Genomic DNA, 231,595 nt, shown 5'->3' on the forward strand with positions numbered 1-231,595 from the left:
GCAGGCTAAAAAAGTATGTAAAGAAACAGATGAACTACAGTCAGTAATTGTAGAACTACAAAGTGCTTCTATATGGTAAGTGGAGCTGATAAAATGGACAGTGAGTGTAGAAACAAGGAGGTGGTCATAATGTTATGCCTGATCGGTGTACATTTTAAAGGTGCTGTTGCCCTGCATAGAACCAGCGAGTCTGGTTTGTTTTTCTTTTAGAGAATATTTTTAAATTTAAGAAAGGAGTTCAAGTTCTATCTTAGCATTCAGCATGAGTTAGTATGAGTTTAAGGACTATGTTGGTTAAAGAGTTATGGACAATGCTTGTAAATTTAAGAACATTCTAAATTACAAGGTTACGAATTACTTAGCAGTACGAATGTTTTGAAAAACCCACCCTGATTCTTTTTTTCTATTTATGCATGTTCTCCAATTTTCTCAGAATTTAGCATAGTCAATTTGACCTCCGCTGCTGGGGGATCCCTGATTGCAGTCGAGGTGGGTATATTGCTGCTCACGTGCAGCACGTGCAACCCTTTTTCACCTATGCATTCTGCACAGGCACCTCTCTATCTACCAGTCAGGATCCTTACACAGTGTTTGAAGACCCCACCCACATAGTCTGGCCATCCCTCCCTGCAGGCACTGCCAATTATGCTTGCTAGATGGCGCCTAGTCGACCGGTGGCAATGCCGAGTTTCAAACTGAAGGGTTTAGAATCTCAGCGCTGGTGTGCTAGCGGAGTATCCCGCTGCGCTACCTGGGCGCACCCCTGATTCTTTATTTTACACAAAATGTATATGTGTTTAAAAGAATAACCAACAAATCCTGTTTTTTTTATTTTAGCATTAATGATATTTTGCTATTGCACTTTTGTCAATGAAAGAAAGGTTCAAGAAAATTAACTTATCACAGATTGTTTGTAATTGCAATTTACAGAATATCCCGAGTTTTCCAGAAAAGGGTTTTGTATGATAATACTTTGAAGGCAATTATTAAGAAGTACATGGCAACCTTGAACTGCACACAGTTCACTTAAACAGGAAGCCACTGAATGTGAATAACTTCACACTTTATCTCTGAATATAGCCCATAGTTCTCCACGTTAATAGTCATTCACCATGGGAATGTCAGGAGCAACGAAAGCTCCTAATCAGGCCTTTAACTAAGCCTGTGTAAACTAAGAATCTAAAGTACCAGAAAGGAATTCTGAATATCAGTATTTATCTAGTACATACTAATATACACCGATCAGCCATGACATTAAAACCACCTCCCTGTTTCTACACTCACTGTCCATTTTATCAGCTCCACTTGGAAGCATATGGAAGCACTTTATAGGACTACAATTACTGACTGTAGTCCATCTGTTTCTGTGCATGCCTTGTTAGCCCCCCCTTCATGCTGTTCTTCAATAGTCAGGACCCCCACATGACCACCACAGAGCAGGTATTATTTAGGTGGTGGATCATTCTCAGCACTGCAGTGACACTGACATGGTGATGGTGTGTTAGTGTGTGTTGTGCTGGTATGAGTGGATCAGACACAGCAGCACTGCTGGAGTTTTTAAATACCGTGTCCACTCACTGTCCACTCTATTAGACACTCCTACCTAGTTGTTTCACCTTTTAGATGTAAAGTCAGAGACGATCGCTCATCTATTGCTGCTGTTTGAGTTGGTCATCTTCTAGACCTTCATCAGTGGTCACAGGACGCTGCCCACGGGGTGCTGTTGGCTGGATATTTTTGGTTGGTTGACTATTCTCAGTCCAGCAGTGACAGTGAGGTGTTTAAAAACTTTATCAGCGCTGCTGTGTCTAATTCACTCATACCAGCACAACACACACTAACACACCACCATGTCAGTGTCACTGCAGTGCTGAAACAAGAATGATCCACCACCCAAATAATACCTACTCTGTAGTGGTCCTGGGAGAGTCCTGACCATTAAAGAACAGGGTGTGAAAGGGGCTAACAAAGCATGCAGAGAAACAGATGGACTACAGTCAGTAATTGTAGAACTACAAAGTGCTTCTATACGGTAAGTGGAGCTGATAAAATGGACAATGAGTGTTGAAACAAGGAGGTGGTTTTAATGTTATGGTGGTCGGTGTATAGTATGCAGATAGGCTACAGCTACACATGGACCTGTGTGACCTGCAATTGATTTTTGATGACATGCTGCATTTTCTAAATCCAAATGAGATGCAAGTGAATAAGCAATTTTAAGGCATCGGACTGATCACCTGGGTCACAGAGCATATTATTGCCAGCAATGTAGCTTTTACTTTTGATGGATACATGCTAAAAAACTGAAAATCATAGCCAACAAAGCATTTTCTTTCATTTTTGTCTGATTTATTATTACTATTGCATTACATTTAGTTCGACTGTGATTTACAACAGCTATGTTATTTTAAAGGCATTAAAAGCAACACTACTGGCTGTAATATCACTCAACAGATGTGCATAAAGTATTCTACTTGAATTAGTCTCTCACTCTGCCCACGTGCTTCTCTAATAAATAAATGCTAAACATACTTTCTTTATGCTGCAGGTGGTAATATCAGGAGCAACAGGGTGCTCTGTCTATCTTCACAGTTTTAAATAAAATGTACAAGCAAACACACACAATACTGACAAAGAAATGATTTGTACTCACTGATTCTGTGTATTCATACTTCAGGTGTTAATGTCATGCAGGATGTGTTAGTAAGCTCGGTTTTACTGTATTAGCTAATCAGACTACTCTGGTGCTAGATGTCAATTTTGGGGAGTGTTATCTCCCTTTTAATGACGGTGTGCAGGGTTGACTGGACCCTGCCTAACTTAAAGACAACATTTTTGAAAAAAAAAACAAAAAAACACATGAACAGCTGCTATATCTACTGTTGGACTGTTTTAAACAGTGGTTGAACAAGTTGGAGACTCAAGCGTATAAGCAAATTGTGTCAGTAATATTAAGCTAAAGGATGATCATTGTATTCTGGTAACAGTATGATGACATGTAACCAACATATTTGCTATTATGCAACACAAGTGATCAACAAATAAAGTTTTTCAAGTGTTGTGCTTTACTGTGTTATAATTCATTATGTTGAAATGTTTTACTAATACGTATGGTAAGCACACATAGTTTAATATTTGGCAATGCTTTTTAAAAAAATTGTATGCATTATTTCACATTATTTCCTCTTATTAGCTCATACTAGTGGATTCGAACACGGGCACCACACATGAGGCCGGATATCGGGCACAGAAAGACAAGCACTGATCTCCATACTCCTCCACCTCTGTGCTAGAGCCGGGCGGTTCCTGAATCACCAGGGTTAATGATTTGAATCTTCGTACTGAATCAGGAATCACGAGTCTGAAATCTCAATTACCCGGATCCTTCTGATTGAGGCTTCTGATTGGCTGCTGCTAAGTACACAAGGCGAGTGAGCAGACTCACCGGAAACATTACAGACTGTGATTTGGCTGAACCGGCTTCTAAGTAATTCTAAGTAATAAGTTAAATATTCCAATAAACAAGCGGTTAAACTCACTGGTGTTCGCTATGTGGCTGATTTTATGCACATGCTATTATTATTATCATCGTTATTGTTATCAGTAGAAGTGGTATAGATTAGTAATAGTAATGCTAGTAATGCAACATATTTTCTCGTAAGCAAAACAACAGAATATATTTATATTATTATTCAAATGCAAATGCTTACAGGCTACTTTAGGACTGTACCACCACTTAAGGAGTATCATAGCCCTCCCCCCATGGTAATTTATTGACTTTGTTTTGGTGCCACTGTGGCTGCCTGACTGGGTCAAGTTACCATGGCAATTTGTCGTTGACCATTCCCCTTGAACCCTTGATCCATTAATATAAATCTGATTGGTAGGTGAGTCCACCCCCCTCTCCCCCATGATCAAAATTCCACTTAGAAAAAAGTGTCAACTTGTCACTGACAAGAGAAGTGTGAGGTGCCAAGAGAATTAAGAGAGAAGGATTTATTTACAGAAGATGAGTGCACGGAAGACAAGTGATATTTGGATGCATTTTCATGCAGTAAATCAATCGCAATCAAGATGTCAAGTGACTCAAGTGACTCGAGTGAACCGGATCACATTACTAACCCGAGTCCATAAAATAAACCAGATTTACCACTACTACTCTGTACAGGCGCCCACCCACTTATAAGTCTAGTCTTTCCCACATGGCAGACTGATTGCCAATGTTGTCTGCTGCAGGCACTGCTAATTGTGCCCACAAGAGGGCACCCAGTGACCATTAGAGACTTAGTACTTCGAATTACGAACAACAGCTCACACACGCCGGTGAGCCACACAACATTTAACTGCATGGTCTTAGATTAATAAAGTTGGTAGGAGCAAAGCCAGCAGGAGGAGTTGCAGAATAACCTGAAAACAGCAGCAACAACAGTCATACAATAGCAATACTCAGATAAAACAAAATAGCATTTTTGTTAATGATTAAGCTTGTTATATTTGAAAAAGATGGGTTGCCATACAATTGCAATTGGGAATATTTAACCCTCAAAGAAAGGATTTATGACTCTAAACTTTTTTTTTCAGAGCTAAACTTTACATGAAGTCTTTATCAGTTTAATGATGTTTATATTTTATTAATGCTGTCATGTCGCTGTTATTCAAACCCTACATAATATAACTGATCTGAAAACCCTACTGCTTGTCTATATGTCCTAAAGTTGGTTTAAACATGATTAAACTGTTGGGAAATAATAATGACCCTTAATTTGCTTCAGCTGTGAAGTGTTAAAGGTGTGCTGCAACCACGGTGAAAAAGAATGGTCTACCATGTACTGAGGCTGTATGATAGTGAACATGGAGGAGAAATAGATGTTTTTCATTTAAACCTAAAACTGTCTTATCAAAAATGCCATCCATTCATCTATGAAATCTCTCTATCTATCAATCTATTATCTAATCTATCTTGTTTCCAATGTTGGAAATCTTTTCTTTTCTATATTTATCACTTAAATGAAGATAGGACGCTTAACAAATCACAGATTCTTCTTTTTAATGCCTTTTACAAAATGTCCCAACTAGAAATGTGGCTTGTTTATATACAACCCCAAGTCAGGAAAAGTTGTGACAGTATGGAAAATGCAAATGAAAAATGCAGTGTTTCTTACATTTACTTTGACTTTTATTTCACAGTATGGACCCAATATATTTCAGATTTCTTCTGGTCAGCTTCATTTCATTTATTAATATACCTCTATTCCTGCATTTCAGGCCTGCAACAATTTCCAGGAAAAGTTAGGATGGGACAATTTAGGTCTAGTAACGAGGTGAAAAAATAAATAATTATGTGACCTTAAAGCACAACATAAAAAATGAAAGAAAGAAAAAAAAAACTCAGCTGCCAAAGCAGGACTTAAGAATATGAAAGGTGCTCAGGGCTCAGAAGCAGTACCTCTGGACTCTGTGACAATAAACAGCCAAGAACAGAGGAATGATACCACCTTTCTTCCAAGAATACTCATGCAATAAAATGACAAATTTTGAAAGGTATGAATAATTTTTGATATTATTACAACCCCAAATCAGAACAAGTTGGGACAGCATTGAAAATGCAAATAATAAAAAAACACAGAGTTTCTTACATTTACTTTGACTTTTATTTGATTGCAGACAGGATGAACCTGAGATATTTCATCGTTTATCTGTTCAACTTCATTTCATTTATTAATAAACATCCATTCCTGCATTTCAGGCCTGCAACACATTCCAAAAAAGTTGGGACGGTAAAGCATTTACCACTTTATAATGTTGCCATTCCTTCTCACCACACTTAAAAGACGTTTTGGCACCGAGGATACCAAGTGATTTAGTGTTTCAGCTTTTATTTTGTCCCATTGTTCCTGCAAACACGTCTTAAGATGTGCAGCAGTACGGGGTCGTCATTGTCACATTTTTCTTTCAAAATTCTCTATTGGGGACAGGTCATGACTGCAGACAGGCTAGTCCAGTACCCGTACCCTCTTCTTCTGCAGCCATGGAAAAGATGATGTCTTGAAGGCAGCATATGTTGCTCTAAGATCTCAATGTACTTTTGTGCATTAATGCTTTTTTTTTTTCCAAAATAAGACCTGGAATGCTGATTCATCTGACCACAAATACGCGTTTCCACTGCGTGATGGTCCATCCTAGATGCCTCCGAGCCCAGACAAGTCAACGCTGCTTCTGGACATGGTTAACATAAGTCACCTGTTGACATGACTTGTTTGGAATCACATCATTATTTAGTTTTTTTTACCTCATTACTAGCCCTCAATTGCCCCCGTCCCAACTTTTTTTGGAATGTGTTGCAGGCCTGAAATGCAGAAATGGAGTTGAGCAGATAAAACATGAAATATCTTGGGTTTAAACTGTCTGCAATCAAATAAAAGTCAAAGTAAATGTAAGGAACACTGCATTTTTATTTTATTTACATTTTACATATTGTCCCAACTTTTTCTGATTTGGGGTTATACTTTTTTATAAGACAAAACAAAATACTGCTCGACTACTCAGTCCATTGGCATGTTGCAACCCAAATGCTCTCCAGAGGAAACAAACTCAGAGAACCCAGAAAACTTGTAGACATGCCAGTCAGTGAAAAACTTGAGAACAGAAGAGTGACTGTGGCACCACTAAGACACTTCCAAACAAGCAGGGGCGGATCTAGAAAAATATTTATGGGGTGGCGAGAGGGGGGCAGGAATTTTTGAGGGGTGGCAACATATGGCAGACGTATTTATACTGAATTTAATCACAGTTATCACAGTTTGATGAGAAATAGTATGTACACACTACAAAAGGGCACGGGCTGCCATTTACAAACTCATACAGACAAACTTAATCTCATGCAATCAATGTCTTGCATTTAAGGTTTCATGTGAAACAGTTCATATTAGGAATAAGTGACCATACAATGTAATCTCATTAATAGGAGATAAAAGTATGGTAACACTACTGTAGGTGGGGCATTATCAAAGGAAAGGCATTAAGGTAAGATACAGGTGATGAGTGGCAGATGTATGAGAGGGAAAGCAAACAGTTTTTGACTGTGTCAGAGTGGCAGCGTTGCAAATTGGCCATAACTTTTCTTTTAATTTGTTGCTGCCAACTGGGGTGGCAGCAGGGGTGGCAAGGCTTTCTTGTAGGGTGGCATTTGCCACCCTATGCCACCCCGGTAGATCCGCCCATGCAAACAAGACCAAACAAGCTCCCAAAAACAACACTTAAGAAATGCCAACAAGCAAGCTAACAAGAATTGAATGCAATGAAGTGAAGTTTTAAAAGAATTAGTTTTTTTATATATTCTGCACATTGCCGTAAGCATCTTGCTTAGTAGATAAGTAGTTAAACTTCTCTCCAATAACCCCGCTAACAAGAGATAATCTCATTTACATTTGTTTACTGAAGGCAGATTAAAAACTGGAATGAAACCACCTTGATATCATTGAGTAATTTGGTTTAGTAATTAAATCTACTAAATAACCTTCTAGAATTACACAAACTTCATAAATGTTTAATATAGACAAATAAACATATGAAAAATGCCATCCAAAGTCTCTAAATCTTTAGAGAGGATATTTAAAGATAAAACAGAAAGATTTCAATAACAGCACGATTCAAACTCACAATAATACATCAACTGTATGTAAAACATCGCCACTAGTTGGTGTTAGCGTACTGTTTGTTTGTTTTATTAAGCTTTTTAATGTCCTGTTGTACTCTTTTAGTTACATTCATGACATGTCCTGAGCTTTCCAGAACTTTACAGAACTCTACAGAGCTATACAGAGCTTTACAGAGCTCCTTAGAACTCTGCAGAACTCTATAGAACTTTACAGAGCTGTACAGAGCCTTACAGAACACTACATACCTCTACAGAACTCTGTACAGAACTCTACAGAGCTCTACAGAACTTTAGGGAACTCTACAGAACTCCGTAGAACTCTACAGAAGTCTACAGAGCTTTACAGAACTTTTAGAAACTCTACAGAACTCTATAGAACTTCACAGAACTGTACAGAGCTTTACAGAACACTACCGAGCTCTACAGAACTTTACAGAACTCTGTACAGAATTCTGTTGTATTCTTTAGTTACATTCATGACAGAAAGGTTACACATGCTTCATCAGTTTAATGTCAAACACTGTCACGAGCAATTTCTCCAATTCACCTAAAGGGAGGAAACCGGAGCTCCCAGAGGAAACCCACACAGACATGGGGAGAACAGGAAAACTCCACAAGATCTTCTAGCTGTTAGTGCACTAAAAACAAGATAACAATAACAATGTCTATGGGATGACACATTATTATAGGATTTTTTTTTCAGTCACTAACTTTAGGCTGGCAAAGATTACTGCAAAAAATCTCCCAATATACAAAACTTAATTTGTTCCTAAAATATATGGACATGATCTGGAACTTACATTTTGTAAGCTGATTAAAAAAAACTGCATGTTGACCACAAATACATTCAGGTTTTGGTCTCAGTCACATTTCCAGTCAGTTTTCCTAAAGTTTCCCACCCAGAACTATAGTGTCTCGTTTTTCATTGTGTGTTTTATTTTATTTGTGTGATTTATCACCAATTTATCGTAGTCAGGGTCACCGTGGGTCCGGTTTTCCCAGAATGAATGGGCGTAATTCTGTAACACCCGGACAGGATGCCAATCCAACCTTCTTCCCAGATACTGTCAATCATGTCTGTACGGCCTGGATCCCAGTGACAGTGGGCTAGCGTAGACTACAGAGCTTTACAAAACTTTACAGAGCTCTACAGAGCTCTACAGAGCTTTACAAAAACCCTGCCAAACTATACAAAGCTTTACAGAACTTTATAGAACTCTACAGAACTTTATAGAACTTTACAGAACTCTACAGAGCTCTACAAAGCTTTACAGAACTCTATAGAACTCTACAGAACTCCATAGAACTCTACAGAACTTTATAGAACTTTATAGAACTCTACAGAGCTGTACAGAACTCTATAGAACTCTACAAAAGTCTACAGAGCTTTGCAGAACTTTACAGAACTCTACAGAACTGTACAGAGCTTTACAGTATTCTACAGACCTTTACAGAAGTTTACAGAGCTCTACAGAATTTTATGGAACTCTACAGAGCTTTACAGAACTCTACAGAGCTTTACAGAACTTTACAGAGCTCTATAGAGCTTTACAGAACTCTACAGAGCTATACAGAGCTTTACAGAACTTTGCAGAACTTTGCAGAACTTTATAGAACTCTACAGAACTGTATAGAGCTTTACAGAACTCTACAGAGCTTTACAGAACACTACAGAGCTCTACATAACTTTACAGAAATCAGTGCTTTCTAATAAGAAATGTTTTCATATATATTTTGAATGAAAGATAAGGATAACAATTAACCAGTAAAGTATCAAGAAATAAGAAGTAAGTTTGGTAGAATTTAATATAGAATTCATATATTTTTTTGTTTTGCTTATTGGGCAAACCAGTAGACAGTGGTACAGGCACAGGTATATGCACATATGCAACATATACCTTTTTAAATGAACAGTTTGCATTTACTTTTAATTTTCATAATGCTTATACCCACTTACTTTGTTTTTATTATAGTATATTAACAATAGTAACAAACAATTAACAACAAGCTATATGACTGTGGGCATTTTCAGAAAAAAAGCATGATGTATTTTAAATAGACCCTCATATGACTGTAATTTAAATGAAATGAAGTTGAGCAGACAAAACATGAAATATCTCAGGTTCATCCTGTCTGCAATGAACAAAAAGTCAAAGTAAATGTAAGAAACACTGTGGTTTTTTTTTATTATTTGCATTTTCCATGCTGTCCCAACTTTTTCTGATTTGGGGTTGTAAAACTAAATCTTTCCTTGCTAAATTAATGCAACATTTAACTGTGAATGGATGTAAACACTGAAACAATTTTCAAGGTTAAGCATTATACTAAAGATTTACAAAAATAACTGACATTAGAAACCCACCTAACAGTTAATATTTATAAATCTGTCAAGCTTACTGTAAAGTTCATTTACATGTGTAATAAAATGCACCAAACCCATGTAATATTATGTACTGGTGCTGGTCATAAAATTAGAATATCATGAAAAAGTTGATTTATTTCAGTAATTCCATTCAAAAAGTGAAACTTGTATATTATATTCATTCATTACACACAGACTGATATATTTCAAATGTTTATTTCTTTTAATGTTGATGATTATAACTGACAACTAATGAAAACCCCAAATTCAGTATCTCAGAAAATTAGAATATTGTGACAAGGTACAATATTGAAGACACCTGGTGCCACACTCTAATCAGCTAATTAACTCAAAACACCTGCAAAGGCCTTTAAATGGTCTCTCAGTCTAGTTCTGTAGGCTACACAATCACGTGGAAGACTGCTGACTTGACAGTTGTCCAAAAGACGACCATTGACACCTTGCACAAGGAGGGCAAGACACAAAAGGTCATTTCCACAGTTTCCACAGTCAGTGATGGTTTGGAGTGCCATGTCATCTGCTGGTGTTGGTCCACTGTGTTTTCTGAGGTCCAAGGTCAACGCAGCCGTCTACCAGGAAGTTTTAGAGCACTTCATGCTTCCTGCTGCTGACCAACTTTATGGAGATGCAGATTTCATTTTCCAACAGGACTTGGCACCTGCACACAGTGCCAAAGCTACCAGTACCTGGCTTAAGGACCATGGTATCCCTGTTCTTAATTGGCCAGCAAACTCGCCTGACCTTAACCCCATAGAAAATCTATGGGGTATTGTGAAGAGGAAGATGCGATACGCCAGACCCAACAATTCAGAAGAGCTGAAGGCCACTATCAGAGCAACCTGGGCTCTCATAACACCTGAGCAGTGCCACAGACTGATGGACTCCATGCCATGCCGCATTGCTGCAGTAATCCAGGCAAAAGGAGCCCCAACTAAGTATTGAGTGCTGTACATGCTCATACTTTTCATGTTCATACTTTTCAGTTGGCCAACATTTCTAAAAATCCTTTTTTTGTATTGGTCTTAAGTATTATTCAAATTTTCTGAGATACTGAATTTGGGGTTTTCATTAGTTGTCAGTTATAATCATCAACATTAAATGAAATAAACATTTGAAATATATCAGTCTGTGTGAATGAATATAATATACAAGTTTCACTTTTTGAATGGAATTATTGAAATAAATAAACTTTTTCATGATATTCTAATTTTATGACCAGCACCAGTATATATTATGTATATGTTTTTTTATTTGCACTTGTCACAGTAATCTCCAAGAGACATAACTACTAAACACAATAAAAGGCTGTAACTTGTGGGCTGTTCAGCTGTTTAGGGTAAAACAAAGCTGCAGAGTCTCAATTGCTCACTAAAGACTCTTTGTTGGTAGGATGATGGTTAAGAATCAAGGTAAGGCTACTTTCTTTTTGTTTCCTGAAATCCATTACAAATAAATAGGACGATTTTGTTAGTGTTGTTATTTTACTATGGGTGTTTGGAAGAAAAGTATATAACCTCAACACTAAAATTAATGAGAAAAAAGTTGTTGCTTCCACATTTCATTATTATACAATCCCCAAATAAAAAAAAAGTTGGGACAGTATGGTAAATGCACTAAAGCAGCGTTTATCACATTTACTTTGATTTTTATTTAATTGTAGAAAGTGTGAACTAGATACAAAACAAGATATTGTATGTTTTGTTTGGTCAACTTCATTTCATTTGTTAATGTTCATCTATTTCTTCATTTCAGGTCTGCAAGAGAGACCTAATTAGAGATTAGAGATTAGAGTAATTATATGACTAATTATATAGATAGGCAGATAATCACTGATTTGTCAACAAATTCTTGAGAAAACTATTAAAATGTTTAAAACCAAAGAACTTTAGTAAGTAAACAGCAAGAACGCAAGCAAAAGCTGAACACTCGTGATCTCTGATTCCTCAGACGACACTGCATCAAGAACTGTCATTTATCAATAGCTGATTTAATCACATAGACAAGGGATTACTTTGGCAACCCTTTGTCAAGCACTACAATACAGAGTTACATTCCTAATGCCACTTAAAACTTTACTGTACAAAAAAGAAGCCTTATGTTAACCATGTCCAGAAGTGGCGTCAAGGTCTCTGGGCTGAGAGGCATCTCAGATGGACCAATACACAGGGTAATGTGTATTGTGGTCAGGCAAATCAGTATCAAATCTTTTTTTGGAAGAAATTAACGCTGTGTGCTCCAGACCAGACCATCCAGACTGTTATCAGCAACATGTTCAAAAGTCAGGGTCTGTCATGGTATGGGGCTGTGTCAGTGCCCTTGCCAAAGGTAACATACACTTATGTGATGGCAGCATTAATGCAGACATTGAGATTTTAAAGTAACATATGCTGCCTTCCAGAAGTCATCTTTTCCAGGGACGTCCATGCATTTTTCAACAAGACAATACAAAACCACATGTTAGACACATTACATAGGCTGGAGAGGAAGAGGGTATGGGTACTGGACTGGAGTGCCTGCAGTTCTGATCTGTTGTTGACAATGACAGCTACGTACTGTTGCATATTCTAAGACGCATTTGCAAAAAAAGTGGACAACAGAAAGACCTGAAAAGTACTGTAAAAAGGAATGGCAACATTACAAACAGTAAATGCTTTATTGTTCCAATGAAATGCAGGAATGGAGGTACACCAGTCAGGCATAACATTATGACCACCTTCCTAATATTGTGTTGGTCCCCCTTTTGCTGCCAAAACAGCCCTGCAACTGTGATGCACTGTGTATTCTGACATCTTTCTATCAGAACCAGCTTTAACTTCTTCAACAGTTTGAGCTACAGTAGCTCGTCTGTTGGATCAGACCACACAGGCCAGCCTTCGCTCCCCACGTGCATCAATGAGCCTTGGCCACCCATGACACTGTCGCCAGTTTACCACTGTTCCTTTCTTAAACCACTTTTAATAGATACTGAGCACTGCAGACCGGGAACACCCCACAAGAGCTGCAGTTTTGGAGATGCTCTGTCCCAGTCGTCTAGCCATCACAATTTGGCCCTTGTCAAACTTGCTCAAATCCTTACACTCGCCCATTTTTCCTGCTTGTAACACATCAACTCTGAGGATAAAATGTTCACTTGCTGCCTAATATATCCCACCCACTAACAGGTGCCGTGATGAAGAGATAATCAGTGTTATTCAATTCACCTGTCAGTGGTCATAATGTTATGCCTGGCCGGTGTATATGCTATACAACCCCACATAAGGAAAAGTTGGGACAGTATGGAAAATGCAAATAATAAAAAAACACAGAGTTTCTTACATTTACTTTGATTTTTATTTGATTGCAGACAGGATGAACCTGAGATATTTCATGTTTTATCTGCTCAACTTCATTTCATTTATTATTTAAACATCCATTCCTGCATTTCAGGTCTGCAACACATTCCAAAAAAAGCTGGGACAGTAAAGCATTTACCACTTTGTAATGTTTCTATTCCTTTTCACCACACTTAAAAGACGTTTTGGCACCGAGGATACCAAGTGATTTAGTGTTTCAGCTTTTATTTTGTCCCATTTGTCCTGCAAACACGTCTTAAGATGTACAACAGTACGGGGTCGTCGTTGTTGCATTTTTTCATTTCAAAATTCTCCACACATCCTCTATTGGGGACAGGTCAGGACTGCAGGCAGGCCAGTCCAGTACCCGTACCCTCTTCTTTCTCAGCCATGCCTTTGTAATGTGTGCAGCATGTAGTTTTGGAAAAGATGAGATCTTGAAGGCAGCATATGTTGCTCTAAGATCTCAATGTACTTTTCTGTATTTATGCTGCCATCACAGAAGTGTTAATTACATTTGCCAAGGGCACTGACACAGTCCATACCATGACAGACCCTGTCTTTTGGACTTGTTGCTGATAACAGTCTGGATGGTCCTTTTCGTCTTTGGTCTGGAGCACACGGCGTCCACTTTTTCCAAAAAGACCTGGAATGCTGATTCATCTGACCACAATACACTTTTCCACTGTGTGATGGTCCATCCTAAATGCCTCCAAACCCAGAGAAGTCGACGCCGTTTCTGGACATGGTTAACAAAAGGCTTCTTTTTTGCACAGTAAAGTTTTAAGTGGCATTTGTGCATGTAACTCTGTATTGTAGTGCTTGACAAAGGTTTGCCAAAGTAATCCCTCACCCATGTGATTATATCAGCTATTGTTGAGTGGCGGTTCTTGATGCAGTGTCGTCTGAGGGATCAAAGATCACGGGTGTTCAGCTTAAACTTGCGCCTTTGGCCTTTACACACTGAAACTCCTCCCAATTTCTAGAATGGTTTAATGATATTATGCACTGTAGAGGGAGAAATATGCAAATCCCTTCCAATCTTTCTTTGAGGTTCATTGTTTTTAAACATTTCAATAATTTTTTCACACATTTGTTGACATCTGCATTTTCCATACTGTCCCAACTTTTTTCTGATTTGGGGTTGTATATGCTATATGTGTTTGTATGTTCTTGAATGCTTATTTGACCTCATGTTTAAAGTCTCTACCAAACTGATAAATCTCATAAAAAAATAATCTATTAATGAATGATTTAGTAATGGATGTCCAACTAGCTTATGGTCAGTTGTCCACATATCAGGTGTTCACTTTTGATCATATAGCGCATACTGCTTTTCCACACATTTTTCCAACTGTGGTGTACAACTATATATTTACATAATCATTATATAGTTAAACGTTCAAACTGATCATTTCATGTTGTTTTACAAACATATTGATGATTTATAGAGGGCAGCTGCTCCCAAATCTAAAGAAGCAGAATGGCCATTACAGGTAACAATTCTTTTCTGATCTCTAATGTTTATTTTGGATATGTTGATCTGGAGCAAACATGATTACTGTTAAACATAAAAGAAATGACCCTGCCTTTACTCAGAAACTGTTCACCCTGATGCTGCAGCAAAGAGCATGATTTATGTTTTTACTTCAAACAACCCTGATCAAGGTGTCTTGTTTGCCTGGAATCTTTGAGTCATGTGTTTACAGGTTCATATCAGATCATAGGTGTCATATTTAGGTGTCTAATTTAGGTTTGATTGCAACTGGAGTCTTAAAATCCTATCAGAAAGTTTCTAAGGAATTGAAATCTGGACTGAAAGGGCCAAGATCAAGATATTACAGGACTGATTCCATAACCAAGCTTTAGTGGACAGTGGTAGACTAGTGGGTAGAGCTATTGGGCTATAAACTGAAAGGTTAAGAGTTTGAATCCCAGCTCTGCCATGCAGCCACTGTTGGGCCCTTGAGCAAGGCCCTTAACCCCGTCTGCTCCAGGGGTGCTGTACAATGTCTGACCCTGCAATCTGACCCTAGCTTCCAAACAAGCTTGTACTGTACACCTGTATATGTACTGTATATATCACATGTATACATGACAAATAATGGCATTCTATGTATTTATTCTATTTACTGACTACTTATATTATATATTTATATTAGTGTAGTCCATCTGTCTCTTTGCATGCTTTGTTGCCCCTTTCATGCTGTTCTTCAATGGTCAGGACTCTCCCAGGACCACTACAGAGCAGGTATTATTTGGGTGGTGGATCATTCTCAGCACTGTAGTGACACTGACATGGTGGTGGTGTGTTAGTGTGTGTTGTGCTGGTATGAGTGGATCGGACACAGCACTCACTGTCACTGCTGGACTGAGAATAGTCCACCAACCAAAAATATCCAGCCAACAGTGCCCTGTGGGCAGCGTTCTGTGTCTAGAAGATGACCAACTCAAACCTTGACTTTACATCTACAAGGTGGACCAACTAGGTAGGAGTGTCTAATAGAGTGGACAGTGAGTGGTCACGGTATTTATAAACTCCAGCAGCAATGCTGTGTCTGATCCACTCATACCAGCACAACACACACTAACACACCACCACCATGTCATTGTCACTTCAGCGCTGAGAATGATCCACCACCTAAATAATACCTGCGCTGTGGTGGTCCTGTGGGGGTCCTGGCCATTGCAGAACAGGGTAAAAGCAGGCTAAAACAGTATGTAGAGAAACAGATGGACTACGGTCAGTAATTGTAGAACTACAAAGTGCTTCTATATGGTAAGTGGAGCTGATAAAATTGACAGTGAGTGTAGAAACAAGGAGGTGGTTTTAATGTTATGGCTGATCAGTGTATATATTCTATTTCCTAAGTACAGCACACTAAATTTTGTTGTACTTGTACAATGACAATAAATGTATTCTATTCTATTCTATTTTATTCTACTGTATATAAAAACTGGGACAATGCAAAAAACAAATTCTCAGTTGATACTGGTTTAATAGTACAAGTCCAAATAGTCAAAGTACAGTATATATTTTATCTGTAGATGTTTTTGCACTCTTTGACCTTCATGAATATCATTTCATATTTTTTCCCATATTTTTCTATTTAGGAATGACATCAAAATACTTTCTGATATTCACAGTCACTCTGCTGGTGAAAATAAGTGTTGTGGAAACACAAAGATTCTTTGAAACTTTAGGCTACCCAGAAAAGGTAAAAGATTACAGTACACATACTGCACACACTGTTATTAATATGAACATACTGAATATATTAATGAAGAGCATGCAATGAATCTAATTACAACAAAGAACATGCAAGAACTTACAATAAACTACATCATATGTACATGTTGACAGCCAAAGCACTCTCCAGATCTAACGAAAATCCAGTACATGGTCAAAAATATGTGGACATGCAAATTAAACCAAACCATTAATCCTTAAATGCATATATCTTGATATGTAATAGTGTCTGCCCATTTTAATTATTATAGCATATTGAAAAAAATTATTAAAGCAACTAAGTGCCTTGCTGTAAAGCAAAATGTTTGCCCCTCATTTCAGAGATACGTCAAGTGTAACTCTACACCTGCATTGTTAAGAGATGAACCTAAGTGCTAGACATAATTAAGGCAATGCAATATTATTGTAAAACAAATATAATTAAAAGTATAATTAAATACACATAAAATTAAGGAAAGAAATAAAACAAAATGAAAAAAGAAAATAATAATTAATGCAGCCCGAGGTGGGAGAGTAAATAACTGCGTTCCATGTAGCATGATTGGCAAAAATCTCCAGAGTCATTAGGACAGTTCAGAGAAGAAACAAAAGAGCATTTGGGTGCCACTCCACCAGCTTCTCAATTCACTGTCAATCCACAACTCAACGCTCACCAAAGCACCAGACAGGGCAGCCCAGCAAACCAGTAGAGGTTTTTTTAAAAGCATTAAAAAAAGCTGCTATGCCATTCAGGGACAAAACTGAAGAGTGCCACCCTGATTTATCAAAGATAAAGAGTCGCCAAACCATATACTGACCATCTACATTTAAATTAAAGCTCTGAAACAGCAATTTACTGATTCAGAGTCCAATGGTGATTTTAGGTTTGCATGCGACTATGAAAACCCGAGACATGCAGATTTTCAAACTTCCTCTGGCATTAACATCAGCACAAAAGCTGTGCGATGGAAGCTTCATGGCATGTAGTTTTTATGGCCTTATATAACCAAGCACAATGCTAAACATTGGATAGAGTTGTGTAAAGCATGCTGCCATTGGACTTTGAAGCAGTGGAAACATGTTTTTCTCTATCTGGTAGTCAGATGAACTAGTCTGGGTTTGGCGGATGCCTGACTGCATTGTGCCAACTGTGAAGTTTGGTGGAGGAGTGATAATGATATGGGATTGCTTTTTAGGGGTTGGCCTAGGCCCCTTAGTTCCTGTAAAGGGAAATTTTGATGCATCAGCATACCAAGACATTTTGGACAATGTTATGCTTCCAACTTTGTGGGAACAGTTTGGGGAAGGCTTTTCTGTTCCAGCATGACTGTTCTCTAGTACACAAAGCCAGGTCCATAAAGAGCCCTGACCACAACCCCATATAACACCTTTGGGATGAACTAGAATGGAGATTGTGAGCCAGGCCCTCTCGTCCAATATAAAAGCTGTTATAGCTGCAAAGGGAAAACAACTCCACATTCATGCCTATGGAATTAGAATAGGATGCAATAAAAGCTCCTGTAGGTGTAATGTAGGGCAATGATAGCTCAGTGGTTAAGGTACTGGACTAGTAAACAGAAGTTTGCCGGTTCAAGCCCCACCACCACCAAGTTGCCACTGTTGGGTTCCTGAGCAAGGCCCTTAACCATCAATTGCTCATTGTGTTCAGCTCATCATGTAAGTCGCTTTGGATAAAAGCGTCTGCTAAATGCTGAAAATGTAAATGTAATTTAAAGATGCCCCAATACTTTATTCCATATAGTGTACATCTGTTAATCTTTAACTATGGAGATTGCTTGGCTGTAATTAAAATAGTGGTCCACATAGTTTTGGCTTTGTACTGTATTTAAAACACAGATGCATTGAAATATTGAAATGCAGTGCCTATTAATACAGAGTGGATCAAAATAACAGATGTTTCTTACATTTACTTTGCCTTTTATTTCATTGCAGACAGTATGACAGTATGTTTTGTCTGGTCTTACTTTTATTTTTTGATATACATTTATTCCTGCATTTCAGGCCTGCAAGAAAGTTGGTAAAGCATTTACCAATTGGCAATGTTACCATTCCCTCTAACAATACTTATTATTTGGCACCAATGATAAATAAGCAATTAAATGTTTTAGGTGTTATTTTAGCCTGCTGTCACAATTCTTGTTTCAAATTCTCCACACATTCCCTGTTAGGGACAGGTCAGGACTGCAGGCAGGCCAGTCCAGTACCTGTACCCTCTTCATTTGCAGCCATGCCTTTGCAGTGTGTGCCATACAATGACATACAATGACAGACTCTGGCTTTTGCACATGTTGCTGTAAAAGTCTGGATGGTTCCTTCCATCCTTGGTCTGGAGCACACGGCATTCATTTCTTAAAAAAAAAAATTGAAATATTGATCTGTCTGACAACAATACACGTTTCTACTATGTGATGGTCCACCCCAGATGCCTCCAAACCCAAAGAACTTGACATTGCTTTTGGACATGGTTACCATAAAGCTACTTTTTTGCTCTGTGAAGTTTCAAGTGGCGTTTGTGAATGTAACTTTGTGTCGTGGTGCTTAATAAAGTAATCCCTTGCACATGTGGTATGTGGTATTAATGAATGTCAGTTCTTGATGCGGGTAGCACTGTTGCCTCACAGCAAGAAGGGCCTGGGTTCAATTCCCAAGTGAAGCGGTCTGGGTCCATTCTGTGTGAAGTTTGCATGTTCTTTTCATGTCTGTGTGAATTTCCTTCCACAGTCCAAAGACATACAGTCAGGTTAATTGGAGATACTCAAGTCTCCCTAGGTGTGTGTGTGTGTGTGTGTGTGTGAGATTCTTGCCTTTTGCCCACTGAATTATACCCACCAAATAAGTGGTGGTAAAACAGACAATGAATAAATTAATTCTAGATGCAATGGCGTCTTATTTCTTACATCTTTTTATTTGCATTTTCCATATTGTTTCAATATTTTTAAATTTGAGGTTGTAGTTTAGCTTGATTGTTGATTGTTCCTGTTCTTTTCCCTATTTACTGTATGCCTCTTTTTAAGCATTGTCTGGTGGTTACCTTGCAAATTCATGTCAAAACTTGTTCTTTACGTCTTGGTGTCATACATTTAAAATTACTTTGTATCATTTAGTTTACAAGTCTTATTTGTTTTAAAACTTTTCTGTATTTTTAATCCCCAGCTAAGCATCAATGATGGAAATCTTGATCATGTTAGACATAAAAGAGAACGTAAGCAAGACCTTCTTTCATTTTTTCTGATCAGCTAGTCGAGCTATTAGTTAGGTTTACCAAATTTCAGTGTCATATTTGTATTACTTTCTAAAAGAAATAACCATTAACTCAGAACTTACAGTACACACAGAGATTTAAGAAAAAAGAAAATAAATTGAGATTGCACAGCGTTGCAAAGTTGGTGCTGCACACCAGCATAGGTCCTTGGGACCTGGGTTTAATGCTTGCTTGGTGTAAGGAATTTGGCATGTTTTTATTATAGACACATTGTTTTGCTTAAGGTATACCCGTTTCCCTCCACCTTCCAAAAAGAAAGAGAGTGTGAACTGTATACTCTAGATTGTCCCTAGGTATGAGTATGTAAAATAAAGCAATAAGCCACGAGAGGCCGTGCATTACTGTGATTTTAGCACGGGGATGACGTTTTTGGCACGACGCGAAGCGGAGTGGCTTATTGCTTTCATAAAACGGCGGTCAACATAAAATATAATAAATACAACAATGTTTAATTCATAAATGTATTTATTGTGTATAAACTTACAATAAAGCATTCTTCCGCGACGCAAAATAGTTCGATTAACAGTGTTGCTAGGCAACATGAGGGCGAAAATAACATTAATTTTTTCTATTCAGTGGCGTATTAATATGGAATGATGTGAGGTGGTCCTAGGTGTGCGTTTATCGGGGATTTTACAACGGCTTCGAACGCGGCTCAGCCAATCAGATTTTAGGACCAGAACTATCCGTTTTATAATGATCATTTTACTACATTACTGGTGTTCTACAGTACATTGGGAATGGCTAGTTGGCATATTCACTATTGACAAGAACTAAAATAATTGATTGTGGTGTTAGTTTAGTCAGAATGTGTTTGTCATCATGACTTAAATAAAGATTAGACCATAATTTATGAATGATGTTATTTGCTGATCTATCTAAATTGAACTAACGTTAATAGAAAACATAAGATCATAACTATTACAATATTTCTTTCAGTTACTTCAAGTGCACAGCAGTACACAGTGGAACTAGAAGTAAACGTTTCTGAAGAAGCTTTGTTAGAGCTGCTCAAATCATACCTAAATGCATTCATTAACCAAACCTCCACCAACATATCTGCTGTTGACATAACCACAGGTAAGCATTTACTTTATTTCTTTTTTAAATCATTTTGTTCATGCATTTTCTCCCCATTTCTCCTTTTTAGCGTGTCCAATTGCCCGATTGTGTCATGCTTTCTCTCCACCAATGCCGATCTCTGCTCTGATTGAGGAGAACGAGCTAACCCACGCCCGCTCCGACACCTATCAACTACACTTCGATGAGTACAGTGCAGCTCAGCGTTTTTACGGAGAGACACACCCTGAGAGCACTATTTTCTCATCTCTGTGCAGGCGCCATCAATCAGCCAGCCAGAGAGACCCCATTCGGCTTAGTCCCACCCATATCTGAACAACAGGCCAATCGTTGTTCATGTGGCCGCTCAGCCTAGACGGCAGGCAGAGCTGAGATTCGATCTGATGTATTCGAAATCCCAGCTCTGGTTCCAGCATGTGTTTTTACCGCTGCGCCACCTGAGCGGCCCTGAATTTACTTTATTTCTAACTTAACATTGAAAATACAATCAGAAAATCAGAAAAAGTTGGAACAGTATGGGAAATGCAAATAAACACTGCAATGCTTCTTACATTTATGACTTTTACTATATATTTAATGTTTTGTCAGCTTCATTTCATTTTAGTATGCATCCATTTCATTTCAGGCCTGCAACACATTCTAAAAAAGTTGGGACGGGGCAATATAGGGCTAGTAATGAGGGAACAAAATAAATAATGATGTGATTTTAAACAGGTGATTGTAATCATATACCTACAAAAGATACTTTACCGTCCCAACTTTTTGTTGAATGTTTTCTAGGCCTACAATGCAGGCATGGATGTATATTAACAAATGAAATGACGTTGGCCAGACAAAACATGAAGTATCTTGGGTTGAGTAATCTAACCCAGCATGGTGTGTTGACCATAAAACTCAAATTATGATTGATATTTATTGGGTCAATTTTACATAATAAATGGTCTATTATGGTTTATTGATATTTATGTTATTTGTTTCAATTTTAAGATTACAGTTATTAATCAGGGGCAGCACGGTGGGTAGCACTGTCGCCTCACAGCAAGAAGGTCCTGGCTTTGATGCCCAGGCGGGGCAGTCCAGGTGCTTTCTGTGCGGAGTTTGCATGTTCTCCCTGTGTCTGCATGGGCTCTGGTTTTCTTCCACAGTCCAAAAACATGCAGTCAGGTTAATTGGAGACACTGAATTGCCCTATAGGTGAATGGGTGTGTGTATGTGTGTCTGCCGTGCAATGGACTGGCGCTCCGTTCAGGGTGTTACTGTGTGCCTTGCGCCAATTGAAAAGCTGGGATAGGCTCCAGCACCCCCCCCCCCCCCCCCCCAATTGGATAAGCAGTTAAGAAAGTGAGTAAATTATTAATCAAATTGTTAATAAATAAAATTTAGTAATTAAACATCCAATTTAATAATTTAATAACAACAATTTTATTATTATTGCAATGCTAAATATTCTGTACAATTTACTCATTACCATGACCTGCCCAACACTACGCTTGTCTCTAGTCTTGTGTCTCTCAATTACTTTAGATTAGAAATGGGTTTTGTATTTGTTGTACTGTTTTTCATTTGCACTGTGTATATTGTATTGTCTTGCACTTATGTTTTGTGTTTTGTGTTGCACCCTGGTCCTGGAGGAACATTGTTTTGTTTTAACATGTACTTTTATATAGCTGAAATGACAATAAAAGTCTCTCTTGAATGCAAAATTAATACTTAAATATATCAAATAGTACACAGATATGCAACTATAATATTAAACCAAACAAAAACCTAAATAAGATCATGTCTTAGGAAGACAGGTATGAATGTTGGGTAAATATGTCAGGTAAAATCCAACGTTCACATTTGTGGGCACCAGAGGGCTCTACTAGCTAAGGGCCTGGATGGAGGTGCAGTTTTTCTCACAGCTGTTCTTCTAATGCTTAGTACTAAGGCTTGTCCTGCTTTACCTTCACACACTTTGTAATTAGAAGTAACATTGTACTTAAAAGATTGATAACACCATATTATATAAGCTTTTGTTATTAACAATTGCTAATTGTACTGTTAAAGAACACAATCTCTTTTATTTCATATAAAACTTGCTAAAAAGCAGTTTATGTCTAAGAGAATGTATTGTCCTAATACATCACTTTTTTAAAGCGCTCCACCATGTTAGTTCCGATCTTACCATTTTATAGTCTTTTAAATGTTAAATGTTTATGGAGTATTGAAAAAATAAGTAGTCTAAAGGAACAGCTGAACTACAACTCCAAATCAGACAAAGGTGGGACAGTGTGGAAACTTTGTGACTTTTATTTAATTGCAGACAGTACGACATGACAGTATTTAATGTTTTGTCTGCTCAACTTCAACTTGTTAATATACATCTAGGATTGCAATTCAGGCCTGGAACAGCAACACTTTCCAAAAAAGTTGGGATGGTAAAGCATTTACCACTTTGTCATGTTGCCATTCTTTCTCACAACACTTAAAAGATGTTTTGGCACCAAGGAAATTCATGTGTTATTTTTGTCCCATTCTTGCTGCAAAAAAAGCATGCCATAGCATGACAGACTCTTTTGGACTTGTTGGTAATAGCAGTATGGCACGGCATCCAATTGTAAAAAAAAAAAAAAGAGTACTGATTTGTCTGACCACAATACACATTTTCATTGTGTAATGGTCCATCCCAGCAAACTTACCACAGCTTCCAGACATACAGTATAAGTGGCATTTGTAAATTTAACTCTGTATTGTAGTGTTTGTCAAAGTTTGTCAAGTGGCGCAGCTGTAAAAACACACGCTGGAACCAGAGCTGGGATCTCGAATACATCGTATCTAATCTCGGCTGCCGGCTAGGCTGAGGGCCCACATGAACAACGATTGGCCTGTTGTTCAGATATGGGTGGGACTAAGCCGGGTGGGGTCTCTCTCTCATGACTGGTGCAATTACTCTGCTGGCTGATTGATGGCGCCTGCACAGAGACAGAAAAAGAGTGCTGTCAGGGTGCGTGTCTCCGTACACAGTGCTGAGCTGCACTGTCAAAGTGTAGGTGATAAGATGCATACGGCATGCTGCCCACGTGTCGGAGGGAGCTAAAAGGGAGAAAAAGGGTAGACATTGCATAAAAAAAAATATTTAAATAATAAAAAAAGGTTTGCCAAAGTAATCCCTTGCCCGTGTGGTTATATCAGCTATTAATGAATGGTGGCTCTTGATGCAGTGCTGTCTAAGGGATCAGAGATCACAGGTGCCCAGCTTAGGCTTGTTTCTGTGCCCTTTACGCACTGAAATTACTCCACATTCTATGAATTGTTTAATGATCTTATGCACTGTAGAGGGAGAAACATGCAAGTTCCTCCGAATCTTTCTTTCAGGTACATTGTTTTTAATAATTTTCTTATGCATTTGTTGACAAACGATATTCTTTTGTTCAGCCTTTTGTGGATACTGCTTTTGTACCAAATCATGATTACAATCACCTGTTGACATCATTATTTTTTTTTACCTCATTACAAGCTAGTTTTGGAATACGATGCAGGAATGGAGGTAACAAATAAAATAAAGTTCACCAGGCAAAACATGAAATATCTCAGGTTCATACTGTAAATGTAAGAAACAGTGTGTTGTTTATTTGCACTTTCCATACTGACCCAACTATTTTATGATTTGGGGTTGTATTTATTAATTACTGACATCATAACTGCAGTGTCATTTCAAGATCATAATTAGATAAACAACATGTAAACATTTTCCTTGTAAAACATTTATTATAGTAAAACCTTTATTAAATTATACTTGTTCTTTTGCAGTGTGTCAGTTAAATAAAGCTGAATACCAGTGCAAATGTGGGGCACAGTACTTCTGGCCATGTAACAAATGTGTGAAATATGGACTCTGTGATACCATCACCAATTCTACTTGTGGATGTATTAATGCTGTTCCAAGTGATGGAGAGTTCTGCCAACCACTGAATAACTTAAGTAAGTACAAACTGCACATTTACAATAGAATAAAATATAAACTTTTGGCAAGATACAGAACGAGTGATCTTCTTATGCAATACATAACACATTTATATTTACGTTTATGTCCATTTTATCAGCTCCACTTACCATATAGAAGCACTTTGTAGTTCTACAATTATTAACTGTAGTCTATCTGTTTTTCTGGATGCTTTTTAGCCCGCTTTCACCCTGTTCTTCAATGGTCAGGACCAGTGATGGCATAGTTACCTTGAAAAAGTAATCTGATTACTGATTACTGATTACTCCTTTAAAAAGTAACTTAGTTACTTTATGGATTACTTGATTTTAAAAGTAACTAAGTTAGATTACAAGTTACTTTATTAGTTATATAATGCGGAATATTTCAAAGATATTCCTTTGCAATACTTTATCATTTGGCTGCCAACTTGTGTGTACTGATGAGACTCAATTGAATCCCAGAACATGCTAGTGTGAATGCATGGAAAACAAATTTTAATTTTCTTTCAAGAATATGATACAGACTGACCAACACTATTACGCTAAATCAGCATTGAAAATTGACTTTACTTTTAATAGCCTTCTACAATGCTGGAGCTTCTTAAAACGGAAGATTTTCTTTTAAATAGAAGTGTTATTTACCTGCTATTAAATTGTTTTCCAACAAAATCCGCCCAATTTGGCGGATAATCGCCCAATCTGGCAACACTGGAATGCGCAGAGCCAGCTGGCGCTTTTACTCGTAGCGCGCCACGAATACTACTAAATAGTACTACTGTACTTCTGTAATGGTGTTGGTGGTTGACATTTATGTTGAGTGTATTACTGCACTGTTTTGGTGAAGAACTTGTTAGCAGGAACACCACCAACACACAGCAGGAGTCCAATAATTACAACATAGAAAAAAGACGAGATGAATTCTTTCCTCAACCTCTAGGGCATATTTATTTTTAAGGAAATAAACAAACTGTTCTAACTGCCGTCATGTTGGGAGCGGGCAAAAAAAAGAGTCAACATGCAGAACATTCATACATATAGGGGATGTAACGTCACTAACCATATTACATCTCTTATCAAATCGATAGCACCCCCTTTTGGTGTGGAACAGAAACACACAGTACAGAATACATCACAGTCAATCATACATATTATGTCAACACTCCCACTTATGAGTGACTTGTATCCTGTACAGCTTTTAACGATCAGAATAAACCCGGAAATAAATCAGGCATTTACAGTGCATACAGTACTTAACATATCTACAATTCATCAGACACTTGTACCAAACATGACTCCCGAAAATTTCATCAATTTAACCTTTGAGACAGGCTTGGTCATAACATCTGCTACCATCTCATCTGTAGGGCAGTAAACAAGTGCCATTTTTCCTTCTTGAATGGTTGACCTTATGAAATGATACTTGATCTCCACATGTTTGCATCTTTGTCTGCACACAGGGTTCTTCACAAGTGCCCTGGTTATCCTCATGAACAACAGTTCGAACATATTCATAGGAATCCATACCCTTAAGTAATTGCTCTAAATAGATACACTCTTGTATAGTAAGAGCTAAAGCCATGTATTCGGCTTCACATGTCGATAACGCTACTGTGGGTTGCTTTTTGCTTCTCCAAGATACCAGTGAGCTGTCTTTGCTCATGCTTACACAGTAGCCAGATGTGCTCCGTCTATCGCTTGTGTCTGCCCCCCAATCTGCATCACTGTATGCCCGGAGGCCTAAATCATCGCTGCTTTTTCTAAAAGTCAACTGCTTGTCTGTGGTACCTCTTAGGTAACGCAGTACATGTTTCACTGTAATCCAGTTTTCCTCTGTGGGATTTGCAAAATATTGTGATAGCTTGCCTACCACAAAACATAGATCAGGTCTCGTACAGGTAGCTAAGTAGATGAGACTACCTACAGCTTCCCTGTATTTTCTTACATCAGTCATCTTAGATGCATCATCAGTGTAGCTAACCTTTTGTTCACATGGTGTCTCGCGTGTTCTGCACTCCTGCATATCAAATCGGTTGAGAATCCTTTCAACATATCTCTGTTGTGACATTGTTATACAATCATCAGATTGACTGAAGTCTATGCCTAAAAAATGCTTTAACCTGCCTAGGTCCTTCATCTTAAATCTGGTGGAAAACATTACCTTCACTTGCTCTAAACTTCTCATGTTGTTCGCTGCGATGAAAAGATCATCCACCCAAATGACAATTATCACCTTCCCTACCTGTTTAGATTCTTTAGTGTAGACACAATGGTCCGCTGGGTTCTGTGTGAAGTTGTCATTTATCAAACATTTGTGCAGCATCTCATTCCAGTTACGTCCTGATTGCTTCAGACCATAAATAGACTTCTCTAGTTTACACACTAGGTTTTCTCCTACTTATTCATAACCTTCAGGTTGGTCCATGTATATATCTCGGTCTATGGGTGCATGTAAGTACGCCGTCTTTACATCCATTTGGTGTATTATCAAGTTTTCTTGGGTTGCCTTTTGTATGACTACACGCACACTGGTCATGTTGGCCGTGGGGGAGAATGTCTCGCCATAATCTATCCCCGCCCTTTGGCTATATCCCTTCGCCACAAATCTGGCCTTGTACTGTTCGCGTCCGTCACCACCCTCTTTAATAGAGTATACCCACCTACCTCCCACTGTCTTTCTGCCCTCTGGCAATATGGTCAGGGTAAAGGTCTGGTTTTCCTCTAGTGACTGCATCTCCTCGTCCATTGCCCTCTTCCATTTACCTGCCTGTGGTGATGCCATAGCCTGTTTAAAGGTCAGCGGCGCACCACACACTGCTCGGTAGCAATAGTCAACACTGGTGAGTGTACTATCATCATCACCATTATCTTCCTGAGTATAATCACTAAGATAACTCGGGGGCTTATGCTCTCTAGTGGGGTATCTTCCACTGCTTGGGGCCTGTGGCGTCACCCTGTGGTGCTTCTCGCCATCATCTCCTGGGGATTGTGGGCTGTCGGTCTGTATGTTTGCGCTCGTAGCACCGGGCTGTGATGCGTCTGTCTTTTCACTATTTACAATAGGGTCAAATCCTAGGTCCTGAGTCTGAGTCTCGCTCTCACATGTGGTCTTTGTGACAAACTTGACCAGTCTGTGCTTCTGCACTTTTCACTTGGTGGGGTAGTAAACTAGAAAGGCGGGGCTGTCCTTGTTGTGCCCTACGAAGAGCCCCTTCTCACACCTTGGATCTAGTTTACCCTTGTCTTGTTGGTACGCGTAACACTCTGACCCGAATTTGTGCATCTTGGCTAGATCACACCTCTTCCCTGTCAGTGCTGTGTATGGTGTTGTGCCAATGTGCTTGTTAAAGCATCGGTTCCTGGTGTAGGCTGCTTCCTGAACGGCATAATGCCATAGGCTCTTAGGTAAGTTACTGTCAATAAGTTTACACCTTGCCATCTCAAAGAGAGTGCGCCCTTCCCTCTCAGCTATCCCGTTCTGGTGTGGGGAGTAAGGACAGGACGTCTCGTGTCTGATTTTGTTCTTTCTCAGTAAGGTCTTAAACTCTCTGCTAGTAAACTCGGTCCCGTTGTCTGATCGAATGCATTTTACACTGCCATAAGGCGCTACGTCAGCTAGGAATTTTTCAGTAGCCTGTACAGCATCACTCTTTGCCTTGAGAAAGTATGTGAAAACTACTCCTGTGCACACATCTGTAAAAGATTGCATATACCTGTAACCATCAATTGAACCATTGGTCACTGGACCAGCTAGATCGGTATTCACCAACTCAAGTGGTGTCTCCACCTTGTCAGTTGCATTTCTGTTTCTCGTCTGAGTAAACTTCCCCTCTATGCACACATGACATTCTTTGTCAGGTTTACGCTTTGCACCCTTAATGTGCATGCCTACGGTTACATCCTGCAGTTTCAGTATATCATCATAGTTACAATGCCCCATAATCTCGTGCCAGGTTTGGATATCATGGCTAACATTGCACACATCATTTTCATCACACTCAGTTTGCAAGTAGTACATTCTGTTACACACTTGAATGTTAAACCTTGTGCCATTAGGCGTCATAAGAACATTATTACCTTCCTCGAAGAGTACCTTGGCACCGTGTGCCGTGGCACACTTCACGGAGAAGAGTCCTTGTGGGAATGAAGGGATGTACAGGGTGTTCTTAAGAGTCACTGTACATCTGCGTCCGTTGCTGTCCATGAGACACACCTGTGCGTCTCCTCTGCCTTCCGCTAAACCGAATGTCCGCCTCCCGTCGGCCAGCTCCATGCTGTGGCTCTCTGGTTTGAATGTGCTGTCGAAGGTCTTGAACCGACTTCTGTCGTTCAACATGTGGGATGTCGCGCCTGTATCGACGATCAGTCCTTTTCCCTCGATCTGCCGCTGCTGCGCTGGCTTGCAGGTGTCCTCGGTCTCGGCCCGGAATGTGACGTCGTCTCCCGCGAGTCCCTGTGTGCCGATCCGTCTTCCACTACTCGCTGCACGACCGCCGCTACCTTCAGCGTGAGCGCACTTAGAGCTTTGCGTGCGCTCTTTCTTTCTGCAGGCTTTGTCTGTGTGACTTGTGCTTTTGTATGAACCGCACCAAACTTTCCGTGTGCATTCATCCTTTCGATGTCCCTTTTCTCCGCATCTCCAACACGCCATGTCTGTCGAAGATCCACCGCTCCTTTTCTTCAGTGCTGCGCGAGCTTTCAGAACCCTTTCTCCCATCATCTCGGCTACTGGCTCTGCATCCTCCGACGCCTCGAAGTTTCGCAGTTTAGCCTTGAACTCCGCCAGTTTCATCTCCGCTGAACTATGGGTTACCATCAGCGTAAACGGTTTGTACTTTTCTGGAAGTCCCCTCATAATCATTGCCATCATAAGGCCCTCACTTGGTGCCTCGCCTGCACCTCTGAGCGCCGTGAAGATCTGCTCTGCCCGGATAATGTATTCAGTTACAGTCTCTTTATCCGCTTTCTTCAGCGAGGTCAATGTAATGTACAAGGAAACAATCCGTGGTCTACCTTTGCCAATGTAGTGCTCTCTCAGCACTTGCAGACTCTCACGTCCCTTATTTTTAGTGTCTCTGAATATCAGTCCCAAACTCACGTTGTCCAGCAATGGTGCCAACGCGCAGTATGCGTCAGCATTCAGCTCATCATCCTGGGCTCGTTCCTCAGCGGTCAGCGGTCCAGGAGGCTCGTTCAGAATAGTCTCTTTTAATCCAACACGGTGCATGCAACACAGCATCCGTTCTTCCCAGAGCTCATATTCTTCGGCCCTACCGTCGAACGTCGGCCACTTTGCCTTTTGGTTTGCCATTCTTCTCAGCTTTAGCTTAGCTCCCCGGTTTTACCACACTAAACTAGCTACCACACTTTTCTTTGTTGCAACTACTGTCGTCGTTCCTGGGCCCATAACCTGTTAGCGGGAACACCACCAACACACAGCAGGAGTCCAATAATTACAACATAGAAAAAAGACGAGATGAATTCTTTCCTCAACCTCTAGGGCATATTTATTTTTAAGGAAATAAACAAACTGTTCTAACTGCCGTCATGTTGGGAGCGGGCAAAAAAAAGAGTCAACATGCAGAACATTCATACATATAGGGGATGTAACGTCACTAACCATATTACATCTCTTATCAAATCGATAGCACCCCCTTTTGGTGTGGAACAGAAACACACAGTACAGAATACATCACAGTCAATCATACATATTATGTCAACAGAACTACTCATCTGAGGTGCGCTGCTCCTGCGTGCAGAAATGCTTCCGCAAAAAAATTGCCGGCAAAGCGGTGGTGGAGAGGCCAGAGGGGTGGCCGAAGATTACTTTATGGTGGCCATGGCAACCACTGGCCACCCCCTGGCTCCGCCCTGCCAAGAAGAAAGCAAAAATATATTTTCACTAAGGAAAATGACAAAAATAGTAACGCACAGTAACTTGGATAAGTAACTTTAATCTGATTACTGGATTGAAAATAGTAACGCGTTAGATTACTCGTTACTAAAAAATTTGGTCAGATTAGAGTAACGCGTTACAGACCATCAGTGGTCAGGACTCTCACAGAACCACTACAGAGCAGGTATTATTTAGGTGGTGGATCATTCTCAGCACTGCAGTGACAATGACATAGTGGTGGTGTGTTAGTGTGTGTTGTTCTGGTATAAGTGGATCAGACACAGCAGCTCAGCTGGAGTTTTTAAATACCGTGTCCACTCACTGTCCACTCTATTAGACATTCCTACCTAGTTGGTCCACCTTGTACATGTAAAGTCAGAGACGATCGCTCATCTATTGCTGCTGTTTGAGTTGGTCATCTTCTAGACCTTCATCAGTGGTCACAGGACGCTGCCCACAGGGCGCCGTTGGCTGGATATTTTTGGTTGGTGGAATATTCTTAGTCCAGCAGGGACAGTGAGATGTTTAAACACTCCAGCAGCATTGTTGTCCACCAAGTCAGTGTCACTGCAGTGCTGAGAATGACCCATCACCCAAATAATACCTGCTTTGTAGTGGTCCTTTGAGGTGCTGACCATTGAAGAACAGCATAAAAGTGGGATAACAAAGCATGCAGAGAAACAGATGGACTACAGTCAGTAATTGTAGAACGACAAAGTGCTCTTATATGGTAAGTGGAGCTGATAAGATGGACAGTAAGTGTAGAAACAAGGATTTGAGGTTTTAATGTTATGGCTGATCGGTGTATATGTGCACCTCTTCCCTTATTATTACGTTTTTGTGTTTTAGCCACACCCATTGATTTGATTTGATTTGATTTAAAAGAGCAACAATTTGGGGAAGGCCTTTCATTGTTTCAGTGCCTCTGAGCACAAAGTCAGGTGGCACTGCAGCATATTCAAATGGATTAAAAAAAAATACATTATTACAATACAATATTATATTATTTCTTAAAATTTATATTTTTACGATGTCTTTACCTGTCCATAAATATAAAATTAATATTTTCACGATGTCCCTCCAGCACAGAAAAGTCTTAATTTTACTAACTTAACCAAATTATTTAGTAATTAAAGTTACAATCTGATGAAGGTGAACAACACTGTATTTTATTAGGGGGTAAACTCTTGTTTTAGTAACAATGTCGTATGCATTTTTTGTTCAGTACAGTACAACAGTGGATAAGTAAACAGCAGCACCCAGTAATAGTCAAGCTTTTGTACTCAATCACTGACTTACACTTTTTCATGCCTGAACATTATTTCAGTTGTTTAACTAATAAAAGTTACAAAACATTTATTTAACATCTAAATTATTCCAAGTGTTTTGCTACTGTTTTCTTACAACTGAACCCCTTTCGACCACCACTACTGATTAACCAACAAATGTTCTTCCTTAATCATTTTCCCTTTTTTTTTGTCTCAGATTCCAATTCATGTCCAGCTCCAACAGGATCAACAGGTGAAGTTAATTGTTTAATTACATGTCTAATGGGCAATTCATGTTTATTCATGTTTTCCATGATTTAATGAGTGTGATTTCTTTAAATGAACAGCACATAATAAGAACAGATTATCTTATGTTGAAATTAAAGGTGTCTATACGCATCATTTTAAGCTGTTTGCAATAAACCAGCCAAACAAGAACAAATTAAATAGCTTAGCACATCTAATATACTCACTCACTCACTCACTCACTTTCTTAACCGCTTATCCAATTAGGGTCGCGGGGGAGGGGGGGTGCTGGAGCTTATCCCAGCTTTTCAGTAGGTGCAAGGCACACAGTAATTCCGTGGACGGGGCGCCAGTCCATCGCAGGGCAGACACACATACACACACCCATTCACCTCAAGGGCAATTCAGTGTCTCCAATTAACCTGACTGCATGTTTTTGGACTGTGGGAGAAAACTCACACAGACACAGGGAGAACATGCAAACTCCACACAGAAAGGACCCGGACCGCCCCGCCTGGGGATCAAACCCAGGACCTTCTTGCTGTAAGGCGACAGTATTACCCACCAAGCCACTGTGATGCCACATGTAATACAGCAAGTGGAATCTGCAAATTCAACACAAAATGCCACTTTTAATGACAACTGCAGACTTAGAATTATTCACCCCCCTCGAACAGAATCCCTCATAAGAGCACACACTAGCAAATCAAGGTGTAAGTAATCTGACGCAACTGATACAACCAGTCAAGGGCTTCATTGGTTGCATCACATGTGCTTGGGATAAAAACACACGTTACCTGGACTGACTAGGGGTTTGTTGACTGTGATGTTTGATTGCATGTTAGAAATACAACAAAGTCTAGTCAGTTGTCTAAAAAGTTAAGAGATAAACAAGAAACAGTGGTAGGTAGGGGAGAGTTCAAATCCCTGTGCTTCCAAACAAGCTGTGATAATAAAGGCATTCTACTGTATCCTAAGAAACAAGAAAGAGGATATGAAAAGATAGCAGAAGCACTGAATATACCTAGAGATACAGTTGAAAGCATAGTGTGCAAGTTAAGTTAAGTAGGGCAGTGATAGCTCAGTGGTTAAGGTATTGGACTAGTAAACAGAAGGTTGCTGGTTCAAGCCCCGCCACCAAGTTGCCACTGTTGGGTTCCTGAGCAAGGCCCTTAACCCTCAATTGCTCTTCGTGTTCAGCTCATTGTGTAAGTTGCTTTGGATAAAAGCGTCTGCTAAATGCTTAAAATGGAAGTTAAATTTTAATTATACAATTTAAATATAAAATACTGAATTATGTTTCTGAAAACATGCAGTACGTTCTCTTTGTATAATATCTTGTTTTGTTTGGGCAATTTTTTTTACGCTATTAAATTTGGAAAATGTACCTAATAAACTATATAGCAACTAGGTAAACATACCTGATAACTAAAAACCAACTCTATCTATCTATCTATCTATCTATCTATCTATCTATCTATCTATCTATCTATCTATCTATCTATCTATCTATCTATCTATCTATCTATCTATCTATCTATCTATCTATCTATCTATCTATCTATCTATCTAATTCACAACACTTAAGTGTTTTAATAACGCTAATTTTATTTTTGTTAGATACCCAAATAAAACTGTCATTGAAAATCAATGAAAACTTTGACATCACACTTACCAACCCAGCAAGCAAGAAGTACCTTCAATATAAAACTGATATTCTGAAGGCAGTAAGTATGGCTGTCTTTATGTATGCATTTTGATTCAAATTTAAATCAAATCCACACAGGCTTGGGTAGTCATCACTATTAATGTCATTGTTTGCTTGAAAATGGTTTGCTTTGTTGTTTTAGATTGATGATAGTTACAGAATAATGGCAGGCTACAAAAGTGACTCAGTGGTATTCTTTAGGTTCAGGTGAGTGTTGCACTTCAACAATCATAAGGTCATTGGCTTTGGCCAACATGTTGTGTTTTTATGTTGTTTAAGTATTGAATAATGTGATATGTGTATGTTTAGACCTGGCAGTGTAATTGCAGACTTTGGAATTAACACAACCAAGGACGAATTAAATTTTACATTGGCAAACTCACAGCTCTCTACCCAACTGACCACAAATGGGTACCCAGTTGTCAAAGAGGCTTTTGATCAAAGTGGTAAGAGTCATGTATTTTATTTTATGTATATACATACACTGATTATGCATAACATTATGACCACCTTCCTAATATTGTGTTGGTTCCCCTTTAGCTGCCAAAACAACCTTGCAACTGTGATGCACTGTGTATTCTGACACCTTTCTATCAGAACTTTTTTAGCAATTTGAGCTACAGTAGCTCATCTATCGGATCGGACCACACAGGCCAGCCTTCGCTCCCCACGTGCATCAATGAGCCCTGGCCGCCCATGACCCTGTCGCCGGTTTACCACTGTTCCGTCCTTGGACCACTTTTGATAGATACTAACCACTGCAGACCGGGAACACCCCACAAGAGCTGCAGTTTTGGAGATGCTCTGACCCAGTCGTCTAGCCATCACAATTTGGCCCTTGTCAAACTCGCTCAAATCCTTATGCTTGCTTATTTTTCCTGCTTCCAACACATCAACTTTGAGGATAAAATGTTCACTTGCAGCCTAATATATCTCACCCACCAACAGGTGCTGTGATGAAGAGATAATCAGTGTTATTCACTTCATCTGTCAGTGGTCATAATGTTATGTCTAGTCCGTGTATACTGGTGACAAGCTGTTTACTTGCTTGTTGCATTGCTGTGTTTTTGGAGGTGTGCTTATATAAGCACATAGCAGAACATTTAACAAAGCAATACTAAAAAATACAATGTCTTTTACTCTTTTGTGAACCAAGCTAGGCAAATTATCAGCTAGCTAGATGGCCTGTTTGCTATGTGCTAACATTTTGCCATACAATTGTGATTCTGATGGCATATTTTGTTTGGCTTTTATGACACAAATGATTATTTAGGACAGTTGTAGATTACTTGGAACACAGCCAAGCTGCCATGTATTTTATGTGTCATAAATGCTATTTATTTTGACAGGTTCATTTACTGTACATTACCTTATACAGTATTACACTAGTTGTTAGCAGACCGGCTTGTTATTACAGGACTACAAAAATGATTTAGTACACTTTACAGTACTGTTCCTTAGTTTGTAGATATTATAAAGGAACTAAGTAGGAACTAGTTATTAGTATAAAAGTCATTACTATAAAGAACTAAGCAATACTGGTTTATTTTTAAGTAGATAACAGTAAACCCATTATGATAGTAGTTTGCTATCATTATAATGAAGCAATACAGTAGACCCTTGAGTTATAAACGATTTACCATACAAACATTTTGGGTTACGAACGATCTTTTTCAACTTAACGTACTAACAAATTTCGAATTACGAACAGAAATTCGCGAAACACGTGACGTCACGGACAATTTGACTCCAACCGTCTCTCTCTCTCTCTATATACAGTATATATACAGTGAGCGAACATTCGGACAGCGGACGGTGTTTTTCCGGTGTTTTCTCTATATTTTGTAAAATTCAATATTAAAATGTCCCCAAAGAGGAAGTGCAGTGGTTGTATAATTACTCCTGCCAATAGCTGTCACTGTGTATCAGACAGAGGGGACAGTGAGTAAAAGAGAAGAAGGAATTCGGCTCAGTAAAGTATTCTTTCTTTCGTGCAATTACACCTACAAAATACAACACTACTGAAATAAAGAAGGAAATAATAGAGAAATATGAAAGTTATAGTTGTTTCTTGTAGATACATTTTATATAAAAAGAAAGAAAATTATTAGGGTGTATAGTACAGCACACGTACTGAAATGTAATGTGTGTTTATGTACAGTACAGTACTACTGTGTATTGTTGTTTATTATTGTTTATTACAGGAATGTCTATTCAATAATTGAAGATTTAAGGAAAAAATATACTTGTATTTATAACAAAAAAGACAATTTAAGACATTAGAAAAGTTAGGTAAGGGGGCGGGGTTGGGAGGTCTGGCACGGATTTATTCTATTTACATTATTTCTTATGGGAAAAATAGGTTTAACTAACGAACATTTTGACTTAAGAACAGCCCTTCGGAACCAATTAAATTCGTAAGTCAAGGGTCTAATGTACTGTATTTTACTTATTTTCAAAGAATTACTTCTCATTTTTTGTTGAACTTTTTTACTATTAATATTGTTTATTTTGTAGAAGAGTATGACCTACTGCAAAGCCCTGGCAATATATATCCTCAGCAAAATATGCAGTTAAGCTGCAGTCTCCCAGTTGTTGCCATGGGATACATTAAATGGCGAGTGAATGGAGCTGAAGTTCTAAACACAACTAAATATCAAATCTCTGGTAATAACCTCACTCTGACAGTAAAAAGTGTGAGTGCTGTTGATAACGGTGAGTCACTATTCACAATATTTATTCATAAATTGTAATTTTGATATTTAAGTCATAAGTCATAATGGAGGTGTGGGTTATAGTCACGTCCTGTCCAGTAAATAAGACACACTATGGATTTGTTTGGTCTATTTAGATCTGTTTCTGTAGCAGGTTCATAAGTATAAACTCATAAAAAGAATCATTAAAATTAAACCAGCTTCACAATAACCTTGTCTCATGTGCAAAGCATGGTGGACGGACCATCATGTTTAAAACTGCTTTGCTACCTCAGGGTCTAGTTAACTTGTGATCATATCAAGTAAACTGGCAGCACAGTGGTGTAGCAGGTAGTGTAGTTGCTGTACAGCACTAGTCCCCCTACAGCACTGGCGTGAACCTCACTTCGGGTCACTGTCTATGAGGGCATCACTCATGTTTGGCATCACGTGAAAAGCACAAAGTGCAGTGTTAGTGTAAAAAGGAACCTGGTTTGATGCATCAGGGCATCAACATAATCCAAAAGGGATGACAAATGTTAATAAACTGGGAAGGCAGCATCATTGCGGGAGATGCAAGAAAACTCAACAAGCTGATCATGAAGGCTAGCTCAGTCTTGGGCTGCACACTGGAAGGTTTTGAGTTGGTGGTCGAAAGGAGGTCCCTTACAAACTCATTTCTATATTGGACACAACTCATCACACCCCTCCATGTCCTTCTAGTTAGACAGCGGAGCACTTTCAGCTTCACTGTAACAAGGAACGATACAGGAAATCGTTTGTACCAACTGTATAACTCCTCTCCACTGTGCCGGGACATCATAGCACACTGAGTCACTTCCAGGACTTTATGTAACCTACATTGCACATCTGTGAATATTTATTGCACAGGGCACTTTTATAATTGTCTGTTACATCACATATAACATATCTTTATTATATTTATTACCTACAAGTATTGTACAATAATGCTTACATAATCATTTTTTCTAATGTACATTAAGCTGCTTTTATACTTGACTATCTATCTATCTATCTATCTATCTATCTATCTATCTATCTATCTATCTATCTATCTATCTATCTATCTATCTATCTATCTATCTATCTATCTATCTATCTATCTATCTATCTATCTATCTATCTATCTATCTATCTATCCACCCATCTACCTACTTCTATCTATCCATCCATCCATCCACAATGTCCTGTTCTATATGTGGAATGTATGATGTTAAAGTTATAACATTATTTATTATTATAAGTTGTAGTGCTGCAAAAATTAAACTAGGCAGTGAACTATTTTTCAAAACACTGTTTCTTAACAATTATATTAAACATTTTCCTATTTAAATTGAATCTATTGTATTTTATTTTACAGGTATATATGAATGCATAACCGAAAAAAATTCATTGCCATTTATACAGTGGCAAAGAATTCTAATTCAGCCATACCCCAACATCCAAGCAGGTCTAGATAAGATGTTTGAGTGTATGAATTTTACCATACCACTCCATTGCTGTGCCCACAGCAGCTATACAATTGAATGGATTCAGGACTCGCCGACCGGCATGCATGCATTAGCAGGTAATGTACATGCATTAACAAACATCTAGACTAATCAGTTGTGTTAAGTGCTTATTTGTCAAACACAATCTATTTCAGTAGCTCATGTGAGAGAAAAAATTGCTCTAGAAGTATTAATACGTAATCAATTACTACCTAAAATGATTTAGAACAGTTTCTATGTTCTAGCTAAGAACTCTCTGTTAACTATGGAATCTTCCACTGTCCTACACAGTCACCAACACTGATGTCAGTAACGCGTTACTTAGTAACACGTTACTCTAATCTGACCACATTTTTTCAGTAACAAGTAATCTAACGCGTTACTATTTCCAATCCAGTAATCAGATTAAAGTTACTTATCCAAGTTACTGTGCGTTACTATTTTTGTCATTTTCCTTAGTAAAAAGATATATTTTTGCTTTCTTCTTGCGTCTCAGGGAGTGACATCTGGCCTATGCGACAATTAAGTCACGTTTTCAGCATGAGGACAACTCACATGTAATACCACGCAGCAACACAAACGTAAACAATGGAGGGAGGAGAGAGATGCGCGTTTTCTAGCTGGAAATACAGGCATTATTTTGAGTTTGTGTCAGCTAAAGATTTTATATTTTATAAAAACAAGTATTTTTTTCAGGAAATAGTTTTTCAGTTAAACTTTAAATGTCAGGTGATACATTGTTACTGTTAAAAATGCACTTCCAATAAAGTGAGTATTTGTTGTCGTGGATCTTTTGTTAGAATCGATCCGAATTTATCAGTTGTCATTTTTATGTTGAGGCGGCGGGGGGGGGGGGGGGGGGGGGGGGGGTGTTGTCGGCAGCTGCTGAATGTAACTAATAAAGTAACTTGTAATCTAACTTAGTTACTTTTAAAATCAAGTAATCAATAAAGTAACTAAGTTACTTTTTAAAGGAGTAATCAGTATCAGAAATCAGATTACTTTTTCAAGGTAACTATGCCATCACTGGTCACCAACAAGAGTATATAAGAGTGTTTATTTTTTCCAGTGTTATAGCATTGTGTGAGACTCTGTTGGTGTGATCCTTCTCTGCAGACAAGACTAAAACTCTTTTCTACTCACAATCAAGTCTTTGGGGTATTTTATTAAGGGTTTTTCACCACACTCATCAGAGGAAAGATTCACTCTGTCAGTAAACATACGAGGGATCTTCAAAAAGTTTTACCACAAGTAGACACTTGTTTACTGCTGCTGGGAATGTGTTTACTGATTTCTCCTATCTGTTGCTTTATCCACTTCTACACAACTGCAGAACCTCTGGATGCGACCCTAGGTGGCAGCCTATAATGTCTACACCAGCAGAATGGTCCTGTTCATTACTGACTAAAAATACACTTATTGTACCTTTTATTTTATTGAAACCGTCATTTAAATATTTCAATACAATGTTTTTCAGGTCCAGGTTCTGGCTGCATCAAATACAGCTATACTGTTGAAAAGCAGGATTGTGATACCGGTGCCAAAAACATGACTTTCATATGCCAACTTTCAGATGTCACACTGAGGTCTTTAAGTTATGGCTCAAAAAGCATTACCATAGCAACTACCAAGGAAAGTAAGTCATCAGTTTAATTTTCTATAGATCTGGTCATAACTGGTCTGCTCATATCCATAATTCTGGTCATTCTGGCTGCTGCATAGCAAAATGGTTCATGAGAGAGTGGTACAATTTAGAGCAGGTGCTATTTTGTGAGATGATTTATTCATTATGCATTAAGCTTTATTCAGTGTGACCTTTATTAGTTTATATGTGTGGGTCTGTTATGTGGAAATCACTATAATTGCACTATTAGTTGTAATAATGTACAATAAACACTAAGACCTTGTTTAGACATTGTTATGCAAAGTATTGATCATAAAATATTACCTAAATGTCCATGTTATTAGTGTGTAATTGGTAGCACTTAGATTCATGTGGTTTCTAGATAGTGCCAGATTTGTTTATGTATGTCAAGTCAAGTCAGTATAATCTGTATAGCGCTTTTTACAATAGACATTGTCTTAAAGCAACTTTACAGAATCCAGGACCAACAGACTCAACAGGGACCCATCCTCCTTGGGTGGCCTGGAGAATAATTTGAATAAATAGGATTTACACAAATCATACATACACAAACTAAAAGTTTTAACTAGTAAAAAATAATTGGAGTTCTAATGATGTATGTGAGTTACACAGTGAATAAGACTTAGTAACTAAAAAAGTTACTAATAAAGCACATATTTAGGGTTTAATACAGTCCTGGTCTTTGTTCAAAATGTCCTGAATTATAAATTTATCTAAATAATTACTTACTTAATGACTTAATTCCTTCCTTACTAAAAAGCACTAAATACATTTTAATAAGTCAATTTGAGTCCCATACACCTTCATTACACAAGATTATAATTATTCTGTCAAGACAAAAAACCAGATTGACTGACTAGGCTGTCTAATTGTGACAAAATAATAACTGCTATTGGTCTATACCTATAACGATACTTTCTACAATTAACTAGTAGGCTATAACGTACATTTAGAGTCTTAACGAAGTGTATATTGTGCATTATTACAACAAATTATAAATTATTAGTGATTACTTCATAGCAATCCACAATTATATACTATAATTATAAGGGTCACACTAAATAAACATAATGCATAGTGAATAAACCGATTATAAATGCCATACTTTATTGAGTAAAGAACAAGCCCCTAATTTGCATACCTTTTTACAATTGTACTTGCAGTTTTAATTGTACTATATTTACTTAAGGTAGTTTGTGTAGTCAAAAAAATGTTCTTTAACTCTTGAATTGTATTGAATTTCATTGGCCATATTGTGCACTATGCAAGGTAGTGAGCTTATGTAGGGAAATAAAAGTCATTTAATTAAAAAGTGTTTTTTAAAAGGTTTCTTTCTAAAAGTCAGTATTACTGCTATTTTAAAATGTGTAAAAATTACAATACCAAGAATAAAAGATCTTTGTTTGGAAGTTTGGAAGATGAAAACAGAAGCTTCAGTCATAAAGACCGCTCAAGTGGCTGTTTTTGTTACCAGAAAAAAAGACACAAGTAAGAAAGACACAAGTAAATAGGGATAGAAGTTGTGGATAAAAGCACACATTTAACAACAATAATAATTGTGTAGTAGTGTGATCTGTACGGAACTAAGTAAAGGAACTCTTTTTAGATGACTGAAAATGTCAATCATGACAACAGGATTAATATAATTGGGTATTTGATTCATGATGACATTTTTCTCTGTTTCAAGATACCAATGCCCTTATCACAAGGGCAGGAGGGATCACTGAATGGTTTGACGTGTATGAAAGGGATGCAAATTATATGCTAATGTATTTACAGACATCAAAAATCAACCCAGTTGAACTTTTATTGTAGATTTTACATCTACATTTTGGACAGCACTGTGAAAGACACAATTATTATATATGTCATTATTGTTGTTGTATTTTCTAAGTACAGTTCATGTGTTTATATCCTCAAACCACATTTCCAGAACATTTGGGGACATTTTGTCAAATGCAATAAAAACAAGAATTTGTGGATTGTTAATTCTAATAACATTTTATTAAACTGACAAACAGACAAAGTAAAAAGATTTGTATTTGTACTTTTTTTGTTTGTACTTTACTTGTTTTTAATTAGGCGACCGTATTTGGATAAGCGGTTAAGAAAGTGAGTGAGTGAATTAAACTGATCAGTGAAAGCTTTGGCAATCTTTTCTTTGTATCTTCGTCAGTCAAATACATATTTAAAAGAGTTATCAGTCATTCATTCTCTGTTTTACCACCGTCTTATCCTGTTCAAGGTTGTGGTGGGTCCAAATTATTGTCCAAAAGGCAGGAAACACCCTGAAAAGATCACCAATTCATCACACAGATATACACACACACTCACAGGGAGGACTTGTTGGAGGAAACCAGAGCAACTGGAAGAAATCCACATAGACACAGGGAGAACGTGCAAACTCCACACAAAAAGGGCCCTGTCTGTCATGCCAGGGAATTGTACCCAGACTTTTCTTGCTGTGAGACAATAGCGCTACCCACTTCACCATCGTGCCGCCCAGAGAATTAACAATTTTCAGATTATTGTTTTTATTGCATTTTACTCCCTTTCTGGAACTGGGGTTTGTATTTGAATCCAGTATGGTTATGAACATAAATGAATACACAGAAATATATACACACCCAATTCCAAAAACACTGAAAAGAGTTATGTTTAACACTGTGTCATAGAGCCATTTTTTGACATTCTGTGGTAGTTAGGGGACTAAAGACAATGAATGTTGTAGTTGTGAAAATTAATAATTGTTTTTCATTTATTTTTGATATAAGACTTGAACAACTTAACAGTTTAGGGTTTTCTTTTGTTGTATGCTGCGCTTCATAATGCACCACATGTTTTAGGTGACAGACAGGACAGAACACCAGGCATGGCAGTGTTGCACTTAGTCTCTTACTATGAAGCAACTTTATTGGCAAAGGTTTTTTTTAAGTGTTCTTAAGTCCATGTGGTTATATTTATTACAGAATCATTTCTGATTTTCAGTGTAGTCAAAAGTCACTGGTATCAATATTGTCTTTTATTCATGCCCTTTAGATTTCTCTGGATAACTTTGATCTTTTAATAGTGATATGTACTGTGGGTATCTCCAAATTCTCCAAACCTGCATTGAAAAAAGGCTGTTCCTAAATTGTGTGAGGATTTACTTGCACCTTTTTTTTACAAAGTGACAAACTGCAACCCATCCTTGTTGAGTGACTGAGCCTTTTACTAATGCTCCTTTATACCCAGTTATGATGGCATCACTTGTTCCATATTGACTTGTTTTGCTGTTGAAAGTTCCGAAATAGGTATTTTTTCCATTTCACAATCTTTTGAGTCTTATAACCCCAAATCAGAAAAAGTTGGGATAGTATGGAAGATGCATATAAAATAAAATAAAACCTCTACTTTGACTTTTACTTCATTGCAGACAATATGAACCCAAGATGTTTTGTATGGTCAGCGATATTTTATTTGTTAATATACATCCATTCCTGCATCCATCCTTCCATCCATCCATCCATCTATCTAACTATCTATCTATCCACACAAACATACACCAAAAGGGGAATCCAAAAAAAGAAGGAAAAAGTCAAGAACCAGAAAGTACAATGATCAGTAAACAGGCTTGGTACACACTGTAAATAGAAACGATACTTCGCAATGAACTGAACAAAGCAAACAGCTTAAATAGACAAGGCACAGGTGCAAACAATCAGTAATCAGGTGAGGCTGATCTGGGATAGGTTGCCAGCTGCATGCTATAGGTCATTTGATCACCCAAGGTACCCTGAGAAATGGAGTCCCCAAGGGCTAGGCCAAGTACTGAGCCAGTACCCTAAATTTAGGGTTGTACATTGTCCTGTCTTATTTTTGTGAATGAGTTGCAAGCATCAAAATAGTCTAAATTACTTACAGAAATCAATTGATTGATAAGGTAAACCCTAGGGTTAAAAGAAATATCTCTTCTTTGTGATGTTATGAATAAAATACCACTAAAAGATGGAACTGTCGCCTCACAGCAAGAATGTCCTGGGTTTGATCCCCAGGTGGGGCGGTCCGGGTCCTTTCTGTGTGGAGTTTGCATGTTCTCCCCGTGTCCGTGTGGGTTTCCTCTGGGTGCTCCGGTTTCCTCCCACAGTCCAAAGACATGCAAGTGAGGTGAATTGGAGACACTAAAATTGTCCATTGTCCATGTGTTCAATATAACCTTGTGTACTGATGAATCGTGTATAATGAGTAACTACCGTTCCTGTCATGAATGTAACCAACATGTAAAACATGACGTTAAAATCCTAATAAACAAACAAACATAATTAAATTGAATGTGCATTTTTATTACAATAATCCACATCTAGATTTAATCTTGAATTAAATTTGTAGTAAATAACAGCTTAATTAATCTTCTGTGTGAACAATTCTAAATATTATTAATTAAACTGTTCACATGACACATTTCCCTCTCTTAGAATTTACCTGCTCTAACAGCGAGTTTGGCATTGGACGTGTAAATGACAAAGTATTCAAACAGTGTGAAGGAGATGTCGTTGGAATTCAACAGGCACAGTGTGATTCAACAGGAGACTGGAAAAGAATATTTAGCAACTGCACTCTTCGGGTTATCCAGGATCTGGCAGACCAAGCAAAAGTATTGCTAATTTGTGTTGCTTTCATATAAAAGATAAACACGTTTGTTGTTGGTAATGTAATAATGCACTTTTTTTTAACAACAGAATTTAGATGTGCGTGATATCCCACAGTTTGCTGCTAATCTCAGTGCTGCTGTTATTGGGAATGCTAGAAACATCACTATGGTTAATGAGAATCTCTTGAAAGTTGTTGATTTGCTCAGCACAATTGCCTCCGTTGCCAAAACACTCATGATCAACAAAGAAGTGATGACAGTAAGTACATGATTTTACAATGTTTTTAAACCTCTCCTGAGTTTGTAGAAGGTATTACTTATGTAATTAAGTAGTATTCAATTAGTATAAATTGACTTGTTTAGGATTTGTTGAAGCCATAGTATCTAAATGGTGAATGATAACAGAAACAACTTATAAAACAAGAGCATGAGTTTAAAGCAACTGAATCATGATTACAAGCACAAATGTACAGATGTGTCTTTTAGAATGATTGTCAATTTAAAGAATGTATAAGTATGTGAATTGGCTCTTTGATATGTAAGATTTAAAAAGCAATATCCTCTCTACTATTTATAGAATTCAGGTTTTTCAGCCTAGTGGGCTTCCAGTTAGCTTATATATATTGCTTAGTAGCCGACTACACTGTTGATTTCCACATCATCACCAATAGCCAATAGCAAGTGGAACTCAGAGGCACTAAAGTAGAGTTGGGCGGTTCCTGAATCACCCAGGTTAATGATTCAAATCTTCGTACTGGGTCCCAGGTCTCAAGGCGAGTGAGCAGACTCACTAAGAACACCGTGGACTCAGATGATTTGGCTAAGCCGGCTTCACTCCAGTCCGTGAATCTAAGTAATAAGTTAAATATTTCAATAAACAAGCGATTAAACACACTGGTGTTCGTTATGTGGCTGATTTTATGCACATGCTATTATTATTATTATTATTATTATTATTATTATCAGTAGTAGTGGTATAGATTAGTAATGCAGCATATTTTCTCGTAAGCAAAACAACAACAAAATATAGTTATATTATTAAAATGCAAATGCTTACAGGCTAGCCCTTCCCCATGGTAATTTATTGACTGTTTGTTTTGGTGCCACTGTGGCTGCCTGACTGGGTCAAGTTACCATGGCAATATGTTGTTGACCATCCCCCTTGAACCCTTGACCCATTAATATACCCATCTGATTGGTAGGTGAGTCCACCCCTTTCTCCCCCCTCACCATGTTCCTATCAAGATTCCACTTAGAAAAAAGTGTCAACCTGTCACTGACAATAGAAGTGTGAGGTGCCAAGAGAATTAAAAGAGAAGGATTTATTTACAGAAGATGAGTGCATGAAAGACAAGTAATATTTGGATGCATTTTCATTAGGGCTGTCGTTAATCATGTTAATTAATGCAATTAACACGTTAAAATTTGAATCGCGATTAAAAAAATTAACCGAGATTAAAATTTTTAATCAAACAATTTTTATTGGGTTATGTTTGTGCCACGTAAATATGTGTCTCTATGGTAATTTGCGCTGCTTTAACACAGCAACATTGTGCTTATACTGTAGAGATAACCCGGGCTTTTCCAGTTTGCGTTGTGAGTTACAAATTACTCGAGCTGCTGTTGCTACATATTGTGAAATATCGGGTATTTTAAATAATCATTTTCAAAAAGCGTGAGAAACCATCACTAGACAAAATTACAGTTAGATAATCCTTTAATTGAAAGGATTATTTCAATTATGTAAGTATTAATTAACGCTTTAATATCATCTTTTGTCAGAGCACAGATTTGTCTCGTCAGGCGTCTGTGCGCACGGATACGCGTTACAGGCTAAATGAGCTCAGACTCAGTCTAAACTTTAGATACATTTGTATGTAAAGCACATAGACTACACGTCGTGAGAACATTACAAACACTGGTGTTAAATGGATCGCAATGGACTGTATTAACGCTTTAACATAGTTAACGATGTGGGTCAACATGACGTTATACGTGTTGCACAGGGGCGTAACTACGGGGGGGCGGGGGTCCTCCACAACATAAACTCAACCACTCACCTCATTAACCCCCCCCAACCCCCCCGGCCGCACTCGACAGGTCGTTATTATTATATTACAATATTTTAGTTAAGTAAAATTAAAATAACTAACACTGTGCATTAAAAATACCAGAGGCAGGAATTTGGACTTGAAGTGTAACTTCTGAGTGAGTACTTTTAATTAATTCTGATCAGCTATCAGTATATGCAATTTGTTGAGGGGGCCCAAAAATGTTTTTTTGCACTAGGGCCCATGAGCCACTGGTGTTGCATCTAGAAATGGTTTATATTATGAGCACCTGTTTTCAGTGGCAGGGTTATGAACAGGAAAAGCTTCTCACTTTTGTCAGATAATGTGAACAGACTTGTCATTTTGAATAACTGGCTGAAAGATGGGTAGCTGTTAACAACTCTATATAGGCATTGGCTGGCTTTCTAAAAATAATTTAGATTTAATAATTTTATCATAATTTTATGAATGTTTTTATTGGTAAACATGTTCTTGCAATAAAAATGTGCATAACTTCAAATTGTGCTGAGTTATTCGTTAGCAATTAATTTCGATTAATTTGGTTCTTTAATGACGATTTTAGTCGCGTGACAGCCCTAATTTTCATTTTAAGTTGTGTTTGTTTTTTGGTGTGTGGAATGTATCTGTAACCTAATAATGTGCCTGTGGATCCTTACAGTTGTAATTTTTTTTATTTACCACCACTACACTAAAGGCAATGTATTTGGAAGGGCTCTTAGAAGAGCCCTTAAATATAAGTTGGAAACTAATGTACTGCCAGACAACCTTGAGCTCTTCTATGATGTGTCTCTTTGAATAGACAACTGTCAACAGGAGCATAAACATTGTTGGCTAGCAAAGACTTCCTGGAGAGAGAAGGCGGGTTGTAAGTGCTCTGACCTTGCTCTTCTTGCTTTTTCCCCTTCCATCCACTTTGATGGAGGAGGCTATGCAGCTCAGCAAAATGGGTCTCCCATGTACCGCCTGTCCCCCAGGCTTCAGAGGTGTTTCTCAACAAAACCCTCCTATGATGAGGGTTGACAGCAGAGTGACCTTAGGGCATTTGTTGACTTGGGTTCTACTGTCTACTTTATCAATGCCACACTGGTCAAAGCCCTAGGCATCCCCACCCTTTTCCATGAACACTGTTGACAGTCAATCACTAGAATCAGGGCTGTCACTCGGAAAATATCTGCTTACCCAGGCTTTTGAATTGACCTTAATTCTGGGGTTTTCCTGGTTACAGCACCACAACCCCGGGATGGACTGGTTTATCGAGTGGTAGCAATTTAAGGTTCCTTTTGTCAATGGACTTGCCCCAGGGATGCCTCAAACAAACCCTACCTGCCAGTGGCACCAGATAAAGTGATCGATCTTGCTCCCAAACAGGTAGCTATGGATGATTATACCCAAGAAGCCCTCAGCCTCAACCACATCATTTGTTATGGCTTTTTTTTGTAGAATAAAGGACTAACAAGATTGAAATGAAATCACTATTAAAGATCGGCACCCCCCGTCCCTAAAGAATTCAGAATTTGAGCCACTGCAGTAAGCCTTCATTTTTACCAACTTGGATATCTGCAGTGCCTACAATATATCAAGTGAAAGATGGCATTTATTACCCTGTTGAGTTTCTATGAATATAAAGTAATGCCCTTTGGGCTTATGAATGCCATCTTCAATCATTTTTAAACTAGGCACTCTGGGAAGCCTTGGTATACTACACATCTGTCAATTTGGAAGATTTCCTGATTTACAGTAGAGAATGAGACAAACACATAAGACGTGTTAGACGCAGTTAATCCTTGAGAACCAACTTTATGTCAAATTCGAGAAGTTGCAGTTTTTTACCAGCTCTGTAAGCTTCCTTGGGATTATGGTTTCCAGTAGTTGTGGATGGATCAGACAAAGATAAAAAACCATCAACAAATGAACTTGCCCCACTTTGGTCAAGCTGGTTCAATGCTTCCTGGGTTTTGCTAGCTTCTGAAAATTAAATGAGCTTCTGAAAATTAAACTTTAGCACTGCTGCGCCACTAACCACCCCGCCTGCAACAATTACCTGAAAATGACATCAACCAACCCTACATCTTGTTTGAAACATCTGCTCTGGGCGGAGTATGCTCACAACACCCTAAGGCACTTTTTAATCAGTATGTCTCTGTTCATGTGCCAATATGATTACCACCCACCCATGTTCCTTGAGCAGGAACCCGAGGTTATGCTGTCGTCAGCCCTTAACTTAGTGAGGTGCTGCAAGAAGGCTGCCACCAACCAAAAGAGGCACCTGGGACCCTCTCTTTGTCCAGGGTAATCAGTTTGGCTGACAACTAAAGACCTTTCTTTTGCTCTGAAGTCCAATAAATTGCCCCCATATACATTGGTCCAGTTAAGATCATTAAACAAGTTAATCCAGTGGCTTACATGCTACAACTGTACCACAAGCAGGTACTCTGTAGCTCAAGCAGCACTGCCCCCCACACCAAAACCGCTCTCCAGATCTAGTTGCTGGGGCATCTGCTTATACCGTCAAATGCCTGATAGATTTACTACAGGTTATGGATGGTAAGCAGTATTTAATTGACTTGGAACAGCAATCCTGGGTGCCCTCTCATAACATCTTCGACACAGCACCAATCTTGGAATTCCACCAAAACCAGACAGCATGACTGGGAACTTCAGGAGCCGTTCCTAGAAGGAGGGTTCTGTAATGGGTAGGTCAGCTACAAATAATTTCTTTAACCAAAGCAAGCAAAAAACCACCTGTTGTACTTCGAACTGAACTACAAAACCCACAAGCTGCAGCACTCATCATGACTAATGTGTTGCAACATATTCGAATCTATTAAATCGAATCTACCAAATCTACTACGACTGTAAGGTAAATGCTCTACGCATGTATTTTTTCCCTCTCTTAAATGCTAACACGTGTATCTAAAAGACACCTTTCACCTCTAATTTTATCACCTCCTGATTAGACTTCTGTTAGTTAGTGCCCAGTGAGAACTATTGGGATTGTGACCTTGAGGTGGTCTGTACTCTTGAGCACTCTCTTTCCCTAGATACTTTTTTCAGACTTTTCCAGAGTGTATGTAACCCCTTAAATCCTTTGGACTCAAATTCATTGCTTTGGTCTTTTCATGACCAGTGGGCAGCCAGATGCTCAGACTGTAGAGCAAGTGCAGCAAAATGCTCTACAGCATGTTACTGATTCTCACCTTGGGCGATCATTTTACACAAGTTAACTGGTTAGGAGTTTGTTGATTATGATGTTTGATTGCATGTTAAATATATGTAAAGAGAGTTGTACAAAAAAGGAAAAGTATACAAAATTCCCACAGATTTATAATTATAACTTTTGGAAAGCTTTCCGTTAGTGGTGGTAAATTCAGTTAATTTTATGGACTCGGGTTAATCTGAGTCACTCAGTAATGTGATCCGGTTCACTTGGGTCACTTGTACTGACATTCTGATTGCAATTGATTTACTGCATGAAAACGCATCCAAATATCACGTGCCTTCCGTGCACTCATCTTCTGTAAATAAATCCTTCTCTCTTAATTCTCTTGGCACCTCACAATTCTCTTGTCAGTGACAAGTTAACACTTTTTCTAAGTGGAATCTTGATCATGCGGGAGAGGGGGGTGGACTCACCTATACCAATCAGATTTATATTAATGGGTCAAGGGTTTAAAAATACCATGGCGGCTATGATACTCCTTAAGTGGTACAGTACTAAAGTAGCCTGTAAGCATTTGCATTTTAATAATAGTATAACTATATTTTGTTGTTGTTTTGCTTACAAGAAAATATGTTGCATTACTAATCTATACCTTGACTACTGATAATAATAATATTAATAGCCTGTGCATAAAATCAGCCACATAACGAACACCAGTGTGTTTAACCACTTGTTTACTGGAATATTTAACTTATTACTTAGATTCACGGACAGGAGTAAAGTTGGTTCAGCTAAACTTTCTGAGTCCACGGTGTTTCTGTGAGCCTGCTCACTTGCCTTGTGTACTTAACAGCAGCCAGTCAGAGGACTCATAGGATCCGGGGTAATTGAGATTTTGGACTCGTGATTCCTGATTCAGTACAAAGATTAACCCGGGTGATTCAGGAACCGCCCAGCTCTACTTTACATGAAGTTTAGAGGCTGTTATAGCCACGGTGGGAGGGGGATGTCCAAAAGCTTATGGTCAGACATGTGTCCACATACTTTTCATTCCCCCAAAAAAAGGGAATTAACCACAGCTTTTTATTTACCATTACTTAGCTTATGTGTTTACAGTTACAAATATCTGATTGTTTTTTTGAAGGATTTCCTCAACACAGTGGACATCATTGCATCACAAGAAGCCCAAGAAACATGGAAAAATTTGAACAAAGATGGTATTGACCAGAATATGTGCTCTGTATTTCTTCAGTCTATAGAAACTATTGGAAGCAGTCTTTCGGATGAGAACTGTAACATAACAACACCAAATATCCAGCTCAAGAGGACGTCTTTTGATCATTCATTTAATGCACTATTTCTTTCAAATATATCTACTGAAGTAGGTATTCCAGCAACTCCAAATAATATAACACACTTAATCACCCTCATAGTTTTCTCAGCTCTTAATAATGTCTTACCTGTTCGAAATGCCACCTACAATGACAGCATTCAGACTGGTACAAGCATCAATGGAGATGTGATTCTTATCAACACCGAGCCTAAGATCACCAACATCTCACTTTCTTATGGTGTTAAAAATGAGTCACTGTCAAACCCTCAATGTGTCTTTTGGAACTTTGATCTTTTGAATGGTATTGGAGCATGGGACTCAACTGGATGTGAACTAAAGCCTATAAAAAATCAAACTGAATATACATGTGAGTGCAATCACACAACCTCTTTTTCAATCCTGATGTCTCCCTTTTTCCCAGATAATGATGCTTTAGCTATTATATCTTATATTGGCGTTGGCATATCAATCATCAGTTTGATTTTGTGCCTCATTATCGAATCCATAATCTGGAAATCAGTTACAAGGAATGACATGTCTTACATGCGCCACATCTCCATAGTCAACATTGCCCTGTCTCTTCTGATCGCGGATATATGTTTCATTATTGGAGCATCTCTTGTTAAAAAAGGAGAGAAAACGCCAGTGGGTCCCTGCAGTGCTGTGACATTCTTCATCCACTTTTTCTATCTGGCTCTTTTCTTCTGGATGTTGCTGTCTGCTCTTTTGCTTCTCCACCACATCATTATGGTCTTTTCTAGAATGTCCAAAGCAAGGATGATGGCCATAGCCTTCACTGTCGGCTATGGTGCCCCATTAATCATTGCTGTTATTACAGTGGCATCGACTGCAGGATATGAAGGATACATACATGAGAGAAATAGTTGTTGGCTTAACTGGGACAAAACTAAAGCTCTCCTGGCTTTTGTGGTTCCTGCTCTTACTATTGTAGTTATAAACCTTGTGGTACTTCTTGTGGTTTTAAATAAAATAATGAGAAGAGGAATTGGGGCCACCACTCTGCCCAGTGAAAAACATATCATAGTGGTTCTTGCCAGATGTGTGGCCATTTTAACACCTCTCTTCGGACTGACCTGGGGATTCGGCATTGGGACCATGGTGTCATCAGATTTTGGGATTCATGTAGTGTTTGCATTTCTGAATTCACTACAGGTAATAACAATATTTTTTATTGTTTCTATTATAATTAAAATAATTTGTTATTTCATGCACCCGAAGTATGGCTTAACATTAAGGATAGAGTCTGCAATTTGCTACAATTTTATTTTTGTCACCAGTTATTTACATTTGCTGCATTTAACAGACACTTTTATCTAAAGCAACTTACAATTATGAGTGAATACAAATTAAGCAATTGAGGTTTAAGGACTTTGCTCAGGGGCCCAACAGTTGTAAATTGGTGGTGAAGGGGCTTAAGCCAGCAACTTTCTGATTACTAGTCCAACTAATAATCAGAAAGTTAACTGCTGAGCTACCACTGCCCTGTTTATAGCTTGGCTCATATTTAGTTATTATTGCCAAACTCTTGTACATCACAAAGTCAAATCTATACAACTATTACATATAACTATAACATCAAAATGTTACATTTATAAAGAAAACTTGTAAGTGCTATAAAATTGACCTGATTTTTCACATAACTTTCAGCATTTCAGTTACCCCTAAATAAGTACTTAATTTTTAAACTTAACTCATTTAAACAATTATAATAATCTAAGTAAAACTTTTTCTCAAAAAGATTTTACTCTAATTAAAAGTACTTGTATTTATATATAATATTTATATTAAATGTGATACAGCTAAAAAGCCAAAGTGAACATTTTAAACATCCGTGTCAGTATAATAGATTTTTACAGTATAATTGATCATGGTGCCTGATGAAAAGAAGTGGTCGACAACTGCACACAACGACTGCACACATGTCAAAGCTGATAGTCTACAGCTATTCTTGGTCAGGGTAGTAGCCTGGAGTAGAGGAGGAAGTTACAATTGAGAAACTGGACATAACTACATTGGGAGAGAGAAAAAAAACTACCTATAGAATCTACTCAAAAATTGTGAGGTAACAATTTGCACTCAATTTCTTTGGGTAGATTTTACTCAAATTTAACATCTCTAAAATACTGAAAGAAAGTAGGTAAAATCTACTTAACACATCTAATTTTTTCACACAAATAATTACTTAGAAAAAAGTGTGTAATATTTATTCTTTAATTGCCAGTAGAAAATATTAATCTATGTAATAATTATATCTATTAATTAATTTATATCACTAATTAGCCATTGCTTAGGCAGTGAAAGACAAGAGTTGAGTGCGCTAAATCGGGAGGAAAATGGGGAGTAAATGCATAAAAAAAAAATTTGCCATTACTTATTCAGGAAAGTTTAGCTTTACCTAAAATTATTGCCATACACAGGTTAAGTATTTATATTTTAGAATTAATCATGTCTTAAAAAATAAAGACATTAAGTACAAAAGACCCTCTGTACTTTGCATAGTTTATTGAACAATTCAAATGTTTTTCAAACACAAGCATGATGGCCTAGTGCCACATTTAAACTTAAATCCGAGTTTGTTCTATTCAAGCTATTTACATAAAAAGTTATTAGTTAGTAAATAAAAGTACAAAATACAAGTACAAAATATGTATGTATGTATGTATGGTCAACATGAGATGTATTTAAAATTATACAGTGCTTATGCTAATTATGTCTAATTAGGTACAGAAACTTAACTCAAGCCTCATCTATAAAAACATATAAAAGACAAAACCAAAACATAATTGTGAAATTAATTATATTTTCCGAAGTTCTTCCTAGTTTAACTCATTATGCTTTAACAGCAAAGATGGCACCCGTTCCACTCACTGCTGTCGGCAGGTTAAACTTGAGCGGAACGTCTTTCTTGGCTCAGTACATCACATTAATTAGTTTAAATTCTTGTCTCACACAGCCGACTACATATCTTGTGATAAACTTTAAATAAGTTAACATTTATATTCTTGATGCGATAAATGGAACACATGTTAAATGTGAGGGGAAAAAGAGGCGAGAAACTTCCCAGGTCATGTGCTCGTGCACAATGCAGTGCAGAACCAATAGTTTTTGAGTACAGTTTATGATATTTTTTAAAGTTGCTGTTGTTACTTTTAACAAACGGGTAGTATGGGTAAGATTTACTCATTGTTATTTATTTTACATGCTGACTAATATACATAAGAACATTTTAAACAATTTGTATGGGTTGTATTTCTACAACCCTCCAAAATCATTTTTACAGTGTATAGCTAAGCAATGTACTGTATTCTACAATATGCAGATTTTTTATGCAGATAATGTTAACACACAGGCAAGTCAACATTAGTAAACACCAAAACTCAAAAAGCTTAAAAACAGTGCAGGGTTATGTAATGCCTAGTTCACACTACATGATTTTTGCCCTGATTTTCGCTCGCCGACTGGTTGGCGCTAGATTTGCCAGCTCGGGAGCAACTTGGCGTTTGCTCGGCGATCGAAACTTAGCTCTCAATTGCTATGTGTGAACTACTCAACAAGCTCGACGACCGAAGAGAGATATCTAGCTTGTCAAAAATCTGAATTTGAGTTGCCCGACTGGCAATGACTGCGGTGTCGAACAGCCAATGAGAATGCAAGATACGGTGTCAGGAGAAACGCAGGGGAGGAGTTCATCAGCATACACACAAGTTTTATACAGTATTTCTGACCTTATCGTTCATTACAAAACATAACACCAACATTGCATTACAATATTTATTAACCTCCAACTCACTATAGAACAATTCATGCTGTTCGTGTAGCCAAATCCACTCGGATTCATTTATTTTTTCTCTTTGATTTTACGCTGCACATCAGCGCACAAACTTTGATCACTCGCTACTTGTTGACGTGCATTTTTGGACGTGGTATCATTAAACCCCTCATCACTTTTCGCGTGACAAAACGTAGTTTAGGAGAAGCTTGCCTGCAATGCTTGGTGATAGATCGTGTAGTGTGAAACCCCCTATCGCCGATCAGTCGTGTAGTGTGAAAGCCACAAAAACTTGAAAGACTTCCGATTACAAGAGATCCAGTTGTGTAGTGTGAACTTTACAAGCTAGAGCTAAGAGACAGAGTATCTAATTAGCATTTGAGTTAAAAATTTTATTAATACATGTAATGTAATACAATGTAATTACCCTAAGGTTGTTAAGTTTACAGTGTGAGGTAAAGCTGAAAAAGTCTTACCCTCACAACTATAAATATATCGTTTTCCCCAGAAGTATTCATAAAGTCCTTAAAAATTTTATGCCATTAAAAAGAAGATTAGGAAATTGTATATTTGATATTAGTTCTGCAAATAAATATATTTAAGCATATATTGTATTGATAAATATTGTTTTGATATATGTATGTACAAAATATGTGGAAATATTAACTACATAATGCTGTCTTGTTTGTTTTTAAAGGGTTTCTTTGTTTTAGTATTTGGAACTCTAATGGACCATAAGGTGTGTACACTCTTACACTCGTTCATTAATAGTTCAAAAAGATCAGCTAAGATCATTTAAAGAAATTAACAATTATGGAAACACACACTCCCTCACTTTCTTAACCGCTTATCCAGTTAGGGTTGCGATGGGGTGCTGGAGCCTATCCCAGCTTTTCAATGGGCGCAAGGCACACAGTAACACCCTGGACGGGGTACCAGTCCATCGCAGGGCAGACACAAATACACACACACACACATTCACCGATAGGACAATTCAGTGTATCCAATGAACCTGACTGCATGTTTTTGGACTGTGGGAGGAAGCCGGAGCTCCTGTAGGAAACCCACGCAAGTTTTGAATAATTAGTAAACTGTTACAGTTAAAATTACATATATTCTAAACTAAATCCACAACACAAAGTCTTTCGGAATTCACTCTGTAATATGTAACATACTGTCTTTTTACTTTAGTCTAGATTTTGCTTTTTTGTAAAAACATTTAATAGTAGTAGGCTTGCATTACTGGTACAACATGCTTAATAGTTAATAGTTTATTGTTGTGTTTTTGTAGATTTATGAGGCACTTGCAGGAAAGCTAAGGCTGAGGAGCATTAGCTCTAACTTTACTGAGGTAAAAACTGACATCATTCCTTTTTATCTATGTGTGCTTTAAATCAACAGTAAATTTAACACTTGTTACTACTATATATCTACAACCCAAAAATCAGTATGGAAAAGTTGGGACAGTATGGAAAAAGAAAAAAATGCAGAGTTTCTTACATTTACTTTGACTTTTATTTAATTACAGATAGTATGAACCCAAAATGTTTCATGTTTTGACTAGCCAACTTCATTTTATTTGTTAGTAAACTGTACATCCATCCCTGCATTTCAGGCCTGCAACAGAATTCCAAAAAGTAATAAGGTAAAAATAATAATAATGATGTGATTTCAAACAGGTGATACAATTATTAAAATGGCAGTGTCAAGTTCTCCTGGCTTGGAGTCATCCGGAATGGACCATCACACAGTGAAGTGTGTACTGGGGTCAGACGAATCAGTATTTAATTCAGTATCCAATTCAGATCTGTTTTTGGAAGAAATGGACACAGTGTGGCCAAAGACTAAAAGGACCATCCAGACTGTTACCAGCAACAAGTGAAAAGCCAGTATGGTATAGTGGCATGTCAGTGCATTTGGGAAAGGTCATTAACACTTCTGTGATGGCAGCATTAATGCAGAAAAGTACCTTGAGATTTTAAAGCAACATATGCTGCCTTCAAGACGTCATCTTTTTCAGGGACGTCCATACATTTTTCAACAAGACAATGCAAAACCACATGCTGCACACATTACAAAGGCATGGCTGCAGAAGGAGAGGGTACGGGTACTGGACTGGCCTGACTGCCCATTAGAGATTAAGTGGAGAATTTTGAGACAATGCCATACTGATAATGACAACGCCATACTGTTACACATCCCAAGATGTGTTTGCAGGAAGAATGGGACATAACACCTGAAACAAAAATGTCTTTTAAGTGTTGTGAAAACAATAGCAACATCACAAAATAGCAAATGCTTTACTGTCCCAACTTTTTTAAAAATATGTTTCAGGCCTGAAATGCAAGAATGGATGTTATTTAAACAAATTAAATGAGGTTGACCAGTCAAAACATGATGTTCCAGGGTTTTTACTGTCTGCAAAGAAATAAAAGTGAAAGTAAATTTAAGAAAAATGTATTTGCATTTTTCAAAGTGTACCAATACTTTCTGATTCGGAGTTGTAAATAAATAAAGATCAGAGGTTTAGAAAACTGCCTGAATGGTCATAGAGATAATTTTTTATAATATAATACAAAACAAAAACAATCAATAATACATAAAAAAACATGAGTTTGATTTTATAAACATGATTGATTATAACAAATGAGGATATTCCACTAGCACACCAGCGCAGAGATTCTGAACATCTCGGTTCAAACTCGGCGTTGCCCCCGATCGGCTGGGCGCCATCTAGCGGCATAACTGGCAGTGCCTGCAGCAAACACTAATATACCACTGTGTTTGCTTGGGCGGGATGAATGGACTATGTGAGTGGGGTCTTCAAACGCTGTGCAAGGACCCTGATTAGCAGATAGAAAGGCGCCTGTGCAGAGTGCATGGGTGGTAAAGAAAGGGTCCCATAAGGGGCGCATGGGTTGGAGGAGGCGTGAGCAGAAATATACACTGATCAGCCATAACATTAAAACCACCTCCTCGTTTCTACACTCACTGTCCATTTTATCAGCTCCACTTACCATATAGAAGCAGGTATTACTGGGTGTTGGATCATTCTCAGCCCTGCAGTGACACTGACATGGTGGTGGTGTGTTAGTGTGTGTTGTGCTGGTATGAGTCGATCAGACACAGCAGCGCTGCTGGAGTTTTTAAATACCGTGCCCACTCACTGTCCACTCTATTAGACACTCCTACCTAGTTGGTCCCCCTTGCAGATGTAAAGTCAGAGACGATCGCTGTTTGAGTTGGTCATCTTCTAGACCTTTATCAGTGGCCACAGGATGCTGCCCATGGGGTGCTGTTGGCTGGATATTTTTGGTTGGTGGACTATTCTCTGTCCAGCAGTGACAGTGAGGTGTTTAAAAACTCCATCAGCATTGCTGTCTTATCCACTCATACCAGCACAACACACACTAACACACCACCACCATGTCAGTGTCACTGCAGTGCTGAGAATGATCCACCACCCAAATAATACCTGCTCTGTGGTGGTCCTGTGGGGGTCCTGACCATTGAAGAACAGCAAGAAAAGGGGGCTAACAAAGCATGCAGAGAAACAGATGAACTACAGTCAATAATTGTAAAACTACAAAGTGCTTCTATATGGTAAGTGGAGCTGATAAAATGGACAGTGAGTGTAGAAATAAGGAGGTGGTTTTAATGTTATGGTTGATCAGTGTACCTTCCTAGAATGCAATTAGGGATCTTCAGCAGTGGAAGACAATTTGACTACACTAAATCAGGAGAAAAATGGGAGAAAATGCATAAATAAATAGGAAAAAAAATGAGAATACAATGTAAATTCTGCCAACATTTACATTTCATTTACATTTCAGAGTACTAATGCAGGACCATCATCTCCTACACGCAGAGGTTACATTCATAGATTTCCTAAAAGATGTAAGTAACAATACATTTTTTATAAACACTTACCGGCCAGATCTGTACACCAGCTTGTGTAATTATCTAATCAGTGGGTCATGTGGCAGCAGCAAGGTACATAAAGTGTGTGTTCTAAAATTTAGTCAGCTGCCTTGCTGTCTACTGCCTACATAGGCAGCTGCCTAAGTTGAGAGGATTCTAATAAGACATTGACTCATAAGTCAGGTTATTCGGACGTGCTACTTAGACAGCGATTACACCAGTTTTCGCTTACTAAGCTAATACAGTTAGCCTCATGACATTCAAACCAATGGGATGAGGTGGCACAACGCCCTAGCATGTCAACTAACATCTCCCCCGTGTACCAAAAACGGTTAAATTGTCACTGCCAAGCCTGAATTTACAAATAAATGACACTTGTGTACCTTATAAAAATTAAAAATCAGTGATAATTTATTTACATTTGAAAATAACAACACATTCCACGTTGCTCCACATTCATGCCATATTTGTATTTTTTGGTGAAACAAGTTGTGCCTCACTGAATGCTGGAGTTGCCTTCACCGCTAAGGCAGCATTGGATGCTCCCTCGTTATTCTGTCAAAATACAGTTCAGATGCCGCTCAGGTGGCGCAGCAGTAAAAAAACATGCTGGAACCAGAGCTGGGTCCCGAATACATCGTATCGAATCTCAGTTCTGCCAGCCGGCTAAGGCTGAGCGGCCACATGGACAACGATTGGCCTGTTGTTCAGATATTGGTGAGACTAAGCCGGATGGGGTCTCTCTCCCATGACTGGTGCAATTACGACCTCTGCTGGCTGATTGATGGCGCCTGCACAGAGATGAGAAAAGAGTGCTCTCAGGGTGTGTCTCTCCATACACAACGCTGAGCTGCACTGCACTCGTCAAAGTGCAGGTGATAAGATGCATACAGCATGCTGCCCACGTGTCGGAGGGGGTGTGGGTTAGCTTTGTTCTCTTCAATCAGAGCAGGGATCGGCATTGGTGGAGAGGAAGCATGACGCAATTGGATGCCCTAAAAGGGAGAAAAAGGGGAGAAAATGCATAAACAAAAATAAAATAAAATAAAATACCGTTCAGATTTAAGGTGCCTTAGTAGGCAGCATTTTAAAGCATCTAAGAATTCGAACAACCTTCTTCTCGGGAGCGTGCATAGGATAAAATGCTGTCTATGTAGAGAGCTCACTAGGTTTTCGAACACATCCACAGTCATACAAATGTGATAAAGATCTTTGGTTAATGTTTCCATCTAATATTAGAATGAGAGAAACTTTGATCTGAAGAAAATAAGCATGTCATGGTTCCTGTTGATAGACTAGTCTAAAAAAATGCTGATCTCCTGGGACTTATGGTAGAGTAGAGAGAGCACTCTGTTCTTTATGCATTAAGACTCTCTGTAATAGTTAAATGGTTAGAAAAATGTCTGGTCTGCTGGTCTGGTGCTTTCATAGTACCTCTGCCTCAAGGTTGTTGTGGGAATTCAAAATAACCATTAAAGATTGACACAGACAGTGTAATAGTAATAGTACTATATACAGGAGTAATAGTAAAAGCAAAAAATCAATTTATTACTCAGCTGAGGACCAATCTCATAATGCTAACCCACACAGGCCTTCACAGGAGAGAAGGGTGGATACCGTCCGCCCTATCGGCTTATTTATACTCCGCTTTAGGTTAACTCTTTTAAGCGACTCAGCTCAAGGCCGACTTTCCACACCAAACTTGTTTATCATTCTACAGGAATAGTTAGCTTGTTAAGAACATGGCATACTTGCATAAGAATGTGTGTGCAATCAAAACTGTGTGTGCGGGGTTGCCCATGCCAAGGTCAACATATCTCTGGACTTCTGAAAACTTCAGAAAGTCTCTTCTACCTCTGCTGATTGTACTTAGATAGCAGAAACTTATGTCTTATGTAAAGAAGTATTAAAATATAAAATTTCCAGTCACAAGGTTCAGCAATTTAGTTTCAGGATGTTTTTCTGATGTGACATTTGAGATGCTTTACTGATTACTGCAGTTGAAAGGAGTGATTATTAGATTTAGTCTAGACAGTCTGGCCTTTTGACAGTTTATTAGATGTAAGAATTTCAAAATTATAAGGCCATGAAATTACATCATTACTTCAGCTCCTTCTTGGTTGTTACAAAGTCAACTGTCAGCATAACCTGATCACATTATATACTGTCACTAATACATTTCCAACATTATGCCCTTTACAGATGCCTACAACATATCAAGCAATGCTTACTCTTCACCTGAACCATCCAGCAGCCTACAATCATTTAGGTTCTTGGGCACACAATGAATCTTCTAGCTTAACCAAAACTGCCAGAGAACATGCAAATCCAGTGTACTACCTATGTGCCACAAACATGGGTGTAGCTACAATTTTAGATAAGGCAGACAGAAAGACACAACACTGCCACCATTTGCAATTGACCTTGTCATTCTAATTTCAGCCTTAACTTCAGCATACCAAGAATATATGAAGATAACTTTCTTTTCTAAACTAAACCAAATACTATTTTTTACGATCTGGGCAACTTTAAGGTTACTTTTACTTATAAGGTTTATTTTGTAATCACATTTCCGGAAATGTTGGGACATTTTGTAAGATATGAGATTAGTTAATTTGCTTAAACCTTTATTTATCTGTCAAAAGCACAAACAAAAACGTCAAATGTTTCACTGATATAAACAAATCTAGAATCTGATGCTGAAAAGTTGGCATAAAGAGATGTTTAGCACTGTGTTACACCACCTTTTCTATTAATTACGCATATTAGCAGTTTAGGAACTGAGGATACTAATTGTTACAGTTTTGCAAGTAAAATTTTTGCCAATTCCTACTTCAGCTGCTAAACAGTTTATGTTTGTCATTGTCTGATTTTCCCCTTGATGTTGCACCCTGCATTTTCAAAAGAAAATAGAACTGAACTATAGGCAGACCAGTCAAGTACACATACTTGGTATCTCCCTGTCAGATTTCCCCATCCATAGACACTGCCAAATGTGTCTATTGGACACCCAGCCAGGTCACTGGCACAGCTGAGATGTCTAAGATGTTACCTTCTCCTGTTACCAATTGACTAATTAAACCTGACCTTTCACTTAAACTGTTCCTGTCCCAATTTTTACATTAATACATTTGTTTATATTAACAAAATACAAATAAGCTTATCAGCAAAGACATTAAAGGTCATTGCTTTGTACATCAGGTAGTTAAATAAGGGTTCACAGAAAATAACAAATTACATTTTTGTTTGTACTGTATTTTAAAAGATGTTCCAAAGTTTCCGGAAATAAATCAACATTTTGTAGGTTTAGTGTTGTACAAATGTAGCTATTGATACTATTAAACAAAGCAAATGATTCAGTAAACCTTAAACTTTTTAATGTGTACTGTATGGTAATAAAGAAAACTGTTCTTGTTATTTACATTTTCCTTTAATAATATAGCTATGTCAGTAACAATAGGAACTTTTACCTAAACCTATTTATGTATACTTTCCAATATGTAGTAAATTAAGCATTTACCTAATTTTGTTGGCTCCTGTAATGACTCCTGTAAGTTACTATAAATAAAAGTTTTTAATAAATGCTGGTTATCTGTACATTAACATCATGTATTACTATTTTACATTACAATCACAAACAGAAGCTGTATATGTTGTTATGAAGTCTGACTGAAAATTAAACTCTGTTAAATCTGCATCCTGAATTCTAAACTGGTTCTGCTCATGGTAACTATGTTTATATTACTGTTCTACATAACTACATTGTTCACTATATTATACTGTTTTATTCAATAATACATTAAAACTAATTTTTGTGATACTCTGATATGTTTAATATTGTAATGGACACTATAAGCTTGTCGGTTATTGGATAAATGTTGAGTGCTGACAGTCTATTATCGGTTATTAAGCCTTAATAAAACAATGAAGTTTTTTACTAGCATTAAATTATTTTAACTTTCTAAGTAAAATACTGTCTGGGTTTTTCTTTCCAGTTAATAATAATAATAAGCTTTTATAAACTGTTATTAAACAGTTTCAGGAGATTTTTTATGAATGTCGTAATTGACAGTAAGCCTATGCCTAGTTCACACTACACATTTTTTGTTTTGATTTTCGCTCGCCGACTAGTTGGCGCTAGATGTGTCGGGCGACTGGCAGCGGAGGAGTTTTAAAACATGGGACAGGGGCATAATATAATATCACATTTTGCCATATAAGCCTAATCTTACACTGAAAATCATTTATAAATCCAAAAGAAAATTAATTCTGAGAAAAACAAACACACAATTAAGGGCACCCCTGATTACAATCACCTGTTTGAAATCTTTATAAAATTAAATTGCCCCTTTTCCAATCTTTATTGGAAAAGGGGCTGAAATACAGAAATGGAGGTATATTAACACATGAAATAAAGTTGGCCAAACAAAACATGAAATATCTTGGGCCCATACTGTCTGCAATCAAATAAAAGTCAAAGTTAACACTGTATTTTTCAACTTTTTATTTTCTCAACTTTTTTTAATTTGGTGTTATTAAAACCAAAAGAAATTAATATACTGGTTAATGGGATAAGCTATTAAACATTTTAGTTACTCTCACTGGTGGCTCAACTTTAATTTTGTATTATATATTGTGGTCTGTGGCTAGCTCTCTAGGAGATAATGGGAGTGGGGGCCGATTCTCAGAATGCTCTTTGTTCTTCTTGTGAAAACTGTGGGCATGGTTATCTGGGCGACTACGAGGATGCACCATGACACCTGCTAAAATAGCAAATAAACTGTAATAAATGTAAATATTGGTGTTAATTGTAATTGCTTATAAATGTGTGTTTTAAATAACAGTGTTAAAATTTAATTATTTACTGTAACAGCTGATATAAGCTGTAAGTGCTCTGTGGGTTTATGCTTTGTTCTTCCTCACAGGACACACTGTGGTTTTGGTTAACTTGGTCCATTTGTGTGTGTTTTGCAAGTCTTTAACGCAGGTCTATCTGTGTGTTCCTGCCCTTTGATTCATATCAGTGAGTGAGCCTTTTTTAATAAAATCAGCAATATCATTCTTTCTGTCTGGTGCTTGACTGAACCTACGCTGCAATATGTATTATTATTATCTGTCTGTCTGTCTATACGTCTGGAAAAAACAGCATGTGATGCCATGTTCTAAAGAGATTCAAATACAGATGTAAAATAAAGTCATTCAAATTTTGGTCAGAGAAGAACCCAGACAAACATGCGGACAAAACTGTGACCTTAAACTCACTAAAGTGAGGTTTAATGCACACAGTATGACAGTAAGAAAGACACCGAGCACCCTGAACTTGTGGTAATATTTTGTGAACTGGTGACAAAAGGTAAAACATTTTGTCAGACACGGGACCCATTACATCTGACATAAAGCTAACACTACATTCCATCATAATAACATCATACCAACGTTTAAGCACAGTGGTGGTAGTGTGATGGTCTGTGGTGGTGGGATTTGCTTCAGGACCTGGACGACTTTATACATAATTTATGGAACCACGAATTTTGCTCTTTATCAAAAAATGATAAACTAAGGTGTAAGTGCAGTTATAAGCAGGACGATAATCCAAAGGACATAAGCTAGTCCACAACCTCTGAATAGCTTAAGAGAATCAAAATGAAGGGTTTTGGAGAGGCCAATCAGGGTCCTGACTTAAATCCCATTGAAATCCTGTGGCAAGAGCTTAAACAAGATGTTTATGCTTGTTAACCCTTTAGTGTAGCTAAATTAAAACAATTCTGCAATGAAGAGTTGGCCAAAATTCCATCACAGCAATGTAAAAGACTCGCAAGTTATTTCATTTAGATTTTCAGTATTTAGTAGACACTTTTATCCGAAGCGACTTACAATATTGTGAGAGCATACAGTCTAAGCGTTGAAAACCAGTTGCATTGCCTGGAATTATTTTCACTAGATCCATAGTACATTTAGATACTGTCCATAACACCACTCAGTACTTTTTTATCTTAATGTATAATTTTATAATCTGTTATGGCATTTCAAGGCGGCTTACTTCTAACCTGTTAATAATTAAACAGTACTATATTACGGCCATTATATATCAGCCATTGGCGTTCTGGCTATGTCTCAAATTCCTTTTCACTAAATAGTTATTTCTTTATTTGATTTGATTTTGTTTAATCTAACTTTATTATTTACAGTGTGTAGCTTTGGCAATTAAACAATGTGAATACACATACAGTGCCTAGCAAAAGTATTCGGCCCCCTTGAACTTTTCAACCTTTTGCCACATTTCAGGCTTCAAACATAACGATATGAAATTGTAATTTTTTGTGAAGAATCAACAACAAGTGCGACACAATCGTGAAGTGGAACGAAATTTATTGGATATTTTAAACTTTTTTTAGAAATAAAAAACTGAAAAGTGGGGCGTGCAATATTATTCGGCCCCTTTACTTTCAGTGCAGCAAACTCACTCCAGAAGTTCAGTGAGGATCTCTGAATGATCCAATGTTGACCTAAATGACTGATGGTGATAAATAGAATCCACCTGTGTGTAATCAAGTCTCCGTATAAATGCACCTGCTCTGTGATAGTCTCAGAGTTCTGTTTAAAGCGCAGAGAGCATCATGAAGACCAAGGAACACACCAGGCAGGTCCGAGATACTGTTGTGGAGAAGTTTAAAGCCGGATTTGGATACAAAAAGATTTCCCAAGCTTTAAACATCTCAAGGAGCACTGTGCAAGTGATCATATTGAAATGGAAGGAGTATCAGACCACTGCAAATCTACCAAGACCCGGCCGTCCCTCTAAACTTTCAGCTCAAACAAGGAGAAGACTGATCAGAGATGCAGCCAAGAGGCCCATGATCACTCTGAATGAACTGCAGAGATCTACAGCTGAGGTGGGAGAATCTGTCCATAGGACAACAATCAGTCGTACACTGCACAAATCTGGCCTTTATGGAAGAGTGGCAAGAAGAAAGCCATTTCTCAAAGATATCCATAAAAAGTCACCTGGGAGACACACCAAACATGTGGAAGAAGGTGCTCTGGTCAGATGAAACCAAAATCTTTTTGGCCACAATGCAAAACGTTATGTTTGGCGTAAAAGCAACACAGCTCATCACCCTCAACACACCATCCCCACTGTCAAACATGGTGGTGGCAGCATCATGGGTTGGGCCTGCTTTTCTTCAGCAGGGACAGGGAAGATGGTTAAAATTGATGGGAAGATGGATGGAGCCAAATACAGGACCATTCTGGAAGAAAACCTGTTGGAGTCTGCAAAAGACCTGAGACTGGGACGGAGATTTATCTTCCAACAAGACAATGATCCAAAACATAAAGCAAAATCTACAATGGAATGGTTCACAAATAAACGTATCCAGGTGTTAGAATGGCCAAGTCAAAGTCCAGACCTGAATCCCATCGAGAATCTGTGGAAAGAGCTGAAAACTGCTGTTCACAAACGCTCTCCATCCAACCTCACTGAGCTCGAGCTGTTTTGCAAGGAAGAATGGGCAAAAATTTCAGTCTCTCGATGTGCAAAACTGATAGAGACATACCGCAAGCGACTTGCAGCTGTAATCGCAGCAAAAGGTGGCGCTACAAAGTATTAACGCAAGGGGGCCGAATAATATTGCACGCCCCACTTTTCAGTTTTTTATTTCTAAAAAAAGTTTAAAATATCCAATAAATTTCGTTCCACTTCACGATTGTGTCCCGCTTGTTGTTGATTCTTCACAAAAAATTACAATTTCATATCGTTATGTTTGAAGCCTGAAATGTGGCAAAAGGTTGAAAAGTTCAAGGGGGCCGAATACTTTTGCTAGGCACTGTATAAGGACAGTGGTAGCCTAGTGGGTAGGGCTTTGGGCTATCAACTGAAAGGTTGAGAGTTCAAATACCAGCTTTGCCATGCAGCCACTGTTGGCCCCTTGAGCAAGGCCCTTAACCCTCTCTGCTCCAGGTGCGCTGTACAATAACCAACCATGTGCTCTGATCCCAGCTTCCAAACAAGCTGGGATATGCAATAAAGGCATTCTATTCTACAGCCTATTTGCTTTGACTTAACACAGTGTATGGATTTAGCACACCACTAGGTGGGTTTTAATACTTTATTTAGTACACTAGTATGCAGTTGGTAATTTGGCTACGTAACATCTGTCTACAGCAAGCAGCAGGAAGGTGGGTGGCAACTCTACATGGGGCTATGGCTTTCTGCCATTCTAAATATTTGAAAATTTACTAACATAAAATTAAGTAACTTTTTATTTATTTTTTTACATTTTAGAATTATGACCAACAGTGTTTTGGAATGACAGAGGTAAGTAAGTAAGTAAGTATATAACTATATATAGAAGTGCAGTTATTGTGACCAGGGTTTAGGAAACTGTTGTTTTTATTTTCATACCAATACACTTAAGTCTAGGGCAGAGCAGAACAGAGAACACCCATTTCTCTTCTCCAGCCCTCTCTTTTCTTTTCTCCCCTGGTTCTAGCTTGTAATCTTCTCTTCAACATTTGCTTAATTTCTTACTCACCTCTATGTCACCTACTCCCATTGCCCTGTCGTCATTCTTGTATTCTCTCTCTCTCTCTCTCTCTCTCTCTCTCTCTCTCTCTCTCTCTCTCTCTCTCTCTCTCTCTCTCTCTCTCTCTCTCTCTCTCTCTCTCTCTCTCTTTCCTCTGAACATGAAAGAAATATCAGTAAACAACTGTTATTTCTTACCATGATGTTCTGCTACATTACTTTATTATGTAACTACAGTACACAATTGTACAAGTGCAATTTATTTTTTTGTTGCTATTTTGCTATTATTGACACTTTAATGAGACTTCATATGGGTTTTTAACAAATATAATTTAAAGACATTACTATTAGTGGAATACACCAATGACTATGGTTGGTTGCTGCATGACTGTGACACTAATTAACTTCCCAGGCCACTACAATAGCTAACAATAGGAATGAAAAAAAAATTTTGTTACTACTTGCTGGCAGTTAATAGCAAAATGTTATTTATTTTTACAATTACAGTTCCAGCACAAAATGACATATTAATGTTAACATTACCTTTCCATGCAAGTCAGTGCTGTTATAAAGACCTGGCTGAAATAATAAGTGGCCCAACTGACTGATTATAACATTATGGAAAGCTAGTGAGTGGAATATGTGTATTTTTATTTTTTTTTACACTGGTATGCTGGGGAAATATTTTGAGCAGATTTAAATGTTGGGGGATGTACCCCTCATTATATATTGTAAATTACAGCCTTTTTGTACTGTATCATGTCAGATGGAGTTTTAATAAAGATGATATCGTGTTAACTTATTCCTGGGTTTAATAACCCATCATGTTTAATAATATATTATAAAATGTGAATAAAATGCTCTCAATGTAGATCCCTGGGTTTATTATTAAGTGAAGAACGCACAAGATAAATGGATTAATACATGGATGAACAGGCATATGTATAGCTGGATAGGTAAAAAATAAATAAACCTACAGATAAATAGACAGATGGACAGAGGGATATAAAGCTGGATATATAAACATGTGTATGGGTGGATCTATGGATGGATCAATGGACAGGTAATAAAGATAAAGGGACAGATGGACTGTCAGACGTTTTTGATCATCGATAGTTTCTTGAAGTAGATTCAAAATATTTTTTTAATTATTTGACAGACAAAGCTAAAATCACAATATAAAAAAATGTTTGTTTTATTGTTTGTTTATTAGGATTTTAACATCATGTTTTACACTTTGGTAACATTCATGACAGGAACGGTAGTTACTCATTACACAAGGTTATATTGAATACAGTCATGGACAATTTAGTGTCTCCAATTCACCTCACTTGCATGTCTTTGGACTGTGGAAGGAAACATGCAAACTCCACACAGAAAGGACCCGGACCGGCCCACCTGTGGATCGAACCCAGGACCTTCTTGCTGTGAGGCGACAGTGCTATCCTACTGAATGCCACCCTAAAAAATGTTTAATTCTTTCTATTTGTGACTGTAACAAAATACACTCTCTTTTATGGTACATGAAATAGGCCTACATGTATACATATATTCCTGTCTCATTGCTATTTACTAAAGTATATTAATGTAAAAACACTAGAGCAAAGTACATAAGAATGTCAAGTTTCCAATATATTTATAAGACACACTGCTAAAACTCTCCACTGCTAATGTCACTTAGTAATGCACTAGTTAGTGTACTTGTAGTGTGTAAAATGATGTCAGTTTGGTCTACACTCTTCCTTCAGGGCATTGTTTTATACCTGCAATTCCTTTAACAGGTAATTTATTGGTTTGTGTGTCTGATCTTTACTTTTTATGTATATACTTTGCCCAGCATTTAGGTAAGAGTTCAATTTTTTAACTAAAATAGAATCCAATATCAAATAAATTAAGTAATACTTTCAAATAAAAATAAAATAAAAAAAGATAACTAAACACTTTCTTCAATCTATTAATCCTTTTTAATCTTTATCTGTTTTTAGGGTTGGCAAACTATTAAATAAAAGCCTATTCTAATATTTATAAGCTAAGTGTGTTTTTGTCAGTTGAAATAATGCATCCATATTAACAAATACGCTTGCAGTTTGATTCATTTTTGGGAAAATAATGTAGGATTTTGTTCTACAGAAATGTGTGGTTTTTTACTTAAGTCATGCGGCCTCATTTTGAATAAGCACTCAAAATAGGGAGGTTTCCATGGATACCAATTTTACTAAGAAATGAATTTAAAGAACACAAGGGCCACTCATTTACAAATGACGCTCAGTCTGGTTCCTTGGCATACACAAATTTTCTGGAATAGTCTCTACTCTAAACTTACTCAAAAACAAAAGTATATTGATGAAAAAGGCTTCTGTAAAACTTAAAGCAATAGTATTTTGTAGATTTGTTTAGATTTTCCTGAAGATATTTGTCATGTTCTTTGTACTTGATGTATTGTTGTTGAAATCATTCAGTTAATTTTCTTACTTCAGTGAGTTCTATTTTACTCCTACTGTACAAAGTATCTAGCTACAGTACAACAACAAGGCGGTCTATGTTTATAGTCCATCTGTATTATTACCTGTTATACACATTCATTAGTTTTCCAGCTGATCTAAAATTTTATTGTTTTTTTGAGGAAAATATGAGGCAACATATGAGGCAACATATGTAACAACATATACAGTACATTACGTACACTAGTGGTCTGGTCTTGTAATTTGTATAAGTGACTGGTGGAAAGTAATTTATGAGGCTGTTAGTTTGCGGCAGATGCTTTAGAACTACATGAGAATGTTAAAGTAAATATAAATAAGGGGTGGTGCCTGGAAAAACCTTGAGTTAACTTGAGCACAGTACCACCCATAGTGACTGGTGTGGTGATGTCATGTCTAACATCTGTCCATAACTGTCAGCCTACTTGTATGTACAGTATATCTGCAACAATGGTAAAAAATAAACTACAACCCCAATTCCAATGAAGTTGGGACGTTGTGTAAAACATAAATAAAAACAGAATATGATGATTTGCAAATCCCTTTCAACCCATATTCAATTGAATACACTACAAAGACAAGATATTTAATGTTCAAACGGATAAATTGTATTGTTTTTTTGCAAATATTCACTCATTTTGAATTTGATGCCTGCAACACGTTCCAAAGAAGTTGGGACAGGGGCAACAAAAGACTGGGAAAGTTGAGGAATGCTCAAAAAACACCTGTTTGGAACATTCCACAGGTGAACAGGTTAATTGAAAACAGGTAAATGTCATGATTATGTATAAAGGGAGCATCCCCGAAAGGCTCAGTTGTTCACAAGCAAGGTTCACCACTTTGTGAACAACTGCGTGAGCAAATAGTCCAACAGTTTAAGAACAACGTTTCTCAACGTGCAATTGCAAGGAATTTAGGGATTTCATCATCTACAGTCCATAATATCAAAGATTCAGAGAATCTGGAGAAATCTGTGCAAGTAAGCGGCAAGGCCGAAAACCAACATTGAATGCCCGTGACCTTCGATCCCTCAGGCAGCACTGCATTAAAAACCGACATCATTCTGTAATGGATATTACCACATGGGCTCAGGAACACTTCAGAAAACCATCGTCAGTGAACACAGTTCGTCGCTCCATCTACAAGTCCAAGTTAAAACTCTACCATGCAAAGCAAAAGCCATATATCAACAACACCCAGAAACACCGCCGGGTTCTCTGGGCCCGAGCTCATCTGAGATGGACTGACGCAAAGTGGAAAAGTGTCCTGTGGTCTGACGAGTCCACATTTCAAATTGATTTTGGAAATCATGGACGTCGTGTCCTCCAGGCCAAAGAGGAAAAGGACTGTCCGGATTGTTATCAGCGCTAAGTTCAAAAGCAAGCAGCTCTGATGGTATGGGGGTGTGTTAGTGCCCATGGCATGGGTAACTTGCACATCTGTGAAGGCACCATTAACGCTGAAAGGTACATACAGGTTTTGGAGCAACATATGCTGCCATTCAAGCAACGTCTTTTTCAGGGACGTCCCTGCTTATTTCAGCAAGACAATGCCAAGCCACATTCTGCACGTGTTACAACAGTGTGGCTTTGTAGTAAAAGTGTACAGGTACGAGACTGGCCTGCCTGCAGTCCAGACCTGTCTCCCATTGAAAATGTGTGGCGCATTATGAAGCGCAAAATACGACAACGGAGACCCCGGACTGTTGAGCAAATTAAGTTGTACATCAAGCAAGAATGGGAAAGAATTCCACCTACAAAGCTTCAACAATTAGTGTCCTCAGTTCCCAAACGCTTATTGAGTGTTGTTAAAAGGAAAGGTGATGTAACACAGTGGTAAACATGCCCCTGTCCCAACTTCTTTGGAATGTGTTGCAGGCATCAAATTCAAAATGAGTGAATATTTGCAAAAAACAATCAAGTTTATGCGTTTGAACATTAAATACCTTGTCTTTGTAGTGTATTGAATTGAATATGGGTTGAAAAGGATTTGCAAATCATTGTATTCTGTTTTTATTTATGTTTTACACAACGTCCGAACTTCATTGGAATTAGGGTTGTACACTGTAAATAAAATCTGCATTTGTAATAGAAAAATTGGACGCATTACACATTCGTTCACTCACTGAGGTATTTGTAATGCTTTATTACCCATTCACTCACTCAGGCATTTGTAATGCTTTTGGAGGCGGAAGGAATCCAAAATGTCAAAAGGAAACACATGTAGCCACATGGAAATTATCTTCTCACGGTCAGTCACCAGAACAAGCAGGTCCCCAAAACCCTACCGATAAAAGTAAAACAGAGTGGATGTCACAGAGCACCATGGGTCCTGTCCTCAACCTCTTACAGCAAGAAGTGACACCTCTCACACTAGTGACATGTAAAAGTAGTATAATTAATTCTTTATTAGCTTCTTCGGACCATAGAAAGGTCAACTTGACCTTAAGATAAAGCTGCCAGGAGCTGAGTCAGGTACTTATTTTGCTTGATTTCTTCTTTCTAAGAAACATCCTATCAGATTTTGAAAGTTTTCTCGCCCTTTCAGCCATTTTTTTGTCCTTGAGCTTTCCTGATTCTTCAATACTGCTTGAATGCCACTTATTGAGTATTCTCTTTGTTTCCCTTTGAGACTGGCCTTGTGTCTGTCAAATTCTGTGATCTTTAGTATTTTGAATGGAGTTATGTAAAAGAAAGTTGGTCTTATACAGTGGGGCCAAAAAGTATTTAGTCAGCCACTGATTGTGCAAGTTCTCCTACTTAGAAAGATGAGAGAGGTCTGTAATTTTCATGATAGGTACACTTCAACTATGAGAGACAACATGAGAAAAAAAAATCCAGGAAATCACATTGTAGGATTTTTAAAGAATTTATTTGTAAATTATGGTGGAAAATAAGTATTTGGTCAATAACAAAAGTTCAACTCAATACTTTGTAACATAACCTTTGTTGGCAATGACAGAGGTCAAACATTTCCTGTAAGTCTTCACCAGGTTTGCACACACTGTAGCTGGTATTTTGGCCCATTCCTCCATGCAGATCTCCTCTAGAGCAGTGATGTTTTGGGGCTGTCGCTGGGCAACACGGACTTTCAACTCCCTCCACAAATTTTCTATGGGGTTGAGGTCTGGAGACTGGCTAGGCCACTCCAGGACCTTGAAATGCTTTTTACGGAGCCACTCCTTCATTGCCCAAGCGGTGTGTTTGGGATCTTTGTCATGCTGGAAGACCCAGCCACGTTCCATCTTCAATGCTCTCACTGATGGAAGGAGGTTTTGGCTTAAAATCTCACGATACATGGCCCCGTTCATTCTTCCCTTAACACGGATCAGTCGTCCTGTCCCCTTTGCAGAAAAACAGCCCCAAAGCATGATGTTTCCACCCCCATGCTTCACAGTAGGTATGGTGTTCTTGGGCTGCAACTCAGCATTCTTCTTCCTCCAAACACGACGAGTTGAGTTTTTACCAAAAAGTTCCATTTTGGTTTCATCTGACCACATGATATTCTCCCAATCCTCTTCTGGATCATCCATATGCTCTCTGGCAAACTTCAGACGGACCTGGACATGTACTGGCTTAAGCAGGGGGACACGTCTGGCACTGCAGGATTTTAGTCCCTCTCGGCGTAGTGTGTTACTGATGGTAGCCTTTGTTACTTTGGTCCCAGCTCTCTGCAGGTCATTCATCAGGTCCCTCCGTGTAGTTCTGGGATTTTTGCCTTGTCTTGTATGTCTTCCATTTTCTTATAATTGCTCCCACAGTTGATTTATTCACACCAACCTGCTTGCCTATTGTAGATTCACTCTTCCCAACCTGGTGCAGGTCTACAATCTTCTTCCTGGTGTCCTTCGACAGTTCTTTGGTCTTGGCCATGGTTGAGTTTGGAGTTTGACTGTTTGAGGCTGTGGACAGGTGTCTTTTATACAGATAACAAGGTCAAACAGGTGCCATTAATACAGGTAACGAGTGGAGGACAGAAGAGCTTCTTAAAGAAGAAGTTACAGGTTTGTGAGAGCCAGAAATCTTGCTTGTTTGTGGGTGACCAAATACTTATTTTCCACCATAATTTACAAATAAATTCTTTAAAAATCCTACAATGTGATTTTCTGGATTTATTTTTTCTCATTTTGGCTCTCATAGTTGAAGTGTACCTATGATGAAAGACCTCTCTCATCTTTCTAAGTAGGAGAACTTGCACAATCAGTGGCTGACTAAATACTTTTTGGCCCCACTGTATATATTAGCAAGCCTCCAATGAATTAAACTTATACAACGTGTATGTTAGGCTCAGGCATGTCTTGCACAAACCGGGTGTAACAGACTTTTTTTACATAAAATAGTAGATCAAATACAGGTGTTAGATGTGACATTAATTAGGGTTCTGTTCCTTTTTAGGTTTATATACACTTAAAATCATTTAAAATAAGTTTACGTTTATATACACATTTAAAATCATTAACTCATTTACCCAAATCAGAAAAAGTAGGGACTCATAAGGTGTGCAACATTATGGGGTTGCCACTGTTGAGATCTTCATTTATACATTTTCTACACATTCTCTCTGACAGTCCAGTACCCGTACCCTCTTCTCCTGTAGCCATGTCTTTGTAATGTGTGCAGCAGGTGGTTTTGCATTGTGCTGTTGAAAAATGCATGGACGTTCCTGGAAAAGATGACGTCTGGAAGGCACATACAGGGGTTGGACAAAATAACTGAAACACCTGGTTTTAGACCACAATAATTTATTAGTATGGTGTAGGGCCTCCTTTTGCGGCCAATACAGCGTCAATTAGTCTTGGAAATGACATATACAAGTCCTGCACAGTGGTCAGAGGGATTTTAAGCCATTCTTCTTGCAGGATAGTGGCCAGGTCACTACGTGATGCTGGTGGAGGAAAACGTTTCCTGACTCGCTTCTCCAAATCACCCCAAAGTGGCTCAATAATATTTAGATCTGGTGACTGTGCAGGCCATGGGAGATGTTCAACTTCACTTTCATGTTCATCAAACCAATCTTTCACCAGTCTTGCTGTGTGTATTGGTGCATTGTCATCCTGATACACGGCACCGCCATTGGATGCACATGGTCCTCCAGAATGGTTCGGTAGTCCTTGGCAGTGACGCGCCCATCTAGCACAAGTATTGGGCCAAGGGAATGCCATGATATGGCAGCCCAAACCATCACTGATCCACCCCCATGCTTCACTCTGGGCATGCAACAGTCTGGGTGGTACGCTTCTTTGGGGCTTCTCCACACCGTAACTCTCCCGGATGTGGGGAAAACAGTAAAGGTGGACTCATCAGAGAACAATACATGTTTCACATTGTCCACAGCCCAAGATTTGCACTCCTTGCACCATTGAAACCGACGTTTGGCATTGGCACGAGTGACCAAAGGTTTGGCTATAGCAGCCCGGCCGTGTATATTGACCCTGTGGAGCTCCCGACGGACAGTTCTGGTGGAAACAGGAGAGTTGAGGTGCACATTTAATTCTGCCGTGATTTGGGCAGCCGTGGTTTTATGTTTTTTGGATACAATCCGGGTTAGCACCCGAACATCCCTTTCAGACAGCTTCCTCTTGCGTCCACAGTTAATCCTGTTGGATGTGGTTTGTCCTTCTTGGTGGTATGCTGACATTACCCTGGATACCGTGGCTCTTGATACATCACAAAGACTTGCTGTCTTGGTCACAGATGCGCCAGCAAGACGTGCACCAACAATTTGTCCTCTTTTGAACTCAAAATGGTATGTCACTCATAATGTTGTGTGCATTGCAATATTTTGAGCAAAACTGTGCTCTTACCCTGCTAATTGAACCTTCACACTCTGCTCTTACTGGTGCAATGTGCAATTAATGAAGATTGGCCACCATACTGGTCCAATTTAGCCATGAAACCTCCCACACTAAAATGACAGGTGTTTCAGTTATTTTGTCCAACCCCTGTATGTTGCTACAAAATCTCAATGTACTTTTCTGCATTAATGCTGCCATCACAGAAGTGTAAATTTTATGTGACCACAATACATGTTTTCACTGTGTCCAGCTAAGAGAAGTTGACGCTGCTTCTGGACATGGTTAACATAAGGCTTCTTTTCCACAGTAATTTTGTAAGTGGCATTGATGAATGTAACTCCATATTGTAGTGCTTGACAAAGGTTTGCCAAAGTAATCCCTAGCCCATGTGGTTATATCAGCTATTGATGAATGACGCTTGTGCCCTTGCCTTTTACACACTAAAATTCCCCTAGATTCCTTAAACCATTTAATAATATGCACTGTAAAGGGAGGTATACAAACCTTTACAAACTTTCCTGATTGAACATTGTTAACAAATGCATAAGAAATGTACTGAAACGTTTAAAAACAAATTGGAGATCCTCTGCCCATCTTTGCTTCTCAAAGGATACTGTGGATATACTGTGGATACTTGGATGCTGCTTTTGTACCAAACCATGATTACAATCACCTGTTGACATCACCTGTTTAAAATCACATCATTATTTAGTTTTTTTTTTTACCTCATTACTAGCCCTAAATTGCACCCACCCCAACTTTTTTGCAGTGTTGCAGGCCTGAGATGCAGTAATGGATGTATATTAACTAGGGCTGTCAAACGATTAAAAATTTTAATCGCGATTAATCTCAGAATTTCATATAGTTAATCGCGATTAATCGCATTAAAAAAAATCTGTGTAAATGTTATAGAAAACAAGGATTTTTAAGTGAAATGTTACAATTAAAATGGTGAACACATTTTATGCTAAATGTACTTATGTTAAAAACTGCTGGGACAAGAGAAAACTGTAAGGGAGTTTTATTCACTCACATACTAGGTAGTAATACTATCCAATGGTTTGATGGACGTTTCTACACGAAGTGAGTGTGTTTTGACCTTTTGGGGCTTCCATAGTTCATGGACAACGTGCTTGACTCAGCTGTCCGGTATTCTTTACCGTAACAGAATAAGTTAATAAAGTCTTCTGCTCCCGACAACTTGTGAATATAGCGTGTATTTATTTCTTTATTATGCAAGTGCAGATGCTACGACGCTCTTTTACATTTTGTTAACAAACCGCAAATGAAAAACGGTGACATGTCCGACATTAAAACGTTTGTTTTACCAGTCAAGTCTCAACATGAACTAGAATTTGCGTTAATGGCACTATTTATCTTAATCGCGTTAAATTGAGATTGCGTTAATGCGTTATTATCGCGTTAACTTCGACAGCCCTAATATTAACACATATAATAAATATATTGGGTTCATTACATTTACATTTTCAGCATACGCTTTTATCCAAAGCGACTTACACAGTGAGCAATTGAGGGTTAAGGGCCTTGCTCAGGGACCCAACAGTGGCAACTTGGTGGTGGTGGGGCTTGAACCGGCAACCTTCTGTTTACTAGTCCAGTACCTTAACCACTGAGCTATCACTGGCCCATACTGGGTTCATACTGTCTGAAATAAAATAAGTCAAAGTAAGAACACTGCATTTTCCATATTGTCCCAATTCTTTTTTATTTGCTTTGAGGTTGTTGTTGTTAACTTATAGTAGACGGGGAAAAAAACAAGATTTGAGGGATTTAACAGAACTAAGATTTAACAGCTGCTAAGATCTAAGCTAACAGCTACACTGGGCTAACACTAACCAATGAACATGACAAACAAGACAAGGACGACAGTGACAAGGTTAACAAGGACAAACATACAATATATCAGACAAGGGGGACTGTAAAGAAAAGGACTTATATACTAAAAGAGGCATGATGAACAGCTAAGGGTGATTAACAGAAGGATCAATCAGAAAGGGGAGGTGGAGACAAGGGGGTGTGTACACAAAACAATTTCAAATTATTTTTAAAAAACCCTAAACATGTGAATTCATAGATTTTTTTTAGATAGAAACGAGCTAGTAATGAGCTAGTGTAGCTCAAATGCTGAAGAAGTTAATGCTGGTTCTGATAGAAAGGTGTCAGAATACACAGTACATCACAGTTTGTTATGTATGGGGCAGCAAAAGGGGGACCAACACAAAATTAGGAAGGTAGTCATATTGTAATGTTATGCCACATCAGTGTATTTATATGAACAATTTCAAAGCTCTTGACTGAGAGCATACACTTGTAGCACATTCAGCATTATTTTTAATTAACATTAACTTCATGGTCATATTTATTTTGTATATAAAAAAGAGAGGTTAAAATAAAGAGGTGTTAATATTTTTGCTCAAACAGGGTATTGAGTTGATAGGGGTGCAAACAGATGAAAGTAAACGGAAGTAAATGGGAGGAATGAGCGATCAAAAAAGAAGAAATGGAGAAGTGCAGGTCCTTAGTCTTTTTGAAGGTAATGGCTGCAACAGAAGAGGGTACAGGTACTGGACTGGCCTGCCTGCAGTCTTGACCTGTCCCCAATTGAGAATGTGTGGAGAATTTTGAAACGAAAAATGCAACAACGACGACCCCGTACTGTTGCACATCTTCAGACGTGTTTGCAGGAAGAATGGGACAAAATAAAAGCTGAAACACTAAATCACTTGGTATCCTCGGTGCCAAAACGTCTTTTAAGTGTGGTGAAAAGGAAGAGCAACATTACAAATGGTAAATGCTTTACTGTCCCAACTTTTTTTGGAATGTGTTGCAGACCTGAAATGCAGGAATGGATGTTTATTAATAAATGAAATGAAGTTGAGCAGATAAAACATGAAATATCTCAGGTTTATCCTGTCTGCAATCAAATAAAGTAAATGTAAGAAACTCTGTGTTTTTTATTATTTACCTTTTCTATGCTGTCCCAATTTTTTCTGTTTTGGGATTGTAATGTCAAGTTATATTAGAGACAAAAACAGCTTACCAACTGCTAGGTTCTTCTTGCAAGTATTCTTTTAATATAGCTCTGAAATGTTCCTCTTTGCCAGCCTGACCACCATGAGCCTGCATATTATTGCAATGTAAAAATGTATAAAATATACATATGTAAAAATTATTTGTATTCAAACAAAAGGTGCCCAAAAACCCTTATGTAATCTTTCATTCTAGTAGGATCATTCAGTTGAGTGAAGCAGAATTATTTTTAGTGATGCCAAATATGAAAAGGTACAAGGCATACTTGTTGAGTGGTTTGTTTATTAGGATTGTAACGTCATGTATTACACTTTGGTTACATTCATGACAGGAAAGATAGTTACTCATTACACAAGGTTCATCAGTTCACACAAGGTTATATCAAATACAGTCATGGATAATTTAGTGTCTCCAATTCACCTCACTTGCATGTCTTTAGACTGTGGGAGGAAACCAGAGCACCCGGAGTAAACTCAAGCAGACATGGGGAGAACATGCAAACCACACAGAAAGGACCCGTACCACCCCACCTGGGGATCGAACCAAGGACCTTCTTGCTGTGAGGGGACAGTGCTACCCACTTAGCCACCGTGCCGCCCCTACAAGGCATTCTTAGTCAGTAGTGACTGTAAATCAGACTTTTGCTGAAATATGCTTCAGTATGTGACTATTATACTTTAGACATTGTACTAAATAATACCTTAGAATAATATTTTTTAAATTCACTTTTTAAATTATACACTTACATTGACATCACAATTAAATATACTTTTGTTTAGGTATGCTAGTATGTAAAGAAATATTTTTATTCAGGTGTATAATTCATTATAGCATAGTAAAGTATAATTTAAAATGTTATACTTTGCAATATACATTTTAAACAAATAAACTTAAATTGACATGATGCCTTTGTTTAAGTATGCAATAATATGTAAAGAAATATATTAACTAGGGCTGTCGAAGTTAACGCGATAATAACGCATTAACGCAATCTCAATTTAACGCGATTAAGATAAATAGTGCCATTAACGCAAATTCTAGTTCATGTTGAGACTTGACTGGTAAAACAAACGTTTTAATGTCGGACATGTCACCGTTTTTCATTTGCGGTTTGTTAACAAAATGTAAAAGAGCGTCGTAGCATCTGCACTTGCATAATAAAGAAATAAATACACGCTATATTCACAAGTTGTCGGGAGCAGAAGACTTTATTAACTTATTCTGTTACGGTAAAGAATACCGGACAGCTGAGTCAAGCACGTTGTCCATGAACTATGGAAGCCCCAAAAGGTCAAAACACACTCACTTCGTGTAGAAACGTCCATCAAACCATTGGATAGTATTACTACCTAGTATGTGAGTGAATAAAACTCCCTTACAGTTTTCTCTTGTCCCAGCAGTTTTTAACATAAGTACATTTAGCATAAAATGTGTTCACCATTTTAATTGTAACATTTCACTTAAAAATCCTTGTTTTCTATAACATTTACACAGATTTTTTTTAATGCGATTAATCGCGATTAACTATATGAAATTCTGAGATTAATCGCGATAAAAAATTTTAATCGTTTGACAGCCCTAATATTAACATATATATTATATATGTAAACTCATATTTTTGTTATTTATCCGGGCTTAGAATGTATATTACTTTTCTTCTCATTGTCCTATTTATTTATGGTCGTCATAAAACTGTTGTTTAGTAAAACAAAATGTCTAGGTACAAATTGTCTAGCATTTTAACAATAACTTTGCAGCTCACTATTCATAACAATATTAGAGTCTGAATGTTTATGCAAATGTATGGAGATACATTTGGTTAAAGGGTGGTGCAAGGAGTGACCTCGAGTTACACTGAGAACCTTAACACCCACTGTGGCTGGAGTGGTCATGTCTAACAGATATCTGACCACAATGGTGGGTGCATGGTTTAATTTAGTTTTCATGTTTTACCACCACAGCTTTATCCCACTGATGGTCATGGTGGGTCAGGCTTTTCTGGAATCCCTAGACTCAGAGTAACACATGCTGGACAGAATGCCAATCCATCACAGGGCCGCAGCCATCCCCTCCGCCTTAGGCATAACCAAGCATGTCACTATGTAGCCAAGCATGTCACTTTGTAGATGAGTTATATATATTTCTTGACATATTAACATATAAAAGTATTATATAAATTTAATGTCCAACTGGCAGCAGAAGTGGGCTAGCATAATTTACTGATGCACCAGCCAAGCTCCTAGGGGCACGATTTTGTTTATATTATAATATTGAAAAGCATATCTTACAAGTTTCAATTATAGTTTGTATTACAAAGCTCAAATTGTTTCGGATTAAATATTTCATTGACACACTAATAGTAGACAGACATTGTAACCTTAATTCTTGAGAAAAAAATCTACAATATTACTACATACATTGACTAAGCATAACATTATGACCACTGACAGGTGAAGTGAATAATACTGATTATCTCTTCATCACGGTACCTGTTAGTGGGTGGGATATATTAGGCAGCAAGTGAACATTTTATCCTCAAAGTTGATGTGTTAGAAGCAGGAAACAATGGGCAAGCGTAAGGATTTGTGCGAGTCTGACAAGGGCCAAATTGTGATAGCTAGATGACTGGGTCAGAGCATCTCCAAAACTGCAGCTCTTGTGGGGTGTTCCCGGTCTGCAGTGGTCAGTATCTATCAAAAGTGGTCCAAGGAAGGAACAGTGGTAAACCAGCGACAGGGTCATGGCTCACGGCCAAGGCTCACTGATACACATGGAGAGCGAAGGCTGGCCCGTGTGGTCCGTTCCAACAGATGAGCTCAAATACTGTAGCTCAAATTGCTAAAGGAGTTAAGTGCATCACAGGTCAGGGCTGTTTTGGCAGCAAAAGGGGGACCAACACAATATTAGGAAGGTGGTCATAATGTTATGTCTGATTGGTGTATAATATTACTCATACTAAAGATTATAGTATTAACTGTAGGGTATCGATAAATGTATTGATACAGTACAATATTATCTATATAAAAAGAGTGGCACAGCAAGAAGTGTGCATTGTTTTACGCTAGCTTATGCATACAATATTATCACATTATTAGAGGAATATAAAACCAACGACTGAAAATACTATTTGCTTGTTATTATTATTTGTTTATTTGTTAATCACAGACTGAGTGGTGTTTAAAATGCTACTGTCAACTGATAAAACAGTATCTACCCAAAGAATGTTATTAATGACCAAGGGAATAGTCTTCAGCATTTTTGACTCTCAAACACTGTAGAATCCACAATGTCATGCAGGCTTTTCCAGGCACACCCATCTCGACGCAGACACACATGCTTTTGTAAAGTATCTGAGTGACTGATGATTTCATTTTAATATTTTTGGAATAAATCTACAGTTATTAATCATCAGTGAATTATGTAAAAAAACTTGCCATCAATTACTGTTCTTGACAAAATAAAGATTCTGCAATACTTGCACATTTAATAACCTATGGCTGCCAGTTTTTAGCTGTAGAGGTCTTGTCTGTAAATCTGTAAAGAATGTAAATTTTAATCTGTTTGAACAACTGTTGGTATTATCAGTCAAGAAAGAAACAGATTATCAAGTGCTATGAAAATATAATACATATTAATACATATAATATGATGGGGGAGGGTGGTCAATTCTTGTTGAGTATTATCTCATCAAGCAAAGGTGTATAAGACAATTTTACAGAACAAGGTGCACCCTATGCTGAAACACTATTCCAGGTCAGCAACAAGTTAACATTGCACTAAATGTTTTAAGAATGGTTTAATAGACACCATCATGAAGGCCTCCCTGATTACTAGATTTAAACATCACTGAACTGTATTAGAGCACAGACTATAAAGGAGATCTACATCTTGATTAAATCATGATTTAATTTTGTCTAAGAAGTAAAAGAGAGCATTCAAACTAAGATTCTGGTTACTCATTATTAGCTCAGTAAAAAAAAATTGCTATTGCTGCGTATTTATAATATTTTTTAAACCACATATACTGTTTACAATCCCATGTCTTGGTTAAGTGTAATTTTTGAAATACCATGAAGTGGACAATATTGGTTCAGAATTTATGTTGTCAAATGTTGAAAGCAAGTCTATTTCTAAAATAAATTACAAACAAAAGCTCATTGCTGGAGAACAAAGTATCTCCATTAAAAGCAATGCTTATTGATGCTATAGTAATTATTAAATTAAATCTCAGATTAAGGGGAACCTTTTATCATGATCTCTTTTTAAGTGAAATCAAATAGGACAATGTAATTTGTGAATCTGAGATTATTATAGATATTATAGATTATCTTAATTTGTCCCCACTTTACTCTTATGTCTCACATGTTTAACAATTATTTACAGTATGACAATACAATTACAATATTTATTTTATAATGAATCATACAGAATACTGATTTTGTGTTTAAGTTATGAGAACTAATATAATTGATATGTATAGATTATGCTTGTTGATGTATTTGCGATATTGGTATCCTGTAGATCCAGTAAAAAACAAAAATGATGAAACATTACTAACTGCGTCATTATTTTTAAATGACCTGTTTTTCTAACTTTGTTCAAAAAGCCTATCAAGTCCAGCAAGAAGCCAGCTGCATTTGTTAGCCAAATTACAATGAAAAGTCTAAGCCCATCAGAGGTGACCAGATGGTAGGCGAAGGTCCTGCGTACGAAAATGCAAATGCATGTGAGGTATTTGTAAATTGTGTTCACTCTTTTTTACCCTTACTCTCTCAAGTTTGCCCACTCGGGAAAAAAGCACTGTGATGTTATGACATAGCAGAATGCTTCACAATACTAACAAAATGCAGAAAACAAGGTCAGTATCATTTCTTTTTGGATTTAACTGTTGTTTTATTTAAACAAACAACAGTTTTGTTACTTTTTATATTTTATTAAAAAGTCAAATTTTAGACAGTATGAAGATTTCTGGGCAGCTGGTCTACAAGTTGTCAGTTGTCAGCTCAATGTTTTCATATATATGTTCAATTAGATATTTTTTGTAATTGTTGCATTGTGTATATTCTTACATATTTATGGTTACTGAATTACATGTGTTTATTGTAATTTGAAAGCAAATTTTAGAAACTAAAGAAATGTGCTAAAAGCTGGAATAATCCATAAATCCTTATTTCAGCTAGTTAAAACGTTGTGGTTGATAAAAGTTTTTAAATTTTCAATCATACTACTTTAAAAATGTGCTGGTTTGTGTGATTGGATACAGATTTACAGTCATCAAACTTAAAATATGCTGTGGTGTAAATTCTTGAAAAACATAAATAGTTTTTAAGCTCATTTTTTACATGTTAGGACTTTTTTTTTAATTTTTGAGTGAATTATTTAACATTTCCGAACTCATGGCTTTTTAAATAAGCAATTCTCTGTAATTTATTACCACTTATATCCAATCTTATCAATATTGAAATAATGTTTTTGGTTGAAATTCTTACACATGTCCAATCCCAAACTTTTTAAATAAGAGGACTTTTTACAATAATAGGACTGTGTTAGGGTCCAGGTCTCAAACCTCCTTGAGGTAATCTATCCACTAGACAGCAGTGAGTATTTTTCATTATTAGTAAAGTTCATTTTGTAAATAAAATAATTTAATTCAAAGTTAATTTAATAAATCAGATGATGAATGATAACTGATATTGTAAGAAAGTTTAAGTTTAAATTTATTTTTAAATTAAAGTTAAATATATATTTCTTAAACACACAAAATTGCTGAGAGTTTCAATGCAACTTTTGATGCAACTTGATTTTTAGGCATGTCTTGTTTATGCCTATGTCGTATTATAGCTACATTGTAGAACTATATTATATTGTAGCTATATTAATGCTGAAACATTTCAAATGTTAAATTGTTGCCTTTCAAAAGCAGTGATTAAATATCATTATTTTCACTATTATAGTGCATTCCAATTACTTTTGCTCTTAGATGGGATATTTGTGACAGCACATTTAACTAATATGATCTTTAAACCAGATTACAACTGGTGTAATAGTTTAAAAGTAGCAGCTATAAACTCTTGTCAAATAAAATTTAAAGAATGGGTTGCCAAATACTGTATATTAAATACACTTGACTGAATTAGTAAGCATGAAAATAAAATTACACAAAAGCAATGTCTGTAGCAAACCCTGATCTAAACTACTTATATCTAAGACTTCAAACCTTAGTAACAATGCAACAAGTCCGCTGCTCACATTCGCTCTGATAGACCAGTGTAAATCTTAAGACTTTAAATTGTGTGCTTTCTTAAAAAATAAAGGTGTCAAAAAAGGTTCTTTATGTCAATGAATAGAAATGTCTGGTTTGGTTTAAAAAAAAAAATATTATAAATAAATCTATCTTTAACACATTTTGTTAGTGTCACAAGAAATGATCAAACAACTGCTATTTACCAAAAGACCATATACTAACAAACATATTAACATAAAGAATGATTTCTGCCACATATTTTAGTGTATAGATCAGTAATTATTCATTATTCCCTTAACCCTTTCCATTCTCTGTCACTGATGACCATGGCGATCCCTCCCCTTTGCATCTTAGGCAAAGTAACTCCCAGTTGTGTTGGTCATTATCTTTGAGTTTCTGATCCAGGCTGTGGACATGTGGAAATAGCCATAGCTTGAACATTGTTTCTTCTTATTCTTATTATTGCTCTGTCTTGCTTTCATTTGGCTGTATCTGCTGCTTCTCTTAGGTAGGTAAAAGTCTCTTGATGATACATGTAAAATTGTTGAAACGTTCTATAGGCACATTTTGGGTCAGAGTTTTGTTCATTGCGTTTGTTGAATAATATTAGAGGTATAATTTATTTTTAAAACATTTTTACAATATGTACAATTTACTGACTAGTAATCTGATGGTTGGTTGTAAATACTAATTATAATTAAAAAAAAAAACTTTAAAAGTGCCTTGGGCTTATAGGCTTCTCTATAATGCTAAATCACACTTTGGATTAACTCTGAATCCAATCTCGAAGACTTAACTTTATGGATGGCACGGTGGCAACTAGAAGTAACACTGAACAACAGCAGGTCATGTACTTCATCTTTTTATAAAATACATTTGTCTTCACACTACAAGCCTTCATGACCTGTTGATTTTTACTGTTATGCTTAGATTTCATATTTTATTCAGTACTATTGTGTGTGAGAGAAACATAGTAAGCAAGCTTATATTTGGATATATGGGGATGTGTGTACATGTTTGAATACAGTATAACCTTCCTGATTTATTTGTTAAATATGGGTTTTGTGCCACACTATCAACAGACTTACCACCTGGTATCAGTTTTTATAAGTGACTGGGAATCTCAAGCTAATATCATATTTATTTTTGTTAGTGTTGATAATAACGTGCATCATTTGTGTATGTAATCATAAGAACATACCATGTTATAATTCTTGTAAAACTTGGTAGGCTACCTTTTGTTTTATACAACTAATTTGTACTATTAATGACCACTAGGGGACGTAGAACATTTGTTTAGGATGTTCTGTTACATTTGCTCTGACGTCTAGTAGTTTATACAACCACTGAGTTGTTAACCAGTGTGAAGCGCTCTCTAGTGGTCAATAGACCTACACTCAGGAGATATCAGTTGCTTTACCTGGACAGTAACAACACAGTATGTTATAAATAGTATTTTATTTAAAATAGAGTCAATATAATCAATGCATCTACTGTATTTAACAAAGGCTGTTTTTTTATCTTTTATCTTTAGTTTATCCATTTTCAATATCAGAACAAATTGTAGTTTTTTGTGTTTTAAATTTTTTCCTATTAAATGAATTATCATTGACAATTGTTTTTGTTCAAGACTATGGCAGCACTTGAGAAATAATTTAAAAAAGAAAAAGGTTTTAATGAAATCAGCACTGTGTTACAGTAGACTGGGGGTCTGTCCTTCACAGTCCCAGGGTCCTGAGCATCTTGGGTCAAATCATTTTTTCACATATTTGGATAATTTATACATAAAACCCCCTTTTCTTCTCATCAGGCAAACAGCTGCATTGGTAGCAAATAACTTAAAATAACTGTTATTTCTTACAGAATGAAGACAGCACAACAAAAAAGCATGCTGGTCTGTGGCGTGCTCTTCTTACTGTGCCAGGTAAAGCGAGATTATCACTAAGTTCACACTTTAGCTGTACATATGTGTTTCATGTTTTTACATGAGAGCTTATTATGTATTTTTTTCTTATCTTGCAGGTGGCACATGTTGGTAAGTATGGTTTACAACTAATTTATGGCTTTTTAATACATCATCAATAGGCCATATTAAAACATAACATGTATTTTATATATGGGTATCGAAAACATTTGATAACCTCATTTTTTTAATGCTGATTGGTATATTAAATAAGTTATAGATATGCCATCTCTGTCTCCTGATCTAAACCCCAAAGAAAACCTGTGGGATGGGCTAAACAGGAGAGTAAACAAGAGAGGGCCTAGACCCAGGAAAATCAGGAGATGCAAAATGTTTATTGGCAAAGGGAGATTGTACAAATATTAAATAAGCAGATGTCAATAATTGTGTCATAAGTGGTCTTGCTAAAAATGATTATTTCTTAATGAGGAGCCTTTTTCCTCTCTGAATAAATGTACTTCATTTTAAAGATAGGAGTCATTTATTAAACTAATTTATCAAAATGTGGATTTTTAAATCCTTTTTAATCATTATTGTGGAGCGGACTATTATTTGGAGACCTTGTGTTTAATTTTTGATGATATTTTCATAGGGGCTATGGACACGTATATTGGGGAAGTGATGATTGAAGGAAATGCAACCATGGACATATCTGGATTTGTGTCTGAATTCATAAGCCTCGCCACAGGCACTGCAACCATTGTGGATGCTGAGCTAATAGGCGGTTGGTATATCATATCATGTGAAATATTTGCAAATTTTAAGGAGCTCTCAATTATACTAATATACTATACTAATAAATACATTTCATTTTAATATAGCCTGTGAAATCGTTGGCGACGAGGTAACGTGTTGGTGTGAGAATGAAAACATCTGGAGTGACCTGGTGTGTGATACTGTAAGCACCTGCTGCAATGTCCAGAAGTGTGTGGCAAATGTTTCTGATTTCACACCAATGTGTGTTCCTAAAGCAAATGGTAAGCTAAATGTTCATGAGTTATACAGAAATTAAAATAATAAGGCCATATGGGTTGGTTTAAAAACTAAACTTGTCTCTCTTCTAAACAGTCACCATCAATGGAATCATCATGATGTCATCGATCGTCAACGTTCAGACCAAGGTATGTTTGACGCTCTGCTTTGTCCATTATGAAGATAGATTTGTAGTAGTAAGCTGCATTATGTGACTTTTGTGAATTGGTAGGCCACGTAAAAATGCATAATTGCATGCAACTTGCAGAGCACTGTTTTGTAATGTTTACTTGTGTTACTTTACTTCTCTCACACTTTTCAAACTATTTAATAGATGAGGCACATCATTATTTAAGGCTTTTCAGTGAGACTTTCAACACAAAAACAATGTTTTAAGTGGTTTAGTAGTTTTCTCTGCTGATTTTGATAATATTTTTTAACAACAAAAGTTCCCTGGAGCAGTTTTAAGTATGTTTTGTATGTTTTGTATGTTCCTGGAAATCTAGTGAATGCAAATGTACTGTAAAAATGAAAAGAAAGTAAAATGTTTAATGTTCTTTCTTTACAGCTTACAACTGAGTTCTCAACACTGAATGGATACGTTGGGATCACCGCACTGCAGACAACCTAGTAATATTTTTATTTTTTACTATTTTTCTAATTTTTTACTTCATATCATGCTAACATTTACAAATAATTTGCTTGTTCATTGCACTAACTTTTTTTTTCTTTCTTTTTTTTTTTGACCAACAACAGTGGTCAGACCTTTTCAGTGACTCTCAATGCCACATTTATGACCAACAAAGTTCAAGGCATTCTTGACAGGCTGAAGACTGCTTTTTTACAAATTACAGAAATTAATGCCACGTCAACAGGTAAATATTTGAGTACATAAATACATTGTGAACTCCGACAGCAGAACTGTACTAAATATGCATTATACAATCACAGGAATGGTGAAAATCGAAGTGCCTCCTGGGAAAGTCTGCTACAATTCACAGTACATGTTGAACTGCAGCATGGTGGAGGTACAGGAGACCTGCACGTGGCTGATTGCCTACCCTGGCCAGTATCCACGAACAATCGGACTTGGGACTGAAGTTGAACAGCAACCCTGTTCGAATACATCAGCAGTCAGCCTTCTGAACATAACAGGGATTTGGTCAGGTAAATTTAATATGACTGAATTATGTTACTTTATCTGTCACATGGCATGAATTAACCAATAGTACATTTAAAATAGAATGTAATTATAATTCTGTCTGGATGGTTTATGTACCATAGCTGTTACCAATGAACTAATGATTTCTTAAATTTGGTCCCAATGTCCACCTCTCTTCTTTGTCCTTGTGTATGCAAACTGCTAAAACAAAGCAGTTTTTTATTTGCACATACAATAATGTGACCTCATTTATGCCCAAAACAGTTCTGTTCAACACATACACACAAAAGAAAATATAAAAAAGGACACGTACACATGTTTTTTTCTAGTTTTCATGATTGGTTTCTAGTTCTAGTTTTTCATGATTTTGTATTTATAATAAATATGTAAAGTCAGTTTATTTAATGCGAACATGCAGCTATGCAGATGTTCACTGTATAATAATCTATTTTTGTCTCTTGATCATTTTAGGAACATATACCTGCCTACTTACCAATGGAACCGTGTCCCATTCAGCTTCTGCGGACGTAATTGTTGCTCTCTTGCCAGAAATCGTTAATCTGACAAGTCAGCCACCAACTATAGATTGTTCTGTGAATCCATCTGCTTCCATTGTTTTAACATGTGCCATCTATCCAAGCACAGAGACGTACATCGTTACAATAAATGACCAACCAACAACTGTTGCAGGTATTTAAAACATTGTTTATATATTGAGAATAACTTTTAACATATATTGTAAATTAACTTAATTATTGTTTTTCGGATCAGGATTTACAAAGTTTTTAATTTAGAAAATATTCATTTCATTTGCTGAGTTCACCTATTTATAAGGCATTTATATTACTGTCATTGTTTTTCAGTGAACAGCACTGTAGTCAACTACACCTTCACTACTACGATCAACTGTCTAACAGAAGCAGCAGTGTCAATCCCGGCTCTTTGTAAAATTGGAAACAGTCTGAACCAGGTCAAAGCTGCCAATATAAGTATACCAATAATACACCGTGAGTACCAAAGTTACAACTGACACTGTTTCAAGTGTATATAGTGTTTACCATGCATTGTTTACTTCAGCAACCTGGTGATAAGTGTTTAATTTATTTGTAGCTGGTGACCTTTTCTGTGATGTAAATGGCACATGGCCCAAAACCAAGGCTGGGGAAAAAGCAGTAGTTCCCTGTGATATAACAGGGAGAATAGGAACAATGGAACGAGTTTGCAATGGATCAACATGGCTAGAACCAGATATTCTTTGCACTAAAGCAATGCTGAATGTTTTGTTGTCTTCATCATCAGTAAGAAAACTACTAACATAGTGTTATAGTCTAAGGATGGATGATGTAGCATCTAGGAGTTGATCTTTTATTTGATTTTTTTTTTTTCAGGATTTTGAGAAAGGAGTTGGGGCCACACAAGAAGGTGCATGTAGCATTTTTGAGTCTCTGAAGAATAACACTGCATCTCAGAACACCTATGGTGATGTAACAGCCACAGTTAATGTTCTCCTATCAATGAGCCGTGCATCTGGCAAAGTCGTGCTGTATGAATCACTACTGCCAGTAAGTATTTTCTAATGCGGGGGTTAGTAGATACCCAGGAAATTTGTAGATTTATCCCTTTAACACAGGCAAAAAATTGATCATCACTCAACAGTTGGCCAATTATTATGTAAAGGCTTCAGATTCTGGTAATACTGCAGTGTTTTATAACACTACATTTGCTGCAGTAGACCTGACACACTAAATTGTGTTGCCCTAACATAGTTGTTTATTAAAGATTGCTTGCCTTTGGCAATATTTGGGTTGATTAAATATATTATCAAATATATAAAAAATATTGTGCTTGAAATAACCTAAGCTAGAGGTAACAGAACAAGTACAATTAAAACATCGCTATTTTTATTGAAGATTTTTATTGTAGGCTAAAGCCCTGCAATGGATTGGTTCAGGGTATTCCCCAGTGTTTCCTGGCAAATCTGGCACCACTACAACTCTGACCAGGATAAACTGATTGATGAAAATTAAATGAAAACTAATACACTCTATTTTTTATTTATTTAGCTCTCAATAAATTGTCATAGTAAATTACAGAGATATATTAAAAATAATACTTAAAAATATTATATATTTTTAAATATTAAATCTTATGCGTCTCAGTGAACAACTGTATTATAAAAATTAAATAACATGCGTAGTTTTAGCACAGTTTCTGATCTCATGTTTATAAAAAATACCTTTTTTTAATCTTTAAACTCAGATAGTTACTTAGTGTTTAAATACTTTCAGAATTTCATCGAGTCTGCAAGCAACGTGTTGAACATAACCTGGAAGTCAGGAGATCCAAAGCGTGACATAAACATGGCTACATCATATCTGACGTCTGTGGAGGACCTGGTTAAAAACATTCAGCTAAATAACAGTGATGGCCACAATTCCTCAAACATCCAACTTCAAGTCTGCCGTAAAACTTCAGTCTGCAATAAGACTGTTTTTAATGTGGAGATGGAGCTGAACTCAACTTCATCGATGGTAAAAACAATGGGAATACAGAACATGGCAACAAGGCTTCCGAAAGGAGTTTATGAACACGCAACATTTCCATCCATAGTTGTCACCGCTGTGGTTGAGAATGACACCAACCCTGTAAACATCAGAATGGCTTATCCACTGATGCCAAATGACACACTCGAAGGCAACACTGAACCGACCTGTATATTCTGGAATGTCACTGAAAAACGGTGGTCAACTGATGGCTGTGTCCTAGTAAAGAGTTCTGACAACATGAGCTATTGTGAGTGTGATCACCTGACCTCTTTCTCACAGTTGCTTTCCAAGACTCCAGTTCACCTGCCTTTCATTGACCAGATTACTTACATTGGGCTGGGAGTCTCCATCTGCTCTCTGATAGTCTTCATCCTCATCGAGTTTCTGGTCTGGAAGACTGTCGTCAAGTCCAACCTCTCATTCTGCCGTCACATCTCCCTGGTTAACATTGCCGTGTGTCTTCTGCTGGCCGACTGCAGTTTTGTTGCCTCGTCCTTCCCCAACATCCTCAATGACACTTTGTGCCTGGTGCTGGTGTTCGCAAAGCATTTCTTCTTCCTGGCCATGTTCTTCTGGATGCTTTGCTTGAGCATCATGTTGGTCCGACAGCTCATTTTTGTCTTCTCTACACTGAGTAAAAAGATCTTCATTGTTGTCGCCATCATTATTGGGTACATTTGTCCAACAATAATAGTGGTAGCAACCTACTGCTCCTACCTCAAGACCACTGATGTGAAATACCACAGCCGAGCTACCTGCTGGCTGACATACGTATCACCAATGAAAGGGTCCATCTATGCTTTCCTCATCCCGATCTTTATCATTGTGTTTATTAATATCATCTCAATTGTGGTGGTCATTTCAACTCTCCTGAAACCCTCTGAAACTGATAATAGCAAAAAGTATGACAAAGAGGCAGCTAAGAGTATCCTCAAAGTCATTGTTTTCCTAACCCCAGTCTTTGGTGGCACGTGGATTTTGGGTCTCTTTATCTTCCTGATGGACGATAACATGGCTATCAAAATCTTAATCCATTACTCCTTCACCATTTTTAACTCCTTACAGGTAAACCTTAAAGCACAGTATTACTTTACATAAATATTAGTATTTTTGTTTTCTATGGTGTAGCTATATTTGTATTGTATTTGTATTCTAGGGATTCTTCATTTTGCTGACAGGGTGCTTTGGAGAAAAACGAGTATGTTTTTTTTTTTCTTTTAGTGCAAAATTCATTGTATAATTCATTATATTCATGCTGTATAGTGTCTTTTCAACAACAGCACTAACTGTCAATCTTCTTTTTCCTTAGGTACGAGATGAAATTGTGAGACTTGTTAATCCTTCGGTAGGTGATCTTGGACGTATTAAAAATAAATAAATGTACTTTTGACAATGCTGATGTTATCCTATATATTTAGTCATTTGTGCACACAACAACAAAGTACTTTTATGAAAACATACTTTAGCAAGACATGGTTACAACTATTTAAAATATTTTACTTTGTCTCTTTAGAAGGCAAAAAGTGAAAGCAAGACGACACTGACATCTAATGCAAAGTAAAAATGGTAAGTAAAAAATACAATTACTGGATTTATGCTTAGGTGAATTCCATTTTCTTTTGTTATAGCTATTGCCTTTTTCATCAATATTTGTTGTGTTGTAGTATATATCTAACAAAGATAATAATCTGGTATTAAATATACTTAAAATAGCATAAAAACTAAATAAGAGTTTGCTCTGTGGGTAACAAACCAAGCAGACAGGTTGAGTCCTGAATGACTTGTACATACTGGCATGTTGCACTACATAGTTTATACAAGCTATATGTAAAGCAAAGATGTAGACAGTACATTAGACTCTTGACTTGAATTTAATTGGTTCCGAAGGGCTGTTCTTAAGTCAAAATGTTCGTTAGTTAAACCTATTTTTCCCATAAGAAATAATGTACATAGAATTAATCCGTGCCAGACCCCCCAAAACCCTCTTACCTAACCTTTCTAATGTCTTAAAAATTTTTTGTTATAAATACATTTATATTTTCCCTTAAATCTTAAATTATAGAATAGTCATTACTGTAATAAACAACAATACACAGTAGTACTGTACTGTACACAAAACAACACACATCACATTTCAGTACAGTACGTGTGCTGTACCATACACCATAATACATTTTCTTCTTTTTTATAAAATGTATCTACCAGAAACAACAATAACTCTCATATTTCTCTATTATTTCCTTTTTTATTTCAGTAGTGTTGTATTTTGTAGGTGTAATTGCACGAAAGAAAGAATACTTTACTTCCTTCTTCTCTCTCACTCACTGTCCCCTCTGTCTGATACACAGTGACAGCTACTGGCAGGAGTAATTATACAACAACAAATTGTAATAGATTCATTGTCTCACCACTATGCTATCGCTGCACATTCTTTGAGGCCATTTTAATATTGAATTTTACAAAATATAAAGAAAACACTGAAAAAACACCGTCCGCTCTCCGCTTACTGTATATATATATATATATAGAGAGAGAGAGAGAGAGACGGTCGGAGTCAACTTGTTTGTGACGTCACGTGTTTCGCAAATTTCGGTTTGTTATCGGAAATTTGTTTGTACGATAAGTTGAAAAAAAAGGTTCGTAACCGTTCGTAACTCAAGGGTCTACTGTATAAAATAATTTAGGATCAGGCCTACTACACACAACTACATTATTAAAACAAACAATGTTAAAAGAAATGCTATAAAAAATCATGAGCCTGATACCCAGTGTACATGCCTAACATGATTCATGGTGAACAAAAACTTATAAGAATTGGCCTGTAGTGGCTAAAGCAAAAACAAAATGTCATCATGGTAGTTTGGACTAGGCACAAGTCACATGCAACCGTCAAGTAACCAAAAACTCTTAATCTTATATTGTAGAGAACAAAACAAGTGGAAACAGACTGACAGATGACGATTTGCACTTGACGCCACAGTAACACGATAAGGAACAAAGACAACGGACTGCAAGATGCTGCAAAGTATAAAAACAGATCATAGAATGTAATTAATGCTCATTTGGCAAACAGACACCACTAGCATTCATGCTGCAAAATGCAGCACTTTGCATAAGGTCAAGTCATTTGATGGAGTTTTCTTAACGCTGAGCTATAGATTATGTCTTTGTCGAGAAGCTGAAATTGTGTGCTTTTTAAAGTGAATGAAATATACATATAAATATATATATATAAATATATATATATATATATATATATATATATATATATATATGAAAGATGGTATACATTTAGCTGTAGCTTCTCTATTTCTTTATCAGAAAGCAGTTTGACTGCTCTCATTTAATTGTCAATATAATGTACAAAGTTTTTGTTTGTTTGTTTGTTTTTCTAATCAAAAACAACTCATACTCTTCCATATAACAGATCATTTCCATGTTGCTTTTATTTAAAATGAAAATGATAGATATTATTTCTAAATCATATAAACCCCTGGTAATTTGCCTGTAATGTCAAATTCATGTAGAGTTTTTTTTGTTATAAGTAAACACTTGATTTAAAACAAGTTTATCAAACCAGGTATTAGTGGGTGTATAGCAGTGGAGAGACTGATAGGTCACTAAATCTAAGCTTCTTAACCTGATGCTAAGATTCTTCAGCAGCTCTAGAAACATTTTGTTTATGATTTTGTAATCTAGATTGCTGGAGATTAATGAGAAAGTCACTTATTTCACTTAAATGTCCTAACACTTTGCTATACCAGTTACAGGGGGAAATGTATGTATAAAAATGTAATTAATGTTTAATAAAGTATGTATTCAAAATTATATTGTTTGAGAGAGTTTCTGTTAGAATTTTTAAAGTGAGTAATTGTCACTGATAAATCATTAAAGAAAACATTGCTTAGGAAAACATTGTGCATGTGTAAATCAGTTGAGTTTACATAACCCGAGCAAAAAAATGAAAAATAAAAAGACCAGGAAAAAGTATGTTCAGAATCAGATTTATTGGCCAAGTATGTGGATACAAACAAGGAATTTGGTTCTGGCTGATGATATCTCTCTAGTATAAATACAGTATACAAGCAATGTACAAGCCGCAGACAACGCACAAGAAAAATTAAACAATAGACACAAAAATATACAGTACAAACTATAAGACTATATACTGATAATACTGATCTGATAATATTGATCAGATCAGCTGATCTGGTCTAGATTTAAAGAAGAAGAATAATAAGAAGAAAAATCTATACTGATACTGATAATACTGATCTTATTACAATCAGTAGTTTACCATGTTAGGTTTTACTCATATTTAGTCAATATCACAGGTAACAACAAATGGATACCAAATCATTCATTGTTTTTTGTTGATTTGATTTTCATTTAACAAATGAACTGTAAATATAGCTCTGCAGAAAAGTTTAGAACTATAAATCCTTACTTCTTTGAAGTATTGAAAATCTCCAATTAAATGCAGCTTGTTGCTCAGTAATTTCTTAGTGTGTAAACCAACATTTTAGAAACTTCGGATTACCCTGCATAAACACTCAAAAACAATTAAGAAGTGACTGGAAATAATATAGCGTTCTAGAATTTAATACAGTTCTTATATTAGCAGACAACATTACAGAAAACTACTTTTTGAACATAGTCTTTAGGATGAAGTAGTATATTTAACCCTAATTACATTACATTAAAAGCCCAGGTACTAACATAAGACTTTTATTTTAGATTGCTTTAAAAATGTACACACTTCATACATTTAGATGTTACATATCAGGTTGTATGACCCCTAGAACATAAAAATGTTTAAATCTTGGCCAAAGGCATACCATATTCATAAAACCCTGTTTACAATGATTTTTTTTATATTGTGACCAGATAAACCAGTTTAATAGCTGTAAAACAGATACTAATACATTGCCTACTGCATAAGGAAATGCATTTTGTAACTATAGACAATGTTTGTGTAACAAAGCTTCCCACACAGCTGCAAGAGTAGAAATAGAACCCATTTGCAATCACACTAATAGTAATAATAATAACAAGAAGAAGAAAAATACAAAGTAGACTAACTGAAAACAATAGTATGATTGCCTACTGCAATCACACTACTACTAATATTAATAATAATAAGACTAATGGATAACAATATTGTGATTGCCTACTGCATGTTCGGTAAATGATAATGTGTTGCTAAGTGGTTGCCAAGGTGTACTCATTGGTTGTTAAGGTTTAGCCAGATGGTTGGTATGGTAACAGGTTGTTGTTGGACAGGTACAGTAACATGTTGTTAAGATAATGACAAGTGGTTGCTAAGGTGTTGTTAGGCAGTTGCTATGGTAGCGGTTTAATTGCTAAGTGTTGCTTGGTGTTTGCTAAGGTTTTGCTAAGCAGTTGCCAAGGTGTACTGAGCTTGCTAAGGGGTGTTTCTAACTAAGGTTACAGGGGGTGGTTGCTAGGGTGTTTCTATGTGGTTGTTATGTGAACAGGTTGAATGTCAATGTATTAAGCTGTTGCTAAGGTGTAGCTAGGTGGTTGTCAGGTGCACTGGGCTTACTTAGCTGTTGCTAGGTGTTTGTTAAAGTGTTTAGGCTCGGGTGACTAGGGTGCTGGTGAGTGGTAGCTATGGTGTTCTAGGTCAGTGGTCCCCAACCACCAGGCCGCGGGCCGGTACCGGTTATTTATTTATTTATTTATTTATTTATTACCGGGCAAGAATTAATAATTAGATATTGCCAAAAAAGCAGTTTTTACTGCTTCTATTTCAGGTGTTATTGTCTTATTGTCACCCCTAGGTGGGAGCAGCGTCTCATTGCTGTGAAAAAAGCTCATTTTACATTGTGTGCGAGCAATATTATTAAATGCTCCCGCCCCTGCTGGTCGGTGAAATTTCCATCTTATATGAAACCAGTCCGTGGTGCAAAAAAGGTTGGGAAACGCTGTTCTAGGTGGTTGTAGGGGTGTATGCACATATGCGTGTGGGGCAGATGTGTACAGGTTATTTGGTGGGTTTGCTAATACTTTTGCTCAGATGGGTGATTATGTGTGTGCAAGTATGTATTTGGTATGCTCAGACAGGTGATTGAATGTACTGTACATGTCAGTGTGTTTGTAATGAATGAGTGAAAGGGAGGAAGGAGGGATAAAAAGGAGAAACAGAGGAGGGCTGTCGGGTTAATGAAACTCTACAGCTTGGGCATAAATAATATAAATATGATTGAATGGGAGGAAGGAGAGATGGACAAAAAGAAATGGAGGAGTGTGGGTAAGTATAACTGTGTATTAGAGCTGATGACCTGCACTGAAGGTGTACATTTATTTTGATGGCTGTCGAGTAGGGACAAAAGTGAATGAAACTAAGGATGAGTGAAAAAAAAAAAAAACCCTGTGCGTGTCAAAGTAACTAAGGGGGTACACCAGTGGTTCTCAAACTTTTTCTGTCACGTTCCCCTTTGGAAGATGAAAATCTGTCATTCCCCCCCTCCAAAAAAAAACAAACAAAAAAAAAAACTGACAAAATAGGCCGATTTTAACTGTGTTGAAATAACTTCAATCAGTCTGCTATTTCAAAAATTAAAAAATTTAATAAAATTTGCAAACACTTTACAAAAAAAGATAACAAAGTTGAATATGTGCCTAAAAAACTAATTTGTGAGAGTTTAAGTCTTATCACTGTATTAGTGGCTGTTTTTCTTTTTATCCCTGTCAAATACCTCTCTGTTCTGTAAATCTAGACCAGGGGTTTACACACTTTCATGGCTTGAGATCTACTGTTTCAGTCTACAGGTCATCATGATCTACTTTTTAAGGTTGGACTCATTATTTTTCAAAAAAAAGCTTTGAAGCTTTTTAAATGCGCTTCAGTTCCTGTATTGATATTCAGCTTTAGAGAGCAAGTGACTGAATCACACTGACCTTATTCTGATGATTTGCTCAGGAGCCGCTGATGCTCAAGCAGTTTTTCAGGTGATCATCAGTAAGGATGGACCCATATTTAGACTTCATTATTTTCATGTGGAAAGTAGGTTGATGCGAAAAAGCTGTCAAATATGTGGCAGTCAAATATGTGGAAGTTCCAAATTGTCCAGCAGAGACCCTTGACTTCATATAAATAAAGGTTAAAATTTCTCCATCAGAAAACGTTGAACAGGGTGGGCCATAAGTTTCCATACATAGGAAAAATAAACATTGTTTTTTATAAAAGAAAATAAAACATTTTCATTTATATAATATGCTCTACATGACTGCCATTGTTTTGAAAACACATTTCAATTCGTTGCTCTTTATTTAAACTCATTTTTAGGGTATCTGAAATACAGGGTGGGCCATAAGTTTCCAAACATATGCTTTTTTTTTCTAAATTTAGTTTTTATATTTCAGATACCCTAAAAAATGCGTTTGAATAAAGAGCAACGAATTAAAATGTTTTCAAAGCGATGGCAGCCATGTAGAGCATATTATATAAATAAAAATGTTATTTATAAAAATATATATATTTTTCCTATGTATGGAAACGTATGAGCCACCCTGTAGATTAGCGCTGCTTTAGGTGGGCTGAGGCGTAGTCATGGTAACAACAAATAAACAGTGGCCACATGTCATGTCAGTCCCGCTGTGCTGTGTGTATGAGCAGCGCTGTACCAGCGTGTACTGTGTGTGATCGAGCGCTCCTGATCTAGACTCTCTGTTAGAATGAATACTGACACACCTGAAAACACGGTTTGTTTATGGTCCACCGTAAAAAACAAATGCCGATGTTAGAACATTGGTTCCGCACTATATTTCAGTCGGACGCGCCCCCCCTGTCACGCCTCTGCGCCCCCCAGGGGGGGCGCGCCCCACACTTTGAGAAACGCTGGGGTACACCAAGGGCGCTGCCAAAAAGTATGTACTGTATATATGCTGGAATGTTCAACCAGTAATACCAAGAATGGCCTGTAGATGGCACACTATTAAAAAAAACATATGCAATTAAATGTAGGGCAGCTTACAATACCTTATACTTTATCGATTGTACAGCAAAAAAAATAAAAATAAATGTAAAAAAATAAGTGTAGATTAACCGTACTGTATTGTGTAATATAAGTATGTACATTGTAGCACACTAAAACTAAAGCACAATGTCTAGCAAACCAAAAAGGTGTCTTTGCCATAGGTGGAGTCAGGCACCACTGAGCTACTAAACAAATTAACTTTCCTTTATCATTTTAAATGATCTATCTGGCTGGCAAATAGGCAAATAAAGTACAGTGGATCGACGTGCCTTTTAAAAACTTTTAAAAGTGGGAGTGAATGGCAGGGGCGATTTAATGCATGGGCTTACCTGGGCTTCAGCCCAGGGGCCCCGAATAATTGAGGGCCCCGGATTGGCTGTTTTATTTTTTCTTTATTTTGTTAGTTATTTTGGTTAATAAGAAAGGGGAAGCTTACAAACCAATGATTTTGTAAATCATTTACACGCTATTCATATTTCTGACTGTTGATTGGCCAGATAATCTCTATCAAGCTGCTGTAATTCTGATTGGTGGTTTTAGTTAAGCAACGTGAACGTTAGAGCTAGTATGTGAGTTACATTCAGCTCAGCCAATCAGAATGTAGCACCAGGTTTATACATGTGTGTTCGGACGTTCTGCAGTTAGTTTTGTATATGAGACTCGCCTTATGGTCCCAGCATTGAAGTTCGGGTTCTGGAACTAGTCGGTCTAAAGTGCTGTAACGCTCACTGAAGTCCTGACTAAACAGTTAAAGTGACTCTACCCTGTCGTGTGTCTTTATTCCCACACCTCCACCACCGCACAGCAAAAGACCCGTAGCATCCCCACCGGACAGTGGCTAGGTGAGCCGACCCTCTAGTAGCAAGTGGTTAATGCTAACGGTAAAGTGCCGCAATAGCGAAAGAAAAAACATGACAATATTTTTGTTAAGTAAAATATAAATATAACGACAACGAAATATCAAAATACATGTAATCACAATACACAGTGAATTGTATAACCTGCTTAACGTTACTAGACCTATATATATATATATATAGCCCAAAATTATTTTTTGCACTATGGCCCATGCGCTCATAGTTATGCCACTGAACTCTGTTGTCTTGCGTTGTGTACTGATTTTATGAAAACTATACGTGGGGGCCCACAACCAGCCATAGCCCCTGGGCCCACAGGCAGGTTAAATCGCCTCTGGTGAATGGGATAAAAGAGGTAATAAAACTAGCGTGGCGGGTAAACGAGTATTCAAACACATACCCAAAAGCTGTATACAAGCCATGGTGTCATCAGTGGGACTGATGTTTTAGATTTGGAATGATGTCAAGGGGACAAAAAACGGGCTGAATAATAATAACCCTATGGGATAACAATACTACTGCAATCACACTAATGAATAACAATGGTGATATTACAGCAATCATGCTAATAGCCACAGCTAGAGAGGTGCATTTCACTCACTTTCTTAACTGCTTATCCAATTAGGGTCGGGGAGGGGTGCTGGAGCCTCAGCTTTTCAATGGGCACAAGGCACACAGTAACACCCTGGACGGGGCACCAGTCCATCGCAGGGCAGACACACACACACACACACACACACCCATTCACCTATGGGCAATTCAGTGTCTCCAATTAACCTAACCCAGACAACATGCAAAATCCGCACAGAAAGGACCCAGACCGCCCCGCCTGAGGATCGAACCCAGGACCTTCTTGCTGTGAGGCGACAGTGCTACCCACCGAGCCACCGTGCCGCCCCAGAGGTGCATTTCCTAAAGAAAATGCGAGTGTGATTGCAGCTCAGTAGTGGTAAAGTATGTTGGGGTGAATTGGAACGGCGACGATATCTGGGAAATTGCAGACGTAGAAAGCCAGACAAAATGGTATAATAATAATAATAATAATAATAATAATAATAATAATAATAATGAGACTAACGAATAACAATAGTGAACACACTAGTTCCTTTCTTCCTTCTGCTGTCAAACTCTCACAATCATCACCATCACGGTAATTTATATGGTTTTATATCTGCACTCATTTAATATAAACCTGAACCATATGCAATACCTAAAAATCTGTTCAATACCTGTTGTTCTTTGTGCAATACATACATGTGCAATACCTTTTTAAAATCTGTGCAATGTCTGTTGTGCAATTTTTATGTATGTTTTTATATGCCCTTACATTTCTATTTTTAATATACACTACATTGCCAAAAGTATTTGCTCGTCTGCCTTTGCACGCATATGAACTTGAGTGACATCCCATTCTTAATCCATAAGGTTTAATTGCTTTGTGTACTGGTGCGCAGTCATGTTTGAACAGGAAGGGGCCATCCCCAAACTGTTCCCACAAAGTTGGGAGCATGAAATGGTCCAAAATCTCTTGATATGCTGAAGCATTAAGAGTTCCTTTCACTGGAACTAAGGGGCCGAACCCAAATCCTGAAAAACAACCCCACACCATAATCCCCCCTCCACCAAACTGTACACTTGGCACAATGCAGTCAGACAAGTACCGTTCTCCTGGCAACCGCCAAACCCAGACTCGTCCATCGGATTGCCAGACAGAGAAGTGTGATTCGTTACTTTAGAGAACACGTCTCCACTGCTCTGGAGTTCAGTAGCGGCGTGCTTTACACAACTGCATCCGACGCTTTGCACTGCGCTTAGTGATGTAAGGCTTGGATGCAGCTGCTCGGCCATGGAAACCCATTCCATGAAGCTCTCTACACACTGTTCTTGAGCTAATCTGAAGGCCACATGAAGTTTGGAGGACTGTAGCGATTGACTCTGCAGAAAGTTGCCGACCTCTGCACGCTATCCGCTGACCATGTTCTGTTATTTTACGTGGTCTACCACTTCGTGGCTGAGTTGCTGTCGTTCCCAATCGCTTCCACTTTGTTATAATACCACTGACAGTTGACTGTGGAATATTTAGTAGCGAGGAAATTTCACGACTGGACTTGTTGCACAGGTGGCATCCTATCCTATCGGTACCACGCTGAAATTCACTGAGCTCCTGAGAGCGACCCATTCTTTCACAAATGTTTGTAGAAGCAGTCTGCATGCCTAGGTGCTTGGTTTTATACACCTGTGGCCATGGAAGTGATTGGAACAGGTTCCTTAGGGCGATCCGGCGACGCACCACCAAAGGGCGAAAGGAAAAAATGTTCAATCACAGCTGTGACTGTTCTGGACAGTCTGTCTTGCCTCCGAATATCGTAGTCCAATCAGCGTTGAATTGTGTTCCGTACAGTACCGCCCCTTTTGGGCGATTTCAGTCTGATTGCCCCGGATTACTCTCGTAGACTCTCATGTTAAGGCTCTTTTTTTCGAACTGCAGGCGCTACAATACAATCTGAATGGGTTTGGGGAGGGCTCGCACTTACGTGTTTGCGTCACACGTAAACTGGTGTCGCGATCTCATCACCATGATTACCATTACCTCAGTTCAGGGCAACTCCATCGTGTCATTAAGGGAAATGCCATTCAGTCGTAGTAGTAATCAGGATAAATTAGCAACTTAAGAATTAGGGCCACCCAGACCAAATTTAAACATCAAGCAAGTATCTACAAAAGGGGGGAAATCATATAAGTTACAAGTAAATTACAAGTAAGTAATGACATTTTTAAATTGTGAATTGTGATTGCACTTATTGTATCTCCCCAACTGTTTAATTGTACTTCTTTATTCATTGCACGTCAGCCCAGATGCCAATCTTTATTCTGGATCTGCTGCACCTAAAATAAAATGCTGTCTGATGAAGACTGAATTAAATTGTTAGTGTGAAGGCTTTACTTAATTTTATGATTAATGGTGAAGCTGGTCTCTCTCCATGTTCAAAGTTATTTGTGAGGGCAAACTGACAGATGACTTAAGATGTTAATTATTTAAGCTTTAATTTACCCATTGAACGGGTCACCTTGGGCATCACCGCCACTGGATTGGAACACCTGAATTCAATGATTTGGTTGGGTGAGTGAATACTTTTGGCAATATAGTGTATGTGTAAACACTTTTGTATCTGTATATTTTTGAAAGCTGCTGTAACGTTACAAATGTCCCCCTGTGGGATAATAAAAGGCTATTTTGTCTTATCTTAGCACAAACGAATTCTACAGTACATGGGACAAACGCAGTTCTACTGCGCATGCGCTGAATGCCACTGGGATAGTGTTGGTGTAAAACCGCGGCTATGAAGTCACACCCATCCCCACAACAAGGGCGAGGATCTATTAAGTTCCCGGATGTTATCGCTCTGGAGCAGGAAGAATAACGTAGCTTGCTGAATAATAGAGCTGACTGTGTGACGGGTTGCGTTTCGTACTGACTGTATTCCACTGTAACACTTTATGTTTACATTTGCACCAACTGCTTTAATAAGTAGGCTATACAAGCGGCGTTTTTCTGTTTCAGGTAATATTCTAGTCTGAAAGCTGTCATACTATCTGAAGTTAACGCTTCACGTGAACTACTTTACCCAGCTATACCGTATTACTATACTGACTTCACCTTTGTACTGTAAATCACCACTGTTTACTGAACATGCTGTCACTGTGATATTACGTGTAAATTAATCATATTAGCGCGTGTTGACTAACACATAATGACAGCTTCTTTTTAACTAATATCAAAAGCTATCACAGCTCGCCCAGATAACTCGTGAGACTCATGACTGTTTTTCTGCGGATTCATAACAGCACGTCGATTAAGTCTGAGAACCAAGTTGGACCCCTTGACTACATCTGAAATGGGAAATTCAAGTGGACACATTGACAGATTGGGAATTCCTCCAGGAAAAGGACCTCATCAGGTGGGATGCACGGATTTAATGCTGGGACACACAGTACAGGTACGTGAAAAAAGTCAATAATGTTTGTTAAATTCATGCAACATTAAATAAAGGTGAAAAAAATTGAATTTGAAATTTACCTGAGAGATGACAGGTGGATTAGGGCTGGGCGGTATGAGCAAAAACTTGTATCACTGTATTTTTTAAGATTCTGACGGTTTCACGGTATATCACGGTATGTTTTTGGGACTTTTTTATATGTGGCTTATTTTACTGTCATAAGTACATAGAATATAAAAAGTTTTAAAATTACAATGTATATAATGAAGGTTTTGATTACTATAAGCTTTGCTTGGCCCAACAAAATGACACAATATATGATGTAAACTCAAGTTGTAAAATGGAATAAACAAAAATGGAAATTCATTGTGAGGAAAAAGTTAAGACACCCTATGCCCTAATAGCTGGTATTTCCCCCTTTGGTTGAAATAATCTTAATTAGACGTTTCCTATAACCATCTAACAGTCTCTGACATCGACTGGGAGAGAGTTTTTCACACTCCTCCATGCAGAATTTCTTCAGCTGTGTGAGGTTTGAGGGGTTTCTTGCATGCACAACCCGTTTCAAATCACCCCACAGCATCTCAATAGGATTAAGGTCCGGACAGTGGAATGGCTGATTTCTAATTGTTTTGAGATCTTTTTAAATCCCTTCCCAGACTCTTCTTTCTGAAGGCCTCAGAGAGCTCTTTAGATCTCACCATGGTGATACCACTCACTTCAACAATCAAGAGAAAACCAAACTAATGTCTGAGGTTGAAATAAAACTCCAATGTCCTATTGCAGCTGATGTGGTGCACCAGGTTCTAATTTTAGACATTTTAAGTAGTAATAAATGTGGGGGGTGTCCTAACTTTTTTCTCACAATAAATTTCCACTTTTGTTCATTACATTTTACAGCTTGAGTATTTTTTTCAGTTGTATTTGTTTAGTTATATAAGCTCCATCTCTCAGTACTGTTTAAATATGTTCAAAAAGACAAAGGTCCTCATGGGGTGTCCTAACTGTTTCACATGACTGTAAGACATATACAACAAAAAAATATTACTTAGTTTATCATTTTAGTTCAAACTTGGCCCATTCTTCTTAAATTCCCTGAAAGCAGGTCCTCTTTATATATTTGCAGTTTTAATAATCTCTGAAAGATTCAAAATAGAATTTAAATCAGGAGATTGACTAGGCCAAGCAAGACCAGTTAACTTCTTCTTTAGACACCAGGGCACATTGTTTGATGACTAAAATCTCCCAGTATTATTTACAGAAAAGCAGTTCTATGTCATGATGCTTTGACCTCCATGTTTCACTGTGGGTATGGTGCTCTTGGTATCATACATGTATCTCTTTTCAAACCTGATGAGCTACATTTTTGCTGTTTGAGCAGGTGCCAAAAACCCAACCTTTTTATCCTTTTTCCGCTTAGTATTTCATTGGTACACACCTCATATGTACATAAATCCCATATATACTGTATACATCTGTTTACCATGTTTTCACATATACATTCCTTGATCGTGTCCATAGCACCTTAATCACTTTAACCTGCATAGCACTTTAATCTTAATCTGCACCTTAATATGTATATTGTTTTTTTTAGCTACATACAGTGTATCACAAAAGTGAGTACACCCCTCACATTTCTGCAGATATTTAAGTATATCTTTTCATGGGACAACACTGACAAAATGACACTTTAACACAATGAAAAGTAGTCTGTGTGCAGCTTATATAACAGTGTAAATTTATTCTTCCCTCAAAATAACTCAATATACAGCCATTAATGTCTAAACCACCGGCAACAAAAGTGAGTACACCCCTTAGTGAAAGTTCCTGAAGTGTCCATATTTTGTGTGGCCACCATTATTTCCCAAAACTGCCTTAACTGTCCTGGGCATGGAGTTTACCAGAGCTTCACAGGTTGCCACTGGAATGCTTTTCCACTCCTCCATGACGACATCACGGAGCTGGCGGATATTCGAGACTTTGCGCTCCTCCACCTTCCGCTTGAGGATGCCCCAAAGATGTTCTATTGGGTTTAGGTCTGGAGACATGCTTGGCCAGTCCATCACCTTTACCCTCAGCCACTTCAATAAAGCAGTGGTCGTCTTAGAGGTGTGTTTGGGGTCATTATCATGCTGGAACACTGCCCTGCGACCCAGTTTCCGGAGGGAGGGGATCATGCTCTGCTTCAGTATTTCACAGTACATATTGGAGTTCATGTGTCCCTCAATGAAATGTAACTCCCCAACACCTGCTGCACTCATGCAGCCCCAGACCATGGCATTCCCACCACCATGCTTGACTGTAGGCATGACACACTTATCTTTGTACTCCTCACCTGATTGCCGCCACACATGCTTGAGACCATCTGAACCAAACAAATTAATCTTGGTCTCATCAGACCATAGGACATGGTTCCAGTAATCCATGTCCTTTGTTGACATGTCTTCAGCAAACTGTTTGCGGGCTTTCTTGTGTAGAGACTTCAGAAAAGGCTTCCTTCTGGGGTGACAGCCATGCAGACCAATTTGATGTAGTGTGCGGCGTATGGTCCGAGCACTGACAGGCTGACCCCCCACCTTTTCAATCTCTGCAGCAATGCTGACAGCACTCCTGCGCCTATCTTTCAAAGACAGCAGTATGATGTGACGCTGAGCACGTGCACTCAGCTTCTTTGGACGACCAACGCAAGGTCTGTTCTGAGTGGACCCTGCTCTTTTAAAACGCTGGATGATCTTGGCCACTGTGCTGCAGCTCAGTTTCAGGGTGTTGGCAATCTTCTTGTAGCCTTGGCCATCTTCATGTAGCGCAACAATTCGTCTTTTAAGATCTTCAGAGAGTTCTTTGCCATGAGGTGCCATGTTGGAACTTTCAGTGACCAGTATGAGAGAGTGTGAGAGCTGTACTACTAAATTGAACACACCTGCTCCCTATGCACACCTGAGACCTAGTAACACTAACAAATCACATGACATTTTGGAGGGAAAATGACAAGCAGTGCTCAATTTGGACATTTAGGGGTGTAGTCTCTTAGGGGTGTACTCACTTTTGTTGCCGGTGGTTTAGACATTAATGGCTGTATATTGAGTTATTTTGAGGGAAGAATAAATTTACACTGTTATATAAGCTGCACACAGACTACTTTTCATTGTGTCAAAGTGTCATTTTGTCAGTGTTGTCCCATGAAAAGATATACTTAAATATCTGCAGAAATGTGAGGGGTGTACTCACTTTTGTGATACACTGTATCTTGTTTATAGTATAGTTAATAGATCTTGTTCATACCACTGCTATTTACCCACTGTACATAATGTACATCATAAATACTGTTTATCCTGCACTTTCTGCTTATTGCACTTCTGGTTAGATGCTAAACTGCATTTCGTTGCCTTGTACTTGTACATGTGTAATGACAATAAAGTTGAATCTAATCTAATCTAATCTTTATCAAAGCTCTTATTCTCAATTCTTAATACTGTATTTACATTACAAAAATGTACACACAAGACAAAATGAACCACAATACAAAAACAATAAATCACACAAATCTTAAAATTTTAATCCTTTTTTATTTTATCTAGAATTTTAATCTCAGCTGTGTTAATCGACCGGACAGACAACTGGCTGTGTCTGTAGGGGAGGAAAATGGTCAAGCAGGGGTTTTTCATTGCTGCAGCGATTACAGCATTTGATGGCTGAACAAGTGCCTGAACAAGGTTGATCGTGGTTGGCTGCTTGACTCTCCATATGTGATACTGCTCCCCATTAGACCATGCATCAAGCATGTGAAAACAAGCAGTCGGTGGCTGTGTGGCTGTACACCTGTCAGAGGGTGTGTGTGACAGTCTGTAGCTCTCCTCGATCTGTGGGATAGGGGGCTGCAGCATCAGCAGAAATTAGATTTGACTAGATTGATGAGAGAAAAGGGGGAAAATGAATAAATACATCATTGAAATAATAACAGACTGATATTAATGGTTTGCCATTATTTGTTATTCTTCTAATAAGATTCCTTTATTGATCCCCATGGGCCAAATTTGTGAAAACAAGCTCTGTCAGAAGTGGGATTCTAACCCACGCCTCCAGAGGAGACTGCGACCTGAACGCAGCGCCTTAGACCGCTCGGCCATCCTGACTGCTGTGTGTACTGTAGGGTTGAACCACCCCCAGTTGTTTCTTTTTACCTGCCAGCGATGGATTCTTATAGAAATGCGTATCGCAACAAGCAGTCATACTATGTCCTCCATAAATCATCCTTTTATAATAAAGATGCCTTGACCCGTTAGAAGAGATTTCATTTCTGCAACAATAAAACTTCCCTCTTTTAGACACAGGCAGTTGCATCTGTTAGACACCCTGCCAGGTTGATAGCACCACTGAGATTCAAATTTGTTAGCTAGATTTTTTCGCAGTGGTGGGCTAGACAGCTTACGTCTTGTAAGGTTAGAGAAGTAAATAGCTTTATACAACATGTATCTTATTTCTAAGCTTATATCTAAGCTTATTTATATTTAAAATAGTTTACTCCAAAGAAATTATACAATACACTGATCAGCCATAACGTTAAAACCACCTCCTTGTTTCTACACTCACTGTCCATTTTTTCAGCTTCTCTTACCATATAGGAGGACTTTGTAGTTCTACAATAACTGACTGTAGTCCATCTGTTTTTCTACATACTTTTTTTAGCCTGCTTTCACCCTGTTCTTCAATGGTCAGGACCCCCACAGGACCACCACAGAGCAGGTATTATTTAGGTGGTGGATCTTTCTCAGCACTGCAGTGACACTGACATGGTGGTGGTGTGTTAGTGTGTGTTGTGCTGGTATGAGTGGATCAGACACAGCAGCACTGCTGGAGTTTTTAAAATACCGTGTCCACTTACTGTCCACTCTATTAGACACTCCTACCTAGTTGGTCCACCTTGTAGATGTAAAGTCAGAGACGATCGCTCATCTATTGCTGCTGTTTGAGTTGGTCATCTTCTACACCTTCATCAGTGGTCACAGCACGCTGCCCACAGGGCACTGTTGGCTGGATATTTTTGGTTGGTGGACTATTCTGAGTATAGCAGACAGCATTAATGTGTCTTATCCACTCATACCAGCAGAACACACAGTAACACACCACCACCATATCAGTGTCACTGCAGTGCTGAGAATTACCTCAAATAATACACTCAAATAATACCTACTCTGTAGTGGTCCTGGGACAGTCCTGACCATTGGAGAACAGCATGAAGCTAACAAAGTATGCAGAGAAACAGATGGACTACAGTCAGTAATTCTAGAGCTACAAAGTGCTTCTATATGGTAAGTGGAGCTGATAAAATGGACAGTGAGTGTAGAAACAAGGAGGTGGTTTTAATGTTATGGCTGATCAGTGTATATGTTGAATTGTGCATGTTTCAGAATTGTTAACATTAGTTATGGCAGTAATGCTATGCTGAGTTTAAATCCCAGATACATAAAAGTCTGTAAGTATGTAAATACCAATGCCACTTTTCTTTCAGGGAACTCTCTTCAGACTGTATTATCCATGCCAATCATTCGAGAGTTCAGAGAAACCAGACTGGATTCCATGCAGAGAATACTTTAATGGGCTTGCTGATTTCATGAAAATGAGCCGAGCAATCAGCGAAAAAATCTTTAACTACCTCTTTGGTAAACTCACTATACACTAATGATTATGACCTTTAGTATTTATTTAGCTGGCATGTGCTTTAATACTATAAATAGGCTGAGTGATATAAAGAATACATTTTTATTTGCTTTACACATACTTATGTAATTATGCATGTTTGTTTACTTTTTTGGAAAAAGGGTCTTACAAAATACCAGCAGCATGGAACGCACCTTTTAAAGCAGATGGAAAATACCCTTTAATTGTTTTCTCCCATGGACTTGGAGCCTTCAGGTACATTTCATTTAAAATAGTTATTTACTTTGGGGTATGCATGTGTTAGTATACATCATCTTTAAGAGAATATGTTACCATTATTTATTATTTCAATGTATTGCATGCACTACCCTTAGACACTACCCTTGTACTTACACTGATGAGCCAAAACATCACTTATCCGTGTTGTCAAAACATGGACTCCATAAAACATATCATAAAGTCCTGTGATAACTGGTACCAGGACTTTACTAGCAGGTCCTTTAAATTCTGTACTTTGCGAGGTGGATCGTCCTACAGTGCATTTGAGTGGCAACTCTTTGGCAGGTACACGAGGCACAAGTCTGGCCGTCCACATTATGTTGGAAAAGATGGGCCATGGGCTGCTGTAACGTTCCAATGTCTGTGTGAACATTGTATTTACTTTCAAGGGTACACAGTAGTTAGCACGAGCACTGACTGGCCTGTGAGTACAATCTGCTAATTGCACAGCTGTTCTCTGTCATTAATCTAAGCCAGTCCAGCAAACTCTTAGTGGTTCATGGCTTGTCCCTTTAAGGATCAGTGTCTGTGGGTTCTCATCGCAGCTGCCTATAACTTTCTCTTGCTGTTTTAAAAATGCTCTATCCCAGTTGTTTAGCCATAAGGATTTAAGTCACTCAGGTATTTATGCTGCCTGTATCTGCTGCATTCAATGATCAATTACCATCAAGACCATCACATCTGTAACTGTTTTTAGGGATGGTCCTAATGTTTTGGCTTAATTAAATAACACCTAACCAGTTCCCACGTTGCTGTGTGGTTTTGTTTGTTTGTTTATTAGGATTTTAATGTCATGTTTTACACTTTGGTTACATTGATGACAGGACAGGTAGTTACAGGTTACGTCTAACTCATCAGTTCAGGTTCAATGTCACTCACCACCAGGCCGATTTTGTATCTCCAGTTCCCCTAACTTACATGTTTTTAGACTGTGGGAGGAAACTGGAGCTTCCGGAGGAAACCCACACAGACATGGGGAGAACATGCAAACTCCACACAGAAAGGACCCGGATGATCCACCTGGGAATCAAACCCATGACCTTTCTGTGAGGTGACGGTGCTACCCACTAAGCCACCGTGCTGCCCTGTTGCTGTGTGGTGTTTACTTGAGCAGCTGTACTACTTTATAGTATAGATATAGATATGCAAGAAATGTATACAGTAGAAAAGTATTTCACCTTTACATGTTTTTGCATGAAACCTGTTTTGTGAGACGAAAACCTGTTACACTCTTCAACAGTCATGTGTGCTTTTTTGTGTTGTATGTTGCAGGATGTTGTATTCAGCAATATGTGTGGAGATGGCCTCACAGGGCTTTATTGTTGCTGCGGTGGAACACAGGTTGGTCCTTTTTACTGGGATTTAAACACAAAGATGTGTTTGAGATAATGGTTTTCTAAATGAGTATACCCAGCAGTAGACAATGACAGGTATCTGAAAAAGCCATTCTGTTAGTGCTGCTTACACCACAAATGTGTGTTACTCAGAACTAGGGCTGGATGGCTAAAATTTATATCACGATATAACTCCTAATTTCGGTCGATACGATATAATTCCGATATCGATATGAATAATACAAAAGTCAGAAAAACTGCTAAAAACACCAAAATTGGATGGCTGTACCTGCAAACCTCTTTTCTGGTTTCTGGCAAGAAATACAAGCTGAATACACCACTGAATTAGTCCTTCCTCTCTTATCAGCTATTTCATCTGCTTCTTTTTCAACTGTGGACAGTGGCGGAGCCAGACAATTTTCATAGGGGTGGCCAGACTGAGACCATTGCTCACACAGGGGTGGCACAGAAACTGTCTGATACCTTATTTTTTATGTGACAAGTTGCTGTTGATCTAGTAGTGTTTTGGTCACTCACTCATTTACCTATACAGGCAGTGAGTGCCATGTAGAATTACATCAAGCCTAGCATAATAAGCTTTTTATTTTTTCTCATTTTCCCTGTGAAAAACTAAAATATAGCCTATAACCTTAACATTATGAGGAAGAATTTCAAAGATATTCCTTTGCAATACTTGATCATTTGACTGCAAACTTGTGTGTACTGATAAGACTCATCTGAACCCCAGAACATGCCAGTGTGAATGCATGGAAAACAAATTTAAATTTTCTTTCAAGAATATGACACAGACTGACCAACACTATTAAGCCAAATCAGCATTGAAAATTGACTTTACTTTTAATAGCCTTCTACAATGCTGGAGCTTCTTAAAACTGAATATTTTCTTTTAAATAGAAGTGTTATTTAGCTGCTATTAAATTGTTAAAAAAAAAACCGCCCAATTTAGAGGAAAACCGCCCAATCTGGCAACACTGGAACGCACAGAGCCTGTTAGTGCCTTTACTCGTAGCGCGCCAGAACTACTAAGTAATATTAGTACTCAGTAGTATTAGTACTCAGTAGTAGTACTTTTTCTGTAATTGTGTTGGTGGTTGACATTTATGTTGAGTGTGTAACTGCACTGTTTTGATGGAGAACTACTTGCTTGAGGTGCGCTGTTGAATTGCGTCCCTGTGGGAACACCTGCGTGCAAAAATGCTTCAGCAAAAAAGTAACACCGGCAAAGCGGCCACCCCCTGGCTCCGCCCCTGACTGTGGATGCTCGTTCACTCACAGCTGTTGAACTCATTTTGCAGCTAATATCCACCGTGTTGTAGGTAGCGGAGTGTAATCAGAGCGGTAACGCTGAGCACTGGCTTCGTGCCTGTGGCGTACATTATCACGCACTGACGTAATGCATATCGATCGAATTTCTTTAAAAATTATATCACCGTTATTGAAACATTTTCTATCGCGATATACAGTGTATCACAAAAGTGAGTACACCCCTCACATTTCTGCAAATATTTCATTATATCTTTTCATGGGACAACACTATAGAACTAAAACTTGGATATAACTTAGAGTAGTCAGTGTACAGCTTGTATAGCAGTGTAGATTTACTGTCTTCTGAAAATAACTCAACACACAGCCATTAATGTCTAAATGGCTGGCAACATAAGTGAGTACACCCCACAGTGAACATGTCCAAATTGTGCCCAAAGTGTCAATATTTTGTGTGACCACCATTATTATCCAGCACTGCCTTAACCCTCCTGGGCATGGAATTCACCAGAGCTGCACAGGTTGCTACTGGAATCCTCTTCCACTCCTCCATGATGACATCACGGAGCTGGTGGATGTTAGACACCTTGAACTCCTCCACCTTCCACTTGAGGATGCGCCACAGGTGCTCAATTGGGTTTAGTCCATCACCTTTACCTTCAGCTTCCTCAGCAAGGCAGTTGTCATCTTGGAGGTTGTGTTTGGGGTCGTTATCCTGTTGGAAAACTGCCATGAGGCCCAGTTTTCGAAGGGAGGGGATCATGCTCTGTTTCAGAATGTCACAGTACATGTTGGAATTCATGTTTCCCTCAATGAACTGCAGCTCCCCAGTGCCTGCAGCACTCATGCAGCCCCAGACCATGATGCTACCACCACCATGCTTGACTGTAGGCAAGATGCAGTTGTCTTGGTACTTCTCACCAGGGCGCCGCCACACATGCTGGACACCATCTGAGCCAAACAAGTTTATCTTGGTCTCGTCAGACCACAGGGCATTCCAGTAATCCATGTTCTTGGACTGCTTGTCTTCAGCAAACTGTTTGCGGGCTTTCTTGTGCGTCAGCTTCCTTCTGGGATGACGACCATGCAGACCAATTTGATGTAGTGTGCGGCGTATGGTCTGAGCACTGACAGGCTGACCCCCCACCTTTTCAATCTCTGCAGCAATGCTGACAGCACTCCTGCGCCTATCTTTCAAAGACAGCAGTTGGATGTGACGCTGAGCACGTGCACTCAGCTTCTTTGGACGACCAACGCGAGGTCTGTTCTGAGTGGACCCTGCTCTTTTAAAACGCTGGATGATCTTGGCCACTGTGCTGCAGCTCAGTTTCAGGGTGTTGGCAATCTTCTTGTAGCCTTGGCCATCTTCATGTAGCGCAACAATTCGTCTTTTAAGATCCTCAGAGAGTTCTTTGCCATGAGGTGCCATGTTGGAACTTTCAGTGACCAGTATGAGAGAGTGTGAGAGCTGTACTACTAAATTGAACACACCTGCTCCCTATGCACACCTGAGACCTAGTAACACTAACAAATCACATGACATTTTGCAGGGAAAATGACAAGCAGTGCTCAATTTGGACATTTAGGGGTGTAGTCTCTTAGGGGTGTACTCACTTTTGTTGCCGGTGGTTTAGACATTAATGGCTGTATATTGAGTTATTTTGAGGGAAGAATAAATTTACACTGTTATATAAGCTGCACACAGACTACTTTTCATTGTGTCAAAGTGTCATTTTGTCAGTGTTGTCCCATGAAAAGATATACTTAAATATCTGCAGAAATGTGAGGGGTGTACTCACTTTTGTGATACACTGTATATCGATATTGAATTATTGTCCAGCACTACTCAGAAAAGTGGCAAGTGTTTTTTGTGTGAAAGCTTCTTTGTCACACAAGTCCTGACATGACTTCCCACATCCTGTTTATTTCACAGACTGGTTCTGTGAAATAAAGCAGGTACAGCCAGTTCCTGAATTTTGTCACCTTTGGTATAATAGGTAAGAATGGCTATGGAAAATGTCCCAGTTTCACCCCATGCATAGTGTTTTGTGCAGGCTTGCATTGTCTTTATATAACAGCATTGATTTTCTCAAATAAATCATCTTCCTCTAGTCTTTTATCAGTAGATGATTTCTGACCACAATGCTGTTTTTTTGGCTAAAGCACTATTCTACTCCCAGCATTGACCGTGAGGTGTTTAAAAATCCCAGCAACACCGATAAACCTGATAGACTCCTACCAGCACAGTGCACTTTATCATGTCATTATCATGTTAGTACTTTTGCAGTGCTGAGAATAGTTCCTCACTCAAATAAGACCTAGACAATGGGGACCTATGTGGCCTCCTTCCATGGATGAATGGGCTAGAGAGGGGTAAACTTAAAGTCCACAATGCTATGTATTCTAACAAAGGTACCAAGCCCATTTGAGAGAAACAGTCCCAAAACAGTTTAAGTACACTTTTTGTGTTAACAGTGTTATTTTTGTTTTGTTTTTTTAATGTACAGTGGTACCTTGGAACTCGACGTCAGTTGGTTATGGGAGTGGCGTTGAGTTTAAAAGGCGTTGAGTTTCAAGGTATTTTTTTCCCCATAAGGATGTATGGAAAACCTGTCAATTCGTCCCGTGGAACTGCATATATTTTAGGCTACTGTAAAATAATGGGGTTGTTTTTGACACTTATACACTGAAAATAATACAAATAAAAAAAACACAACAAAAAAAAAATACAATAAAACCTGCTCTTTAGCTTTACCTCTTTATTGTTTCCTTATGCTTCTTAATTGTGGAGATGCTTGATCTTGGAATACTGTATTCCGTTTAGTAAAGGTGCATTCACATTTATGCTGGCTGTGCTGGTGCACAAAGCTTAACGTGATTTATTGTACTAAAACGAGTGAGGAATTTCATTAGTGGAGAGAACTTATGAGCAGTAATAAATAAGAGAAGTTTAGTGTTTCTATGTCGTTCTTTTAATACATTAAGTCACATTAAGCTTTTTTTTTAACGATAAGCGTTTTAGACTCTCAAAAAAAGCTGATTCTTTAGTTTCTCAGAACTCTGAGCTATAACACAAGTTTAAAAGTGAAATGGGAGATAAATCCAGTTAAACACAGATACATGTGGAGCTTCAGAGTGAATTTGACGGTTATTTCACACAAATGCAGATTCGTCTCATATTCATACTTTGATGACGTTTTACTGCACCGCTCAAGCCAAGCGCTGAACAAAGCAGCAGTTTATTGTTAATTTAAAATTAAATAAATACATAAAAAAAATAAAAAAACACTTAGGTGCCCAGGTGCCGCAGCGGGATATTCCGCTAGCACACCAGCAGTTTCTGAACTCCTTGGTTCGAAACCGCCGTATCTGCGGACTATATGTGGGTGGGTGGGATCTTCATACGCTGTGTAAGGACCCTGATTGGCGGAAGAGACGCCAGTGCAGAGTGCAGGGACGAGAAGTGGAGGGCTCTACACGTGTCGGAAGAGGCGTGTACAGCGACGTGCTCTCCTTGGATGCAATCTGGTATCTCTCAGCAGCGGAAGACAAAAATTAAGTGCTCTAAATCGGGAGTAAAATGGGGAGAAAATGCATAAAAAAAACATAACCAAGTTTAAGGATACAAATTAAATCAAAGATTTTGAGTTTAGGGGACGTCAAGTTACAAGGTACCACTGTATAAGGCACGCATGTGGTGCAGGGGTATATTACGCTAGCCCACCACCACTGGGATCCGTGTCCGAATCTCAGTAGGGCAGGTGCTGTTGGCTGTCCAGGTGCCTACACAGGCATGATTGGCTATGTCTTATGGATTGGCCATGTCTTATGGATTGGCCACCTGTCTGGGGTGCATTCCTGCCAGAATAAAGCAGTGGTAAAATGAAATGAAGAAAAAAAAAAACAGTAAAAGTCTCTTAATGCATGCTCAATAGTCCAGGTACACAAATCTGCAAAGATGAATCAATTCATCTGGACACAAAGTTTTATGTGGTCTGAGTTGATGGTCAATACCCCAACTTTATATGCAGCCGATTTGCATAAAGACCAAAACTGGCATATTGTCCATTTGCATATGGAACTGGTTACCTGTTCCATTGTTGTGCAATGGGCCAGTTTTGGTCTTCATGCAAATCGACTGCATATAAGGTTGGAGTACTCACCACCAGGTCAGACTGAAGAAGTCACTTGGATGACTGATAAAACGTATCTCCACACCAAACTTTGTGTTCAGATGAACTGATTCAACTTTGTGGAGTAAAAGCTGTATTGTGTCTTTATCTACAATAGAACCTGGCATCTGTCAAACTCCCAATGAAGAGGAGGATTTTCTATGACACACATACAAAAATCTTGACTTGGGCGTGGCTTAAGTTCTGGATTTTTTTCTAATCAGACACTTCTCAGTTAAAATTAGGATTTACTTTGACCTTTTATAGTAGCTGGTTGAGCCACATTTGGCAGTGAAACAGCAGAATTGTGCCTTATAGGCTTGGTTAGATGTCAGAGAAGGACTAGCTAAAGAGCTCGGTTGGCATGCATAGAGCTCTGGACCAAGGTATGGGGCAGTGGGTAGCTTAGCAGTTAAGGACTAGTAATTGGTAGGTTTGGTTGGGGCTGGTTCAAGCCCTGCATCTGCCAGGTTTCTGCTGGGCCCTTGAGCAAGCCCCTTAACCCTCAGTTGCTTGCCGTGTAAACAGTCACAGTTGTAAATTACTTAGGAGAAAAGTGTCTGCTAAATGCAGAGAATGTAAATGCAAATGCAGGTATGTAGGTAATATAGATTGAGATACAGCCTATTAAGATACAGAAAGTCTTGAACCAGGCTGGTTGTATACTTTTGTACGCCGACTAGACATAACATTATGACCACTGACAGGTGAAGTGAATAACACTGATTATCTCTTCATCACGGCACCTGTTAGTGGGTGGGATATATTAGGCAGCAAGTGAACATTTTATATAATTTAATATAACATGTATATAATTTTATAAATTTAATATAAGTTGATGTGTTAGAAGCAGGAAAAATGGGCAAGCATAAGGATTTGAGTGAGTTTGACAAGGGCCAAATTGTGATGGCTAGACGACTGGGTCAGAACATCTCCAAAACGGCAGCTCTTGTGGGGTGTTCCAGGTCCGCAGAGGTCAGTAACTATTAAAAGTGGTCCAAGGATAGAACAGTGGTAAACCGGCGACAGGGTCATGGGCGGCCAAGGCTCATTGATGCATGAGGGGAGCGAAGGCTGGCCCGTGTGGTCCAATCCAACAGACGAGCTACTGTAGCTCAAATTGCTGAAGAAGTTAATGCTGGTTCTGAAAAAAAAAAAAATTGTGCTAAGGTTGAAACCATGCAGACTGGGCTAGTGATCCTTGAACTGTAACTCAAAATGAACAAGCACTGACTGTGTATTTGTTTTATATTTCTGTGCACCTTGTAAGCCTTTAGTGAAATTGGACTCACTCATTTTCTTTTTGTCAGGGATGAATCAGCTTCTGCAACATTCTACTACAAAGAGAAAAGCAAAACGGATCCCAAACCTGACACAACACATAGAAATTTCAGGCCTGTGTCAAATAACCTGGAGGAGCAATGGCTGTATTACAGACCACTAAAAACAGGAGAGAGTGAATTCCATTTAAGAAACAATCAAGTGAGAAACTTTTTTCTTAGCCGTAGCTTTTGCTATGAATGTACTACTTTTATTGAGCCATGTGGCTTATGTTATTTGATTTAATGTTTATATTATTTGATTTGTATTTGATGTAATCCTAAACAATACTAAATAATTTATACAAATTACTACATATTATAGTATTGAAGGTATTACTGTTATAGACATCATCATTCATATTAGCTTTTCATTATTAAATCTTCTATATTTTGCTTTTGGTTTAGGTGAAACAAAGAGCAGATGAATGCATCAGAGCGTTGGATCTTCTCATCAACATCAATTCAGGAAAGTCAGTGGAAAATGTCTTACAGTCTGAATTTGACTGGTTAAAGTTAGAGGTAAATATTACTCTCCAGGGTCCAAAGTTTACTCTCTGTAATGGGGCGGACATTAGTTGGAACACTGTTGATATCTCAAAAATTGTGAAACAATACAGCTTGACAAACAACGGGCTAAACAACAAGTGTGATTGCAGCTTAGTAATGGTAGAGTATGTAGGGGTTGAATACATTTGGTGAGATGTGATAAGTATGTGTATGTATGAATACTTTTACTCAGACAGGCGATTGTGCGTGTGGAAGTACATAATCATGTTTGACAAATGCTAATGTGTCGCACGGTGATTGCCAAGGTGTACGTATTGGTTAAGTTAAGTTTTCTTAAGCTGCTAAGGTATAGCTATACAGTTGTTATGGTAATAGGTTATTAAAGAGTTGCTAGGCAGTTAATTAGTTGCTATGTGTTGGTTGCTATGCTAGTTGACAAATTGCTAACATGCTTAGTGTTGCTGGGTCATTGCTTAGGTTTTGCTATGCAGTTGCCAAGGTGTATTGGGTGGTTGCTAAGGTGTTGCTAGGATGGTAGTAGGATATAGGGGATGGTTGCTATGGTAACATGTTAATTGCTAAATTGTACTGGGGTTACTAAGCTGCTTCTAGGTAGTTCCTAAGGTGTTACATGTGATTGTCATGGTATTCTAGGCGATTGTTAGGGTTTAAGAAGGTATGTATGTGGATTGAGGGAAGGCTGTGAATACTTTTGCTCATATATGTGATTGTGTGTGTGCAAGCATGTATTTTGTGGTGTAAATACTTTTGCTCAAACTGGTGACTTAATGCGTAATGTCAATGTGTTTATGACGAATGGGAGTAAATGGGTAACAGAAAGGTTAAAAATGGAGAAATAGAGGAGAGCGGAGTAGATTAGTCAGATGTTAGTAGATTAGAGCTTGAATTTTAGTGGCTATCGAGTAAAGATAGTGTTTTTAATACTGCAATCACACCAAATACAACATTTTCTTAAAATACTGTAGTCTGCTCCACTTTTCTTACATATTGTTATTTTAGAATAAAGCAATAAGCCACGAGAGGCCGTACGTTACTGTGATTTTAGCACGGGGATGACGTTTTGGCACGACGCGAAGCGGAGTGCCTAAAACTTCTTTCCCCGTGCTAAAATCGTAACAGTAACGTACGGTCTCGAGTGGCTTATTGCTTTTATAAAACGGCGGTCAACATAAAATATAATAAATACAACAATGTTTAATTCATAAATGTATTTATTGTGTATAAACTTACAATAAAGCATTCTTCCGCGACGCAAAATAGTTCAATTAACAGTGTTGCTAGGCAACATGAGGGCGAAAATAACATTAAATTTTTCTTTTCAGTGGCGTATTAATATGGAATGATGTGAGGTGGTCATAGTTGTGAGTTTATCGGGGATTTTACAACGGCTTCGAACGCGGCTCAGCCAATCAGATTTTAGGACCGGAACTATCCGTTTTATAATTTGAAATATGTCCTCCTGCTCTGCCCATGCTGGCCAGCAGGAGGGGGTAGAAGTGCAGATTGAGGAAAAGTTCTCTTTAAGCTGCACTTTAAAACATTCTCTGTGCCTGATCATTTGTTTATTTGCTGCACCTGGGAATGGCTCTTTTAATATATACTTGGGACTCAGCTTGGGACTAAGTCCTTTAACTCCTTGTACATCTGTTTAGTTTATATACCCGGCCGCAGGTTACAAGTGATCACCTGCTTGGCTTCTCCTGCTGGCCATTTTGCTCTTTTTTTGCATGTAAATGGTAAAAATTCAAATGAGGCTGAGGAAGGTCTCAGAGTAGCACACGTATCTTATTCAAAAACTAAAACCTCAATGTTTTCTAAGTGATTATGTTTTATTAACTTGTCCAGTGATGGACTAAATTAAGCTCTGTTTTATGATTTTGATTTGTTCTTGGATTGGTAAGATTCCCCACTTCTTTTAATGCTCACTGATTCTACCTTAATTTGTTTTGTGGACAGTTTTTACCATACTGACAGACTTTAAGGAGACTTTATGGAGACAATTTTTTTTCAAGAGCTGTTTTGGTTATTCCACGTAATCTTTATGTTTTTGGGTGCGCTGAATCCGAAAATGACCTCCGTTTTGTCATAGGACATCACATTTTCTGACAATTTAGGTAACTATGTTAAATAAGGCAATACCTCAAAAGAAATGAAAGTAGACTTATAAAATTAATTTTTTATTACAAATTTTTCATGAGCTCACTAACACACACTAAAATCGGAATCTGGAATGTCTCTCTGAAGCGTCCAACAGTAGTAATGCATCATTGTAATGCTCCATCTTCCCCGGTATCTTCTTTCCATCTCTTTAATGTCCTGGTGGAATCGTTCACCTTGCTCTTCACTCACAGCTCCCAAATTTTCAGGAAAGTTGTCAAGGTGGGAGTGGAGGAAATGCACTTTCAAACTCATCAGGCAACCTAAAGCTTGAAATGCTTTCAGCATTCGTCCGACGATCTTTTTGTAGTCAGGATCTTTGTTATTGCCTAAAAGTTTCTTTATGACTTCTGTAAATGCAATCCACCCTTCTTTTTGAGGATCCGTCATGGTATTGATAAACTCTTGATCAGCTATAAGCCTTCTAATGTCTGGTCCGACGAACACACCTTCCTTCAATTTTGCCTCCGAGAGGCCTGGAAACTTGATGACCAAGTATTTGAAGCATTCTCCATCTCTTGGAAGGGATTTTACGAATTGCTTCATCAATCCCAATTTTATGTGGAGAGGTGGTAGAAGAACTTTATCGGGAGGTACCAAAGTTTCTCGGGGGACATTTTTTTCACCAACTGTGAGCACCCTCGGCTGGCAACTCTTCTTGGTCCAGTGATTTTGTCTCGACTGTCCCATAGACACAGAAAACAAGGGTATTTGGTATACCCAGCTTGTTGCCCGAGCAGCATGCACAAGACTTTCAAATCCCTGCACACTTGCCAGCCGTGGTCTTCATATTTAAGTTGTAGTAAATATGTAGTTCATATTTAAGTTTACGAAGAACCAATTCCAAGTTCTCGTAGGTTTCCTTGAGGTGTATGGAATGACCTACAGGGATGGAAGCATAAAAACCGCCGTTGTGGAGTAAAACTGCTTTGAGACTTCTTTTTGAAGAATCTATAAAAAGACGCCATTGCGCTGAATCATATTGGATTTTGAATTGACCCATCAAACCTTCGACATCGATGCAATAAACCAACTTATCTTCCTGGGCAAAGTAAGGAACGAACTCCTTTTCACGATGTCTGAACCATGAAAAAGACACTCCTGGCAACAATAAATTCCTGCTTTTGAGCCTTGATCCGAGTAACTCAGCGGCATCTTTGGGAAGATTCAAGTCTCTTACCAAATCATTCATCTCCTCCTGGGAAAACAATTTTGGTCTTGTATCAGCTTCAAAGTCAGAACTTGATTCATCATCTGGTTCAGGTATGACTCCATCTTCATCGGAGCTAGTTATCTCTTCCAAGGTAGCAGGGGCCTTGAGTACTGGTATACAGAGGGGGAAATAAGTATTTGATCCCCTGCTGATTTTTTAAGTTTACCCCCTTACAAAGACTTGAACAGTCTAATTTTTATGGAATTATACACCTGTCACAGTTTCTTCCGTTCAAATCAAAGGACGTCAGGGACAAGATTGTAGACCTGCACAAGGCTGGAATGGGCTACAAGACCATCAGCAAGAAGCTTGGTGAGAAAGAGACCACTGTTGGCACGATAATTCGAAAATGGAAGAAATACAAGATCACAGTCAATCACCCTCACTCTGGAGCTCCATGCAAGATCTCACCTCGTGGGGTAAGAATGATTCTGAGAAAGGTGAGGTCAGCCCAGAATTACACGGGAGGAGCTTGTCAATGATCTCAAGGGAGCTGGGAGCAGAGAAATGCTGGATATGACCCCAAGAACACCATCCCCACCGAGATTTATTTCTTTGCCTCCAAACACGGCGAGTGGAGTTGATGCCAAAGAGCTCAATTTTGGTCTCATCTGACCATATCACATTCTCCCAAGCTTTCTCTGAATCATTCAGGTGTTCATTGGCAAACTTCAGACGGGCCTGTACATGAGCCTTCTTGAGCAGAGGGACTTTGCGGGCACTGCAGGATCTCAATCCATTACGGCGAAGTGTGTTACTAATGGTTTTCTTGGTGACTGTGCTCCCAGCTCCCTTGAGATCATTGACAAGCTCCTCCTGTGTAATTCTGGGCTGACCTCACCTTTCTCAGAATCATTCTTACCCCACCAGGTGAGATCTTGCATGGAGCTCCAGAGCGAGGGTGATTGACTGTGATCTTGTATTTCTTCCATTTTCGAATTATCGCACCAACAGTGGTCTCTTTCTCACCAAGCTTCTTGCTGATGGTCTTGTAGCCCATTCCAGCCTTGTGCAGGTCTACAATCTTGTCCCTGACGTCCTTTGATAGCTCTTTGGTCTTGCCCATGGTGGTCGAGAGATTTGAACGGAAGAAACTGATTCTGTGACAGGAGTCTTTTATACAGGGACAGGACTAATTTGTGTGCCTTTTGTGCACATAACCGGTCTGTGGGGGTCAGAATTCTTGCTGGTTGGTAGGGGATCAAATACTTATTTCCCTTAATTAAATACAAATTAATTTATAACTTTTATTTAATGTTTTTTTTCTGGATTTTTTGTTGATATTCTGTCTCTCTCTGTTAAAATAAACCTTCCATAAAAATTATAGACTGTTCAAGTCTTTGTAAGGGGGTAAACTTACAAAATCAGCAGGGGATCAAATACTTATTTCACCCACTGTATCTGTGCCATGGGGGATGGGACGAATTGCTGAGTGAAGATTGGGGTATGAAATGGAATGCTTCCATTTTGAATTATACCCTTTCACATTGCATGAACAAAAGTAACAATCGTCACTATGGTTCTTTTGCTCTCGCCATACCATAGGAATCCCATAACGGAAAGCTTTTTTTCTTACCCTTGAACCAATTTCGGAGGTCCTCAACACACCGTTTGCACACTTTATGAGGCGCCCAAGCTTTATCTTGATCTCCAAGCTTTAGTCCGAAGTATACTTTTTTCACAAAGTCTGTAATATTCAGCTGTTGCAACACTGTATATTCACCACAAATGTAACAGAAACTGTCAGGCGAATTAATACACTTCCGCTGAGCCATAATGCTAATTTTAAGAAACACGGTTGAATAATGACGAGCTAACACGAACTGAGATTAAAAAGTGTGAACAGGCGAGAACCAAGAAAAAACTATTGAATCAAGCCCGGGCATGTCAGAGCCTGCGCGTTCAGCTTGCAACATGTTGATGCTGGTTTCATTAGCTCACTGTGAAAGTTCATTTCTTTGAAAGTTATATTTTTTTGGCATTGTATATCTTGAATGCACTGATGTGAATTAATTAATAGTAATTTTGACTTTAAATTTGGTTAAAAACCCTAAGATAAAAAAATACCAAAAATCGAGAAAAATTTACTAAATTCGAAGAGAATTTTGCATTTTGTGGCAAATCCTGACGTCCAGGATTTTTTTCAATATTTTTTTCGTTTTCAGCACACCAAAATACATGGAAATCAGATGAAAATAATCAAACAGCTTTTTAGTCGCACACCTGACTGACATTTGTCTACCATCAAATGTGTGCCAAATAATATTGAGACAAATTTGATAAATTACAAGGATCATGTATACTCACACTTTTTTTTTTTTTTATGTAATGTACGTGTGTTACCACTGCTTTATCCTGTTTAGGGTCTCGGTGGGTTTAATTTCACTACAATCAAAGGCACAATGCAGTAACACGGGGGCCCTAGCCCTCATCACCCCCCAGGCATAGCCAATCATGTCTGTATGTTGCCTGAACACCCAATACCATCGCTGGGGATTTCACCCCTGGATCCCACCAATAGTGGGCCAATGTAATTTACCACATCTACTCACGTTTTTGTTAGGTAAGTTGTTGAAAGGCTTTTCCTAATGATTGAACATGATGTACATTGTTTTCAAAACAGTTTGCTTAATTTAAGTTAGAGGGTTACAAGCCAGATCCATGACCTGCTTTCCTTGTAAATAGCCTATTACATGAGATATAAACTGTCGTGTTGGGTGCTCGAGTGGCACAGCTGCATAACACACTAGCCCACCTCTGCTGAAATCTCAGCTCTGCTATCGGCCCCTACACATGACTGACTGTGTCTGTGAATGGGCGGGCCAAAGGGATTCTTCATCGCTGCTGAACTGCAACTGTTCGTTGATTATAGTTATTAATGCTTTTTTTTTCTGTTGAATCCTTATATCTGATACCCTGTTGATTTTTCCAGTGCAACTTGTGGTTAATCGCTTTCGTTTGTGTGCTTGTTTACAGAACAGTATGGACTTGTGCAGAATAGCAGTTATGGGTCATTCCTTTGGTGGAGCCACAGCAATTGAGTGTTTGTCTAAAGAAGTCAAATTTAAGTAAGTAACTGAAATACAGTAATGTGTGTATATACTGTATATATACAGGGGTTGGACAAAATAACTGAAACACCTGTCATTTTAGTGTGGGAGGTTTCATGGCTAAATTGGACCAGTCTGGTGGCCAATCTTCATTAATTGCACATTGCACCAGTAAGAGCAGAGTGTGAAGGTTCAATTAGCAGGGTAAGAGCACAGTTTTGCTCAAAATATTGCAATGCACACAACATTATGGGTGACATACCAGAGTTCAAAAGAGGACAAATTGTTGGTGCACGTCTTGCTGGCGCATCTGTGACCAAGACAGCAAGTCTTTGTGATGTATCAAGAGCCACGGTATCCAGGGTAATGTCAGCATACCACCAAGAAGGACAAACCACATCCAACAGGATTAACTGTGGACGCAAGAGGAAGCTGTCTGAAAGGGATGTTCGGGTGCTAACCCGGATTGTATCCAAAAAACATAAAACCACGGCTGCCCAAATCACGGCAGAATTAAATGTGCACCTCAACTCTCCTGTTTCCACCAGAACTGTCCGTCGGGAGCTCCACAGGGTCAATATACACGGCCGGGCTGCTATAGCCAAACCTTTGATCACTCGTGCCAATGCCAAACGTCGGTTTCAATAGTGCAAGGAGTGCAAATCTTGGGCTGTGGACAATGTGAAACATGTATTGTTCTCTGATGAGTCCACCTTTACTGTTTTCCCCACATCCGGGAGAGTTACAGTGTGGAGAAGCCCCAAAGAAGCGTACCACCCAGACTGTTGCATGCCCAGAGTGAAGCATGGGGGTGGATCAGTGATGGTTTGGGCTGCCATATCATGGCATTCCCTTGGCCCAATACTTGTGCTAGATGGGCGCGTCACTGCCAAGGACTACCGAACCATTCTGGAGGACCATGTGCATCCAATGGCGGTGCCGTGTATCAGGATGACAATGCACCAATACACACAGCAAGACTGGTGAAAGATTGGTTTGATGAACATGAAAGTGAAGTTGAACATCTCCCATGGCCTGCACAGTCACCAGATCTAAATATTATCGAGCCACTTTGGGGTGATTTGGAGAAGCGAGTCAGGAAACGTTTTCCTCCACCAGCATCACGTAGTGACCTGGCCACTATCCTGCAAGAAGAATGGCTTAAAATCCCTCTGACCCCTGTGCAGGACTTGTATATGTCATTTCCAAGACGAATTGACGCTGTATTGGCCACTAAAGGAGGCCCTACACCATACTAATAAATTATTGTGGTCTAAAACCAGGTGTTTCAGTTATTTTGTCCAACCCCTGTATATATATATATATATATATATATATATATATATATATATATATATATATATATATATATATATATATATATAACACACAAACACACACACATACAGTGGTGTTAAAAAAAATAGCAGTCCAACACCATTAACCTGATAAATCACTGTTTTTAGTAGAAGTGATATTTCTACATAGCAAATAATTCACTTGAAAGTGTAGTAGAGTCATGAAAACAAAACAAACCCAACAATTAAAACATGCATGCCGCTCATTCTGAGTAATCGAAGCATTGATTGAAAGGGGGTTGTTCAAAATAATAGCAGTGAGGAGTTCAATTGGTGAAGTCACTCATTCTGCAGAAGAACGGGTGTCAATTTTGGCCCTTATTTAATGTAGGAGGGGGGCAAATGTTGCACAGGTTGGTCATAGCACATTTCCTTATGAAATACTGGGTAAAATGGGTTGTTCCAGACATTGTTCTGATGAACAGCGTACTTTGATTAAAAAGTTGATTGTAGAGGGAAAAACATACAGAGAAGTGCAGCAAATTATAGGCGGCTCAGCTAAAATGATCTCAAATGCCTTGAAGTGAAAACCAAAACCTGAAAGACGCAGAAGGAAGCGTGGAACTACTGTTCGAATGGATCGAAGAATAGCCAGTGATCACCTCCAGAAAGATCAAGGAACATCTGAAGTTACCAGTGAGAACAGAAGATGATTAAGTGAAGCCAATTTACCAGCAAGAACTCCTTGCAAAGTCCCGTTGTTAAGAAAAAGACGTGTCCTGAATGGGTTAACATTTGCCAAGGAACACATTGACTGGTCCAAAGAGAAATGGCTGAACATTTTGTGGACTGGTGAAAGCAAAATTGTTCTTTTTTAGGTCTAGTGGCCGTAGACAGTATGTCAGACGACCCCCTGAGCACTGAATTCAAGCTAAAGTTCACTGTGAAGACAGTAAAGCATGGTGGTACAAAATGATGATATGGGATGTTTTTCATACCATGGTGTTACGTCTATTTATCACATACGAGGGATCATGGATCAGTTTAAATATATCAGAATACTTGAGGAGATCATGTTGCCCTATGCTGAAGAAGAAATGTCCTTAAAATGGGTGTTTCAACATGACAATGACCCACAACATCCTGGTTACAGACAAACAAGATTGAGGTAATAGAGTGGCCAGAACAATCCCCTGACTTCAATCCCATAGAGAACTTGTGTGCTGATATCTGAAACATGTTTTTTTGAGGCAAAACCCAAAATTGCAGAAGAACTGTGGAATGTAGTCTGATCATCCTGGACTGGAATACCTGTTCTGAGGTGCCAGAAGTTGGTCGACTCCATGCAACACAGATCTCGGAAACAATCGTTATGCCACTAAATATTAGTTCAGTAATTTAAAGTAAAGTGAAACCTCAAAAAAAATTTTCATGTTATAGATCATTTTTTTGAGTTTTTAAAAATCTATAAAATATTCAAGTTACCCTGTTTTGAATTATTCCACAATAAGCTGTTTTTTCCCAGGAAGCCATTTAATTTGATGCCTACCACAAAATGAGGGTGAAAAATCTATAAAATATTCAAGTTACACTGTTTTCAATTATTCCGCAATAATATATATATTAGGGCTGTCGAAGTTAATGCGATAATAACGCATTAACGCGATTAAAAAAAATTGTGCCGTTAACGCAAATTCTATTTGGCCCTGCGAGTCATCCGTAGTTCATGTTGAGGCTTGCCACCGTTTTTCATTTGCGGTTTGTTATCATAATGTAACCGAGCGTCGTATTGATGCACTCGCTTAATAAAGACATAAATACACGCTATATTCACAAATTGTCGTGAGCATAACACTTTTATTACTTTTTCTGTTACGGTACCGAATAGCGGACAGCTAGAGTCGTTAGCCAAGCATGCTATTCCATGAACTATGGAAGCCCCAAAGGGTCAAAACACACTCACTGTGTAGAAACGTCCATCAAACCATTGTCACGATACAACCACGGAAAAGTCTGTTACAATAACTACGCCTTATCCCACCTAAAGCACCGCTGATCTACAATGTTTGCTGATGGATAAATTTTAACCTACAATCTGACATATATACGAAGTCAAGGGTCTCTGCTGGATAGTATTACTGCCTAGTATGTGAGTGACTAAAACTCCCTTACAGTTTTCTCTTGTCCCAGCAGTTTTTAACATAAGTACATTTAGCATAAAATGTGTTCACCATTTTAATTGTAACATTTCACTTAAAAATCCTTGTTTTCTTCTTATTTTTTAAAAATGCGATTAATCGCGATTAACTATATAAAATTCTGAGATTAATCGCGATTAAAATTTTTTATCGTTTGACAGCCCTAATATATATATATATATATATATATATATATATATATATATATATATATACAGTGTATCACAAAAGTGAGTACACCCCTCACATTTCTGCAAATATTTCATTATATCTTTTCATGGGACAACACTATAGAAATAAAACTTGGATATAACTTAGAGTAGTCAGTGTACAACTTGTATAGCAGTGTAGATTTACTGTCTTCTGAAAATAACTCAACACACAGCCATTAATGTCTAAATAGCTGGCAACATAAGTGAGTACACCCCACAGTGAATGTCCAAATTGTGCCCAAAGTGTCAATATTTTGTGTGACCACCATTATTATCCAGCACTGCCTTAACCCTCCTGGGCATGGAATTCACCAGAGCTGCACAGGTTGCTACTGGAATCCTCTTCCACTCCTCCATGATGACATCACGGAGCTGGTGGATGTTAGACACCTTGAACTCCTCCACCTTCCACTTGAGGATGCGCCACAGGTGCTCAATTGGGTTTAGTCCATCACCTTTACCTTCAGCTTCCTCAGCAAGGCAGTTGTCATCTTGGAGGTTGTGTTTGGGGTCGTTATCCTGTTGAAAAACTGCCATGAGGCCCAGTTTTCGAAGGGAGGGAGCTCTGTTTCAGAATGTCACAGTACATGTTGGAATTCATGTTTCCCTCAATGAACTGCAGCTCCCCAGTGCCAGCAACACTCATGCAGCCCAAGACCATGATGCTACCACCACCATGCTTGACTGTAGGCAAGATACAGTTGTCTTGGTACTTCTCACCAGGGCGCCGCCACACATGCTGGACACCATCTGAGCCAAACAAGTTTATCTTGGTCTCGTCAGACCACAGGGCATTCCAGTAATCCATGTTCTTGGACTGCTTGTCTTCAGCAAACTGTTTGCTGGCTTTCTTGTGCGTCAGCTTCCTTCTGGGATGACGACCATGCAGACCGAGTTGATGCAGTGTGCGGCGTATGGTCTGAGCACTGACAGGCTGACCTCCCACGTCTTCAACCTCTGCAGCAATGCTGGCAGCACTCGTGTCTATTTTTTAAAGCCAACCTCTGGATATGACGCCGAACACGTGGACTCAACTTCTTTGGTCGACTCTGGTGAAGCCTGTTCCGAGTGGAACCTGTCCTGTAAAACCGCTGTATGACCTTGGCCACCATGCTGTAGCTCAGTTTCAGGGTGTTAGCAATCTTCTTATAGCCCAGGCCATCTTTGTGGAGAGCAACAATTCTATTTCTCACATCCTCAGAGAGTTATTTGCCATGAGGTGCCATGTTGAATATCCAGTGGCCAGTATGAGAGAATTGTACCCAAAACACCAAATTTAACAGCCCTGCTCCCCATTTACACCTGGGACCTTGACACATGACACCAGGGAGGGACAACGACACATTTGGGCACAATTTGGACATGTTCACTGTGGGGTGTACTCACTTATGTTGCCAGCTATTTAGACATTAATAGCTGTGTGTTGAGTTATTTTCAGAAGACAGTAAATCTACACTGCTATACAAGTTGTACACTGACTACTCTAACTTATATCCAAGTTTCATGTCTATAGTGTTATCCCATGAAAAGATATAATGAAATATTTGCAGAAATGTGAGGGGTGCACTCACTTTTGTGATACACTGTATATATATATATATATGTATATATATATATATATATATATATATATATATATATATATATATATATATATACTGTATATACACACACACACGAGAAATCTTCAAAAAGTTTTCACACTTTTATATTTTGGTTGGAATTGGTGAGGGTGGAAGGAGTAGTAATTGGTTGTGTCTGAGAGTCTGAGACTGAGAGAGAGAGCTTATAGCACCATCTGATTTTTCACCTTTTTGGACCGCTCAAAGAAGCTTTAAGGGGAAGAAGAGCACAGCTGTACACCACATCTTTATAGGATGAACAGCATTTAAAGTTAATTGACAAAACGACTGGTAAATTAGGTAAGCTATTAAAAATGAAACGTTACCATGTATTTGTTTTTACTTTAGGTGTGGTGTTGCGTTGGATGCTTGGATGTTACCCCTTAATGAGGAGATCTTTCCAAGTGTGAAACAGCCCATTTTTTTCATCAACTCTGAGAAGTTCCAGTGGGCTGGAAATATCGTCCGTATGAAGAAGCTAGATTCTGCCATTTTCCCAAGAAAGATGATTACCATTTTGTCAGTAATATTGCCTAAACATTACATTATTTAGTAAAGCTCTTCAGTAATGTATGCTTTGAAGTTATTCTTTAGTAATTTATTGTGTTTTACCCATGGCAGGGGTGCAGTCCACCAAAGCTTTCCAGATTTTACCTTTCTCACTGGTAACTGGATCGGGAAGATCATGAAGCTCAAGGGAGACATTGACCCTCACATAGCAATAGATCTATGCAACAGAGCTTCTTTAGCTTTTCTTCAGCGTCACTTGGGTAAGATAAAAAAACCTGTATTTCAGTGGTTTTTTAAATATTATATTTGTGTTGTTTTCAGTGTATAAGTGTACATTAGCCTAAAATATATGCAGTCCCACCAGACCATGAAACGCATTAACAGGTTTCCCATACATACTTATGGAAAAAAAATACCTTGAAACTCGGCGCCTTTTAAACTCAGCGCCACTCCCAGAACCAACTGACTTCAAGTTTTAAGGTACCACTGTAGGGATGTCCCGATCCGATCTCAAAGATCGGGATCGGGGCCGATCAAGGCATTTTTTAACTGATCGGAATCGGCTTTACTAATGCCGATCATAATCCGATCTTTTGTTTTACATCAGCATGTCCGCTGTGTGGAAATAGTTTGAATTGGAAAGTGAAACAAGTCCAACAGCGGTGTAATGTCTGCACTGTGTGCGAGTCAAGGATCACTCCGATTTACAAAACAACGTAGTGATGCACTCGTTTAATAAAGAAAGAAATACACGGTATATTCACATATTGTCGGGAGCAGAACACTTTATTAACTTCTTCTGTTACGGTTCCGAATAGCGGACAGCTAGAGCCAAGCACACTACTTCATGTACTATGGAAGCCCCAAAGGGTCAAAACACACTCACTTCGCATAGAAACGTCCATCAAACCACTGTCACAATACAAGCACTTTAAAAACTGGCTTTCCTTCATAACAAGAGAGTGACTTTCCATTTTATTTTGGTATTCAGGTTTTACTGTAATGCATTAAACAGATTTTTTTTCTTCGAATGTAAAGTTTAAAGTAAAACTGTAATTATCTCAATCATTTTGATTGATTTTGTAAAAATGAAAGAACATTAAGCAATAGCTTGGATGCAGCATTTTTCCCTTCAGCACTGCAGAGCTATTCAGTTGTTAAACATATACAGGATGGGCCATTTATAAGGATACACCTAAATAAAATGGGAATGGTTGGTGATATTAACTTCCTGTTTGTGGCACATTAGTATATGGGAGGGGGAAAACTTTTCAAGATGGGTGGTGACCATGGTGGCCATTTTGAAGTCGGCCATTTTGGATCCAACTTTAGTTTTTTTCAATGGGAAGAGGGTCATGTGACACATCAAACTTATTGAGAATTTCACAAGAAAAACAATGGTGTGCTTGGTTTTAACGTAACTTTATTCTTTCATGAGTTATTTACAAGTTTCTGACCACTTATAAAATGTGTTCAAAGTGCTGCCCATTGTGTTGGATTGTCAATGCAACCCTCTTCTCCCACTCTTCACACACTGATAGCAACACCGCAGAAGAAATGCTAGCACAGGCTTCCAGTATCCGTAGTTTCAGGTGCTGCACATCTCGTATCTTCACAGCATAGACAATTGCCTTCAGATGACCCCAAAGATAAAAGTCTAAGGGGGTCAGATCAGGAGACCTTGGGGGCCATTCAACTGGCCCATGACGACCAATCCACTTTCCAGGAAACTGTTCATCTAGGAATGCTCGGACCTGACACCAATAATGTGGTGGTGCACCATCTTGCTGGAAAAACTCAGGGAACGTGCCAGCTTCAGTGCATAAAGAGGGAAACACATCATCATGTAGCAATTTCAAATATCCAGTGGCCTTGAGGTTTCCATTGATGAAGAATGGCCCCACTATCTTTGTACCCCATATACCACACCATACCATCAATTTTTGTGTTCCAACAGTCTTGGAGGGATCTATCCAATGTGGGTTAGTGTCAGACCAATAGCGGTGGTTTTGTTTGTTAACTTCACCATTCACATAAAAGTTTGCCTCATCACTGAACAAAATGTTCTGTGTAAACTGAGGGTCCTGTTCCAATTTTTGTTTTGCCCATTCTGCAAATTCAGTGCGCCGATCTGGGTCATCCTCGTTGAGATGCTGCAGCAGCTGGAGTTTGTAAGGGTGCCATTTGTGAGTAGCTAATATCTGCCGAAGGGATGTTCGACTGATGCCACTCTCCAGTGACATGCGGCGAGTGCTACGCTGTGGGCTCTTGCTGAATGAAGCTAGGACAGCCACTGATGTTTCTTCATTAGTGACAGTTTTCATGCGTCCACATTTTGGCAAATCCAACACTGAACCAGTTTCACGAAACTTGGCAAGCAGTTTGCTAACTGTAGCATGGGAGATAAGTGGTCTCGTAGGGTGTCTTGCATTGAAATCTGCTGCAATGACCCGGGTACTGCGTTCACCAGACATCAACACAATTTCTATCCGCTCCTCACGTGTTAACCTCTGCGACATGTCAATGGCTGTAAACAAAGAGAAGCTTGTAAATAACTCATGAAAGAATAAAGTTACGTTAAAACCAAGCACACCATTGTTTTTCTTTTGAAATTCTCAATAAGTTTGATGTGTCACATGACCCTCTTCCCATTGAAAAAACTAAAGTTGGATCCAAAATGGCCGACTTCAAAATGGCCGCCATGGTCACCACCCATCTTGAAAAGTTTTCCCCCTCCCATATACTAATGTGCCACAAACAGGAAGTTAATATCACCAACCATTCCCATTTTATTTAGGTGTATCCATATAAATGGCCCACCCTGTACATTGGATTAATGTGAATAACTGTAATGTACTTGAAGTGTGCACTGTGTGAACAGTATTATCTAGTTCTTATCTAGACAATATCTAGAAAATACAAGTATCGGTTTGAGACTCGGTATCGGATCGGGATCAAAATTAATAATCGGGATCGGTATTGGGAACAAAAAAACGTGATCGGGACATCCCTATACCACTGTATATAGTTGTGTAACTACATTGGTTATTTGCATTGAAAGTAATTCCTAAAATGTGTATACAAATAAAATGTGTGGATGAAACTAAAACCCTCAATCTATTGTTAGGTGCATAGTTACTTAAAGTAAGGAGCATTATCTCACTGAACAATAGCACAAATAGCGCTGTAGGTGCCAAAATGCCCCTAGATAATTTAATAATTTAACTTTTTTATGTTTAGGTTATATTCATATGTGGATATTGTTTGTATTGGAATAATTTTGTTATTGCTGAATTTGGAAGTCCATGTTTGTTTATATTAATCTCTGTTATTTTCTCATGTTTAAGTGATAGCTGTCACTTTAAGAACTGCTGTCATATTTGCTATGCTGGGTGCTAGTGCGCAGGTTACATTTATGATGATTGAGGATGGAGCCAAACGGTTTTCTGACCGTGTCTGGTAATTTAGATTAATTCGTTGTAATAATTAGACGCTGTAGCTGAAGTACGTGCATTTTTAAGTTATTTTATATGTTTATAGTTAAATAAAATTCAACATATAAAGAAAAGTGCAGTCTTTTTGCTTTTTTGGGGATCGAGTGGACTAGATATTAGTGGAACACGCGTCAGCCAGAGGTCTCCGCATCATCTTAAAACTTTTACGAACTTTGGATCTACAAGCGCAAAGACCTTTTCCCTGCTGCTCGAATTACAGCATATTTACAATTACTGTCTCTCGAAAATGACTTGATTTCAGGTGTTTTAAGCCACACTTGCTAACAGGTGTATATGTTTGTTTGTTTATTAGGATTTTAATGTCATGTTTTACATGGTTACATTCATGACAGGAACGGTAGTTACTCATCGCACAAGGTTCATCAGTACACAAGGTTATATCGAACAGTCTTGGACAATTTTGTATCTCCAATTCCACGCACTTGCATGCGTTTGGACTGTGTGGAGGAAACCCACACGTACACGGGGAGAACATGCAAACTCCACACAGAAAGGACCCGGACCGCCCCTCCTGGGGCTCGAACACAGGACCTTCTTGCTGTGAGACAACAGTGCTACCCACCTAGCCACCCCAATAGGTGTAGAAATCAGTTGCATAAAATGAATTATAGGCTTTATAGCAATAGTTCAGAAAAGACCCTCTTGGTTCCACTAGTCTGCCTTTCCAGCATGAGGCCAGGTTCATAAAGACATGCTATTGAAAGGTTTGGGAAAAAAGGACTTGGTGACCTACAACCTCAACACCTTTAGGAAGAACTGAAACACTGATTGGGAGCTAGGAAATGTTTTTAATACAAATATAAATTCCCAGACATCCAAGAGTGACTACTGTTAAAGAAAAGTAATAGCTGATAGCTGTAGGAGGCAATTTCCTAATAATGCCCATGATTTGGAAACCGGATGGCCAACAAGTTTATGGGCAGGTTCTTGCATACTTTTGGTTAAATAGTGTATGTCTGAGAATAGCTAAACTAGCAAAATAGGCACACAGAGTAACTTTGGGTTCTGGCACTTGGGTGGCACACTGGTGAAGTAACCCACTACCACTGGGTTCCAGGGTACCAATCCCCAGCGGTGCTATCTATACAGACATCTGATCAGGTTAAAGCGCTGGTAAAACATGAAAATAAAGCATTTGCCTATTATACATACCATGGTCGAATTATATTTTTTAATATGTAAGGCATTTTTTATTGTAGATTTGATCAAATTCTCAACTCAAGACTAAAGTCATTGTAATAAGTGTCAATGTGGTTCTTTTCTTACAGATCTGGAGCGAGACTTTAATCAGTGGGATCATTTAATTGATGGTAAAGATGATCACCTTATTCCAGGCACCAACATCACAGTCCTTCAATCCTCCATCTGATCAACTGCAGTGTTGAGTGCTAATCAAACACAGTGGTTAAGTACACTGATCAACCATAACATTAAAACCACCTCCTTGTGTCTACAATCACTGTCCATTTTATCAGCTCCTCTTACTATATAGAAGCACTTTGTAGTTCTACAATTACTGACTGTAGTGCATCTGTTTCTCTGCATACTTTTTAGCCTGCCACCCTGTTCTTCAATGGTCAGGGCCCCCCCAAAGTACGTATTATTTAGGTGGTGGGTCATTCTCAGCACTGCTGGTGGTATGTTAGTGTGTGTTGTGCTGGTATGAGTGGATCAGACACAATGCATCCATCAATGCTGATGGAGTTTTTAAATATCGTGTCCACTTACTGTCCACTCTTAGCCACTCCTACCTAGTTGGTCCACCTTGTAGATGTAAAGTCAGAGACGATCTCTCATCTATTGCTGCTGTTTGAGTTGGTCATAGACCATCAGTGGTCACAGGATGCTGCCCACGAAGCGCTGTTGGCTGGATATTTTTGGTTGGTGGACTATTCTCAGTCCAGCAGTGACAGTGAGGTGTTTAAAAACTCCAGCAGCAGCACTGCTGTCTCTTATCCACTCAGACCAGCACAACACACACTAACACAACATGTCAATCATCACCACCATGTCAGTGTCACTGCAGTGCTGAGGATGATCCACCACCCAAATAATACCTGCTCTGTAGTGGTCCTGGGAGAGTCCTGAGTATTGAAGAACAGCATGAAAAAGGCTAACAAAGCATGCAAAGAAACAGATGGACTACAGAACTACAAAGTGCTTCTATATGGTAAGTGGAGCTGATAAAATTGATAAAATGTTATGGCTGATCAGTTTATGTAGGCACTGTTCTTTTAATGATACCCAGAAAAAATGTATTTTTACCAGGGGGCAAAACATTATTACAAAAGGTATAATATGTATTGATACTGTTGCACCAATGTTGTCACTTTAATCTTTATTTAACTTTTTGTGTATTGTTCTTGCTATTGGACCATGCATACCAAACACTATAGGATAATAGAAGTTCTATTTTAATAGAAAGGGAGTGATTTCTGTACACAGTAATAAGACTGTGTCTTATTCTGAAAGTGTGTGACAGTGCTATTCTTAAGATAAGTTTAATTTAATGTTAAGGTAATACCAGGCCCACTGCCACACTGACCAGAAGTATGTACCACAAAGCAGGATTAGTGAGATCGCATCCACAGCAAAACTTGTGTATACTTAAATAATTCCTTTCTGCTTTTTGGAATGTTTTAGCCCTCATGGTGAAGTGTTATAAGAAACTGAATAACAATCATACAACAGTGTGTGGTGCCTTGTTCTTACAACCACTTTATGCAGCGTTGCCTTTTTATACAGTGTGGCCAGAGTAATAGTGAAGCACAAATGAATAAATGATGTGATCAAGTTGATAATTTACCTCAGTGCCAGTCATGGTTTAATTTTACCTGATCAAAATTGAATTTAAATGTAAGATTTAATGTTTATACACTACATGATTTTTTGATAAGAATATAATGTATAGGCTGGATGTAATTTTACCTGTGCAGACATGCCTACATTAATTTAAATAAAAATCTTGGACAATATTGTGTCAAACATTTGTGTTTTTTTAATAAAAAAAAAACAACAACCTCATGTTGGAACTTGGAACTGTGTTTGGATATTTTAAAATGTATAGATCTTATAGGGACAGTCAACAGCATAAGGTTTGCACAAATGAGTCATATACAAAGAAAGAACACAACACATTCATTACCTTATAAACAAAAATATTTTCCATCACTTTAGCACTCAATGACAACAGCTTCACTACCAAAACAACGCAACAGAAACTATTTGATTTGCTAATGACAGAAACAATCAAAACAATAAAACAAAAGAAGTGCTTTTTTTTAAGAGAAAGACAACACCCATTTCAGTGCTTATTATTAGATTACTTAAATTCTGTATGTTACAGGAAGTCAGATTTTTTCTTACTAACCTCTTTACGTACATTTTTAAACTAACTGGAACTTCAAACTAAAGAATGCAAAGTGATGCAGGAACATATAACAGACTTCCTGAGAATTGAGTTATAATATACAATATGCCCATGTGTAGTCGCTATTCTTCACTACCTGGATCAGCTGGCTCTGCCGGAGATGCAGTCCATGCTTTCACAAAGACCACGTCATCAGATGCCTCATTAATTTTCAGAATCAGATGAGTGACTTCGAGCACGTCCGTATCAGGATGTTCAAAAACAGTTGGTTCAACACACAGAACTGCAAAGTAAACACACTACTGGGTCATCGTTCTAAAATCCAACTTTCATAGTTAACCATTTGCAGCCATGTACAAAATCAGTGATGAAATAAAATAGTACATATTCATCAGGATATTAATGTCACATTTTACACACTTTGATTACATTCATGACAGGACAGGTAATTATTGGTTACACAAGATTCATCAGTTTTAGTGTTTTTAAGTTTTAATGTTAAACACAGTCATGGACAATTTAGTATCTCCAATTCACCTCACTTGCATGTTTTTGGACTGTGGAAGGAAACCCATGCAGGCACGGGGAAAACATGCAAACTCCACACAGAAGGGACCCAGGCCGCTCCACCTGAGAACTGAATTGAGGACCTTCTTGTGGTGAGGCGACAGTGCTGCCCACCGAGCCACTCCCTGCTACAAAGATGAGGTTATGGAAGATGCAGAGGTCGGCCAAGGAAACTTAGTGCAGCAGATAAAAGATACATCTTGTTTACTTTTCTTCAGAACAGGAAGATGTTCAGCAGTGCCATCAGCTCAGAACTGGCAGAAACCAGTGGGACCCAGGTACACAAATCTAAAGTTCAGAGAAGTCTGGCCAGAAGAGGTCTTCACAATAAGTGTCTGCAGGCAACAGTGAAGCATGGTGGAGGTTCCTTGCAAGTTTGGGGTTGCATTTTAGCAAATGGAGTTGGGGATTTGGTCAGGATTAACAAGTGTCCTCAGTGCTGAGAAATATATGCAGATACAGTGTATCACAAAAGTGAGTGCACCCCTCACATTTCTGCAAATATTTCATTATATCTTTTCATGGGACAACACTATAGACATGAAACTTGGATATAACTTAGAGTAGTCAGTGTACAGCTTGTATAGCAGTGTAGATTTACTGTCTTCTGAAAATAACTCAACACACAGCCATTAATGTCTAAATAGCTGGCAACATAAGTGAGTACACCCCACAGTGAACATGTCCAAATTGTGCCCAAATGTGTCGTTGTCCCTCCCTGGTGTCATGTGTCAAGGTTCCAGGTGTAAATGGGGAGCAGGGCTGTTAAATATGGTGTTTTGGGTACAATTCTCTCATACTGGCCACTGGATATTCAACATGGCACCTCATGGCAAAGAACTCTCTGAGGATGTGAGAAATAGAATTGTTGCTCTCCACAAAGATGGCCTGGGCTATAAGAAGATTGCTAACACCCTGAAACTGAGCTACAGCATGGTGGCCAAGGTCATACAGCGGTTTTCCAGGACAGGTTCCACTCGGAACAGGCTTCGCCAGGGTCGACCAAAGAAGTTGAGTCCACGTGTTCGGCGTCATATCCAGAGGTTGGCTTTAAAAAATAGACACGAGTGCTGCCAGCATTGCTGCAGAGGTTGAAGATGTGGGAGGTCAGCCTGTTTGGCTCAGATGGTGTCCAGCATGTGTGGCGGCGCCCTGGTGAGAAGTACCAAGACAACTGTATCTTGCCTACAGTCGAGCATGGTGGTGGTAGCATCATGGTCTTGGGCTGCATGAGTGTTGCTGGCACTGGGGAGCTGCGGTTCATTGAGGGAAACATGAATTCCAACATGTACTGTGACATTCTGAAACAGAGCATGATCCCCTCCCTTCGAAAACTGGGCCTCATGGCAGTTTTCCAACAGGATAACGACCCCAAACACAACCTCCAAGATGACAACTGCCTTGCTGAGGAAGCTGAAGGTAAAGGTGATGGACTAAACCCAATTGAGCACCTGTGGCGCATCCTCAAGTGAAAGGTGGAGGAGTTCAAGGTGTCTAACATCCACCAGCTCCGTGATGTCATCATGGAGGAGTGGAAGAGGATTCCAGTAGCAACCTGTGCAGCTCTGGTGAATTCCATGCCCAGGAGGGTTAAGGCAGTGCTGGATAATAATGGTGGTCACACAAAATATTGACACTTTGGGCACAATTTGGACATGTTCACTGTGGGGTGTACTCACTTATGTTGCCAGCCATTTAGACATTAATGGCTGTGTGTTGAGTTATTTTCAGAAGACAGTAAATCTACACTGCTATACAAGTTGTACACTGACTACTCTAAGTTATATCCAAGTTTCATGTCTATAGTGTTGTCCCATGAAAAGATATAATAAAATATTTGCAGAAATGTGAGGGGTGTACTCACTTTTGTGATACACTGTACATATCCATCATGCAATACCACCAGGAAGATGTCTGATTAGCTCCAAATTTACTCTGCAGAAGGAGGTCCCCAATCATAAAGCCACCGTCATGTCAATGTCAAAAACTATCTTTAGCGTCAAGAAGAACAAAGAGTCCTGTAAGAGATATGACCCACACAGAGCCCTGACCTCATCGTAGAGTCTGTCTGGGATTACCCACAGAGGAAACCCAAACAAACTCCACACAGAAAGGACCTAGACTGCTCCACCTAGAAATCGAACCCCGGACTTTCTTGCTAAGCGGCGACTGTGCTACCCAGTATGCCACCCGCACAGTACAGTCATTGACATTGACTGGCTATACCAGTTAGAATAGATACAATTTTCAGCCACTTCTTAATTCATTAATCAACCAAATCTTGGCTTGTCCATCAGAATGGAAGCATAGAAATTTCAGACTTGAACTCATAGGCACACTGACCAGTATACTGTTACTCACCAGAAGAATCAGTCATGGCAGCATGTTCAGTAGCCATCGTTTCTTCTTGAAGCTGAAAATTAGACAGCAAATATGAACAGAACATGGAAGTATTCAAATCATGGAGTTATGTTTTTAACTCCTGTAATGAAAGGGAAATTACCGTGTCATCAGATGCAGTATCCGACTGCTGATCAGCATCACTTGTAACATCAGTTACATCTTCAGTAAAACCTGGTGAAAACCAGCAGGACAACAGTTTATTAAGTCTTTTAAAAGCACCAACATTGCTTAATTAATGCAAGGAGTATCATACATGGCCAAAAGTAAGTGGACACACTGGGCTTAGCTATTTCAGCTATACAATATAGAATAGAATGCCTTTTTTTGTCATATATACATATACACGTGTACAGTACAACGAAATTCTTTCTTCAGATATCCCAACTTGTTTGGAGGCTGGGGTCAGAGCACAGGGTCAGTCATCACATAGCACCCCTGGAGCAGAGAGGGTTCAAGGGCCCAAAAGTGGCTGCATGGCAGAGCTGGGATTCGAACTCTCAACCATTCAGTTGATAGCCCAAAGCTTTACAAACTACACTACCACTGTCCCATTATACTGCACATTATGTAACTTTTTTTTTCCCATTTTATTCTAAAAGCCATGGAAATTAAACATTTTGGAATTGTGCCACGTTCTTTCCATATAAATACTGTCTGCGCTCATGTATCGTGGTGATTAACCAGTTAATGATACCTGACATTGTTTAGTTATTGTCATTGTTTAATGTCAGTCAAAAATGTACATTAATTAACAATAGCTGATGCTTGATTCCAATTTAGAGTGCAGCTAAAGTCAGTACAGAGTAAGAACACATGTTTAAAAGACATTTTAAGCCACCATCAGCATGCACCAGCTTTGTGAACTGGTTCTGCTTACGGTATTTTTCATTCCTAGTTCCGACACTCACAAGAACATGAAGCTTCATGGAGAGAGTTTTAATTGCCATCCAGCTGCACACAAGCCTAACAGCAACATGTGCAGTGCCAAGCATCATATGGAGTTAAAGTGCAAAGAAATGTGCAGTGTCTGCTGTTTCAGCTTGACAATGCCCAGTGTGCAAACCCACGATTGGTCGAGTTTGGCATAAATTAACCGGATTCACCCAACCTCAACCCCACCCGACACTTTTGGAAAATATTTAAAAGCAAACTGCAAGCTATCGTCTTCAAGAGTTCAAGAGTTTTATTGTCATGTGCACAGAAGAACCGGCAGTTACACTGTACAATGAAATTCTTACTTTGTTCGTCCTCCAAACATCAATAAGTATTATAAATAAATAGTCTTGTGGCTGACCTTACTAGTGCTTTTTGTGTTCTCAGAGATACGAATGTTATGGCAGAAAACATCAGCCAACACCAAATTAATACCCATGGTTTTGTAATAAAGAAGTTTCAAAAGTACATCCAGAACTGATAACCAGATCTCTTACTCATGCCCATGCACTGTGATTGTGTTTGTAAAAAAAAAACAGCTTACTGTTAACTTCTTCAAGCAAGGCCTCCACATCAGGTTTATCAGGATCTAAACTCCGAGCCTATAAACAAATTGCATTAAAAAGACAAGGTCACACAAAAGTATGTCTCACCAACAAATTACTTCAATTTTCAAACTACTTTGACGCTGTTTTTGTTTGTTACAGCTCCTATAGATGCTATACAGTAACAGAAATGTACAGAAAATGCATATTTTCTTCAAAAATAACAAAAACAATGAACTCATTATGTACAAGTTTGTCCAGGTACTATCATACAATGTTTTTAAAACTTTAAAATAGCTAAACATTACATTTCTCACTTAAGGTTATATTTTCAACTGTACACTAATAATATTTACTAAAATTCAGTAAAGTTGCTTTGAGACAATGTCTATTGCGAAAAGCGCTATATAAATAAAGTTAACTTGACTTAAAACAAAATTACAATTAATTAAGATACAAAAAGATACAAAAATGCACCTTTTACAACCTTTAACGTACATGATCAACCAAAAATTTAAAAGTGTTTGAGTTTTGTGAAAATTAATAATAAAAATAAAAAAACTAGGGCTGGCACGATCCGATACTCTGTCCGATCTTGGCCCAAATCACTGGATCAGAAGAAAAAAAACGCGTAATCCGATCCGATACTGTTGCTTAATGTAAATAACACAACGTAAACAAGGCCATTCAGAAATTAAAACACATTTATCTACTTAAACTTTTAGCATTTTAAATAATCATCTACTACTGCCACAAATAAAAACAATGTTTTACGGCGTGTCATCCGAATTAACGCAATGGACCAATTAGAATTGACTACAATTTTATATTAAAAATATTATTTATTTGTTAAATACAGATAAAGTTGCACTTTAAATTTTATTTTAAATGTTTGTACGGTGCTGTTAAACAAGCCAAAAATACTGCAAAATGTTGTGTGTTTAAGTTAAAATTAAAACAGCAGTTTTGCATTATTTGTTTCACAGTCTGAGCATTGTTATAATAATAATAATAATACATTTTATTTATATAGTGCTTTTCAAGATACTCAAAGATGCTTTACATAAGACAAAATCAAAACAAATACGTACATACACCATACAAATCATAGTACAAAATCTAAATAGTACATCAAGAATAATTAAGATAAAAACAAAGAGAGCAGCATAAGACAGTTCATTAAAAATTAGCTAAATTATGAGAGAGAACAACAAATATAGAACAATTTCTTAAAATTAGACAGAAACAGGACAGATTCACATGCAATCAGGAAACTGAAAACTTTACAAGTTTTAGGATCTAGGACTTTTTCTGTCGTGATCTAAGTATAAAAACTATTAAAAAGAATAGCAAAAATAAAAGCATTTATTTCGTGGTGTTACAAGTTAAATGCCATTTTGAATAGATGAGTTTTGAGAAGTGACTTGAATTTGGACAGGTCAGGACAATCTCGTAGGTGTTTGGGGAGAGCATTCCATAAAGATGGAGCAGCTATGGAAAAGGCCCTGTCACCCCAGGTCCGGTGCTTGGTCCTAGAGGGTATGGACAGTAGGTTAGCCTCAGAAGAGCGAAGGCTATGGGAGGGAATGTGCTGATGGAGCAGGTCGGTGAGGTAGGATGGGGCCTGATTATGGAGAGCTTTGTGAGTGAATAGAAGAATTTTGAATTGAATGCATTGAGCAACGGGAAGCCAATGAAGTTTTTGGAGAACAGGTGTAATATGATCACGGGAGCGAGTATGAGTAAGGAGGCGAGCAGCTGAATTCTGGATATACTGAAGTTTTTTTAGGATTTTGTTAGATGTACCATAAAGGATGCTATTGCAATAATCAATTCTGGATGTAATAAAAGCATGAATCAAGGTTTCGGCGGCAGAAAAGGAGAGTGATGGACGTAGACGTGCTATGTTTTTTAGATGAAAGAAAGCAGTTTTGGTGATGTGATTTACATGGAGGTCAAAAGAGAGGTTGCTATCAAAAATTACACCAAGATTTTGGATGTTTTTTTTTATTTATTTTTTTTATTGTTATTTAGATAGCTAGTTTAATCATGGTGCATTGAGACATGCATTATTACTGCTTAGTTGTTTAAGAGGAGAGATGACAGTATCGGATTGGTATCAGTATCGGATTACCAATACTGCAACTCAATTTGCAGTATTGGTATTGGACATAAAAAAGTGGTATCGAGCCAGCCCTAAAAAAAAAAAAAAACTAAATCGCTAAACTCTTGTTTAGAAGTGAATTTAGCCTCTGTAACGAGTGATTTTTAAAAGCCATTTAGTAGCAATAACTGCAAGTCTTACTGGACAAGTCTTTGAATGCCTGCATTTGAGCACTTTATTCCATGCTTCATGGCAAATCATTTCAATCTTTAATCTTCAAGCAAAATTCTTTATGAATGGTGAGATCAACACTCAATGACACTGGTCGGACAGAAACCCTTTCAACCCATTCTGGACCAACCCATCCAACATGGTTGTCTCAACTGAAGTCATGGTATAGTGTAGTGTATGGTTTACCCAAATTGTGCTACTCTTCTTCATTGATGGAACATTAAGAGCAGGCTGTTGCGCAGAAAATAATGTGACCTGATTTATGTATTTGTTTAGATGTTTTACGCCATGCTCGTTTCCTGATTTCTTCCAACAATGGAAGAAGTGGATGCCAAATCATATTTACAATCACCAGCTGACATCATCTTTTTGAAATTCTTAATTTTTTAATTTAACCTCATTACTAGCCCTTTTCCCAATTGCCCTTAAATGTGTTGCAGGTCTGCAATGCAGGAATGGATATACTGGTGCTGGTCATAAAATTAGAATATCATGAAAAAGTTGATTTATTTCAGTAATTCCATTCAAAAAGTGAAACTTGTATATTAGATTCATTCATTACACACAGACTGATATATTTCAAATGTTTATTTCTTTTAATGTTGATGATTATAACTGACAACTAATGAAAACCCCAAATTCAGTATCTCAGAAAATTAGAATATTACTTAAGACCAATACAAAAAAAGGATTTTTAGAAATGTTGGCCAACTGAAAAGTATGAACATGAAAAGTATGAGCATGTACAGCACTCAATACTTAGTTGGGGCTCCTTTTGCCTGGATTACTGCAGCAATGCAGCGTGGCATGGAGTCCATCAGTCTGTGGCACTGCTCAGGTGTTATGAGAGCCCAGGTTGCTCTGATAGTGGCCTTCAGCTCTTCTGAATTGTTGGGTCTGGCGTATCACATCTTCCTCTTCACAATACCCCATAGATTTTCTATGGGGTTAAGGTCAGGAAAGTTTGCTGGCCAATTAAGAACAGGGATACCATGGTCCTTAAACCAGGTACTGGTAGCTTTGGCACTGTGTGCAGGTGCCAAGTCCTGTTGGAAAATAAAATCTGCATCTCCATAAAGCTGGTCAGCGGCAGGAAGCATGAAGTGCTCTAAAACTTCCTGGTAGACGGCTGCGTTGACCTTGGACCTCAGAAAACACAGTGGACCAACACCAGCAGATGACATGGCACTCCAAACCATCACTGACTGTGGAAACTTTACACTGGACCTCAAGCAACGTGGATTCTGTGCCTCTCCTCTCTTCCTCCAGACTCTGGGACCTTGATTTCCAAAGGTAATGCAAAATGTACTTTCATCAGAGAACATAACTTTGGACCACTCAGCAGTCCTTTTTGTCTTTAGCCCAGTCGAGACGCTTCTGACGCTGTCTCTTGTTCAAGAGTGGCTTGACGCACGGAATGCGTCAGCTGAAACCCATGTCTTGCATACGTCTGTGCGTGGTGGTTCTTGAAGCACTGACTCCAGCTACAGTCCACTCTTTGTGAATCTCCCCCACATTTTTGAATGGGTTTTGTTTCACAATCCTCTCCAGGGTGCAGTTATCCCTATTGCTTGTACACTTTTTTCTACCACATCTTTTTCTTCCCTTCGCCTCTTTATTAATGTGCTTGGACACAGAGCTCTGTGAACAGCCAGCCTCTTTAGCAATGACCTTTTGTGTCTTGCCCTCCTTGTGCAAGGTGTCAATGGTCGTCTTTTGGACAACTGTCAAGTCAGCAGTCTTCCCCGTGATTGTGTAGCCTACAGAACTAGACTGAGAGACCATTTAAAGGCCTTTGCAGGTGTTTTGAGTTAATTAGCTGATTAGAGTGTGGCACCAGGTGTCTTCAATATTGTACCTTGTCACAATATTCTAATTTTCTGAGATACTGAATTTGGGGTTTTCATTAGTTGTCAGTTATAATCATCAACATTAAAAGAAATAAACATTTGAAATATATCAGTCTGTGTGTAATGAATGAATATAATATACAAGTTTCACTTTTTGAATGGAATTACTGAAATAAATCAACTTTTTCATGATATTCTAATTTTATGACCAGCACCAGTATCTTAACAAATAATATGACAAGACAAAACATGAAATATCTTGGATTCATACCGTCTACAATGAAATAAAAGTCAAAGTGTAAGAAACACTATGTTTTTTTAAGGCATCCAGGTCAGGATCAGTCTTAGGTGCAACACAAGCTGAATCCATGTACTAATGAAATATGGACATGGGCAGAATTCATTTTCCATAGCGTCCCAACTTTCTTTCCGATTTGGCCTTGTAAATAAAAAACCTACCTCCTCTTGTGAGATCTCAACCAAGGCAGCCAGATCTGAATCAGTCTCAGGTTCCACACATTGAGCCTGTAAGCAAAGTAAAGCTCTATTTTGGGGTTTTGGTGCATTCAGACATTTATTACTGAAATAAATTTAAAGAACTACCTTCTCCTGTGGCATTTCAATCAATCTACCTAGATTAGGTTCAGCCTCAGGTTCTACATTTTGAGACTGTAAGCAGAGAAAGACTTTAGCTTTTGGCTGGGTACACTCAGGAGTAATTTACTAAAATAAATACAAAATGCTACCTTCTCTAGCTTTAAAGCAGGAATTAAACACATCAGCTCATCTGCCTGCTCAGAGGGTTGACACACATAATCTAATGTTTGTGTACAATAATATGCAAAAGAATTAAGAGCATGGATTAACTTGTTTTCCCAAATATGGCTAACATTAGATTGGGTAACATTATCTGTTCAAATGTACAAAACCTGTTTGTTTTGCTGCTGGATTACATGTTTCCTCATCATCTTCAGTTTGTGCCTAACATGGAATGTTAGCATGACAGTTAGCATATGAGTATTAACCATATGCAAGCGCCAAGTCACAGACAAGGTACGGAAAAGAGAATTTATTTTACCATGTTCTCCACAGAAGAAGTTAGGGTCTGCCCTGGATCATTTGCTAACTCCGGCTCTGTCAAAAAAAAAATTAAAAAATCTAAGGGCAAATTAAAGCAGTGTCAAATCAATTGTATAGGTAAAGGTAGCCTCATTGTATAGGTCGATTGTATAGGTAGCCTCATTGTATAGGTAGTCTCATTAAGGGGGTGTCAAATCGATTATATAGGTAAAGGTAGCCTCATTAAAGGGGTTTCGAATCGATTGTATAGGTAAAGGTAGCCTCATTGTAGATGTCGATTGTATAGGTAGCCTCATTGTATAGGTAGTCTTATTAAGGGGGTGTTCAAATCGATTGTATAGGTCAGTGGTTCTCAAACTGTGGTACGCGTACCACTGGTGGTACGTGAAGCAGCATGAGGTGGTACGCCAGATAATCTCGGAAAAGTAATTACATGGACCGAAAAAATAAATCATTTAATAATTATAAATAAAAAATAATATGAAACAAAATGTGTAAATTACTAATAAAATCTGTTTCAAAGTTCATATAATTCTGTTTTAATAAAATCAGTTTAATTAAAACAAGTTGTATTTAAACTAATGTGTTTGTAAAAATATTCGGGGCTACGCAGACACCGTACTTCATTAAGTCTATACTTCACGTTCGCAGTTTCCATCTCGAAATTTCCGAAACGTTATTAGTAAAGTTATCAGTAGCTTTCTCGCTTTTGTCAGAGCAGATCTGTGTTTGAATCTCATTGATCTCGTTCCTGACATCACCAGGCTGCTCCGCTAAACACGCGCACTCACTCAAATCCGAAAACACTTTCAGTATCGCGGAGAATGAGCGAGCGACACACACACACACACATGCACGCACACACACACACACACACACAGAGAGAGAGAGAGCTAGTAGTATAATGACAAATAATTCAGAAATAAACTATAAACTTGTTTAATTAGGTTAAATCTGATTATTTTATTGTGCTTATGTTTTAAAGCAGAATCAAACTCAGTCACATCTTTGTACAAGAAAGGATTTTTCTAAAACTTAATGAAATGCAACCACAGTCTGTCTCTTCCCTGTAGTTTTTTGCCTTTTGAAATTAATCTTTCTTATTTAAGTGATGTTTGAATTAGGCCTACATTTAATGCAAATTTGATGTTAATATCAGGGATGTCTTATAGTTTACCTAGCAGCGCGAAGATTCACTTTTTGAATGGCTCTTTAAAAGGAACCAAGCCAAAATATCCGGCTCCTGTCAAGAAGCCATAATTCCCATCACTGCCTATATATACAGGGGTTGGACAATGAAACTGAAACACCTGGTTTTAGACCACAATAATTTATTAGTATGGTGTAGGGCCTCCTTTTGCGGCCAATACAGCGTCAATTCGTCTTGGAAATGACATATACAAGTCCTGCACAGTGGTCAGAGGGATTTTAAGCCATTCTTCTTGCAGGATAGTGGCCAGGTCACTACGTGATGCTGGTGGAGGAAAACGTTTCCTGACTCGCTTCTCCAAAACACCCCAAAGTGGCTCAATAATATTGTGGCTCTTGATACATCACAAAGACTTGCTGTCTTGGTCACAGATGCGCCAGCAAGACGTGCACCAACAATTTGTCCTCTTTTGAACTCTGGTATGTCACCCATAATGTTGTGTGCATTGCAATATTTTGAGCAAAACTGTGCTCTTACCCTGCTAATTGAACCTTCACACTCTGCTCTTACTGGTGCAATGTGCAATTAATGAAGATTGGCCACCAGACTGGTCCCATTTAGCCATGAAACCTCCCACACTAAAATGACAGGTGTTTCAGATTAATTGTCCAACCCCTGTATATATATACAGTGTATCACAAAAGTGAGTACACCCCTCACATTTCTGCAAATATTTCATTATATCTTTTCATGGGACAACACTATAGACATGAAACTTGGATATAACTTAGAGTAGTCAGTGTACAGCTTGTATAGCAGTGTAGATTTACTGTCTTCTGAAAATAACTCAACACACAGCCATTAATGTCTAAATAGCTGGCAACATAAGTGAGTACACCCCACAGTGAACATGTCCAAATTGTGCCCAAATGTGTCGTTGTCCCTCCCTGGTGTCATGTGTCAAGGTCCCAGGTGTAAATGGGGAGCAGGGCTGTTAAATTTGGTGTTTTGGGTACAATTCTCTCATACTGGCCACTGGATAGTCAACATGGCACCTCATGGCAAAGAACTCTCTGAGGATGAGAAACAGAATTGTTGCTCTCCACAAAGATGGCCTGGGCTATAAGAAGATTGCTAACACCCTGAAACTGAGCTACAGCATGGTGGCCAAGGTCATACAGCGGTTTTCCAGGACAGGTTCCACTCGGAACAGGCTTCGCCAGGGTCGACCAAAGAAGTTGAGTCCACGTGTTCGGCGTCATATCCAGAGGTTGGCTTTAAAAAATAGACACATGAGTGCTGCCAGCATTGCTGCAGAGGTTGAAGACATGGGAGGTCAGCCTGTCAGTGCTCAGACCATACGCCGCACACTGCATCAACTCGGTCTGCATGGTCGTCATCCCAGAAGGAAGCTGACGCACAAGAAAGCCCGCAAACAGTTTGCTGAAAACAAGCAGCCCAAGAACATGGATTACTGGAATGCCCTGTGGTCTGACGAGACCAAGATAAACTTGTTTGGCTCAGATGGTGTCCAGCATGTGTGGCGGCGCCCTGGTGAGAAGTACCAAGACAACTGTATCTTGCCTACAGTCAAGCATGGTGGTGGTAGCATCATGGTCTTGGGCTGCATGAGTGTTGCTGGCACTGGGGAGCTGCAATTCATTGAGGGAAACATGAATTCCAACATGTACTGTGACATTCTGAAACAGAGCATGATCCCCTCCCTTCGAAAACTGGGCCTCATGGCAGTTTTCCAACAGGATAACGACCCCAAACACAACCTCCAAGATGACAACTGCCTTGCTGAGGAAGCTGAAGGTAAAGGTGATGGACTAAACCCAATTGAGCACCTGTGGCACATCCTCAAGTGGAAGGTGGAGGAGTTCAAGGTGTCTAACATCCACCAGCTCCGTGATGTCATCATGGAGGAGTGGAAGAGGATTCCAGTAGCAACCTGTGCAGCTCTGGTGAATTCCATGCCCAGGAGGGTTAAGGCAGTGCTGGATAATAATGGTGGTCACACAAAATATTGACACTTTGGGCACAATTTGGACATGTTCACTGTGGGGTGTACTCACTTATGTTGCCAGCTATTTAGACATTAATGGCTGTGTGTTGAGTTATTTTCAGAAGACAGTAAATCTACACTGCTATACAAGCTGTACACTGACTACTCTTAAGTTATATCCAAGTTTTATTTCTATAGTGTTGTCCCATGAAAAGATATAATAAAATATTTGCAGAAATGTGAGGAGTGTACTCACTTTTGTGATACACTGTATATATATACACACACACCTAATTAATGTGTGCTATATGTGGTTCTGTGATGAGACATAGGTGGTACTTGGAAGTTTTGGTTTGACAATGGGTGGTACTCGGTCTAAAAAGTTTGAGAACCACTGGTATAGGTAGTCTCATTAAGGGGGTGTCGAATCAATTGTATAGGTAAAGGTAGCCTTGTTGTATATGTCGATTGTATAGGTAGTCTCATTTAATATGTAGTCTTATTAAGGGGGTGTTCAAATCGATTGTATACAGTGGTGTTCAAAAAAATAGCAGTCCAACACCATTAACCCAATAAGTCACTGTTTTTAGTAGAAGTGATATTTCTTACTTACAAAAAAAAATTACTTGAAAGTGTAGTAGAGTAATGAAAACAAAACAAACCCAACAATTAAGACATGCATGCCGCTCATTCTGAGTAATCGAAGCATTGATTGAAAGGGGGTTGTTCAAAATAATAGCAGTGAGGAGTTCAATTGGTGAAGTCACTCATTCTACAGAAGAACGGGTGTCAATTTTGGCCCTTATTTAAGGTAGGAGGGTGGCAAATGTTGCACAGGTTGGTCAAAGCACATTTCCTTATGAAATACTGGGTAAAATGGGTTGTTCCAGACATTGTTCTGATGAACAGCATACTTTGATAAAAAAGTTGATTGTAGAGGGAAAAAACATACAGAGAAGTGCAGCGAATTATAGGCTTCTCAGCTAAAATTATCTCAAATGCCTTGAAGTTACAACCAAAACCTGAAAGACGCAGAAGGAAGCGTGGAACTACTGTTCAATTGGATCGAAGAATAGCCAGAATGGCAAATAATCAGCCAATGATCACCTCCAGAAAGAACAAGGAACATCTGAAGTTACCAGTGAGAACAGAAGATGATTAAGTGAAGCCAATTTACCAGCAAGAACTCCTGCAAAGTCCCGTTGTTAAGAAAAAGACGTGTCCTGAATGGGTTCAAATTTCCCAAAGAACACATTGACTGGTCCAAAGAGAAATGGCTGAACATTTTGTGGACTGGTGAAAGCAAAATTGTTCTTTTTGAGTCTAGTGGCCGTAGACAGTATGTCAGACGACCCCCAAGCACTGAATTCAAGCCAGAGTGCACTGTGAAGACAGTAAAGCATGGTGGTACAAAATGATGATATGGTATGTTTTTCATACCATGGTGTTACGTCTATTTATCACATACGAGGGATCATGGATCAGTTTAAATATATCAGAATACTTGAGGAGATCATGTTACCCTATGTTGAAGAAGAAATGTCCTTAAAATGGGTGTTTCAACATGACAATGACCCAAAACATCTTGATTACAGACAAACAAGATTGAGGTACGGTAATAGAGTGACCAGCACAATCCCCTGACTTCAATCCCATAGAGAACTTGTGGGCTGATATCTGAAACACGTTTTTTTGAGGCAAAACCCACTGTGGAATGTACAACCCACAGGCAGAACTGTGGAATGTAGTCTGATCATCCTGGACTGGAATACCTGTTCTGAGGTGCCAGAAGTTGGTCGACTCCATGCAACACAGATCTCGGAAACAATCGTTATGCCACTAAATATTAGTTCAGTAATTTAAAGTAAAGTGAAACCTCAAACATTTTTTCAGTTTATAGATAATTTTTTTGAGTTTTTTAAGAAAAATGCTGCACTGCTATTATTTTGAACAGCCTAATATTCATTTTTCTTAACTTTCTGTAAAGGATTAACACAAACTGGCGAAATTTTGTTAATGTTTTGATTTAGAATTGAAGGTGTATTTTCAGTGCATTTGCATTTATGAAAATAAAAGTTATTATAATGATTTTGTGATTTATTCACTTTTAAAAAAAAATCACTGCTATTTTTTTAACACCACTGTAGGTAAAGGTAGTCTCATTGTATAGGTAGTCTCATTAAGGGGGTGTCGAATCGAATATTTAGGTAAAGGTAGCCTCATTGTATAAGTAGTCTCATTAAGGTGGTGTTCGAATCAATTGTATAGGTAAAGGTAGCCTCATTGTATATGTCAATTGTATAGGTAGCCTCATTGTATAGGTAGTCTCATTAAGGGAGTGTCGAATCGATTGTATAGGTAAAGGTAGTCTCATTGTATATATCGATTGTATAGGTAAAGGTAGCCTCATTGTATAGGTAGTCTCATTAAGGGGGTGTCGAATCAATTGTATAGGTAAAGGTAGCATTATTGTATATGTCAATTGTATAGGTATAGGTAGCCTCATTGTATAGGTAAAGGTAGTCTCATTAAAGGGGTTTCGAATCGATTGTATAGGTAAAGGTAGCCTCATTGTATAGGTCGATTGTATAGGTAGTCTAATTAAGGGGGTGTCGAATCAATTGTATAGGTAAAGGTAGCATTATTGTATATGTCAATTGTATAGGTATAGGTAGCCTCATTGTATAGGTCGATTGTATAGGTAGTCTAATTAAGGGGATGTCGAATCAATTGTATAAGTAAAGGTAGTCTCATTGTATAGGTAAAAGTAGTCTCAATAAAGGGGTTTCGAATCGATTGTATAGGTAAAGGTAGCCTCATTAAGGGGGTGTTCAAATCGATTGTAAAGGTAAAGGTAGTCTCATTGTATAGGTAATCTTATTAAGGGGGTGTTCGAATCGATTGTATAGGTAAAGGTAGCCTCATTGTATAGGTCGATTGTATAGGTAGTCTCATTAAGGGGGTGTTCAAATCGATTGTATAGGTAAAGGTAGTCTCATTGTATAGGTAGTCTCATTAAGGGGGTGTCGATTCGATTGTATAGGTAGCCTCATTGTATATGTTAATTGTATAGGTAAAGGTAGTCTCATTGTATTGGTCGATTGTATAGGTAGCCTCATTGTATAGGTAGTCTCATGAAGGGGATGTCAAATCGATTGTATAGGTAGCCTCAAATTACATGAGCAGAATCTGTCTGATGTCTGTGTAGGTGCCGGGTCAGCCATTTTAACCTGCTGAGATCTGAATCCAGATCTCAGTGGTAGTGGGCTAGCGTAATGGACCACTGCGCCACCGAAATGCAAGATTTAAACTTTACATGTAATAGACAATTTAAAATTTGCACCAACGGTCACTTATAAAATGTGAACTGTCCAATCTTAATAACCATTTTTTGACAGTGAACCATAAAGTTGTGTAAATATCACAAGTGTCTATTAAGCAGGTGTCTGTCGCTGTACCTCTGGATTGCATTACCCAAAGAGCAGCTTAGTTTCAGTGCACAAGTCACTAAAGTAAGTAACTTAGGACTCTCGTTAATCCCAGTTTATGGAACTGAAGGCTTAAGGTTTTTCTCAATTCAAAGTTGGGGAATTTTACAGAGTCAAACTAATACTAAACCCAGGTCCAGAGGCAAGAGGATTTAAAATTGAAGGTTCTGTTGACACAAGACAGGTCATTCTCATGTTTTAGGGAAAAATCAGGGTCTTGGGTAGGTTAAACCATGTAAAATACTTACGCTGAAATGGCTGCAGCACATTGTCAAAACAGGAGTCAAGTTCTTGGTTTTGAGGCTGTAAAATCAAACAGAAAAAATAGTAAGGCAAACTCACCTGTCTAATAATTTCACTACAGTCTGATAACAGCTATCGTTGTAATTAGGGATGTCCCGATCCGATCTCAAAGATCGGAATCAGGGCCGATCAAGGCATTTTTTAAACTGATCGGTATCGGCTTTACTAATGCCGATCATAATCCGATCTTTTGTTTTACGTCAGCATGTCCGCTGTGTGGAAATACTTTAAATTGGAAAGTGAAACAAGTCCAACAGCGGTGTAATGTCTGCACTGTGAGCGTTTCACGAGGCGGTAGGAGCAGAGCTGCGTTCATTACTGTAGAATTTTACTATTTATATGGTGTGTGAGTCAAGGATCACACCGGTTTACAAAACAATAACTTTTAATCCGAGTATGAAAACTTCAGGAGCATAACATACAGCTTTTACGAGTTTACGTGTTACAAGACTGAACGACATCTCAGTATCAAGCACTCTGATTGGCTTAGTTATGTAACCGAGCGTCGTAGTGATGCACTCGTTTAATAAAGAAATAAATACACGGTATATTCACATATTGTCGGGAGCATAACACTTTATTAACTTCTTCTGTTACGGTACTGAATAGCAGACAGCTAGAGCCAAGAACGCAAATCCATGCACTATGTAAGCCCCAAAGAGTCAAAACACACTCACCGCATAGAAACGTCCATCAAACCATTGTCACAATACAAGCACTTTAAGAACTGGCTTTCCTTCATAACAAAAGAGTGACTTTCCATTTTATTTTGGTATTCAGGTTTTACTGTAATGCTGTTAAGTAACTTATTTGTTTTTTCAAGTTAAGCTGCTACAGCACTTGTGAGTGGAGATTTCTGTTCATTTTTAGTGTATCACTGCATTAAACAGAATTATGTTCTTTGAATGTAAAGTTCAAAGTGAAACTGTATTTATCTCACTCATTTTGAGTGTTCTACTTTTACTACTACAATGCTGTGCTAAGTTTGTTTACTTTTATTTTGTAAAAATAAAAGAACATTAAGCAATAGCTTGGATGCAGGCAATTATTTTCCTACAACACTGCAGAGCTATTCAGTTGTTAAACATATACATTGGATTAATTTGAATAACTGTAATGTACTTGAAGTGTGCACTGTGTGAACAGTACTATCTAGTTCTTATCTAGACAATATGTAGAAAATACAAGTATCGGTTTGAGACTCGGTATCGGATCGGGATCAAAATTAATGATCGGGAACAAAAAAACGTGATCGGGACATCCCTAGTTGTAATACTATTGAATACTATTGAAGAGCTTGTCAGTAATTTATTTAATTATTTATTTATTAGGATTTTCAAGTAATGGTCAAATGATCTTGTATGCGGCAATTTTTATTAAATTACCATTTTAAAACCTTTAAACCATAATAAATGCCTAAAAACACAACAGAATTTAACAGAATTAAGAACAATTGTAAATCATTTTTATACCCATAATAATTTGTACACATTTTAAGCCAGAATGCTCTGCTCTAGCTTCTTTTATGCTTTTACCCTTTAATAAGATCAGACACAAATACGCCCCCACCCCCCACACACACAGAAACAATAATCAGATCAGTTTGCTAAAATACAACTATAGTTTGTTTGTTTTTTGTTATTACCATTTTCCTGTGGCCTTTTTAATCCCCAGTGTAATTTTTTGATTATAATAAATACAGACATCACAGCACTAAACTGAAAGCATCAAGCCAAGACTCGGTTTTATAAATGCTACACTCAAATGGGATCTCTTACTAAAAAGGTCTGATGAGACCAAACTTACCACAGGATCACACTCCATATCTTCCACCTATTTAAAAATAGCAACATGACTTCAACACATTCTGATGTAATCCAATGTACATTCAACTTTAAAGCAGGGTGACTAAATGCAGTACTTGCCTCCAAAACCTCTTTTACTTTTCCTATAGAAAGGAAAAAGGAAAAAAAGGTGTTCTATTTTTCACACTCAGGATGCAATTACAAAATATCATTCAAAATTAGGAGTCATTCAAATAAACCTGGATGACCGTTATGGCTATTTTATTTAAGTTACATATTTCAAACAAATTTGTAAAGAAAACTATACCTGTCAGGATACCAGTTTCAGCACTGCATGGAACCTGTATGTACAAACACACATTAATTAAGAACACATTTTATTTTATTACTGATCATCCTTAAAAAGAACAAATTAATTAAAACCACAATTCCTTTTTTAAATCTAAGCAATTAAAATAATTGTGTGGGGTCTAAATTCTATCATATTACTAAGGATGCAAACTGACAATTTACCTTTTAACCATCAAGCAATCGTGATTAGTCACCAGTTAACTGAATATTACAGCAACCCATCAAAAAATGTTTTCACATCAACATGTCTTTAAGCATAGTGGAATTAAGAAAGAAATCTTAAAACGGAACAATCACTTTTTAAACTTTTTTATATTAGAAAAAGCAGTGTATTTTAGAGCTCTGAAGTTATTAAAACATTTTTTTCTTAAAATGGGACCAATGACATCTTTGTGTATATGACCCATGGTAAAAACTAACCTTTCAAGTATCACAGTAAATGTATTTTTTTTAAAAACCCTGACTGTTCCAGTCCACTATTTCCAATGCCTGTGTGCCCATTGTAGTTACCTTACACTCGACAGTAGATGGTATGGGAATGCTGGCTGACCTGCGATTAAGCAGTCCCATACACAAGCGTTTGTGTATTGTGACACATTTACCTCAGCACCAGTATTAAAATGATCTGCAGTTGGAGCCACCATAGCCCTTTCTGTTGGCCATAACATTCATGTTCTCTGGCATATATCTGGACTACCCAACACGCTGTAAGCGGTTTGTGACCTGTCTCTAATCTGAGTCTTAGCTACCCAACAGCATGTCAATGGTCAGATCTGCTGTACTTTAGCCATCACCCTTCACAGACATCAATAAATACGTCTGTACGAAGACGGACGTTAAATAGCATCAATGGAAATTTGAACCCTGGATCCCAGCGTAATTCACCAATGTGCCTCTATGTTAATCTTTAAAGATTAAATTTTCTTAAATATACACAAATGATCAACTTTGGTCTTTGCTATTTGGTTACATAGAATAAGAGTTACCAATTAGTTGCCGATTTCAAATAGTACTAAAGTAATAATCAAACTGATTTATCTGTGGGGGCAAATGCTCCAACCAAAAGAGTATCAACGCCTCATTAGAACCACAAAAGATGCTCATACCTGCAACAGTTCCTCTGGTATGATTTCAAAGATGCTAGCTGGATCAATCATCATCATAGAATCATAGTCCAAAAGTAGCACCTACAACAAAAGTCAGATATAATAAATATAATAAACAACCCTAAATCAGAAAAATGGGACAGTATGAACCCATGATATATACAGTGTATCACAAAAGTGAGTACACCCCTCACATTTCTGCAAATATTTTATTATATCTTTTCATGGGACAACACTATAGACATGAAACTTGGATATAACTTAGAGTAGTCAGTGTACAACTTGTATAGCAGTGTAGATTCTGAAAATAACTCAACACACAGCCATTAATGTCTAAATAGCTGGCAACATAAGTGAGTACACCCCACAGTGAACATGTCCAAATTGTGCCCAAAGTGTCAATATTTTGTGTGACCACCATTATTATCCAGCACTGCCTTAACCCTCCTGGGCATGGAATTCACCAGAGCTGCACAGGTTGCTACTGGAATCCTCTTCCACTCCTCCATGATGACATCACGGAGCTGGTGGATGTTAGACACCTTGAACTCCTCCACCTTCCACTTGAGGATGCGCCACAGGTGCTCAATTGGGTTTAGTCCATCACCTTTACCTTCAGCTTCCTCAGCAAGGCAGTTGTCATCTTGGAGGTTGTGTTTGGGGTCGTTATCCTGTTGAAAAACTGCCATGAGGCCCAGTTTTCGAAGGGAGGGGATCATGCTCTGTTTTAGAATGTCACAGTACATGTTGGAATTCATGTTTCCCTCAATGAACTGCAGCTCCCCAGTGCCAGCAACACTCATGCAGCCCAAGACCATGATGCTACCACTACCATGCTTGACTGTAGGCAAGATACAGTTGTCTTGGTACTTCTCACCAGGGCGCCGCCACACATGCTGGACACCATCTGAGCCAAACAAGTTTATCTTGGTCTCGTCAGACCACAGGGCAGTCCAGTAATCCATGTTCTTGGACTGCTTGTCTTCAGCAAACTGTTTGCTGGCTTTCTTGTGCGTCAGCTTCCTTCTGGGATGACGACCATGCAGACCGAGTTGATGCAGTGTGCGGCGTATGGTCTGAGCACTGACAGGCTGACCTCCCACGTCTTCAACCTCTGCAGCAATGCTGGCAGCACTCATGTGTCTATTTTTTAAAGCCAACCTCTGGATATGACGCCGAACACGTGGACTCAACTTCTTTGGTCGACCCTGGCGAAGCCTGTTCCGAGTGGAACCTGTCCTGGAAAACCGCTGTATGACCTTGGCCACCATGCTGTAGCTCAGTTTCAGGGTGTTAGCAATCTTCTTATAGCCCAGGCCATCTTTGTGGAGAGCAACAATTCTATTTCTCACATCCTCAGAGAGTTCTTTGCCATGAGGTGCCATGTTGAATATCCAGTGGCCAGTATGAGAGAATTGTACCCAAAACACCAAATTTAACAGCCCTGCTCCCCATTTACACCTGGAACCTTGACACATGACACCAGGGAGGGACAACGACACATTTGGGCACAATTTGGACATGTTCACTGTGGGGTGTACTCACTTATGTTGCCAGCTATTTAGACATTAATGGCTGTGTGTTGAGTTATTTTCAGAAGACAGTAAATCTACACTGCTATACAAGTTGTACACTGACTACTCTAAGTTATATCCAAGTTTCATGTCTATAGTGTTGTCCCATGAAAAGATATAATGAAATATTTGCAGAAATGTGAGGGGTGTACTCACTTTTGTGATACACTGTATGTTTGTCTGGTCAACTTCATTTCATTTGTTAATATACATTCATTCCTGCATTTCAGGCCTGCAACACACCCCTTTGTAATGTTGCCATTCCTTCTCACAAAATGGTTTGTCACAGAGAATAACAGGCAATAGTGTTTAATGTGTTAATTTGTTCCATTCTTCCTGCAAACATGTCTTAGGATGTGCAACAGTACATGGTTGTTGTCACATTTTTTCACACATTCTCCATCAGGGACAGGTCAAAACTGCAGGCAGGCCAGTTCAGTAACTGTACCCTCGTCTTTCACAGCCATGTCTTTGTAATGTGTGCAGCATGTGGTTTTGCATTGTCTTGTTAAAAAATACATGAACATCCATGTAAAAGGCGTAATTTTAAAGACGTATTTTTTTGCATTAATGCTGCCACTACAGAAGTGTATATTACCAATGACACAACCCCATATCATGACAACTTTTGGCTTTTGGACTTGTTGCTGATAACAGCCTAGATGGTCCTTTTCGTCTTTTATCAGGAGCACATGGCATTTTCCAAGAAATATCTAGAATACTGATTCATCTGGCCACAATAAACATTTCCACTGTGTGATAGTCCATCCCAGAGAACATGTCACTTCTGGACATGGTAAACATGAAGCTTCTTTTTGGCACAGACGTTCATCTGTGAATGTAACTCCATATTACTGTGTTTAACAAAGGTTTGCCAAAGTAATCCCTTCCTCATGTATTTAGCCACTGATGAGTTGCAGTACTGTCTGAGGGATAAGAGATCAATGATGTTCAATTTAGGCTTGTGCCCTTGCTCTTAACTCTCCAAAATTACTTAAATCATTTAATGATTTTATGCAATAGATGGAGATATATGCAATTTTTTGGTGAGATATATGAAATTTGGCCCTCCTTAGCCTTTTGTGGATACTGCTTTTGTACCGAATCATGATTATAATCACCTGTTTGATCATCAAATAAATCAAATCATTATAATTATTATTTTTTGCCACTGTCACAAATTTTGGAATGTGTTGCAGCCCTGACATGCTTGAATGGATGTATACCGTTTTAAGATTTTAAATGTAGCTGACCTAACAAAAAATGAAATATCTTAGTTTCATACCTTTTGCAATGAAATAAAAGTGAAAGTCAATGTAAGAAACACTGCAAGATTATAGGTGTTATATTGTCCACATGATATATGCACATGTGGTAAAATATACATACCAAAGCAGAATCCTCAGAAACCTTTAAAGTCCGTGCTTTGCACCAGTTCTTGTGTGCATCAGACCAGATAACACATTCTGATCCAACAGAAGTTCTTCCTGCAGCACACCTTAGAAGCCCCAAGCCTTCAGAAAGAAAGACATTTAAATAAGTATATAACAGTTCTGATAGACATTTTCTATTATTTTAGAAAAGGGTGCGATTTGTAAATGATTTACCTGATTTAATAACCTCAACATTTTCTTCAAAGTCTGAAACGGATGAATATAACTGTGTACATTCGCACACTTTTTCAGCATCCTCTCTGCTGGACAGGCACTCGGACTTCTCATCAGTGTAATCCAATATTAAGCAATCGGCCTCAAAGGGTCTGTTCAACTCAGAAGGTTCCAGATTCTCTGGTACATCCAAATGTGTGCTCTGAGATCCAGCATATGCTTCTTTACTTCCAAAATCGGTGACATCTAACTGGCCTTCCTCAAGAACATCTGGATTGTTTTCACATGAATCTGCCACGTCTGCATGTATATCTGAATCCTTTGGAACATTCTGTTCACAATTCTCAAAATCATAGATTTCTGCAGAGGTTTGATTCCAATCAGATCCATTTTCTGTAGGCAAAGGCTCTTCTACAACTGTGTCTCCCATTTTTACCAATTCTGAACTTTCATCTTGTAAAGATACAACATCAATGAAAACTTCACTTTCATCCAGAATAACTACAGAATTAGCTTGCTTCTCAAGATCAGCTACTGTACCTTCTTGTTCTGGCTCAGAGAGCATTTGGGGTGCTATATCACAAGCATCGCTGTGCTCATAATCTGTTGCCACCTGAAGCTGCTCCATAGGGCTCAAAGCAGATTCAGTTACACAGATAGAAGATTCAGTTTCAGGATAAGTCAATGGTGGCACAGTTGAAAGTTCAAATGATGTCCTCTCACTATTCCAACAGTATTTTATTGCATCATTGATGACAAGTTCAACACATTCCAGCTTTACAAAATGAGGCTTTCCAAGATCGCCTAAACTGCCTAATTTCAACACTGTGACTTTTAAGAGTTTGTCATTGATTAGCTCAAAAAACTGATCAGCTGCATCGTCATTCCAGGAGCCCTTGGATGTATCAAATCCATCAAGCTGGCAGGCAAAGGCCAAAGGTGTGACATCAGCTACCTCAGGTGGCAACGGTCTAACATCACTCATTTGAACTTTTGATTCATTTCCATAGTCAACAAAAAGAACTGACAATGAGTTATCATCTCTTGAGGTCACCTTTGCACGATACCACAGTTGGTCATCAGCAAAAAGGGCAATGCAGCCACTTCCGAATGGTAGGGGGTTTTCTTTCAAAACTGCAGTTTCTAAATCATTACCGGCCTTTTGAATTACTTCTGAAATCTTTTCAAGTTCATCAGTCTCTGCAGTTTGACACCAGAAGAGCTGTGGCCCACTAATAAATGATGCATACACAGAGATGACTTGTCCTTCGGAAAGGTCAGGATTCTTGAAATATCTATCGAGGTTGCTGGTGACCAGATCTGGTGACTGGGCGATGACTGTGCTCTCAGGAGCACTACTTTCAGTTATAGCATCTGTATTTTTGGAAGAAGGTAAATCTAACAGCTCACCATTGGCTTCAAGTTTGACTTGCCATACAGACCCAGACTGTTGGATAAAGGTACATGTAATTTTATTATCATGTTTTTCAATTTCTTTTTTGAAAGCAGAAGTCATTTCATTATCGACATGCTGCACTCCAGTTAGCGAGCAGTGAATGCTATACCTCGGATGTGAAAACGTTCTGTCCAGGACACACATTTTTGAAACTGACACCTTCGCAGTGTTTCCAAAGTCAATAAATTCAACATCCACAATGTCATTAACTGGTGCTTTTCCCACTATGGCACGATACCAACAGTCATTATCTGGAAATACTGCACTGACCAGCTCACCTTCATGGAGGTCATCAGGTTTCACAGGTATGCGCTTTGATTTATCATCATTCAGCTTCATCACGAGAGAGCAAACATTACTTTCATCCGTTAACAATTGGACACAGAAGCTCAAAGGATTATTGCAATGTGAGACCAACACTTCAGCTTTCAGTCCTGGTTTTATAACTTTGACAGGGAGGTTTACTTGTTTCAGGAGACCTGGTTTTTCAAAACCATGACTCTTATTTTCTGATTCACTCTGACATTCTCCATGAGAACCATGACAATTTGGCTTCCTTTGTGTCATTTCTTTTTTCATTACACTATCATGGGATGTCCCACGGTTTTCTGCCTGTTTTAAACCAGCACTTTTCAAAGATCTCCAGGGTTCCAGAGGCCCATGTGGTTCTTTTCTCCCTCTCATTTGGCGTAATTGGTTTTCACCATTTCCATTTCTTTGCTTTGGGCTTTCAAACACATTGCATGGTGCTGTTTGATTTCTGAAATAAAATTCTTTAGCAATGACTTGCTCATTTCTCTTCAGTTCAGTGTGAAACTTCTCCCGGATCATCGCATTAACCTGCGTTTTCCCATCATACAGCTCAACAATTAATTTACCACATGGTTCTTTGGCAACTATCAGTGCTGTCAGACAACGATCTGTCACAAAACTTTCAAACCAGTCATTTACTTTACTTGGAACCATATCAACAGGCATATCAGAAAGCCCACACTCAACTGCTTGAACTGGTACTGACATAATGTCACCAGCTTCAATTGGAACTGGTAGAAGGTCAGACTTCTCAACATTCTTTGTGTTCCCATAATCCACAAAGTAGACAGCAACTGAAGGCTTTGTAGATTTAATTAGCCCTCTGTACCAAAATCCATCTGTGTACTTTGCAAAGCAAACTTTTCCGAAGCTTTTTGGGCATTCAATAGTCTCTAGCTGTCTGCACAAGCTGTTGACTTTTTCTGCAAGCATGTTGACCTGTGCATAATTTCTTTCTAGATGACAAAAGAAGTGATTGACGTCTTCCGCACTTGTGATGCTTACATCTTCCTCAGACCCGGTTTTGATGTCATGTGTAGAGTAGAAGTATGTGTCCAGGCGAAAAGGTGACATCTGTGCCTTTTTAGACGGTGCCTGGTCAGCTAAACCTTTCTGGACAAGAAGTCTGCATATGCTTTGGAATGGAGTCTCCAAATCCACCACGTTGAACACCACTTTTTGAGAGTCATACATTACGGCATATACAGTACACTTCAGGACTATATTCAACGAGGAAGCATTGTCCACAAACTCTTGAAACAGAGCTGTAGCACCAGGGCTCCATTCTAAAGTGGAATGAGAGACTGGATGAAAGTTATACAACCTGCATCGGAATGCCTGTCCTTTCAGCTTCAAGAATGCTGGATTAATGTGTCGAATATCATGAATGGCAACTTTCTTTGTCTCTCCATAGTCAACAAACAGTACAGTTACTGTATGATTGTGCTTTTGGATCAACAAGGCTCGATACCACAGTCCATTTTCAGGATGACGAGCAACACATGCTGCTTCCAGAGGGGATTGAAATTCACTGTTTTTATAGTAATTCTGAAGTTCTTGCATCAGCTGTTTCAGACATTGTGCATCATTTGCTTTTTGACACCAAAAGTCATTTAGATTTTCAATGTAGGATACGGTAACATCGAGGGAGCTTCCGATGGGAAACAAGTACTCCTTGAAAGCAGGAGAAGTGGATGACTGAGAATGAGCATTTGTTTTGACTTCATCAGTCTGAATCACTTCAGTGTACTGTTTGACAGGTTCATCTACAACTTTTGCTGTTTCACTGTCTGCAAAACCTCTACTGCAGAGCAACTTCGATAAATCCTTTTCCCCCTCTGAGAAAGAATCAATAACTTTGACAAAATGAGTGTTTTGAGATTTAGCAAGTACATCCACATTCAGAATTTTATCTTCAACAGCTCTGGAAAAGAATAACGTGGCTTTTTGGTTCCAGTTTTCATGTTTTGCTTGAATGCCATAGAGAGCACACTTAACTGCCAAGGCTGGTAATTTCTGATACCCAACAGGCAACACACGGAGTTCGGAAAAATCAACAAACTCTCTGTTTCCATAGTCAAGAAAGAAAACATCTGCTTTAGTCTCGATGACTTCGCAAATAACTGCCCTATAAAAGACATCTTGAGATCTGGCCACGCAAAGAAGACCAGCTACAGGTTTTTTAATGAACTCACTTGCACTGGTGGAAGACCCATACAGCTCCTCCAGGCTCTTCATTAACTGGTCAAATTCAACAGCATATCTTTGAGTTTGAATCCAAAACTTTGAAGGGCTATCAACATGCTGCACAACAGCCACATGGGCCGTGTTGAGGGGCAGACTTTCTGTACAAAATACAGGAGTGGTCCCTTTCAAATCCTTAGACTTGTCTGTTCCTTGTGCATCACCTTTAAATGAAATTTGGCACGCCTCTGATGAGCCACTCTTAAAAAATGCAACTGTGTCTGTGTCTCTACGAGACACTGGATCCAGTAAGCACTTCTCTCTCAGTCCAAACAAGTTGTTAATATTGGTTTTTTCATCTCCATAGAGAGTGACATAGTGCACACCTTCTGAAAGGCTGTAATACTCAAACTTCGCAATGACAGTTCTGTTGAGAATTAAGGATCTCAGATAATCAATCTGTGAAGCTGTCCATCCAATGCCTTGATCAAAAACACCATGTAGAGAGCAGACATACGTCACGACAGGCATTCGAAAAAATTCTGAAACCAGTGGTCTAACATGCTCTACTGAGACAAATTGTTTCTTTCCATAATCCACGTGCAGCACCTCTGCCATATTGCTGGAGAACATGACCTGCTGCAAAACAGAGCGATACCACTTTCCGTCAGCGCCTCTTGATGCACAAGGAGCCCCCAAATTCTCAGGTCTTGCAAAACTAGCTCCAATTCTTCCTTCGTAATGCTGTGTTATCTGTCCCATTAATTTCCTAAGTTCCTGAGAGAATACCTTGAGCTGACAGAAGACACGGAGAGGATTTGTAACCTCTGTAACAATCACAGTCTCAACAGTTTCTGTTTGCAGCTCTGGATACAAGTAACACTGCTGTCTCTCAGTGTGCTTGACTGGTTCATTTCTCATGGGTGGTATCCTCTGAGGCTCTATGAATGAATTATGTGATTGTAAGGACCTTGAGACAAAATCTTTGAACCTTTCATTTGATAATTTATTGGCAAATCCCATTTCACACATTTGCCTAGACAAGAATGGAATATCGAGTAGAAATGTACGCTGAGGTACTAGGACGTCCTGAACACCGGCGGTAACTGTTCTGCCACAGAAGGTCTTCATGAATTCCAAGGCCATTGTTGACCATTTATTTTCAGGAGACACTGGTAGCACATTTGAAAGAACACAAAATTCAACTTCAGGAGGCAGGTAGAAGAAGTCAGTTTGGCCCCATGCTAAAGTGCTGGTAGTAGCGTTTAGTGTTCTACCTTCATCAATGAGAAACACACTGTAGCCTGAATCATTTCTTGACACTATACGGGCTCTGTACCATGTTTCATAAACTTGCACAAGGCACAAGTCACCAGGCTTGCCATCTTTGTCCTGAAATATTTTCCCAGGGTACTGAATCTCTTTTTTAATTCGTTGATATGCATGTCTAAGATCCTGGTCAAAATTACCCCAAAATTCAACCAGAACACAGAGGGGGTTTACGTTTACTCTGGTAATAAGTACACACACATTCGAACCAGATGATGGGAGCCCAGGAATTGAAGACATTTTGCTGTTTTTCAGGATTCAAGGTTTTCTAATGATTCTCACCATCTGATGGCATGGCATCTACAAAGAAAAAGAAAAAAGATCAGCTACCACAAAAATAAATGTACAATAGGCCCGGAAACAGACACATGGCTGTTAAGAATTAGAATTAATTAAAAAAGGTCTGTTAGATGCAATATTCTGTTTTATTCTTATATTGTTTTTTAACTTACCAACTTTTCTCCCAATCTACTCATTTCCCATTGCAATTCCTCTGCCCCTTGCACCACCCTCACCATTGGCTGAGGAGAGACGCAGACTAGCTCTTGCCCTATCAGCAAGTGTGCAGTTGCCAGTCACTTCTTTAAACTACCACACAGTGGATTTTCACAGAGATAAAAAAAATCTTCCATGCCTTGGAAAAAGCCACCTGTGCCTGAATTCAAACTCAAAGTGTTGTAAACTGCAGCCCCACCCAAATATTTAACAAAATACTTGAAATATGACCCACCTGCAACTCCAAGATAAAGCTTTTGGAAGTTTTGGCTACAATAAAAATGTCACACTTAGACAAAAACAAAACTTATATATATTTAGTAATATATATATTTATACTTTAATCTCTGATGAACATTCAAACCAAAGGCTTAATGTAATTATAAACAGCCATAATCACAGGAAATCACAGGTGTGTTTCTCTAAACTACTGTTTTCAATCATAGCGGCACGGTGGCTCAGTGGGTAGCACTGACACCTCACAGCAAGAAGGTCCTTGGTTCGATTCCCAGTTGGGGCGGTCCGGGTCCTTTCTGTGCAGAGTTTGCATGTTCTCCCCATGTCTGCATGGGTTTCCTCCAGGAACTCTAATTTCCTCCCACAGTCCAAAAACATGCAGTCAAGTTAATTGGAGACACTGAATTGCCCTCTAGGTGAATGGGCGTGTATGTGTGTGTGTCTGCCCTGCAATGGACTGGCCATCCAGGGTGTTACTGTGTGCCTTACACCCATTGAAAAGCTGGGATAGGCTCCAGAACCCCACTCCCCCACAACCCTAATTAGATAAGCGGTTAAGACAGTGAGTGAGTGTTTTTAATCATCACATTTTAGGGAAGATAATAATTGCCATTTGGCATGATAGGCCAATGCCAATTAATCTTGAATATATTACAACACTTAACTACACAGCTTCAGGTAATAATAGTACAACTGTTGTGCATATGTCTTTTTATTAGTCACTTGTAATTATGCATTCACAGTAATTTAGTGCCATCCAGGCTCAGTGGTTAATGTACTGGACTAATGATCAGAGGGTTGCCGGATCAATCCCCACTACTGGCCCCCTGAGCAAGGCCCTTAAACTCAATAGTAGTATTCAGTCATAACTATAAATCATCTATTGGATAAAGGCAGCTACTAAACGGCGTTAATATACATTTTAACATCGTTGTTAGGCAAACACACAACTGCAGATTACACAACATGAATTACAAAGCCTTGTTTTCCCTTGATCAACTTTCCCTGTATCAGTGAACACAGAAAATCCTTAGAGATCTCTGTGGTGAACAAACTGTCAAAACAATTAACATGATTATTTAATGTAACCTATAGTTTTGGTTACCGTAGTGTCGTGTTTAAGACATTTATTTTGGGTGGCACGGTGGTTCAGTGAGTAGCACTCACAGCAAGAAGGTCCTGGGTTCGATCCCCAGGTGGGGCGGTCCTGGTCCTTTCTGTATGGAGTTTGCATGTTCTCCCCGTGTCTGCGTGGGTTTCCTCACACAGTCCAAAGATATGAATTTGACATTAAACTTGTGAACTGATGAATCTTGTGTAAGGAGTAACTACCTGTTCTGTCATGAATGTAAACAAAGTGTGTAAAACATGACGTTAAAATCCTAATAAATAAATAAAACAAATAAGACATTTATTTTTATAAGTAGGAACTTAATTAAGCGTTTATGGATTTAAGTAATAGGTAGTAAATGGAAAAAATAATGCTACGTTTAAAGAAAACTGGCGTTGAACCAAAAGTCGTTTTGAACGCGAAGGAGTCGACTCCTATGTAAGGTGAGTCAACTCGAATGACTTAACTGAAAAGAACTGACGTTTTTCCCTTAAATGTAAGAGTAAAAATTGCACAGTTAAGCAATCTGTTTATTAATAAAAACATAAGTAACAGTACAATGTAGAAAATCTACCTTAATATTACAAACCCAAATTTGGCCCAAACTTTATAGCTTTGAGTGAAGAGTCAACTCTCTGCTCGTTACTAGTGAATCAAGCAAGCTAATTAACAAACAAAAAATATTACACTATTTAAACGTTACTCAACACCATGGTTTCCATTAAATAATTTAACCATAAACCACAACAAACACAAACAACTGTTACTAAAATGAACTTACCTTTCATTTTAATCTTCATAAGAAAAACGAGCTTGCTACCAAGCGTCTTATAACGTAGCTAGCAGAGACGGCTAATTATCAAGCCACAGCTTTCTTCGCCTCAAGTAGTATTAAGTAGTATTTGAGAGTTATATTTTTGCTAATTACAATAATAACAAAATATATTTATATTAAGTGCACAAAAAGAAATATAAACTCGACGTTACAAACACCACTTGTTAAAGAAGCCGTTTGGCGCCTCACATTTGAAGCCCCGCCTTTTTTAATGTCTCCTCAAACGGTCAGGCATCCTCATTGTACAGATTGAATAATGTGTTTATTTATTAATTTATTCTATTGATGGCGAATTTGACCAAAGCATCTTCCATGACACATTAAACATTCATTTGTATAGTATATATACACACTATATGCCCAAATGTATGATGATACTACCACAAGCTTGTTGAAAATCCCAATTCCAAACCACATACATGTTATAATGTATGTTGGCCCACACTTTGTGGATGTCACAGCCTACTCTATTCTGCAAAAGCTTTCTACAGCATTTTAAAGTGTGTCTGTAGGAATTTGTGCCCACAAAGAGTACCTGCGAGGTCAGGAATTGATGCTGGACAAAAGGGTTAGGCCCAAAAATGATGTTCTAATTTTTTCCCAGAATGTTTAGTAGTGTTGAGGTCAGGCCTTTATGCAAGCCACCGCGTTCCTCCACACCAAACACATTAAACCATGTCTTTATTAACATCATTAAGTGCACAGGGGCAGTCAAACTGTTGCCACAAAGTAGAAAGCATAAAATACCTTTTTGTCAATATTTTTTATTCATTTACATTTTCAGCATTTAGCAGACTCTTTTATCCAAAGTGACTTACAGTACTGTGACAGTATACTGTCTGAGCAATTGAGGGTTAAGGGCCTTGCTCAAGGGCCCAACAGCGGCAACCTGGCAGTGGTGAGGCTTGAACCGGCAACCTTCTGATTACTGGACTAGTACCTTAACCACTAGGCTCAACTGCCTATTCATTTATTATCAAAAAGTGTGGCTAAAACAACACAACTCAATAGTCAGGAGGGGTGTCCACATTCTTTTGGGCATATAGTGTATGTTCTCAGACAAATCTTGCCATACTGTATTGAGCAGTGTGAATAGCTGGAACTTACACAGAATTTTGATTTGTGGTTTTAAATCTGATAATTCTAGGATTCTTTAAATGTGCAAATTAGTCATTAGTCGTTTGGTGGGCAGAGTTTTTAAATGCTGTGTGTGTAGGTTAGTGAAAATAAGTACCTGTTTGTCAGCTTCCATAAAGTCTGAATTAAAAGCCCGGTAATTAAAGCTCGGTATATGCCAGAAGAGGCATTAACAACACCAAGATTGTAATCTTTACCAGGGAATAAAATACAAAGCTGAGACATGGGTGACAAAGTGAAGGTACACAACAAATTCACAATGTAAACAACACAAATTAGAAAACAGTCATTTAATAACAAAAATCTCTGTTAATATTTCCAATGATTATGCACACAAGGTACAGTGATTTTGCTCACCATTTAACAAATAAACAGAATAGGCTGTGGTTAAAAAGATCTCAAACTGTTCAAAACATAAAAGGTTATGGTCAATTAACTGTACAAAATATGGATCCTTTTCAAGGGGAAAATTAAAATGTAACTACTGTGGGGGATCTGTGTTTATGCCATATTTCTCTTTCAGGATTTTAAGCTGTTCTTCTTTCTTCTTTGTGTCCATTTTCTGGAATGCCTGTAAGACGAAAAAGTGGAAAAAGTAAGTGTACAAGTCCGACATGTATGCTGACTTATGCTTACTACTATAATCTAGATACACACTACATCATATAGGTTAACTGCATGGCAGGCTTTAACTTCAGATTAAAAAATAAATAAATAAATAAAGATTAAGATCATGAACACAAGTGTAAGTAAATAATGGACCTTAAACACATACATTGCTTGGTTTTAAATAGCATGTTATCTGAGGGCTAAATGTATGTAAAACAAAGTGTAATTGTTGTAAAGGGAAACGTTTAGTTTTAGAGGATTGTGAAAGGCTCTCCTAATGAAGATATTATTTCATTTTATTTCCATATTTTACCACAGCTTTATCCTAGTCAGGGTTGCAGTGAGTCAAGTTTTGCCTGGAATCACTGAGTTGAATGCAGCAATTCACCCCTGTCAGGACACCAATCCACCACCCCCACCCTGTCTGTTTGTAGACGCCCAACTTGCTGATAGCACCAATGGGAATTCCAATCCCTGATCCCAGTGGATCCCAGGCTAGCATAATTTATTGCTGCTGCTCCAGTAATTGGAAATATAATATATAAGCATATCTTAACGACAGACTCTACCAGCACGGTAGTATAGTGCTTTAAGTGTCTCATGTTTTTACACAGCTTAATAAGTTTCATTACATTTTAGGTTAAAGAACACCATGTTAATTGCTCAATGCTTTAGATTAATCCTTTCCAGTTTTTGGGGGTGTTTCCCTCCCTTTTCTTCCCAAGCTAGTCATTTCCAATTTGCTATTGTCAATTTCATTTCAAAAATCATAAAGGATTAAGTTGTGTAGTGTTGAGTTTTTCAGTTATGTAAAGTGCACTAGGCAGATTTCTTTATCAACTGTCTAACAAAGAGTTTGACGGTCTATTTTTACCATTTCAATTCATTTATTATTAGTAGTATTTTGGTTTGGCTAAGTTGCGTTTTTGTTTAATTCTTAACGCCATGTCAGCTGCTATGGCTATTATCATGGCTAGCTAATAGATTATGTAAACGTCAAAGTGGTGGGTCAATTTTTTATGTGCGTATGGTGGTTATGGGGGGGGGGGTTCAAACAACAGCTGAACTAAATAAAAAATGAAAATATCAGAAAACAGTAAAATAAAAACTTACTCTGTTTGCATTGTAGTACAAAACTACCAAGTATCTGTTGCAAACGTTAAATCCAGAGAGGTGGTCACAGGCATTCTTAGCATCAAAGATGTCCTCATACACTACATAAGCAGTTCCTCTCGTCTCTGGTGTGTTCCCACTGCCAACACAGATAACATCCAATAGATACATTAGTCATGCATTAGATTGCTAAACCATTACCCAACAAGCACATAGTGTTCCAAAATATAGACAAAGTATAGTTATATACGAAGTATAGTTTCATATCAGCAAGTATTTATAATTGTTTTAATGAAAAAATGTAGCGTACTAAATATGGCAGTATCATAGAACAGTAGGATGAGGATAAACACACAAAAGAACCAGTTCAGCATTCTAAATGGTCCTTAAATGGCATTCATCAGCATTCTTTAAACACAAGCCAGTAGGCAACAGTCTATTCAAACATTTAAAAAGACAGGCTGAGAAGGCACTTGGGTGGTGCTGTGGTCCAAAGCCAGGCAATGAACTGGTGCCCTGTCCAGCGTATTCCTGCAAAAATGGATCAATTTTTTTATTTTTTTATTTTATTTTATTTAGCGCGTTCAATTTTTACCCAATTGCATTATACTGGTGCTGACCCCACCCCTGATTGAGGAGAGCGAACTGCCACACGCCCCCTCTGACACGTGAGCAGTAGCTGACTGCATTTTTTCACCTGCACCAGCCGAGGTCATATGCGAATCAGTCCTGTGCACGGATAGCCACACCCTGATCAGCATTATTCAGCATTATAGGGCAGTTGTAGCCTAGCGGTTAAGGTACTGGACCAGTAATTAGAAGGATGCTGGTTCAAACCCCACCACTGCCAGGTTGCCACCACTGCTGGGCCCTTGAGCAAGACTGTATACTGTAAGTTTCTTTGGATAAAAAGCGTCTGCTAAATGCAGAAAATGTAAGTGTAATGTAAATTTTACTCCTCCACTCTGTGCAGACGCCATCAACCAGCCAGCAGAGGTCGTAATTACATCAGTTATAAGGTCCCGTCTGGCTCCCTAACCCTGTATGAACAACAGCCAAACGTTGTTCATATAGCCGCCCAGCCCAGCCAGATGGCACAGCTAAGATTCGATACGATGTATTCGAAATCCCAGCTCTGGTGTGCTAGCATATTTTACCGATGCGCCACCTGAGCGGCCAGTTTTTATTATGCCCTAGTTTTAAAGACCCTGGCAAAGTCTTAAGGAACCTTTAGGGATTCTGATCCACTAATAATGTTATAAGTTAGAAAGGCAAAAATATTCACTACATGAATTACAAATATTTCAAAAGATTATATGTAACTTACACTCTGATTTGCCGTATAGGCCCGTACTTCCCAAAGATATCATACATTTCTTCAGCTGTGATTTTGTACGGAAGGTTGCGTATGTACAATATCCGGTTCACCTCTGGTGGTAAGCGAATCTAGAATAAAATGATAAATAGAAGTAAATTACTAATCAAGTATGCAACAACAATCACATACAATAGATAGATTCAGCTTTGCATTTAATTGCCTTGTAATGAGCAATGACAGTTAGCATTTACCAGAAATTCAAATAGTAGGTAGCACTGTGCAAAATCAGAACAATGTAAAAGATAATATAAATATAAAAGAGAATATGAATACGCTATAGACGCAGATTAAAAGAGTAATATGTGAAAATTATGGCAGACAGAGGCCAGGTTCAGACAATCATCTGGTTAATTGATAGCTAATGCATTGTTTGATTAAAGCTGTTAGTTATATATACAAAGTCAAAGTGATGGAAAAGGGCTAGAAAAACCTTCATTAATTAGCAAAAAAGCCAGGCTTAGGTTTGCAAAACACCACAAGAAATGGGCCGTAGAAGACTGAAGTAGGGTCACCTTCTCTGATGAGACCTAAAGGCCAACGTGTCTCACAACCACTGTGAAATTTAGCGATCAGTCAGCAAGGCTGGATTTGGGCAGGTTTGTCTTTGTGAATGATGCAGATGTTTGTTTGTTTATTAGGATTTTAACACCATGTTTTACACGTTTGTTTACATTCATGGCAGGAAACGATAGTTACTTACTACTCAAGGTTCTATCAGTTCACACAAGGTTATATCAAACACAGTCATGGACAATTTAGTGTCTCCAATTCACCTCACTTGCATGTCTTTGGACTGTGGGAGGAAACCGGAGCACCCGGAGGAAACCCACGCAGACACGGGGAGAACATGCAAACTCCACACAGAAAGGACCCAGACCGCCCCACCTAGGGATCGAACCCAGGACCTTGCTGTGAGGCGACAGTGCTACCCACTTAGCCACCCAATGATGCAGATGAAGCCTAGCAGTTAAGGTACTGGACTAGTCATCAGAAGGTTGCTGGTTCAAGCCCCACCACTGCCAGGTTGCCACTGTTGGGACCTTGAGCAAGGCCCTTAAACCTCATTTCCTTAGACTGTATACTGTAAGTCGCCTTGGATAAATATCTGCTCTGACAGTGAGGAATTTATTTTAAGCTTGGGTCTTTGCTGTTCCTGCCACTGTCTCAACCAGAAAATTGAAGTTGCTAATGTATCAATAAATGGGTGAATCTCAATCCAATCTTCCCTCCCTCAGGCACAACCAATTGTGTAAGGGCTGCATATTCTTAATGGTTTTATTATTATCTTAAGGATACACACACACACACACACACACACACACACACACACACACACACACACACACACACACACACACACACACACACACACACACAGATGTATTGTAGTGTTTTGCCCATTTTCATTTGCCTATTAAATAGTAAAATAAGTAGGTATTACGTGTTATCTTTACCACTCAGACTTGATATTTACATTTACTGCATTTAAGAGACGCTTTTATTCAAAGCGACTTACAGTGACGACCAAATGCCATGTCCTCAATTGAGGTTTACGCGCCTTGCTCACGGGCCCAACAGTGGCAACTTGTCGGTAGTGGGGATTGAACCAAGCACCTTCTGATTACTTGTCTTGTGCTTTACCACCAGTGGTAGCTCAGACGTAGCTTAGTGGACTAGAATGGCGAATGTCAACGAATGTTAATTTATATTTAATTTAACGTTACCCACGTTTAAAGGTAGTTAAGATTTTAAATTAATTTAAAATCTGAAGTGTATGTTGACCTTTGTCTTGCGTTTTAATGTGCTGTTTTTAAACAGCTATTCCAGTTAGCCTGTTCCATGCTAACAGCGAGCTAAACTAGTTAGCAATAGCCCTAGCACACGACAAAGAAACACAACACAGCCAGAAAGTTAATCTATGTACATAAACCAAACTTACATTAGCTCGTTTAGCCGCTTGCATCGCCATGGTTGTGGTTCTTTATACAAAATAACTCCTTAATATTAATAAACTATTTATTAAGACGTGCCAGTCGCGTTCAACAACAACACAGCTACGCACTCGCTAATGTGTAATGACGCATTTCCTTCAAATGAAGACGTGTGTTCCGGCTAGTATGATAAGGGTTGATTACAAAATCTGCGCCCTCTGTCGGATCCACGACAATTATGCATTGACAATCAGAGAAAAAACAAACGTTCAAAACATGCAAATTAAAATAAACTACAGTATACACCGATCAGCCGTAACATTAAAACCACCTCCTTGTTTCTACACTCACTGTCCGTTTTATCAGCACTTTGTAGTTCTACAATTACTGACTGTAGTCCATCTGTTTCTCTACATGCTTTTTTAGCCTGCTTTCACTCTGTTCTTCAATGGTCAGGACCCCCACAGGACCACTACAGAGCAGGTATTATTTAGGTGGTGGATCATTCTCAGCACTGCAGTGACACTTACATGGTGGTGGTGTGTTAGTGTGTGTTGTGCTGGTATGAATGGATCAGACACAGCAGCGCTGCTGGACTTTTTAAATACCGTGTCCACTCACTGTCCACTCTATTAGACACTCCTACCTAGTTGGTCCACCTTGTAGATATAAAGTCAGAAACGATCGCTCATCTACTGCTGCTGTTTGAGTTGGTCCTCTTCTAGACCTTCATCAGTGGTCACAGGACGCTGCCCATGGGGCACTGTTGGCTAGATGTTTTTGGTTGGTGGACTATTCTCAGTCCAGCAGTGACAGTAAGGTGTTTAAAAACTCCAGCAGCGCTGCTGTGTCTTATCCACTCATACCAGCACAACACACACTAACACACCACCACCATGTCAGTGTCACTGCAGTGCTGAGAATGACCCACCACCTAAATAATACCTGCTGTGTTGGCCCTGTGGGGGTCCTGACCATTGAAGAACAGAGTAAAAGCAGGTTAAAAAGGTATGTAGAGAAATAGCTGGATTAGAGTCAGTAATTGTAGAACTACAAAGTGCTTCTACAACCCCTGGCAAAAATTATGGAATCACCACTCTTGGAAGATGTTCTGTCAATTGTTTAATTTTGTAGAAAAAAAATAAATCACAGACATGCCACAAAACTATCATTTTTCAAAATGTCAACCCTCTGGCATTAAGAAACAATAAAAAAAAGAAACAAATATAATAGTTGTGGTCAGTCACAATTGCTTTTTTTAGATCAAGTAGAGGAAAAAAATATGGAATCACTCAAATCTGAGGAAAAAATTATGGAATCACTCTGTAATTTGCAGTTTAAAAACAAAACATCTGCAGCAGATTAGATTTGCTAATTATTCTTCAGTTTAAAAAGAGTGCTCACACCTCGGAGAGCTGTTGCACAAAGCAGATTGTCATGAATCATGGTTCCAACACAAGATATGTCAGTTGAAACAAATGAGAGGATTATAAAACTCCTTCAAGAAGATAAATCATTGTGGAATGTCGCAAAAGATGTTGGTTGTTCCCAGTAAGCTGTGTTTAAAATCTGGACCAAGTACAAACAAAATGGGAAGGTTGTAAAAGGGAAGCATACTGGTAGACCAAGTAAGACATCAAAGCATCAAGATAGAAAACAAAGCAATATGTCTTGAAAACAGAAAATGCACAACAAAACAAATGAGAAACAAGTGGCTGGAAAGTGGAGTCAATGTCTGTGACTGAACTGTAAGAAATCACCTAAAAGAAATGGGATTTACATACAGAAAAGCCAAACAAAAGCCACCATTAACACCTAAAAAGAAAAGAACAAGGTTAAAGTAGGCTAAAGAAAAGCAATCGTGGACTGTGGGTGACTGGATAAAAGTGATCTTCAGTGATGAATCGCGAATCTGCATTGGGCAAGGTGATGATGCTGGAACTTTTGTTTGGTGTCTGTCCAATGAAATTTATGAAGATAACTGCCTAAAGAAAACATGTTAATTTCCACAGTTGTTGATGATATGGGCCTGCATGTCGGGTAAAGGCACAGGGGAGATGGTCTTCAATAAATGCCAAAGTCCACATTGAAATTTTGGACGCTTTTCTTATTCCATCAGTTGAAAGGATGTTTGGTGATGATGACTTCATTTTTCAAGATGATAATGCATCTTGCCATAGGGCAAAGGACGTGAAAACTTTCCTTCAAGAAAACATATAATGTCAATGGCATGGCCTGCAAATAGTCCGGATCTCAATCCATTTGAAAATCTCTGGTGGAAATTGAAGAAAATGGTCAATGACAAGGTTCCAACCTGCAAAGCTGATCTGGCAACAGCAAGAGACAGTTGAAGGCAGATTGATGAAGAATACTGTTTGTCATTAGTTAACTCCATGCCTCATAGAGTTTAAACCATTATAAAAGCCAGAGGTGGTGCAACAAAGTAATAATGGTGCAGTGTTTTCTAATGATTCCATAATTTTTTCCTCAGATTTGAGTGATTCCATATTTTTTTCCTCTACTTGGTCTAAAAAAAAGCAATTGTGACTGACCACAACTATTATATTTGTTTCTTTTTTTATTGTTTCTTAATGCCAGAGGGTTGACAGTTTGAGAAATGATAGTTTTGTGGCATGTCTGTGATTTCTTTTTTTTCTACAAAATTAAACAATTGAAAGAACATCTTCCAAGAGTGGTGATTCCATAATTTTTGCCAGGGGTTGTATATGGTAAGTGGAGCTGATAAAAGGGAGGTGGTTTTAATGTTATGGTTGATTGGTGTGTGTTTTGAATACATTTTTCAATAAATGGAATAATCATTTAAAGCTGCATTCTGTGCTACTTGTGTCATCTTTATCTTAGATTAAAATTAGTCAGATGAACTAAAGATTTCATTAACAAAAAGTACAAAAAAGAACGGAGAACAAATACCTTTTTACATTGTACATTTTACACTATATATCCCTAAGTGTATTTTATAATAATTTTATAGCAATTTAGTACAGTGTTGTTAGGTTTAGATGCTGTTCACACTGTTATCCAAAAAAAACTCTTATCATTGTGGCAAATGAATAAACAGTTTAATCTGAATTCAATATAACACACATAAAGTATTTTTATGTGATGTTTACGTGTAATCAAGAATCTACATGGGCCAAATAGCCTCTAGCCCAATGTAGTTTAAACTGGATTATTATATACTGTGTTTTCAGTCTCTGGCCTCTTTATTAGGGTTGTACCCGTCTTGGAACATACACCCATCAACCATAACATTAAAACCACCTCCTTGTTTCTACACTCACTGTCCATTTTATCAGCTCCACTTACCATATAGAAGCACTTTGTCCTGTGACCACTGATGAAGGTCTAGAAGATGACCAACTCAAACAGCAGCAATAGATGAGCTATAGCCTCTGACTTTACATCTACAAGGTGAAACGACTAGGTAGGAGTGTCTAATAGAGTGGACAGTGAGTGGACACGGTATTTAAAAACACCATCAGCGCTGCTGTGTCTGATCCACTAATACCAGCACAACACACATTAACACACCACCACCATGTCATTGTAACTGCAGGGCTGAGAAAAAGTATGTAGAGAAATAGATGGACTACAGTCAGTAATTGTAGAACTACAAGGAGGTGGTTTTAATGTTACGGCTGATGTGTATATATTTATTGATCAATTTATGAGCTACATATAAGCTATGCATAAATATTTTCACAAACACAGTAACAAAATAGACATATAATAATTTATTAGTTTAGTTCACAACACAAGAATCAGTGCAGCCATGGCATTAAGAGCACAATACATGCTACATGTACAAAAGAGTTGTTAGAAATGATAAGTTGCCATTGCATGGATGTGGTAGCAGGTAAGCTGGTAAACACTAATGTAAAATAATGTGTTTGTAAATGACACAGTGTTAATATTAAACCAATGTCATGCTCAACCTGACAATCTGGTCCAACAAACAGTGAATTGTGCAGTTAAACTTTTTTATGTTTGGAATAGTCAGCATATCGACTTCTGCCAGTGAACACACTAAATAGACATGTTCTTTGATAGTGTATCCAATAATGGCTACTTAAAATAAATAAATAAATGTTTACTAAAAATAACAACTGGGTAGATAATAAATCCCTTTTTGTATTGGAATATGCATTTTTTCTCCCCATTTTTCCTCCCGATTTAGCGCATCCAATATGTCTTCTGCTGCTGACAGACTCCAGATTTGCATCCAAAGAGAGCACGCCGCTGCCCAACGCCTTCCTTACACTCCTCTTCTCGTCTGTGCTTCCTGCACGGGCGTCTCTCTGCCAATCAGGGTCCTTACACAGCGTATGAAGACCCACATATAGTCCGGTCCCCACCCTGCAGATACGGTGGCCAATTAGTTTCTGCTGCAGGCACTGCCAATTATGCCCGCCAGATGGCGCCCATCCGACCGGTGGCAACACCAAGCCTCGAACCCGGGAGTTCAGAAACTCGGTGCTGGTGCGCGAGTGGAATATCCCGCTGCGCCACCTGGGCGCTAACTAAATGTTTGAAGAAATAAAAAAAATTTTAAAATAAAAAAATGACTATAGTAATAGTTTGTTTAAAATTATTAAGTTATAATTAAGTTATTATTAAGTCTAATGCCCTTAAGTAGTTTCCCTCAAACATTAATTTAATTTATTTAATAGGGCAACATGATGGCACTGTGGAAGCTCTGTCGCCTCAAATGAAGGTTTTGGTTCGATTCTTTGTTTGTGGAGTTTACATGTGGAGTTAGGACTTGCCAATTTCCCCCCACAAGTCTTAAACATGTCTGCCCTGTGGTGGACTGGCGACCTATCCGGGATGCTTCCTGGCTTTTGTCCCACTGGACCGACCGTGACCCTGACAGGACCAAAGTCGCGGTAAAACAGACAATGAATTAATAAATCAATGTATCTATTTATTAAATAAATTAGTATATATATAGAAATATTATATAAATAAAAATCAATTATTTTTTTATTTATGCATTTTCTCCCTTTTTAGCGCGTCTAATTACCCGATTGCATCACGCTTCCTCTCCACCAATGCCGATCCCCGCTCTGATTGAGGAGAACGAAGCTAACCCACGCCCTCTCCGAGACGTGGGCAGCATGCCGTATGTACTGTATCTTATCACCTGCACTTTGACGAGTGCAGTGCAGCTTAGCGTTGTGTACGGAGAGGACACACCCTGAGAGCACTCTTTTCTCATCTCTGTGCAGGCGCCATCAATCAGCCAGCAGAGGTCGTAATTGCACCAGTCATGGGAGAGAGACCGCATCCGGCTTAGTCCCGCCCATATCTGAACAATAGGCCAATCGTTGTTTGTGTGGCCACTCAGCCTCAGCCGGTAGGCAGAGCTGAGATTTGATAAGATGTATTCGAGACCCCAGCTCTGGTTCCAGCATGTGTTTTTACCACCTGAGTGGCCAAAATCAATTATTTTTAACTGAAATATATTTATGGGACCATTTTATTTAACATTGTACATCCAGAAGAATGAGGTTATAAATGTAAAGTTGAAAAAATAATATTTTCCATCAGTAATGTAATGGACCAGGACTGCACATATAAACTATTCAATAGTCACATACTTTATTTAGACTGTTGTCTTGTGTCATCATGTGTGTATCAAAACTGATGATGCACAAATCTAAATGAATTTGTCTCTTTTATGATTAGTATATTTGTATATGCTAGCATTTGTTATACAGACTCAAATTTTGTAAGGCTTTGTCTTTTAAGGCAAACCTAATGGCATGCACATACACTAATTTTATATTTACACAGTATAACCACATTAAGGCTATATGGGGGAAATGCATTTCCGAACATCATATAAATAAAAACTGGGTTGGGTTGACATTGCACAGTATTACTTCTAGCTAGCGATCTGTAAACAATAAATAGTAGCTTCATAAAATAAAGCACATTAAGGATATGCATAAGCGCCCATGAAATGAGACTGTATGGAAAGTACATTTAAACACTATATGCAACAGTGTGTGTAGGTGTGTGTGTGTGTGTGTGTGTGAGAGAGAGAGAGAGAGAGAGAGAGAGAGAGAGAGAGAGAGAGAGAGAGAGAGAGAGAGAGAGAGAGAGGAAATATGTGCTTCTGTCCGTGCACGTGTAAAATCTGTAGCAAAGAACATTCTCATGCACACAAGTGTTTCAAACACAGAAAGCGGATTTATTGAAAGGTAGTCCAAGCAGTTATGTTTTACTGGAAATAGCTGCAAACTGGATGAAACATTAATATTTGGTGCAGTCCCCAGCATTCACCCGAACACTGTTTTATTTCTGCAGGTCACATTGCAGCAGTAATACAATGGATGGGTCACTCTTTGCCGCCTCTTTGAACTCCTCCAGTGAAATCTGATCATCGTTGTTCTTATCCATTTTAGTGAAGATTTTGTCGACTCGTTGCTCAGGCGTCAGACCGTCCTCATTCATCTTCATCATTATTACGGTGCCCACCATCTTGTAGATTGCCTGTTAGGAGGGAACACAGGGACTCAGCTACACTGTTACGATCACATATTCTTCATAAACAGCAAAGAACAGGGAATACTTGACATATGTAATATATGACATGTATGCACCTATTTCAATAATGTTTTTTCCATATATGTTACATGTAAGGTGATATATTATTATAACATACATGTATCCTCTGGATATATGTAGATATAGGTTTAAAACATACATGAAATACCTATAATAAAATGTGTGTATGTACATATATTAAAAATATCTATAGGATTAATTTTATTATATGTTATATAATATGTTATATATATGTTTTATATATATATATATATATATATATATATATATATATATATATATATATATATATATATATATAGTGATCAGCCATAACATTAGGACCACCTCCTTGTTTCTACACTCACTGTCCATTTTAGCAGCTCCACTTACCATATAGAAGCACTTTGTAGTTCTACAATTATTGACTGTAGTCCATCTATTTCTCTACATACTTTCTTTAGCCTGCTTTCACCCTGTGAAAATGGTCTGGACCCCCACAGGACCACCACAGAGTAGGTATTATTTGGGTGTTGTGCTGGTATGAGTGGATCAGACACTCACTGTCCACTCTATTAGACACTCCTACCTAGTTGGTCCACCTTGTAGATGTAAAGTCAGAGACGATCGCTCATCTATTGCTGCTGTTTGAGTTGGTCATCTTCTAGACCTTCATCAGTGGTCACAGGAAGCTGCCCATGGGGCACTGTTGGCTGGATATTTTTGGCTGGTGGACTATTCTCAGTCCAGCAGTGACAGTGAGGTGTTTAAAAACTTGATCAGCGCTGCTGTGTCTGATCCAGCACAACACACACTAACACACCACCACCATGTCAGTGTCACTGTAGTGCTGAGAATCATCCACCACCTAAATAATACCTGCTATGTGGTGGTCCTGGGAGAGTCCTGACCATTGAATAACAGGTTGATAGCTGGATAAAAAAGTATGTAGAGAAACTGATGGACTACAGTCGGTAATTGTAGAACTACAAAGTGGTAAGTGGAGCTGATAAAATGGACAGTGTATATATAAATGTGTATATATGTACATGTATTACATTTGCATATGGGGACTCAAACTGGTTGTTATTTTAAACTACAAAACTAGAGAGTAAATATTTCTGTGTCCCACTAAGCCTTAATTTAGTTTTGTGTGTGTGTTTGGGAGCTGTAGTTTTAATCACTGAGAGCTTGTCAGGAAAAAATCTCACAATGTCTTGAAGGTCCAAGGTTATTTCAGCATGACAATGTCATAGACACAGAGTGCATGTGCTTGACTGAATTTGCAAAATACAATGAAGTTGGTCAGTGAAAATACTGGAGATCTGGAAGTCATAGTTTCATCAGTTGAATAAAGGTTCAAATGAATTAGGAAATTACAGATTCTTGTTTTTATTGCATGTGTCTTGCAACTTTCCCATAAATTGAGTTTGCTTGTATCCTTGTCATGTACTGGTAAACTGGTTTGACATGACATGCTTTGTAACATGGAACAGTACTATACTGTAGCTATTATAGAATGCACACAGTCAAGAACAAAATTAGATAGGCTGTGACATTCAAGCAATGCTAGAATGGTATTTGAGGACAATGAATGCAAAGAAACCATTCCATCACACCAATACAGCAGCAGCAGCCTGGAATGGTAATGAACAGCACACTTGATCCTGCAAAGAGTGTTCATTTAGATTTCTGTGGCCTTCGTGTCAGTTTTTACCATTTTGCAAAACCATGTTTTAGAACTCTGCCCTAAGTAAATTGCAACTAGTAGATTGTAGGTACCAGTTGCAATTTGTGTAAAGGCTTTCAGCTTTAGTACATTTAACACTAATACCAGATGCAGTGTAAGCTCAGATTGCTCAGATTTGTATTGCAGCTTTGTACAGCTAGACCTGAGTGGCTTTCCAATAAGTCTGGGATATGATCTGATTTAAACTGGTACTTAAACTGGACACATAGCCACAATACCACCATGGTCCAACAACCTAGTGCTGGTGTCTTTCTTTTGTTTACACTTTTTTTTTACCACCACTCCTGGTAAAGGTAGGCTTCAGGTTCAAGTATAAAAATTTTTTTTTCTGTTTTTTTAGGTAACTAAAGAAATTTGTGTGAACAGTTTGTGAATGTAATTATCTGCAGTTTATGCAGCGTTTTTGAAATGTATTTTGTTTCAGTTAATGCATCATTTTTAAATGCTGAATACCTGGTAATGTACAGTGGTACTTTGTAACTCAACGTCCCCTGAACTTAAAATCTTTGAAACTTAATGCTCTTCGTTGAGAAATTTGTAACCTTAAACTAAACATTTTCCTTAAACTCAATGAGTGTGCGACTGCTACTTTGCTCAGCACTTGGCTTGAGCGGTGCAATAAAACGTCATGCGAACATGAGATGAATCTGCATTTGTGTGGAATAACTATCAAATTCACCCTGAAATCATCCACATGTATCTGTGTTTGGCTGGATTTTTCTCCTGTTTCACTTTTAAACTTGTGTTATAGCTCGGGGTTCTGAGAAATTGTAAGAATCAGCTTTTCTGAGAGTCTAAAACGCTTGTCGTTAAAAAATTATGTGACTTAATGTATTAAAAGAACGACATTAAACAATGAAACCTCTCTTAATTATTACTGCTTCTTTGTTCTCTCCACTAATTAAGAAGCATAAGAAAACAAAGAAGTAAAGGAAAAGATTATTGTTTTTTTAAAATTGATTTTTAACTGTTTTTTAAGTGTCAAAAACAACCCCTTTATTTTACATTAGCCTAAAATATATGCAGTTCCACGGGACCATGGAACGCATTAATCCCATACATCCTTAAAACTCAACGCCTTTTAAACTTAATGCCACTCCCAGAACCAATTGATGTTGAGTTTCAAGGTACCACTGTATTTGTGTTCTCCATAAATGCTGTTGTGTTCAGTTTTTGTTTGCAGCATTTTTTGAAATAAAGTGTTTTTTAAATGCTGCATTTCTGGTCATGTATTTGTGTTCTTGCTTAATGTTGTTGTGTTCTTAGTTTTTGTGTGCTTTGTAAATGTTGCTGTGATGTGACTCAGTGGGCCACCAAAAGTGTAAAGATATTGTAAATGCTACATGGCAAAGTTAACCTGCAATGCTAAGCACTTCCATAATTTAGTTAGAGTTCTTTGCAAGGTAGTTATTGCATGTACCTCGATAATCTCCAGCATTTCCACTCTCGTGATCTTGCCATCTCCATCCAGATCATACATGTTAAAAGCCCAGTTGAGTTTCTGTTCAAAGCTGCCTCGTGAAGTGATGGACAAAGCGCAGATAAACTCCCGGAAGTCAATGGTGCCATCCCCGTTCTTATCAAAGGTCCGGAAAGCATGTTGGGCAAACTTTGATGCATCACCATAAGGGAAAAACTGAAATAGAAATAAAAAGATACAGTGAGCTTTAAAGGTAATTATTTATTTATTTATTGGGATTTAAACATCATGTTTTACACTTTGGTTACATTCATGACAGGAACGGTAGTTACTCATTACACAAGATTCATCAGTTAACAAGGTTATATCTAACACAGTCATGGACAATGTAGTGTCTCCAATTTACCTCACCTGCATGTCTTTGGACTGTGGGAGGAAACCGGAGCACCCGGAGGAAACCCACGCGGAGAACATGCAAACCACACAGAAAGGACCCAGACCGCCCCACCTGGGGATCGAACCCAGGATCTTCTTGCTGTGAGGCGACAGTGCTACCCACTTAGCCCTCTGTGCCGCCATTAAAGTTTAATAGTTATTAATATTAGGGCTGTCAAACGATTAAAAATTTTAATCGCGATTAATCTCAGAATTTTACATAGTTAATCGCGATTAATCGCATTTAAAAAAATCTGTGTAAATGTTATAGAAAACAAGGATTTTTAAGGGAAATGTTACAATTAAAATGGTGAACATATTTTATGCTAAATGTACTTATGTTAAAAACGGCTGGGACAAGAGAAAACTGTAAGGGAGTTTTATTCACTCACATATTAGGCAGTAATACTATCTAGCAGAGACCCTTGACTTCGTATATATGTCAGATGCGTAGTTATTGTAACAGACTTTTCTGTGGTTGTATCGTGACGATGGTTTGATGGACGTTTCTACACGAAGTGAGTGTGTTTTCACTAGGGATGCATCGATACCATTTTTTCCCAACCGAGTACGAGTACATGTATTTTTGTACTCGCCGATACCTATTTAGAATGATGCAATCTGGAGCATTATGGAATAGTTTAGTTTTTAGTGTAAAATAGTGCAGTGGAACAGTTGCTTGCCATCACTAATTGTAAAAAAAAAACACCGCACAGACATCATTGAGAAAGCTTCTGACAAGCTAACGTAAACGTTCATTAATAAACGCACGTAATTAACGTTGTGCACATCATACATGCGATGCGATTCTGCTGATTGAAATATTTACTTTAAAAAGATAATACAGTCCGATCCCATCTGAGCCGATTCTATCAGCACGTTCGTGGTTCACCTCGGTAAATCGTAAACGACTCTGAGTCGACTCCCGCTCTGTGGTAATAACCAGTATAATTAAGCCTGAGCTTTATAAGGTAAGTGAGTCACACAGAATGTTCTGTAGTAGTTGGTGTTTATTTACAACCGCATCATTTATTATAACAGTAAACACGGAGAGATGACTGAGAAAATAAATTTACGCTGCGCTTACAATGAATCGATTCTTGAATTACTTGTATCGACACTGTGAACAGAGAATTGAACACAAACAGCGGTCGCTGCTTTTGTAACCGGTTTATCTTCGCTGTTAGCTCTATTTTTAAGGGGTTTTTTTTGTCAAACGGAACTAAATAACATTAAACGTGCGTGTGAGCGTGGTCAGTGAGAATAATTCAATCTGTCTCCCGTGGGTGAAAAATGAATTGCTTTAGTTTTAGAAGTGAAAAAATCTCGTAATGTCATTAGTGCGTTAACGGCACTATTTTTTTTAATCTCGTTAAATTGAGATTGCGTTAATGCGTTATTATCGCGTTAACTTCGACAGCCCTAATTAATATACTTAAAGACAGTGTTTCTCAAATAAAGATTGGAAGGGATTTGCATATTTCCCTCTTCTACAGTGCATAAAATCAATAAATAGAGAAAAGATATCCTTTATTTGTCATATATACATATACATATACAGATGTACAGTACAATGAAATTCTTTCTTCGCATATCCCAGCTGGTGTTGGAAGCTGGGATCAGAGCGCAGGGTCAGCCATCGTACGGCGCCCCTGGAGCAGACAGGGTTAAGGGCCTTGCTCAAGGACCCAACAGTGGCTGCATAGCAGAGCCTGGATTTGAACCGCCAATCTTCCGGTTGATAGCCCAAAGCCCTACCCACTAGGCTACCACAGGCCACATGAATCAAGAAATCTGTAGGAATTTCAAGGTCACAAGCCTGAGCTGAACACCCGTGATCTTCTATCCTTCAGATTACACTGCATCAAGATCTGATTATCATTAATGGCTGATATAACCACATGGGCAATAGATTACCTCAACAAACTTTTGTCAAGCACAATGGAGTTACATTCACTAATTTCACATAAAACTTGCAAAAGAAGCCTTATATTAACAATGTCTAGGAGCAGCATTGAGTTCTCTGTGCTCAGAGGTATCTAGAATGGACCATCACACAGTGGAAATGTGTATTGTGGTCAGATGAATCAGCATTCCAGGTCTTCTTTGAAAGAAATGGATGTTGTGTGTTCGGGAATAAAAGCACAAAGTCCAAAAGCCAGGGTCTGTCATGGTATGTCAGTGCCCTTGGCAAAGGTCATTTACACTTCTGTGATGGCAGCATTAATGCAGAAAAGTACATTGAGATCTTAGAGCAACATATGCTGCCTTCAAGACGACATCTTTCCCAGGGACATCCATGCATTTTTCAACAAGACAATGCAAAACCACATGCTGCACACATTACAAAGGCATGGCTGCAGAAGAAGAGGGTACGGGTACTGGACTGGCCTGCCTGCAGTCCTGACCTGTCCCCAATAGAGAATGTGTGGAGAATTTTAAATTAAAAAATGTGACAACAACAAACCATACTGTTGCAAATCATAAGACATGTTTTCAAGAAGAATGGGACGAAATAAAACCTGAAACACTAAATCACTTGGTCTCCTCTGTGCCACTTTTAAGTGTGGTGAGAAGGAATGGCAACTTTACAAAGTGGTAAATGCTTTACTCTCCTAACTTTTTTTGGAATTTGTTGCAGGCCTGAAATGCAAGAATGAATGTTTATTAAGAAGTGAAATGAAGTTGACCAGACAAAACATAAAATATCTTGGGTTCAAACTGTCTTCAGTGAAATAAAAGGCAAAGTAAATTGAATAAATACTGCATTTTTAAATGTGCTTTTTCCATACTGTCCCAGCTTTTCCCGATTTGTGATTTAGTTTGTGTGTATGACTACATTATCGTTATCAGTGTGTTTTGGTGGTCCTGCTGCAGGAGTTGGCTGCAATGCGGATCTGCACTTAAAGGGCTGAGTGCTGCAGCAACTCAGCTCACCATTTGATTTTTTAAGAGGGTGAAAAAAGGATCACTCTCATATCACACACAGACACAAATTACCTTCACCCATCTTTAATGCACACACTGTTTCATCATCTAAACGCTCTGCATCTGACTGTATGAACAAACAATTTTAATCTAATGTGCAAGTTGTAATGATGTAAGGATTTAACATGTCCAAACACCAAACATGCTTTAAATTTCTCTAGGAGGGGAAGACTCTCTTACATACACTGATCAGCCATAACATTAAAACCACCTTGTTTCTACACTTACCATATAGGTAGTTATTTGTAGTTCTACAATTACTGACAGTAGTCCATCTGTTTGTCTACATACCTTTTTAGCCTGCTTTCACCCTGTTATTTAATGGTCAGGACCCCCACAGGGCCACCACAGAGCAGGTATTATTTGGGTGTTGGATCCCTCTCAGCTCTGCAGTGACAATGACATGGTGGTGGTGTGTTAGTGTGTGTTGTGCTGGTATGAATGGATCAGAGACAGCAGCACTGCTGGAGTTTTTAATTGTAGAACTACAAAGTGCTTCTATATGGTAAGTGGAGCTAATAAAATGGACAGTGAGTGTAGAAACTTATGGTTATGGCTGATCGATGTATGTTTAATAGTTAGGGTTTATCTCCATGTCCTTCTGCCTTGCCAGATATAGCAAGCACAAGGCAAATATGGAAGTGATTCTGTTTATTACAGTTTCTTCCATACAGATTTACCAGCTCCTTTATTGGCAACACGTGGATTTTATACATTTGCAGCCATAATTTACTTCATATAAATACAGCCATACCAAATAGAACACCGTTTAAACAGACTGCAAATAATAGATGGGCTGGCTCTGCATGATGAGCTGCAGCTTTAGTAAATTATATGTTAATGCCAAACATAATATGACTGCAGATTAGCATTTAAACTTTTCCATAAGTAACCCTGTGTTTTTGCTAAGTTAACTCCAAAAGCTCGAATAAATCTTTAAGTAATAAAATCAGAGTAGTGTACTCTGTAACTCGACGTCCCCTAAACTCGAAATCTTTGAAACTCGACGCCATTCATCCGAGAAATGTGAACCCTTAAAATGGACATTTCCCTTAAACCCGACGTGTGTGCGACTGCCGTTTTGTTCAGTGCTTGGCTTGAGCGGTGCGATAAAACGGCATCAAAGTGCGAATATGAGACGAATCTGCATTTGTGTGGAATACCCATCAAATTCACTCTGAAGGCTCCACATGTATATGTGTTTAGCTGGATTTTTCTCCTGTTTCACATTTAAACTTGTGTTATAGCTCGGGGTTCTGAGAAATTGTAAGAATCAGCTTTTCTGAGAGACTGATGCTTATCGTTAAAAAGAAGCTTAATGTGACTTAATGTATTAAAAGAACAACATAGAAACACTAAACTTCTCTTAATTATTACTGCTCAAAGGTTCTCTCCACTAATGAAATTACTCACTTGTTGTTTTAGTACAGTAATCACGTTAAGCTTTGTGCACCACCACATTCCATTGGAAATAACAGCATAGCCGGCGGAAAAGCGGTTTTAACACTTCTCAATGAATCTCAGTGAATGCGCTTTTACTGAACTCGCTAAGGAATATGGTATTCCAAGAAGTAAAGGTGAAGTGCAGGGGTTTATTGTATTTTTCTGTCAGTTTTTCAATTGTATTTCAGTGTTTTATTATATCTGTGTTGTTTTCAGTGTATAAGTGTCAAAAACAACCCCATTATTTTACATTAGCTTAAAATATATGCAGTTCCACAGGACCATGGACAACAGGTTTCCCATTAATCCTTATAGAAAAAAATACCTTGAAACTCAACACCTTTTAAATGCCACTGTGTTTTAAATTTGTTAAGAGTAAGTAAAGAGCATTGCAACAGCACTTTGCCAAACTCCAGACCTATTTCTACAAAATGGTACTAGACAAGCAGTCCCCAGTCAGAAAAAAGCATAAGTCTTTATAAGAATTTTTCCCCGTAGTGTGCAGTCACAGTGCTCTCAAAAGCAAAACACCCACAAGTCAATAACTTTTTTTCTTCCTTTAGCCAGTCTGCTTTCAGTAGAGAAGCAGTATGTCAGGAAGCAGTGCAAGCCATCATTGCGCCCTGTACAAATGCTAAGTGACTTTCTCATGGGGCTGCCCTTCTGTTCCATCTGGCATTTTATGAAGAGGAGTACAAGAATAGCAAAACAAAAAGCACAAAAAGAGCTACTGCAGCCACAGCATGACCCTTTCTGCTATCTCCTCTGTACAAATCTGGCTGGTTATGAAACATTTTGTTATGTAAAACACAAAAATGGTAATAAGGTTAAAATGCCAGAGTTCTAGAAGAATCTAGAACAATGATTTAAACAGTAAAATTACACAATAAACAGTAAACTCTAGTGCAGGATAACACAGTGGTTAAAATAGCGCTTCATGTGCTGGGTTCTGCTTGGGGACTTAACATCATGTGGATGCACCACTTGATCAAGATTTGCACGAACAGGCATAAACCAAATCGTTGTAGTCAGCTGCCAAGTTTAAATTATATCATGTTTTGTTTAATGATCATCAATCATTCAGACACAAATAACAGACAATCAGAAAGAAGCAATTACTTTTTATACATTTTATATTCTATATTGTGGTCTATGTAAACATTTTGGAAATGTGCAACCAGAAACTGCATTATAAAAGTTCAGTGTTTTTCAGACATCAAACTAAAATCAGTTTTTTACTTCATAAGTGAGGACATATTTACTATTTACCTCTACAATATTTCCATATTTACAGCATTAAAATACACAATATTTCCCAGATCAAACAACACAACAGTCATTTAGCTTTAATCAGCTTACATTATTATGAATGTAGCTAAAAACAAACGGGTGCTCAGGTGGCACAGCAGTAAAACAGGGTAAAACATGTCGGTTTAAATCTCAGCTCTGCCATCCGGCAGGCTGGCCACCTACATGAACAACGATTGGCTTGTTGTTTGTAGGGAGGGTGCCGGAGGGGATTCCTCATAATGCAATTACGACCTCTGCTGGCTGATTGATGGTGCCTGCACAGAGACAAGGAATAATGAGGATCAGGGTGTGTCTCTCCGTACACAAGGCTGGTCCACATATGACAAGATGCAGTCGGCTACTGCACACGTGTCAGAGGGGGCATGTGTGTGTCACGGCTCTCCTCATTCAGGAGTGGAGGTCAACATCAGTAGAAAGAAAGCATAATGCAATTGGGTAATTGGATACCACTAGATTGGGAGAAAATGGGGGGGGGGGGGGTGCAAAAAACTAACTAACTAAATAAAAACAATAAAAAAAATTGGGTAGTAATGAGTGTTTTACAAGTAGCCTACTTTCATTTATCACTAGTAGTTACTACCATACTTAACAGTTGCAATTGTACATTTTTTATATAACTGACCCTAAAATAAGAAAAAAAGATAAGCATACCTAAATAAATAGAGTGTTAAACTTGAATAAAATACTTGCCTTGACAATATTTAGAAAATGAAAGATTTCACTTGCATAAAAATTGTTCACTGGCTGTTTAAACCAGCATCACATCTAGCTCAAATCCTGTATTAGACCTAATCTGCATCATATGTATATGATCTGCATCATGTATATGATCTGCATCATATGTATATGAGTCTCCTGTGGCCAGACTGTATATCTAACTAAAAAAAAAACTCTGGAAAAACTGCTTGTAGGCTCTGGAAATTTTGCCCTACATGTGGTCATAAATAAAGTGCTTCTAGGCTAGAACAAAACTCTGCCTAAACTAACAAATAGTATATCGAATTAAGGCATCTACAAGTAGGGTAGCCACCAGATTATTTTAGGCTTGCTCAATAAACAAAGTCTACACGTCATAACTAAGACCCTACCTAATTCATGGCTGTGAAAATCACATCACGGATCGTGAAATGACCCGCCTTACGTGAAATTTGTTTTTAGCAATTTAACATTTTTCATTCGCGTAGCGTATAAAATATGAGGCGCAATATACAATATGAGGCGGTCCTAGCAATCATTTGGCAATTATGTTGGTGTAACAGAATTTTCTGTGGTGTAGTATGCTGACAATGTTTGATATGTGTTAACGTATTGAGTGCATTTTGTCCCTTTGGGGATTTCCTAATCAATGAAAAAGTGTGCTTCTCTACACACGTGACCATCTCTTTGTAGTCTGTGCTCAAAAGAAAAAGCCAGTAAAGTATTATGCTCCTGACAATTTGTCTATGACCAGTTTATTTCTTTCTTTATAAACTCAGCAAACTCTAAAGACTCTCGGTTACACTAGCAGTCGGTTAGACAAAATGTCCAAGATGTCGAAGTCTAAAGCAGCTAAAAACACGACTTGGGTAACTGAGTGTGAAAAAACTCTCAACCGCTTTCAGAAGGAGCTACTAAAGTAGCTGTGCTGTGTATTGTAGCTTCCACTGATTCTACCATTCAGATTATGAGTGTTATTTAATGACTGCCATGAAATGTGGCACTTTTCTTTAATAATCAGTGAAATCTGTGATTTTTTAAAAATGAGGTCCGTGAAATTAAGCACATTTTCTTGTAAATTATGGCCTTGACTAAAAAATGATGTCCTGACCTATACAAGCTATCTTAATTCTGGCAAAGGTTTAAAGAAATGCTGAAATCAGCTCCATAAGATGAAATGTGTGAATTGGATGAATTTACAGACACAATGGTTATGTAAACTCTTTAGTGAGTTCATTACAGCTTTGAGGTTTGAGAATAATTACAAAAGAGGCATGTTCAACTCGACTGATCACAGTATAATTAGTCATTATCACACAACTAATGGACCCTGCTGTCATTATCTGCACTGTTGAACCAATATAGAGCTACAATTCTCAGTTTCGGGTGTGGATGTATGACAAAAGACACGTCCCACCACACTGGAACAGCTTCAATGTACACTATATCAACAAAAAAAGGAGGACACCTAACAGTTAGCTTGGTGAACATCTAATTTTCAAAACAGGGACCTTATAATAAAGTCCCTCCACCCAGCTTCACAGCTAAAAAAGCCCCCACCTCCAGAAAGCCTTTTCAGAACACTTGTAAATGTGTCTGTGCAAATTTTTGCCCAGTTGATCAAACAGGAATTTATGAGGTTAGGTATTGCTGTTGGATGAGAATGAGCCTGCAACCAATGTTTTAAAAATATCTAGCATGCTAAATATCTGGACCCGTTGCCGACTGGCAGTGAGTACAGTGTTGGACTACAGCCAATGAGAACGCAGATACGGAGTGAGGGGAAACCCGGAGGAGGAGGAGTAAAAACATGACACAGGGACATAATAAAGTTTCCACCAGAATACATCGACACACACACAAGCTTTACAGTATTTGTGACCTTATCGTCCACGCCAAACCATCATACCATTGTTGCATTGCAAAAAATATTTATTTGTCTTCAACTCTCTCTGCAGAACAGACAATCCTTGCTTGTGGCTTAGCCAAAATCCACTCATTCAGCAAAATTTTTTATTTTTCCTACTTGCTTTTACGCTACACATCAGCGCTCAAACAACTTTGATCGCTCGCTTGTTAATGACATGCATTTTTGAACGTGGTATCATTAAATCCATTGTCACTTCTCAAGTGTGTTTTTGTGACAAAACTTAGCTAGTGAGACCATACAGACTCGTCTGCAATTTCTCCTGGTGATAGATCGTGGAGTGTGTGACCCTCTATCGCTCATCAATCGTATAGTGTGAGAAACCACAATGACTTACAAGACTTCCGATTACAAGAGATCAAGTCATGTAGTGTAATTACCCAACACCCACTCTAAATACCCAATCCCTAAATTCCCTTTTAAGGGTTAATGTGTCGAATTAAAACACAGACTCTGTCTTATTAACATGATGTGTTAGATCACTGCCTGCATCTACAAAAAATAACTTTGTTAATAAATTTGTTATCTTTATATACTTGGTTAAATCAAGTATAATGCTAATCAGCACTTGCCTGTCTGATCTGGTTTGGGTAAAATGTTGTTTGGCTTTACTACCAGTATGTTCCTCTGACAAAATTCTGGCCACTTTATTAGGAAATCCACACAAATAATGTGCAGGCCCCTCTGTGTTCATAAAACAGGCTTAACTCTTTGTGTCATGAATTCTGTATGTTGACGTGATTACATTACTAAATTGCTGTAAATGTATCAGAAGCATTTATGCTGTGGATATCATATTGTACCACATCCCAAACAGCAGTACCTGGACACGACATTAAATCATTCAGATAATGATTAACTGGTATAGGGGGACCTACATGTGCCAGAAAAACTTTCTCCACCTCATTACACCCAGACCACTAGCCTACTAGCCTGAACTGTTGGGTCCATTCTGTTTATCCCAAAATTAGATCTTATATCATACCAAAAAATGAGATTCCTTAGATCAGACATTTTTTTCACCTTGGCCATCCTGTGTTAGTTAGCCTGTGTCCACTGTAGGCTAAGATTCCTGTTCTAGGTATACAATACACCAGTGTATTTTCTGATGTTGTAGGGAATCTGCCTCAAGGCTTTTCTTCTCATCATGTTAACTATGGTTATTTGATGGTTATTCTGTTAGCTAAAAGCAGACTGACCCTTCACCTCTGACCTTTTATTTATTTAATGAAAAAAGCATTTCTGCTTACAAAATGGCAGGTCACAAAATGACTAATAGAATAATTACAGGTACAACCTGGTGTACAAGTCTTCCTGTACACATGTGTGGAAGGCCAATTTGCATTAAAAACATATTGTATAACATATAACATGGACCAGATACACATTGTCAATACACCTTAAATCATGTGATTTGTGTAATTTACACCCCTATAATTTTACAATAATGTTACAATTAAAAAAAGGGCAGCACGGTGGCTAAGTGGGTAGCACTGTCACCTCACAGAAAGAAGGACCTGGGTTCGATCCCCAGTTGGGGCGGTACGGGTCCTTTCTGTGTGGAGTTTGCATGTTCTCCCCGTGTCTGCACGGCTTTCTCCGGGTGCTCCGGTTTCCTTCCACAGTCCAAAGACGTGTAAGTGAGGTGAATTGGAGACACTAAATTTTCCATGACTGTGTTCGATATAACCTTTTGAACTGATTAATCTTGTGTAACGAGTAACTACCGTGTCTGTCATGAATGTAACCAAAGTGTAAAACATGACGTTAAAATCCATCAGTCCATTATTTTATTTAGTTTTGCTAAATGTGTTATTAGAGTGGGGAAATTGACGGTACTTTTGCTGGAGGTCAGCCATCCAGTGACACTTTTGATGTAGTGGATTATATAAAGTTTCTGCAATTGCAATTTGCAGGGGTCTGTCTCTCACTTTCTCTGTTTCTGTGGCTAACCTACTCTCCTGATTGAGTAAGCTGGGCCAGGTGCCCACAACAGTAATGGATGCCCAGTTGGCACCCCCTCACCTCTGTTGAAATGTTCCAAGTGTTATTACATAACCTTCCAAAAGCACTAGACTGCTGTGAATGAGAAAATAGTGGCTCATACAATACAGGAATTAGAATTCCTTTGGTATTAAAACTTGTACTTTTATTGCACTTTACTAGCCTTTTAAATTATAAGCATTGCCTCTCCTTGGTATTTTTCCCAGGGTCTTGGGATTTGGGGGATCGAATTGGGATTTGAAGGATCAATTTGGGATTTGGGGATTTTGCCAAGTAATCCTGAGAATTTTAATTTGCACAAATAGAATCTAAGGTTTGCATGAAATTTTATGGTCTACAGTCATAAATAATGAACAACAAAGCGTACTACTACTAAATAATAACCTTTGGTTGTCGCTGACTATTTCTACGGCTACTGTACATTTACTTCTTCAATTAATGTTGTTACCCGACTTTCGGAGTCCAATAATGATAGTGAATCAAATTAGACAGAAAACTTTCTTTAATATATATATAAATATATACAGTGTATCACAAAAGTGAGTACACCCCTCACATTTCTGCAAATATTTCATTATATCTTTTCATGGGACAACACTATAGACATGAAACTTGGATATAACTTAGAGTAGTCAGTGTACAGCTTGTATAGCAGTGTAGATTTACTGTCTTCTGAAAATAACTCAACACACAGCCATTAATGTCTAAATAGCTGGCAACATAAGTGAGTACACCCCACAGTGAACATGTCCAAATTGTGCCCAAATGTGTCGTTGTCCCTCCCTGGTGTCATGTGTCAAGGTCCCAGGTGTAAATGGGGAGCAGGGCTGTTAAATTTGGTGTTTTGGGTACAATTCTCTCATACTGGCCACTGGATATTCAACATGGCACCTCATGGCAAAGAACTCTCTGAGGATGTGAGAAATAGAATTGTTGCTCTCCACAAAGATGGCCTGGGCTATAAGAAGATTGCTAACACCCTGAAACTGAGCTACAGCATGGTGGCCAAGGTCATACAGTGGTTTTCCAGGACAGGTTCCACTCGGAACAGGCTTCGCCAGGGTCGACCAAAGAAGTTGAGTCCACGTGTTCGGCGTCATATCCAGAGGTTGGCTTTAAAAAATAGACACATGAGTGCTGCCAGCATTGCTGCAGAGGTTGAAGACGTGGGAGGTCAGCCTGTCAGTGCTCAGACCATACACCGCACACTGCATCAACTCGGTCTGCATGGTCGTCATCCCAGAAGGAAGCTGACGCACAAGAAAGCCAGCAAACAGTTTGCTGAAAACAAGCAGTCCAAGAACATGGATTACTGGAATGCCCTGTGGTCTGACGAGACCAAGATAAACTTGTTTGGCTCAGATGGTGTCCAGCATGTGTGGCGGCGCCCTGGTGAGAAGTACCGAGACAACTGTATCTTGCCTACAGTCAAGCATGGTGGTGGTAGCATCATGGTCTTGGGCTGCATGAGTGTTGCTGGCACTGGGGAGCTGCAGTTCATTGAGGGAAACATGAATTCCAACATGTACTGTGACATTCTGAAACAGAGCATGATCCCCTCCCTTCGAAAACTGGGCCTCATGGCAGTTTTCCAACAGGATAACGACCCCAAACACAACCTCCAAGATGACAACTGCCTTGCTGAGGAAGCTGAAGGTAAAAGTGATGGACTAAACCCAATTGAGCACCTGTGGGGCATCCTCAAGTGGAAGGTGGAGGAGTTCAAGGTGTCTAACATCCACCAGCTCCGTGATGTCATCATGGAGGAGTGGAAGAGGATTCCAGTAGCAACCTGTGCAGCTCTGGTGAATTCCATGCCCAGGAGGGTTAAGGCAGTGCTGGATAATAATGGTGGTCACACAAAATATTGACACTTTGGGCACAATTTGGACATGTTTACTGTGGGGTGTACTCACTTATGTTGCCAGCCATTTAGACATTAATGGCTGTGTGTTGAGTTATTTTCAGAAGACAGTAAATCTACACTGCTATACAAGTTGTACACTGACTACTCTAACTTATATCCAAGTTTTATTTCTATAGTGTTGTCCCATGAAAAGATATAATGAAATATTTGCAGAAATGTGAGGGGTGTACTCACTTTTGTGATACACTGTATATATACAGTCGTGGGGTAAGAATCATTCTGAGAAAGGTGAGGTCAGCCCAGAATTACACGGGAGGAGCTTGTCAATGATCTCAAGATAGCTGGAAGCAGAGAAATGCTGGATATGACCCCAAGAACACCATCCCCACCGGGCATTTATTTGCCTCCAAATACGGCGAGTGGAGTTGATGCCAAAGAGCTCAATTTTGGTCTCATCTGACCATATCACATTCTCCCAAGCTTTCTCTGAATCATTCAGGTGTTCATTGGCAAACTTCAGACGGGTCTGTACATGAGCCTTCTTCAGCAAAGGGACTTTGCGGGCACTGCAGGATCTCAATCCATTACGGCGAAGTGTGTTACTAATGGTTTTCTTGGTGACTGTGCTCCCAGCTCCCTTGAGATCATTGACAAGCTTTTTGTGTACTTGTACTTTTTAAAGTAGATTTTACAACCTGTAATTTTACTTTTACTTAAGTATGTTTTGTATTAAGAATTGTAATTCGCTACATTTTAGTGAAAAGTTGCATTTAGTAAAAGCCACAACACTTGGAACCTTAACTTGTTTTAAGTTATGGATTTGCCATATGACTGGTATTTGGTATTTGTTGGTGATTAAAAAAGAAGGCTGGTCTATAGAATCCACAATTTATGCCAACTTCAGTGGTTATAGAGTTTGAAAATGTTTTATGGGATGGTCTGTACTAAAATGACACATTACACATCCCTAAATGTTTTAAATGTTGTATCAACATGTTTTTTCTATTATATTTCAATTAAAAACAATTATTGTGTCCACTTGTCTTGTGTGCATTACACAGGAGAGACACCCCTCCTTCTGTTAAAAAAGTAACTAAGTAACGTTTACTCTGAGTACATTTTAAATGAGTTACTAGTCTACATTTTGAGACTAGTAATTTTACTCATACTTAAGTAAAAATTCATCAAAGTAATAGTACTTTTACTTGAGTACAATATTTTAGTACTCTTTCCACCGCTATCCAGTACCTGTAACAATACAGTGCCCACTATTAGATTAACCAGTGAACAAAATAGCAAAGTAGTACGGCAATTTGACAAACGTAACAAAACCAGGGTATTGGCATTGCCACAATAGATGCCAGAACAAAAGGCAAAAAATGGGATTTATTGGATAGCAGGAAACCAATTTTGACAGTTGCAAAAAAGGATCTTAAATAAAGTGACTAATTACATTTTTTTTACTATCAAATTATTATGTCTGGCTGTGTTAGGAGCTGAAAGACTTGCTATGGTCAGGAAATAATACACCTCTTTGTCAGAGTTATACGAGGGTTCTTCAAAAAGTTTTCACACTTTTTTCTAATTCTATTTATTAAGAATTTTTAAAACAAATGACATCACTTTTCTACCTAGTCACCCTCTGATGCATTTTTTCCAGCATCGTACCAACTTTTTAATCTCATAAGCAAAAAATGTTGTTGGTTGAGCGTGTAGCCACCGCTGCACCGCTGCTTGCACATCATCATCACATGAAAATCTCCTTCCCCTTAAAGCTTCTTTGAGGGGTCCAAAAAGGTGGAAATCAGATGAAATCAGATCACGAATCAAGCCTCTGTGCTCCTGGTGTGTGTTTATGTGCCACGCCTTACTCTCCAGGAGCACATGCTTATGCCAATGCCCCGTTTGTGATTGGTCCCCTGCTAATCACCCACAGGCACATAAGAGGACAGCTGTGGGCCTGCAGGGGGGACTATTCTGGTTTGACTTTGCTCGGCTTGATTTAGACTTTGCTCCATTTGCCCTTGCCCATTTGTCTATGCCTTTAATTTGGTTTGTTATCCTCTTGTCTGTTTATGTTCTGGTTAGTTTGTGCTCTTGTTAGTGTGTTAAGTTGTTAGTCTTGTTCATGTTTTTTGTTAGCTTAGCATAGGGTTTAGTTAGTTTAGTGTACACTCTACAAAAATGTACATTCTATCACATGTCCAGCAAATTGAAAGTGTCCCTCTGAGTAATGTTTTAAGGCTTGCCTGGCAGTAGATCACAGGCAAAAGAAAGACTTTGGAGTGACATTGAACATACAGGCATTAGGGCTGGCTGCACTGGCCAAATGCTAATCAAGGCAGTCATCCATGCTGCCACCTTCCAACCCCACTTCCCTCAATCCCTCACTGCATCACAGCACATCACATGGACTTGCCCAGGGTCATTCACCTCAATATAAGCTTTTAGCTTTGGAAAGTTATGTGACATCACAGTCTTTTGCCATTGCATAATTCTGCCCTAAAAGTTTGAGGGTGGGTTAACAAAATTAACTGGTACAACCTTTTAATAAAAGAATTACACAGACCTCCAGGAGATGCTAATTTTTATTAGATCCCAAATGTTTTCATGCAAACATTTTGACACCCCTGGTGAAATCCTAGGTTTAACAACGTGTTTTATTCAGTAAGCCTGTGTGTGGATATTGACTTTTAGATTTAATTTGGACTGGTAGAAGCCAGACAAACAGGGACTTAAAATGTAGCTTAGATCTGCTATGCTAGAGAACTGCTATGCCACCACATCTTTACATTACTGTGGTTAAGCAGCACATACACAAACGTATGTGCTTATTAACAGTTCATCTCCATTTGTAAGCATCGACCCCAAATGTGCTAGAAACAGTAACACCAGAGATTTGTTAAAACTTGTTAGCACTAATAACTGAATAAATCCTACAACACATCAGATAGTGGCTACATAGTATGTGTAATTCATTATCATAGTGTCATATGTAGGGTGGCACAGTGGCTCAGTGGGTAGCACTGTCGCCTCACAGCAAGAAGGTCCTGGGTTCGATCCCCAGGCGGAGTTTGCATGTTCTCCCTGTGTCTGCGTGGGTTTCCTCCGGGAGCTCCAGTTTCCTCCCACAGACCAAAAACATGCAGTCAGGTTAACTGGAGACACTGAATTGTCCTAAAGGTGAATAGGTGTGTGTGTGTGTGTATGTGTGTCTGCCCTGAAAAGTACTGGCACTACGTCCAGGGTGTTACTGTGTGCCGTGCACCCATTGAAAAGCTGGGATAGGCTCCAGCAACCCCCTGCAACCCTAATTGGATAAGCGGGTTAAGCGGGATAAGTGAGTGAATGAGTATCATTTGTACAACAGAAATAGATGGTAAGGAACCATTTGGGCTTTCGACTAGCAAGTAAAAAACAAAAAAGCAAAAAGTACCTAATGGCACATCAAGGCTCAGAGAGCTGTGCATGCCTGTTTTGCAGTTTTAGCATTTAATGTGTCTCCAAAACAGGAATATAGCATTTTCAGATGTATCTGTCATACTGTAAGGTATGTTATTGACCAACTAATTGATAATGAAATTTGCTTTCATTTATTGATTTTTATCATCTACATCTCTACCTTATAGGTATAAGTCTTATATACACTATACACTTATATACACTGATCAGCCAGAACATTAAAACCACCTCCTTGTTTCTACACTCACTGTCCATTTTATCAGCTGCACTTTCCATATACAGTGTATCACAAAAGTGAGTACACCCCTCACATTTCTGCAGATATTTAAGTATATCTTTTCATGGGACAACACTGACAAAATGACACTTTGACACAATGAAAAGTAGTCTGTGTGCAGCTTATATAACAGTGTAAATTTATTCTTCCCTCAAAATAACTCAATATACAGCCATTAATGTCTAAACCACCGGCAACAAAAGTGAGTACACCCCTAAGAGACTACACCCCTAAATGTCCAAATTGAGCACTGCTTGTCATTTTCCCTCCAAAATGTCATGTGACTCGTTAGTGTTACTAGGTCTCAGGTGTGCATAGGGAGCAGGTGTGTTCAATTTAGTAGTACAGCTCTCACACTCTCTCATACTGGTCACTGAAAGTTCCAACATGGCACCTCATGGCAAAGAACTCTCTGAGGATCTTAAAAGACGAATTGTTGCGCTACATGAAGATGGCCAAGGCTACAAGAAGATTGCCAACACCCTGAAACTGAGCTGCAGCACAGTGGCCAAGATCATCCAGCGTTTTAAAAGAGCAGGGTCCACTCAGAACAGACCTCGCGTTGGTCGTCCAAAGAAGCTGAGTGCACGTGCTCAGCGTCACATCCAACTGCTGTCTTTGAAAGATAGGTGCAGGAGTGCTGTCAGCATTGCTGCAGAGATTGAAAAGGTGGGGGGTCAGCCTGTCAGTGCTCAGACCATACGCCGCACACTACATCAAATTGGTCTGCATGGCTGTCACCCCAGAAGGAAGCCTCTTCTGAAGTCTCTACACAAAAAAGCCCGCAAACAGTTTGCTGAAGACATGTCAACAAAGGACATGGATTACTGGAACCATGTCCTATGGTCTGATGAGACCAAGATTAATTTATTTGGTTCAGATGGTCTCAAGCATGTGTGGCGGCAATCAGGTGAGGAGTACAAGATAAGTGTGTCATGCCTACAGTCAAGCATGGTGGTGGGAATGCCATGGTCTGGGGCTGCATGAGTGCAGCAGGTGTTGGGGAGTTACATTTCATTGAGGGACACATGAACTCCAATATGTACTGTGAAATACTGAAGCAGAGCATGATCCCCTCCCTCCGGAAACTGGGTCGCAGGGCAGTGTTCCAGCATGATAATGACCCCAAACACACCTCTAAGACGACCACTGCTTTATTGAAGAGGCTGAGGGTAAAGGTGATGGACTGGCCAAGCATGTCTCCAGACCTAAACCCAATAGAACATCTTTGGGGCATCCTCAAGCGGAAGGTGGAGGAGCGCAAAGTCTCGAATATCCGCCAGCTCCGTGATGTCGTCATGGAGGAGTGGAAAAGCATTCCAGTGGCAACCTGTGAAGCTCTGGTAAACTCCATGCCCAGGAGAGTTAAGGCAGTTCTGGGAAATAATGGTGGCCACACAAAATATTGACACTTCAGGAACTTTCACTTAGGGGTGTACTCACTTTTGTTGCCAGTGGTTTAGACATTAATGGCTGTATATTGAGTTATTTTGAGGGAAGAATAAATTTACACTGTTATATAAGCTGCACACAGACTACTTTTCATTGTGTCAAAGTGTCATTTTGTCAGTGTTGTCCCATGAAAAGATATACTTAAATATCTGCAGAAATGTGAGGGGTGTACTCACTTTTGTGATACACTGTAGGTGCACTTTGTGGTTCTACAATTACTGACTGTAGTCCATCTGTTTCTCTACATACCTTTTCAGCCTGCTTTCACCCTGCTTCTTCACTGGTCAGGACCACTACAGAGCAGGTATTATTTAGGTGGTGGATCATTCTCAGCACTGCAGTGACAATGACATGGTGGTGGTGTGTTAGTGTGTGTTGTGCTGGTATGAGTGGATCAGACACAGCAGCGTTGCTGGAGTTTTTAAATACCGTGTCCATTCACTGTCCACTCTATTAGACACTCCTACCTAGTTGGTCCACCTTCAAGGTGTTTGAGTTGGTCATATTCTAGACCTTCATCAGTCTTCACCGGACGCTGCCCATGGGGCACTGTTGGCTGGATATTTTTGGTTGGTGGACTATTCTCAGTCCAGCAGTGACAGTGAAGTATTTAAAAACTCCATCAGCGCTGCTATGTCTTGTCCACTCATACCAGCACAACACACACTAACACACCACCACCATGTCAGTGCCACTGCAGTGCTGAGAATCATCCACCACCTAAATAATACCTGCTCTGTGTTGGTCCTGACCATTGAAGAACAGCATGAAAGGGGGCTAACAAAGCATGCAGAGAAACAGATGGACTACAGTCAGTAATTGTAGAACTACAAAGTGCTTCTATATGGTAAGTTGAACTGATAAAATAGACAATGTGTGCAGAAACAAGGAGGTACAATTAGCACAATTATTTTGTAATCAGTATTAGTGATCCATGTAGAGTTAACCATATATACAGTACATTATGTACGTCTTAGGGACAATGTTTATGCAGTAAAACTGAACCAAATATAATTCTGCATTTCACATTTTAGGTATACTAATCAAACCCAACTAAACATAATTACTAATATAAGCACTGGCATTCATAAACAAACAGCAAGAGACAGCACTGATCGACAATAACATTAAAACCACCCACCCAAGGGGCGCCCAGCGCTGGGATTTTGAAACTCCCCAAGTTCGAATCTCAGCTCTGCTACCAGTTGGTTGGGCACCCTCTAGCAGGCACAATTTGTCTTTAGTAGCAAACAAAACTGGCCAATAGTCTGCTGTGTGGAAAAAGACCGAACTAATAAGTGGGTGAACTAATAAGTGCTTGAGCGTGTAAGGACCCTGGTTAGTTGCCCGAGGCGCCTGTACAGAAGTGAAGGAGCTTAAAGATTAGTGGGTGACTCTCTGTGCACGAAGTATGGGCAAATAAGATGGGGACAGTGTATGTGCATGCATCAGAGGGAGCGTGTGTCAGGCGAATATACCCTAATCGGAAGCAATCTGGATCCCCAGGTTTGGAAGACTAATCGGCTACGCTAACATTAGGAGAAAAGGGGAAAAATACATGAATAAAAATAGAAAAAAACACCCGCCCAATATGCTATCAAAACAGTTCTGATCATGGACAGTACTGTCGAATCTGGTACCAAGACATTACCACTAGGTGGTTTAACTTCTATTTTTGTATGTTGCAAGTTGGATCATTCTACAGTGCATCCTGGTGCCATCTCTTCCATGGGTAAACAATGCACACATGCAGGTCCTTTCATTGATCGAATTTCCAGATTTGATGCCTGCGTACCCATTGTAGGTGCTTTTGATAGTGGACAGGGGTTAACATGAGCAATCTGACTGGCTGCAAGGACATACACAAAATGATTTAATGCACTATTTGTTGTGATATTTTCACCTTCTGTTGGTATGTACCAGCTGCCATAACCTTCATCATCTGGCATCATCGTCATCTTGTATTAATCAGTCTCTGCCACCCACACTCCGTGGCTTGGCCTGTGAGCACTTCTCGCTGTTTTGGAGATACCCCAACTAGTCATCTGACTGTAACAATTTGCCCTTATCAAAATGCTGTTTAGATCTGCTGTATTTATTAAGCGTACCACGAGTAACTACCATCAGCCAAACATTTAAAGTATTCTGAACCAAGACATGCATAACTGTTACAAAATTTGCACTGCCATGTATATGATATACATAAGTGTACATAATTTGACCAATTTGGACAGTGGTAGCCTAGGGCCTTGGGCTATCAACTGATAGCCACTGCTGGGCCCTTGAGCAAGGCCCTTAACCCGTACAATGGCTGACCCTGCGCTCTGACTCCAGCTTCCAAACAAGCTGGGATATGTGAAGAAAGAATTTCATTGTACTGTACATCTGTATATGTATACAGTATATGACAAATTTTTTTTATTTTTCTTCAATTATAAACACCTAGCTGTTTAAAGTTTAATAAAAAATGTTTAATTGTTGCTTATTTTTGTTTGGTAATGTTTATTTGAACATTGAATTATTGGTTAACCTACATGACTACAAAAACATCATGACATCAATGCTGTATGTTTGATACTGATGACCACTGTTGAGGATGTTTTACTTGTAAGCTGATATCAGGTTCTGATGTGGTGTAGACAACTGCTTAATTCAGCATCATCATGAAGAGCAATGAAAGTAACTGAGAGCAGCAACATCCAAAATAGCAGTGGATAATTGAACACTGCACATCAGACAGGATTGTTTATCTGCACCATGTTTGTTATTGACAGATTTTAGTTAATTTGTTGAATGACTCAAATGACTCATTAAGTGCTAAGTAGGATTCAAACAGTCATTTATTCTTGTAACTGGGCAAACAGATCAACCACAATATATCAGCAGTTGCTATTGTACATAAGTTACTTTACTGTCTGCTGCCCTGTCCAGGGTATTTCTGCTTTGTGCCCAGTGTTTCCCAGCTTAACCGGACCTGATGCAACCCTGGTGTTGATAAAAAACAAAATAAATTTTATTAACTTTGCTGTTTGCTGCCTGGCTTTTAAACTTCTCTTAATTATTACTGCTCATAAGTTCTCTCCACTACTTACATTTTTCGCTCATTGTTTTAGTACAATAAGTCACATTAAGCTTTGTGCACCGCCACACTCCATAAGAAATAACGGCACAGCCAGCACAAAAACGATTTTGCCGCTTCTCATTTGAATTACTGAGCTGGTAGGGAATACAGTATTCCAAGACCAAGCATCTCCACAGTTAAGAAGTGTAAGGAAACAATAAAGCAGTAAAGATAAAGTTATAACTGTATTCATTTGAACTGTTTTTTAACTGTATTTCAGTGTTTTTATATTATACTTGTGTTACTTGTGTATAAGTGTGTGTCAAAACAACCCCATTATTTTACATTAGCCTAAAATATATGCAGTTCCACGTGACCATAAAATGCATTAACAGGTTTTCCATTTAGCATGTTAATTCAATGCACTCATAAAAAGCTTGTTCAAGTTGATACATTTCCAGCCAATGTTCACCTATTATAAATGTGCCCATACCAAATATTAAGAAATTTATGGACATCCTCAAAGATTTAACCTTTCACTCAAATTGTTATGGTTTAATGATCTGTAATAAAACACGTAATAAACTCATATAGAGCTTTTTACTAGTGTTCTTGTACTTTTGGAGTCCACTGCGGGTGTATTAATTCTTGCTCTCCTCCTCCACTGTATACAATAAGTGACTGTATACAGCACAGACAGAATAATGTAGTTCATGGATGTGGTAGAAATAGTGCAATAAAATCACATGTGCAAAAATGAACTACTGGCTTCAGCACTGGATTCCAGAAATTTCTTATTAGCTCAATAACTGTCTAAAATTAGTAACAACTGATATGGCTTGTGGCATAAAACAAGAAACAGATCTTCAGTAGCATGACTTCCATGCAAAGACTGTTTCGATTAATGAACCATAAAAAGAAAAATACCATGTCCATAAAATAAAAATATGTACTAAAGCAATTTGTGACAGGAAAGATGACAGTTTTTGAAGCTATAAGCATTGGCTGATTAACGGATTATAATGGCTTGGGCAGTCATGTACATTCTTCACCAAATCTCTATGTTGTGTGTTAAAAACATGTCAACACACACACACACGTTTAAACCCATCGCCCACTTTTCTAGTAATGCAAGCGCATCCATTCTTAGCATTAAACAGAGACGTGAATGTAGCACTATTTATGTTGTTATTCTGTCTTACAAATACATGTTAAACATGCCAAACAATGTTGTGGTTAATCCTACAACCCTAATCAGAAAAAGTTAAGACAGTATGGAAAATGTGTTTCTTTTTTTATACATACATATATTTTTTAATTCTGCTATTTCTCCTACTTTTTAGCACATCCAGTTGCCCGACTGCGTCACGCTTTCTCTCCACTAATGCCAACCCCCACTCTGATTTGAGAAGAACGAAGCTAACCCATGCCCCCTCCGACACGTGGGCAGCAGCCGTATGCATTTTGTCACCCACACTAGGTGAGTGCATATATGCGAATAAGCCTGATCCGCACTCTTTCCCCGCCTCTGTGCAGGTGCCATCAGTCAGCCAGCATATAGCGCATCAGTTACGAGGAGTCCCTATCCGGCTTAATACCCCACCCCTATAAACAACAGGCCAATCGTTGTTCATGTGGCTGCTCAGCCCAGCCGGATGGCAGAGCTAAGATTCGATGTGATGTATTCGAAATCCCAGCTCTGGTGCGCTAGCATGTGTTTTTACCACTCCGCCACCTGAGCGTCCGAAATTGTGTTTCTTACATTGTTTTTTTATTTCACTGCAGGCAGTATGAACCCAAAATATTTCAGGTTTTGTCTGATCAACCTCATTTCATTGTTTAATATACATCCATTCCTGCATTTTGGGTCTGCAACATATTCCAGACAAGTTGGGATGAAAGCAATTTTCAAATGAAATGAAGTTGACCAGATAAAACAGTAAATGTAAGAAACACTGTGATATTTCTATTTGCATTTTCCATACTGTCCCAACTTTTTCTAATTTGGGGTTGTATATAAAACCTCTGAAAAGTGATACAATCAAAAATATTATGGCCCGCTGATGTCACACCCAGATGGATGTATTCACGCAGCACAGGCATTACTGACACACTAACATGAGAACTTAGTCCTATCTATTTATATTTTTCATTAACTGTAATTTATTGTTTTGATTTACACTGACTAAGCATAACATTATGACCACTGACAGGTGAAGTGAATAACATTGATTATCTCGTCATCATGGCACGTGTTAGTGGGTGGGATATATTAGGCAGCAAGTGAACATTTTATCCTCAAAGTTGATGTGTTAGAAGCAGGAAAAATGGGCAAGCGTATGGATTTGAGCAAGTCTGACGAGGGCCAAATTGTCCCCTCCATCCAAAACTGTGGTCAGTATCGATCAAAAGTGGTCCAAGGAAGGAACATCGATCCATGGAGGCCCCACTTCACAACTTACAGGAGTTAAAGGATCTGCTGCTAACATCTTGGTGCCAGATACCACAGCACACCGTCAGGGGTCTAGTGGAGTCCATGCCTCGATGGGTCAGGGCTATTTTGGCAGCAAAAGACCAACACAATATTAGGAAGGTGGTCTTTCTCATAATGTTATGCCTGATCAGTGTAAAAAGCATGTCTTTATAACTCAAAGCCTTTCAGATCGATAGAGAATTTCAGTTGATAGAGAATGAATAAGCGTAAGCCCAGACTAAGCTAGAAAACCATTTTAAGTCATCGGATTGCTCACCTTGACATAGAGCTGCTGGAACTCCTCGAGGTTTAGGCGGCCAGTTGGGCAGTCCTTTAGGAAGCCTTTGTACCACTGCTTGAGCTCATGCTCATTAAACTCTGTGTTCTTTACCAAGTCATCCATTGCCTCAGGGGTCAGCTTGCTGTTCTGTTTCCCCATGATGTATCTGCAGGACACAAAAGATACAGTGACATAAACAACAGTGATATCATGCTGTCCTTACAGCAGCATGTTGTTGGCTATACAGATACCTCAGTAGTTGGATCAGGTGTGAGGGGAACCCCATAACTGGTCATGCTGTACCATGTTGAAAGCCATAGAAAAATCACCCACTCAACCGCTTATCCAATTAGGGTCACCACGGGGGTGCTGGAGCCTATCCCAGCTTTTCAATGGCCGCAAGGCACACAGTAACACCCTGGAAGGGGCACCAGTCCATCGCAGGGCAGACACACACACATACACACACATACACACACACATACACACACACATTTACTTACAGGGTAATGCAGTGTCTCCAATTAACCTAACTGCATGTTTTTGAACTGTGAGAGGAAACCAAAGCTCCTGGAGGAAACCCACACAGACACGGGGAGAACATGCAAACTCCACACAGAAAGGACCCGGACCGAACCTTCTTGCTGTGAGGCGACAGTGCTACCCATGGAGCCACCGTGCCGGCCCATAGAGAAATCATTGAAACATAAATACAGTGCCTGGTTCTTTTCTCTTGCTTTCTCCATGATGATCCGAAAGTTTGTGATCTGATTCCACATGCTTCTTCTTTGTCAAAATTCAGCTTGTTCTTGGGCAATCTCAAGCTTGGTTTGCATTCGTTTCAGGATTACTTGCAACAGGATTGGTCCTGTAGTTGCTGAATTGGAGCAATTTACCTTTCTTATGCAGTGGAATGAAGACTGATTGTGTTCATTATTTTGCCAGATCCCAGTCTCCAACATCAACCTGCAGATCTTAAGCCACGTGTTCAGTGTCATCTCTCCTCCAAACCTGAGCAGTTCCACTGCTGTTATTTAGACCAAGTGCCTTTCACTTAGCCAATTCTAGCATGGTACAACTGATCTCTTCCTTCAGTGGTGGCGCTTCCCTTTCCTAAACATCAATCTGTATATTCCTCTCTTCTCCTTTGTACAATTCTTCACAGTAGCCTCTTCATCTTTGACACACCTTCTTAGGTTCTTCCCATTTGTTGTCCTTGATGGCTGTAGTTCGAGGCTGAAATGGTTTGGTGAGCTTCTTCACTATCTGGAACACAAGTCCGCTGTTGCCTTTCTTTGCATTTTCTTCCAGCTCACTGCATAATGATAAATATACTTGGTTTGTTTATTTCTTTGAGCATCTTCTGCAATTGACGTCAAAGTTTCTTGTATTCATTGTGACATTTTTGCTTCATGCTTCCGTCTTGTCCACTTAAAGATGTCTCTGGAAATCCTGCTCTTGCATTTGTTGCAGTTATTCTGAACTGGATCCTAAGCCGCTTTCAAAATGACATGCTTTATCTGCTGACACAGTTCATCTAGTGTGTACGGTTCCTACAGTCTTTCTACCTCTTCAAATCACTTGGCAACCTCAACTTTGTATCGCTGCTTAAACTGATCATTTCTGAGTTATTCAAAGTCTAACGGTAGTAGCTTCCTGATTTGATTCCAACTGTGTCCACTGCTGACTGATCAGAATGTAGTGAATCTGAGTTTTGTAGTGTCTCCTGATTTGGACTCTTCTGAATGTATCTGTCCCTGTTTTGTAGGCAGACTGATGTTCAGCACAGAAATCCACCCCTATAGTTTTTCGCACTATGACTAAATTTCCCAAGGACTACACTTTCTTCGCCCCTGTTCCAATTCTTGCATTGAAATCACTGTTAATCACAAGCAGGTTCTGCATGCCCTGATAAAGTACAACACCCCTGTGTCTATTATTCCCACCGGCTAACAGCCTGTGATGTGGGTAATAAAGAATTGCTAGCAGTTAAGCTTGCTCTTCAGGAGTGGATACACTAGCTTGAGGGAGCCAAACACCCATTTTGGATCTGAATGGACCTTAAAAACCTCTATGTCTTGACCCTAACCTTTTACCTGTAATCCAACGAGTGGAAATGCATTTAATAAAACATGAACAACAGTCTCCTGTTTGCAGAATAAAAACACTGCTCCACTAAACATGACATTGCTTATTCTTGCTGTATGAATGACACAAAATACTTTGCCAGATATCACTGATAACCCCCACCCTCAAAATTCTGGATATTCACCGGTGCAGTCAGCTCTGCTAATTGCTTTCATGATGTTAAGTGCCCACCCTCAAAACTCAAACTATTTTTTTATTCAATTTGTTCTGTATAACAGCAGTTTGTTTAAACAGGGAATTTTAATTTCAGACCCACTGCAACACTAATTACAGTGAAGTGGTTAATAAAAATAAATGAATAAAAGAAGTAAAACAATAAAGCCCTTGGTAACACTTTACATTACAGATAATAAGTGGGTAATGATATGGTAATATTAGGGGTAACAAGTCGTATTTATTCATAAATTAAACTTCAAAAGCAATTTAAACTAAAATATCTGGGTCTAGTAAATGTAGAGATGCCATTTTAATACTAAATATACGTACATACCTCATTTCTAAAAAAAAGTTGGAACATAAAAATGCAGTAAAAAGAAAAATCCAATGTTTTCAGTTCACTTCATAGTATTTGGGTCACTCCTGGGATTGGGTGCCTTTTGGACCTTAATATTTTTTGAAAATGAAACTGAAATTTTTTTATTTGTTTTTCATGTTTTATTATAAAAAGGACATGTTATACTTTTCCAAACTAATACTGGTCAAACTCAAGCAAGCACACAAACTGTAGGGTTTTTTAAAAACATTTTTATGCAGTCTCTGACCCAGGATGTCCACCCTGTTACGGATAAATGCATAACTGTTGTGTTTCTGTCTTTCAGCTGCACTTAAGGCCATTCTTTAAAGGATGAGCACATAATATCAATATTTCTGTTATTATTATAACCAAACTGAATAATAAAGCTATATAAATTACACATGCACCTCATATACAGTACATTGTGACATCCACCCTGTTACGTATTAGGTTGTATAACAGAATGTCCACACCATAACAGGGTGGACATTCTGACGTAAAATTAGCCATTTGCTAGCGAGTGAGCAAAACCATGCTAGCATAAAAGTGACTTCTCTCCTTTTTAGTAGGATTATTTTTTGAATTATTAAATCGTATTGCTTTTTCTCCTATATCCCATAACAGGGTGGACACGTTATGGTTGACCATATAAGACTTTTAGGATAAAATGTGGAAAAAAACAACATTAAAATGAGGAGTTAGCCACTCATCTTCCACAGTTGTGTTCCTCCAAAAAGATCATGTGAGCTTTTTGTAAGATCAGAAAAGGATGTCAGTATGCAAAACAGCTCTTCATTTTAAGAGACAGTAGTAAGTAATAACAGGGTAGACAGCAACATGAGGGATGAGTGGAAAACCGTAATAATCAGCAATAAAATGAAACCAAGGTTTAGAGGGACTTAAGCAAACGTTTTAAACAGTACTGAAAGACTGAGATATTTTCATGATTAAACCTTATATATCCATCACTAAATCAGAATGTACAGTGCTGGGGACATGGAAAAACCTCTGGTATCTGGTATCTAATTATTTCAGTAAGATGTTTAAAAATTTTATTGTTTAAAATTTACTTAATAAATACAATGATCAGTACTGGGGACAGAAAAGGCTCCGAAATGTAGGAATGACCCATTTACAATTTGATGCCTGTAACACACTACAAAAAGTTGGGACAGAGGCAAAATAAGAGTGAAAAGTTTATAGAATATTTAAGTTATAGCACTCCACTAAGCAGGTAAATTGCTAACAGGTAAGGAAATCATTACTGGGTATAAAAGTAGGATCCACCAAAGGATCAGCCTTTACTAGCAATGATGGCTCAAGGCTCACCACTTTGTGCCAATCTTCATTAGAGAACCAATCAGTTCAAAGGAACATTTCTAAATTTAAAATTGCAAATAATGTAGTCTTTCACCATCTACTGTTTTTAATATTTTGAATAGATTCAGAAAAATCCCTGTCCATGTAGGGCATAGCTGAACACCACTGTTGTGTGTGTGTGTGTATTTTGAGCTCTCATACGGCACTGCATTAGAAACTATCATGCTACTTTTATAAATATAGTCAAATGGGCTCAGGATTAGTTTATAAAACCATTGTCACTTACACTCAAGTCCACTACTGCATCAAGATGCAACCTAAAACTCTACTACACAAAGTTACCGCCGTACTTCAATTCCATGCAGAAATGCCTCTGAGTTCTCTGGGAACAAGCTAATGTCAGATGGTCCAAAAGACAGTGGAAAAATGTGCTGCGGTCAGATGAATCCAGAGTTCAGACTTTGGGTTATCTTTGCCAGAGATGAAAAGGACTGTTATCAGTAAAAGGTACAGGAGCCAACATCTGTGCCTATGATGTGGGTGACTTGCATATGTGTAAAGGTACCACTGACACAAAGGCATAAAGTGGGGTCAAAAAGTATTTAGTCAGCCACTGATTGTGCAAGTTCTCCTACTTAGAAAGATGAGAGAGGTCTGTAATTTTCATCATAGGTACACTTCAACTATGAGAAAAAAAAATACAGGAAATCACATTGTAGGATTTTTAAAGAATTTATTTGTAAATTATGGTGGAAAATAAGTATTTGGTCAATAAAGTTCAACTCAATACTTTGTAACATGACCTTTGTTGGCAATGACAGAGGTCAAACGTTTCCTGTAAGTCTTCACCAGGTTTGCACACACTGTAGCTGGTATTTTGGCCCATTCCTCCATGCAGATCTCCTCTAGAGCAGTGATGTTTTGGGGCTGTCGCTGGGCAACACGGACTCCACAAATTTTCTATGGGGTTGAGGTCTGGAGACTGGCTAGGCCACTCCAGGACCTTGAAATGCTTTTTACGGAGCCACTTCTTCGTTGTGTTTGGGATCATTGTCATGCTGGAAGACCCAGCCACGTTCCATCTTCAATGCTCTCACTGATGGAAGGAGGTTTTGGCTTAAAATCTCACGATACATGGCCCCGTTCATTCTTCCCTTAACACGGATCAGTTGTCCTGTCCCCTTTGCAGAAAAACAGCCCCAAAGCATGATGTTTTCACCCCCATGCTTTACAGTAGGTATGGTGTTCTTGGGTTCTTCTTCTTCCTCCAAACACAACGAGTTGAGTTTTTACCAAAAAGTTCCATTTTGGTTTCATCTGACCACATGATATTCTCCCAATCCTCTTCTGGATCATCCATATGCTCTCTGACAAACTTCAGACGGGCCTGGACATGTACTGGCTTAAGCAGGGGGACACGCCTGGCACTGCAGGATTTGAGTCCCTCTCGGCGTAGTGTTTTACTGATGGTAGCCTTTGTTACTTTGGTCCCAGCTCTCTGCAGGTCATCCATCAGGTCCCTCTGTGTAGTTCTGGGATTTTTGCTCACCGTTCTCATAATCATTTTGACCCCACGGGATGAGATCTTGACCCCAAGGAAGATTATCAATGGTCTTGTATGTCTTCCATTTTCTTACAATTGCTCCCACAGTTGATTTATTCACACCAACCTGCTTGCCTATTGTAGATTCACTCTTCCCAGCCTGGTGCAGGTCTACAATTTTCTTTCTGGTGTCCTTCGACAGCTCTTTGGTCTTAGCCATGGTTGAGTTTGGAGTCTGACTGTTTGAGGCTGTGGACAGGTGTCTTTTATACAGATAACGAGGTCAAACAGGTGCCATTAATACAGGTAACGAGTGGAGGACAGAAGAGCTTCTTAAAGAAGAAGTTACAGGTCTATGAGAGCCAGAAATCTTGCTTGTTTGTTATTGACCAAATACTTATTTTCCACCATAATTTACAGATAATTTCTTTAAAAATCCTACAATGTGATTTCCTGGATTTTTTTTCACATTTTGTCTCTCATAGTTGAAGTGTACCTATGATGAAAATTACAGCCCTCTCTCATCTTTCTAAGTAGGAGAACTTGCACAATCAGTGGCTGACTAAATACTTTTTGGCCCCACTGTATATTGGGATTTCAGAGAAACATATACTGCGATTAAGGCTACATCTTTTGCCGGGAAGTCTATAATCTCAGCATGACAATGCCAGGCCTCATTCTATATGTGCTAAAAAAATACACACATAATGCATGTGCTTGACTGGCCTGCCTGCAGTCCAGATCTGTTTCCTGAAAATGTATGGTGCAGCATTAAGAAGAGAATCAGACAGCAACCTCAGACTGTTGGGTACCTCTAGTCTCATATCTAGCAAAAATGGAGAAAAATTCCACTTGCAAAACTGCAACAATTAGTGTTCTCAGTTACCAAACCATTACAAAATCTAATTAATAAGACAGATGATGGAACATACGCCTCTGTCACAACTTTCTGATCAGCACTGATCTCCAGTATCCCCTGTCTCTGTGCAGGCTCCATCGATCAGCCATCAGAGGTTGTAATTGCATCACTTATGAGAAATCTCCGTCTGGCAATCCAACCCAACGGATGAGCCAATCATTGTCCATGTAGGCACCCGGCCTGGCAGTGGCACAGCTGAGATTCGAACTCACGTGGCCTTTTAAATTGCTAAGTTGTTGGTTAATGCTTCGTTATACACAAAATGAAAGCATCAGCCAAAACAGGTTCTTTTTGACTCCACAACTTTCCACTATAATATTTGTACAATATAACAAAACAATTCCACTCATAAAGTACATCCTTGGAAGTCTACATTAGCCAAGACATATACACCGATCAGCCATAACATTAAAACCACCTCCTTGTTTCTCCACACATTGTCCATTTTATCAGCTCCACCTACCATATAGACGCACTTTGTAGTTCTACAATTACTGACTGTAGTCCATCTGTTTTTCTGCATGCCTTGTTAGCCCCCTTTCATGCTGTTCTTCAATGGTCAGGACTCTCCCAGGACCACTACAGAGTAGGTATTATTTGGGTGGTGGATCATTCTCAGCACTGCAGTGACACTGACATGGTGGTGGTGTGTTAGTGTGTGTTGTGCTGGTATGAGTGGATAAGACATAGCAACGCTGATGGAGTTTTTAAACACCTCACTGTCACTGCTGGACTGAGAATAAAATGGACAGTGAGTGTAGAAACAAGGAGGTGGTTTTAATGTTACGTCTGATCGGTATTGCATGGTGGCATGTAGACACTGAATAATCTGGTGATGGATGGCATTCCTGGCCGATGACATGCTAAAGGAGGAGCAGTATTTTCTGCTGCTCTGCTGCTCTGGTTTCCCTTTTGAGGCAACCTATCTACATAAACTGGGTCGACTTCTTAAACACACCGCAACTGATTCCTTTATTTTTCAAGTCTATAATGGATATATCACATTGATAGATTGTAAAAGTCTTGTAAGGACAGCCCACCCTAGAACAGTGGTATATATAGCACAACCACGATATCTGAAATGAATATGGGAGAACATGGGGTTTCAGATTAATGACGATTTATGCATATTCTAATAGAAGTATATTGACTATAATTGACTATAATAACCTTACTGTTGTTGTACTATAGTAACTTGCTTACACAGATATAGGTATAATATACTTTTTGATTATGCTGTTGCTCTACTGTTGCTGTACTAGTCTGTCTAGAGCTATGGCACAAATAATAAACATATTCCTTCCTGTCATGGTCATTCCTCATACATCGTTAATGATCGATTGGTTGTTAGAGGAGTTTACAGGCAGGAATTGCCAGAGTAAGTCTGAAGGCTAAAAATAAAATAAAACATATTACATGTGGGCAAGCAGCTCCACTGATCATCAGTTTAGAGGCAGAATTGAAAAAGGGGTTCTGCATAAACAAACCGTCAGTTCTACTCTATTTTTCATTTTGATCTAAATCTCCGCTCCTTCTGCAACAAGAAACCAGCAAGTAGCTTTCCCCTGTCTCCTGGCATAAGCAGCCCGCAGTGAATCGATCTGCAGGAATAATTTGGGCTTTTCTGGCAACACAGCTTTAATGCAGCTAAACTAATTGATCTTTTTCAATTACACAAACTGATAAATGCTTGCTGGTGGCATTAAATCCTGTTGTGTCTACATTCATAACTAATATGGCATGACGAATAATTTTTATTTAACAGTAGAACAGTTAGTATTTGCTAGTGCAACTGATACATTTTTACAATTACTGCCATTTTCACAAATATGGGCTTATTTAATGTGAGATTTGACATGGCATGATGCTCAACAGCCCCTGGTTGATATACAGCTGAATTTGCAAGCTAATTTAACAAAATTTGTCTGTAAATAAACTGAATTGTATTGGTGAACAATGTGTCTAACAGGTAAAATGTTTTCTGCTGAGTTTTCTGCTCTCTCACAAATCGGTACCATATGGGACCATAGGGACCCCTTTAAAATCTTCATTTGGTGTGGAGGAACTCCAGTTGCTAGCAGTTTTAGACTGCACTGTATATCTATCTATCTATCTATCTATCTGTCTGTCTGTCTGTCTGTCTGTCTGTCCGTCCGTCCGTCCGTCCGTCCGTCCGTCCGTCCGTCCGTCCGTCCATCCATCTATATACACTGATCAGCCAAGCTTTCATGCTGTTCTTCAACAATCAGGACCCCCACAGGACCACCACAGAGCAGGTATTATTTAGGTGGTGGATCATTCTCAGCACTGCAGTGACACTGACATGGTGGTGGTGGTGTGTTAGTGTGTGTTGTGCTGGTATGAGTGGATCAGACACAGCACCGCTGAGAAAGTTTTTAAACACCGTGACCACTCACTGTCCACTGTATTAGACACCCCTACCTAGTTGGTCCACCTTGTAGATGTAAAGTCAGAGATGATTGCTCATCTATTGCTGCTGTTTGAGTTGGTCATCTTCTAGACCTTCATCAGTGGTCACAGGACGCTGCCCATGGGGCGCTGTTGGCTGGATATATTTTTGGTTGGTGGACTATTCTCAGTCCAGCAGTGACAGGGTTGGTTTAAAAACTCTAAAAAGGTGTTTAAAAACTCTCTCAGCATTGCTGTGTTTGATCCACTCATACCAGCACAACACTCACTAACACATCACCACCATGTCAGTGTCACTGCAGTGCTTAGAATGATCCACCACCTAAATAATACCTGCTCTGTGGTGGTCCTGTGAGGGTCCTGACCATTGAAGAACAGCATGAATGGGGGCTAACAAAGCATGCAGAGAAACAGATGGACTACAGTCAGTAATTGTAGAACTACAAAGTGCTTCTATATGGTAAGTGAAGCTGATAAAATGGACAATAAAGTGTAGAAACAATGAGGTGTTTGTTTTTTTTAATTAATTAATTTATTTATTTATTTTTACTACCAGTGGTCAGGGTCACAATAACACACCCCAGGCACAGCAATCCATCACAGAAGCCCCCACACAGACGCCCAAACGAATGATAGCACCACCCCTGAATCCCAGTGGCAGTGGGCTAGAGTAAGACAGCCTTCAAACCCATGAAGATTGTCGAGTCACCCATGAAGAATGCAGCAAACCTGTATTTTTTAAATAAAATCAGGTGCGTCATCCATGAATATTTAATTGCACTACACAGACTGTTCAGTGACCTTGAGGGTCTGTGCATCAGTAACCACTTCTGGGTATATGTCAGGTTTTTAAGCTTTTCGAATGGACACCAGGGTCCTGTGCTGCAGAGGAACTTCCACTTGCATTCTGAATAGCAAGGCATGCCACTCAAATGCAAAATCACATGCTGAACATTGTATCTTATAAAGTGCATGCAGAATAATAAAGGTAGGAGATGATTGTGCTTTAGGTGAGCATTAAGATTTTAACACAAGAAACATGTTCAGTATGTAAAATGTCAGGATGTGTTAGGTTTACCTGCTACATCTTTTTCTTATTAAGACTGATTGTTTTCCTTTGATGAGGCTAAATAGAACATAACCTATATGAAAAATGTGCTTTTAAATGGAATAAATAACAAAGCATTGACAGTAGCCCTAATATACCCGCTGTGTGCAGTGCGCTATACTGCAGGTGCACTTACGGATGGAGCAAATTCCATCAGCCCATAACACAACACAGCACAACACAACACATCCCACTTTCAAATCTAATCCACATTCATTCCTCAAAATACAATACAACCTTTATAACAGCTCACCTGTGAGAGGAGTAGCTTGTGTTTTGGTTCCCCGGTTGGAGCGACAACACGGTGTTTGCGCAGCTGTGGGAGAGGTTGTATTGCAGTAGGGATTCGCACTGAGGAGGAGGAGGTGCAAGGATGAAGGAGGAGGAAACCGTTAACGGCAAGTCGCACGTTAGAGTGACGGTACAGAATCAAACACGGGGTCTCTCTCTCTCTCTCTCTCTCTCTCTCTCCGTCATTCTCTTTCACACCCTTACTCATACACTGATCAGCCATAACATTATGACCACCTCCTTGTTTCTACACTCTGTCCATTTTATCAGCTCCACTTACCATATAGAAGCACTTTGTAGTTCTACAATTACTGACTGTAGTTAATCTGTCAGGACCCCCACAGGACCACCACAGAGCAGGTATTATTTAGGTGGCAGATCATTCTCAGCACTGCAGTGACACTGACATGGTGGTGGTGTGTTAGTGTGTGTTGTGCTGGTATGAGCACCGTGCACCGTATTTAAACACCGTGTCCGGTCACTGTCCACTCTATTAGACACTCCTACCTAGTTGGTCCACCTTGTAGATGTAAAGTCAGAGACGATTGCTCATCTATTGCTGCTGTTCGAGTTGGTCATCTTCTAGAGGTCACAGGACGCTGCACACAGGGCGCTGTTGGCTGGATGTTTTTGGTTGGTGGACTATTCTCAGTCCAGCAGTGACAATGAGGTGCTGTATGTCAGTGTCACTGCAGTGCTGAGAATGATCCACCACCTAAATAATACCTACTCTGTAGTGGCCTGGGAGAGTCCTGACCACTGACGAACAGCATGAAAGGGGGCTTACAAAGCATGCAGAGTAGCAGATGGACTACAGTCAGTAATTGTAGAACTACAAAGTGGGGCTGATGAAATGGACAGTGAGTGTAGAAACAAGGAGGTGGTTTTAATGATATGGCTGATCAGTGTATGCCATCTACAGGAAATTATGGTAGCTAATTCAAACCTGGACTAATAGTACATCAAGGTCAAGGGGTCTATTACTTCACTCCCCAACAAAGTGAGGACTAACTGAAATACAGCACCATTGAGAAGGGGTGCTATTCCATCAATTAGACGGTCCTCTTTGGCCACTGAGGACCGCTTGAATTTAAGTCTTAGTTAGTGCTTACTCCTGTGAAGGCTAATTACCCTGTGTATTTAAATGCTGTTTTGCTCCACCTTTGTGTGTGTCCTCATGTGTGTATATTTATATATCCAAAAGTGGAGCATACGGCTGGAAAGTTGACCTTGACGAGGCTGAAAAGCTATATTTGGCTTTGAGACAAAGTTTGCTGAGACCTTTGTTTGGCTGGTTGTTTAAAAACTGCTGTAAAGCAAAAATGTGTTGGATAAAGCATTTTCTATACTTTTCTATAAAAAAAATTTCTAATGCACTTTTCTATAAAAAGGGCATTGTGTAAAGGCAAATAGCTTGGTGTAAACAGCACAAAATCTCATCCTATGAACAATAAAAAGTGATACTTTATCATTTATATGGAAATAAGTAATACCCATGATTGCTTTGCATGGTTGTATAACAACCAACAAATTTAAAGCACTTGTACAGGACCAGGTGCACATTATGTCATCAGATTTAAATCTCTGAACACTAATAGGATGTTACATTTTGCAGAATGCAAAGTATATTTGATTATAATTGTCCTGATTATAGTTGTCCTATAGACGAGGCATAACATTATGAACACGTTTCTACACTCACTGTCCATTTTATCAGCTCCACTTACCATATAGAAGCACTGTAGTTCTACAATTACTGACTGTAGTCCATCTGTTTCTCTACATACTTTGTTAGCCCACTTTCATGCTGTTCTTCAATGGTCAGGATGGTGGTGGATAATTCTCAGCACTGCAGTGACACTGACATGGTGGTGGTGTGTTAGTATGAGTGGATCAGACACAGCAGCGCTGATGGAGTTTTTAAACACCTCACTGTCACTGCTGGACTGAGAATAGTACACCAACCAAAAATATCCAGCCAACAGCGCCCCGTGGCAGCGTCCTGTGACCACTGATAAAGGTCTAGAAGATGACCAACTCAAACAGCAGCAATAGATGAGCGATCGTCTCTGACTTTACATCTACAAGGTGGACCAACTAGGTAGGAGTGTCTAATAGAGTGAACAGTGAGTTGACACAATTTTTAAAACTCCAGCAGCGCTGCTGTGTCTGATCCACTCATACCAGCACAACACACTAACACACCACCACCATGTCATTGTCACTGCAGTGCTGAGAATGATTCACCACCTAAATAATATCTGCTCTGTGGTGGTCCTGTGGGGGTCCTGACCATTAAAGAACAGGGTGAAAGCAGGCTAAAAAAGTATGTAGAGAAACAGATGGACTACAGTCAGTAATTGTAGAACTACAAAGTGCTTCTATATGGTAAGTGGAGCTGATAAAATGGACAGTGAGTGTAGAAACAAGGAGGTGGTCATAATGTTATGCCTTATTGGTGTATAAAGGATGATGTTATTCTTTACTAGCATTTTGCATCAGACTTGTTAGTTTTAATTCTGATAACTTGAAATCAAATTCTTTATGTATTTATGTAATGACATTTATACAGTTGAGCTACAAATCTGCTTTTTGTGTAATGTATGAGTACTCAAACCATTCATTTGTTCCGTAAACCTGTCCTTATTAATGACTTGCTCAAACTGTTTTATAAAATCAGGCAAATAATGGTGCTTTATCAAAGGGCCATCCAATCTTTTGTAGGATTATTCTTTTATTAGCAAAGATCTAATCACAGGACACTGTTGGGCATAACATTTCTGGCTGGATCACTATTCTCCTCCCAGCATTGATAATGAGATGTTTGAATGTCATAGTTCACATGATACCCGTACCAGATACCAGTATAACACACATTGCCATGTTCTTACCATGTTAGTGTTGTAGCGCTGAGTACAGTCAACCACACAAATAACATTCGGTGAGTGAGGTTATACCTGGTTTAAAAATGCCACTGATTATGAAAAGTTTGACAAAACGTGAATAAAAAAATAACAGAACCATAAGAAACATTTAAACAACCTTGTCAGTACAGCTGGTTTGGTCATCTGCAAGTGGAAACCACTGTTACACTGTGAAGAATAAACAATGAACTGCCCTGCATGTTTTCTATCACTAAAACTTCTAAACAAGAAACACAGAGATGTACAGTATATCTAAAATCTGCACACAAGAATTTTGACAAACTATTGATATTGATACTATTTAATTATTGATAGATGGATGGATGGATGGATGGATACTTTATTGATCCTGAAGGAAATTAAAGAAAATTATTGCTAGATTAAACAAAAATAGAACTTTGGCATTAATTAAATTGTCATATTTGAAAACAGAACAGTGTTTCTAAAACATATTACACAAAGTGAATTATGAAGGTGCAAGCATCATGATATTGGGAAACAATACAAACAGTACAGGGCATAACATATGTACAAGAAACCAAATTTACAGCCTATATACAGCCTAGCCAATCTCATGACTCAATCTCAAGTCTCATTTAAAATATTAATCTGTATTTGTAAGTTTGTTTAATTACTAGACAATTTTCTAAAAGAAATTGGTTAAAATTGAATTACAACTGTGCAAATTATTGTGCTTATTATTTTTAATAATAGATATATTGATGTTATAAATTTGTCATTTCTAAATACCTCTATCCCTCTTTCAAAGCTCCCAACCATATGCTAACTGCTTTACTGCTGTGCCATACAGAAATCCTGGGCTTTATATTTCTATTTGTATCAGTCAGTGTTTACAACCGTTCACAGACCACATGGCACAGTGCAGAAGTATGCTACGACAAGCATGAAATAGGTAATTCCTTCTGGAGCAGTCCGGAAGAGTTATGACAGTACCAGGGAGACATAGACTAATCCAGTTGATCCAGATGACCAGACAGCAGTGAGACAAAGTCTTACTGAGAAAGGAGCCCCAAAGAACCCAGAAGAATAATGTCAGCAATAGAGTGCCTGACTTTACCAGTCTGTTATACACTATAATAATTATGTTTACTTGACAGTCCTTCCATAGTCATTCACAAGAGTTTTGCCTTGTTATAATTTTTGTTCATGCAGTGCAACCCAAGAGCATTAGAAACTATTGACAATAATCTACTTTCTAAATATAGACTTATTATAATGCTTATGACAGAAATGGCAGATCATCTTCAGAAAATATCATACTGAGACATTTACATCATAAAGTCTATTATTAAGTCTGACAGTTGATTACAAACTCTTTTGAGTGCCCCACACCCATGTGTTACAAAGCCAGATATTTGCAGTTAGTAAAGATGAGTGAATAAATAAATGTGTTAAGGTAATGTACAACCACACATACAAGGCCAAGGGCACAAGCTTAAGCTGAACACCCGTGATCTTCGATCCCTCAAATGGCACTTCACAAAGAACCGCCACTTAACAATAGCTGACATAACCACATGAGCAAGGGATTACTTTGGCAAACCTTTGTCAAGCACTACAATACGGAGTTACATGCACAAATGACACTTAAAACTTTACTGTGCAAAAAAGAAGCCTCATGTTAACCATGTACAGAAGCGGCTTCGACTTATCTGGACTCGGAGGCATCTACGATAGACCATCACACAGTAGAAATGTGTATTATGGTCAGATGAATCAGCATTCCAGGTCCTTTTTGGAAAAGATGGACATCGTGTGCTCCGGACTAAATATGAAAAGGATCATCCAGACTGTTATCGGCAACAAGTCCAAAAACCAGGGTCTGTCATGGTATGAGGATGTGTCAATGCCCTTGTCAAAGGTCATTAACACTTCTGTGATGGCAGCATTAGTGCAGAAAAGTACATGCATTTTTCAACAAGACAATGCAAAACCACACACTGCACACATAACAAAGGCATGGCTGCGGAGGAAGAGGGTACGGGTACTGAACTGGCATGCCTGCAGTCCTGACCTGTCCTCAATAGAGAATGTGTGGAGAATTTTGAAACGAAAAATGTGACATCTTTTGCTTTTAAACTTGTTTGTATCTAATGTCATATTCCATCTGAGCTGCAGTGACATTTAAGTGCTAGACTTCCTAAGGCTAATATTCTGTCTGGGTTGTCCCCACACAGGCATGTGAGAGATAGGACAGGAGCTGTTACAGCATTTTATACTACAGGCCTATAAATACTACAAAGCAGGGCATGTAGGCCACTTACAGGACTTGTTGACAACCACTGCCTTCTTTACATAACAAGATTAGGACATACAATGTCTGATTAAACCCAGCCCTCATACTCTCATGCTTGATTATCTCTTATCGTTAAAGCAGGTTGGGTGGGTGCTACCTCTTGGGGACCTGGGTTCAAACCTTGCCTATGATCAATAACCGGGTTGACAGTTGACAGTCATTCTGTTTTATATATATATATAAACACTGTTCCATTCAAAAAGTGAAACTTGTTTATTATATTCATTCATTACACACAGACTGATATATTTCAAATGTTTATTTCTTTTAATGTTGATGATTATAACTGACAACTAATGAAAACCCCAAATTCAGTATCTCAGAAAATTAGAATATTGTGACAAGGTACAATATTGAAGACACCTGGTGCCACACTCTAATCAGCTAATTAACTCAAAACACCTGCAAAGGCCTTTAAATGGTCTCTCAGTCTAGTTCTGTAGGTTACACAATCATGGGGAAGACTGCTGACTTGACAGTTGTCCAAAAGACGACCATTGACACCTTGCACAAGGAGGGCAAGACACAAAAGGTCATTGCTAAAGAGGCTGGCTGTTCACAGAGCTCTGTGTCCAAGCACATTAATAAAGAGGCGAAGGGAAGAAAAAGATGTGGTAGAAAAAAGTGTACAAGCAATAGGGATAACCACACCCTGGAGAGGATTGTGAAACAAAACCCATTCAAAAATGTGGGGGAGATTCACAAAGAGTGGACTGCAGCTGGAGTCCGTGCTTCAAGAACCACCACGCACAGACGTATGCAAGACATGGGTTTCAGCTGACGCATTCCTTGTGTCAAGCCACTCTTGAACAAGAGACAGCGTCAGAAGCGTCTCACCTGGGCTAAAGACAAAAAGGACTGCTGAGTGGTCCAAAGTTATGTTCTCTGATGAAATTACATTTTGCATTACCTTTGGAAATCAAGGTCCCAGAGTCTAGAGGAAGAGAGGAGAGGCACAGAATCCACGTTGCTTGAGGTCCAGTGTAAAGTTTCCACAGTCAGTGATGGTTTGGAGTGCCATGTCATCTGCTGGTGTTGGTTCACTGTGTTTTCTGAGGTCCAAGGTCAACGCAGCCATCTACCAGGAAGTTTTAGAGCACTTCAAGCTTCCTGCTGCTGACCAACTTTATGGAGATGCAGATTTCATTTTCCAACAGGACTTGTGCACCTGCACACAGTGCCAAAGCTACCAGTACCTTGTTTAAGGACCATGGTATCCCTATTCTTAATTGGCCAGCAAACTCGCCTGACCTTAACCCCATAGAAAATCTATGGGGTATTGTGAGGAGGAAGATGCGATACGCCAGACCCAACAATTCAGAAGAGCTGAAGGCCACTATCAGAGCAACCTGGGCTCTCATAACACCTGAGCAGTGCCACAGACTGATGGACTCCATGCCACGCCGCATTGCTGCAGTAATCCAGGCAAAAGGAGCCCCAACTAAGTATTGAGTGCTGTACATGCTCATACTTTTCATGTTCATACTTTTCAGTTGGCCAACATTTCTAAAAATCCTTTTTTGTCTTAAGTAATATTCTAATTTTCTGAGATACTGAATTTGGGGTTTTCATTAGTTGTCAGTTATAATCATCAACATTAAAAGAAATAAACATTTGAAATATATCAGTCTGTGTGAATGAATCTAATATACAAGTTTCACTTTTTGAATGGAATTACTGAAATAAATAAACTTTTTCATGATATTCTAATTTTATGACCAGCACCAGTATATATATATATACAGTGTATCACAAAAATGAGTACACCCCTCACATTTCTGCAGATATTTAAGTATATCTTTTCATGGGACAACACTGACAAAATGACACTTTGACACAATGAAAAGTAGTCTGTGTGCAGCTTATATAACAGTGTAAATTTATTCTTCCCTCAAAATAACTCAATATACAGCCATTAATGTCTAAACCACCAGCAACAAAAGTGAGTACACCCCTAAGAGACTGCACCCCTAAATGTCCAAATTGAGCACTGCTTGTCATTTTCCCTCCAAAATGTCATGTGATTTGTTAGTGTTACTAGGTCTCAGGTGTGCATAGGGAGCAGTTGTGTTCAATTTAGTAGTACAGCTCTCACACTCTCTCATACTGGTCACTGAAAGTTCCAACATGGCACCTCATGGCAAAGAACTCTCTGAGGATCTTAAAAGACGAATTGTTGCGCTACATGAAGATGGCCAAGGCTACAAGAAGATTGCCAACACCCTGAAACTGAGCTGCAGCACAGTGGCCAAGATCATCCAGCGTTTTAAAAGAGCAGGTTCCACTCAGAACAGACCTTGCGTTGGTCGTCCAAAGAAGCTGAGTGCACGTGCTCAGCGTCACATCCAACTGCTGTCTTTGAAAGCTAGGCGCAGGAGTGCTGTCAGCATTGCTGCAGAGATTGAAAAGGTGGGGGGTCAGCCTGTCAGTGCTCAGACCATACGCCGCACACTACATCAAATCGGTCTGCATGGCTGTCACCCCAGAAGGAAGCCTCTTCTGAAGTCTCTACACAAGAAAGCCCGCAAACAGTTTGCTGAAGACATGTCAACAAAGGACATGGATTACTGGAACCATGTCCTATGGTCTGATGAGACCAAGATTAATTTGTTTGGTTCAGATGGTCTCAAGCATGTGTGGCGGCAATCAGGTGAGGAGTACAAAGATAAGTGTGTCATGCCTACAGTCAAGCATGGTGGTGGGAATGCCATGGTCTGGGGCTGCATGAGTGCAGCAGGTGTTGGGGAGTTACATTTCATTGAGGGACACCAACTCCAATATGTACTGTGAAATACTGAAGCAGAGCATGATCCCCTCCCTCCGGAAACTGGGTCGCAGGGCAGTGTTCCAGCATGATAATGACCCCAAACACACCTCTAAGACGACCACTGCTTTATTGAAGAGGCTGAGGGTAAAGGTGATGGACTGGCCAAGCATGTCTCCAGACCTAAACCCAATAGAACATCTTTGGGGCATCCTCAAGCGGAAGGTGGAGGAGCGCAAAGTCTCGAATATCCGCCAGCTCCGTGATGTCGTCATGGAGGAGTGTAAAAGCATTCCAGTGGCAACCTGTGAAGCTCTGGTAAACTCCATGCCCAGGAGAGTTAAGGCAGTTCTGGGAAATAATGGTAGCCACACAAAATATTGACACTTCAGGAACTTTCACTAAGGGGTGTACTCACTTTTGTTGCCAGTGGTTTAGACATTAATGGCTGTATATTGAGTTATTTTGAGGGAAGAATAAATTTACACTGTTATATAAGCTGCACAAAGACTACTTTTCATTGTGTCAAAGTGTCATTTTGTCAGTGTTGTCCCATGAAAAGATATACTTAAATATCTGCAGAAATGTGAGGGGTGTACTCACTTTTGTGATACACTGTCTATATATACAGTGTATCACGAAAGTGAGTACACCCCTCACATTTCTGCAGATATTTAAGTATATCTTTTCATGGGACAACATTGACAAAATGACACTTTGACACAATGAAAAGTAGTCTGTGTGCAGCTTATATAACAGTGTAAATTTATTCTTCCCTCAAAATAACTCAATATACAGCCATTAATGTCTAAACCACCAGCAACAAAAGTGAGTACACCCCTTAGTGAAAGTTCCTGAAGTGTCAATATTTTGTGTGGCCACCATTATTTCCCAGAACTGCCTTAACTCTCCTGGGCATGGAGTTTACCAGAGCTTCACAGGTTGCCACTGGAATGCTTTTCCACTCCTCCATGACGACATCATGGAGCCGGCGGATATTCGAGACTTTGCGTTCCTCCACCTTCCGCTTGAGGATGCCCCAAAGAGGTTCTATTGGGTTTAGGTCTGGAAACATGCTTGGCCAGTCCATCACCTTTACCCTCAGCCTCTTCAATAAAGCTGTGGTCGTCTTAGAGGTGTGTTTGGGGTCATTATCATGCTGGAACACTGCCCTGCGACCCAGTTTCCGGAGGGAGGGGATCATGCTCTGCTCAGTATTTCACAGTACATATTGGAGTTCATGTGTCCCTCAATGAAATGTAACTCCCCAACACCTGCTGCACTCATGCAGCCCCAGACCATGGCATTCCCACCACCATGCTTGACTGTAGGCATGACACACTTATCTTTGTACTCCTCACCTGATTGCCGCCACACATGCTTGAGACCATCTGAACCAAACAAATTAATCTTGGTCTCATCAGACCATAGGACATGGTTCCAGTAATCCATGTCCTTTGTTGACATGTCTTCAGCAAACTGTTTGCGAGCTTTCTTGTGTAGAGACTTCAGAAGAGGCTTCCTTCTGGGGTGACAGCCATGCAGACCAATTTGATGTAGTGTGCGGCGTATGGTCTGAGCACTGACAGGCTGACCCCCCACCTTTTCAATCTCTGCAGCAATGCTGACAGCACTCCTGCGCCTATCTTTCAAAGACAGCAGCTGGATGTGACGCTGAGCACGTGCACTCAGCTTCTTTGGACGACCAACACGAGGTCTGTTCTGAGTGGACCCTGCTCTTTTAAAACGCTGGATGATCTTGGCCACTGTGCTGCAGCTCAGATTCAGGGTGTTGGCAATCTTCTTGTAGCCTTGGCCATCTTCATGTAGCGCAACAATTCGTCTTTTAAGATCCTCAGAGAGTTCTTTGCCATGAGGTGCCATGTTGGAACTTTCAGTGACCAGTATGAGAGAGTGTGAGAGCTGTACTACTAAATTGAACACAACTGCTCCCTATGCACACCTGAGACCTAGTAACACTAACAAATCACATGACATTTTGGAGGGAAAATGACAAGCAGTGCTCAATTTGGACATTTAGGGGTGCAGTCTCTTAGGGGTGTACTCACTTTTGTTGCTGGTGGTTTAGACATTAATGGCTGTATATTGAGTTATTTTGAGGGAAGAATAAATTTACACTGTTATATAAGCTGCACACAGACTACTTTTCATTGTGTCAAAGTGTCATTTTGTCAGTGTTGTCCCATGAAAAGATATACTTAAATATCTGCAGAAATGTGAGGGGTGTACTCATTTTTGTGATACACTGTCTATATATACAGTGTATCACGAAAGTGAGTACACCCCTCACATTTCTGCAGATATTTAAGTATATCTTTTCATGGGACAACATTGACAAAATGACACTTTGACACAATGAAAAGTAGTCTGTGTGCAGCTTATATAACAGTGTAAATTTATTCTTCCCTCAAAATAACTCAATATACAGCCATTAATGTCTAAACCACCAGCAACAAAAGTGAGTACACCCCTTAGTGAAAGTTCCTGAAGTGTCAATATTTTGTGTGGCCACCATTATTTCCCAGAACTGCCTTAACTCTCCTGGGCATGGAGTTTACCAGAGCTTCACAGGTTGCCACTGGAATGCTTTTCCACTCCTCCATGACGACATCATGGAGCCGGCGGATATTCGAGACTTTGCGTTCCTCCACCTTCCGCTTGAGGATGCCCCAAAGAGGTTCTATTGGGTTTAGGTCTGGAAACATGCTTGGCCAGTCCATCACCTTTACCCTCAGCCTCTTCAATAAAGCTGTGGTCGTCTTAGAGGTGTGTTTGGGGTCATTATCATGCTGGAACACTGCCCTGCGACCCAGTTTCCGGAGGGAGGGGATCATGCTCTGCTCAGTATTTCACAGTACATATTGGAGTTCATGTGTCCCTCAATGAAATGTAACTCCCCAACACCTGCTGCACTCATGCAGCCCCAGACCATGGCATTCCCACCACCATGCTTGACTGTAGGCATGACACACTTATCTTTGTACTCCTCACCTGATTGCCGCCACACATGCTTGAGACCATCTGAACCAAACAAATTAATCTTGGTCTCATCAGACCATAGGACATGGTTCCAGTAATCCATGTCCTTTGTTGACATGTCTTCAGCAAACTGTTTGCGAGCTTTCTTGTGTAGAGACTTCAGAAGAGGCTTCCTTCTGGGGTGACAGCCATGCAGACCAATTTGATGTAGTGTGCGGCGTATGGTCTGAGCACTGACAGGCTGACCCCCCACCTTTTCAATCTCTGCAGCAATGCTGACAGCACTCCTGCGCCTATCTTTCAAAGACAGCAGCTGGATGTGACGCTGAGCACGTGCACTCAGCTTCTTTGGACGACCAACACGAGGTCTGTTCTGAGTGGACCCTGCTCTTTTAAAACGCTGGATGATCTTGGCCACTGTGCTGCAGCTCAGATTCAGGGTGTTGGCAATCTTCTTGTAGCCTTGGCCATCTTCATGTAGCGCAACAATTCGTCTTTTAAGATCCTCAGAGAGTTCTTTGCCATGAGGTGCCATGTTGGAACTTTCAGTGACCAGTATGAGAGAGTGTGAGAGCTGTACTACTAAATTGAACACACCTGCTCCCTATGCACCTAGTAACATTAACGAGTCACATGACATTTTGGAGGGAAAATGACAAGCAGTGCTCAATTTGGACATTTAGGGGTGTAGTCTCTTAGGGGTGTACTCACTTTTGTTGCCGATGGTTTAGACATTAATGGCTGTATTTTGAGTTATTTTGAGGGAAGAATAAATTTACACTGTTATATAAGCTGCACACAGACTACTTTTCATTGTGTCAAAGTGTCATTTTGTCAGTGTTGTCCCATGAAAAGATATACTTAAATATCTGCAGAAATGTGAGGGGTGTACTCACTTTTGTGATACACTGTATATATATATATATATATATATATATATATATATATATATATATATATATACTGTATATATACTGTATATATACAGTGTATCACAAAAGTGAGTACACCCCTCACATTTCTGCAAATATTTCATTATATCTTTTCATGGGACAACACTATAGACATGAAACTTGGATATAACTTAGAGTAGTCAGTGTACAGCTTGTATAGCAGTGTAGATTTACTGTCTTCTGAAAATAACTCAACACACAGCCATTAATGTCTAAATAGCTGGCAACATAAGTGAGTACACCCCACAGTGAACATGTCCAAATTGTGCCCAAATGTGTCGTTGTCCCTCCCTGGTGTCATGTGTCAAGGTCCCAGGTGTAAATGGGGAGCAGGGCTGTTAAATTTGTCGTTTTGGGTTACAATTCTCTCATACTGGCCACTGGATATTCAACATGGCACCTCATGGCAAAGAACTCTCTGAGGATGTGAGAAATAGAATTGTTGCTCTCCACAAAGATGGCCTGGGCTATAAGAAGATTGCTAACACCCTGAAACTGAGCTACAGCATGGTGGCCAAGGTCATACAGCGGTTTTCCAGGACAGGTTCCACTCGGAACAGGCTTCGCCAGGGTCGACCAAAGAAGTTGAGTCCACGT

General features: G+C 38.8%; 6 protein-coding genes and 1 non-coding gene across 10 annotated transcripts; 3 read left to right on the forward strand and 4 right to left on the reverse strand.

The window, feature by feature from the left end:
• Window positions 1-14,855: 14,855 nt before the first annotated feature.
• Window positions 14,856-56,272, forward strand: LOC134320845 (adhesion G protein-coupled receptor F5-like). Its single transcript, XM_063002478.1, has 15 exons — window positions 14,856-14,868; window positions 20,824-20,964; window positions 24,757-24,927; window positions 28,984-29,434; window positions 29,612-29,914; window positions 30,014-30,114; window positions 33,958-34,064; window positions 34,188-34,252; window positions 34,355-34,491; window positions 39,727-39,885; window positions 44,349-44,527; window positions 44,613-44,783; window positions 50,901-52,262; window positions 55,577-55,618; window positions 56,171-56,272. Exons 1-15 carry the CDS (start codon window positions 14,856-14,858, stop codon window positions 56,270-56,272), a joined length of 3,504 nt encoding a protein of 1,167 aa, XP_062858548.1.
• Window positions 56,273-86,757: 30,485 nt separating this feature from the next.
• Window positions 86,758-93,097, forward strand: adgrf3b (adhesion G protein-coupled receptor F3b). The gene is made up of 16 exons (XM_063002480.1): window positions 86,758-86,817; window positions 86,916-86,928; window positions 87,449-87,580; window positions 87,678-87,833; window positions 87,925-87,977; window positions 88,061-88,065; window positions 88,585-88,703; window positions 88,780-88,995; window positions 89,462-89,680; window positions 89,854-89,997; window positions 90,101-90,288; window positions 90,379-90,552; window positions 91,279-92,601; window positions 92,693-92,734; window positions 92,846-92,881; window positions 93,050-93,097. The coding sequence occupies exons 1-16, from the start codon at window positions 86,758-86,760 to the stop codon at window positions 93,095-93,097; spliced, it is 2,928 nt and encodes a 975-aa protein (XP_062858550.1).
• Window positions 93,098-103,834: 10,737 nt separating this feature from the next.
• On the forward strand, window positions 103,835-137,721 carry pla2g7 (phospholipase A2, group VII (platelet-activating factor acetylhydrolase, plasma)). The gene is made up of 11 exons (XM_063002050.1): window positions 103,835-103,958; window positions 104,243-104,394; window positions 109,904-110,054; window positions 110,214-110,307; window positions 111,604-111,672; window positions 118,432-118,603; window positions 118,849-118,962; window positions 125,318-125,409; window positions 131,070-131,240; window positions 131,343-131,491; window positions 136,015-137,721. Exons 1-11 carry the CDS (start codon window positions 103,895-103,897, stop codon window positions 136,113-136,115), a joined length of 1,329 nt encoding a protein of 442 aa, XP_062858120.1. The 5' UTR covers window positions 103,835-103,894; the 3' UTR covers window positions 136,116-137,721.
• Window positions 108,445-108,527, reverse strand: trnal-cag (transfer RNA leucine (anticodon CAG)). The gene has a single exon. It is a non-coding gene; the product is annotated as a tRNA-Leu (tRNA).
• On the reverse strand, window positions 137,722-169,215 carry tdrd6 (tudor domain containing 6). 4 transcript variants are annotated; one of them, XM_063002045.1, is made up of 17 exons: window positions 169,127-169,215; window positions 161,222-166,802; window positions 161,004-161,128; window positions 158,041-158,121; window positions 156,891-156,924; window positions 156,704-156,726; window positions 156,585-156,611; window positions 154,724-154,778; window positions 147,828-147,883; window positions 147,679-147,730; window positions 147,496-147,566; window positions 147,353-147,418; window positions 147,209-147,274; window positions 142,564-142,621; window positions 141,187-141,257; window positions 141,045-141,096; window positions 137,722-138,399 (listed from the first exon to the last, which is right to left on the reverse strand). In XM_063002045.1, the coding sequence occupies exons 2-17, from the start codon at window positions 166,740-166,742 to the stop codon at window positions 138,239-138,241; spliced, it is 6,519 nt and encodes a 2,172-aa protein (XP_062858115.1). In that variant the 5' UTR covers window positions 166,743-166,802; window positions 169,127-169,215; the 3' UTR covers window positions 137,722-138,238. The 4 variants fall into 4 exon arrangements, with proteins under 4 accessions (XP_062858115.1, XP_062858116.1, XP_062858117.1 ...); XM_063002046.1 differs by lacking the exon at window positions 169,127-169,215 and adding an exon at window positions 168,402-168,558; XM_063002047.1 differs by lacking the exon at window positions 156,585-156,611.
• A 1,377-nt stretch (window positions 169,216-170,592) lies between these two features.
• On the reverse strand, window positions 170,593-175,493 carry sf3b6 (splicing factor 3b, subunit 6). Its single transcript, XM_063001233.1, has 4 exons — window positions 175,357-175,493; window positions 173,367-173,485; window positions 172,040-172,178; window positions 170,593-170,888 (listed from the first exon to the last, which is right to left on the reverse strand). The coding sequence occupies exons 1-4, from the start codon at window positions 175,384-175,386 to the stop codon at window positions 170,799-170,801; spliced, it is 378 nt and encodes a 125-aa protein (XP_062857303.1). The 5' UTR covers window positions 175,387-175,493; the 3' UTR covers window positions 170,593-170,798.
• Window positions 175,494-181,544: 6,051 nt separating this feature from the next.
• Window positions 181,545-219,087, reverse strand: vsnl1a (visinin-like 1a). Its single transcript, XM_063001234.1, has 4 exons — window positions 219,003-219,087; window positions 208,765-208,933; window positions 185,092-185,307; window positions 181,545-181,867 (listed from the first exon to the last, which is right to left on the reverse strand). The coding sequence occupies exons 2-4, from the start codon at window positions 208,924-208,926 to the stop codon at window positions 181,670-181,672; spliced, it is 576 nt and encodes a 191-aa protein (XP_062857304.1). The 5' UTR covers window positions 208,927-208,933; window positions 219,003-219,087; the 3' UTR covers window positions 181,545-181,669.
• Window positions 219,088-231,595: the final 12,508 nt, after the last annotated feature.

Source organism: Trichomycterus rosablanca, chromosome 9 (genome assembly GCF_030014385.1).
Source record: "Trichomycterus rosablanca isolate fTriRos1 chromosome 9, fTriRos1.hap1, whole genome shotgun sequence".
Classification (NCBI taxonomy): Eukaryota; Metazoa; Chordata; class Actinopteri; order Siluriformes; family Trichomycteridae; genus Trichomycterus; species Trichomycterus rosablanca.

Coding starts and splice junctions, on each gene's coding strand:
- LOC134320845 (XM_063002478.1), top strand. Junction 34,065..34,187: donor AAACTGATATTCTGAAGGCA/GTAAGTATGGCT, acceptor TTGTTGTTTTAG/ATTGATGATAGTTACAGAAT. Junction 34,253..34,354: donor GTGGTATTCTTTAGGTTCAG/GTGAGTGTTGCA, acceptor GTGTATGTTTAG/ACCTGGCAGTGTAATTGCAG.
- adgrf3b (XM_063002480.1), top strand. CDS start 86,758: ATGAAGACAGCACAACAAAAAAGCATGCTGGTCTGTGGCGTGCTCTTC. Junction 87,581..87,677: donor GGATGCTGAGCTAATAGGCG/GTTGGTATATCA, acceptor ATTTTAATATAG/CCTGTGAAATCGTTGGCGAC. Junction 90,289..90,378: donor TTTTGTTGTCTTCATCATCA/GTAAGAAAACTA, acceptor TTTTTTTTTCAG/GATTTTGAGAAAGGAGTTGG.
- pla2g7 (XM_063002050.1), top strand. CDS start 103,895: ATGTTTACATTTGCACCAACTGCTTTAATAAGTAGGCTATACAAGCGG. Junction 118,604..118,848: donor TCCATTTAAGAAACAATCAA/GTGAGAAACTTT, acceptor CTTTTGGTTTAG/GTGAAACAAAGAGCAGATGA. Junction 131,492..136,014: donor TTTTCTTCAGCGTCACTTGG/GTAAGATAAAAA, acceptor CTTTTCTTACAG/ATCTGGAGCGAGACTTTAAT.
- tdrd6 (XM_063002045.1), bottom strand. CDS start 166,742: ATGTCTTCAATTCCTGGGCTCCCATCATCTGGTTCGAATGTGTGTGTA. Junction 147,731..147,827: donor CTTCTTCTGTGGAGAACATG/GTAAAATAAATT, acceptor ATTCCATGTTAG/GCACAAACTGAAGATGATGA. Junction 142,622..147,208: donor TTGAGATCTCACAAGAGGAG/GTAGGTTTTTTA, acceptor ATTTGTTTATAG/GCTCGGAGTTTAGATCCTGA.
- sf3b6 (XM_063001233.1), bottom strand. CDS start 175,386: ATGGCGATGCAAGCGGCTAAACGAGCTAAT. Junction 173,486..175,356: donor AAGCGGCTAAACGAGCTAAT/GTAAGTTTGGTT, acceptor ATTTTATTCTAG/ATTCGCTTACCACCAGAGGT. Junction 170,889..172,039: donor TGTACTACAATGCAAACAGA/GTAAGTTTTTAT, acceptor TTCGTCTTACAG/GCATTCCAGAAAATGGACAC.
- vsnl1a (XM_063001234.1), bottom strand. CDS start 208,926: ATGGGGAAACAGAACAGCAAGCTGACCCCTGAGGCAATGGATGACTTG. Junction 185,308..208,764: donor TCCAGCAGCTCTATGTCAAG/GTGAGCAATCCG, acceptor TTTCTATTTCAG/TTTTTCCCTTATGGTGATGC. Junction 181,868..185,091: donor AAATGCTGGAGATTATCGAG/GTACATGCAATA, acceptor CCCTCCTAACAG/GCAATCTACAAGATGGTGGG.